Here is a 288,358-nt window from a genome sequence, read left to right on the forward strand (position 1 = left end):
TACCTTGAAGCATTTTTTTATTTCCCTTCATTTCCCACACTTATTTACTTCACCGATTACTTTTTTTTTTAAAAAGTATCATTACATTATATGATTATTTAATGTAATGAAGTCATTCATTTCAGTGTATTTTTCTGTGCAGCTGCATTTACTATATTAACTCTAAAATGACTGAATTCAAGATGCTGCTTATTGAAGCTTTTCTTCACTGAAAAAAAAAATATGAGGATCATGTAATTTAATGAGATCTTACATTATGTTTATAGATTTGTTTGAGTGAGTGTGTAAATATATGTGTGGAAAGGAATGTTGATCATGTAAAGACACTCACCTGACAAATGTACTGCATGCCCTGGAGCAGAACCCAGTAAAGGGTGCTAAACAAACAGTCCTCTTGTCTACAACTCCAGACTTCCCTGTTTAGCCTCACTGATGCATCACTGGAATGCTTGGAAATGCAGAAATAGTGACTATAGAGTAAAAATAGTCTGAGGAAATCACATAATCTGAGATCTTCTCTCTTTCTCTCTCCCCTTTTTTCTTTGTTTCCTTTATTTTTTTCTCTCTTTTCCTTTTCCTTTTTGTCTATTTCTGTCTCACATACACATATTAACTGAGAAAAACAATACAGGGCAATGTCAGCTCTGTCTCAATTTACAAACTAGATCAGACAAAGTTGAAGAACAACAGATATTTGCAAAGACAAGAATGTGGAAATTCAGGTTTAGTCCAGACAGTGGGCGAAACAGAGATCTTCATGTTAGCAACAATTAGTCCATCACCTATACATTTGCAAAGAGTACTTGGGAACTGTTTTTGAAAATATACATAGTAAAAGTAAACACTTTTACATAGTTAAAATTTCTACTGTTGTTACAATAAATAAATAATGCTATTCTTTCAAATTTGAAAAAAAAAAAAGTATCATGGTTTACACAAAAATATTAGGCTGGTTTCAACATTAATAATAATAAGAAAGCACATTAGAATGATTTTTAAAAATGGAGCTTTGCAATCACAATAATGAATTATATGTTAAAATGTATTGAAATATTAAACAGTTACTTTGAATTATATAATATTTCACAATATTGCTTTTTTTATAAATAAATGCAGCCTTATTAAGCATAAAAGACTTCAATTTTCAAATGGTAGTGTATATCTATAATATATTGTAAACATTTTGGATTATATGGATGTAATGTAACATTAAAAAGCATTAGCATTTGGCTCACTTCTTAAAATTTTCAAAATTGTAAAATGTTATATTTCTTTTCGGGTTCAAATGAAAATAATCCCAGATCTTTAATGTGGTCTCAGACTTTTGACCTCTGTTGCGTATGGATGTGTACTCTAGTCTGGATGAAAGCCTTTCAGCGTGCTGGAATGAACATGACTTTCGGATTCCAACTTATGTTTCTCTCCCCCTTTCTGTTCTTTCTTTCCCTTTGTGTCTTTGGTAGCACATTGTTCTGAATGGCAGTAGGAGTGAGCTGTGGTCTCAGGTAACTGAGTGGATGTGAAGGCCTGTGGAGTACTTCCACAGCTGCTGTATATGGAGCTATATGTTCCTCCTCTTATTCCCCTTTTTGGCTTAATGTGGTTTTGGCTGGGCTAGTTTAACACAGCCTCTGGGTATGGAGCCCCATTTCCTCTTGCTCAGTCAAATTGAAATTACACTCTTTAATGTTAAAAGGTGAGTCGGCTTTCATTCTTCAACTTTTGTGATGTAGTTATAATTGAAGGAAGTGAAGGAGGGCTATTTTAGGGGTCCGTGTGTCTCATGTTACTTTTGGAAGGGTGTTAAGTATGTCACATCTGTATTGTCAAGTTGGATGACTAAGATTCTGCAATCGAAGTATTCAAAACAGTTACACAACTCACTGTGACGCGTCATTTTTCTGGAATTAGCGTATAAATGTTCTTCATGAATCACACATAATTTCAGCATAAAATTTTGCTGCACTAAATATATCTGATGCTTTGTCGATGAGTTTTTCTTAAAAAACAGAGTTCTGCACCCTCCACCCTTCAGTCACGTACATTGTTGCCATGAGCCCCCCCCCCCAATGTCCTCTTTTTAAAAAAGCGTCTGCTTCACTTCCAGTGACACGGTTTTCAGGGGTCAGGCTGTTGTGTGTTAAATGCGTGTATAGCCGGAAGCACTCGCTCCAGACGCCTGGCTGGAAAATAGCAGGAATTGCATTCTGAAATCCCAGGAAACATCCATAATTTCTGCCCCACATTCCTTTGCAGTTGACTGAGCTCTCTCTCTCCAGGCACCCCCCATCAGGAAGTGTCTGACAATGGAAGTAGAGTGCCAGAAACAGGCAGACAGACGCAGCCAGGGGTATCTAAAGTCCATTCCCCTTGCCCTCCTACCCTAATTCAACAACCTGTTTATATAATGCTTATATAACACACAAGCAATGGGGGTTATTGACAGGCGATACCAAAAACTTTGTATTAGGATCATGTTGATAATGTTATTGGTAGTGAAAAACTCTGAACAGAATCATTTACAATAGAGGTCTTAGACTTTTGGACCCCTCTGTTAATAGAAAGATAGAATCAAAACACATATTTTGTTTAAAAATCTTTATAGATAATGAGACGTCTGTATGGATGTCTGTTTTTTTTTTTTTTTTTTTTTTTTTTTTTTACTTCAAAAAGCTACTCAAAGGCACTAAATTCTCTCACATTCTGCTTGCATGTTTGTTTTTGTACTTCGAGTTTTAAGGGATTCCTTAAACAAACAAACACATTCACTGCACTAAAAAAAGGACAAGGACACATTTAATTGATCAAAAGTGGCAGTAAAGACTCTTACATTATTACAAAAACTTTTTTTTTTTCAATTAAATGCTGTTCTTTTAAACTTCCTATTCATCAGAGAATCCTAAAAAAAAATGCATCACAGTTTTCAGAAAAATATTAAGCAGCACCACCAATTTAACATTAATAATAAGAGAAAATGTTTCTTGAGCACCAAATCAGCATATTTGAATGATTTATGATTTTTGAATGAAAATTGTATAATTTTTACTGTTTTTTTTTTTGTTTTTGTTTTTTTACTGTATTGTGATCAATAAGTGCAGACTTTGTGAACATAAGGGACTTCTTTCAAAAACATTAAAATATAGACCCAAACTTTTGAATGGTAGTGTAAATCTACTATTATTGCATGTTGCATATTATTGATATTATTGAACTGATTGATCTTAAAGCTTTTGTGTATTTGAATGTTAGGGGTGTAACGGTACACAAACATGATGGTTCGGTATGCACCTTGTTTTTTTTTTTTTTTTTTTTTTTTTTTTTTAAATGACCGATCATTTTGCTAGATAAGACCTTTATTCCTTGTCTGGTATTGTGTAGAGCCCTTTGAGGCTGCACTGAAACTAATTTTGACCTTCAACCGTTTGGTAGCCGTTCAAGTCCACCTTTCATCAATAACCTTAATTTATTTTTGACTGAAGAAAGAAAGACGTAAACATCTTGGATGATATGGGGGTGAGTGAATTATCAGTAAATTTTCATTTGAAAGTGAACTAATCCTTTAATTCAGCGTAAGCGGCACAGCAAAAATAGACTCTGCGCCATAACGATTGTGGCACTGCCATTTCTGCTCTGCTCCTGATACGCGCTGCCGCGCCGGGGTGCTGTGTAACTCCTCTAACCTGTTAACATGTAGGCTATGGCAAGCCAAAAGAGTCAGAATAGATAAATCACATTTACATACAAAACAGCATTAGCGTGTCAAATACGCCATCCTGATAGCTGATGCCGTAAAAAAAAACTTGTTGACGGTAAAACACTGTATTTAAGTGCCTGTGAACCGATAGGAAATATTTATGTACAGAGTAACATAATATTTATTATATTTTCATCTCTACTATTCTATCAGAATACCTTTTTTGAAACCTTTATTTTAAAGGGTGTTAAACCTGGTTTTGTTCATACACAAATCAGTTAATCAAAAGAGTGCTACACTCCATATTCTACCCCACTTCAATCCTTAGGACTCAAAAGGGAATTTTAAGAACAGGTTTGGCTAATATTTGCTGGTTGTTTGTCACATCTTTGACACATGTATGAGGCAGCTGCTTGGTGTATTTAAAATCAGTCACTTACTGTATTTTTGGGTTATCAAGCTCTGTTATGTTATGAAATACTTGACAGTCAGAGATATTAACCAAACACTAATAAAATAGGTGAAATTGACTGTAAAGTTTTTGGCTGCAGGGGCTGGCTGAGATAGTTTAGAATGGAAATTAGAATATAATTTAATACTCAAACACTCAATATGAAGTCTTGATATTTATTATTGGTATCTGTCAGTATGGTTACATGCATTACTGAAGGCTATGACAGTGGTCTGGTCAATTAAGATTTAACCTATTATTAACCTTCATTAATTTCATGAATACATTTGATCATCTGTCTGGTCCTGACCTTTCCAGACTCTATAGCACTATCACTAACATTGTTTGCTCCAGAAATACACATAATGATATAACAAGTGGTATCAATATGGAAAACATGCTTATAGGTTCATACAAACACTACAGATAAATTAATCATTCAGTTTCAATAAGCATTCAGTATTATTAAGGCAAAAAATTGCCTTTGAAGCCAAATTATGGGAAGAACTTCCTCAGACTCCATGTGGAGAAAAAGAAAGAAGCAGAAGGCGCCACAACAGTCATGATGCAACAATACTGTGAGATTCCAGTCAGCAGCTGGGCAGTGAGATACACAGCCCTATCCGGCCCTATCCCTTCAATCCTGCTCTTCACCACCTGGCCTCTGTGTGTGTCTCAGTATGCGTGCAAGTCTTGTCACTAGGCTTCAGGCATAAAAGCATCCATCTAATTTCAATGGTTGATGAGTCAACCCATGAATCCCTAGTCAGAACGGCCTAGAGAGATAACTTTATCTGAGCTGGTGGGGGAGGTTTCCAGACCATCTGCTCTTGTACCCATGTGTCCTGGTGTACATGTGACCCGATCCTTTTTGATCGTTATCACATATGGAAGAAAATGCTAAATGCTGTATGAAATATGGGCACTGAGTTTATAAGACTGTCATATATAAACTGATTAATTAAATATCTGAAAAAGACCTGATTGTGAACTCTGAAACTGAAGGTTTCTGTCCTCACTAGTAGGTAAACGGTAATGTAAAGCACTATTAAAAAGTTTGAGATTAGTAAGATTTTTTAAATTGCTTTTGTTAAAAAAAAAAAAAAATCTGTTCAAATATATTTTAAAATGTAATTTATTCATGCAATGGTGGATTAGCAAAGCTGGATTTTCAGCAGCTATTACGCCTCAGTGTCACACGATCCTTCAGAAATAATTATAATATGCTGATTTGCTGCTCAAGAAGCATTCTTATTATTATCAGTGTTTAAAACAGTTGTGCTGCATCACATTTTTGTGGAAAATGGCAAATTCGGTTACACTTTTCTAAGGACCAATTCTCACTATTAACTAGCTGCTTATTAGCAAGTGTATTATTATATACTGGCTGTTTATTCATACTTTTAAATCATATATAAGTCACCTTATTCTGCATGAAAATATTTTAGATCCCTTAATCCAACCTCATACCTAAACTTAACCAACTACCTTACTATTAATAAGTAGGAAATTAGGAGTTTAGGGGAAACTCTTAATTAATAGTCCTATGTGTTCCCTATTCTAAAGCATTACCGCTAATTCTTTCAGAATTCTTTGATGAATAGAAAGTCCCCCACACCCACCACCACCACACACACACCACCACCAGGTATCTCTTTTGTAACATTGTAACACACACATATATGTATGTATTATATGCTGCAGGTTCACACTGTGGAAGGCTCCTTAAAACAATTGCCCCCTATGATGGCTGAAAGACTCTCCTGATGTGAAACTGAAACGTTATCCAGCCCAGACTGTTTTACACCTGCTCTCGTCAAAATAGCCATGTGGACTTCAGAGAGAAAGTGAGAGAATACCTCTTATTCATAAAGCTGCTCTGAGGGGAGCAGGTGCTGTCAAGGGGGAAACCGTTCAGCTACATGTGGGACTGTTGGTAAACACATTAAGGTGGGGGGAGTTTGGAACAGAAGTGGCTCAGATGTTTTCTTGACTGGGCATGAACAATTCCTCGCCATTAAAAGAAATTATTGAAAAATGCTACATGTGTTTAAACTCGGTCTCTCTTTTGTTGATATTAACCTTTTATGTTTTTGCTGTGTCCCTGTGTGCAATTTTAACATGTAGAAACAAATAAGTAACATTGAATTACCGTGTTGATGTTTGGAAACATCTTCAAACATCTTCCATGAAAAATGTTGCTGTAGTACTATATGTCTGAGGTTTCAGAGACCCCATAAATTTGACTAAATATGTAAATTTCAAAGACAAACAGACTTTCTGTGTCAATTTTGGTGAAAACCAGACAAACCATCTAGGACAAGTTCGAAAAAGAGTAGATTTTTATACATAACGTCAAATATTTAAGAACAGTTTAATTGACAGCAGCAGTGATTCCTAGAGGCAAAGTTGTTCAGAATGGGGATATCTAAAATGTGATATGGATATTGTGTGTAAGTGTGAAACATCATGTAATATAAAAGGTATAAAACACGATAATGCCACTTAGTGGCTAAGTTTTGTTCCGATCGGCCTCAGTTAACCTTGTCTAATAGGTGCTCAAATTGAACGACTGATGGCGGCAATGTTTTTCAAGCTATACCAATGCCCTCATAGATATTGGTACCTTGGACAATGACATTGCATGCCAAATTTCAAGTCAATCACACCCAACATGTGCATAGTTACAGCCATTTTTCATGTTTTCTTTCCTGTTATTGCGCCACCAACTGGTCAAGCTCCCCATATTTCGTCTTTTGACCAAATATTGAGCTCATTCATGTATGTGTTCCAAGTTTGGTGAAAATAGCTAATCCCATTCAAGAGTTATAGCCATTTTAGTAAAAGTGGCCCCACCAACTTGAACGTTTTTGCATCCTGTTCCGACCATCAATGGAACATGGTTTTGATAACTTTTGCTAATAAGACTCCAGAGAACTTTTCTGCACTGGTTTGGTTCTGATTGGGTGAAAAACCTAGGACTAGTTCGCAAAAGTATTTTTTACAAATAATTCAAAATGGTGGAAAAAAATTCAAGACGGAAATGAACATAAACAGAAAAGGTAGCTGGCCACACACTGAGTCCAATGAAGATTGAAGAGGTATAGAAAAACATAATTTATTTTATTAATTGCATATTGCAAAAAAAAGAGTTAAAAAACAGATGAGCAGACGTTGGATGGAAATTAAATCAGACTCTCCTAGAAATCATCTGACTTACAGTTTGGTCTGCACCATCAGTTTTACAGCAGAATAATAATATTAATAATAATAATCCTTACCAATTACAATAGGGTTTCTGCACCTCCCACTTGAACCTCTAAAGATAATTAGGGTGCAGACTTTGTATTTTTCTTGTTTATAATTACTATTATTTTTACACATACATCATTGAGGGTGCCAAACATAAAAACATAAAGTCAGTCTCAAGGGAAGATGAAGGATCATAATGTTCTTGTGTGATGGCTTCTGTGGCCTGTTTCAATAAATGCAGTTTTTCCTGGTTTGTGCACAAATGAAGAAATGTAGAGGACTGAGTAGAGTGTTTCCCTGTATGTGTTTGTGTTTGAAAGGAAGCCGAGGGGGATTGGAGAGTGAATCTAATGCTCTCTTCTCAGACGTGCCATATGGTGTTCGTTTGACAGTTGCATCTGCTACTGAGGAGTCTGTGGCTACTGGCTACTGAGTTCCTCAGGCTTTGTTTACACAAAAACAACAGCAAAATCAACCAGAAATCTTATTTCATCAGACGTATACTGTATTTTTCTGGATTTTACAAATATAGTCATATAGTTGCACTTTTGAAATGTTTTCATGTTTAAAATGTTTATACAATAATCTGCAAGTTTACATTATTATAATAACAGCATGATTAATTCATATACTCCTTCAGTACATTGTAAAGAAAATGAAATGGCCTTTTGTTTACTAAATACTGCATGATGAGGGTAAATATTGTCAGCAATAACGGAGAGCTGGAATCTGGTGCATCCTAAAGAGATTGTGTTTATGGTATAAACAAGCGCTGTTTATCTATTGAGTGCTGCAAACAGAGGAACTGGGTCCATAGAAAATTGGAATAGTTTTCTGCAACAGTGATATCATGGAATGTCTGACCCTCTGCTAGGCACAAGGGCCAGGCTTTGACACAGCTTCTTCCAACCCAGTTTTTAGATTGTTCCACTGTAACTCTGACAGTACAATTTGTTTGTGTGTGTGTGTGTGTGTGTGTGTGTGTGTGTGTGTGTGTGTGTGTGTGTGTGTGTGTGTGTGTGTGTGTGTGTGTGTGTGTGTGTGTGTGTGTGTGTGTGTGGGTGTACTTGTGTGTGTGTGTGTGTTAAGCATGCTAGAAATTGTCAGTTTAAAGATAGTTAAAAAGAAATAGTTGAGGGCAATTGAAATGTCCTGTGGTGTAACATTTTGCTGATGATTTTATATTTATTATGGGAAACACTTTGCAATAAGGTTCTATATGTTAATATTGGTTAATGCAACAGCCAACTTGAAATAACAATAAACAATACTTCTGCAGCATTTATTAATCTTAGTTAATGTTCCCACATACATGTAATCATTTCAGTTGTATAAATGAAAATAAGCCTAATGAACTGCCCATGTTGATGAACCTAATGAACAAGATTACATTTATTAACAAAATTGACCTAGATTAATAAATGCTGTAAAGAGTTGTTAATTGTTAATTCATAATACCTATAGGTCAACCTTATTCAAAGTGTTCCCTATAAGACTGATTTTCCTTATTTTAATTTATTTCAGTCATTTAAATAAACCTGAAATAAAATATAAATATTAGATGAAAACAAACAAAAATCAGAAGTGTTGCCTTTACATTTGTCTGAAATAAAATTATTTGAAGCACTAATTAAAACTGAAATAAAAGTAAATTAATGCTAAATAAAAATATAAAAACAAACAATAAAAAACAGCAAAACACATAAAATACTAAAACTTTAAAATTATAATGAAAACTAAAAATCAAAAACTAAAAGATAGTTCAAAATATTAATAAATAACATTATATTATATAAACAATACTACAATATCATTGCACAGGCCCATTTAAAATGAATTAGGAAAAAGGTAAAAATTCGGAGGGGGGAACTTGATATAAATTTTTAAACCACGTGTGAACTGCCCTTGAATTATTGTAATCCCATTATAATGGGACACATTAAGGAATTCCTGACACCGGTGTTCACTGAAATTGAAAATGAACAGTGATTCTAGTTTGTGAGTGTTTTCAGTGTAAATGTCAGGTTTGTGTTGTAGTCCAGTGCTCTAGGCACATGAACAGCCCTTTGTTCTTTGTGTGGACTCTTGATGTGCTGGCCAATGCTTTCATTGTGTTCTGTGAAGTAGAGAAGAAAATTGCAACTTCCTTTGAAGGCCACTGTCAGTGAGACATTTAACAAAAGCTCGAACGAGGGGTCAAAGAGCCGACATCCTGGGTCTCGACCCCCACTATTATTACACTGTATGCACACCTGGACACCTAAAAAAAAAAAAAAAAGGATTCTTTTCAAATTACTAATTATGGAACATTTAGTCATCAAATATACCAAAAAGATCCATTCCCTGATTTCTACAACATCAACAATACCTCACTTTGACAGAGAGCTCTGTCACTCCAACGGACAGGGGGAAGATTTAGATGACGCCCAGAGGGCTGAGACAAGAGCCCTCAGTATGCCTGGCCTCACCTGTCATAGATGATATTGCAGTGTTCATGGACAACTACACATTTTCGACATTAATTTTAAGATGTGAGCAGCTGTCCTTTGTGTGAGGAAAGGATTTTTTTAAAAGGGGTCGATGGGTCATTAGTGGACTACTTGGCCCTCAGGCCAGGATGGATTTGGTTAGTCAAATGAAAGGCCAAAAGGGCTGGTTGAAATATGGCTAAAGTAATGAGAGAGATAGAGATCACTGCCCCAGCAGCTGCACTCTGACACCAGAAGAACCCTGATAATGTGTGTTGGGTGATAGATATAGTTAACAAAAATGTCTTTACTGCTGTTTGTTGGTATAAGCCAGAAAATCTGGTCCTTAGGGGTACTTGGATTGAAATAAGATTTTTTTAAGTCTGACACATGATGATTTGGTGCTCTCAGAGACATTTCTTTTAATCAACAATATATATATATATATATATATATATATTATATATATATATATATATATATATATATATATATTTTGCAGGATTCTTTGATGAATAGATAGTTAAAATGAGCAGCATTTTATTGATTGATTGTTTGTTTGGAGAAAGTCTTTACTGGAGGAAACGTCATGGTGAGTTTTATTCCTAGTTTATGAGTTAACATTTCAGGTTTGGTGCCAATGAAGTGTTGCTTACCAACGTGATCTCATGAGAATTTGTATGTTTTTTTACGTAAGTGGTTCTACAAAACGTACACTTACTTACGTTTGCACACACAAAAAAACATACAATACTAAAGTATTAACAAAATCTAAACCTACATACTTACATCATTCTAATACTATTCATATCTTTTCATATTTGCTATAAAATGTATTTCAGTCTATTATGTTTCATATCTTTTCATATTTGCTATAAAATGGGTAGGTTAAGGGGTCTTAAACTGTGCAGAATTTATGTTGTAGACAAGTGTGGCTGTGGTCTGTAAATGTCAATTCTTTCATTACGACGTAAATGTCTTTCTGTTATTGTCTGCAAAATGTTACTGTGCAAAAAGTTGCTGTGAATTCAGGTATATCTGTTTAATATTTTAAAACAAAAATTAATAAATAAAAGAAGAACCTAGGACAGTTATGTAATCTCTACTACTGGTTCAAAGTCTAAAACACACACACACACACACACACACACACATTTAACAGACACAGAGAGCTACCATTGTCTTGCGTACATGCAAGAGCTCATGCATGTAGACGTGTTGTTTTAAAGGGAAAAGGCTAATTAAGTAGAAAACCCCTCCTCAAACCTCTTTTCCCACCCATAAAGGCCGCCACACTGGCCCCAATGCACATGCTAATGTGTGGAATGCGGCCATTTCCTCCTCCCTCTCTAGGAAGACACAAGAGAATCAATGGCGAGACAGTCTTCCCCCCTCTCCTTAACCTTCAGTCTTGTTCTTTCTAATGAAAAATGCCTCTCTAAATATAAAACATTCCATACTTTATGGTGGAAAATGTTTAAAGCCTAATTACATAATTAGACAAGAAACTGGCAGTTCACATTAAAAGCCCACAATGGCAGCTTTTCAATGGTGATTTGTTTCTGACAAGAAATAATACTAGAACAAGTATAAAAAATAAGCAAAAAGTAGAAAAGCATTTTCATTTTATAGCTGCACCAACAGGAACTAAATAATAATAAATAATAATAATGATAATAATAGGATGTTGATATCTAAATGAAATGGGTGGAGAGGCATATGTGAAGAATAGCATAATCTGCTGTTTTTATAACTGCCATGCAAATAAACTATTTTTACCATTCTAAATAAAAAGTGTGTTTATGTATTTGCATATTGCCATAAAAAGAAACAGATCGGTGGATGTGATATGAATGGAGTCCAACTGTCTACTCAACAAGTGTAGGCTTGATTTTTACACACAGCTGCCGCTCACAAAATGCAGGGACTTTCTAACTTTCCAGTGTGTCTTCTCCAGAGACAGGTGCTGGCGTATTCAACCATATATCTCAAAAATATATTTAGGACTGGTATCGGACTGTATATATTTAGGACTGTATATTTTAATAATAACATACAATGTTCATTCGTGTTACACAGTTTAAACTTAATTTTGAAACAAAATAAATGAGCGACAATTTAAATAAATTAAACAAGTAACGAATGGGATTTAAATAGTACTAATAAACCAAATATGTTTGAAATTTGTATATTTAAGTTACCAAAAACATTTATTATATGTAAAACCTCATACATTTTGATTAACTGAATCTTGCTTGTTCCACAGGGACGTAATTAAACAACCTTTTAAACTGATTAAATGTAATTGTTTTCACAATTAAACACATTAATGCTGATTCTATGTTTGTTTTTAATCTATTTTATTATTGAAAAAATGTAGATGATAGTAAATTATTTGTTTTTATACACGAATAGCCGTACAAATAAACTATTTTGTAATAATAGAGTTAAAAACAAAATAGAAATTAAAAAAAAATCACTATGGGTTAATGTGTTCTCCTCCACTTTAATACCTATAAGCTGTATCTGTATTCAAACTGAATGTTCCCCAAATAGAATTGCAAATGCACGATAATAAACTGGCTTAGTAGTTGTTAGTATTTTGCCACTACTCGCACACAAACTTTAAAACTTTCTTTTACCAACGGATCAATTATATCTGTTTGTACACCAAAATTGGAGCTACAATTAATAAGTTGCCTGTCAATATCTGTTGTAGACCAGAAATGTGCTATGATTAATAAAATGTGTGGTTGTGTGGTGCGTGATAAAACGAGGGCTGTGCGTTGTTGTTTGAGATGGGTGTCCGGCGTGTGTGTTTGTGAATAGAGTGTTTGTGTAAAGTGTGTAAGGGGAGGTGTAGGGTATATGAGCAGATGGTAGACCTCTCCCCTGCATGTCCTGCTTCAGACAGAACAATACAATCTCTCTTTACATGGAGGCATTAGGTTAAGGGGTGGAAGAGGATGTGTCACCATGGACAGCTGGTTGGCAAGCATGCCTCAAACGCACATACACACACCTCCTCCCATCACCCCGCCACAGACCACCACTCAGCAGTTAACTGGCACGGGCCCACAGCTAAACATCAAGCGGCCCAGAGCAAACAAAAGACCTTCAGATCAGGTCTCTAATGGCTCATGGATCTATATTTCTCTTATACATTTTCGTCTGATATCGTTCTCCGCTTGTCCTCATATAATTTTTTGCACATATACTTTAGCATAACAATTCTCATAAAAAGCATAGGTGTGTCTTAGAAGAATAGTTCGCCCAAAAATGAAAAACTCACCCTCATGTTGCTCCAGACCTGTATGACTTTCTTCTTCAAAAAGAGAATCGCCTCAGTCACCATTCACTTTCTTTAAATCTTTTTCCATACATTGCAAGGGAATGTGGGTGACTGAGGTTGCAGTCTGCCTAACAACTTTTGTGTTCTGTAGAAGAAAGTCATGCTTAAATCAACATGAGGCTGAATAAATTATGAATTAATACTTCCTATATTGTTTATGCCTGATTTGAAAGTCTTTTTTTAAAGAGAACTATACATTTAAGACTTGCAAATAACTATAGAAAGTAACACATTCATAAAAGTACAAATTCTCATAATATTTTGAGTAGCCTATGTAAATCATGCATTTATAAGTAGGCCCAATGATGCGCACTGGAACTTCAAAAAGAAAGTGTAGTAAATCAAACCAACAAAGGTTTACAGATCTCTGCGACTTTTACTGCATTCCTCTCACCGTTACAAAACAAAAACGCCTTCAAGAAGCAGGACAAATGCGCACGGGGTGAGAGTGAATGCAGTTCCGCTTGTCTCCCCCTTCAGCAGCGCGCTCCGCTTGGAGGCGAGCGGTTCGCCCTGCGCTCCCCGAGAGGAGGCGGGGCGAGCGACAAGCGGAACTGCTTTTGATCCCCGAGGGACTCGCAGCCTTCACATTCCGCGCATTCCAGAGGCCGTGAACAATCGGAGCTCGGTCATTTATTAGCAGAGCCCCTCCCCTCCTGAGCTCAGTCTGCTGGAGAAGCTCTCCAGACGCGCACGCAGCTCAAACATACGCATGGAAATAAAAGCCGTACTCATCGAATTTCCTTAAGGATTATATCGTTTACCAAGATATACGAGTACAGAAAGACGTCCGTAACTTTAATTCGTTATGCGATTGTGACTTGGTGAGTTTTTAAAGCATTTTACAGTAGCTTGTTGTAAACTGCCCTTTTTTATGGCAAATTGCAAAGTTTCTGTCAGTGGACGATGCTTGTATACAATGTGTTTTAACGTTAATTTTTATAGACGTGTAAGTTAAGATTTTATGAATTTCTTTGTGGACCATATGCTGTAAATCAAAAGTTTTGACTCGTAGAACACATGAATGTAAATGTTTTTGTGAAATATATAACATCTGTGGTGCTATTCAGGTTAAACTACAATTAAAGGAGATAAACTAGTCAAGTTTTATAGTACCCCCTTGTTTATTATAATGCTCCTTTGGCATATTTAAATATATTACTACAGTTGTGATCGTAAACAAAGATGAGACACTAGATAGGAATTTGTCTTTGTAGCAGGAAAATATTTTTTCGCAATTTTGGAAAATTATTGGATCCTACCCAATTTTCGTTAACCCTTAATTCTGATCACGATTTATAAACTTAAGAGGAAACCCTGTGCATGATGGGGGTTGTAGGATGGTGCCAGTGGTATTTTGGGTAAACGTGGTGTTGCTATGGGTAAAGGCAGTCAGCCTAGAAGCATGTGGAGTGAGGCACCACTCACTGGTGTTTGCTGCTGTAGAGTTTTACAATATGCAGAATAGATGAGCAATAGCAAGGATTTGTATTTAAAATTGAATACACACACACACACACTCATTTATACATGCATACATGTTTGTTTGTTTATTTATTTATTTATTATATATTTTTTGTTTTGTTTTACATCAGGTTTGCAGTCTAGTCCAAATATCTCTCTTTACACACTATTATTGATTGCTGTCTGCACAACAAAGACTGAAATGAGAACGGCAGAGGATTCGTCAGGCACGGTGCTGCACCGACTGATTCAAGAGCAGCTCCGTTATGGGAACCCTACTGATCCTACTCTGTTGGCCATCCAGCAGCAAGCTCTGCGTGGAGGCAGCAGTGGTGGAGGCGCAGGAACCCCTCGTTCGTCCCTGGAAAGCCTAACGCAAGAGGATCACTTCTCCCCCAGTTCGACCCGGCAGGAGCCCCAGGGCCAAGAGCACCAGGTGGACTACCAGCATTCAGAGAGTCCCATCTGCCAAATGTATCAGCTCCACACAGAGGAGCTGCCTACTTATGAGGAAGCAAAGGCTCACTCCCAGTACCTGGCCTACCAGAGAAACCTGGAGACCCCTGGTGTGGATGGAGGAGCCGAGCAGGAAGAGAGAGTGTGGTACATGAAGGGGGAACATGCTCGCTCGCTTCAGCGAACACCTCATGCAGCTCTCGCTGGAGAGGAACTGTGCCCATGACAATATTCCCATGAGCTCATCGCATAGCTACCCCCAGCTTTCCAATAACCACTCTGGTCCTGTTGTGAATGAGAGGTCAATTCATGAGCAAGACCAACGCGGTCCACCCCCGGAGTACCCCTTCATGGTCAGATCCCCTGGATATATGCTTAGTCATTCACAGGAACATGGGCACTATTACAAAGAGCCTCCCCCTGCTTTCCACTCACAGCATCACCGGTACATTCAACTGGTATTTTGCTAATTTATATAACATATAGGTACATTGAGGGTGCTTTGGCATACTAATGGTTTATATTTATCTCTATCAGGTTATTTCCAACCCAGGCGCAAGTACCTTGCCATAGCGGCCTGCCCTCGTTAACCCCTGCTGGTCAGGATGTCATTGTTGGAGGATACAGCATCACGGTGAACAACTGCCAAATAGAGCAGCTCATTAAAGAGAACGAGAGACTGAGAGGAGAAGTAGAGAGCTACAGCGAGAAGGCAGCAAGACTTCAGAAGGTAAGAGAGGACTCTTTGTTCCTTCTTAGAAATCTCCCAGAACTGTTGTATTCTTGGTGATGACCCCACATTTTGCCCATGGATGCCAAAGAAGCAGCTGTGGCCTTTGATTTTTGATCTCAAAAATGACCTACAAAGGGTGTGGAAAAAAAGAAATCATTGTGTACTGGTGTCTTCTAGCCACCACATTCTAAGGAGTTTAGCCCTCTTGCTGTGTAGGAATGCATGCAAGGGAAAGGATCACAAGGATTTCTATTTAATTTGAAAAGCACTCATTCCTAGTGACTGAGTTACATTTCCCAGTAATTCAATTAGCATGTGAAACAACATTGAATTTACCAATTCCTGCAATGCCAAGCATTTTTTTTTTTGTAACGTGATAATGATAATGTTATCACTTTAAATACCAGAGTTTCATGCCAGAATAAGGGGGAGGGGGGAGTATTTTGTTTGTGCATTTGCTTTGCAAAGATTTATTGGGCCTTGCATATATCGTTCAGTCATTTCAGTTTAGATTCTACATAGTTCTTGCAATCAGAACAACTGTATTATTAAAATAATGCCGTACTAGAACAGATCATGGATCATGAAGAGATCAAGTCGCCTCCATACATAGCGATAAATTGTAAATCTGAAAACTCAAAAGTGAGGAGCCCTCCCTGGGTTGTTCTGTGGCCCTCTTTTATTAGGATTCCAATGGGATGCCAATAGGAGCAGATGCCTTCGCTCATCCCAGTGTCTGCAAATTAAGAAGGGACTTTTGCATAGCCCACAGCTGACAGACTGGGCTGTGAAGAGCAGCAACCAGACCCCACAGCTGTGGATTACCTGACTGAAATGGCCCCTTTCACTTTCACTCTTGAAACAGAATCCCACATAGCACCCAGGGCATTGCTTAAGAGAACACATTAATTTTCATATTGGTAGATTTTAAGATTAAAAATTTGAACTGTGATTTAAAGAAATCAGAGATATTTTTCTCATCTTAGTGTTCTGTAATGACAGTTTTAAACCTTTGATTCGTTCGTTTTGGAAAAATATTTTCTTTCTTGAGCCATTTTCTGCGTCACAAATGCTATGTAGGTGGATATAGTGTGAAGTACTGTTCTTGCCTCTGTAAATGGTATACCTTCAACACACACTTTTTTCTTTGTTCCCCACGTTTGCCTTTGGCATCCTGCCCTGTGGGGAGATGAATGTGCAGACACCTGGGACTCATAAGTGTTCTTTTTGGAATGTTGATTCAATTCCCAATCCCTGAAGAGCTATGTGAGGGTGATTCACTTGTGGGCAAGCACCACGAAGAGCTCAGCCAAGCACATTCCTTCCCTCTTTTCCTTTCTTTCCCCGAACTGATTTTGTCTATCTGTCATTCTTGCTCTCTGATCCTTGTCTCATTATGTTTAGGTGTAAGAAACAGAGTGTAGTTGACCCAAAAATGGAATTTATACTAACCCTAACCTAACCATTCAAAGGAACGCAAAAGGAGATACTTAGCATAACGCCCAAAACTGTACTTTTCCCTACTGTGAAAGTAAATGGGAACCAGGAACTGATGAGTTCCTATGGGTTAAAGAGTAACGGTGGATATTAAAATGTCTTTCTCCTCTCTTTCAGCTTGAACAGGAGATTCAGAGGATATCGGAGGTTTATGAGACTCTTATGAAGGGATCTGCAAAGAGAGAAGCCCTTGAGAAAACCATGAGGAACAAGCTTGAGAGTGAGATCAAGCGACTTCATGACTTCAACAGAGATCTCAGGGGTAAGATGGTTCACATAGCTGAGTAATTGTCTTAAATATGAGCTACATGTTTAGGTATGAGGCTATAAATACTAATTGTTGACTCCCACATTAGACCGCCTGGAAACAGCCAACAAACAGAGAGCAGTCATGGAAGTTGAAGACAAGAGTCGGCATGCCTTCGCTAAACTGGTTGAGCAAAGTAAAAAATTCCCCTTTGCGTCTTTATAAATTCTTTCTCCCAATGTGCGGTCAACCATACAAGCAGCCCCAGCTGTTCCCAATGAGTTGTATGTTATTGTTGTAGGCATAACTATTCATTCCTCTAACAATAATGCAACAAATTGTGCCATTAGGTTTCAGTGAATAGCTGGTTAGGTACACTCTGTATTCTTCATCTCAGATAGTTGCTTTTGGAATTTGACCACCAACCATTATTAACGCTGTAAGTAAATGAGACCTGGATTCCTGAAATATTTTTAGGTATTTTGGGAAAAATTCATCCTCCTGGAATGCTTTTCCAACTGCCCCCACCATTATTTCAGCTTCTGAGGCCCTAAGCAACCCCTTGTAATGTCCTATGCACTGGCTTTCTCCATTTTTGGGTCATATTAGTTGCTAAAGAATTTTAGAGATGTGGTAGGGTAAATTGGATTTGTTTTGCTAATCCTAATAGGGATTGTTCAGTGTTCAGCATTTGATTTAACCCTTTTGGAATGGTCTTTTTTTCTGTTCCCTAAGGATGGAAGTATGAAGTGATCCTTCATATTTGCGTAATAAAAAATTAGTTTACCCCCAAGTCCGATACAGAAGAGCTTTGTGCAAATGTTTGAATGTTTAAAATTTCCTTGTGAGCCAACACACAGTTCCACAGAAGCATATCCAAGCCAACAATTCAAACACCTCTGAAGACTTGTAACGATGTATAGGTTAACATTACACTTTATGACCTTGTGGGGGGTATTTGCTTACATGTTTACTGCCTGGCTCAGATGCATTCCAGAGATCCAGTTGGTACAAAGACGTGCCTGTGGTGCGTAAGTGGATAAGAGGAAGTCTGCATTCCATCCAAAGGCATTTGTTTTGGGTTGTATAATCAGAGTAGGAGTGAAATGGAAGACTGATTGCTGTATAAGTTGTTTTCTATCTCTCAACGCATTCAAAGTGACCCAAAATTTAGTGAACTGGACTTTAGTATATCCCTTTTCAGTGTGCCAAGTCATCTTAGAGCTTTTGAGGAATTCAGCATCCCAAATGAGAATTCATTGAATCGCTTTTGTGATCGGGGAATTCTAAAACAGTCTGCGGTGTAGGTCAAAGGTTACTCGGAAACTCGGCCACTCCCCTGCAAACCCAGACAGATATGTGTAAATCAAGCATGCCTCTTTTGTTCCAGACTCTTGTGGGAAGCTTATCCCCTGAGAATTTGTTAAAATGAGACTACAGCCCAGGAATGCTCTGGACACACCCCAGTCCTACAGCACGGTCATTCATTTTGTGGCCCTGTGTAACAACTAAGCATTATGACAGAACAGAAAGCATTGCTTGTACCCTATGTAGTAAGTTGTCGTGGTATATTGTTCTCACAATGTTTTTTCTCTCTTTCTCCCCATAGATGAAGATCACCTTCGTGAGCGGGAACTTCTGGAAAAAGAGTTTTGCAGCATCTGCGAGTCTCAGGAGAAGAATGGAAGAGGCGGCGAGAAGCGTTGGAGCAAGCGCTTATGTCCGCTCAGACACGAAATAGGCAGCTGGAAGAAGAGTTTTTCGCAGGAAAAGAGCTTATGTGGAAGAAGGTAGAGAGAATGCAGAGTGCCCTTGCACAGTTGCAGGCGGCATGTGAGAAGAGGGAGGATCTGGAGTTACGACTGCGGACCAGACTGGAGCAGGAGCTCAAGAGCCTGAGAAGACAGCAGGTAAAAAAACAGACAGCTCTTCTGTGCACCCAACTGATGAGAAAAATTAGTGTTTTGGGCTTGACAAGTAAACCTTTTCTTTTCTCTTTTAGTGGCAGTCCTCAAGCCCAGCAAACGAGTCCTGGGTCCTACTCGGACCTTAACATGTCATCTCTGCATCAGCAGCTGAGGGAGAGAGAGGAGCAGGTTCTGGCCCTGGAGGCTGACATAACCCGCTGGGAGCAAAAGTATCTTGAGGAGAGCACGATGCGTCAGTTTGCCATGGATGCCGCTGCTACTGCTGCAGCTCAGAGGTAAGTCGAAACAGAAGTGATAGAAGCCTTGCCTAAAAGGACAGGAAATGGGAATTTGACAAAGCTTGTATACTCTTTATAACTGTAATGCTCTTTTCAGGGATACAACGATCATCAACCATTCACCTCGCCATTCACCCAATAGTAGCTTCAATGAGGACCTGCTGTCCCCCAACCACAGGCATCAGGAGATGGAAAATCGGTATGTTGAAGTTGAAAGTCATTCAAATTTCGTTTTTTGTTCAATTCTATCCATGTGCTGTATCTCAAAGTAGTCTGTTTTTATCAGGATTCGGGTGCTTTATGCTCAACTTTTGGAGAAGGATGCCATTATAAAGGTCATGCAGAGCAGCGGTCACGGCAAGGCCGAGAGCAAGGCCGACCTGAGTCGCAAGGCCTACGACCTGCTCAATCTGTTCCCTCCATCAACATGGTTGCCACAGCTAGCACCACCCAAAACCAAAGGTAGGCATAGTAGCCATAGTCAGCGGTTTCCAATCCTGCCTCTGAAAAGACACCTTCCTGCAGAGTTTTAGCTCCGACATAGCTGCCTGGAAGTGGTAGTTCAATCCTGAAAAATACCTTGATTAGATGGTTCAAGTGTCTTTAATTAGGGTTGTAGCTAAAATCTGCAGGACATTGACCCTCCAGGAGCAGGACTGAACACCCCTGGTGTATGCCTGTAACATATCTGAAAAAAAAAAGACATATACTTTCAACTGGACAACTGGCAGCTCCTTTACTTAGCATCTATGTAATGTCGCCAAGAAAGAATGTGCCAACCAAGTGCGGCGACTAGCCAGCATTCCCAAAATAGTCTACATCTTGTGAAACGGAATGCATTTCTCTGTTCTCTAGAATAGATCCTCCAGAACAGTAAAGGGAGTTTACAGGATGGCAAATGTTTGTGTGGTGGTATGCCTATGTTGGAACCGGTAGTTAAACTGCTTCCTTTTCCGTCTGCCATTTTTAGGGAAGAGTCTCTCAGATGACCAGACGGCCGCCGCATCGTTGCCCCATGCTCTCACCAAAACCCAGTGTCGAGACAGCAGCACCCAGTGTGAAGAGTCCAATCCTAAAACAGAACCTGCTCCAGAACCTTCCACTTGCTCCCCCAGTTCTGGTGTGTAAACTTGTACATAAACCCATCTTCACTTGTGTCACTTACTATATTTATTTGGTATTTCTGGAGCAGTTTGATAAGTTTTGTTGATTGACATATGATGTGGCAAATCTAATATGTAGTATCAGGTGACAAAGACGATGCTTAACGGTTAGAACTTCTGTAATAGTGGTGCATACTTGCTCTTTTGAACCAGAGTGGTTAAAGAGTAACCTGAGCACCATGTCAAAGCAGCGATTGGGGAGTGAACACAAATAAAATATAGTCAGAGTTTTGTAAAACTTTCTGCATTATTTGCTCTTCAGGGCATTAGCCGACAAACTGAAGATCTTGTATTTCGTTACAGATTCCCACTCCTCTCAACACAACTCAGATCAGCAGCGCTGTTGAAAACGACATGGTGGAGATTCTCATCTGAGATGAGCAATGTTCAGCTTGATGCTGGTCTTATGCACAAAAGATTTTCTCCTTGGGGCTCCATCTGAGGACCAACCATATCAAGAGAAGCTGTGCTTGCTTTGAGAAGGAGCTCACCATTGAAGCTGGTCAGTTTTGTATCAGACAGAGAGAAGAACGGATAGTGGGAGTAACCATAAACTGATCCTCTGTGAAGGAGAGCTGAGCTCTCTTGACAGTTCCTGTACAAGTTAAATGACAGTGTTTCATCTCAGCTGGTGACTCTCAAACCTGGACTGTGAGATCTATGGTCTGAATGTGAGGTACATGGACAGTCCTCTACAGAGCTCCAAAAAGCTTCTTAAGTGCTTATATACACATTGTATATGTTGATGTTCTTTTGTATTTATGAGTATTGCTGCTGACTGTGTGACAGAATGGAGAAATAGGAAGAAATATCCCACTGTTGTGAAAACTTTTGTTTTTTGCATTTGCTTTCCTTTAAGGAACAAAACTAGTGTGCAGTGTTTTTTTTTTTTAAAACCAACTAAGTATACCAACCCATGTAAGACTATATCCCACATTCCATAGATAAATGCACAGACAAATATATCTCTAACTTTACGTGCTCCATGTATAGTAGATGTACCATCGCAACTGCTTCATTCTTAAATATCAAGAAAAAATAGTTTGGATTGTAGGAGACCAAACACAGTTTGAACCTGGAGGCCTGGGATTAGACAATTTACCCAGAATAGTTGGGTAAATACCTTCACTAGCACTCCCTTCGACTAAATTATCATTACAGTTGCCGTTTCTTACTATAACTGACTGACAGCGGGTGCTTCTGGCTCCCTGATTTAAATAGAGGAATGGGAAGCCTCTTTTAGTGACACTTAGGGCAAATGTTACCCTTAGGAGGGACGGAGCTGATATTTCAGATGCCATATTATTATTATTTTGTGCGCAGAACTGCAACCATCATGCTTACCACTCCCTTGCAGACAAGCTGGAGCTAATCTTCCCACATTCCTCCATGGCGGAATGCCCCTGCTCGGAGGAAAAAGGCTATCTGCAGTCTGACCTTTGGCCTTATTCAAAACGGCTAGCATTTAGACTACCATCCTTTTTTGGATCCATTTATTTCCATAGTGCTGCAGTAGCTGGTTCTGCTGTAAGCATGCTATGCTAGTTTGATTATGTGACTCAGTGTAGCAACTGTGACTATCCTTGATTTCGGAGACAGAGACTTTTCTGCCTGTTCTCAATCAAGACTACACTTGCGTTATGGTGGGATAATGGTATAAACACTTACCATGAAAACAAACAGTCTTATATATGTGGGTAATAAGTATCATACCATGTTAATTTAACCTTTCTCACTATCATTAAATGCTACTTTGATTTTCCTGTTGGCTCTGATACAAAGCACTTGCTGGTCAGTGCTTTGTAGTGGATTCATGCTTGTTTTGTTCATTACTTTTGACTGTTTACAGAAAGGGCTTTTTTTGAAATGAGAGAATTTAATATATTTTGTATATTTTTTACTTTTTGGTATTTAGTAATGTGAACATGCCAAAGATTTGCATTACAATTAAATTATATAATAAAAGTATGAGCATTAGCAACGTGAAATGTAGATACGCAGTTCAAACTGGTTGACCCATATTTGGATGTTGCTGTGAACTTCAAGAATGGGCAATTGTTTTGTATGTCATTAACATTTCAGTAATTTGAATAAAACTTTAATATATATCTTTACAAAGACAGTGTGTTGGCTGGTTTGTGTCTTAACTGAAAATACAGATGCTTTTAGAGGGAGGTATGAGCAGTGTGTCCTACTGAGATGTATTACATGTGCAAGTCTGTGCAAACTGCTCTTATCTGTGTCCCTTCTTTGGCATGAATGACATCTTTCTTTCAGAGCACAAGGAAGCTTTATTCACAACAGCAAAACAATTCTGCCACCTGCCTTAGTGTTGGCAAGCAGTCTTCATAAAGAGAGAGAACTCTGCTCTCAAAGCCACAAAAAGATCATTCCTCACATCATCTGTGCAAATGTTAAAATGGAAGATGTGCAAAAATTTGTAGTACAGACCAAACACACCAATAAATACTTAATTGTATTCTCAGCTTTTTGGTAAATCACTGTGCTTTTATTATGAAAGTAACCAGTACTGTTTTTGTGGCTGTGCAAATTAAGATGTTATTCTAGTGTCGAGAGGTGCATCCAGAATTTCTGAGTAGGTACTATATGTGAGGGGGAAACAAACTTCGCGACCAGCGGCCGTATTTGTCATTTTCATCAGTTCCACTCCACTACAATTGCATCAGATGTGCACTTCAGAATCTCAGTGAAAGTAGTAGGTCAACTTTTCACCTACTGTTTTGAATACTATAAATTCGGACATAGTACTCTTTTCAAATACTGTTTTTCTCCAACTATAGGCCTATAGTAGGAAAAAAAAGGCATATTCGAATGCAGGGTAGGACATTTAACTGCCTTAGGCAAATTAGAGCTAACCAGACAAGGGTCTCAACAGTTTGGAACACTTTGCAAGCCAAATTAATTCAAAGCTACATAGCTCAACATCAAGAGGAATTTGCCCCCTGGTAGCGTAAAACATGTTAAAGCATTCCATTCCAAATGGGGAAGAAGAGAGATGTCTGACACGTCAGATAAGTAGTAGAGCTGAAATGCTGTTCTTGTTTTTTTTACACCCAGAGGAGAATTCTATACAAAAACAATTCTCAGTTCAGTTATATATCTTTAAATTATCAGTTTTGATCAATTTGGTCCTGCAGAGTTTAGCCAAAACTCCAAACTTACCTGCATGTAATTTTCTAGTAATCCTGAAGACCTTGATTATCTTGTTCAGGTGTGTTTGATCAAGTTTGGAGTTAAACTCCAGGACCTCCAGAGCCAGAAATGAGAAACTCTGCAATGTTGAGATCTTATTTAAAAACTCAAGAACAAAAGGCCCACTGCTCTGCAAAGTTTTGCCCCAACACTAATCAAAGACTCCCCATCCCCCTCCCCAACCCCCAGCCAGCTCATCAATGTCTTCAAACTAACTTGAAATGTACAGGTAGGTGATTTTGATAAGGGTTTAAACTACAGTGCCAGATTTAAGTAACCCTGCTTTACGGGAGATTATTTTAGTCTTTTTAGGAACGTTTTAAGAGACAGGAGCCTCATGCAGAAGTCTCACTTTTCATATTTAATCTCATTGCTGTCTAGGAGTAACCACCAAAGTGGGTATTAAGGCACAGACCTGTATGAAAAATGTGCCTGGTAGAGTTTCACCTTTCCTCCCTGCTTTGTTACCAACATTAATCCCTTAAGAACTTTGACTTCAAAGCTCTGTTCATCAGCTGCATTGAATTGAAATTCTGAAGAATGCAGACAAATGATACATTGTATAGTAGCAGCCTTTTTGGTGTTGGTTCCAGCCTGCCATGCATTCATGTTTCAGGAAAAACTTCCTTGTAGTATTCATTATTATGATGATTCTCACACACACACCCCAAGCAACATGATTACTCTTGTGCATTAAAAGCTGTGGGACATCTGACGGTGTTAAATAAGTCCACTGAGAAGGGGACAGTGTGTGCGCTCTTCAGTGGGTTTTTGTTTTCAGGATAAATATTTTGCCTCACATGCCTCCCTTAGTAGGTGTGAGCTGGCATTCCATAAATGCTTTGCGAGATACCTGGCTGATGGGTTTACATGTGACAGATCAGTGTGACTTTTCTCAGCTGAAGGAGAACAGACGCAAAGAATGCTCTCGCTGGAATGTCTCTGTCCTCAGGGGGGCTCCAGTACACTTCAAGGTCAACCAATAGCCTGGTATGTTAGCGGTCACCTCCTTCCACTACCAGAAACATCGCTGTCCATTGCTGGGCTTATAAATAGTTTTTGATACCATTGTGCCTTTATGGAACTAAAAGCATTTCTTGTCTTACTTGAACGGGTCTTGTTTCATTTCTGGTATTCTGTCTAGGTGAGGGGGTCAGATTGGTGGACTAAGAGCTTTAACATCTGTTAGTATGCATACTAAGATCTCACGCTGTTCCATGGGGAATGTCATTCTTGGCACTCTGCTTGTTTTAGCAGGCTTCCCAGGCTCCCCAAATTTGAGTAGAACCATCAGGGACAGTCCCATTACAGAAACATCTGCAATTCGAAAATGTGAAAGCCTTGTTGAGGACATCTGCAGTTTCTTCTTTAATGCAATCCTACTGCTGTAGATGGTGTTCAGAGTTTGTCATAGCGAATTATGTGGTTCATAGCATCAGTCGATACCTAAAGTGACAGTTTGCCCAAAAAATGAAAATTGACATTTCCTTACCTTCATGTCATTCCAAAACTGTATGACTGACTTTCTTCTGTGGAACACAGAAGAGATGTCCCGATGTTTTCTTCAAAATGTATATAAGAATGAAATGCATAAAGGTTTTCTTATTACATTAAGTCTAATAAATGGTTCCCATCAATGTCTAGAATAGTTTTTCAAATGATGCCCTCACTGACTCAGCAAATGAAAAGCACATTGTTAATATTGGCCTTTACAGATGTTCCAAAGATCTTAGTAACATGTTCTTGGTCAAGGACCTTAGTAACACACACCTAGGAAAACTATTCAATAAGTCAAATGTAGTGTTTTCAATCAGTTTCCATAGAGACTCACTGAGATTCCAAAACCTCAAGGAGTGTGGATGGAATAAATTTCCCTCACCGACTCTTTCCCCTTTCCTTTCCAAAGAATGTTACAGCAGTCTATTATGTCTCTTTTACAAGGTGTAATATAAGTCTCTGGTGACCCTGGAACATGTCTGTGAAGTTTCAGCTTATAATACCCCATGATCATTTATTATGCCATGGTGGAGCAGAGTAAAAGATCTTTTTTTTTTTTTTTTTTTTTGTTGGAGCCTCTCTGATTGGTGAAACTCCTCTAAAGCATCATGGGTAATGTAGTTTTTCACAACATATTCTGCTCTTAAAGAGACTTATTTAAAAATTAGTTAAATTAATGTGAACAGACAAGTTCAACAACAGCATACAGAATCGATTATCAACCTCAGAGTTCACAGCCTGTCTGTCTTTAAAAGGTTTGTCAGTTACTGTTTAAAATCGATTTCCCTATGGAGAAAATTAATGGAGTTTTTTATTTCTGGAACCAGCTTCTGGCACTGTATAGCCTGTGCCTCGGTTTCTACAGCAAACAACAAACAAACAACATTTGTTTGTTTTTGATTAATGTCTATCATGCTCGTGAGACATTTACAGTTCTTCATCATGAGAAGTTTATTCTTTGTATGCATTTAAAAAGTAACTTCTTACACCTTTTTCTGAGAACACACACACATGAACTGCATGCGGCAAATACACAAAGTTCACATACTGTAAACAGTTCCTATGAACGTAAACAGTTACATGTGTATAAGTATGTTTACTGCAAAACAGTAGCAGTGTCCCAAATGATGCACTATACTTTATGCACTCATGTACTTATGCCCTATGTACTCAACCATGTAGTGTTTGAATTATATAAGGCTATTTTGTCATTTTGTAATTGGAGTCTGATAGCCCCTCCCCCTTCGCTACATAATTAAAGTGCATATCAAGCACATTTGTTTTTTCGGTTATTTAATTGCATTATTCGGCTAATTAAAGTGCACTTTTTTCTTTTGGAATTTTATAGTGTATAGTGCATAATTACGTGATTTGGGAAGCACCTAGTGTCTCTTAGACATAGCAAACAACACACTACTAACGCAACTCAACCAGGCTCTGCTCCCTCTTTGTGTTTTTATGGGAATACTTTGGGTAGGAATTATTTAAATTCAGGAAATTGTGATGTGTACATTCCTGGAAGAAACCTCAGGATTATAATCAAAGCATTTGAGGGCATTCAAAAACAGCATTTACTGATATACCGAATAACTCTGGAGTGTAATTTGTGTTTTGTAACTTTGCTCATCTTTTTTATGCACAAATAGCAACATTATCCACTAAAGGAAGTTAATGTAAAAATAAAAGCATATAGTTCCGCTTTAAATTAGCCTTATGATGGAAAATGCCTTCCTTTTTGCTGAATAGCTTTTGGCAACTTCTTGAAGCCCACCTGTATTGAATTACATAGTATAAATGTAGGCTACCATTTAACAAAATGTAAAATAACTTAAACTTAAATACAGCTGAACAATTGAAACCAAGAGAGTATAAAATTCATCCCTAGAAATAGACATTAGAAAAGCCAATACACAAACAAAATAGTTTGTATCTTGCTTGAAACCAATTAGTCACGTTTGACTAACCTGACAGCACAAAAGGGCTGCACAAATGGAGGGTGTGGTGTTACGGAGTCGGGTTAGTCTTTTCAGATAGATGCATCTACAGTGAGTGCTGAAGGTGGAGCAACAGGAAGTGGCAAAAGTATCATCTTCCTGTTGTAGGGATCTTAATCTGACACCCAGCTGTTTTGAGGTGTATTGTGTTTTATGCAATGTTAAGCTCATATGGCATAATCTTATGAGTCACAGTTAGGTGTTATAGGGTGAGGTAAGTTTCTGTGCAGTCAGCTGTGCTTAAAGGTCTTTATATATTAGGTGAAATTACTCATTAGTCAAATTATGAACATTTAAACCCCAAAGAATAATAATCTAAAAAAAACAATGAAATTAAAAAATACATAATGCAATATCCACAGTCAAATAAATCTCAAGTGATGTTTGTCTTTTTTCACGCACTTTCTTTTTTTCTTTTCTTTTTTTTTATCTCAAGCATGTTCTTTAATGACAGATTGATAAAGAAGAAGACACTTATAATGCATTTTTATTGTAAAAATCACTGACCTTATTTAAGCTGGAATCAAGACCAGAGGAGGCTAATTCTAATCTCTGTCACTGTGACTCTACTCTAAAGATATCCTAATTATGATCTGTTATTGTGCCTACAGTGTAGAGAACATCCAACGACGTACATCAAGAGATCCAAAGGAAGGTCAGACATGCCTGATGGATGCCAGACTGATGAAGTGTTCAAATTACCTGGCAAAAGTCTCAAAGCTTCTATGTTTCAGCATTGCAAATATGAAATAGTCATTGCAAAGCATCCATCAGCTGTATTTACGTCCATGTCTATGAGTTATGAACTGGCTGGTGAAATAGTCATCGGTTTTCAAATGTTTTCATGTTTTTCAGAAACCTCTTTGGAATTCCATGCTTTCACTGAAACATGATTATTCACAGATATGTTTTGATTTACCCAGCATGTGGTGATTTTTCAGCAGTAACATCATACCGTGTTAACCCAGATAAGGTCCTTGCACTGTTATGTAATGCATGCCGTAGACAGGAATGTTCACTATGCTGTTTCACAAGAGCTCAACCCAAGTCACACACTGACAGGTGAGGATGGATAGGGTGTCACTTATTTAGTAGCACACATGCTCTCGCCTTATGTCTGAGCATGGCATAGAGAGAAAATGTGGAGAAATGGTTGTTTCTAAATGTCCTCTCAGCTTAACATTTGGTACATACACATTAGAGGGCACATGCACATGTTGCCAGGAGTTGGACAGATATTTATGTCTTGTTGCCAGTTTGCTCCGTATGAGCCCCAACAGAAGAATCTAGAATGCTCTGGTGGTGGAAAAGTTTTTCTCAGGGCCTGTCAAATGTGAATTACTACCCACAACAATCAATTTAGGCAATGTCTGTAAGTGTAAATATCATCTTCCCCCTTTAAACTGCTGTTTGTACTTGACATTTTGGTATTCTTAATTTTGGGGTTACACTTGTGATTCTGGTGGTCAAATCTGACTGAAGACAATAAGCATAAATTCCTTTTCGGCTTTTTTAATTCACAATGGCTGATTTTTAAATTGAACCCACACATTTACACAACACTGTTTTCAACTAAAAAATGGAAACTTTTTATGAGTTTTGACCATTCATTTACATGACAATAGCGTTTTGGGGGCCTGAAACTTTTTAAAACGGGTTTCAAGGGCAAGTAAAAACATGTCATTAAAAACAAATTTAAGAAGAATGTACTGGTCTGGCATGTATAATACAGCACTTTTAGTCGTTTTCACAGATCTGTGTGAGCGGGGATCATTTTGACAGCATTGTTGTCTGTATGCAGAACTTTCTTTGCAAAAACACAAAAGAAAGTCTTTTTAATTTTTAGTATATCTTACCCTAAAAGTGGCTTAAAACCTAAAACCATGCCTTTTCAAATCATGTCCACAGTTTTGTTTTGTATTCACCTATCCAAAAACTCACCAAGTTTCATACTATTCAGATTATAAAAATAATAATAATAATAATAATAATAATAATTACTACCTGAAATGCTCAGTAAATAACTAAATTATACAAGTTCAAATACTTGGTCACACATTCTTCCAAAGAATGCTTCGCTTCTTACTGAAATAATGAGAGCAATGTGCAATCTTGATTTCTGCAGCTGCCATAGTTATCTACATCTCTGAACCAAAGAACAAAGATTGAGAGCGATGTGATATCCCTTTTCTGACACTGATTTTGAATACATTTCCAGGGTAAACAGATGAGGAAGACAGAGCTCATCAAAATATATATAGATTTTTTTTTTTTCTTGACAGGGCTTTTAAGGAGCCCTACTAAAGCTGCTTACTAAGATCAGACGTACTCTGTTTTGTCTCAGGGTTATGTATGTTTTAAACCTGTCACAAAATAAGTTATTTTACTCTTGCATAATCCCTGGGAAAGTTTGCATGGTTGCATGTGTGATGCATAACCTAACCCCTCATTACCTCTGATGATAAAGCAAATGAAGTCATGAATGTTTCAGTAGTGACACAAGAATTTTTTAACTATTTAATTGTGCAGGATCTTAGTGGAATTTTATACGCAATCAAGTATTGCGCAAAAGACAGGCATTAAGCAAGAGTATCAGCAGGAGATTAGATAATAATTCATTCATGCTTGATAACTGCCAGTAAAAATAGGGCAAAAGAAAACATCTGGCATCCATCGCCTCCATTTTCAAGTCAAGTCACCTTTATTTGTATAGCGCTTTATACAATACTGGTTGTGTCACAGCAGCTTTACAGTGTTAAACAGGAAAATAGATTGTCATTAATTCAAGAAGACAATAACAGTCATTTTTTTTCAGCTAAAGTATTTTACTTTTCATGCTATTTTGCTGCAGTTTTAATGTAAAGGTGACTTTAACTTCATGTTTATTCATGGGGGGGTCTGTACAGTACCTGCAATAGTTAGTTGTATGATAACTAAATGACAAGATACAATCTTTTTTTTTTTTATTATTATTTTTTTATATAGAATAAGAGGAGATTCCGTTGATCCAAATATAGTCCCAACACATGTCTGAGCTTTTGCAAGAAGCACCTTACTTGACTGACAAAAATAGCCTCGCTCTCATGCAGGAAAATAGTTTTGACTCATGAGAACCCAGCAGTGTTGCCAAACATCCCGGGTATCCTGTGATGTAATTCCCCATATGTGTGCTAGTAACATGAAGCTAAAGCCATGGGATTGTTATCCATGCACTGAGACTTTTCAGGTCTAAAACGGTCTGTTATACCTCCTAAACCCTGTCCTGGGAAATAGCTTATGCAGACTTTATTGCCTTTTTCTAAGGAGGATAAAATAACATAACAATGCCATGAGGCAATGCTTCAGCCCATGACAAATATATCAGCAAATTACAGCTTTAGAGGAGGCAAACAGCTTTTACTTCACTGCACAACAGAAAGTAACTGTTAAACTGTGTGTAGTGAATAGTGACTCATTCACACATTCTGATTCAAATGTTTCAAATTTGTTTTTACCTATGAATTTCCATTAGCAAAGGTAGCCTATGTGTTGTTAGCTCCCCCTCCTAGTATAATGCAATTTGTACATTGTAAGAAAATTCCACAAAAATAGGAAGAAAATGTATGGATTATATTCTGTTGTTGTGTTTTAGGCCCATAAACTTAAACAGAGCCCTCTTGATACAAACCCGATTCCAAAAAAGTTGGGACATTGTACAAATTGTGAGTAAAAAAGGAATGGAATAATTTACAAATCTCATAAACTTAGATTTTATTCACAATAGAATATAGATAACATATCAAATGTTGAGAGTGAGACATTTTGAAATGTCATACCAAATATTGGCTCATTTTGGATTTCATGAGAGCTACACATTCCAAAAAAGTTGGGACAGGTAGCAATAAGAGGCCGGAAAAGTTAAATGTACATATAAGGAACAGCTGGAAGACCAATTTGCAACTTATTATGTCAATTGGCAACATGATTGGGTATAAAAAGAGCCTCTCAAAGTGGCAGTGTCTCTCAGAAGTCAAGATGGGCAGAGGATCCCCAATTCCCCCAATGCTGCGGCGAAAAATAGTGGAGCAATATCAGAAAGGAGTTTCTCAGAGAAAAATTGCAAAGAGTTTGAAGTTATCATCATCTATATTGCATAATATCATCCAAAGATTCAGAGAATCTGGAACAATCTCTGTGCGTAAGGGTCAAGGCCCGGAAAACCATACTGGATGCCTGTGATCTTCGGGCCCTTAGACGGCACTGCATCACATACAGGAATGCTACTGTAATGGAAATCACAACATGGGCTCAGGAATACTTCCAGAAAACATTGTCGGTGAACACAATCCACCGTGCCCATTCGCTGTTGCCGGCTAAAACTCTATAGGTCAAAAAAGAAGCCAAATCTAAACATGATCCAGAAGCGCAGGCGTTTTCACTGGGCCAAGGCTCATTTAAAATGGACTGTGGCAAAGTGGAAAACTGTTCTGTGGTCAGACGAATCAAAATTTGAAGATCTTTTTGGAAAACTGGGACGCCATGTCATCCGGACTAAAGAGGACAAGGACAACCCAAGTTGTTATCATCGCTCAGTTCAGAAGCCTGCATCTCTGATGGTATGGGGTTGCATGAGTGCGTGTGGCATGGGCAGCTTACACATCTTGAAAGGCACCATCAATGCTGAAAGGTATATCCAAGTTCTAGGACAACATATGCTCCCATCCAGACGTCGTCTCTTTCAGGGAAGACCTTGCATTTTTCCAACATGACAATGCCAGACCACATACTGCATCAATTACAACATCATGGCTGCGTAGAAGTAGGATCCGGGTACTGAAATGGCCAGCCTGCAGTCCAGGTCTTTCACCCATAGAAAACACTTGGTGCATCATAAAGAGAAAGATGGGACAAAGAAGACCTAAGACAGTTGAGCAACTAGAAGCCTGTATTAGACAAGAATGGGTCAACATTCCTATTCCTAACCTTGAGCAACTTGTCTCCTCAGTCCCCAGACGTTTGCAGACTGTTATAAAAAGAAGAGGGGATGCCACACAGTGGTAAACATGGCCTTGTCCCAACTTTTTTGAGATGTGTTGATGCTATGAAATTTAAAAATCAACTAATCTTAACCCTTAAAATGATACATTTTCTCAGTTTAAACATTTGATGTCATCTATGTTGTATTCTGAATAAAATAAATTTGAAATTTGAAACTTCCACATCATTGCATTCTGTTTTTATTCACAATTTGTACAGTGTCCCAACTTTTTTGGAATCGGGTTTGTAGTTTAGACACACCATAACGCCTTTTGTTGGAATACTTGATGCCAAAATCAGACTTCATTACAAACAAAATATCTGGACGTCTTGTAAGTTGTACTGGAAAGACTCTGGCTGCAAAGAAATGCTTGGAAAAACATTGTGATATCCTTCTGAGACAACAGTGAATAATTTCAAGCAGAGCAAACAAAAGAGCAGCAGGTGGAGTGTGTGATGCTGTTTGTCAGTCTTAACAAACAGCTTTGTTGCACCTTTCTTTTCAGGAATGAAATGAATTGAGAATGACTAACGTAGTTTTATTCTGAAAATTTGTTGGAATTTTTCTGGACTGGGGCCAGACAGGAAACCTGAAGCATTTGTTTGTCTGCTCCAAATTTCCATCACGAATCAAAATGAAATATTTTTGGAACCACATTGCTGGTGTAGGCCTACCACTGACATGCAAGGTCGGGAAAAAAGAACTCCAAAACAAAATGAATTATGGAGTAATTCTAAAAAGTCTTTCAGTGAGTGTTTAGCAATTGCGAAATATATAAATATGGTATATAGATCTATGTAAAGAAACTTGATGTTTGTAGATGTTGAAAAGTGCTGAGTAATATTTAATTATTCAGTTTAGTTGTGCCATCTGGTGGACAGCATAAAATCCCTTTCCATGAAGAGTAAGAGTAAAAATATGGGCCTAAAATAGGGCCTAAATCTAGTTACTCTGCTATAAAATAGCAGTACATCTGCTATAAAAGTTATATATGCAACTTGCAATTGATTTATTTATTTTTTAAGCAAACCCTGAAATTGTATACTAGTGCATGCCGTTTAAGTTTGATGAAACTATCATTGTTGGTTAAATGAAGCCCAAGTGCCACCAACAGGCCTATTATGTGAAGTGTAAGCAGTTCAGAAACACGTTAGAGGCTAAGACTGCTACAGAGTTCCAGCATTCATTTCTCATAGGGACACATCTTCATATTTGCTGACTATGCAGTTACATTGGAGTGGAGTTTTGTATTACTCCTTCTTTTTACATGTCATTTGAGATCCTATAGTGAGCCCCATCTAACATGTACAAGAATGTGCTGTACAAGGTGACAGACACTTTTTAATTCTATTGCAAATACAGTTTAACATTATACAATAAATGTAAAACATAAAAATAAAACTTAAAAGAAAAAATAATTAAGAGTTGTTGGGACAGTTTTTGAATTCCTGCCTTGTGCAAGGTTTCTTGCCATAAATAAAAAACATCAGTCCAACATGCCTGTAATACTGTAATACTGAAGATGTTAAATACCCATTTGAGGAGGAAACAATGTTATATTATAATGAAAGGATGTGTGATGTACACTTTTCTGTAAACTGAGCCTGAAAAAAAAAAAATCTTTTTTTGGGAACATTTGGGTGATTGGGACAGCACATTTTATCATTGATTTACGGAAGTGTAAGAATATTTACTGAATTGCACAAGCTAGTTCATATTTTGATATAATTTTATATGCAATATTTCCTTTTTTGTTCATCATCATTAAGAGTCCATGTTTATTTCTCAGTTCATAAATCCATCCACAATTCACAATACAACACATGCAACTGAGGTAAAAGAAGGCTTGAAGTCCGGAAGTTATTGAAAACATTAAAAAATCAAATAGACAAGTTAAAAAAAAAAAAAAAAGTTTATCTATAATGCTTTTATTTTCAGAATGCTTCTATTTCAGAATTTTTATTTTAGCAAAATCTAGCTAGTTTGTGAATATTTTTGTGGTTGATTAGGGCTTGCATAATTAAAAAGGTTGGAAACCACTGATTTAAAGCATTCAGAGCATATAAAATGGTTCTCTATTACAAGGTGAATCATTTTCTTAATTAGCAATTTCACGGTCAACTTCCTGTTTGATGCCTGCCCCGCCAACCTATATGATGTCACACCAATGAGGGCATCCCATTTTAATTATGTGGTCTTACAGCTAGGGCTCAGCAAAAAAAAAATAAAGGTTTTATTTTCACTCAATAGGTGAGAAAATAAATTCTTTATAATTATACTGTCCCATTTGACCTTATGTCCCAATCACCCTTAATTCACCCTATATTTACATGAATAGCTATAATAGACATCTCCCAGGCAGTTATCAGAGTTTTTTTGGCATTGCTAATAGAAGTTACAATATTCATGCTACAGTGTTTGTTCTTGTCATGTTTACAGACTCTGTCTGCCATATAATAATGTGTTAGGTGTTACCATAGAAATAAAAAGATAAAAAAAAAGATACTCACACACAGCCCCCAGACTTCCTGATAGATTTTACTTCGATACTGAACAGCCTCATTCTCTTTCAGCGTTCTTAAAAGCCCAACACTACACTCATAAGTACACACATACACATTCACCTAATGTTGAATTATATATTTATTTATTTTTGTACAAATGTAATGAATTGCAGTTGCATGGTCAGTTTTTTACTGTAATTCATTTCCTGAGTGTTTGTTCAGATCACCTTGCGCTCTGCTGTCTAGGTGACAAAGGGATGTTTTAAGGTTAGATGTTTTCAGGGGAGAGGAAATATCACAGATTAAAATGATAAAATTGTTGCAATTAATTTGCTAATTATTCATTGGCAATCAGATGGCATTTGGCTTGATTTTGCTTTGGATTGGTTTTGATATTGGTAATGTGAACATATTAGTACGTTTTGAGTTTGTTTATATTTTTGATTATCAGACTGGCAGTTCACAGTGTTTTCAGAAGACCAACGGTGGGATGGTTCTCAAGGTAATGCTCATCTTCACTCTTTTACTCTGTTGTTCTCCTCTCCCTTTCTTGCTCTTTGAGCCTCATTTTGTCCTGCTCTCTCTGCAGAATGTGTCTGTCTATATCGGATGTCCTCCTGGTATCCAACTGGTGTTTGATGTCAGTACCACTCTGCAGCAGTCTGTAATGTAACTCTGAACAAAAGGATCTTCAGCTGTTTAAATTCTAACCACTTTCACTGTAAAAACTGTAAGAACCAGATTCCATTGATGATTCAATAAAAAAAATAACTTAATATGGCTCTGTACAAGACTAAACATGCAAATTTGACCTCAAAATCCACTGGTATGATGTGATGACTCCCCGTGATCAATCGTGCACATGCCGAGGAGTCACAGGGAATTAAATGAGAACCACACCTTTGGAGTTATCAAAAGACAAAAGAACTCTTAGCTTCAGTGTTTGGAAGTGTGGCACTGTGTTCATTCATGCCCAAGCAGTGCACGATGATCTGTAATTTTCTGTGTCTCAGAGCGACTCAGTGCTGTGATTGTGGTTTAAAAATGCAATGCGCACCAAGTACCAACTTCACAAATTTGTAATGAGAATTGTTGAAAAATATGTTGTTATAATATGAAAATATTTAAGGTCTTTCTGTTTGATGATGTTTATTGGTTTTGATAATATTAATGTTGTCATTGTTCTCTTTAATCAATTCATTTTCAAAATTAATTAATCAATCAATCAAATTATTTATTAAAAAAAATAAATAAATACAATTCTATGTCCTAGGCCTAGGCTATATAATAATAAACTAAAAATAACATAGTTTCAAAAGTATGGCCACACTGTGTTTTGGCACAAGTCTTGAGTGAGAAAAAAAAACAAAAAACCTTGAAATCCTGCAGTTCAGCCACCTACAAAGGTATTCCCACTCTACACAGGAGGATTTCGACAAATTTACAGAAATCAAACATATAAGGTAAAACATTTAAACTTTCTATATAATAGGCTATATAATATATTCATCAGAAATAAGAAATAAACTAAACAAATAAAGACATGACCATTCTATCACTATTTCTATTTTTCTTTAATTATTCCTTTATTTCTGTAGTTCTATCCCCCCCCCTCCCTTTGCGCAACATACAAACAGAAAGATTAAAAAAATGAAATAAAATGAATGAGAAATTAATGATTGGAGAAAGTTTGAAATAAGGAATTAAAAATCAACTTTAGAGTCTTCTCAATCAAGTCTTCTATCAGTCTAAATTTCATATTTTTGCATTTCACATTTTTGCAATTAGTTTTTTATTGATTGATTTCCTATTATTAATATACACATTTACATATAGAACATAGTAGATGTATTTATTTATTATTAAGTCTTAATCTTGATATTAAAGTCCTCAAGGCAACACGCGCACGCACGCACACACACACACACACACACACACACACACACACACACACACACACATATATATATATATATATATATATATATATATATATATATATATATATATATATATATATATATATATATATATATGATTATTTGGTTGTAAGGACAAATAATATATGCAGAGGGAAAAAAAAAATAACATGGGGGTTTTATTTTGAAATCTTTTGCGCCGGTCCGCCATTTCGTATTTTTTGGTTGATGCTGTTTTCACACTATGGTGTAGGAATAGCTTCAGAGAGAGAGACGCGGTAGTATTTATAATGTTTTTTTTTATATATTTTTTCCCTCATAGGTCCTATTTGTGTTTGTAGTACATTTCCATATTGTTGTCATGCAAGAACCCTCATACTTCCTGCTTCTAACCTGCACTTTATAGACAAATGCAGATTAGCTTTTGTCAACCAGCAATAACGCCTCTGTTTTGATCTAACGCTATTACATTTAACATTGCTCTGTTATCATGGCTTGTTTACTGTTTGTAAGATTTACTCGTGCGACCTGTTCAGTTTCATGAAGTAAACATTAAATCACCAAAAGTGACAGGTATTGCCATCAGCTAGTGCTTATCGCGCCTTAATAAGACTCTGTGAAGTATTGGTGGATATTACTTGGTAAAAGAGAGCGAATGGAGATTAATGTGTGGTCTGTGTGATGCGGCGATCGTAGTTTGTTTGTTGTTGGTTTTATTCGATAATTTGCTTGGTTTGCAAATAATTCCTGTGGTCCGTGTCTCCGTCTGAACTATCACACATGTGCCTGACTGAACTCGCGAGCTGGGGTCCCAAACCCTGCTCATGAATGGGGCCACCATTGTGCGTTTTACATCAAGCCCTAGTTATACGCTCCATACTCATGTGTTTTACATCTCTGGGGTTATTTGAAAAGTACAGATAAGTGAATAGTTAACTGTAGTGAACTCTGCAGAAAGCAGGATTTCACGCCTCTAAAGCACAGTCTGCTCTCCAGTTCTTTTTGAATTGTGATATCTGCCTTTGTACTTTAGTATAGTAAGATATTAAAACTAGAATTGGTCTTTTCTGACAGATAATAGACACACGATGAGTTCTCAGCAGTTTCCCAGGGCTGCACTGCCTCCTCCTGGAGCTGGATCTGACAGCAGTCTTCTGGGCACACAGTCAGGTAGGAGTGTGATTGCACCAGTCTAGACCATTTTGTTTCAGACGGGCTTGTCACTATCAAAATCAAAGTGCCAGTAGTTGATAACACAGCAAAATTATTTACAATTAACTAATGCTGTTGACTAAACCCACTTGTTGCATGAAATTCATAGTATCATCAGTTACCATGAAAAAAAAATTCTGGTAAAAATTGCAGTTGTGATTAATTAAAATTATTTTAGAAAATTCTGGTTTGCTGTGTTTGTTTGCAACGAGGTACAATTTGGCCGAAACTTTGATTATGTATCAATATGGCTATAAAATAAATAATAATATTAATAATGATTAAGCCCTTAAAGCTTCTCTTTTGTTGATACGTGCTTCTCATTGTATGAGTATGAGAAGATGGTTGGCGCATATTGCGTCACAATAAAGAAGAAAAGATGATTGACTTTATATAGTAACAAGAAAAAAAAATTGTTTCTCAATTGTTTTTTTTTTAGTTCAGTTGCTTTTGTCCTTTTTTTTCCTGTGATGCAATATTTTTTTTCATCCTGTCTGTTTTCACTGTTTGTGTATACAAATCATTTTTTTTTGAGCATTAAACATAATTTAAAGTTCACATGAAATCAAAATGGACCGTCTTTACTTTGTTCACACACATTACTAGTCTTGTGGTAAACAATTATTCTGGGCAAGTTAATCCACAGGAAAAAAAAATGGTTTCCTTGTTTTCTCTATTCATGATCTGAAAATGTGTGAAACAGTTTTTTTTTTTTTTTTTTTTTTGAGGCACTTTAAATTTGATGCAGTGTCACAGTGTTGTTTTTAGTGTTAAGCCTGTATTTAACTGTAATATCAACTAGGTACTGATAATACCAGTAGGTATGGGCATCACGTATTGAAGGCTGATAAATGTGGTAAATAATGTATTGCAGTGGGCAGTGAGGACAGCAGCCGTGAAGTGGATCACTCTCGGGATCCTCCACCTGGCAGTGGCAGTGCAGGTGGAATTGCATCGTTCCGTGATGATAAGCAGGAGACGGTGGTGGTCAGGCCCTACCCACAGGTCCAAGCTCTCGTCCAGCCTCCTGCTTTGCCCCAGCATGTGCCTATTCAGCCCAGCCCTCCTGTAACTGTGGCCGCGCCATCAGTACAACTACTACAGGGCCAGCAGCAGTCCAGCGTCAGCGAGGGCTCAGTGAAAGTAACTTCATTTCACTTTCTTTGCTCCTGTAAATTTATGTAATTGAAATGTATATAATTTTCAGAAATGATTTTTTTGGGGGGTGACTTTAAATGCTAGTTTAGGGTCACCTGAACTTTTAGGCTACCTTAACCCACAAATTATTATTATTTTCTTTTTTCCTAATTTCTTCATTCTCCAGGCTGCCCTGAAGTCACCTATGTCCAGTCGTCTTATAGCACCTGCTCCGGCCATGAGCCAAGGTCATATTCCTGTTCCAGCCAAAGTGTCTGGACATATCACCGTTCCCCTTGAGAGCAGCATTTCTCCAGCTTCTATACCAGTGGCAACCATCAGCGGTCAGCAGGTATTGGCACTATTAACTTTGAACTCCTCCTAGACAGGGTTCTTTAGATTGCACACAGTGTGCTTATTGCGACAAACATTTTGTGACAAATAATGTTTCTCCAGGGACAGAGTAATCTGCATCAACTAATGGCCACTAACGTGCAGATCTTCAGGGGCAGTGCATCTGCGCTACAGATCGGATCTCCTGCTCCTCCCCACACTTTCACCTCCCATCTGCCCAGAGGTCAGTGATTTCATTCAAACTAAACATTATTGCATGAAGGGATAGTTCACCCAAAATGAAAACTTCCATCATTTACTTCCCTCTCATGCTGTTCCAAACCTGTATGACTTTCTTTTTATGTAGAACACAAAGGAAGACTCTTTTAAAGCTGCATTCTGTAACTTTTTGGGTTAAAAATAAACCAAAATCAATTACTGAGCAAGTACGTAACCAATCAGTGGTCAATCTCCTTACCTTAGCCCGATTCACAACGGTAAGCTTGTAATAATTTCTAATTTGAGTGGTTCTGATCATTTTCCGAGTTTGCCGCCGTTCGATGCTGAAGGTGGAGGAACATTTGTAGCCTCTTCTTACAGCAGCTGGAATAATTACACTTATTTTAGAATTTTCTTTCTGCTTTTTTTTCGAATTGCTTTTTGAGGTTAAAAGAACAATTAGGTAGTAATTGGATAATTTTTATGGTAATAAAAATAGACCTAAGTGAACAATAGACTTTAAAATGACTAAAAATACATATATAATAGCAATGAGGCAGTAATTATTGGTTCGAATAAAATATCAAAAGCAAGTAATCATATGGTTTTATTGAAAAAAAACAGTTAAAATACATATGTAATAAAATAGTACAATTGTAACTTATGTGCATCATGTATTATAGCAAATACCTGCAGTGGGTGCCAATGGCCTGGCAATTGTTTTATACACTTTCTTGAGCAATCTATTCCATGTATAATATTGACTAAACATTTAATTCAGATGTCCACATAATCTTTAAAATTTGGCCAATTCTTTATGACAGAAATGCTACAGCCACTGTCATTTCTTGAACAAGAACATGTGGAGATCAAAACATGCAAACTTTTATTTTGAAGTCGCGATGAGCAGTTAGCATATTTAGAAAGATAATGATGTATTCTCCTGTGTTGGCATAGGTTTATAAATGATTTATCTTATAAATCTGATAAGATAGTGCACATTGTTCCCAGATGAACAAGCAACTCAGACTCACAGCATGTGCAAAGATGGAACATGAGACGGTCCCACATGTAAATGATAACTGTTTGTGTGGAGCAGCATTTACTGTGAATGGAGCCACTCTGAGATGCACATAACCTACACAAATAAAGCGCATATTAAACCTGCAGCGTATGTATTTATTTAATTGAATCACAGCCTTTGTGAATTCACAATAGCACTATGCTTTATTATGATTTTTAAATGGTTTTCATGCAGCCTTGGAAGTCTAATAATGCTTTTCATGGATTCTCGTCCGTGGATTTTGCCGGTTAATTGACACGGGCAAAATGCAGTCGAGGATTTTTTTATAATCAAATACTCAAAGCTGCCACTGTGTATGATCTCATCAAAAATAATCAAATGGCAATAATGCTGAGGAAAAAAAGTAAACTTTAACACATTTTTAATAAGTAATTGTTTTAAAAACTAAAATGACAATAAAATAAAATAAAAAATTAATATAAAAAGTACAAAAATAAAAAAAAAAAAAAAAAGTACATTTTGCACAAATTAAATCTGATATAAAATTTATATGAAAATGTAGACGTGCAGTAATATTGAAAACTGAGAATGTGACGCATCGTGATATTGAGTTAATAATATATTGATATTGATATAATCAGAATTATGTTCCTTCCTGCTGTGTTTTGTTTTTTTTTCCTGGTAGAATGACAAAACATTTTGAACTGGTTATAATATATTGTCTAACTTTTACTTGGTATTCTATTTATAGTAGGCTATTCATTTTGCCCCAATAGGTCCTGAACTGTCTATTTTCAATAAATAAACGACTGTATTGGCTGATGTTGACTTGAATTCTAATGTTAAAGTATATGACCTTTTTTCAGCTGTATTTAGCATTAGATTTGGCTGTTGGAATTAACAGATTTTTTTTTACACAGGACTAGACTAGTCGGCTACAAGATTTTTGTTTAAACATAACTAAAATTAGTCAATTTAAGCTAAATGCAAAAATAGTTCTCAGATGTCTGTAGTTTTCTGGATGTTTTGCACATTTGATTTTGCACATTTGATGCGAGGAATGACGCATGTCACCATTACACTTTTCCGGTGTGTTTGTTTGTTTGATGCAAATTTTAGCCTACTGTAATAGTAATATCTGTGCCTGTGTTTGGTGTTTCAGGCGCAGCTGCTGCAGCTGTCATGTCCAGCACTAAAGGCCCTACTGTTCTTAGACCAGCCGGTGGAGGAAATGCAGGCCCTAGCCAACCTGCAGCTGTGCAGCACATTATACATCAGCCTATTCAGGTGCAGAGGCTTCACAACTTACTGATCACATACAGCTAGACACAACAGTCTGCTCGGATCTAAACAGCACTTAATGTAAATGTCATATTTAGAGCAGTGACCTTTTTTGATCCAAGGCCCCCCATTGTCCACAGTGATATTCATAGGCCACTATGACTTTTCTAGTTGTTCATGATTTACTGGATAATGATAATTAAAATAAATAAATAAACCCTCACATAATCACTATTTCTGCCCCATAAAATATTTAAGAGCATCGTGTAACTACGAATGTAAAAAATTAGGTACATACAGTGCACAACATTACTGATTTGTTGATCATTTAATCTAACTAATAGGGCTGCACGATAAACCAAAATGGAATCAAAACGGCGATTCGACAGAAGCTGCAATTGTAATGCATATCTTTCAGCGAAGCACGGTTCTGTGATCAGGAGTAGATCTCCATCCGAAGGCCAGAGATAAACAGAAGATTGAACTGCTTTTTTTGATTTAACGTGACTAATAAACACATATATGGCTTATCTGTGTTATTTTTTTATTTCATTTTTATTAAAATAAAGTATATTTATAATGCAATACCTTTATCAGTGCTTGGAATACTATGAAATATGTTGCGTGCCTTATTCTGTGTAAGAAGCCACATCATCTCACAGAAGGATTTATTTCAAACACGCGACTGACGTTATGAAGTGAGTTTGGAGTAAAAATATGTTATTAAATGTGGTATTTTCTCATGCTTTCAGATGGAGCAGCATTTGCTACACAGATCCGTAGTTCACTGAGACACTATGCAAACAGCTTTCATAATTGCGAACAATTTCTTCGATTTGATAATCACACAATAAAATCATTTGCGATTTTGTTTTTTGGGTTTTTTTGCGCGCATAACTTGTCAGTGAACTACGGCTCTGTGTAGTAAATGCTGCTCCATCTGAAAGCATGTGATGATGATTTACTGCTGATTACAGAACCGCCTTTACTGACAAAATGTGCATTCGATTAAACGTGCAGCCCTACTAACTAATTAATTAATGACTAATTCCAAGAAAAACACCATTTAGAACCTGATCTCTGTTAGTCAGCTGGTTTTGGCACCTTCGTTACACAAGTAAATCAGAAGAATTTGCTACAACAATGTTCAGAACATTAGAGAAAACCATATGTATATATTTACAAGTCATAAAATCACATGTATAAGGAGGTCCTGTTGTGTTGTGGATACATTTTATGTTTCTTGTTGCTGCTGTTTTGCACAGTTGTGAAAAGGGTTTTCAAAAGCTGATTTGCAGTTCATAGATCTCCAACATGTTTCTTAAGTTCTTAAAAGTTCTGGATATTTATACTTGGTGTCTTTATTCACAGTCTCGACCTTTGGTGACCACCTCGACAGCTGTTCTGCCTCCCATCCCAGCTGCTAGAACCCAGTCCCCAGTCATTAACACCCCTGTCACACATGCTGCAGAGATGGTTCATGGGTAAATGATTGTATCCATGTCTTTACTATTTTAACTCATAATATCATAATATTGTTTGGTCTTATTTCAATGATCTTGAATTTGTGGTTTTAGGCGACCAGTAACCATTCACCCTCCACCAACCACCATCAACATACAGCGTCCCCCCACTCCCCGGGACACTGCCACCCGCATCACCCTCCCCTCCCACCCAGCTATTGGAACCCAGAAAGCCCAGCCGGCTCACACCGTCACACAAGTAAGTCCTACTATGAACCTATTGATCGAAAGTTATTTAAATAAAGCAGGGACCCCACAGTACACCCTAAAATATAAAGCAAGCTATACGTTGGGTCATGTATGTAGATGCGTTTGTACTGTATTAGAAAAAATATAAAGTATGAGATTGATGTTTTTATATTATTTTTTTTGTTTGAAAATTAAATAAGATCATTGAATTAAGGGTTTTATATTTTCAGTGTACTAAAGCCCAATCTAATTAAAATCTGATCTGAAAACAAATTACTTTCTATGAGTATAAGTTGATAGTGTGTCATGTTTCGACCCGCTGTTAGAGTAATGTTTGTATAAATCTTTAGAATAAAGCAGATTTGATTAAATTTCTTACTGGGGGAAAAAACTCTCAGTTTCAGTAGAAAACAAGTTATGATTAATAATTTTTTTTTATTTTTATTAATTAATAATTTTTAAGTAAGACGGAAACTGTAATAATGTAAAATTTGGTACATGTGTTAAAAATAATTACTTTAAACATTTTGAATTAATATCTTAACATGTTAACTTTGAGAGTCCTGAACAATGCATTTTGTAAAATCTTTTTTTCTCTGAAATGTTTCTCTTGTGAAACTTGGATGTCCCTGGACCCTAGTTTGAAAGTTTAAAGTATTTATAGTTTGAAATATGTATAGAATCAGTTAGTTTTGCATATCTAGTTTGTATTTTAGCAGGATATTCTATGGTTATGCATCGGAAGGTTATAGGGTGTTCTTGCTGGAACATAATGCCACAAACTTTATTTTACTCATTTATGAAATTTGATGTGTGCTTTATTATATTTTTTTCTGCAGAAGCCAATCTTCAACACTGTGACACCTGTTGCCGCTGCCACTGTAGCTCCGATCTTAGCTACCAACACTGCTACTTCAGCTACTACTACAGGTAACTTTGTCCCCCAGCATTTCATTTACAGTGACACATTTCCATGTGGTTCATAACTTCATGTTAACTCTTTGTACCCCAAAACAGGCTCTGCACCACATACCCAAATGACCAGTAGCACTATTGTCACCATGACAATGGCCTCTCACTCCTCCCATGCTACAGCTGTGACCACCTCTGCCATCCCTGTCGGTAAGCACAACCCACGTGTTTATAGTGTTCAGTATTGTTTATAAATACATAGCGAGTCAAATCAGGGAAAAGTTTGCGTTTCAGGGCTGAAAAGGAATGTCAGGTAACTCTTTAAATTAGGGAACACACATTTGCATTTAACTAAGAGCTTTCTCTTAATGAACTCCTAATTTGCTGCTTGGTAGTTGAATTGATAGTAATTGATAGTAAGGTAGTTGTTTGTAGTATTTATGTTAAAGGTATTGGGCCGGGTTAAGTGATCTAGATTATGATCATGCAGAGTAAAGCATTAATATGTCCTTTATAATGCGAATGCAATGCTATAAATAGTGATGCAACATGACAGCAGTCTCATTCGGTGTAGACAAGGTGTAATATTGTTAACGTCGTTCTGCATTACAGAAAAATGCATAATAATAAGCCTTAAAAATATAAATTAAGTACCCATGTGCACACATAACATGAACCACAGTGACACTGGCAAAAGTAATGATTGTTAATGTATGGGAAAAAATAGCAAGGAGGAATATTAGTGTGAAAAATAAACAGGCCTATGGACAAGTAGCCTCAACATTGCATGGAAACATGCATTTTTTCAGGGTTCAGAATGCAAGCGATATAAACAGCCTATAAATGAAAACAACCTTTTCTTAGAAAATATTTAGTTTCTTTCTTGAATGTTGGACACACAATCCAAATCCGATATTGTGTATATACTATTGTGTTATTGTTAAGGCCCATGAAAGGAATAAAAACATTATAAAGCACCATAATGTTTTCGTGCATTATATATTTTAAGTGTTCTGAAGCCATTCCATAGTTTAATGTGAGGTGCAGATGAAGATTTAAGTGGTTAAATTCAAGTTTGTAAACTCTTCTCTTCTGCGTCAGTCAGTAATCCTCCATTCAGCATTTGAACTGTGTGTTGCATTCGGTTACTACAGTCAGAACGAAGAAACTCTCTAGTGTATTTAGGTTACTTGTTTTTCATGAATGAATTTTACAACAATACAAAGAGCAACGTGTAACAATTTACCAGGTTTTTTATACACTTATTAACTTTTATTTGTCGCCCACTGAATAATGTTGCTTCACTAAATGTTTAGTTTAATGTTTTTATAAAATTGTTGTGAACCCATGATTTTTCTAGAATAACTTTTGCTGCTGAATTATCCACTAACATAGTTTATAATAGTATTTTTTTATTTTTTCATTTGTTATTTTTCATTAAAATTATGTTGTCTTTATTTAGTAGATTGTGTTTAACGCACAAGAGTGATGATCAGGTGAACACACAGAAGATATAGTAATTCTACATTGATTTAAAAAAAAAACAGCGTTGGTATCGGATCGGAATCGCCCGATGCTCAGAATTTTTGGGATCGAATCAGTTCTGAAAAAATGGTATTGTTGCATCCTTACTTTTTCTAGAACAAGACCGATACTTTTATTTATGTACTTGCCGATACTGAGTACCAATACCTTTATTTTCATAGCATTTGTAATTTTTAAACATATTGGTTACAGAAACCAAAAAAAAAAAAAAAGAATCATGTTAGCTGGCTTCATTTAGCAAACTGTATTGTATAAGCTTTTGTTATATTTTCACTGTTCATCATTTTATTGCTCTATGGTATTTCGCCTGTAGACTACATGCATTTCTAACGGGCTGCTAGTTTCACTTTCGCTATAAATAAAGTCAGGAATGCTTGACGTTTAAAATTAATGTTGTTTATAGTGAATGCACCTATAAATTTTGTTTGGATTTTGGTATCAGAGCATTTTAATGAGTACAAATACAGAAGTGCAGTATCGGGCCCGATATCGGTATCGGTGTTTCCTAGTTAATGGAACTGACTCCATTTTTAATTTGTTAAAATTTTTTCTGGCTTCTTCAGCTAAAGTGGTTCCTCAACCGATTGCCCACACTTCCCCACGCATCCAGCCAGAGTACCCAGGAGAAAGGACCAACCTGATTCCCATCTCGGGCCATCGCTCTTCTCCAAACCCTGTCACCATGGAGGCTCGGAGCGATAACAGGTGAAACTACTCTAAAAACTCTTCTTGTGATGATTAAGCTATGGCAGTTAATCATGAATGAAGTGAGTGGTGTCCAAACCTGCACTAGGCCGGAGAACCACTTCTCCAAGTAATCAACGTCTTCAGGAAAATTCTGCGGGACGTAAGACCTCAAGAAGCAGTATTGGACACTCCTGAATTAATCCAACTAAACCAAAGCAATCAATGAATTATCATTGAATTGAAGCTTGTGTCATGTTAACCATTTTTGTTCTTCTGCAGGCCATCAGTGCCAGTGCAGTTTCAGTACTTTCTACCCACATACCCTTCATCCCCGTATCCTCTGACCCACACCTACACCCCCATCACCAGCTCGGTCTCCAACATCCGCCCCTACCCAGGTAAACACAAGCCACCAGAACCGCTATGCTAATATTTTAATGTTTCTTAGACCTTTAACACAGACTCTGTGCTTTATTCCCTAGTAACGGCTCCAGCTCAGAGCTCCGCTCTTCCTGCCCAGGCTGGTGTTGGTGTGGCCACCACTGTGCACTTGAACCCCATGCTGATGGCAGTGGATCGCATCGGCCTGCCATCTGCCCAGATCAGCACTCAGAACATCCAGCCAGCCTCTATGACTGCTCAGGGCATTCAGCCTGCACCAATAGGAGTGCAGGGGCTGCATGCCACTGCACCAATCAGCACCCAGAGTATACAGCAGGTTCCGGTCACCACGCAACAGCCACAATCAGAAGCAAAACCACCAGGTAAGTTTAGCACCCCTTTCAAAGTTATTCAGAAATTGTAAGTGGGGGGAAAATGATATCCAAATTAAAGAATTTTTAGGTTATGTCAATATAGATGACTCGAGACCAGCTGAAGGAATTTTTACTTGCTTGCTTACTGTACCCACTAATTTTCTACTTTTTGTTTATTTTTTGCTTTTGGAAATGGAAATGTTACCAAGGTAGTGTTATGTAGCTATTTTTGTCAAAAGTGAAAAAAAAAAGACATCATAGTTTTGGAAACAACACAATTTTTCAGCAAAAGCATGTTTTCCATTTATTATTACTTTAACATTTAATATTTGTATTATTTTTAAATGGAAACCATTTAATGAATAATGTAAATATTATAATATACACTACTGTTCAAATGTTTGGGGTCAGAAAATTTTATTTGTGAAAAAAGAATAATTCTTTAATTCAGCAAGCATTAATTAATTTGATTGATTTGATCAAAAAGGACATTAAAGATAAAAAAAATAAAATAAAATGAAATCTGTTTTGTTATACAGGTGTTGTTTTGGCTGAAAGTCCTGCTTTTGTCACTAATCCAATCGGGAGCACTTTTAGTGGCACGCAGCCTGTCACTACGATGGTGCAGACACACCCCCAGGGGGCGGCTACAGGTGCACCCACACTCGTCTCCTCCCCTCGACCTAGCATCCTTCGCAAAAAACCTGTGAATGAGGGGTGAGTCAGCCTTCACTCCACAGCCTTTACTATAGTTACATAACGTATGTATTAATAGTATGTTAACTACTGAGGAGCCAAACTATCCATCATATATGAACAATTTAAGTTTCATTCATTCAGTCAGTCTCTCATTACCGATGTCCTGAGAAGTAACCCAGCCTAATGTGCTTGCATCTTTAAAAACAAATAAGATGTTGCTAAAATAGTGTAAGACCACTTTTGGGGTGTATTTCTAGGGCAGTGCGTAAAAGTCTGATCCCAGCACAGCCAAGTGAGCATAACGCTGGCCGAATGGATAGTGGGATAAGGCTCTCGGGATCCCCTCGCCCAGCGGGGTAAGCCCTGCCTGAAAATCCTTCCTTATCCTATTCAAAATAGGACAAAAGACAATGTTCCTAACATAGGGTTCCGACAGTCCTGGATAACTTGGAACTATCAGGGTTAAAGTGTGATTTCCAGGCACAAAAAAACTTTGTGTTCATGCAGAAGTCTGCAGAATCTAGTGCGAGAAATTAGAGCCTGGAAAAGTATGGAATTTTGAAATTCCTGCTGAAAAAATACAGTGTGGGAACCCTGTGTTTGCATGCATGTGATCAGATTGTCTTAAACTGGTTTTATGCATGCAGATCTGAATGTGTAATATGATTCTGCTTTTTCTGTATTCAGAGTGAAGCCCAAATCTGATTTTCATGTTGCTATGGCGTCCCCAGTCATGGCAACTGTGGAGGCTCTTCCGAGTCACGGAGGTGAGCAGCAGCCGCTGTCCACTCCTGCTCAGCATCATTCACAGGCCATTCCCACCCTTCTGGCTCCACCAGCTCCGACACCTCCCTCTCAGCCCACTGCCGTTCTTTCAGCCCTGCCGGCTGCCATGGCTGTCACTCCCCCTGTGCCTGCCTCCATGGCCAATTCAGTGGCTTCTCCCACTCAGCCAGCGGCCACCAGCACTGCTGCCCTGAGCTCCACCCTTCCAGAGGTTAAAATGAAACAGGAAACTGAGCCAATGGATACTTCACAAGCAGGTAGGTGTGCTTGTGAAAACAGGAGTCCACATATTATTATACAGTCATAACAGCTATAAAAACTTGACATTATGATACTGGTTATTTAACCATGCCCACTGCTTTTCATGGGTGGGTACACTATTTACTGTATGTCCATCAAACAAAATGACATACCGGGTGATTTTGGAATAAATTACTTCAAATGCAGTTTTACATAGTTTATCATCACGCAAAAATCAGAAAACACAAGCATTTCTATCATGTTATGTTGAAACACTAAATGTAAAGGTAGAATAGGAGAAAATAGTGAAATTATATATATTAAAAAAAAAAGAGATTCACACTGGAGTTTTTTTTTTTTTTTTTTTTTTAATAAAACCAAAAATTCCACACATAAGAGAAGTCAATGAATGCAAAAGTATTTTGGATGAAGCCCATTTGCATTTAGTAAACCGATGTTTGCTCCAGCTGTAGATAAATATTTACAGGAGAAAATGAACCTGAGAGCAACTTGCATATAAAATTCTATGTAATCACCTAAATTGGATCTTGTGTTAGTTTTAGAACAAGTCTTATCCAGTGCTTGCATTTTTTTATATCACTGGCTTATTTTGGGAAAGAAACAAATGAAAGTACAAGCAATGTAACAATGGCTGTTTTAAAATATATTTGATAAGATAATATTTTAAGGCTGGACTTTGGGTACTTCATATATTTATAAGTTCTCTCTTTTTTTTTTTTTTTTTGCAGTGCCCTTAGCTCCTTCTTCGACGGGTCCGGCTCCATCCCTCTCCTCTCAGGCCTCCACCCTGGCCATATCTTCTCAACCCGGAGACCTTCTACCCGGGGCCTCTCCAAGAAAGAAACCCCGCAAACAGCAGCATGTGATCTCCACTGAGGAGACGGAGATGGTGGAGACCAACAGCACAGATGAAGAGAGAGCTAGCAGCCGAGCTCCAGGAAACAGACCTGAAAGACACGAGTCTCCACCTAGGGAATATGTTGGTGAGATTATCCATGGATATATACCTTTTGGAAATCATAAAAAAAGAATTGATAGATGCAGTTTGACCCACGTAACAAAAGTCACAAAACTGATTGTCAGTAATGTCAGAAACATTGAAATGGCTGATTATGTAAAATTCCACTAAATGGTTAATCCTTTCTGATAAAACTTTTGATCGTTTAAAAAAACCCAAAACAAATTATTGATCACACCAATGTAAGTAATCCTGATTAATTGTACCTGACAGTAAAAGGATTTTGAAAATAACTATAAAATGTTTAATCATAATTGTATTTTCACATTGAATCTCCAAATGAATGTGAAATCAGTATAAAGACAGTATTATAAATGTTTAATTACTTTATTCAGGTACTATGAATGAATGCCATTATCACTGATACTGATGCCTCCATTAAAAGGATTATTCTTTTTTACAGAACATTAAAAACATATAGCAAATTTAAATTTAAGAGAGCGTGGAAACAGTATTCACAGAAATTCATTATAATAAATTAAAATAAATATCCATACAAGAAAAAAAGCAGCAGCCAGAGAGAAGTATAAGATACAGAAAGAAAAGTGCTGGCAGTACCTATCAGTAAGATTTCTTTGTTATTATTTAGAATCATGATTAAGACCGAAAATATTGAGGTTTTTTTTTTTCAACATGATATCTTATTTTGATCTACCTACTTTAGCATTAGAAATTACTTGTAAATATTTCACAATTTGGACTACTGTCTAAAATCATAAATAGAATCATAAATGGTTTCTTTCCAAAAGTTTACTTGCACCAAATATTATCTGTATATTGTATGTTATTTTTATGCTTTTTCAATTTCCTAATGATATTGGTTAGCAGTGTGAATTTGTAAAACCCCCCAAAATGGGTGTCCAGTTGTTCAATTGTGACATTGATTGTATTAATGTAGATGAGGACGGTGTTCGTTACGTACCAGTCCGCCCCAGACCGCCCCTCACTCTTTTGCGCCAATACCGTAACCCATGGAAGGCTGCCTATCACCACTTCCAGAGGTACAGTGACATCAGAGTCAAAGGTAAGTACTTTCTGAACATTGTCTGCTTTCTCAGTTGTTTTCTTGTTCTTTTTTAATATGATTATGGTATTGAATACAGTCATTTGAGCCAAAATCATCTCTCTACTGTCTCCTCAGAGGAGAAGAAAGGCAGCCTTCAGGACATGGCCAATCAGAGAGGAGTAGCATGTCGAGCTCAGGGCTGGAAAGTGCACCTGTGTGCCGCACAGCTGCTACAGCTGGTGGGTTCTGCAGCTGATGGTGTCATTTCCACCAGAAGTCTCTACAGTGGCTTAATTAGAGTTTCACTATGTTATATATATATATATATATATATATGATATATTATGCTAACAGGCTGTTATTGAGGTGGTTAATGCTGCATATAAGTAACATTTTAAGGAATTCCTTTCTTGTTTGATCGACAGAGTAACTTGGAGCATGACGTATACAGCCGTCTGACCACCCTGCAGGAAGGCCTCATTCCAAAGAAGAGAGCTGGAGCTGACGATGATCTGCACCGCATCAATGAGCTCATACAAGTTAGTATCTCAAGATTGCCTACCCACCATGGAAACTACAATAAACAGGCTCTGAACGAGTTGATGCCCAAAACCACCTTGAAAGAGAAACACTGAATAGATACAGCACCTATAATGTACACTTCCTCCTATATATTCATGTTTTAACCTGAAAACAAAATGCAACAGAACATAAGGGTCTCTTTAAATTAAAAATATGAAAATAAAACAAACAATGTGTTTATTTTTTTCTAATTCTGTTCAGGGATTTTTCTTTATTTTATCAAAAAAAGAAAAGGAAAAAGTCATTTACTCACCTGGTATTGTTCTAACTCTACATATACTACTTATAACCTTTGGACCACAAAGGGGAATTTTTGAAAAATGTAATGCTCTAGCTAATTTATATAATGAGAGTGAATGGTGACCAGCATCAGTCTTTTTAAGAAAAGATGCAAAAGTATCAAAGAATTGTCCAACATGTGCAACGTGTGTTACATATATTCCAATTGTTCTGGGGGTATAGATAAAGGTTGGGTGAAGAAGTAAACTGAGGCACCAATAGCGTCTCGTGAATGTAGTTGTGTTCAAGAAAGCCAACAGCCAAGGTCAGGATTTTTATTACATAATAAATAAAAAATTAGGAAATAATGTCAAAATTTTCTTCCACTTTAATAGCAATCATGAATTTGATGCAAATTAGACCTATGCATGTAACAGCTGGCCCAAAAACCATTGCACAACTTTACTGAAAATACATTCATGACCTTTTGACCTACTCTGTTCAGGGCAATATGCAGCGCTGCAAGCTTGTGATGGATCAGGTGACTGAAGCTCGTGACACCATGATGAAAGTACTGGACCATAAGGACAGAGTCCTGAAGCTGCTCAACAAGAATGGAACTCCCAAAAAGAGCTCCAAGTTAAAGCGCAAGGATCGGGCATAGATGCTACTCCAAGGTGTTTATCGTTGTCCTTCAGCAAAGTCAAACACAGGATTGCTCTTCAAAAGCTGGACCTGTCATGGTTTATCAGGTTGCTGTGTACAATCATCTACTTTCTTTTACAGTCTTGAAAAGAGAGAGAGGGACGGTTGTAAACCATCAAACTGTTTTTTTAGGAACTGCTGCTTACTGTGGACTGTCAAACCGTCCACTGGGTATGAGGCAGCCTGGTTAACAAATGGGTTTTATTTTTCCCCTAAAGAAATTCTTAAAGTATTTCATTTTAAAAGAAACATGTTGTCTTATTTTTTTGTTGTTGTTGTTGTAGAGGTGATGCTTTTGCTGTAATTGACTTTAGAGATCAGAAAGGTCATGTTTGCTACATGTAACTCCTGTATCTAGTTGGATTCACACCAAGCACACGATGCACACATGCACATGCTCGCAAGAGTGTGTTAGCTTTCCATGTTTTGGTGCCTTGCAACATGGGTGAAACTGTGGGATTTTTTTTTTTTGTTTGTTTAACTACAGAAGTTGAAGTTAATATGTCCCAGATTAGTCAGAAATTCCACTATAAAAATATGTGCTAATAGTCTAGTACTAACTAGTTATAATGCCCTCTAACCCTTCTAGTTTTTCTCATCACTGTAAACATTCAAGCGTTATAGTGAATGATGGTCGTACTAAGCAGTCAAGTGTGTTCTTGAAAGAATCAGTATAATTATGTGAATTTATATTATAAGAATGTGTGGAATGTTTTATGTTTCTTTGTAAGAAAATTGTTCTTAATGGAAGTGATGTGGTTTTCACCGAGTCTTTTTTGTGCTGTTTTACAGATATAATGTTGTTCTGGGTTTGAATAATAATTTGGCTATTTTGTAAGTTTTTTTTTTTTTTTCATTCTTAGATTATTTTTCTGTGTGTAACTAACTATTATGTGCTATTGCAGTAAAACTGGATACATTTACAAAGAATCTTGTTTAGTACGTACATTTGGTACTATACACACCTCACAAGACTTCACTAGTGAAAGAACTTACTATAGGAAAGCAGATTTTAGATTTTGAATATAGTGATTGCTGTAGTCAGCACATTGTTTACATTTGCATATGCTTTAATCCAAAATGACCTGTGTTGCTTTCAAAGTATGATTTATCAGTACTTGCTTTCCCTGAGAATCAACCCATCACCTTGGCATTGTTTATGGCCAGGCTTTGGAGCTACAGGAAGTTGTTGGGGATCTCCCTTTTCTTTTTTCTTCTTTTCTTCAACAGAACCAGTGAAAAATCAGATATGCAGCATAAAATCTGGCCTGCTTTTTCACTAGTACTCTGCAAATCCCTTTTATTATTGTTAGAACACTTTCCACATTGTTCAAAACCATGTTTCTAATATTGTGAAGATTTCAACTATTTTCATCATTCAGAAATTACTTAGTAGTCTTTATGATTTACTCAAAATCAAGCTAGAACTGGGTGTTTGCAGACAGATTTAATGTTTCAAACTAGCTTAAAAATAGCTTAGTTGTATTTGAATTTATGTTAGGTAAAGGTAGTATTTTTTAGTGTTTCTTACAATTTGTAACAAATGAATGACCTTCATGATGTGAAAAAAAATGACAGTAAGCTTTCCTGCTTTGAGTTTAGCATTGCCAAATCCAAATGTAAAAATGACAAACCAAAATATCACCACCCAGAATAACTACAACACAATTAAATATAAAACAATACTACCCACACCACCCTGCGTAACTATGACACTATGCTATTTACAACTTGATTGCCCCGTTATGATCAGAGCTCAGAGGATATGTTGTCACGCGGGTCCAAAGTTTCAGCACTTTACTGTTAAAAAGAAACTAACATTACATAAAACTGAAAATGTTCAGATAAATAACTATATATATATTTTTTTTTATCTGTCTTAATTTTGTTCTGTAGATTGCTATTTACATCACTGGTGTGTCTGTGCAGGTCCACACTGCCTTTCTGTTACAATTTTACTAGCGTTCATTGTAAAAGAAACTTTATTTTGAAGCTTCGTTTTCTTAATATTCTTTACTCTGCTTTGTGGTATTTATAATTTACTAAAAATAGCATTTTGTTCTGATTTGGAGGACAGAGCTTCCTTGTATTTATCATTATGGATGTGTTAGTCAGGGTGCAAAGTCAAAGTATCATAAACACTTGTTTCCGAGCAGTCATTTCTTTCGACTGAACACTTAACCTGAGGGGATTTGTTCTGGCTTCAATTAAGAGCAACAAAAACTACTTCTAGATCAGGAGACTTCACAGAATATCCACAGGTATGGGTAGCTCACAATGGATTTGTTATGGTTGATGTTTTAAAAAATGAATTTTCCTTGGCAATATTTGCTTATAACATTTGTCCTCTTGTTCTAATATCCAGGCTGGGGGACGGAAGGACTCAGTCATGGTGGTTTTAAGCAAGGTACATTGTTTAAAGTATTTGAAGAGATTTTCACCTTAAGGAAATTACTGGGGCATAAACATGATGCTTTGGTACTTTTTGTTCTAGATTAATTGGATGTTAATTCATAGCTAAATACAAATTAATAATTAGTTTTATTCTGTAAACGTACATGCAGCTTCCATGCTTGTATTTTAAGATCTAGAGTTCTACAAATAAGATTAGAGATGACTAGATGTGTTTTATTTGTTTTTAATGTGTAAACCTGTGTGGACTGGACCATATGGACTATAATGTCATAGGTTTATCTAATCAAGATTTGTCCTTTAGTTTACGATTATATATGGGCATATATATATATATATATATATATATATATATATATATATATATATATAAAAATATATATATATATATATATATATATATAAAATATTAAATTACATTTAAATTAAATAATATATAAAGATAGATATCAAAGTACAGGTATTTGTACTTATGCACTTATGCACTGATGGTAACAGTACCACTATTATTTGACCATATGCATGTATAAAATACAGAATAATTACTGTAATCATACCATGGTTATACTTCCAAGGATAATATGGTATTACCATGGTCCATGTCCAGAAAGTCAGCATATTATAAACATTCTGTCTTAAAGAAGATTTCAAGTAAAATATATTATCAGTCTTCTTCTAACATACACATTTATTAGTGTTAATGGTTTAATCCTATCTTGAAATATGAATTTTCCCTTTTAGGGAGACTATGTGTGGGTGGACTGCAGTGATGGGGTCCAAATCGGAGCTGAAGTCAGACTTTCAGACACGGGGCAACTTCAGCTCATCGACGATGAGGGAAAGGTAATATGCAGCCAGTCTTGGTTCATTTCTGCTCTTGGCTGTAGAAGTAGAGCTGATATCTTCTATGGCATGATTTCCAGGAGCACAAGATTAAGAAGGACAACGCTCTTAAACCCATGCATCCCACCTCAGTGAAGGGTGTGGATGATATGATACGGCTGGGTGACCTAAATGAGGCTGGACTGTTACGGAACCTTCTAGTGCGCTACAAAGAAGGAGCAATCTATGTGAGTGTATAACCGCCACCTTAGATTAATCATGTATGAATTTAAATCTATACAGAAATATATGAATTAAAATAGTGGCTTTCAAGATTTGTGAAGCTAAAAAGACCAGAATAGGGATTAAATTGTCCACTTAATTCCCCAACTTCAGTTCATTCACCAGCTGTTCTTTGCCCTTCCTGTTTAATAACAAGATTGTTTCTATAGAAACAGCCAGTTCTGAGTTTGATGAGCGCTTCATATTGTTATAAAACATTGACATGCGCATTATATAAATCCAACCTTCCAACTTGAAATCCAGCTATGTTAAAGGACAGTTCACGCACTGAACAAATAAATACTGTAGATCTCATTATAAATGTATTATTCTTCCAACTGCAACAGCTTAATAGATTTTCATCACAGGAATCTTTGTGAAAGACCTTGAAACAACTTTTTGGTTTGTTTGTTTTGACAGACATACACAGGGTCGATTCTGGTGGCGGTGAACCCTTACCAGCTGCTGCCAATCTACACTCCAGATCAGGTGGAGCAGTACACGGACCGGCGGTTGGGTGATCTCCCCCCGCACGTCTTCGCCATCGCAGACAGCTGTTTCTTCAACATGCGACGGAACCACAAAGACCAGTGCTGCATCATTAGGTCTTTCAGTCCTTCATACTTGGGTGAAACTGACATTTTGTAGTTTCATTTGAAAGCTTTTTGGTTTTGTACAAATATCATGTCATTGCATACCTATCTGACTTTCTTTATCCTTATCTTGATCTTGACATTATTTATTAATGTAAAAGTGTTTATCTGGTGAAGGATATTTCATATAGAGTACCTTAAATGATAAAAGAGCCTTATAAACTTGTCATAAAAGCTTACCATATGACTTGTGTACTATACCCTATAACCACACAATTTCTCTCTCTTGAAATTTCAACCACTTATTATTTTGCATTGTATTGCATTTTTGAACTCTCCAGTCCTCAGTTTCATTATATTGAAAATACCTTTTAAAGGCTTTGAAACTAACAGAATATTCATTATAGAGTGAATGGTTTCAGTTCATAGCAATGTTGTACTGTAAATTGCAAATTTGTGTCTGTTATAGGCAGCCATGTAAACACCCAGAACAAACATGGACTGTATTTTGGCGACTCCAACATCTGTCATACATTCTGTTAGCGTCATCTGTATGATTTGATCTGAGAGTGTCTGTATGTGTTGTGTTCGTCAGTGGGGAGTCTGGAGCAGGTAAAACAGAGAGTACCAAACTCATGCTGCAGTTTTTCGCTGCAGTGAGTAGGCAGCGCTCCTGGATTGAGCAGCAGATTCTAGAAGCCAACCCTATCTTAGAAGGTATGGTTGTTCATGAAGAAACATATAGGATGCCCCTGCATCACTCATTTTTGTAGTTCCTCAGATAAACATTTCAGTATTTACATCAAGTCTTATTTTGTAGCTTTTGGTAATGCAAAGACCATCCGCAATGACAACTCCAGCCGCTTTGGAAAATACATTGACATCCACTTTACTAAAAATGGAGCAATCGAGGGGGCCCGCATCGAACAGTACCTGCTTGAGAAATCACGTGTTTGTCGACAGGTAAACCATCCTGATATGAGATTATAATCGGACTGAAAGCTTCCAGGTCAAGATACAGCAAATTAAATGTAAAACCAAATAAATAATAGTGTATTTTTGTCACAGGCTCCACAAGAGAGAAACTACCATATATTTTACTGCATGCTCATGGGAATGGCTCCTGACCAAAAGAAGATCCTGTCTTTAGGAAATGCTGCAGAATACAACTATCTCACCATGGTATTGCTCATCATATTCTAAGTCTTTACTACTTCTCCCACTTTTCATGTGTATTTACATTTGTTACAACAAAGTCATTTTGGAATGAGAATGGACAGGTAGGATAAAGTGACTTTAATGTTATTTAAATTATCATAAGAATTTCTTCTGAGCAACAAAAAAGAACATAAAGCTCTTTTGTGTTCCTTACAAGAAAGTCATACTGTACATGTACAGATTTGGAACAACATGAGGATGACTGAATGAAACGTTTAAAAAAAATTGGGTAAACTTTCCTACTAATCATCGTTACATTAAATATAATTATGTTGTATTATAGGGTCAGTGCACTACTTGCGAAGGACGGGATGACATAAAAGAATACGCCAGCTTCCGTTCAGCAATGAAGATCCTGACATTCACAGAAAATGACACGTGGGAAATTAACAAGCTTCTGGCTGCCATCCTACACCTGGGGAATGTAGACTTTGAAGGTGAGTAGTAGTAGAGACATCAACTGGAACAAAAGGAAATGCTTATTTAAGCTTTTATTTCCATTTTTCATATTTAAGAAACCATTAAGAACAACCTTGAAGGCTGCGATATTCTCTCCTCTACGCATTTCAAAATGGCCTCACAGTTATTAGAGGTAATTAGAAAAAAACAACCCTTATGTTCAAAACCAATTTTGTCTGTCGAGCATAGATCTGATTTAATTTCATTTATTTTTAGGTGGCCCCAAATGCCCTGGATGTGAGCTTGACACAACGCTCTTTGATGACCAACAGGGAGAGTGTGTCTAAACCTCTGACCTCAGCACAAGCAGTGGATGGCAGAGACGCCTTTGTAAAGGTCGTGCACTTAAATGTAGTTTCAATCACTGTTTTATATTAGATCTAATGTACTCCAATATAGAGTTCTCATCTTCTTTCTGTGTGCAGGCCATCTATGGAAGGCTGTTTGTGTGGATTGTGGAGAAAATCAACAGTGCCGTTTACAAACCTCCTCCTGATGACCCCAAACATGTCCGACTTTCGATTGGTTTGTTGGACATTTTCGGCTTTGAAAACTTCAAAAGCAACAGGTTTGTAATATAAATATATTCATGTCGTCTTTCATGTCATTACAAAACCGTATGGCTTTCTGTCTTCTGTGGAACACAGAAATTGGATTTTTGAACAATATCTAACCTGCTCTTTTCCTTTTAATGAAAATGAATGAATAAAAAAAGTGGTTTAAAAGTCTCCTGTTGTCATATGAAAGTGATGTGAAGAAGTGGTGTTCTCTGAAAAACTTACTCCCCCTTACTTAGATCTCATGGTAAATATTACCCAATTACATGTGTCACAGGAAGTTTGAAATGTTAGTGACAGCTGGTCACAAGACACATAAGAATCAATGACGTTTGATGCTATTGATGACCAACCAATTGATTTTAGGGCTGTAAAATCAACAAATTTGAGTTTCAATGAATAAAATATATTAATGTAGCACAAGACTCCACTTTTATATTCACTTTCATCATATGGAAATGGAAACAAGGATATTCTTCGAAAGTTCACAGGGTTTGGAACTACATGATCTATCGTAATCTTGTATGTGATTCCTGTAGCTTTGAACAGCTCTGCATCAACTTTGCCAATGAGCAGCTTCAGCAGTTCTTTGTGAAGCACGTCTTCAAGCTTGAACAACAGGAATATGCCCGTGAAGACATCATCTGGAAGAGCATTGAATTTAACGACAACCAACGTACGCTTGATGTGCTGGCCATAAAGCCTCTCAACATTCTCGCTCTTATTGATGAAGAGAGTCTCTTCCCTAAGGTTATAAAATATATTTGCTTTTATTTTCAATATAGGTTTTCCTTTAATAATTGATAATCATGCAATGTGTCTGTATATCTGTAATTACAATCTAGAAGTCAAGTAGTTATCCTGTATTTCAATATTTATATACAGTTATGAACAATTGTAATTTTTTCTAGGGCACAGATGCTACCATGCTTAACAAAATGAATCAGCTTCATGGGAAGGGGGACATCTACATGCCCCCCAAAAATAATCACGACACACAGTTTGGAATCCGACATTTCGCTGGAGTTGTCTACTATGACACCAAAGGTAATACAGGCTCATCACAACGTACTTTCACATTCGTTTTAGCTAAACATCCAAAATGTTTTATGAAATTTACTGTGCATATAGGTTTCCTTGAGAAGAACAGAGATGCTCTGAGCAGTGATGTCATCCAGCTGATGCAAACATCATCCAATAAGCTACTGAAACAAATATTCCACAATGAGCTCAGCACCGCAGAGGCAAAAACTAGTTCCAACCACGCTATCTTCACACCAAAGAACTCACTGCGGGTATGTTAACACCAGCTAAAGGCGAATAGGGTACAAACATGTGTTGTACACTGGCATTAACAGCTTCCACTCTTCTGTTGATTTACCATGATAAAAATAATTTTTAATTTGCCTTACCTTTTATTTGCAACTCCTTTAGCAAACAGCAGAGTCAAAGAAGCGTGTGCCTACATTATCTGGTCAGTTTCGGCAGTCTCTGGACTCTTTAATGAAGACTCTAACTGCCTGTCAGCCTTTCTTCATTCGCTGTATTAAACCCAATGACTTCAAGAAGCCTATGGTAGGTTCAGTTCATTTTCTCCGTCCATTGCCTCACTTTTCTTTCAGTAACCCACTTTTCCATCTTTGTTTCAGCTCTTTGACAGGGAACTGTGTATCCGTCAACTTCGTTACTCTGGAATGATGGAGACTATCCGCATCAGGAAGGCCGGCTATCCCATTCGTCACACGTTTGATGAGTTTCTAGAGCGCTACCGTGTGCTGCTCAAGTCCAGTGTTTGTGACCCTAAAACTGTGAGAGATGCTTTCAGTTATGAAGATATGCAAATTCGGTGTTGTGTTGCCGTGGTTTCTGTAGTTTACATTGGAACAGGTTTTGAAGGTTCTATAAGCGATTTTAGCCGTTGTTGTGAGACAGTTAGTCATTGAATTAAACCAGCCACATCAGTGGCCACCAAAACCCATCCTCTTTGGAAACCCAGTTTCCCATCCTTTTTGACAAATCAGAGAATGCAGTTTGCCCTTCTGCCTTGTTGGCATCTGCTAACATTAGGACACAAAATACATTTCTATTAAAGAATATTAAATATATGTTCTTTAAAAATAATCTTAAATGTCTTGAAGCATTGCTTAAGTAAATCGGTCTTGTTTCACTAATTTTGGAGATGATGAGTAAAAAATAAGTTATTTTTTGCATTATTGCACCTTTAATATTAATATTAACTGTAATATTAAAGGAGAGTGCCAAGAAATGCTCCGAAAGCATCTGTGAGAACGTTCTGACTGAAGAGGACTGGAAGATCGGCAAGACTAAAGTGTTCTTGAAGGTACTGGAGTGAATTTTTCAGGTACCTTTACAGCATTTTTCAAATAGATCGGTTCAAATGTGATACTTATCTGCATCAGGATTTCCATGAAACTGTTTTGGAACTGGCACGAGACAAGGCTCTCAACAAGAAGGCACTTCTTATTCAGAAAGTCCTGAGAGGTTATAAACACAGGTAAAAGACTGAGGATAATCTCCTAAGTGTGTAGAGAAAATGTTCAAACACTGGTTTACCAGAAGCCATTTTGCTTACTTGCAGGAAAGCGTTCCTGAGAAAGAGAAGAGCAGCTGTGACCATACAGAAAACCTGGCGTGGACACAAAGTCAGAAAACTTTACAGAGTGGTAAGTTGTCCTCTTACTCCAGACTGGTCTAAAAGATGCAAGTCTTTGCTTGTACATGTGTCACTTTGTGTCTTTCTGCAGGTCCAGTTGGGTCTTTGCCCGTCTGCGAGCTCAAGTACGCTCTCGTCAGTTGGCCTGGCAGTTTAAACAGAAGCGACAAGCAACCGTTCTGCTTCAGGCTCAGACTCGTGGCTGCCTGGCAAGGAAGGAGTGGAAACGAAAGAGAGCGGCAGTGATCCTCCTGCAGGCTTACACCAGAGGAACTCTAGCCAGAAAAGCTGTCAAAAAGATGAAGAGAGATGTAGGACATTTTCTGATGGATAGAATCACCATGTTTAGATGACAGTTTGCTAAATATCCCAAGCTAGATGTCTTCTTCATCTGTTGCTGTCTCCATGGTTTGCAGGCTTTCCTCTCACTTCAGGACCGTAGAGCAGAAGAACTTGCTGCTCTAGAGAGACAAAGGAGGCTTGACGAAATTCTGCGGCAGAAAAAACAAAGAGAGGCGGCTGAACAGTTGGAATCCATCACAGACCAGGAAATGGTGGATGATATCTTTGGCTTTTTGCCTAGCATGGTTGGCGGACAGGAGGGCCAGGCACCTGTGGGCTTTGAGGTGAGACATCAAACTTCTCAAAAAAGCATAATGTTAATGTTTGGATAACAATAACAATAAAAACAACAAATTTTGTGTGTTTAGGACTTGGAGGGAAAGCGAGCAGTACTTGAAGAGGTGGATCTGGATGATGCTCCAATGATGGCGATTCCGGAGGAAGACTATGATGATTTGGATGAGTACTCATTCTCCAAGTTTGCTTCCATGTACTTCCAGGGTGCTGCCACACCCACACACATTCGCCAGAGACTACATCAGCCTCTGCTCTACCATGAGGACGAGAAAATGACGTCCAGGTAAAAGCCACCGTTGACTTTGACCTGTTTTTTGGTTTGATTTATGATGTTCTTTTCTCCACAGCACAATTTCTGTTAAGCTGCTGTGTCACATTGAGTATAAGAGCTTACTACTGCTCTTTTCTTCTTCTCCGTAGGCTTCACTAACAGTTTGGTGGATGATCTTAAGATTTATGGGGGATCTTCCTGAACCAAAGGCTCAGGGGGTCCTTAGAAGTGGACCAGACTTTGCTGAACGCTCTCTTCAGAAGGATGTGGCCTCCAGACAGGATAGACGCCTCAGCCATATGGTGGGCCTGGACCAGGTGAGGAAACTCATTTTCATTACATGTTTGCCACTGAAAAAAAACTGCGGGTCAGACTAGCTGGCAGGCCAACTAAAAACCAGCTTGGACACACTGTAAGCTAAGACCAGTAATACAGGTCATTTAGTAAGGTTATAACTTGAGAAAAAAAAAATCTCTTCTTGGAATACACTTCTGAATGTTTTGATGTCTCATTATTTTCAGAGGATGAGAAATGTTAGAAACACTCCAAACAGGAAACTCAGTTCAGTTCCAGAAGAGGCTTCCCGCAACAGAAAATCTTCAACTTTTTACAGACATCCTGGCCCGGAACAGAAGATCGGTTCAAGATGATGGTCTTTCAAGCCGCAAACTATCTGCCATACCAGAGCAGGGTCCCAGAAACAGAAAGACTTCAACTTTCACTGATATAATGTCCCGAAACAGAAGGACCTCCACTGCTCCTGAGGGGCTTCCATCAAACAGAAGAACCAGTAGGAAACCATCTGTTATAACAGAAGAGGTGAGACATACAAATGTTGCAAACTGGGCACTGATGTGACACTCTATTTATTTTCCGTTAATTTTGATTTATTTAAATGAGTAGATAGGCCAAGTAATATATATATATATATATATATATATATATATATATATATATATATATATATATATATATATGGGATATTTAAATAAATGATTAATTTAGACTTTTTCTTAAGGTCATTTAGTCTTATAAAATATCTAAAAATTTGACCTGTTTAAGACTAGATTAGTTCAGGTTGTAAAATGTCAAAAGTCAGGAATTTATATCAGTTGATAATTTTTATTTTTTTTTTATCTTGAAAATAGTCATACAAATATAAAAGTTTTAGCAAAATTATGATTAAGATACACACACGTTCACACAAAATTTTTATTTTTACTTGATTTTTAAACCACATTTTTAGAGTATTGAGAATATTGAAGCTATTCTTGAAAATGGAAGAAAGTTTTTCAGAACCATATGAAACCAACATGAATACAAAGCGTACATTTCTAAGAACCTTTCACATGTTCACTCTTATTTGTTCAAATAAAAGCAACTTTAAAACAACTATTTAAAGCTAATGCATTACTGTATTATTACAGCACACAGTCATTCTTAAATGCAACAAACAGATAAATGATTTATGATCTTTACCCATTAACTGTTCATGTAAAGGCAGAGGATGGGTCTGAAGTTTCCAAACAACCCACTGTGCAAACCATTAGTGAAGAAGATGAAATGAACACAGATGGACTCACCCTAGACCGGCCAATGACATCTCTTGAAAAGTTGCATATCATTGTTGGATATGCCATTGTCAGACGTGACCTCAGGTTGTTATTTAAAACCCATAAGTAATCTATTGCTTAGTGGTAAGACGTTTCTGCTTCTAAGTCCTTAATATCTTTTATTGTTAGGGATGAAATCTACTGCCAGATCTGTAAGCAGCTCCAGGAAAACTCAAACCGCGGTAGCTTCTTCCGTGGCTGGATCCTCCTGTCCATCTGTTTGGGGATCTTTCCTCCTACTGAGCGCTTCATCAAGGTGAATAACCGACAGTCTTCCTTATTAAACTCTTTGATGCATGATTTCACACTTTTTTTTATGGAGTAATACATTTGAAATGGTCTCAGTATTGTGTAGTCCTGAACGTGTTGTCTCATCCGTTCTCCTCCTTACAGTACCTGCAAAGTTTTCTCCGTTTTGGTCCTGTGGGATACGCGCCTTACTGCGCCGACCGACTGAGACGCACTGTTGCCAATGGAGTGCGTGGAGAGCCTCCCAGCTGGCTAGAGCTCCAGGTGAAGACAATTATGCCACATTCACAAATACAGTGTTTCTGGACTGAACAACCTGTACATATATGCAAAATGTAACAAAAGTCTACCATAGGTTTGCAACTATAATTCATGCTCTCATTGTTTAATTACAGGCCACCAAATCCAAGAAACCCATGGTCATCTCAGTGACTATGATGGATGGCAGGAATATCAGTATGCCTGTCGATTCTCCTCCACATCTAAAGAGGTCTGCCAAATGCTCTCACAGAAAGTCAAACTTCAGGACACATTTGGCTTCTCGCTTTACATAGCTTTATATGAAAAGGTATGAAACCCTCGCACTGGATGAAGAGTCCAAGTCAGATTTTCAGTATTATTACTAATTTAAGGCATGGTGTCGTGCTCCCTCTTTTTAGGTGTGGTCCCTAGGTAGTGGCCGTGAGCATGTGATGGATTCCATCTCTCAGTGCGAGCAGGAAGTGAAAAAGAAGGGGGGCAGGAGCAACATGCCCCTTGGCGTCTATATTCCGTAAAGAAATCTTTGCACCTTGGCATGACTGCAACCAGGATAACGTCAGCACAGACCTCATCTACAGACAGGTCATCAGAGGCCTGAAAACTGGGGAATACCAGTGTGAGAAGGTGCGCTTGAGACCATTTTTACAATCAGTTGTGTTTAATATCCATTATTTAGTGTCATAAATGAATATTAGAATTCTTTAAATAGCAAATTGGTGTTGCAGTGACTTATTTTTACCTGAAAGTTGACTCAAAATGGAAATTCATTTACTCCCCCTTATGTCATTCCAAAAAGGGCCTTACTTTCTTCTACGGAACACAAAAAGAAGATATTTTGAAGAATGTTAGTAACCAGACTTGGTTTCAGGCCCCATTGACTTCTATAGATTCATTGACTCAAGAGTGCATTCAGGGATTTTATGTTGTGCTGAATAAAACGGCAGTCATCATGGACTTGGACTTTCTAGAAGCGTGGATTCAGCATCAAGCAAATTCAATAGTTTCCTGTTACCAATGCCATTGTAGAATGGTTTTATTCATAATCAGCCATGATTGCTTTATCCAGTGGGCGAGAGTGTCCGATAAAATGGGTTAATGACATAAAATTAGTATTTTTTTTTGCTAATCATGTGATCTCATCCCATTACGGGACCACATCATGTCATTCATTCAATGACACATCACCTTTGTGTTTGTATCAGGAGGAAGACTATGTTGCGCTTGTAGCAAAGCACTTCTATGTGCAGTTTGGATCAGACATGAGTATGGAGAATACTAGGACTGTAATTAAGGAGTGCATTAACTCCAAACTACTGGAGGCCAAGTCAGAAGAAAAGTGGATCCAGATGGTCAACACAGCACATGCACAGGTGCAGATGTTTCTGTTATTGCTTAAGTTAAAATAAACGTAATAAAGCTGTCCACCTGGTTGAAAGCCACAACATTTTACAAGCATTTGTCTCTTTTTGTTAGGGCCCATTAATAAACTCTCGGACCAAGTCTGATAAAGTGAAAGCCGAGTTGGTTGACTATGCTCGTCAAAAGTGGTCCATGTTATTCTCCAAGTTTTTTGAAGTTGCCAAGTTATCCGGTATGCATTGTATACTAAGATACGTATTATGTTCACTACCGTTCAAAAGACTGGGGGCAGTAGTAGTTTTTAGAATACTTTTAACTATCAAAAGTGACAGAAAAGATATTTATAATGTTACAACCGTTTCCTATTTAAAATAAATGCTGTTGCTGTTGTTGTTGTTTTACTTTCTATTTATCAAAGAATCCTGAAAAAAGGCATTTTAGGCAGTGCACCTGTTTTTTCAGCATTTAATAATAATAAATGTTTCTTGAGCAGCAAATCAGCATATTAGATTTCGGAAGTATTCTGTGATGCTAAAGACTGGAGAAATATAAAGCAGATATTGTAAATTGTACTAATATTTCACACTACTTCTGTTTTTACTGTATTTTTGATCAAATATTAAATGCAGCCTTGATGAGAATAACAGACTTCTTACCAACCCCATTTTTCTTAATGGTACTGGACATTGCAAATTCTATCATTTCCACAACTTTTGCACAAGAATATGAGCATTAACGTTTGTATAATTTGAAAAATGAGATTAAATTTGTGTCATTTCAATATTCAGGTCCTCCTCTACCAAAGAGCAAGTTTATCTGTGCCATAAATTCGACAGGAATAACATTCCTAGATGAACGAGAAAAGAATCTCCTGGTGCTGTCTTACCCAGAGCTCACCGGGGTCAACACTATCAGGTGGGTGTTTGACGGCCTTGTATCATGTTGTCTTGTCATTCACAATTATAGGTTTGAATTAAATAAATATGAGTGATACCTTCCCAAAATATGTAAATTCTCTGAATTCTCCCTGCGTCGTCTCCTCCAGAGATAGGAGTGTGTGTGTTTGCTGACTCTGAAAGGAGACTTCACACTGAATGCAGTCATGGCCACTGACATCTCAGATCTGGTAGCCATGTTCCTGGCAGGCATGATACAACGTTCACAGTATGCTGTGGCCCTGCAGGAGGTTAACAGACAAGGTCAGTGGAGGAAATAAGCTGCATTTCTTTTTTTTTTTTGGTCTATGATTTGACTTGTTTTTGTCTAATGAAAAATGGTTTTGGATGTTTTTCAAGATGATCGAACATTTCTCAGCTTTAAGAAGGCAGAGCTCATCTTCCTCATTAAAGATGATGAGTTTTCTGTTGCCCGCGGCTGGTTGAAGGGTAAGAATGAACGGACAGGAGAAATCGGCGCAGTCCCTGCAGACGCTGTCTTGATTCTTCCAACTCTTTCGAAACCGACAAATGAAGTCCTGGTGAGAACTTGAATGTTTTTTTCCTGTGGAGTTTAAAAGTTCTTAAGATCTGTATGCTTGTGGAATATTTGTGTATAGTTGTGTTGTTGCTTTGAAAAAGATAATAAGCTAATGCATTCTGACTTTTGCTCTGTTTTTTTAGAGCCTGATCAGCTTGTCCCCAGATCAAAGGAAGACCATCATAGACAACACTGTAAAAGGAACCATCACTGAAAGAGTGGCTCCTTCAACTCTAAAAGATTTCTCCGCTGAATATTTCAGGTACTTGCAGCAACTGTTTGACAACATTATCATTCCTTTTATGTAAAACATGCTACATTCTGAAGTGTTTCAGTAGCAAACATGAATGACCTGTTGTTTTTGTCATCGTCACAGGCAGCCCATCAAAGATGTGAACAGACAGGTGATCTCTAAAAATGCAGCACCTGAGAGGCTGTGGGCCAACTCCAGAGAACCAATCAGACAGCCCCTGCTGAAGAGACTGGTGGGCAATCCAGATTTAAGACCACTAGCCTGCCAGGCCTTCACTGATATCCTTTACCACACACATTTAAGTCATCATTTATTGCAATCATATCTTTGACCATTGCTTATTGCCACAGTAGCAGCTGACCTCTTATATATACCCTAATGGGGAAGTCGTGGCCTAGTGGTTAGAGAGTTTGACTCCTAACCCTAAGGTTGTGGGTTCGAGTCTCGGGCCGGCAATACCACGACTTGACCAAGGCACCGAACCCCCAACTGCTCCCCGGGCGCCGCAGCATAAATGGCTGCCCACTGCTCCGGATGTGTGTTCACTGCTGTGTGTGTGCACTTTGGATGGGTTAAATGCAGAGCACGAATTCTGAGTATGGGTCACCATACTTGACTGTATGTCACGTCACTTTCACATTTTCATTAATACATATCTAAAAGTAGTGATGCATAAAGCTGTAGAACATGGCAGCTGTTGTAGTTTGATTTAGGGTTGCATAAGCAATGATCCACAAATGAGACTTACCAGCTAACCTGTTTATCCAGGTAGGATACGACCAAGAAAAGTGCTGATTCCTTGACTAAATGTTGTGCACCTATTCTGAAGTATATGGGTGACTACCCCCACACTAGACAGGTCCAGAGCCCCCTGGAACTCACAGACCAGATCTTTGGCCCACCTGCAGAAAACGAAGAGCTCAGAGATGAGATCTACTGCCAGATCATGAAACAAATGACCAGCAATAACAACCGGTAAACAGAAACTACATGCTCAGATTCAAAGCTCTTGAATGCACACTACCACAAAAGTTTGAATGTTTTTGAAAAAGTTATGCTCACCAAGATTTAAATTTATTCAATAAAAAAAATCAGTAAAAACAACAGTAATATTGTACAATATTACTATTTAAAATAATGGTTTTTCTAATTTAATAAAAATAATTAAAACAATTGAATCTATTCCTGTCTATCAGATCTATCAGAAATCTCAAGAAACATTTCTTATTTCTTCTTATTATAGACTTTTTTCAGGATTCTTTTGATGAATTGGAAGATCAAAAGAACATAATTTATTTGAAATAGTAATCTTTTATTACATTAACATTATATACTAAATAAGATGTGTTTTATAGATATTTTAATTAATATAAAAGTCTTTGCTGTCACGTTTGATCAATTTATTGCATTGTTGTTGAATAAAAGTATTAATTTAAAAAAATCTTACTGACCCCAAACTTTTGAATAGTAATGTACATGGAATCAATAAATGAAAAAAGAGGCATGTCTGTTGAAAGTCGTAATCACTTGTGAACTTGGTACAGAGATGTGGCAGAGACAGTTTCACAAGAGTTCTGTACAATTTTCCTTTTGGGATTGTAGTTGCACCAAAGTCAACTGCCCTTTATAACGGTCGGTGAGGGGAAACTATGCAACCTTTAACTTCTTTATCCATCAGCGTTCTTTTGCTTTAATTGGCTTCTTTTTTAAGCTCAATCATTTAGAGTTTAGGAATTAAATTTGAAGTATATATTAGAGTGGTGTCTGATCACCTAATATGTGTTTTACTTGTTTTGTTTTTCATACCTCAACAATCTTTCCTAGTAATGCTTTACTGTTGCCAGTATTTTCAGTTTAGATGGCTTCAGATCTAGAAGCTTTAGAACACTGATATATAGTTCCAAGAAATCTCTAAATGTTCTTTTCAATGCAGGACCAAACATTCATAATTCACATTTTCAGGTGCCAATATGTTTTATCACTTTGAAATTAAATAAGCAAAGGGCCATTTCAGAAAAAAAAAAAAAAAATATTGTAAACTTTCGTGTTAGAAACCATAATACCTTGTAAAACCTAGGAGACTGCTGACTGCGCTTGCATAGAATTAATAAGGCAAATAATTGATTCAATGCAGCATTTTCTCTGTCTGCTGTGCATGAGAATCAGCAAGCAGCAGGTTCATTGAACTGATTCATTGTTTCCCTCATTTTCCCTCTATGTTTATACATGCATTAATGTATAATAAATAAATAACTGGTAAGTTAACATTTATAAATGTTCTTTCTCAATCAGGTACAGTGTGGAACAGGGCTGGCAGCTGTTGTGGCTTTGTTGTGGTCTCTTCCCTCCTAGTAACTCTTTGGTGAAACACGCGCAGCGTTTCATTGAGACACGCAAACGAGAGCCATTGGCCACAGACTGCCTCCAGAGAATGCAAGCGGCTCGGAGGTATGGCCAGCATTTCTAGACATATGTTCAAACATTTTATTTCAACCCAAACTGTTATCATTACAAGTGAGATCACATTGCTTTATGGGTGTAAGAACAGGAGGAAATGCAATGAATGAACAGACTTTAAAGTTTAAATGAATCGATCATACATTCCTAAGCTTTCCTATCATGTGAGTTCAGTTATAGCAGCACTAAAAGCTAATGTTTAAGTCACGGTTAAACTCTGATTAGAACCTTATGAGAATAAAGCTTGTATATTTTTTTACTCTTTGAACTTTGGCAGGCTTACCTGAGAGCCATAACCTATTGGAGCTTATCTCAAACAGCATGTGTGCTACATTACTGGACTGATGTCCTGTAAAGCATGACCAGATAAACACCCTATTAGCTGATGCTAACAGTTTAGCATGTTGAAACAAAGTTTGGCTTATTTAAATGTTTTAAAACAACTTGGCATATGGTGGCCACTTGATAAAAGATGCTTTAATATTTAATATCAGTTAATCAAAAATTATTATTTAGTAATTCAGGTTTTTAAAGTTACACACTGTTGCACACTGTTAGCAACTCCTCTCCTTTTAGCACACTAAACTTTGCCAGACTGGGTCAAATGCCAGGAAAGTGTTAGCACTGAGTGATAGGATAGTACAGTATTTACAGCAGCTTCATCTGCTGTAACAACTGTTCAAAGGCTTTCACATTTTGGAAACACTTCTGTAGCCCAATAGTTGAGCTGAGTCCTCAAGCTGGGTCACAGATCATTAGAACTACATTGGTGATTTGGCGTGATAGAATAACAGCCACATGTTTACTGTGCATAATAAGATGACATTTATCATTGTTCCTATGTTAGAATGGAGCCTAGAAAGCTTCCACCTCACCAAGTAGAGGTTGATGCAATTCAGCAGAACAGCACCCAGATCTTCCACAAAATTTTCTTCCCCAATGACACTCAAGAGGTAATTCAACACAGTACATGGAGCAACATTTTTTTTCCTGCTCCCGAGTTAGTCACTATTTTTTAAAACAGAAATTTGGCCCCACCAGCAATGCATTTTTATATTATTATATTAAAAGCTCGAAATTATGACACTTTTAAAACAGTGGCATAGAATGTAAACACTACTGATTCCTTTGTAGTTTTAATCCATGCTGACTGATGTTTTCAAGACATTTTTGTAATTTCAACAAAGAACTACATATACCAGCTAGATAACATTATTTTGGTGACAGCAATGCGGAATACATCACCAAAACCCAACATTTTGGTTTGCAAGTCATACAAAGTAGATGTACACTGGGTATAGAAAAGAACCCCCCCCCCCCCCCCCCCCTTAAAATATTCACATTTTATTGCTTTGCAGCCAGACACAATTATGTTTTATCCAGCTGTATTCTCTGAATCAGAGAAACTGAGTTGGAAAAGGATCACCCCCTCCTAAAAATGATTTGTAAACTCAATCAGGTGTAGCTAATCAACTTCTTAATGAAACACAAAGCCATCTGACTTTGAACTGTGATCAGCTGTGGTCATTTTGATTAGTTTGGCATGAAAAGAGCTTTCCTGGAGCATTTCAGTCCTTGATAGTGCAACTGAAGTAAACAATCAACTACTGTATGGGTGGCAAGTCACTGTCAAAAGATCCCCCGGATAAAGTTGTGGACAGGCAGGAGATGGATACCAAAAAAAAAATAGAAGGTTTTAACATTGCCTAGAAGCACAGTGAACGCTATTATTAATAAGTGGAAAGTATTTGGTACAACACAGACCCTCCCTGGATCAGGAGGTTGCTCCAAACTGGATGAAAGCGCCAGGAGGAAACTGGTCAGAGAGGCGACCAAGAGGCCTACAGCAACTCTGAAGCAGCTGCAGGAATTTATGGCAAAGAGTGGTCTTTGTGTGCATGTGACAACAATATCACAAATTCTCCACAAATGTGGCTTGTATGGGAGGGTTGCAAGAAAAAAGCCACTCCTCAAGAAAGGCCGCATGCAGTCACAACTGAGCTTTGCCAAAACGCACCTTGATGAATCTGAAGCAGATGAGACTAAAATTGAATTATTTGGCCTCAACACCAAACGATAGGACTGGTGGAAATCCAGTACAACTCACCATCCAAATAACTCCCTTCCTACAGTAAAGCATGGAGGTGGTAAGATCCTGTTATTGGGATGTTTCTCTGCAGCAGGGACTGGAGCACTTGTCAGGATAGAAGGAAAAATTGATTGAGCAAAATACCTTCAAATTCTTGAGGAAAATCCGCCCTCTGCCAGAAAGTTGTCAATGGGAAGAAGGTTGAAAATAACCCAAAGCACACAGCAAAACAGATCACACAGTGGTTGAAGGAGAAAAAGCTGAGTGTCCTTGCATGCCCTAGTCAGAGCCCAGACTTAAACCCATTGAAAAACACTAGAGTGGGCAAATATGCAAAGTTAGTAGAGACAAACCCAACAGACTGAAGGCTGTAATTAAAGCAAAAATTGGTTCAACACAATACTGACCCAAGGGAGTGATCTTTCTTCCAACTCAGTGATTCATTTTTGTTGTTGTTTCTTGTGTTGGTGTTTTATCTTTCACATGGATGTTATAAGTTGTAAGTAAATACAGCTGGATTAAACAAAAAATCTGTCCGTCTTCATTTCAGACTACAAAGCAACAAATGTGATTATATTAAAGGGGGTGATTCTTTTCTATACCCCACTGTACAAAATTAATAAATGCAACATTTTCAGTGGTAACGCAGCACACACACCCAGAATGGCAACTAACCATTCTGTCAAATGGCCTAAGACCCCTATTTATTTACCCCGGACCAGTGGGCCATAAATTTTTTTTTTTTCTTTTTATGTATTTATTTATTGTTTTATTGTTGCTGTTGTTGTTTTTTTGGAGCAATACACTAGTGGTTTGCACATCAATAATACTTTAAATGTTCGAAATGCAGCTAAATGAACATGAAATCTACAGTCATTTTGCTGCCAATGCAAATCATGCATTTTCTCATGGAATGTCAATCCAGTGTTCTTTTTTCTCTCACACAACTGGACAGATTTTTGAGGTGACAACCAACACCAAGATAAAAGACCTGGTCCAGACCATTGCTAATAAACTCATGTTGTCCTCAGCTGACGGTTTCAGCCTCTTCGTGAAAACTCCTGATAAGGTTTGTACGCATACCATGAATACGCTACCATGGCAGTATTCAGGATCTTAAACCAATAGTTTAAGAAGTGACTATTTAAGAAATAATATATTGTTAAATATCTTTATTGCCTCCACGGTGTCTACAGTTGTTACAGCTCTGCAAATGGTCCTTTGTCATGTCCTTTCACTAATTTACAGCTGCATTTTTTACAAAGCCTTTGTCAGTATGCTAATCTAGGATTTTCTTTCTGTCAGGTTCTGAGTCTGAATGAAACTGACTACATCTTTGACAGTCTGAGACAGATTACTGACTGGTCCAGGAGAGCAAAGAGAGTGAATCAGGGTAAATCTGTTTCAATTTTGGTGAAAAATTTATTAGGTTTCACCGATTAAAGGGGTGTTTACACGACACAATTTTCAACTAAAAACTGCTTTTTGAACTTTCATTTACACAACAATGGCATTTTTGGGGCCTGAAACTTTTGTTTTTGAAAACTACACCTTTATCATCACCGCGTAAACTACCAAAATGGAAATTTGTGAAAATGGTGGCATCATGTGCATGCATATTACATGTTCAGTTTATAAGTATGTGCGAAGGTTCATATTGTTTCTTTTCTTTTACTACTGGCCTGGCATGCCTTTTCAGTCATTTTCGTGGCAAATTACATTAGTCAAATTCAAAACAACTGCTAATGCTTATACTGTTTTAAACAGCAGGCAGTCCAGTGAATGTGTCTTACACAGTTTACTTTATGAGAAAGCTATGGTTCAGCATTGTCCCTGGTAGAGATGTGGAGGCGGATCTCATCTTCCATTACCCACAGGTACTGGCAATCTGTGCCATGTTCTTAAAAATATTTGTAAAATTTTCAAAATAGCTTCCTTGTAAGCATTGAGGAACTTTATATGGTAATTTTCCATATTTCTTACACTGTCTAGGAGTTGCCCAAGTACTTAAGAGGTTATCATCGTTGTACCAAAGAAGAAATGGTGATGCTCGGCGCTCTATTATTCAGAGTGAAAGTGGACAATGATAAAAGTCAGTTTCCCATGATTCCTAGGATGCTGAAAGACCTGGTGCCTAATGACCAGCTTAAAGCCATGTCTGCTGATGAATGGAAAAAGGTCTGTTTCAGTACCCTGCAATTCTGTGCATTGTGTGCAGTGTGTACGAAATATTGTGCTTCTAAAGTGTGTCTTGTACATAACCATTTTTCAACAGCACATTTTTGCTGAGTACAACAAGCAAACAGGCACGACTGTGGAGCAGGCAATGATTGGCTTTTTAAAGATTATCTATAAATGGCCCACATTTGGCTGTGCCTTTTTTGATGTGAAAGTAAGCAATTTGAGTCTGTAGCACAATAAGAATTTTCAAACATCACTTAAAAACAGTGTATAAGATGAATCTTGATTTTACAGCAAACATCAGAGCCCAATTTCCCTGACATTGTAAGGATTGCCATCAGTAAACAGGGCATCACTATCATTCACCCCAAAACAAAGGTATCATCAATCGATAACTCTTTTTGCCTCATTTTAACTGCTTAGCATGTCATTTCCCTAAACAACATTTATATAACACCTCAGACGAGTGTAAGCTTGAATCTACTTAAAATATGAATCATGTATCATAACTCTGTCTCTACTTTTAATTTTGTTAAACTAAGTGAATTCACCTTCTGTTTAGACATTCTGGCAGTGCATCCATATAATAAGATTGCAAACTGGTGCAGTGGAAGCACATACTTCCATATGACTGTAGGAAATCTTGTCAGAGGGAACAAAATCCTGTGTGAAACTTCCCTGGTAAGTGACACAGATTTGGCTATTTAGCAGCCAATTATTATCAATGAAAAAAAAAAGAACTTTTTTTCAGTAAGGATCCATTAAATTGATGTAAAGACATTAAAGTGACAAAGTGAAAAAGACATTTATGATGTTTAAAGATTCTATTTCAACTAAATGCTGTTCTTTTGAACTTGCTTTTCATCAAAGAATCCTGAAAAAAAAAAGAAAATCACAATTTTCACAAAAATACTAAGCAGCAAAACCTTTCCAATATTGAAGCAGCCTGTTAGAACGATTTCTTTCTGAAAATTCAGTTTTGCCATCACAGGAATAAATTACATTTATATTAAAATAGAAATCCATTCTGTTAATTATAATAATATACCAGTAGTGTGTTTTTTGTGTGTGTGTGCGATTATAAATATATATAAAAATATTTTTTTTGTCATTTTAAAGGATAATTTTTTCAGATCTTAAAATAATAGAATTTTATCCTGTGTTCATAAGGGCTATAAAATGGATGACCTGCTGACTTCCTATGTCAACATGTATCTTAATGAGAAGAGAGGACAAAGACGAAATCAACACTTTGACTAATATTAACAGACGAGCAATCAGCTTACTGTTCTTTTCTTTTAAAGGCATACATTCACATATATGATAAAAACAAGCAAATGAAATGTTTTTAAAAAACATGATTTATCAAACTAAATAATTGTCTGGTTTTATTTTGTCCGTGTGATATGCTATATATTGCAAAATGTGTAATGCCAACTGTTGTGTTTATGATCACATAATATGCTGCCAGAATGTGAAGCTGTAATTTCAATTAGATTACTGGTTGACTAATATTTAATGATATAACTTAATCATTGCAGTCATTGGATCATGTTGTTATTGATGCATATTTTTTGTTATTATTATTAAATTGTCAAATAAATGACTATGAGATGTAACTCAGAGCAATTGTACATTTTGATTATTTGCCATAGAGCCAAATGTTTTCTGCATGTTTTTATAAGTCTTATTCTTATGTTGTTTTGTCATGTTTAAAAGCAAACCGTTTCAGCTCAGGAATCTGACAGAAGATGAGTTCTTCTCTGTTACACTGTGTTTTGCCCCAGGGCAACAAAGTCTCGAGGGGCAGCATATAATGAGGCTTGGAGATGTCCCAATTAAGACTTGGCACTGTATTATTTAGCCTATTCTGGTAGAATAGAGACAACTAGATAGTGGGCTCATTCAGTAAAGCAAACTATATTAGCATATCGTTGAAAACGGGCCCAGACAGAAGAAAAAGAGATGATGTGTGTCCTACACAGCTGTGATCTTCCAGAATGAAAGACAGATTATTGCTCTTGCTGTTCGCTTGGGGCTCCACATCTGTCTGAGGATCACGTGCCCTTATTTTTGCTTTGCTGCTAGAATGTATGATGCCCCAACAGTCCACAGCAGGGAGCCGAGAAACAAGGACCCCAGTCTGTTATTCTCGGTCCTACTTGCCCTTGTGATTTCAACTCAAATTTTTTCTCACTCATTCTCTGCGTTCCAAGGGGCCTCGTCTGTCTGGCTCTCCACAGTCTACAATGGATAATCTCTGGTCTTTATTCATAAACTTCCCCATTAAATGCTCAGTTCATCTTCTGTTTATTGATATGGTTGAAGGAGGGGGTTTCAGAGTGGGGGGGGGGTTGTAACCTAAAGGCATGCTAGTCCTGTTGCCATGGTACCCCACTGGCTCCAAATTGCTAGCAAGGCATGCCATTATTCTCCCCCTGTCGAAATGTGCCGCTTCTTCTGACTCGAGTAATTGTGGAGCACACAAGTGGCCCTCAGAAGAAAATAGCATTGCAAAGAAAGGCTGAGGTCAAGGGTCACATTAGAGCCTTCCCATTGCAAACCGCGTTTTTGTGATCAAATTTGTTGGTGACACAAAAATCACAAACACAACCCAACCCCAAACACAACACACCCAAAAACAGTAAACTCCAATGCCACTAAAATCCACCTCTGCTCAACAGAAGCTGCTGGTTCGCTCTCACTTTTCAGGCAGCAGAGCTCTCTCTCCTCTACTCTGCTCAAGACCGTCACTACTGCGCAGGCTGTTAAGGGATCAACACTCTGGTGAGTCTCTCATTGACTTCATTTACTCTCTCAGTGTCTGCTGTCTGGCTCAATTGAAACTTGTTTGCATATATTTTTTCAAATTAATCTTTAAACATTTTTTGTATTATTTATAAAAGAAAAAAAAAAGTGTTTCCTATGGCTGTGTTTTCCCTTGAGTTCTGGAAGCGTGTCGGTCCACGCTGAACTGCAGTTCAGCTTTGGTTAATCTGCAGTGTGCCTCATGCCTGTGATTACTTCTGCTGCTTTTGTTTGATGTGGTATTGGAGCATTAGTGTCACATTGCAACCCCAGCTTGACCCCCACTTATTTCTTCAACACAAAAGTGATTTTGTATTGTTTGTCAGCCTGTGGAGAAACCTCGTTCTTCAAGACTTTCGGGGTTTGGAATGTGTTTTCAAGACGACCACGGAACACTTGGACTGGTGCTGCTGCTGGATTATACTATTTCATTGGAAATTCTTTTCTTTTCTTTTTTTTTTTTTTGTCTGAGTAATGTGTTTTTCCATAGTGTCATGCCACACGCCAGAGAACCACCAGATGCATTAACATCTGGATTTCTCAATTGCAAATCACGCCTCTAAGCACAGTTCAGGAGAACTTGTTTTGTAGTTCTCTACTTCTGTTTATGGTACTGGAGGGTTTGGCATGTTCTGGGATTTGAGGATTTTCCTCCCCTTCATTTACAAATTCCACAGCACTTTCCAATCTTTTGGCAGGATCTTGAGAAACTCCTTTGTACACACCCACTTTGTGGTTGTCTAAAGTGTTCTGAAAATATTGATCAAGTGCTCATTATCCCGACTCCAGTGAAATGTTCTTGTGAAATGTTTTGGTAGCATATTTTAGTCATGAAGAAAGGCATCTTTCAGAGAAGTATTCCAAAGCATGTGGAAATGAAATTCAATGTTCAATTTGTTTTGCTTTCTGTGAACATTTTAAACATTTTTATAAATTCAAACACTAGGCCTCTATTAAAGGGTTAGTTCAGCCAAAAATGAAAATTATGTCATTGATGACTCACCCTCATGTCGTTCCAAACCCGTAAGACCTCCGAACGACATGAGGGTGAGTCATTAATGACATAATTTTCATTTTTGGGTGAACTAACGCTTTAACTTTAAATTCAAACCACTGATTTTGCATTTGGACAATCTGACCAATAAGAATGCCAATACTTCCTCATACTTATTCCTTGAACACGTGAGTTTATTTAAAATAATAATAATAATAATAAAATCTAAATTTATTCTTTGTTTGTTTGGTAAGAATTATTAATTTATAAATAGCTTCATGCACCACATGACATGTAAACACCTGAACTAGCCTGGGGTCCTCTCTCGCTTTTTAAATTTTTATATTGTTTATTTATCTCATGTTTCTTCATATTTCTGCATGTTAGTTGCATCTCATGAAAGTTATTTGGCAGACATGGGTGTTTGTTTGTTTGTTTGTTTTTTGTTTGTTTTTTATTATTATTTTACTAAGCATAGCAGCAGTTTTGTTGTTAATAATTTTTTTTTAGATTATGCCCAAATATTTCATATGTTCATATATTATTCATAGCTATGAATTGTGTGTCCCCCAATTAATTTTAATTATGAAATAAAAAACATGCTCTTCATAGATGTTGCTATTTATTTACATTTTAATGTATTTTTTAAAATTAATAGATCCTGACAAAACATTGTCACTGACTCTTGCAACTTGCAAGAAATCACTGAAATCATTTAGAAATGTATGGAAACGACAACCTCCTATGATGCAATATTTATAATATTATGAAAGAGAAAGATCCAAAGATCCAAACTGTCAGCTCTAGAAGTAACAGGTGAACTTTTCCCCTACTTTGAACCTTTCTTTAAAGAAAAGGTCTTCATCTCAACCCTGCAGATGCTTCATTCAGCCTGATTATTAATAGAGCAACTGTTACTGGATGGCAGGTTAGAACGAATGCCTCTTCCAAACAGAGTTTGCTCATTGAATCTGAGTCAGGCTGCCCTGTACACACACCAAAGATTTGACAAACAGAATGCCATGAGGACAACTGGCTGAGACTGTAAGCAGATAGCTGAGAGTGACTATGGTTTGGCCACAGGATGCTCCAGCACCTTCATGCAGCACAGCGTGTGTGAAATCATCTGCTCCACAGGGACATTTTCTCAGACTTGTCCCATAGCTAATTTTACACAATTCACAAATTTGTCTAAAAAAGTTTTTTATTTAATGAAAAATTAGCCTTATAAAACAAACTATTATTTTTAAGACTTTTTTTCCCCTTCTGGGTCTGAAATTAAGGAATTTGGGTCAATACTGCTAATTAAACAATACTTTGCTGAATATGTTTTTCTGCTGGCACCTTGGCTGGTTTAGGACTGTCATGGATAAATAAAGATGACAATAAAATGCCCGTAGTTGGCAGCAAATCCCTGTTTTAATAAATAATTTATTGAATCATTCAAAAGATTTGTTCAAAACGGCTGATTCAACTAGAAACGAAACAAGTGAATGGACCGTTGAATCACTGGCTCACATGATTCGTTCAAAAACAGATTCATTCAATGAATGAAACACCGCGTTGCTCTACTCTGTTGTACGAAATTATTAGCATATTTTGTCCTTTTTTTCCACCGGGGGATGGCAATTCGAGCCCTATGTTTGTGTGTGTATTTATTTTGTTTATAATTTCTACTGTCTATCAGTTTAATCCATCCTCAAGCCATCATTAATTTTTATTTCTTTAAACACACACACACACACATATATATATATATACAGTGGGTACGGAAAGTATTCAGACCCCCTTAAATTTTTCACTCTTTGGTATATTGCAGCCATTTGCTAAAATCATTCAAGTTCATTTTTTTTTTCTCATTAATGTACACACAGCACCCCATATTGACAGAAAACACAATTGTTGACATTTTTGCAGATTTATTAAAAAAGAAAAACTGAAATATCACATGGTCCTAAGTATTCAGCCCTTTGCTCAGTATTTAGTAGAAGCACCCTTTTGATCTAATACAGCCATGAGTCTTTTTGGGAAAGATGCAACAAGTTTTTCACACCTGGATTTGGGGATCCTCTGCCATTCCTCCTTGCAGATCCTCTCCAGTTCTGTCAGGTTGGATGGTAAACGTTGGTGGACAGCCATTTTCAGGTCTCTCCAGAGATGCTCAATTGGGTTTATGTCAGGGCTCTGGCTGGGCCATTCAAGAACAGTCACGGAGTTGTTGTGAAGCCGCTCCTTCGTTATTTTAGCTGTGTGCTTAGGGTCATTGTCTTGTTGGAAGGTGAACCTTCGGCCCAGTCTGAGGTCCTGAGCACTCTGGAGAAGGTTTTCGTCCAGGATATCCCTGTACTTGGCCGCATTCATCTTTCCCTCGATCGCAACCAGTCGTCCTGTCCCTGCAGCTGAAAAACACCCCCACAGCATGATGCTGCCACCACCATGCTTCACTGTTGGGACTGTATTGGACAGGTGATGAGCAGTGCCCTGGTTTTCTCCCACACATACCGCTTAGAATTAAGGCCAGAAAGTTCTATCTTGGTCTCATCAGACCAGAGAATCTTATTTCTCACCATCTTCGAGTCCTTCAGGTGTTTTTTCATGTGTCTTGCACTGAGGAGAGGCTTCCATCGGGCCACTCTGCCATAAAGCCCCGACTGGTGGAGGGCTGCAGTGATGGTTGACTTTCTACAACTTTTTACCATCTCCCAACTGCATGTCTGGAGCTCAGCCACAGTGATCTTTGGGTTCTTCTTTACCTCTCTCACCAAGGCTCTTCTCCCCCGATAGCTCAGTTTGGCCGGACGGCCAGCTCTAGGAAGGGTTCTGGTCGTGCCAAACGTCTTCCATTTAAGGATTATGGAGGCCACTGTGCTCTTAGGAACCTTAAGTGCAGCAGAAATTCTTTTGTAACCTTGGCCAGATCTGTGCCTTGCCACAATTCTGTCTCTGAGATCTTCAGGCAGTTCCTTTGACCTCATGATTCTCATTTGCTCTGACCTGCACTGTGAGCTGTAAGGTCTTATATAGACAGGTGTGTGGCTTTCCTAATCAAGGCCAATCAGTATATTCAAACACGGCTGGACTCAAATGAAGGTGTAGAACCATCTCAAGGATGATCAGAAGAAATGGACGGCACCTGAGTTAAATATATGAGTGTCACAGCAAAGGGTCTGAATAGTTAGGACCATGTGATATTTCAGTTTTTCTTTTTTAATAAATCTGCAAAAATGTCAACAATTCTGTGTTTTCTGTCAATATGGGGTGCTGCGTGTACATTGAGGAAAAAAATGAACTTAAATTATTTTAGCAAATGGCTGCAATATAACAAAGAGTGAAAAATTTAAGGGGGTCTGAATACTTTCCGTACCCACTGTATATAATTTGTTTTATTTTATAATATTTTATTATTATTTAAGAGTTCATAAATTCAAAAATAAAATTTATAGAATTGTTTTATATAAGCATTTATATTTTAATTAAAAATAATAATAATAATGTTTTTCTTTTCCTTTGTTTGCAGTTACAAAGATGGAGTCCCCCCTGACAGAACTTCCCACATTGCTGCCCAATCGATCCATGGAGAGCTGCCCACCTGTGGACAGTACAGTGGAGAACATGATCTTTGGATTCTACTACATTATAGTTTTCCTTCTGGCGCTGAACGGCAATAGCCTTGCCCTGTGGATCTTCGCCCGCCATAGAGGAAACTCTTCTCCAGCCAATGTCTTCCTGCTTCATCTTGCTGTCGCTGACCTGTTTTACATCTTCGTTTTACCCCTCAGAGCCACTTATCACTTAACTGGGGGACATTGGCCATTTGGTGAAATTCCCTGCCGTCTTGCAGGCTTCTTCTTTTATGTCAACATGTATGCCAGTTTGTACTTCCTAGCCTGTGTTGCAGGTGATAGATACCTTGCTGTTGTACATGCTGTTCGTTCCCTCAAGGTCAGGCGCCCTCTTTACGCTCACATAGCCAGTTTTGCACTATGGGCTTTGGTGATAGTGTCTATGGCGCCCCTACTGGTCACCAAGCAGACTGCAGAAGTCAACGGCTCTACCATATGCTTGCAACTGTACAGAGAAAAGGCCTCACGGCATGCCCTCGTCTCTCTGGCCGTAGCCTTCATGCCACCTTTCATTGCCACGCTTTCTTGCTACCTGATGATAGTGAACAGTCTGCGGAAAGGTTCAAGGCTGGAGCCAGCACTGAAACTCCGAGCTCTCCGCACCATTGGTCTGGTCATGCTTATCTACATAGTGTGCTTTCTGCCCTATCACTTAAGCCGTGCAACCTTCATCCTGGGTTACGGACACCCAGACTTATCCTGCCAAATCAAACGAGGACTAGCCCTGGCTAACCGGCTTACTTCCTCTCTCACCTGCCTGAATGGGGCTTTGGATCCCCTGGTCTACCTGTTTGCTGCTGAGAAGTTTAGGGAAAGCGTTCGCAGAATTTTTTGCAGAGACAAGTCAGGGGGGTCCGGCACTGCAAGCGGGGACCTGAAAGGTACACATGAGAGCTCCCTGAACGCAAAGTCTGAGTTCTGAGCGAGCGATTAAAATCTTAAAGATGGTTTGGATATTTTTCATTGGATTTAGTGATTCGGCCTACACTTACTCAGTATATGGTCAATTAAAGATCAGGAACTTTTAACAGCCTTATGTATAATAACCAAGCTTGTGATTTGGGCATGTTAAAGTAACTGTATGTAAATTTAAAGATCAGTTACAGCATCACTCTGTGATGGTACACTGACTTAAGGCAAATGGCAAATTTTTTTCCAGAAATTAAAAAGTATGTGACATTTACGCGCAATCCCGAAATGTTAACCACTGTTTCCTCATCGCTGTCATTTTTGTTACGTTAATTTTGTTATTGAGAGGAAAGCGCGCAGCACATTAAATATTCATCACAACGTCGCTCTCAGCAATGTTGGATGGCATCTGGATGTTCGCTTGCAAAGGTATTTCCAATTTTTTAGTTCTAAGGAAAGAACGAAAAAAGAATTTCGCCATGACCAGGTATGACTCACACATCCTGAAAAGTGAAGCTGCGGGCTCTTTGATCGCCCCCTGGTGGCTGGCTGCAGTACAGATCATAAACCCCGCCCTCTCCATGCAAACGAATGGGACTTGAGTCAAAATAAAAAAAATACTTTACACTTTCAATACAATTTTTTGAAAGATGGTTTGGTCATTTAAGGTACGCTGATATATGTTCAGTTGTAAATTATATTACAATTTTTGCGTTTTTTTAACTATAGGGCCACTGAATCACGTTCAATCTCTTGTATGTTACGTGTGCACTAGTGCGAGCACGAGCAAATAAGTTGTTGGCTGCAGTTCACTTAACGGCCACCAGTACTTGCTAATAATTACAAAGGTTTCCGAATTGTACATAAAGCCTTTAATTGCACAGGGCTCCAAAGTTGCAAAAATACCCAAAACTACATAGAGTTGCTTTAAAGTGAAAGACTGTAGGCTACAAGTGACTGTTAAATATCAGTCAGTTGCCAGAACACAGTGGACGAGGACTAAAAACTGCATCAAGGCTCAAGAAGGCCTAAACTGTGTATAAGACTGTGTTGCCTTTTAAAAATTAATGTTGTGTTTTTATTAGCATATTACCTGTTTGCTAATGACGTGCTTTGACTGTATATTTTGCAAGCACTTCCTTCTTCATGAAATCAGTGTAAAACTAATGATTTTCATACTTGGTGTAAAAACTGCATATATAATCATGTTTTATGGTCCCCAGGGGGATTTTCTGGTTATAGCACCATAAGCTGTGGTAAGAATGTGTGAAGGTTAACAAACCAGTGAGTCGTCGAAATGAATACTACTTTTCTTTTTTACATTCCTTGATGGCTTTTTAATAATATTTGTTATTAAGACTATTTAGATGCATGTGTACTTAACACTATATAGTCAATTAATATCATTAATTATACCTCTTATAGTTTAAGGTATACAAGTAAAGATTTTTAGTGGCATATAATACTGGTTTAGTTTTCACTTGTTGTAATGAAGTTGTATCATTATTTATATTATTTTAATTACTGTAACCAACTGGTATAAATATATTTTAAGTGTTATCATACTTATTTCATTATTTTTTTTCTGTATTTCTCAACTAAAATCCATCTATGAGTCAATTTGTAAATGCATTTAAATCAGCTGAATAAATGTTTTTAACCTCAAAGTTTCTTAATTATTTATTTTTTAATAAAGTATGTAAATGCTTAGGCATCAGATGCATTTTGGTAGTTTGCAATTGCAATATACCCCCAATTCTCACTACTACCAAAGTGACAAAGAACTTTGTCACATCTCATACAGCTTCCATTAGTATTCATAACACTTGACTTTGGAGTATCATCTTATGTGATATCTGCTAGTGACAATATGCAGAATCTTGTGAAAATCTTCAGAATGCATCACTCGCACTCTGTCCCACCACACTGTGGCCATCACCGCTGAGCTCTTACCGACAGTAGAACATAACCGCTTTCTTTATGGCTGTGTGCATGCGAGAAAGACGCAAGATGGAAACCACCAGGCTGAAGCGACTGTGGCACTATTCAGGTTCTTTTCACATCATGTGACTCAAACTGTGAGGTGTCAGCAGATTATTTTCTCTCTCTCTCTGTCTGACTCTCTCCGTCTTTGCTTCTCTTTCCTCATATTTTGTGCAAGGCTTCCTGTCCATTAACATAACAGGGCATCTTCACCGAGAGTGAGGGGGAAGGGACTGTAATGTGTGTGCATTACTTAAGAGTACTTGGCATTACAATCACAAAAGAAAACAAAACATTAACAGATGAAACACCTGATTTGAGTTTGGAATGATTACAAAACATTTCATTTGAACTTTTTTTTTTTTTTTTTCAAAACAAGTGTAGAAGTAAGTTTAATACCTAGCAGTATAATCTCAAAATGAAACAAGACCAACATTAAGCACTTCATTTCAGTATTTTCTTTCAAAACAAGCTAGTCAGAAAGTTTACACTGCTCTTTTCCATACAATGTGACAGTGGATGATAACCAGGGGTTGTCAAGCTCCAAAAATGACAAAATATACCAGAAAAGTAGGCCATATGAAAGTGGGTCTTCTGAGGCTATATGCAATAAATTTGCAAGAGCAAAAACCCAAAATTTAAGATGCTATTCACTGATAATATTTCCCCTTACGCAATTCTCAAACCTCATTCATGTTTATGTACTGTACTGTATATTCAAACATGGCACATCAACCCCAGGTTTAAGTCTACTATGAGTTGTGTGTACATCTTGCTTAACATATTTTGTATTTGACTAGATGATGATAGAATTTTCATTTCGGAGGCAAATGTTCATTTAAATATATCTAGAATTACTGTACAAGGTCAGAAAAAAATTATTGATTCTGGGGACAGCTAATGTACAAAGTATAACTTTATACCTTAACTACCCTTAAAAGGTGCAAATAAGTACCTTAGAGTAGTAATATGTACCCTAAAGGGACTACTGTTAAGGCCTGTCCACACCAGGGATGATAACTATAAAGATAATGATATAGTTCTAAAAATAATTTTTATTATTAAAGAATAGCAAAGTCCACACACACAGCTATAACACTAAAGGCACAGAGACACGATACTGTTGGAATCACTACAGACCGATTTTTTTTCCAGCTGATGAATGATAAAAACATTGACACCCAATCAGAATCAATCCTGCTATCATGACCTTGAGAATTTAAAGTGGAAGTAAAGTGTATGCTTAGAATAAACAGACAATATCATCCGCTGGTGTGGACGCTGTTATAGTTATCTTTATAGTTATCATTCTTGGTGTGAACGGGCCTTTAACCTTTCAGGGTACTGCCTAAATGACAAGCTGTTTTACCCCCTAAAGGTAAGGTTTTCTGAGAAATTATTACTGTTTTCATTGTACATCTGCAATAAAAGGGAACTTGCTCCATCACGTTATGTTTAATGAACTTTCATATTCTTGTACCATCAATGTACATCTAATATACACCCAAATGCTGACACATAACTGAAGAAGAAGTGTGCTCCACAAGTCACTTTCCTTTCAGGATCAGTGGTTTGGTCAAAAAGATAAATTCATAATCTACCTCTCAATAGAGCCTTTCACACTGTAAATGTTTATCTACATTTCTTTGCATATAGTTGACACTTGCATCCATTGTCCTCTTCATAGTTTTGGTTAGCGGGGTTAATCATTGATGTTATATGAAAGAATGCACTGAAACACTCCTACAATACCTCATACACCTTTTTCATCTCTTTTGTGGTAAAAAATAAGAGGTGTTGGAGCCGTGTGAACAAGCCTGCTGTTCGGCCTCCTCTCTTGCTCACACTCTCTGAATTTTTAATGTGCACAGAATGAGGAAGTTCACTCTTGTGCTTGTGGCAGCTTCCTTTTTGCAGCTTTCGCCCCTATAACAGGAAGAGCGAGAAACAGCGAGCCTAGAGCCAGAGAGAGCAGGAGCGGCTATCAGTTCTAACAACGCCATGAAACAAAACATAAGATTTTAAAGGTGGCCTCATGTTGATCTGCTCTTGAAAACTTGCCGGGGCCAAAATAACCTGGGTGTCTTCAGACTGAAGAAGGAAAAATTGTTTGGAAATTATGCTTTCTAACCAGCCATGGTACCATGGCAATATCACTCGTTCTACAGCAGAGGACCTCCTCTCCAAAGCAGGCAAGGATGGGAGCTTCCTCCTGCGGGACAGCGAATCCATACAGGGAGCTTATGCCCTCTGTGTTCTGTGAGTATTGTTGCTGTTCATCTCAGGTGGAGGGGCACATATACTGTCACTAATATTATAGATTAAAGATTTGGATCTTTAAATGTGTTCGAGTAGTTATGCAGTTTAAATTTGCAGTGTGTTTTGGATGATTTGCATGAGATGACAATTGAGTCAGTCATAAATGCATCGTATAAAACATGCTCGGTTTTGCAGCATTGGCCATGCAAACTTATTTGGATCAAATATATATAAAAACATCACGGCATTTGAAATCACATATTTTACAAATGGCTTCCTTATTCCTACTTTGTGTGCATATTGTCAAATTAATTACCAGGTAAAATGTACTTTCATATAAACTCTTTCCAGAAAACTGTAAACTCGCAAGCCTCGTATGTCAGGTTCGGGTTTAGCAAATGTTTCTTTAAATCATGCAGTGGAAAAAGTTTATGTTTATGTCCAATGTGATTCCTTGTATAGTGAAATATTAACAATCAGTGTTGACTAAGACTGAAGGAAGTTGGTAAGGGGTTTCCCATAATTGTTGCTTTCTGCAAAATGGCTCTTTTCAATGTTTATGTTCAATTTGTGATATGTATATGTGTGTGTATGTATGTATGTATATATACACAAATTAATGTTTTAATCTTCTCATTCTTTTGCAGGTACCAAAACTGTGTGTATACCTACAGAATATTACCAAATGAGGACAAAAAACTATCAGTCCAGGTAAGAATTTCTCCATTTTGTACCTGGTAGAAGTTACTGACCTCTGGTGTTTCATTGGTTTGAAACTTCCTGCAGTTGCTCTGCTTTCAAACTCGCACAGACAGGTGTTTTGTGTGCACTGGAGGACTATTCTGAGTTGTCCACTGAAGCACTTCTGCTTGTGACGTCAAGTATTTGAAAGTTACCAGAATGGTGTGTTTAGTTGTTTTAGTGAATATAGAGCTTTTATGGTGTGCCTTAAAAGTATTTGGAGACTTCTGGAAGCATAATACACAGTTAAAATGATGTAATTTCATTCATTAGGTACAAAATATCATATCATATAAGCATCTAGAGATTTTATCAATTCTAACTTCACTTTTAATCCACTGTTCCACTCAATTTTACAAGTAAACCACAGGTGTGATTCATAACCTCTATGTTCTTCTAAATTCTGACAACTGAAAAATGAACGAGAATGAATATTAATAAGTATATTAATTAGTAATTTGAAAACTTCTTTTGTGAAATGTTACGCTGCTTTTTGGTTTTCAAAATTGCTATTTATCGTTATTTACAATGAAATATATACTTTTTTTGACAAGTGTTCAGTATTTTTTTTTTTGGTCTCACTATTTATTATTAGTGTATTTTAATTATTTGAAGCTATCTACAACACCATTCATTTCCTGGTTGCACTAAAATAGTGTAAAAATAATACAATAAAATCTCAATGAGACAAAAAGTCAAGGCAAATATAATCAACCCTCTGCTAATTATGTGTTGTTGTCATAGTCTGCTGGTCACTTGACAAAACACTGTCCATATTTGTGACTAGCTGCATAGAACATCTGGCATCCTACAAGCCATTTACTATCTTGTGCTGGGTAATGAATGCGTGACCTTGTGACAGTTGGCTCTTCAGCTGTCGAAGACTCCCTGAGACCGTTGTGTAGGCGTCTTGTCTGTCAGGCTAGTATCTATTATGTCCAATGCATTAAAGCAAGCATTGGTGACAGTGCAGCTGCAAAACCAATTGGTGATTTTATTCGAACTGTTATACTTGTGTCAAATGAAATAATGAAAGCAAAATGGGTGACCTTTGACTATAATTTGCATTGTTCTCTCTCAGCGTTACATTTCAAAGTAACCTGCACTCAAGGGACAGGGCTAAACCAAATCTGTAGAGTTGTACAATGCCCTTCAATGTCTTTCTACCACAGTTCTTCCTCTTTCAAGCCTGCATTGCAGCAAGCCTCAGTTTTAAATTATCCATCAGCGTGGGTGTTAAGCAAGCCACAGGGTTCCTCTTGCACTCTGCCTTGAATGGAAAGTTTCAAAAAAGTTTCATATTATTGAATTAGATTTGATCAATTCAATTTTAATACACCATTTGTTCTGACCTTTAAACCAAAGTACGAGAATGTGGGAAGTTGTTATGCTAAGATTGCGCTTGTCGCCTTTTGTCAGTCGGACATCTTGTGATTGGCCGTGCTAAGATGGAAGTCGTGTTTAAATTATTTTGTGTGCAATGCTAAAAACGCTGCCATTTGTATTTGTATTTGCAGCCAAATGTATGAAGAGACTTTCATATTACAATTAGGGACTATAAGTTTTATATAATGTCAGGGGCATTTTGGTTGGTTAATGGAAGGTTGGTTATAAATTTTTATTGAAATTTATACATCATCTCAAAGCTAAATAAATAAGCTTTTCCATTGTAAGGATATGACAATATTTGGCCAAGATAAAACTATTTGAAAATCTGGAATCTGAGGGTGCAAAAAAAATCTAAATATTGAGGAAATCGCATTTAAAGTTGTCCAAATGAATTTCTTAGCAATGCATAGTACTTATACTACATTTTGATATATTTACAGTAGGAAATTTACAAAATATATTCAAGGAACATGATCTTTACTTAATATCTTAATGTTTTTTGCATAAAAGAAAAAATAGATAATTTTGACCCATACAATGTATTGTTGGATATTGCTACAAATATACAAAGACTGGTTTTGTGGTCCAGGGTCACATATATATCCTGAATTTTGATACTGTGTGATTTTCCACATCAAATACCAGTAATTAGATCACTGTTTTTGGTAGTTGTTGTTACTTCGTATTAGTTTGCATATAATTGGGTCAAAATATTTGCTGAGCATCAAGACGTACTGTAAGTCAAATCAGGTGACTAAGAGCTTACACTCCAAAGTCCTTTGAAAACAGTGGCTTATAAAACCTACTCGGCTCCAACTGAGCCCAGAGAAACCATGCAAAATGAAGAAATGCAATGTACTGCTATTTCTTTTTAACAATGGAAGAGAGGAAGAAAGTCACTGGAAGTATTACTGGGGGTGTTGTGCATGTTTAAGCAATTGAGGATTTTGTATATCATAAAAGGCCATAAATCTTGTACAGTCTTCAAAATAGCAGATCTTTCTTGTTCATCTTGTTGCAGGCATCAGAGGGTGTGCCTATTCGGTTCTTCTCTCTGCTGCCAGACCTAGTGGAGGCATATTATAAGGAGAACATGGGTCTGGTCACACACCTTCAGTATGCTGTGCAGAAAGAGGAGGAGCCTGAGGAGGAACCAGGTACGTGAATCACAATAAGCTTTCACCATAGGTTCATGTCCGTGTTTTGAATTTATTTTTTTCATTGTAAATTATTTCATTATATTTTTATTTGAAATTATTATTACAGACAATATTATTAGCATAACAATTTGAATGAAAAAATTTATTAAATAATTATTTTATTATTATTATTATTATTTATCAGAATATTTTTTATTTTAATTTTTTTGACCCCATTGTGTGTTAGTTTACTATTTCCCAGTTAATGTAAGCTTTGAATTGAAATGGTTTCACTATTTGGTCAAATGTCTATTTCCACAGAGCCATTTAGTTTGCCGCCTCAGTTGCCACCCAGGAATATCACATGTAATGAATGTAAAGACGGCCATAGTGACTCATCCAGAGGAACCGATAGGGGAACAGAGCTTTCCCGCCCCTCCATCTCAGACACCTATATCCAGCGTTTGCAGCAAATCGACATATCAAAGTACAATGAGATTTATCTTTATTCAGTACAATCCCTTGTTAAATACACTATGATTAAATGATTTTTGGCTGATTCAGACTGTCAATTTAGAGTCACTGTAGTGAGTAACATTGTTCTGGCGTGCTAATGATTTTGATGTTTGATATCCAGTTTACCTGAGGACCATCAGAAGTCCATCCAGGAATATTTCCGCTCATCTGTTTGTCTAGATGCAGAGCATGTGCAGAATGGCAACCCGACTCTTCCCCACTTGAAAAAGCTCACACAAAGTATCTGCAAAAACCTAAACAGGTACAAATAGTCTATAAAATGTACCGTGTGAATCCTGGATGCCTTCATGAGTTGTATCCAATGTGCATTTGATTGATATTCCTACTTTTCTATAGTGAAATTGCCCGCACGCTTCCGAGTCTTGAGGTACTGCAGAAAGTTTTGGATCAACCGTTGTCTCCTGGAGTGGGGAGACTAAGGAGCCAGGTGAGTAAGAATGAATCAAAACAGGAAATTTTATTCCTGATTTCAAATGTCCACCTTCCTGAGGTGGCAATATGCTTGTAAGTCTCTGTGTAAAAATATAAAGAATTTACAGGACAAAAAAAAAATGATTGGAGGTAAGAAAATAACATTTATTTGATATAAAACAAGTAGATCTGTGATTTAATGAACAACTTTGTGTGTGTGTGTGTGTGTGTGTGTGTGTGTGTGTGTGTGTGTGTGTGCAAAAGTGTGTCAAAACTCTCTTTAGTAGTGGGATAGCTTGTAAATACTATTTGTAATTGACCTTTTGGAGATTTACACAATTTAGGGTAAATAGTAGATTTCAAAATATGTTTTATTTGTAGGTGATAAATATTTGAACCCTAAAACACTGTCATTACCCCTAAATAAAATAAGTAATTGTAATACCCCCCAAAAAACTTCCTAAAATATATCTGTTGGTTTTACGTCTTTTTCAGCTTTCTGCAGATGCATCTCTGTCTGTGGCTTTCAGACTGGAACAAGTGACTAAGCTTATATATTCAATAGAAGACAAGGTGGTCGTTGTTCTTTGTTTATGGATCACAACATGACAAAATATATATAAATGAATTTCCTTTTATTGTAGACTAACACCACCTCTTATTTACAGACCAAGAATGCTGTGTTTGATTCTGTGGGATATGATGGAGGACACAGAAAGTCACTTATTCCTCCTGTGACATTCGAAGTAGGAAAGTCAATTCAACAATATATATAAAATATAAAGGATTTAATTACTTAGTAGATTAATACAAGTATATAAGTATATGCGAGTATATATATATATATATATATATATATATATATATATATATATATATATATATATATATATATATATATATATATATATATATATAGTATGTAGTTTGTAGTTTGATCACTGTTCATATTCAAAGTGAAAGTCATAATCGGTTACCTCCTTCCTGCTCCTCGTAATGATGTCATAATAACGAAAGCATGGACGTTTTCACTGCTACTGCTTTGCTCTTCAAAACCACATGCAAATTGGAAAGAGTTCAGTTTGCCTATGTACTAGATAAGCGATGACATTTGGCTTGGTTGCCTTTGCACACAGTCATCATAGAGAACCTTTGTAAAACTATTTTAGGCACAGTACAACAAAAAATGCTGCACTTCATTTTACTGATGTGTTTTTATTGTCCTTTTCTGTGCTAACAGGTAAAATGGGACTCCCTTGGTATTTCAAACAAAATGTACCTCAAAGTAGATGTGGAAGGAGGGAAGGTTTTCTTCAAGAAGTCCAAAGATGGACCTGAGGATAAATATTTTGTGCACAATAAAAGTATGCTGAACCATTTCATCACTAATATAACCACACACAAATGAAATTACTGACAGTGTTTTAATATTAATAAGTCGGCAGGCCTTTATTGAAAAATTAAGGGAAACTATGGCTTCAAGAGACATTGGTTGTCAGGCACAGTGGTCAAATATAAAGTTTAGTGATGATCGTTATACATATTATTTAAAGAGGTCGTGACGTTGCTAAAAAGAACATTATTTTGTGTATTTGGTGTAATCCAATGCGTTTATGTGGTTTAAGGTTCAAAAAACACATTATTTTCCAAGTACTGTGCATTATTGTTTCTCCTCTATGCCCCGCCTTCTGAAACGTGTCGATTTTTACAAAGCTCATCGTACTGAAAAGCGAAGTGTGCTCTGATTGGCCAGCTATCCAGTGTGTTGTGATTGGCCAAATGCCTCAAGCGTGTGATGGAAATATTACATGCCTTAAAACTGTGATGCCGTGTGTCCTGGTGCTATGAGACAAAACCAATAAAACCCATTATAAACAAGGCATTTGTTGCATACAGTGGGGGCATAATTACTGATTATAATGACTTTTATTGTCTTTTTACCCTTTGCGTTGTGTATCGCGCTGCGTAAAACTTAAAACCATGTCTGCATTAGAAACCACAAAAAATAAAAACAACTAAACACTACTCAAAACTAACCAAAAATAACATCATTAACAAACACTTTAAAATTCTTTACATATAAAAACATACTTACAGGCTGTGAGTCAGAAGCACCAGACTGTCCTTGCAAAGTTGGAACTACCCAACTTTATAGAAACAGACACCGGCATTGTAGGCTACTCTCTCAGGAAAAAGTCCTTGTCCTCCGCAAAATGCGCTGCACACATCTGTATATTTGTGTCGAACTGTTCTGGAACAGTGTTGTAAATAGAGATGTAATGATTCACTGAACTCACGATTCGATTTGATTCACAATTTTGATTTCACGATTAGATTTGATTTTAGATTTATTTATTTATTTAACAAAATTATATTTAAGACAAATTATGAATTAAATGTGTCCTTTTATAAATGCTGTGCATTTATTTTTGAAATTAGAATACAAGTAAAATAATATTCTAATATAGCACTTGCATGTTATTGCTCTTTTGTTGGTTTTGATTGCTTCTATTGTCCTTATTTGTAAGTAGCTTTGGATAAAAGTGTCTGCTAAATGACAAAATTTAAATAGAATGTAAACATAAATAACAAAACTAAATTGAAATTTTAAAGCAAGCCCCAAATCAAATAAATAACACAAAATAAATGTTTCCTTGGTTTATGCTGTAAACGAAGCAGCACTGCACTTATGAACTTTAATATGCATTATACAGAGGCAAGATGAAAAAGAAAAAAATACCATCTAAACTAACATAAATAAATCAACACACCCTCAGACATGCATTCATATAAACTTCTACAGCTCAATGAATCGTGATGTGTTTAGCATCTCAACCGATTTGAATCGTCACATATATGAATCGATTTTCAACCGGCTCACGGTTAATCGTTACATCCCTAGTTGTAAATACAACTTAACCATTGATTTCTAGTTGTGTCCTCTTTTGGAAGGCCAAACAAAGTAGCTTCGCTTTCACAACGAAACACATAGCATCTCCACAACATGGCGGCGACAACAACAATACTACAGTGAGAAAGTTACACCTTCTTTCTTTGCCTGAACATTTGGGCGGTGTTATGCAAATCTTACCACACAGTGACGTAGAGATGTGGGGGCGTGGACAAGTCTTAACTTTTATAAAGAATATCACTTTGGATTTGAGACTTTAGTCTTTGCAACTTTACAGATCTTCTTTATGCACCAAGAGCTTGTAACACTCCAAAGAGAAAGGAAAAATTTAAATCGCATCATATGACCCCTTTAAACACAGAGTTCTGTGATGGACCAATCAGTATTCCTGCGAGCTGTGTAACCAAAATGTGTGAAATCACCCATTAAGCAATAAATAATGGGAACATGCCGAATTCTTAATTTTCAGTCTTGCAGTTGGTGAAGTCACAGAAGATGCACAACAGACTAGTACTGGTGGTAGAGACAGAGAAGGAAAAAACTCAGCGCAAAGACTTTGTCTTTGATGACACAAAGGTAAAATTCCCACTGATAATATGTCTATTGTTACAGTAGGGAAGAAAAGTTTTCACGTGGAAGTTTTTTAGAGAGCCATAATATACCAGTTCCATGTTTTGCATGTGTTTTTAATTTGTCCTTGTGTGTAACTGTGTATCTCCAAATACATTTTTAGAAAAGAGAAGGCTTCTGTCAGCTTCTGCAGCAGATGAAGAACAAGCACTCAGGAAAACCTGAGCCGGATATGATCACCATCTTTGTTGGCACCTGGAACATGGGTAAGATGCGTTTAGCCTATCTTTAAATTTAGTCAGTCCAAAATGTGCATCTCACATTCTCCTGAATTCAGACTATTTTTGGAGCTGAAGCACATTTTTTTTTAATAAAAGTGCTGTTACACTTTTTTTTATCTCACTAGCCTATCCTTGTGAAAAAGAAGAACACTTCAGCATATTTTTAAAAAGAGTGCTACTGAAATAATATATTAAAATAATATATTTAAATGCAAACTAAATTTAATGTTTTTAGACACTTAACTGTATTTTATTAAAACAAAATGTATTATAGTTAAAATTTATATTAAATGCAATGAGCTTAATGCTTTTTGACCCACTTAAATAGAACTTTATATTGAATTACTTCTATTGTCTTTAAAACATAGTTTAAGTGTGCTATTGAATGTACTGAAAAGCATGTATGGTAAACTAAAATACACTTTAATTGTATTCATTTCTATGTTATGTCATGTATTTATATACGTATTTGTAATTATATAGTTGCAAGTTAGTACATTTAAAATATATGACCTATAAAGGTAATATCAAATAACACTCTACAGTTAAATTTACAATCAATGTGCTTAAGTGTGTTTGTCAACACTTCAAATAAGTCTACTTCTTTAAAGCATGACAAAAGAATATCATTATTATTATGATGATGATTGATATGACAATTAACTTACAACTTTTAATTTGACGCAATGACAAAGTAGACTTTTTAAAAATGTACATAAGTGTGTCACACAACAGTCGTGTAAGTGTACTCTCTTAAGTACACTTAGGTGGCCTTTTATTTCATTAATATCGTATTATCTGCAAATACAGTTTTATATATATATATATATATATATATATATATATATATATATATATATATATATATATACTTTTAAGATTTGAAGCTCACTACTAATAAAGTACATGCCTTGCATCTTCCCCTTATTTTCAAGTCCCGATATTTGTATGGTATAAAATATGAAGTTTACAGTAACTAGAGATGAAGTGAAATGTGAACTGAAGTGAAGTGAACTGTCCATTCAGGAAATGCGAATCCACCACCGAACATCACTTCCTGGTTCCAGTCAAAGGGTCAGGGAAAAACCCACGATGACACAGCCAGTCAAATCCCACACGATATCTATGTTATTGGGACACAGGAGGACCCACTGGGAGAGAAGGAGTGGATAGAAACAGTTAGGGGAGCCCTTAGAGATATAACCAACATTAGTTTCAAACAAGTAAGTGGCACAAAATCCCACAGGAAGGCTTCAAGTGCCTTATGTTGTTTGCATACTACTGTACTTTAGATCATTCTTTATTCTCTTGGGAGTAATGACACTTGTTATGACACTTGACAAAATGTTTGAATGTGTTGAATGACCTAGCATAAAAGCGATGTGTGGTTTTTGACAGATAGCCACTCAGACACTGTGGAGTATAAGGATTGTGGTTCTAGCCAAGCCGGAACACGAGAACCGCTTCTCTCATGTCTTCTGTGACAGTGTTAAGACTGGCATAGCTAATGCTTTGGGTTTGTTTAAAGCTTTTTTTCCATTACAAAATCATTAGCAATTGTAAAGCAAGCCGTTTACCGCTCTTCCTTGTACATAGAAAGCTGATTGTGTGTGTATGTGTGTGTTTAAAGGGAATAAAGGAGCAGTGGGGGTGTCTTTTATGTTTAATAGAACCTCCTTTGGGTTTGTCAACAGTCACCTGACCTCAGGAAGCGAAAAGAAACTGAGGTAAGCCACAACCCAAAAACTTGTTATTGTGACAAATGAGACATTGGCATATAGGCTAATACACATGAATAATAAGTAATTAAAAACGTATTATTGTGCCTTTTTTTAGACGAAACCAGAACTATGTTAGTATTCTGCGTTTTCTGAATTTGGGAGATAAGAAACTTAATCCTTTTGACATCACACATCGCTTCACACACCTCTTCTGGCTGGGGGATCTGAATTATAGGGTTGACTTACCAGCACAGGTAGGTTCAAATCAAAGTCCATCAGCATATACTCAAGAAGTTTTTTTTTTTTTTTTATAGCAATATACTAATTTTTCCAAATATATAACATTGCATGGTTTAAAAAATGTTGCATGTTTTTTCTCTTTGTATAAATCAAATAGATATCAAAAAACTTTTTTTTAACTAATTATTTAATGCCTGTCAAATACAAACACAAGACAAATAATCTGTTCATAAAAGAAACTACTTTTCTGTTTTGTATCAGATACTAAACATACGCCACTGCAGAGGTAATTTTACAACGTTTTATCACAAAAGTAATTCATGCTATAAAACAGATGGCTACATATAAAGCTGACATGTCCTGCAGTGTTTACCAGTTCTTTATAATTTTCATGTTTACTTATGTATGAATTGACAGACTATGTGGAATACTTGTACTTTTACTAATTCATTTGTCACATTGCAGGACTATTTATAATAGCAAATCATATTTTAATACAATGATTCTAAATGTTATGCATCAGTTACCCACACTGATACTTTATGGCTTAAACTGCCTTTGTGGTTTAGAAAGCATAGTTGTATTCAGAGCAGGCAGTTCCTCTATTAAGACCAGAGCTGTCATGTACAGCAGCTCCTGACGTCAACTGTGACAGGAAAAGACAGAACTTTTGCATAGCTGTTTGCTTTTTGCAGGAAGCTGAGAACATTGTAATGAAGATCAAACAGCAGCAGTATCAGGACCTCCTGGCCAGAGATCAGCTGAACATGGAGAAGGAAGAGGAGAGGGTCTTCTTAGACTACGGTGAGAGCACATGTGCATAATGGACCTGTTCATTTTCATTTCCACTGTAAATTTTGACAGATTTCAAATTCTCAGCTACAAAGTTGCCCAATGTCCATCCCTAGGTTGTCCTAGCCAAAACGTACACCTTAGTTGACTCATTATTGCTATGTCTGACCAGTCAGAAAAACAGAGCAATGTTGAAATCGCCACAGAGCCACAGTGTTTACACTTCCACCTATGAATGGCTCACTTTTAGTTTCTCTTCAAAGATGGGATAGAATAGGAGAGTATTTTAAGTATTTCAGTACGGGGAAAAAAAAATCTCAAATATCAACTTTAGGACCTTATGCTGTTAACTGGAGGTTTAATAATAACTTTGATTTTTTTGATAGTTTGTATTATCATTAACCACACTACCTAAGATCAAACTACTATATAGGTCACTATCAACCAAATTCAGAAGGAGCATAAACTAGTGTGGAGTTGGTAATTTTTTTTTTTATTTTTTTATGTTTTTGAAAGAAGTCTCTTATGCACATAAAGATTGCATTTATTTAATCAAAAATACAGTAAAACAGTAATATTGAGAGATACTATTACCATATAAAATAGAACTTTTTTCTGTTATAAAATGCAATTTACTCCTATGATCGCAAAACTGAATTTTCAGCAGCCATTGCTCCTATCTTCAGTGTCTTCAGTAAATATGGGTATATGCCACCAAGGTCACAACTGATATATACTCATTATCAGAATCATATAGTCCCCAAAACCCAAAACCAAAATCTATCACCACCTCACACAGAACACATTTGTGTTCTGTGTTCCACTGCACTGCTTTTAAATGTTTTTCTATTTATTGGTAGCACCTTCACCTCTTTAAGGATCTTTCAGCATCTTTGTTTTAATTTCTGACTTCCTCCCATTTTTCTATTTCTCATGTTTTTATACTCAAGATCACTTACCATCATATTTAATCCTTGCTTCATATGTTTTATTTTACAGAGGAGGAGGAGATAACATTTGCCCCCACTTATCGTTTCGAGAGAGACACACGGGAGAAATATGCCTACACTAAAGCCAAAGCCACAGGGGTACAGTGTGAAAGCCATAATCCATTTCAACAACCTTCCCCATGGAGCTGATATATTAAAAACATTTGTATTTGTGTTTTTCTTGTTTAATGATGAAAATTCTCTTTACATAAATATTTTATCTCACAAACAGACAAAATACAACTTGCCTTCTTGGTGTGACCGTGTGCTTCGCAAGTCCTACCCTATGGCGCATGTGGTTTGCAACTCATATGGTTAGTTCATTTAATATAAAATGCAAGTTCCAGTAAACAATCAATGCAGTTAAAACATCATTACATTTACCAACAATACTCTTTCTCATTTCAGGATGCACCAATGACATCATGACAAGTGACCATTCCCCTGTATTTGCCACATTTGACGTTGGTGTGACGTCTCAGTTTGTCTCAAAAAATGGTATGATCTTGTGAATATTTCACTATGACAGCAATCCTCCCTTTAGACATAGAACTGTTACATCCTTCCAGCTGTCTTATGCAGTTTTTGCTCTTTACAGATCTCTCAAAGGATGCACAGGGTGCTATAAAAATCATGAATTGCGTGGCTGTTCTTCTGACTAAATCAAAGACCAAGTTCTTCATTGAGTATCACTCAAGCTGCTTGGAGAGTGAGGAGCTAGCTATATTCATTATACTTTCAATTATTATATCATAAATGATCACAAATCATTTGAACCCTCCACTTTGTTCTTTGTAAGATCACATGAGCTACTTTCAAAAGAGAACAGTGAAGTTAAATACTTCCAATTCATTTTCTAGAATTTGTAAAGAGTCCTGAAGGAGAAAACCAAGAGAACACTGAGGGCTCGATAAAAGTACGATTTAGTGGACAAGTTGAGGTAAATATAAAAAAAAAAAAACCTTATACATGTAAAGCTCAGCCACCATGTTTACATTGTCTTTGTGAAATCGCTTTGCAGCTCACACCCATCATTGCAGACCCAGAATACCTCCTTGATCAGCACATTCTCATCTGCATTAAATCTACAGATTGTGATGAGTCATATGGTATGTTTACTTAAAACGTGTGAACTCACATTTAAACTGGCTTGGCAGCTCTCATTATTGCTCAGTGACCACTTTGCAAGTGCATAATTTTCTGAATATGGTTCATATTCTGCTTTAAATATTGATGGGTAGTCGAGGTTCACACAGAAATCAACCATTGTTTTTGACTGTGTCTAAAATCGCTTCCTTGTTCACTCATTCTCCAATAGTGCATGGCAATTGAGTGCGCTAGGCTGTATCACTAGGAATGAACAAAATGAAGCAAGGCATTTTACACTGACATATTACACCGGAGCTGTCACAACATCATTCTGCCATAGATTCATCCTACATTAGCTTCCTTTAGAAAAAAAAAAAAACAGAAGTCATATGTAACTTAACATTGTAATTGCACATACCTCCATGGTTTTCCATGGTTAACCTAATTTGTGTTCATAATCATTTAAACTACATATACATACATACATATATATATATATATATATATAGTATAATATATATAATATAGTATATATATATATATATATAACCAAGAATAAACACATCAGTAAGTGTACATTATTGTATGTACTTTTGTATGTTATATCTTAAACTATCCTGTCCATGCAGTTTTTTGCACCTAAAGCAAGAGAAATAATGAAATATGAATATTTTGTAACCTTTGTAAAATGATTAGATATTGGCAACAACTAAGTGGCAAAGTTGCAGGTAGGTAGCATTTAGTGTATAATAATGACTGCATTTTTGAATTATATTTCTGACTCTGTTTTGATGCAAAATAAATGGAGTTGAGGAGCCGATTGAATCAACTCCTATGATGGGAATAACGAATTGGAGTCGACTTTGAAAACCAGGAATTGAACACCCTTAGTTTAGAAAAGTATTAGGAAAACTATATTTTTATGCCCCAACTACAGGAATATTCCTTTAAACGTGTCATCATAATATTCCAAATAAACTGAATAAATGTTGAATGTTCAGTCAAGGCAAAGACTGATCGGTCACGGTGAGTATTCCGAATAATCTGTTAACTTGACTCAAAATTCTGATTAATACTACAGTTTTACGTCATTTGTCATATTCGGATATCAAGAAACCGGAATATTGACTTAATCTGGTTATAGCATGTGTGTACATGATGCTTACATAATTTGCAATAAGACAATGTTCTGATTAGTATTGGAATATTCTTATGCATGTGCACAATTACGCTGTGCTCTGCCTGTAGGTGAGGGTTGTGTGGCTCTGCGTTCTGCTGAAAGCTCTTACACTGAGTTCTGTATCAAACTCATACATCATGGTGAGCGCACAGGTCTGCTAACAGGTGGCATACAACTCCCCAAATCAGATGGAAAACAGACAGAGAAGCTGTATGGTGAGTGCACAGTTTGTTTCTGGACAGCAGGTCCAGTTCAGAATTGTGCTGTAAAGCTTTCCTCCCTGAGTGTCCAGGCTGTTTTCCTTTCTCAAAATTGTTTCTTTATTCCAGATTTCATTAAAGTTGGAGATGACCCAGGCGCTGGTAAAGGCAAATCAGGAGATAATACCAAAATGTAAAATATTTCATCTTCCCTCTTTGCTGTTTACATTTCTTCATTTATCAGATGCTTGTATCCAAAAATGTTATGTTATTTTATTACTTTTTTAAATCAGGTACAATATTTTTCTTATTTACTTTGACATTCTTTCACAAAAATTAGATTTGCTTTATGTTTGTACAAAAACTAAATAACTTTTCTGACATTCTTTGGACAGATCTTCTTCTGTCCTCGCCACATTGTGACACCTGACATTAGTAACCCCCAGTTATAGTGGTGGAGTAGGCTACAAGAGCAATAACCAGGCAGACAGGGGCCCCAGCAACATTATGTCCCCAAGAACAGGGCCATCATCTGGGCATTCATCAAAGGACATGACGCATGGCAATATGTCCCCAAAAAAGACTAGTTACGACCATGCTACATCCAGCCCAACTACAAAGACATCAAACCCTATGTAAGTATCCACATTATGTTTAATGTAAGAGCAGCTGCAGACTTTTGTCACTTGAATGTGTCTTGAGGGGCCTTTGGTGTTCTTCACTTTCAGTTTTATTTTATTTTTTTATTTTTTTGTGATACAAAACAGCTTGTTATGCTGCTTAATTTTGCAAACTAGTATTTCAGATTATATTATTTTAATGTATCATCGTAATTGTAAAACCACACTGGTTTGTAGCACCAATAGTTTTACAGTTTACTGCACTTTGTTATTCTGTTATTAACCTATAGCAGCTAATGGGTTGGAAATCTGGCATTGGAAGAAAATAGCTTAATTTACAAAAATAAGGTGGATATATAGACATATTTTTATCTCCTTTACCTCATCAATATATCCTTTGTCATCTGACAAACATTTTTTATTTAGTCAAATATAACTAAGTTTATCTGCCAATTTTAGAGAGATTTTAAAATTGATCAGTATCAGTTATGATATTGGATATTTCGTGCTCATTTCCCTTTTTTTTTTTTGCATTTAGATTATCTTTGCCATTATGTAACACTAACTTAGTCAATAATAACACTATAAAATGCAATCTTTGGCAAATCTCAAAATTAATTATTTTTCATATTGTACATTATAATGTTGTGATGCCTAAATTTGCTTGTAGCATTTAAAACAATTTTATTTTAGTTTTTTAGTGTTTAATTTTAAATTTCTTTTGTACAAAAATAGTATAGAATTTTAATATCTACCTTTGACTGGTTGTCAGCCCTTTACAAAAAAAAAAAAAAAAAAAAAATTGGTATAAGCCACAATATTAATAATGCATCCTTAATATTTTTGATACATTTAAAATGAATGTTTAAACAATTTTCTGTTTGTTGGAATTTTGCTTTGTTAAAATATTCTTTCTGATGACAAAAAAAAAAAAAAAAAAAAAAGTGTAGGCCTACAAATGACCACTGCTTTGTTATAAGAACAACTGACAGTTTGCATCTGTTAAAGTGATTCTATACTAATCTACTAAATTAAATTTTGCGTGGTTAATTTTTGGTTATTTTTGGTTTAGATCTGAGGATGGGCAGACTCCAGAGATGTTTGACAATCCACTTTATGGCTCAATGAGTGCATCACGAGGAAATAAAGACCATCTTCCTCCTCCAGATGCTCACTTCGGCTTTTCCAAAACAGACCTTGATGCTGACCGTCAGCCCCCTGTTCCGACCCCTCGCATCCGCTCTTTCACCTGTTCAGAAACCAAACCCCAGTCATCATCAGCCACAAACACCATGAGCAGTGGTCTACAATCCCTGAACATCACCAAGAAGCCAGTGGTGCCTTCTCGCTCTGAAGGGGGCACGACTGGGCTTAATAGACCTCCAGTGCCTATGAAGTCCCGCCCTGGTCAGCCACAAGAGCTTCAACCAAAGCCCAGAGACTACAGGGAGAGTTCAGAGCTCCCATCTAAGTTTCGGCTACAAACAAGACCGGGCCAACCAAAAGATGGTATGATAACTATTGTATATTCTATATAAACACTAGATTAGGGGTCTTGAAACTCATCTCTCAACTGACACAAGTTGAAAGGGCTGTGTGTAAACAGCTCTATTGGTTTTAATGGGATAGTCCCCCTCAATTATCACATTTAACTATTTTTAAAAACTATTGGTTTTTAACAATCAGTATTTGATACTACAAAGCATTTATTCATTGTTTATATAACTGTAATTTATATGATCACCCAGTGATATATTAAAAGTTGTAGTAGGCCTACAACCTACTTTAGTACGCTAACACTAACTTAACATCATGCTTTTCTGCAAAGCTGCTTTGATACAATATGAATAGCGCTATGTAAATTTTTCTTAATATTTACCATTAATTTAAATATCTTTCCCTTCTCTTTCAATTGCAATGTCTGTCCTCAGGGCATAATGAGACGTCACAAATGAAGATGGGTCGACCTTTAAAATGATTTCCTATCAGCTATCAACGTTGGTATGAGCTTCACATCTGATACTTGAGACTCTGTAGTACTAGGCATAGGAATAAGTGTATAAACAATAGCAATACAAAAGAACATGGATATTGATTTTAAATGATGAATGTTTCACAGTTTGAATGTCACTGCATATAGTCACACATAGAGCAATCATTTCTATCAACCTCTGTTTAAACATTTAATTTTGCTTGAAATATGTTATTAAAGGGGAAGGAGTGAAAAGTTGTAATCTTATAATAAAACCAAGTGTTGTTCACAGTCACTGAATTGTTTTTATTTTTTCTTCTCCCTGGAAAAATGCTTTTTTATCAGTCAGCTTGACCATTAGGCCACAAATATTCATTCTTAGAAATCCAAACAGTGTAGCACTTTCCAAAAAATACACATGCTTCCATTGTCCATGTTAGTTTTTTATTTATTTTGTATTACAGTGTATGGCATTGCAGAGCCCACACTGTAAATAGCAGTGCCGGTGGGCACTTGGATGGGGTTACTGTGTTTTTTTTTTTTTTTTCTATCACTAGCAAGCATTGTTCAATACTGAAACCACATTTTCAAAACTGTTCACACATTCAGTGATACAAAAGTCTAAATCGGACCAAACTGTGAATCATTTTTCATTGCTTTCACACAAAAATGCATTCACTGACCACATTTTCCAAAATTCATGAATGCCTTTGTCATGGATACTCCGCAACTTGCAAAACACTAAATATGTTCAGCAATTTTTTCAGTTGCTAATACACTGCTTTCAAAACTGAGCACAAAGCACATTCAAATCAGACAATGACAAACTCTGACCATTTCTGCAGGAATTATATGGAAATATAAAATCTTAGAAGATTATATCACTCACTGATTCTTGAGAAAGTGGTACAAAACAGGAAGCAAAACTGAAAAAAATAAAACCTTGTACACAGTCAAATGAAAACTACATTTATGTATACTAAACAAAATAACCAACATATCAATGCTTTGATTTAACCTCCCAATTTTTCTCTTTTTTTATATTTTTTATAAATAAAAAACCTTGGACTGTGCAGTATAATTTCAGCTTTATATTTAACAGCAATCAAGATGTTTTTAATATAAAAACACATTCTCATGTTAGCAGACAGATTACACTTTCACATGTGACCAACAATTCAACAACAAATATAAAATAATGAAATATTATTAAAATATTCAACTGACAGAGGTGACAGAACTGACGGTGGCAAAGAAAAACTGAATTGGTATTCATTTTAACTATCAAATACATTGCATCAGTCAATAACTGTATTAAAAAAACACAACAAACAGTGAGTATGTTATATTGTTTATAAAGCTTTTATTCAAAAATCATGTTTAAGTATTTTGATATATCATTGGAACACAAAATCTTATGGTGGTGACATCTGACAGTGTTGACAACTATGGCATTTCTTTCACAAAACATATGATTGATGCTAGATGCTAATGCAACCTGATTCAGGAGAATAAAATTATTTAAATATTTCAAATAATTTCCTCAGAAATTGGAAGATGGTGTTGACATATCATGGTTGTGACACAGGAAATATTAACATTAGGATTTAAAATATTCTAAAAACTATAAAAACTGACCAGAGTGTCTGACAGTGATGTACTCTGCCAGAGGGTGATTGTGGCAAGGTGGTCCTTTAGAGCGACAGCTGCCCCTGATATTCCCTGACTTTATTACATCTTAATAAATGTCTGATGGTGTGTTGACAAAAGATGGTGATACAACTTTGAAACCTTATGAACAAACACGTATGTGACACTGAAAAAAAATCTTCCTTTGATATGAGATATTTATTAAGTGTTGCTTTTGATAAAATAAGCTCTTTTTCATCATTATTAAAAAAAAAAAAAAACATATAGCATATGAATGATTGAACCCTTCTCTTTGGACACACTGTTTTAGATGTAGTGAGAAGACAATAAGTGTCAGATTTCACATAATAATGATAAATTAAATTGAAGGGGATAATTGTGTTAAATACATTCTTATTAATCCCCCATAACATTTACAATTGATAATATTTTTATTTTTAAACCAAATAGCAGTTACAATTGCTGGACATGTTTTGTCCCAAAATTACTGTACTATAAAATTTAATAATAATTACAGTATTCCATACACAACTTATTGTAATTTTAGCTGAAAGCCAACCCAGGTGTCCTATTTTTAGTCTTTTTTATTTTCGTTTATCTTTTGATAAATCAGGACAGCTTTAGAATGATTTTGTTTGGAAACATGGATCAAGGAAGACACATTGGTGGGGGAAAAAAAGAATGGCAGAGAGGGAGGACTAGAACACTCACACTACAACATTCTATTCCATAGGCTACATATTCCTAACGCTTGTCCTATGTAGGGCAGTGGTTCCCAATCACGTTCCTGGAGGCCCCCCAACACTCCATGTTTTCCATGTCTCCTCAATCAAACACACCTGATTCAGATCATCAGCTCATTAGTAGAGACTCCAAGACCTGAAATGGGTGTGTCAGACAAAGGAGAGATGCAACAAAAAGGGTCATGGGGAGGCTGGAGCCTTTCCTGGGTCATAGGCAGGAAAACCCCCTGGACAGATGGCCAGTCCATCACAGGGATGACACACACACACACATTCATATTCACACTCCTTTACAGTCTCCAGTTCACCTGTCCTGAATGTGTTTGGATTGTGGAAGAAACCCAAAGGAAACCAACGTCAACACGGAAAGGACATATAAACTTCTCACAGAAAGACCTCCTGGAGAAGCTGGGATTGCAATACTGCACATACCTCATTAAAATATATATATATGTGTGTGTGTATATGTGTGTGTGTGTGTGTGTGTGTGTGTGGTGTGTGTGTGTGTGTGTGTGTGTGTGTGTGTGTGTGTGTGTGTGTTTGAAAATTGCTTCAGGAATTTATTAATTTTAAATGTATTAATTAATTTATTAATTTGAATTTATTAATTTTTATTTTTCAACTTTTTATTTTATTTTCACAAGTAAGTTTTGTAAAGTTTTGATGGGGTTTTTGTTTTTTTTGTAATGATTGCCTCGGTAATCTCAGCTTTTTTCATTACATCATTTAGTATGTAACACAACATTCCTCATTCATCATTCATTCTTTAATACATAATAAAATCAAAACAATAAAATCCTGTAATGAAATACTTATGTGAAAAATCAATACTTATGTGAAAAATCATTCAAAGTTCATCATTTATATAATGCTCCATGTTGTTTGTGTTTTTCAAGGTCAGTGTGTTAATGAAATGTTCGTTTTCTGAATGAGAATCGTGGCCAGTGTTATGGCGAAACACGCTTATTTTGAGACATATATTAAGTGTTTTGTTGGTCTGAATGAGTTTTGTAAGTAAGATGAATTGTTTAGCTGAATTTCATGCTGGTAATGCAGACTGTATGAACAGTTTAGAAAATATGGCTTCAGTACTGAACAATGCTTGTTAGCAATTCAAAAAAAAAAATTTAAATGCAGAGCTCAAATTTCTGATTATGCGACACCATACTTGGCTACACGTCACTTTCACTTTCACATATGCGACTGGCTACTAGCCGTGCTTTTTTATTATTTGCCCCCATCTGCTGGCGAAAGAGGTGTATTACTAGAGATTCTCCTATTCAAGGAGTACGACAACGGGATGTGAGTTTGCTACCGTGTGGACACAGTGAAAATTAATTCTCTGGCATTAATTTTATTATTTTTAAATAATAACGTAAATATACCTTTTTTTTCGAGTTTTATTATGCCTTCCCCTTTTTTTTTATGAGTTCAATTAACAATCATACAAACATCACAGTAATTCAAATTACAAACATACAGGCATCACAGTTCGTAAACAAATATTACACATAAAAAACAGACTTACAGACTTAATTTTTTAATAAAAATAAATAAAAGGAATTTCAATTTTCAATTGAAAAGTTTTGAGTATATATCAATTACTGACATAGCTTTCTTATTTTTTACAAATTTAAGAGACTCAAAATATATATCAGTTTCAATTAAAAAAAAAAAACATGTAAAACATGGTCTTGATTTGGAAAATTTAGCTTTATGAATATGGAATTTATAACGTAAATAGACCATTTTTTCGAGATGCGTACAGATGACGCAAACATTCCTCCGCCAATCGGAGCGCTACGTCTTTATTCGTCTAGCCAATAGAAGCACGAAGAGAAGAACCCGGCAGCTCTTTGATGACGTGTGTGATCTGAAGCACAAAACCGCGTGAAAATGGTAAGCGTTGTTATTTAGCAATAACAAACATTGTTTTCCGTTTAAAAAAAAAAGTCAATTCTGCATAGACCAAATGAATCTGTTTGCATTCTTTACAATGTATTATTGATTACTGCTCACGACGGTTAGTGAGATATTGATAATGGCAGCATCCTGCTAACGGCTAGCCAACCTGTCCAATCTCTAACTAATTTGTATTGCAATTCTTTTAATTCAATTCCAAATAGAAACAACTCCTTTTGACACCGGATTTTTTTTATTGCTTTGGTATTTTTTATCGAATAGAGTAATTTAGAGCTAGTGTAAACTGCTTTTGGTGTATACAATTAGATGGCTTCTTTCATTGTGTATGACGTTGTAGTGTACGTCACACCTTAAATCACATTTTCATTCGTCTGATGAACTTTTGTACTTATATCAGGCCTTAACTTGAATGTAACATGCAGACATTTAATTCCTCAGCTCTTCTACTCGTTCTTCAAGTCCTTGGTCGGCAAAGATGTTGTGGTGGAGCTCAAGAATGACTTGAGGGTAAGCGCTTTGCTTTTAATATGTCATGTACTTTTAAAATAGTACTATGTGCATGGTGTGATTTATGTGGTTTCTCATTACATTTTGAATGTCAACTTTGCAGCATTTGTGGAACATTACACTCAGTTGATCAGGTATGGCTGCACATTCCGCTTTATTGAAATGTAAGCAAATATTGAGTGAATTTCGTTTCAAAATTAAACAACTTCTCCCTTCACAGTATCTGAACATCAAAATGACTGATATCAGTGTGACTGATCCAGAGAAATATCCACACATGGTGAGAACCAGTCAAGAGTGTTCCTTGTTAAAGATTAGTTAGTGTTCAGACTGTTTAAACCTTGATCACTCAGTAGATTGATAAAGAGAAGCCGTACTTAAATAGCAGTAAAGAACACTTGTTGTCTGCCTGTGAACCTAGAACCTCAGCCACTTGAGTCTGTCATGTATCAAATGTCATGAGTTTGAGCAGGTGCTCAACAGATAAACACCTTCAGGAGAACTGTGTCTTTATATGACTTTGAATTGTTTCGTTTTAGTTGTCGGTGAAAAACTGCTTTATCCGTGGATCAGTAGTGCGATACGTTCAGCTTCCTGCGGATGAGGTGGACACACAGCTACTACAGGATGCTGCACGTAAAGAAGCTATGCAACAGAAGCAATAATGTTTACATCTGAGAATAGCTTTTTGTTGGACTGTTCAGAAGCATCATCTGTGGAGCTTTGTAGATTAAATGTTTTTTTTTTTTCCCTACCTGAAGCTTTTTATGTAAAGTGTGTATTTTTTTTCTTCTTAATTTCCATTTTTACCTCGGTTGTCATGAGGCCCGTTACTGAGAGGGAATGACTTTTCAGTTAGAAGTGGTTGTGTGTTTTTAATAATGGTTGGAAGGTTCTGTATTGCATCCAGATGACTTTTTGTTTACTTAGGTTCTTCAGACCTACTAATGCAGGATTAAAGTAATTTCTTCCAGTGTCTGCTTTTTGTTATTTTAGTTCAACCACTGACAAAATTAACACGCTGGCTGTGTTCAAAATCGCATTCTGTCTGAGTGAATACATCTTTTGAATAAGTAATTATTTTATGACTTAAAAGGTATTTTTTATGTCATGGGTCTCCATCCCTGCTCCTGTGCTGCAGAGTTCGGCTTCAACCCGACTCAAACGCACCTGAACCAGCTAAGCAAGGTGTTCAGGGTTATTTGATCATTACGGACAGGTTGGTTGGAGCAGGGTTGGAAATGAAGTCTGCAGGAAGGTAGCTCTCCAGGCACAGGTTGTAGACCCTTAATATAAAACACAATCTTTCCCAACAACTCATGGGAAAAGCATATGAATGTATTCCAGACATACAATGTCTGTCGTGTTGTCATTGTCTTGTGACCAGCTAGCGTCAAGTTGGGTGTCCTGAAGTGTCATTCACCAATCAAATCCTTTCCCTTGCCCTCATGGGATAGTTAAGTGTCCATTGTATGTGCACTTCAGAATCTCACTGTAGATTACTCTTTGACTACTGCTTTATAAATATTCTGAATTTACATCTCACATACTGTTTTTCACATTCTACAGGTGCTGGTCATATAATTAGAATATCATCAAAAAATTGATTTATTTCATTCAAAAAGTGAAACTTGTATATTATATTCATTCATTACACACAGACTGATATATTTCAAATGTTTATTTCTTTTAATTTTTATGATTATAACTGACAACTAAGGAAAATCCCAAATTCAGTATCTCAGAAAATTAGAATATACTAAGTTAGACCAATTAGTTAGAAATTAGACCAATATTAAGAAATGATTTTTATAAATCTTGGCCAACTAAAAAGTATAAAAATGAAAAGTATGAGCATGTACAGCACTCAGTACTTAGTTGGGGCTCCTTTTGCCTGAATTACTGCAGCAATGCGGCATGGCATGGAGTCGATCAGTCTGTAGCACTGCTCAGGTGTTATGAGATCCCAGGTTGCTCTGATAGTGGCCTTCAGCTCTCTGCATTGTTGGGTCTGGCATATCGCATCTTCCTCTTCCCAATACCCCATAGATTTTCTGTGGGGTTAGAGGTCAGGCGAGTTTGCTGGCCAATTAAGAACAGGGATACCATGGTCCTTAAACCAGGTACTGGTAGCTTTTGGCACTGTGTGCAGGTGCCAAGTCCTGTTTGAAAATGAAATCTGCATTTCCATAAAGTTGGTCAGCAGCAGGAAGCATGAAGTGCTCTAAAACTTACTGGTATACGGCCGTGTTGACCTTGGACCTCAGAAAACACAGTGGACCAACACCAGCAGATGACATGGCACCAAAAACCATCACTGACTGTGGAAACTTTACACTGGACCTCAAGAAATGTGGATTGTGTGCCTCTCCTCTCTTCCTCCAGACTCTGGGACCCTGATATCCAAAGTAAATGCAAAATTTACTTTCATCAGAGCACATAACTTTGGACTACTCAGCAGCAGTCCAGTCCTTTTTGAAGTGAGACACTTCTGACACTGTCTGTAGTTCAAGAGTGGCTTGACACAAGGAGCTGAAACCCATGTCTTGCATATGTCTTTGTGTAGTGGTTCTTGAAGCACTGACTCCAGCTGCAGTCCACTCTTTGTGAATCTCCCCCACATTTTTGAATGGGTATTGTTTCACAATCCTCTCCAGGGTGCGGTTATCCCTATTGCTTGTAAAAAAATTTCTATCACATCTTTTCCTTCCCTTCGCCTCTCTATTAATGTATGGACACAGAGCTCTGTGAACAGCCAGCCTCTTTTGCAATGACCTTTTGCGTCTTGCCCTCCTTGTGCAAGGTGTCAATGGTCGTCTTTTGGACAAAACGCGTCACTGTCAAGTCAGCCAGTCTTCCCCATGATTGTGTAGCCTACAGAACTAGACTGAGAGACCATTTAAAGGCTTTGCAGGTGCTTTTTAGTTAATTAGCTGATTAGAGTGTGGCACCAGGTGTCTTCAATATTGAACCTTTTCACAATATTCTAATTTTCTGAGATACTGAATTTGAGATTTTCCTTAGTTGTCAGTTATAAACATCAAAATTAAAAGAAATAAACATTTGAAATATATCAGTCTGTGTGTAATGAATGAATATAATATACAAGTTTCACTTTTTGAATGGAATTAGTGAAATAAATCAACTTTTTGATGATATTCTAATTATATGACCAGCACCTGTATATAGTAGGGAACTCTGATTTCAGATGCAGCTAAAGTGTATGTTGCACAGCTTAAAATGTTTTTATACCGGTTAAGGTGTAGGAACAGTGTGTATGACTAGTTAAATATGGGTGGGACACTTAAGTGTTTATTTAATTTTTTATTTTTGTTATGTATAGTGTAGTGGAGTTAGCTATTTTAAATGGTGAGGAGCTAAGTCATGTTGCATTGTGTTTAAAAAAAAATTAAACATGATATGAGATCTTATTTTTAAATAATTTATTCATTCATCTTTATCATTGTGCACTACTTATTACGGTGTTTTAAAAAGAGTCCCTAAAAGTACTCCTGGGGGATAAGATAAAAAAAAATTCTAAAATTTGCTACTTGCTACTAAATAATTTCTAAGTAAAACTAAAGCATGTTGTACTGTATCTGACAAGCTAAAACTAATATATTACAACATTTCGCTGTAGCAGAGCATTGTTTCATTTTAAAGTTTGCTAAAATGTTTATTGTATGTAGAAATAATAATCCCTAATTTTGACAGTCTCAAATTTAGACGATTTTCGCGTGTTAATGTACAGAGTACCGAAGGATTTGCTAAGCTCACCAATTAACTTGAAATCTGTTCATTTGCTTGAACCGGATGAAACACTAAATTAAGACATTGCTATCAGCTGCTTGTTCCGTTTCCATTCGAAGTTTTACTGAAACTCTCGCCGGCTACGCTTAAATTAAACAGATACAGGGTTTAATGAGAATGGTAGGTGTTGTTTTTTTTCCCCTTATAACAGAGTTGGTTCTTTCAAAACTCGATGATAGCTCGTTTGAACCGTCATGTGGCGTTCCAAGTCATTTCGAGCTCAGAACGTGCTCACAATGTCCGCAAAAGTACATTTTGTAGTGTATGTGTGTGTGTGTGTGTGTGTGTGTGTGTGTATATATATATCTCATTACGATCAGTTTTCTCGGGTTTGTCTTCTCGTGTTTAGCACAAACGTTTTTCAATTATCCTGTGGCATCTGAAAAACACTATGGGTGACTTTACTTAAGTCATGAATTGGGGATTGATTCGTATACACTGAAACGGGGCTGTCCTTAGCTGATGTGGGGCCGGTGCCAGGTAGGGGGCAGCCCCCTCTTCCATGGGACCCCCTCAAGCACAGGCCGCACCAGTTGCACCAACTGAGGATGGCGCTGCGAGAACACCAGACAGGTTCCAGTGGTGCTAGTCTGTGTTATCAGGAGAAATGCATGAATGAGCGCTTTGACATGGAGGAGGAGGAGGGTGTTGCTCTGAGCTGCACCACAGTAAAGTAAGTTTAGAGATGGACCTTAGGAAGTCTGTCAATTTAATGATTGGAGGAATGTGAGCTTTAGGTAGCTTGTCTTGATGGCCTGTTGTCTTGTCATTTAGATGGATGATCGCATTGCTAAGGGTTTTGCTCTAAACTCCTTACTCAACGAGCTGTTAGAAGAAAAGGTAGTGTTTTCTAAATAATGGCTTTGTTACTTTTTTGTTTCTTCAGTGATCCATGTTTTTCTCTTGCTTTTAGATTTCTACTCGGAGGAAAAATCATTGGATACTTGGCCCTGAGGATCTCAATGATACTCTTGTTTGTGATTTTGAGATCGAAGAAACAGCCTGAGCTTTTGTGTTAATGCCTACAGGGTTGTGCTTTCACCTGTGAATAAACATTGCAGGTGAAATTGTGGCTTTTAAAAACTTTGTCAGCTAATAGTAACTTGTAAGTTTATATAAATAAACGGGTTTCACTTTTTCAGTAAGGATAATTTTGAATGGTGAGGACCTCACAAGTAGTCAAACTTCATACTTTTGCCTCCCTTCTGAGTGTAAAAATGTGTATAAGTTTGACTACTTGTGAGGTCCTCAACATTCAAAATTATCCTTACTGAAAAAGTGAAACCTGTTGAACACTGAGTGCGTCAGATTTTATTATTTAAAAACCCAGATTAACATAGTGAAACAATATTTTGGTGACACATTTATACCTAGATGTGACAAACTGGAAAAAAGAAGAAAAAAAAATGGGTGTGTCCTCATTTGTAAAAACAGCATAAAATTGAAACAATGTAAAGAAGGTTTCAGTTAGGATTACACTATAGCCACAGTATATATGAAAACAATAGAAGTTTATTGAATGGACCATTTATAATCGCTAAGTAAATGTGTGAATCAGGTTTTGCCTGTACTGTCAGGAGCACACTACTGTCCCCACAAAAAAAACTCACAATAAAAAAAAAAAAATTAAAATGTGGAGAGGTTTGGTTGAGCAGATAGACAATGCTGGCTCAGTATAAAACCAATAGAAGTCAATGGAAATTCCCCACCACAGTAGAAAAAAAATGTATGTCTGTTGCATTGTGAGCTATATTGTTGCATTTGTGTTATATTGGTTTTGAAGAAGGAAGCAAAAGAATCTCGGGCCTGTTCCAGAGTAACGCAACAGGATCTGATACTTTTATGGTTTGTAATACAGTTTTTCTGATTCCCCCCTAAGAATGGCTTTTATTTAGCAGGCTTGCACTATATGGCCTTGTTGAACTGATTAAAACATTTTAGATGGATGATGTCTGTATAATACTATAGAGTATGTACAGTATAGTGCTTTAATGTGCGCACCATATGTCTGAGCATTAATTGTGCAGTCAATATCATTTTGGCCAATGGTTTATAGATCAGCATGTTTAAGTGGTATAAATCTGGTTGTTGTTGTTGTTTTAGATGGTGCAGTTTGTTATCTGTTGACTGTGAATTAGTAGTACCTGTATAAAACAAAGCAAGTCTCAATGAAAACACTATAGCTGAGCAGTTCCTAACTCCTACTGTGGTTCATTCATTCTTCATGTTACTCTAATCCTGTTTAATGAATTGATACAACAAAAGTATGGCGCTTCCAGCGTTGCTTTTCACTACCCCAAGTTTGTGGTGATTGGTTCTCTGCTTTTTATCTAGACTCTTCTAACAATTCTGCTATTGTTGTAACATGCAAGCCTTCCCATAATGCTAAGCTTAATGTGTTCACCTGTGTGAACATGCGATAGTCCTGCTGCAGGGAGGCATGAGGACTGCAGATGTGGCCAGAACAATGTCCATAATGAAAGATGCCTAAGACAGTGCTGCAGGGAGACAAGAAAGGACATTCGATTGTCCTTGCAGTGCCAAACTAGGTGTGACCATGTGTCTCCCCACACACGTCCCAGAACTTGCAAGTGTGGTGTTGGTCCATGAGGATGAGATGCACTGTAGTACTGAAAGAGGCTGGTGGCCACACATGGTACTTACTGCGACCTTTGTTCAGGAATGCATTATTCCATTTCTGTTCATCAAATGCTTATGAAATATGTTCCGTTTGTGTCAGTTGTTTAAAAACATTTGCTGGAAATAAAAGCAGTTCAGTGCGAGAGGATGTTTCTTTTTTTTTTTTGTTTAGTTTAGAATAAAGAGGCTTTACACAAATGTTAGACATAGAAATCCAATACTTTTATTATACATTCATACATCTATATTTTACAGTAAGCTTAATGCATTTTTTTATTATTATTTTAAAAAAGCCCAATCCCAAAACAAGTCCTGAAGATGTATAGCTCACGCAATGAGCTGAATTTTTTTTCTTGAGGTGTGTGAAAAGCATTTATAAAGCACACATGCACACACACTCACACCGTTCTTCTGTCACAAAAACATTCTCACAAGTTTTCTCGCTCGAAAGGGAAAAAAGGACATGTCGCCCTTCAGTTGTACCTTAGTAGAGCTGGACTGAATGAAAAGAAATTCAGACACCATTGAGAAAGGCACCTTGAGTACACAGTGTATACACAGACGAAAAGAAAAGAAAAGAAAGACAATAGTATAACCTTTTTACGTAGCTTCTAGAACAATGACAAAACTGTAAACCTTCACTTGCCAAAAGAAATAAAACGTCACGTTTCTATACAAATACATCTTAAGCAAAATATCTCCTTGGTCATAACATAGCAGTACCTTTTCTTTTATTATTATTATTATCATCATTATTACTTTTGAATGCATATGTTACCATGTAATTACAGATCGGCTCTGCCAGCAGAGAGCAATCTTGATGTAAAGTAATTACACTTTGTCACAATATTTATGCAGTTGCCTACATGGTGAAAGTTTATCAGTGGCAACCCACCTCATGCATGTTTTCCATTTGAGAGAGCAGCCATTAATCTCAAAAGTACACGTCAAAAACCAAGAAAGATATTCAATGCTATAGTCACAGTTAGGAGTTCCTCTTAAATGAGGTTATTCCAACATAGTGTAGCCTGTACATTTACATATAAAAATCTATAGAGACACAATTCTTTGCTTTGCGAGAAATGTGTTTCGACTTAAAATATTGCAACCTCAATCAACATCCCCAATTCCTTCAGAAAAGTTTTTTTTTTTTTTTGTTAGAAAATACTGTATTTTCAAAAACTGGATTTAAACGTTTTACATTGCATCCTTCTTCCAACAAAATAAAGCTTTCATATATATATATATATATATATATATATATACACACATGTATATATAACTCAAAACAAAACATAACATCCTAACATTAATATATATATATATATATATATATATATATATATATATGTATGTATGTAAATATAAACAATAAAGTGACTACTAGAGACCATATTGTGGTTCTATTTTCAAATGTAGAGGAAACCCGTTTAGACTGGCATTTCTTGCCAGTTTTTAAATGTTATTTTAATTAAAAAAAATTAGTCCGAATAACACAGTGTGGCACTAAAATTTTGAATGATTGTACAAGTCAGGTTATATAATGCCATGGTCTGGTCTGCCACTAAGTGCCTGCTCAGCATGCCTTCATCAAGTCGGACGGCAGGTCTGTCGAGGACATGCGATATTGGATCTTGGTGTTGGTGATTGCGCCATGCTTCTGCCGCAGGTGTAACCGCAGCTGACTCTTGTGGCGAAAATGCAAGTTGCATTTCTCACACTGAAAAGCAAATGCAAGAACAGTGTTAAGTTAGGGTGAGAATTAACGCTTTTGCACTTTATTGATATAGTTGCTATCGCTCTATATATGCTTACATGATAGGGCTTTTCTCCCGTGTGTATTCGCAGGTGACTTTTCAGTGTCTGCAAATGGCGGAAACGAGTGCCACAGATCTCGCATGGATATGGCTTCTCTCCGGTATGAATCAGAACGTGAGCCCGAAGGTGAGCAACCTGTGCAAAGAGATCATGTTGGCCTTGCAAATATCTTTTTTTATATCTGCACAATTGACTGAAACTCAAAGCACTCACCTGCACAAATCTAGCGCCGCAGGTCTCACACTTGTATGGCTTTTCTCCTGAGTGAATTCGTGTGTGGGTTTTGAGGTTAGCTGGTCTGTTGAACTGAGCCCCGCAGATATTGCATCTATACGGTTTCTCTCCTGCAGCACAAATGAAAGGAGGTTAAGCAAAACATTGCAAGTTGCAGCCAAAATGACATTTGTAGCAGCGGCTGTTTATTTTTTACCGGTGTGAACTGTTTTGTGACTGGCAAGGTTTCCCTTGTAGCGGAATGCTGCTTGGCAACGGTCACATTTGTATGGCTTGTCGCTGTGGACCTGAAGCGTGTGGCGTTTCAAGGCTTCCTCCTCTGCAAACTTGGAGTCGCATTCATTACAAAAGTATGTTCCATTTTCTGTGAGGCAAAGGAGAAATGGTTTTAGGTTGGTTTTGGAAGACACAAACAGGTTTTTAGGAAACTATTTAGAAGTGTATCTCACCACAGCTGGAATCAGAGTACTCGGAGTGCATCTCAGACATTTCCTCGGCCAGACGTGAGGTGGACGTGTTGGGACAGACTTCAGAGTGCTGTGGAGACTGGGAGCCACAGGACGAGCATTTTAAATGGCTCATATAGAGCGAAGAGTGGCTGTCCCTGTTCCTCTGTGATCCCTCTAGAGTTCTGCTGAGGAAAACAGCACGTTTTAGGTCTGCAGAGGAATTCACTCAAATTTTTATAGGATATTGAATGAATTTCACACATTTAAATCCTCTGTGTGCTTTAAGAGGATTGGAATGGATGAAGAAAAATTCAATCTGGCTTTGTGGAGGTGGTGGGTGGAGACACAAAATGCTCACAAACCTGCATTTCTGAACTATATTGCATTGGTAAACAAGATCTTCTAATAGGTTTCTGTACACAGAGGACGACACCTTTTTGGCTGTTTAAGAGAGTCAGATTTCCTTTGGAAAAACTCACCTGTTGATGATGTTGTTGAGGCGACTGGCCTGAGGCACAGTGAAGTCCTCGCCTTGCTCGCTGATCTTTGTTGTCGCCTTCGAGTCGGGATGTTCAGAATCAACGTGGTGAAGAAAAGCAGACAAGCTCGGCCTCTGCGGGGAGTGCATTCCAGGGTCATGAGGACTGGTCTCCTCCTCCTTGGAGCTCTGATTGAGAACAATGAATTTGTATTTCTTCCAGTTACGAGCTTTAGGGTCTTGAGTACCTTGAGATGTTGGAGGTTGCGAGGCCTGCGTGAGGGCAGCGTTTTTGCTGCTGCTCGATTCCGTTGGGGAATTAGGCTGGCAGTCTGACTTGAGGGGGCTCTGAGGACTGCTCATCAAGGTTTTGCGTCCATTAGAGGATATGCCCATGGAGTAGTGTTGGTGGCTCAAATGTTCCTCTGCCAGGGAACTCTGCTCTTTCCCAGTCTCCCTCTGCTGCTCCTGGGCCACGCTGGTGAAGCTGTGCTTTCTGGAGCTCATCCCAATCGAATGGACCCCTCCCTCCAAGGTCTCCCGCTTCATTTCCTCATCTCTTCCCAGCTCTCTCGAGGAGTATGAGCTGCCATGGCAAGCGGTTGAGCTCCCGCCGGTGGCGCTGCGGGTGAAGTCGGCCAGGATGGGGATGTTGCCATCAGCCGGCGAGCAGTGTTTGTGATGTATGATGCCTCCCTTTGAGAAGTCTGAGAAAGTGTTTTTGGTGTCTGTCAGCTTGCAAAGAGGGAAGGGAAAACCTTGCATTGGAAACTGGCTGTAAAGGTACGAGCTGTTAGGAGCGTTGACCCCGTTAAACATGCAGACACCATAGGGTCTCCCATCTCTGAAAGCAGCTGACCGTCCAGGAACATTTTCCAGCACCTCATGGGGTCTGTAGCTGTGAACATCTTGAGGTAAAAGCAGGGGGCTGACAAGAAAGTCCTCCCTGGGAAGTTTTATGGAGGTGTCACTGCATGGAAATATGGAGCAAATTAAAGAACATCTGCTTTCTGTCATTCAAGTATAGCATATTTATTTCATGTTGTATAATTAAGAACTAAGGTGTCATTTATGAACAAAGGAAAAAATACCTGGACTTTATGAATCTGTGGCAGGTGTCAACAACGTGGTCCATCTGTAAATAGATGGCTGTGTTCATGATGGCCATGATGAGGCTCTCCTTCAGTGCGAGACGTGAAGTGTACATGAACTCCAGGAGGATTGCGAAACCCTCTGGGTCGACCTTCGGGTCCAGACTGATGGCGTTCAGGTTACATTTGTGTGAATCAGTAAAGATTGAGTAGAAGAGCCCACTGTGGAGAAATTATGATTTTAGTAAGCTTTTGGGGTCTCAAATGAACATATTTCCACTACAAGAAAGCATGTAACAAATCCAAATAGTCTTCAATTGCACCTGCATGCCATAAGGACCGTTTTGTGTGCTCGAAACTGTTGTCTGTTGACCAGAATCGTGACATCTGTAAGGATATCTCTGCTACGCATTCGGTTCAGGTTGAGCAGAACATCACTTGCATGACGCGTGAATTGGATGCAGCTGTCGGCTGCACAAGCCATTTTTCCGAGATCTGTTAGGAAACAAAGTGAACCATGAATTATGTAATTGGTGCTCACTAAACAATATGCGCTAAAATCAGAAAAGTTGGGTGTTATTCTTACATCACAGAAATCTTTGAAACTCATATTAGCTGTTTAAAAACTTCAGAAACAAAGGCAATGCTGTTATTCTTTGCTTTTTTTAAGGAGGCATGTCAAAACATCTATTAAGAATATAGTTTTAACCCTGTTATGCATCAAAAATTTGTCAATGTGTACCTCCTCTGCTTTTTCTTTTACAAAGGAGCACAAAAGGAGACGTTATGGAGAATGACAGCCTCAGTCGCCATTCACTTTCATTGCAACTTTTTTTTTTTGCATGCAATATAAGTGAATGGTGATTGAGGCTGTCATTCTGCCTGACATCTCCTTTTATGTTCCACTGAAGAAAGAAAATCATTAGGGTTTGGAACAACACGAGAGTGAGTAAATGATGACAGACTTATCATTTATGGGTGAACTATCCCTTTAATCTGAAAATCAATAACATGTTTAGTTCTCCGAGATGCCGCCAAATGTCCCTCTCTCTCCGGTAGGTGGCGACAAACGATGCAAATATTTAGTTAGAGAACTGACGTCCATCCACGTGTATTTCTGTCAGGTCTGAGAATCATTTTGCTTCCTACTTAAAATTATCTTTTATCTGACAGCATTATCCTTCAAGTTCACAGTTATAACGAACTTTTAGGCACTTGGCGAGGTTAGTCACAGAAAAAGGTATATTTATCTTAATATATTATGTACCAGGTTCACTGAAATGTGCATACACAGTTCTTGCCTTCTGAAGAAAATTGCTTCTTTCCCTGCGATTTTAAAGTCTTTATTTGGGGAGAATGAAATAGAATGAGTCATGGGAAAATGTCGTTAGGCTGTTTATTGCAGTACTGTGGACCGATACACTTCACTATTGAGGAATGAGTGTAATAACAGACAAAGTGGAATAGTCAACAAACACAACCCAAGAATTGTTAATACGGTAGAAGCGTTTATTTATTTATTTATAGATTCATTTTGTGAAAACACATTTTCTGCTTTCCTAAGTTCAGATAGCCTACTGAATGATTCACCTCAGACGGTTTTCCCAGTCACATCTGGCGCCCCTGACACAAATACAGTTTCACTGGACGCCTTTAAATAGTTAGGCGAACATTTCTCACATGTTGAACATTCAGTATTCGAGATTCTGTTTCCATTCGAGCCTACATAACATTAATATCCCCGACCGGGAGCTGTCATGGTGCCAAAGCAGCTTAATCAGCCCATGACTTTTGTAATGCTCTTGTGTGAGGAGGCAAACACGCAAATGACCGGGAAAGGGATCGGGGTTTTAACCACTGGACAAACAAATAAAAATCTCTCTCTCACACACACACACACACACACACACACACACATACACACAGAGAGAGAGTGAGAGAAACCACCATAACACCTAAATACCCCAGCTCTTCTTAAAATGTTTTCCACTGACCCAAAGAACTTTTGTAGCCACGTTTCATGTTCTGAACCACCAGATTTATTTCGGCTGTTCTTTAGGAAATCTGAAGTTTTGCGTCCACGAGATGTCACCCAGAGACCGTTTTGACCTTCAGTAACACTAAGCGACACCGACAACACCTGCAACTCGCATATTAAGTCATATTTGACAACTTCCCCGGCGTTTAGCATCTTAAATCACTATGACCGTAGAAACAACGTCAACTTCTCACGAACACAGAAAAGTGTCATATGGCAGAGCACACGCTCTCTCTGTTGAGCTCTTATTTTGTCTCGCATTCTTGCTCTCGGTTTCCATCTTATTAAGCGTTAAATCGTATTTAATACTTTTACCCTATGTAACTGAACGCCATTAACTGTGCTCACTCCAGGAATAGAACCCGATCCACAACACGCAAACAGCGGACGGAGATTTATGAGCTACTCGCTCACTGCCAAGCAGCGCTTTAAAGATAGTCTCTTTCTTTTCTTTTTTATGTCTGTTTAAACATACGCATATAGGCATCTTTCTAATATGACGCACTTCTGACGAGAGCATTAAAACTTATTTTAAAATGAAACGGCCAACACATTGGCGACAAATAAAACAAACAAACATACATTTAAAAGATAATGCAAGACTACAGAGAAACTTGTGCAGGTCTGCTGCGCTCGCGCCGTTACAATTGACAGCAACGATACAAACTTTTCTGTTGCATCTCTACTGCCAAACACTGGCAGATTTAGCTGAAATGCTATAAAATCTAACACTTCATGCACTGACAAAATAAATAATGACTATATCAATGATGACAAAAATGGGTTTAGGATGCGTTACAGAAAAATAAATCAATAAATAAAACAACAAATGGCAAACACACGCTCAACAACTGTACAACCAAACTAGAAACCATATCTAAGCATAGGATGTGATTTATACCTGCACATACACACTGAAAACACAATGTACACAGCTTCTGGCACAGGACAACAAAACCAAAACGTCAAGAGAAACTGCGAGGGAGAGTGCAAACACCGATTTCTGAGCGAACTCTGGGGTTTAAAACATGCACTGAAAGAAAAAGAGTGAAATCGTCAGATGCCTCGGTTAACGCTTCTGTTTTTGTATTTGAGCATACACTGCACAACCCCTAGTTTATAATCCTATTCCCCATGTGCTATTTAGTCAACTTTGAAAGCTGTCTTGTTCGTGGGGAAAAACGCGTACCGTCAATATTTTGTTATCCCTCTGCTACCTGCACATACTATTTACAACCCCATGATCCCGCAGCGAGGACTGACAGAGCAGTGTGGATCATGCAGGACGACCTAAACTCTCAAAAGTATTTTTACTAGAATAAGAAAACCAGTATTTTCACTAGACAGACCCCTTACATCAACACTCTGCTCTAAAAACTGTCCGCAATAACACCTAAAAATCAACCGAGATAAACATTTAACCATAAAAACCAATAAAACAGCCTTAATGAACGTGTGAGTAATGGCAACAGCGCGCCAGAGCAGAAGAATGTAAAAAAAATCACCTGGTAGTGCTTTCCTAGAAACTTCTTGCATCACCACTTCTAAGAACCCCAGTTCTAAGAATCAGAAGAGCTCAATTCTCGGAATTTGAGCTGGCGACCATACCATTTATAGAGGACAGGGGAGTGTGATATTTTGCCTTAACTTTGTATTTCTTCACTTATTGTCAAAATTTTAATTCCACACTATTGTATTTTAATAATTAAGTACTGTGTTTTTGAATTCGATGTTTAAGGTGTTAATTAAAGTATCAAATTAGCGTTATGATCGAGAAAAGTAGTTGCATTCAGTGTTTAATTCCTCCTTTCACATGGACGCGTCCAGCCCGAGACGGTCACGTGGCCAGAGAAAGTGGCTTACGTACGTTGTCTCTTTAGCCCAGCCTCAAAATACTCAGAACTAATTTGCTATTCCATGACATAAGCGAAATGTGTCCATTCGTTGCCTTTCCCTGTTTTAAAACCACGGCCATAACCTAGTCTATACAGAACATATCTGGAGCGCTTATTCACACGGACACAGTTTGTCTATTTATTGTTTTTGTTTTTTTTCTTTTCTTTTTTTTTCCAGTGAAATCTTTTTCCTAATGTTATCTCTTCAGTGGCTTGGACCTGCTGGCCAGTGTGCATATGGGTTTGTTTGACCGGGATTATATATACATACATATATCTATATATACACGAATATATTGTGCTTGACTACTGGCTTTATTTCACATCTGGAATGTGTTAATTTATTCGATTATTTTTACTTTGATTCTAACTGCTTTGTTGTCGTCGTGGTTTGTCTGTCACATGTGTACATAAGCCGGTAGTAGGCAACTGACGAACTGCCATTAGTAACGGTTATCTGGCAAATAACATGTCGACAAATGTATTTAGAAATCGATTTATTTGTTTGTACTTGAGAGAGGAGTATTGGTGAATATTAATTGACTTGTTAAGGCACTGTTAAAATCCACTTCGTTTCGGAATTGTGCAGTATTAATGTTTAATTGTCAGGAGGCAGCTGAGTTTGGAAGTAGAACCTAACAGCGTCGGTGCGCTTGATCTTGTTAAAGATGCAGTGACGAATAATCTCATTCTTACGCGCTTTCTGTACGTATTAACTGATGTCACGTTCTCTGCTGCTGAAGTATCCGTATCCGTTAAAGACAGCAGCACACAAAACAGCAGTTCGTACAAAACACTTGTTGTTTAGGCCCACAAATATGGTGTTATTATTGTGTTATTATTGCTTAAAGAGACGTGGTGCGTCTAATTTATTTATCATGAGTTAAACTATTATTGCGTTACGTTCTGAGCAAAGGCTGAATATATACATATTTAATAAATTGTTCTTTAAAAGTGTCGAAACTTCTATAAACTGGTCACTTGAACGTCAACTGAAATTAACCTGCAGCTCCTATTCACAGGTTAACCTCAGGCCTCCGTTTAGTAGCCTGTAGATCACACACATTAATTTATGAATTCATTTTAGTAGATATTTTATTGTCCAGACAATGCTTCAAAAAAAAAAAAAACGAAACGCAATATTTAAAAGTAACAGATTCTGCATATTCTGGCATAGTCTTCAAAGTTTCACTCGTATTAAGTTAGTTATTTTTATCGATGGCTAAAAGACATCTATTGTCGTTTATTCTAACATCTGGTAAGGCTGTGTTTTTGAGAAGCATCTGTCAGAAAGCAAAAGGAGGAGACGACATGTCTGTTCATATTCTCTTCCTCTTCCAAGCGAACATGCTTCTCACTTTTTCCCCGCATCTCTAATTTACTAAACACGTACATTCTGGTCCAAACTCACGCCAAGCGTCGTGTTTTGAATCTAACTGCAGAAAAAAACTCGCAAAAACTCGCTATAGCTTGTTTAAAAGTTTAGGACGGAGTCTGAGTTTTCACATTCAGAGACAGCAGTAGTTCCTGCGGCGTCCCCTGAGACACAATATCACCTCATTAGAATCCCTGATAAAAAAGTAAGCTAGTTAAACTGACCCATCGGATGTAATGGATAAACAGCGGTCAACATGAATTATGTAATAATTCATGTCAGTTTTTTTTTAAGTTGTGTTAACACTGTATATAGCTAGACTTATGTTTTTAAGCACACATTTTACCATTATAGCCTATATTTTAGCTGAAATATCGTCTCTGATGATTAATCACACGTTCTTGCTTTCTGGTGATTTATTTTTTTTTTTTTATGGTAAAGTGCTGAGTAATTCTGTCGAACAACATTAACTTAATGTGAATATTCCCTGGGGCAGTTAAAATCTCACATTGTTATTTCTACAGCAATTCATTCTATTAGTATGCACAGTTATACATGTAACATGGACTCTGGAATGCAAGGAACTTCTCCGCTGGGTTGTAAATTTTGGTTGGCTTGTAGTTTTGGAATTTGTTTTGCTCGGGACATTTTTCCATCTCAGGCCTGTTTGCAGCAGCACAGGGCGTAGATTTTAAGATGTTCTTTCATGCTGTTGTGTCAGCATGAGTTTACATTAGAGTCATGATGAAGATTGCTTGTAAAATTGGTACTGTGGGAAAAAAACTATTAAACCTTCATAGAAGTTGTTTTATACTATTTGAAGCTTTTTCCTGCAACACACTGATTTTGCTTTTGTACAAAAGATGTTTATAATAACAACATGGTATTGTTATTTGTTCTTTTGTATTGTTGCCTACAGCATTTTCAATTTTTTTTTTTTTTTTTTTTTTTTTTTTACTGTGCTTCATGGAGTTCCTGTAGATCCATATTGACAACAAGAATAAAATAGTTTTTACTGAATATTGATGTCAAGTCTTTGATTTGCTTACTCTGAAACTAAGCTCTTATGTGCTGTATACATACATAGGCCTACATATGGGCATCTATCTATTAAGACGTGAATACATAATCAGAAAATATCAGCTGAATATTTATAGTAGAGGGAGTAAGAACTCACTTTTTTATTTTTAAATGTGTTATAATCACTTTTACTTCTGTTCTGTAAAGCTAACTGTAACTGGACAGCTCTGACCTACATATACTACATTTTACACAACTATCACCTGTTTTAAGCTTGAGCAGTCAAGAGATAATTGGTTTCAGGATATTTGTATGTTTTTATTTATTTATTTATTTCTGCCTAATAGTAGTTTCTTTTTAGTTGTTCGAGGAAAACATTAGAGGAGGAAATCCAACAAGTAGATATTAATATTTGTGGGAAATGCAACAAGTAGCAATTTTGTAGTGCATGACAAAATAGTGTTGTGTAAAGGATGATTGGTAGTTAAAATCAAGCCACTCTGCAAAATCACTAACTGGAACTTTTTAATCTTCATGACTTTATTCACTTCAGATTTACTCAGCTGGGTTTGAAACGTCGACTGCTGAGTGATTCGCTTTCTGACTTGCTCACCTGGGTAACTTCGTTTGTGGCTCCAGCTGGGGGGAGCTGGTCCGTCCTCCCTTGAGCCGTTTATACCCTGACAAAGAACAAGCATCTGTTGGGCTGGAAAAAAAGAAGAATTTTAGTGCACATGTTTTCCATTCCTAACAGATCCAGTGCTTTTGTCTGGATTTAGTTAGTGCCTCTGTACATTTTGCAGCCTTGATATTCTGCTGATTAATTTGTCGTCATAAATGACAGATTTAGGCTTAATTATTCTGATACCATGAAGACCAAAAGACACATTATTCATCAAGTACCGGACCTTAACTTGTTATTAGTTTTACTGATACACTTTATCTGTTTATGACCTAATTTCTGTGATTGTTATTTACATCTTTTTTTATGTTATGCCCCATCCACATGTGCCATTTATCTTTAAACAAAAAAAATTACACTATACTTAAAAAATCTCATGCATCAGTGCATAAAATATAAGTATATTTAATAAAAATGTCTTAGCAGAAAAATTATATTTGACAACTCTACTTACTTAAAGGGGTTTTCTTTTTCTGCTTGTGTGAAGAGGGTTTGCTATTTTTATGAACTAATCAGTATGTAAATAACCTGAAGTGAAGAAGATAAGGTTTGTATTACCGTTTTTCCTACTGTTCGTCTCTGACTCAGTCTTTTTGGGTTTCATTAGTGTCTTGTTTTCTGCTTTGCATAGTGCTAATGCAGACATTTGATGTAATTATATGTATGGGGATTTTTTGTAAATCTGTTGGATAGCATCAGTGTCAACATTACACTGTTTGGGCACATGAAATGGTGGAACATCAAGAGGAAAAAATATAAAAAACTGCTGAACTCTTGTGACACCATAGAGTGACTCAAAAGAAAAAAATCTCACAGTAATGAGATGGAGATCAAATCAAGAAAGTGAAAAAGCGACAGAAACTGACATATAATTGGAATGATTTCTTGACCTTTTTTCTTAGCCGTCATGGTTCCAGTTGGTACACAACTGATTCTTATTTTTTTTTCTGTTATTCTTCAACTCACCTGTGTTTATTCTCATAAAAACCTCATCCTAAATGTTACACCTCAAAATAAAGTTGAAATTTGTTCACATATTTAATGTGCTTTTACTTTGCAGCATGTAAATGTTGTCTTTGATATATCCAGTGATATTTAAGGCATCTTGCAAGAATCTGTAATCTTTACTAAAAGCAAATCTTTACCTCATAATTACCCTGAAAGAAATGTGCTGTTGTTGAAGTGTATATAAAACAGGAAAACATGTTCCAAAAATAGTTTGCCTCTGTGCTACCTTGGCTAGTTGTACCCCGGATTGTGTGGGCTGATATTTTAGATCAGAGGTGGAACATACCTACAAGATGAAACGCCTCTATACTTTTTCGTGAAGATCGTGCCTAGGTAGTCATAATAGAAGCATGAAGCGACAACAAGAACATTTTTGACCTTCTCATGACAGCCCACAATGTAAAATTAAATTTTAACAAACAACCCCACATAAAATGCATTTAGTGTTGTGAAGACGTGGAAGTCATTTAATTTCCTCAGTTTAACACTGATTGACCTACTTTGTTATTTTGGCCTGAGGAGAAAATTGAATCAACGTAATGAATTGATTTTTCTGACCCACTAATATATATTTTGCCAGCTTTGATTTAAGTGTATTAGTTTAGAGAACATCTACTTGTTGTAGATGGAACAGGACAGCTTAAGGTAAACTTGTCTTGATGGATTTCTGAAGCTGTTCTCACAATGGGTCAAATTTAGCAGAGGTTAATTTTCTAATGCATTAAAAACATTTAACGCAGGGGCGGAGCTTGGGTTGGCAACCTCACTCAAAACTGTTGCTTCTTTTTTTTTTCTTTACAAGAATTGTGTTTATTTAGACGCAGAATGTCTTTACGACCACATCAAATGGGAGAGTTTCAGACACGCACTCCAACTTCACCTAAGCTCCAGGCGCTAGTCAAACGAGCGCGGAAACGGTACAAGTAACCAGGTGGTGAAGTGGGAGCTTCAGTATAGCAAAAGTTAACTGCGGTCAGATGAGATGTTGTCAGGCCATATGTCAGTAAATATGAAATTTTCCTGTCCTGTCAGCTGTTATACTGTGCTCGTAGCGTGTGCTCTTCAGTTGAACGCACAAATGGAGTTGCGCGCTGTAGCCTGGATCATTTCATTTTAAAGCGCAAAAAAAAAAAACGATGAGCATGCAATGACGTGGTTATGTCGTCAAGTTAAGTCATGAAGTTACCAAAAAGGTGATTACAGCTTTAAAACTGTTTTGCACTTATAAGGAGAGTTCTAACAGTTCGGACATTGCGTGAAGTCAGAGGTAAAACAAACAATATAAATACTGTTTAGTTTCTTGCACAGGGCGATTGTTTTGTGTCTTTACACATCAATGTATCATCGCGAGCCGCAGGGTTTAATTTGATTTGCTTTGTGTATGTTTATTTTTTTTTTTTTTTTTTTTTTTTTTGTTTTATTGTGTGTTTTAGCAGTGATTCCCATCCACTTCCATTATAAGACTGACTGCAACGTCTTTGTGTTAAAAATCTTTGTTTGTGTTCTACTGAAGAAACAAAGTCACCTACATCTTGGATGCCCTGGGGATAAGCAGATAAACATCAAATTTTGATTTTGGAGTGAACTATCCCTTTAAAGCAGCCCAAATAACCTAATAACCCAGCTGCTGTCTGTTAAACAAAAAAAAAAAAAAAAAAAAAAGAGGAAATCAATAACTTGTGCAACACTATGGATTCATATATATTTATTTTAGAATTTAGTGTTTGATAACTTTATTCAATATCTGTATATTTCCTACTTGCTGAAGGGCACAGGTAAATATAACATTTATTATAATGGGTTTATGTAAAGATTGTTTTAAGTTCACTGAAATTAGAAGTAGTTATTTTTTAAAGTCTAATAACTGTCTAATTCAGTCATAAAAAAGATGGCTTTAAACAAATGTTAAAAATATACCATCTTTGTTGTTTCTACATAAATTTGAAGATTGAATGTGAGGAGACAACATAAAAGTATATTTAAAAACTTTAGGATTACTTTGCGATTAAAAAAAAGTGTGATTAATTATTTTGAATGATTAACAGCAAATATTTAAAACATATTTAAAATCTTATATAATATACTCTGAATTGATGCTGATTTCATATAGTTTATATACCAGTTATATACGATTTTTATATATATTTTAAAGATTTAAGTTTTCATATATTAATTAGCATTGAAGCAGTTTTGTAAAAAATCTTATTTTTAAGACTTTATTTATTTTTCAATACTTTTATTTTTTATTATTATTGGCAAAACTACTCAAGTTTTTCTTTTCAAGAATTTATTTTTTTCTTCATAGTTGTAATACACTGACTTTATGCACCCCAAAAGGTACATATAAAAATGAATTTTAAAACTTAAATATTTTAATATTGTATGTATAAAATGCATTTTTAATGTATTCATGAATAAATTAACAGATAGCATAAAAACATGCCATTGGCCCCTTACTTTAATATATAGTTATGGAAAACAGATTCACCCTGAACTGAGGAAGGTGATTTGAGGTTTTCTGCAAAATTATGTTGGTAATTATTTACAGCATCACTTGGATACTTTTTCCCCCAACCTTCTCTCCCTTTTCTTAATGGAATCATACGGATATCCACCCATCTGGATCTGCTGCCCCAATAAAGACACCCCAGGTGTTTGCTAACCAACAGGGGAAATTCTCTTAAATAGTTAATGCCCTTCTTCACAACAATGTTGAGCTTCAAAACAAAGAGCAGCGTCAACTTTATTTCAATCCACTGGAGGGTTGTTTTAAGGCCCTCCGATGTGGGTTTTGCATAATACAGGCCGTAAAAGCATCCAGGAGTTAGGAGAAAAATGTGTAATTTACCATGGCCCCCTGCAGTGCCCAACCACATGTGCATGAGATAATTACTGCAAAACCTTGGCAAACTTTTAACCAACAAATTCCACACAAAAATAAACAACCCACTTAGAAAAGCAGGGTGGAGAAGGGGAGCCTTGATAAATACTCTGTTACATAAACTACTGAGCAACAGGCGTGAATGACACAATGTCACGGTAGGATGACATCACTGGGGTGTCCCTGGGCCACTTTGTGAAGGATTTCTGTTTGTGTTAGAAAGGGAAACGAGCTAATGATGACAAGAGTTTACAAATACTTATTCTTCAGTATGAGTCTGAGACTTTTAACAAGCTGCATTGGTAGTGACTGTCTGTTCTGTTTCAACTTTTACTTACAAGTGTAAAACAACTGTCTGATGATGCTGAATGAGCACAATGTGCTGGCCATTAACATTAGCCTGAGTGCCGGAAACCACCCCACATTCTTTTCTACATGAGCGGCAAATTTTTTACCCCCATCTGATAGCACTTTTTTTTTTTTTTTTGCCAGCTTCAACCTATATTGTCAGCGAAGTCTTGAGCCAACCGTGTTCATCAGAGGAATGATGCAACGAAGCTGTAACATGGTGCGGATCTGCTGTTAGCAAGTGCACTGAGGTCCTTTTAGTTCTTTAATATAAAAAGACTGCTTTTGGCTTGTGAATAAAAATTCTAAAGGAAGCCTTTTCTTTTCTAAATTTCCATAGAGAATAAAAGACGTCACATGGATAACCAGTTTTTAAGATCAGCAACTTAATTCTTAGTTTATACTTGTATCACACTTTACTTTAACTCTTTACTTTTTTGTATTTATTTTATATAAAAACGATACATCATGCATATGTGTGTGAAAAAATCTAAATATCTTCTCTGCAATACCACATCAAAATAGTTTTACTTGCATATAAAATGTGACCTCACAATGTCAGAGAGACATTTAAAGCACTGTTGCATCATATAACATTGAAAATATGAGCAAAATTGTAAATGTAGTATCGTGGCACTGATGTAAAGTGTGATTAGAATATAGTTTCTCTGTATATGAATATGCTGTTATACAAACATTGAAATCCCTCTGTGCTATGCTCAACGATGCAGGAAATTATTTAGGTATTTTTTTCACTGTTATTCAAATTATGCTACAAGTACACTAATAATCTGCCCTTATTTTAATATAGGTATTATTATAATCCTCATTGTAGGAAATTATATCATCTGTAAACTGAACTCTTAGTCGACTCTGTGTACTGAAAGAAGTCTGGCAGATTCCTGTCAGTACTGTTATCACTCACTTTTGTATCTGTTTGACTTCATGTATTGCTCACAAAGCCATGAGAATCACATTGGTCTTCATAAACTGTAAATTTGGCCTATTTACAGTTACTTGATAACATTTCTCCACATCAACACAAGCCACTAGTGCAATGCACCATTTACAAAAGTTCATAAACATCTCCTATAAACATGATTTACCCAATGTTTTAAAAATGAATACGCCATAGAATTTGTATTCTAAATATCCCAGTCTATTATTTAAGTACACTTTCAGTCTGTATTGACTCCATCTCTGTTAGCTGCCCTTGAGAATGCTGTATACCAGTTATGAAGAACCTAGCATCTTCACATGATGAATATTTGGATGTTGCAGACTGACAACACAGAGTCGTTTGCTGTTCTTTAACATTTAACAGACACAACCAGAAGAGACAAAGCCGGTATGTATTTAACGCCTACAGTGCTTCATACTCAACTCCTCAACTGTGGTGAGAAAACCAGCCTCTCTGTGGTCTGATCTGATGTTTCAACTTTCTTACATCCCACGTCAAATTTACCATTCACGTTCTCATAGTTTATGAGAAGCTGGTATAAGATTTTTGTTAAATTCAAAGACATTTATAGACATATTTAGTAGGTTAGTTTCAGGCAGCAGATGCATAATGCTGACATATATGAGGTAGATCAGATTTAGACTGAAGCGTGGGCCACGTCGTCTCAAGATTTTGCATGTGAGCTGATCAACACAGGATGTCACAGCCCAAACAGCAATGGGTGGGGTGGGGTGGGGGGATGTAGAGTGGTGGAAGTACTGCTGCTTTGCCTACCTCAGTGACATGTGTGTATGCTGTCTGTAAGCAGGGCCTAGCATAGGGGGTTGGGTGAAGGCACACAGCTGCAACATTGATGCCATAAGCATCCTCATACAACCTGCTGAAGATGCATATGTCATGCTATAAACTTTTGGGATATTGATTCGTCATTATAATGGTCCTTTATGTGACATTAGGTTTACACGGTAAAAGATGTCATTTGCAATGGTCACATATTTAATTTATTCATTTGTATTTTGGTGTAATCTATTATATTTAGGCTAAATCAATGATGTTAAAATGATTATTTTATTTGAATAAAATGCATTAATTTAGATTTTACCACATTAAGCACATTTTTGGGTTAACATTTTTTTTCAAGAAACAATTTTCGGACCCACTTACATTTAAGTGTCTTTAATAAAATGTATTAATTACTTTGAGTGTAATATGCAAAAAGTAAAAAATAAATAAGAGAGCATCAGAATAAGTGGTCTAACAATAAAGCTTTTTAATATTACACAGTGTTTTGAAAGAGTTAAATTCTTCCTGATATGTAAGAGTGTGACGGTGGGATTTGATTACTTGAACAGCACCTGCCATCTTTTTCAGCAGATCTGAAAATTGACCATTTCTGCTCTTGTAGAAATGTATCTAAAAGAGCAGCTGAAAGCAGCAGCAGTCCTCATGGAAATGAGTACAGTCACTTGAGGAAAGATCTTTAGTGACTCAGAGACAGTGGCATGAAACTGGTTGCATCACACCTTGGAGTGCTAATAGAGTTTCGAGTTTTAGTTTATGAGATAAGTCTGCCAAAAACTCGAGTGGAAATTTTTCACATTAGTTTAGAGTAGGTTTTAGCTTATGCGATCGGTCTGTGATGAATATAACCTTACAGTACAGAACGTTAGTGTGTGTTACTGCAAGAGTAAAAAAAAAAAAATTAAACACTGTTTACACATATTCTTCTTCAGGAAAAAGAGTTAAGTCACCTGCATCACCCTATATGTTGCTGTGATGCCATCAAATGATTCAGCATCTATGAATACTCTCTTGCTCGTTCACACTTTAGCACTTAATAGTTATTTTTACCTTGCCTTCACTGGCTCTATTGGTTTCTTTAGGAAAACCACATGCAAAAACAACAACAACAACAACAAAAACTCTAAATGAGGCCAGTGCACAAATAGTTTGGGCAATTAAGAGATATATGGCAGGCTAAAAGCTAGATGTGCTTAGGGAAGGAGGAGCTGCTGAGGAGCTAAAAAGAAAAAAGAAGGGGGAAAGCACAAGAATGAGAGAGAGAATTCGGTGTTTTGGAATTTTTCTGTTTTTCCCCCTTTAGTACAGATTTTTTTTTTTTTTTTTTAGTCCTGCGCCACCTGGTGGATTGCAAAAAAAAAAAAAAAAAGAGTGAAAACAGTCCTCTGACATAGTTACGCATTTGGTCTGTAGCTATTTGTACAACTACAAACATCACATATATCACGTTTAACCTTTGAAGCGTCCGTTTGAACCAATAATAATGACTCGTACTTTTCTCATTTCTTATGGTGTTTCAGAGAAAACACAGAGCGGACTGGAAGGCAGGACACCAAAATGTGAAAATATGAGTTCTTTATTTTATAATCCCAGCCCTTTAGCACCCTAAACCTATCATGAACTAGTTTTAGATACAGCACATGTTTTTGTTGTCATTGTCTTTAAGTGTCAAGGGAGCTGGTTGATCATTATTAAGCGTTCAGATCCGCAAACCATATGCAACAGACGCACGTGCTTGAAGATGCGCCTTTTGGTTTTGTTACCCTTGCCTTTGTTGCCTAAAGATATATTATGCATTTCTGAAGGCTTGCATGTTGTGTGGTATTAAGGTTATGTACTCTCACTCCTCCAGATGTAATTAGGAGTTAATCTCAGGAAGAAGATGTCTCGAAAACATTCATTTAAGCGCCTGCTATTTCCTCCTCTCCACACCTTGCCTTAAATTGTAGCGCAAGACTAATTTCTCGAACGGCCTAATCCCTTTAAGTATCGCGCTTGCGAGATCATGCTCTCTTGTGGAATCGGGATTTTGAGAAATATGTTGGACTGAATGTTCGTGCCAAAAAGAGTCTTTCTTATCATTTGGTGTAAATGGGACTGGCTACAACTGGGAATAAAAATGCTACATGAATTTTTGAGCTCATCCGGAGGAGTTATTTGAGCTCTCAATTATGCGCCATTTAGTATTAACTTTGTCTGAGATGTTTCTCCTAAAATACACAAGAGAGAGAAACAAGACATACGGCATGTGCTAATACAATTTTTATAGATAAGTCATTATGTCTTAGGAAAATCTGATAAGAAATTATTGCTTTCATTCTGAAATCTCTGACTTTAGATGAGCTTGAACTGAGATATTAAAGGGCTCATTTTCGTGATTTTTCTTTCCGAAGGTACATGATCAAAGTATTGATGATTTTTGGAGGATTGATGAAGTATTTCTAACCATTTAGATTGTCATGATACAGAGGCTACATACATAAACTGCATATAATACATATATAAAAACATGTGTTGTGTGTTGAGATACACATATAGGCAACTGTATATGTGTGTGTGTGTGTGTGTGTGTGTGTGTGTGTGTGTGTGTGTGTGTGTGTGTGTATAGATAGATAGATATATAGATAGATAGATAGATAGATAGATAGATAGATAGATAGATAGATAGATAGATAGATAATGTCTATAGATAGATAGAAGTATTTATTAACTATGTATTTTCTCAATGGAATAACATGATTATCAGATTTTGCATAGGTACCTTAATTCATTTCAGCAAAAATAATAAGTGGAAATGTACACATTTCTGAGTCCCAACAATAGGTTTAAAAATTAAGATATTGTACACAGGTCTAGAAGGAGCTTAAAATTTATTCATTGGTTTATCAATAAGAGTTTGCATTTTTCAAAGTGAGAAACATCCATCAGTATATGGTAAGACAAAGTAGGCCTAATTCTAAAGCAAGTTGGATACCTTATTAAAACTGCATGTATGAGCAAACGCAGTGCAAGAGTTTTTTTTTTTCTTTTTTTTTTTTTTTCTCAAAGCTTTTAAACATGCTTTCATCCATCATCCAGTTCAAATCTCCTGCCAGTGCATGCCAAATCTCTTTATTTTTCATCACTGTTTAAGGCAGCTTTTTTCATAGCTTACTGCTGGTTAAAGTGAAGAGTTTGGTTTGCCCAAACATTTCTTAAATCACAGAAGTCAGGATATCATGAAATCCAATCTGGACGAAATGCCTCAGTGGAATATCCATTAGAGCTGTGGAGGGGTGTGGTTCTGTGTTGCCTATTTTTGGCTCTCTCCCTCCATCCATCAGAGGGAGCAAATGGAGTGTAATCCATGATAACATGGATGCAGGGGCTTTTGGCCTGGATGAAAGCAATTCCACCCAGTCCCAGAAATCAGCTCCTCTAAAACCTGATTTTACTTGGATGGTCTCCAACTTTGACCAATTCTAAAAACCCAAGAAGTAGATAAACATGTATTTCCAGAAATTTTTAATAACGTATCAATTTACATGGGATTTTGGGAGAGGATTTTCAGCAGTATATTTTGTTGGGTGGGTTTTACAAAAAATCCCTGTGAAAATGCATATTTTTAAATGTATTCCTTAAATCTATGGTGGATCATTTTCTGTGCGTTTAAGACAGTCTGAACTGCAAAAACGATCAGTCCAATGTTGATGCAGATTATTGTTGTTATTGTATAAGGGTATCACTTTCGTAAGACACATGATCAGAGTTTAGATGTAAAACACAGGGCATGCATTCTCTGTTGCCAGGTAACTCACATATCTCTGTTGGAACAAGTTGTAATACCAGCTCTCTGGTAATACAGTACTGTAGCTTATTTAATTTCCAACCTTATGAAGAACTTTTATTAGACTTGTTGACTGAGAAGTTTCAAAGCATTTATCTTGTTTATGACCATGTTATAGAAGATCATGAAAAGTTTTGTTTTTTTCAGTTTAGTTTTCTGTAAGTGGAATAAAAATTAGTGCACTACCCTGAAATAGTGTAAACAATAGTTTAGTGTAAATAACATTATCTATAAATATGAGGCAATTTGTTAAACTTTAGTGATGCTAGTGATCTACTAAACTTTTGTGAATGGGTTAAAAAATGAATGTATTGTTCTTCCGCATAAGTGGAGCAAGTGGAGGTCCAAATGGCATCAGCATATGGATTTTGCTCTGCCAGAATTCAGATTGCATATGGAACCAGCCAGCCATCAACACTTACTTCCGCTGGATTTGACCCTGACGCCCTTAAACTGCTCTGCTAATGTTTACAGCAAACAGATCAGACAGAGTGTCACTTCTGTGAAACTGTACTCTTTTGGCATGTTTGCTGCTATGGCGAGAATCCATGATCATTATTGGGAGAGTGGTGTTGATCATCAACTATGAGGGTTATCAGTGCAAATAAGCCACAATTAGCCCAACTGAAGACTCGTTAAGTGTAACACTAATAGAGATGCCCACAGGGACCCATATATGTATTTATACAGAGTTCAGGGACTTTAGCTGCAGGTTTTACAGTTACACCACTAGAGAATCTGCGTGATTGGGAGTTTTCGCAAGTGAAGGTGCATGTCCACTGGCATGGAGTGAACTGGTCAGAGTGAGCGTTTTCAGTCCATTTCTATGGGAGTTGAGCTTCACGCTCACACGATGGATTGTGGGATTGACAGTGTGTGTCCACTGGTGTGGAGTAGAGTGAGTGTTTTCAATTCATTCCAATGTTAATTGAGCTTCATGCTTATGCAATGAATTGTGGTTTGAATTGAATATGCTCATTCTGTCATTCTGAAACAGGTTTGAATATCTTGAAAATATGATTTTTGCATGAAAAGTGTATAGCTAAAATTAAATACATGTCACTTTGGTCTCTGGCCTGCCTCTGACCTCAAAAGAGATGTGAATTGTTTATCATGCAGAAACAGAAATAATTTCATGTACATAAACCAAAGCTAAAGTGAGTCAGAAAAAGTAACCTAGTCTTTATATTACCAGCAAATAGTGGTCAAGCCAAGGAGAGACATCGAATCGTGATTATCCAAAATAGAAAACTCAAATCAATGTCAGATCTGTGCTATGTTTGATAAGCAGCTGCTTGTACATTTGTTCTGTACAGCTGATGATATGCCACCTTGTCTGCTTAAGCATTCAATTATTTTATTAGTCCCTGCTGAGAAATTTGCCTTGGCAAAACAAGGTTTCTGTTACAAAATAACTTTAAAATAAAATTAAAAAATTAAAAAATAATATTTCTTTTTTTAACAGTCAACAGTATATAAGGTAAAATAAGCCATGTGGACCTCATACACTTATTATATGCTGTTTGGAAAACAGAACTTTGACTAGTCATAAATGTAAGCATTCAGAGGGGTTATATCCACCATCTAAACTCAGCAGACCTTAATTCATCAGAGTGCACAGGGGTAGTCTTGAGCAAGAAAGGTCCTTCAGGAAGTCTTTGTGTAAGTTGTGTATGTTGGAGCAGCATTTCCGATGTGAGCACATGAGTGGAAAATGAGCTTTAACTAAGCTTGTAAACATGACCATCTCCTCCATGGCTTTTAATCAGCTTCATGACTGTCCCACTCCAGAGAGTTAGACGAGAGATCTTTGTAGCTTATGTAGTGCTCGCATACAGATGTACTGTACATCAGTAAGTGCATCGGCAGTGCTGTTTTGCATTCATATCTGTCTACAACATAAATTGTTTTACACACAACATAGAGTGAGAGCTGATTGTTTTATGGCTATTATATCATTATGTCCATTACAAATGTGTGCATAAAAAGGAAACATCCAGTGCATCGTATCCACATTGTCTTAAATTTGTGATTCAAATCATTTGCATAATAACAGATTCCCGGTGCAAATTATGCTTATGGAACACTATGGTTATGTTGTTACTGTATGTCACTGTAGTAATGCATGCACATGTCTCCTATCTCTCTGTGATTTATTTGATTAGTTCTGCTAGAACATTCAGCTTTCACATCATTTGCAAATTAACTAAGCTTGTGCATGTACAGAATATCTGTATTCAGAGCTTAAATATTTGTTTTAACAGCTAAAATAGAATATTTTTTCCCCTCCCACACTTACCTGCGACTTTCACTGTCATGTTGCTGGAACTTGAGATATTTCCACTCTTTATTCATGAGCTGTTATCATTGCACATACCAAATCATGTTGATTTCATTTCTCCAACAGTTATTCCATTATCTTTTCTCTATGTGAGTTCATGGACCCAGCTCTAATGCTTTTTGATTTGTTAATTTATCACAGTAAGCAATGTTTAGAAATTTCCCTAAGCCCACTTGTAATAAAGTATATTTGGCAGAAAAATATGAAAGGGGAGGGAGCCCCTTTTGAAAATGATGTCAAATACTTGTGAATTACATCAGAATGAATAAATAAGAGGGTCAAGCATTTTTCTCTTAAGACTGTGTGAGCGATTGCCAAGAAGAGAAAACACTCAATCTAAGATTAAGAGAGTGCAGAGTCCAAACAGCTTCAGGCACTTTCTTTCTATTCTCCGCTTCTCTCTCCTCTCTGGTGCCTACTTATTTTGCACACACATTTTACATTCATATCATATTAAAAAAATTCATTTTATCTTGAGTAATGGGGCAAGCTCTGGCTTTTTCTTATGAATTTTCCCAAGCACTCATTTCAGGTAGTTTCTCTTGAAAAGGGATAGTTCACCCAAAAATAAAAATGAAAACTCTCATGTTGTTCCAAAGCTGGGTGACTCAGTTTCTTCTGTGGAACACAAAAGATGAAGTTATGAAAAGAGACTCTTTTTTTTCCCCATACAGTGAAATTCAGTGGGGTTCACTGTTGTTTTGAACCCCATTGACTTTCAATGTATTGGCAAAACAGTTCTTCAGAATGTCATCTTTTGTGTCAGAAGTTTTTGTGTCAGATCAATATAAGTGCACTACTAATAATGTAAAAACAGTTATGAAATGACATTCTAAGACAAAAAAAAGAAGAAGAAGAAGAAGAAGAAGCAAGCTTTGACCTGTAAAAAGTTAAGATTTGGAACCCTGATCTCTCCCAGTGTTTCAGTGTTGGTTTACTGAGCGTGTTAAGGAAATTGCTCTGCTTGCATCTCTTTCGTTTTCTTCCCAATTAATGCGTTTGCTTTTTATTAATTTCCTTTGGACTATTTTACTGCAACCTCAGCAGCAGAAAAAAAGAAACACAGTGCTGCTGGGAGTGTGAGGTCACAGAGGAGAGTAAGAAAGAAGGTAGTTAAAGAGAAAATTCTCACCGTGTTTCTGCTGCATGGAATGGGGCATGCTGGGAGATGAGGGATTCTCAGTAGTTGCGAGGAACCCCCTGCTTCACCACCTCTCAAACTCTGGAGCAGGAAGTGGGACACCCCTGGACAGTCCAAAAGTTGACAAAGCGAGGCAGAAGTCTCTTTTTTTAACAGTCACAGAATGTTGGTGATGCCTTGGGGAAAGCGGAGGACATCCGGAGTTCAACGAGAAGGAAGAAAGCGGAGCAGATTGTGACAGCTCTACAGCGAAACCCAAGGATCAGTGGCAGTGGAGCTCAGAATGGCAGGAAAGCTGGCACGCAGCAGAGGGGCTCAGAGCTGAGCGTACATGTTGGCAGATGTTGAAGATGCCTGGCTGGATTGGGGAAGGCTAAGTAGGTGCTGATTCCTGCCGCCCTCTTCCTTCTTCTGTCTTACAGGCAGTTGGCGGCCCCCAGAATATCCCGGCGAGCCGGAGCTTTCCCTGGTTGGATGCGTTTGCGAGTGAGTGTGTGGAGGAGGATCGGCATAGCAGAGATCTGAAGCGAGTTGACTGAGCGTGCTCAGCGCTACAGAAGAGGTCCACAGGGCATCAGTGGCACTCTAAGCTGATAGGCCAACAGTGATCTAGCGTACATTGTTTGGTGTGCGCTTGCTTGGTACATTTTCCTTGAATGCTAAAATTAAGGGGCGTGCTTTATTTATTTTTTTAGTGTGGAGGGGGGAACCCTACAGATTAAGTTATCCTAGTAATCCCAGTCTCTCCTTTTCTTTCGCTCTCTCTCTCTCTCCGAGGTAAAGTCTGAAATCTCATTGAGTTGCATGAACGCTAGACCTTGCGATATTCCCATTAATATGGAGCAGCTCTTCTAGATCTGCTAGATTACAGTCTTTCATATACAGCTGTAACACATTGTTGTATAAACTGAGCTTTTATACAACAAACATTTCAGTGTCCTCTAGCATTAATCCACCTAAGCTCATCTCAATCCACAGAGCTGGATATTGCTCTTTATAACTCTTCTAGCAATGGAAGCTGATATTACATCACTCCAGATGTCACATTTCTTCACCCCTGCTATTCACAACAAGCATCTTGACTGCATTGGATTGAAAATGGACAATAACTGTACAACACTTTAAAAGTGGTTCACTCAAAAAAGAAATTGTGCCATCATTTTCTCACCCTCAAGCCTCAAGCAGTGTGGTTTTTCTCTCTCTTCTGTGGAACACAAAAATAGTTATTGAAAGCAAAGTTCATGCTGCTCTTTTCCATTAAATGAATGTGAGAGGTGACCAAAGCTCTTTGAATAATGACTAATATCCAATTGTATGCCTTAAGAAGATTTGGAATATAGAGAATATATGGACCATATTTATGGTACTTTTTTGGTCCTTTATGGAGCTTGACATTCACTGGTCCCAACCCATTTTCATTAATTTAATGGAAGAGAGCATCTCTAAATATCTTCTTCTGTATTCCATGAAAGAAAGAAAAAAGTAATGTGGGTTTGGAATGACATGAAGGCGAGTAAATAATGACAAGAGTTTCATTTTTAGGTGAAAAATCACTTTAGTGTCACCTTTCCAACATCTTAAAGACACTGCCTTTAAGTACTGCAAAACAAAAGGCCATTATTCTAAGCCGGGGGGTCTGTAACCTGCAGGGTTCCCTGAAGGTACGCTAGGGCAGAGGTCTATAAATAGATAAATATAAAATATTTTATGTTTACATTTATTAGTTAATTTTGCAGCTTTATGATTTATACTTGGTTAGGCATTGCATAATTTAGCAATATAAGGTTCTTAATAAAAGTTATAATTAAAAGTAAATTATACCATTTATGTATTTAGCAGATGCTTTTGTCCAACTTACTGTACATTGTATTCAAGGTATTTGTTTGATCAGTTCATACATAAGAATTGAACCCATGATCTTGGTGTTGCCAGTGCCATGCTTTACTGTTTGAGCTTCAGGAACATGTCTAAAAAGACAAAAAATATCTTCATACCACTTTCCTTTATGTGTGATTGATATTGAGATGAAAATAAATCGGATGGTGCTTGCATGTGACGTCACACATTTACACTATGAGCTTACAAAAATGCCAAGACATTGTGTCCAAACACTTTTAAAGCCTTACAGAAAGTGCTCTCATGCTTTCAGTGAGAAAGTCTGTATGACTGCGTGCTAGCAGAGACACACATACATTTAACATTTGAGGTTGAAAGTTCAGAGATGTTTCCAGAAGTGCTTAAGGTATCAAAAAACAAGGCTCGCGTCAAAATGTGTTCTGACAGCTGCCTGTATCTCTTACGCATCTGATGTTCTGGATATTATTGATGTCCTGATGTTCTACCATATTTTTGTATTTTGTATAAATGTGTGCCTTTTTTTTAATCATTTTGAGATTAATGCATTTTCTCTAGACGCCACTTTTTGGATGAATGCGTGTGTATTTATGCCTTGTGTTAATAATTCTTGAATATCTGACCCATTTCTTTAGATTTACTCTTGTGACTGAATGTTACATCAAATAATTATACATGTATAATGAACATGGTGTGTATGTGGGTGTTCTGGATTCTGTATGTTAGGCGTAAAAAATATGTCAGTCAGTGAGCCTTTGATGTTAGTATTTAAAAGACAAAATGACATGAATAGATTTTCTTTTTCTTTTTGAAGAAATTGCCACAGATACTTGCAATAGATTTTCAGAGAGTTCTAAATTCCTTTGTTGCTTTCTAGAGCGAAAAAAAAAAATCCTATTGCTTTATACCTATTGACTTTTATTGATGACATATAAACATTTCGAGACAGACCTACCATGATCTTTGAGGTTGTTAAGTGGTATTATATGCTTTTAAATGTTTTGTTTATTTGAAAAGATTTCACTGTGAAATACTACATTTTCCACAATCCTGCTGCAGCTCCACTAATCCGAAAACTTGCCGCTACAGTTGCGGCAGTTAAGCTCCAATAACCCCCATAAAATGTATTACAAATTGTTATTATTCCTACATTCTCATAGATCAGATTTTTGTATTTTGTGACACTAATACCTACTTCAGATGTGGTATTTCATAATTATAAGCAATTATTTATAGCCAATAGTTTTATATTGTATCATCATTTCTAATTAATGTAATTTGCAGTGATTCATTCAGATTTCAAGCACTTTTTATTTGCTTTGAATTGCATGTTGTAATGTTATAATTAAAATCAAGTCTTGAATGCCTTGTGGAAATGGGAAAATGAACGGGCAAAGTACTTCCAGAACAAAGGTTACTGGAAAAGTGCAGAGTCACAATTGCGCCATATTAAAAGTCATTTGGTGATTTGTGCCATGCCATCCAGTTTGCAGAAAACTATTTTCTTCAGCACAGTTGTAATGAGAGAGATGGTTGAACCTAGACAACAGCAGTCAATTTGTTCTGCTCCCGATAAAGTAGTTTGCTTTTTATCCCCTCTTTTTGTCCAGGCATAGCTGAGAGACTTTTGTGGTTCTTTCAATTCTGAGGTGTCTTATTATAAACACCATCTTTTAAATATTTTAACTCCTTATGTAGATGTTGTGTGTGCGCACTGCAAGTTTAGAGACACTAATTAGTGCTGTCATAAACACTCCCACATGCCTGGGTGTTCACTTCACATCACACAGGGCAAGTGGGTGGCGCTCCTCCCTCTGAGTCTCGGGTCTCAGACAGAAGGTTTGGCAGACTGTTACCAATGACCTTTATCAAATCATACAGTAATGAGTTTGTCAGCTTATGGTAATGGGACTTTGCTTCAGCATTGTACGTGAACTTTTTTAGTGACACCATGTAATGTATTTTATGCCTTTTACTGATCTATTTCAATTAAAGGGATCATTCACCCAAAATTGAGCTGATGGTAGGGACATCAATAAATGAAGCTCCAAACATAGGTTAGGGAGGAGCCTAATCATTCAGTCCTTCTACCTCCCTATCTCCTCCTCTATTTCTGTGAATCTCCCTCTATGTAGAACTGCAATGAACTCGGGTTTGAGCCTCCATTGAGGACAGTAAGCTAAGTTTGTTTATCATTAACTGTTAAGACTGAAGACTGAAACATTGCATAGTGCATAAAAAGATTCAAAATTTACCAAAGTTGTTACATTGTTATATTTTTTAGTAAGATTACGACTAGAAATGCTCAGAAACTTCTCAAAAACACAAATCCTGCTTGCGGAACCCCATCAATTATTTTTTGTTGTTGAGAAAATTGAATCTGACAGTGAAACAAATGACCTTATCTCATCACCAGAAGGCCATTTGCGACCCCACAGTCTCTATCCTACAAAATTTAAAGGCTTCACTTGGTTTATGCGCTGTCTTGTTTTCCTCGCAATATCCAGGACCAACTCTTCATAGATTTGTGTGGTAAAATCACTCAGGTGAGTATAATATAAATGGAGTAATGTGCTGAAAGAAGGTAAGGAGAGACAAACTGCCAGACACACTGTCTCATCAGCTCAGTGTCTCACTCTACCTGCTACATTTGCTGCCTCTTTTTACATGCAGCGAAACCACATTCAGCTTTTCATTGCAACAAGCATGTCAAATGCAGTTATTCAGGGTTTTTCCTCAGACTTTTTTTTGGCCATTTTCTCCTTCCAACTCTTTTATAGGCCACACTAACAGAGCCAAACTTACAGTTACACTAGTTTTCTAAGCAGACTTCATACATTACTTTCAATTATTTTGAGTTCTAGTACTTTTTTTTTCTTTTTATAGACACCTTATTGACTGGCGTATAGTACAGAGCCAACCCTGTGCAGCATTTCAGTATTAAAAGTTGTAGTCAGTATCTGATTTAAGTACTACAGTAAGTCTCATCCTCATGGACTGCACCAGATTAGCCAGTTCTGGGCTGTGAGACGTTACTCCACACTTCCACCAAGGCACTTACAAGTTCTTGGACACGTCTGGGGGAACACATGGTTATATGTGGTCAGCTGTTTTTCTTGTCTCACTGTAGCATGGTCTAAGGCGTCTTACATTATGGACATTGCCCTGGCCACATCTGCAGTCCTCATGCCTCCCTGCAGAAGGACTATGGTATGTTTACATAGGTGATCAGGGACCCTGGGCATCTTTCTTCTGCTGTTTTATTTAGAAAGGTCTCTTTACTGTCCTAAGTTGTAATTGTAATTGCTTAATTGCTAACATGTGTGCAATCTATGAATATATATATACATATATAAGCAAGCTATATATAATATATATAAAGTGAAATTATTTATTTTTCTTATATTATGAACTACTTTATGTTAGATGACTCATAAGTCTAATGAATTGAAAATGCAATATATTACTGAAATAGACTGGATTGTGCCTGTAGTTTAAAGTCTTGAAAGTCATATTTAGACATTTGATCTGTTTTATTGCCAGAGAACTCTATGCAGTTTATCTGTTATTCTAATTTGCCTTCTGTCAGAATGAGGCAAACAAATAAAAGCATTCTGCAACTTTCATGCCCAGAAATTGATTTGATAAAGGTCCTGACTTTGCACGGTAAATGCAACTTTCTTTGCCATGCTTGAAAAAATATAATTCTCTTAGTGTCTCCAAAGCAAACACCAGTTCTTCTGTTCTGTGCTTAGAATCAAAAGCCACGGCCGCAGGCTTGTATCTGCTTCTGCTATCCTGATGAATATTTACATGCTTAAACACTCAAATTAGAGTTCATTATCTTGTGTAATCTTGGGTTTAGATCAACAGTACATGTGCAGTTGTTTGATTAGTTGCTTGAGGATATGGGTTTTGTGCTTGGTTTGTGGGCCTTCTACCTTTTCTTACACTTGCCTTTTGATGCTAATGTCTGGCAAACGATAGGCCTGTTGTGTTCGACTTAGCATCTCTATTTGAATTGAAAGGAAGGTTGTTTTTTTTAGTTGTGTGTTCCAGCCTCTTAATCCACCTTAGCAGCAGTTTGGTGAAAATATGCACATCGTCTTGTGGTAACATGCTTTCGTACCGGACATATTATGATAAATAATTTAAGAACAACACTGGATTTAGTTGAATGAGCACCTGCACATTAACCGGTTTAGCTTCACCATAGCTGTGGGATTTTTACATTAAAATACAGAGAAAATACAGCACGGTTGCCTTTGTCATTCTTGACATTTCCTGAAACCATCTTTGCTATTTGACAGCATTAAAGATGTATGAGAGGCCTACGAATCCACTCTAAGAATTTCCTTTTTCCTCGAGGACTGAAATCTTGTGTGCGGCTTTGAGTTTGTGAGCTTTAAAAGGTAAAGTAGGTTTATTCTGTTTCTGTCACGGTCAGCCTGCTGCGAAGCAGGTCACTGTCACGCTGACATTCTAAAACATGTTCTCTCTTTCCTCCACAGCTGCTTGAGGTTTATCTCATGCAACAGAGGAAGTGGTGCGGGAAGAAGAGTGCGTCGGCCCTAACGTTTTGTGTGTACAACAGGATATCCGACGCTGGGAGCGTTAGCCTCATGTCAAGAGGTGATATAAAAGATAGATTGTCGCTTGTATTCTTAACAAGTACTGAAACTGTTTTTGTATTTGTGTTTTTTTTCTTTTGTCTTTTTGTCTTTCAGCACATCTGCTCTCTTGCTGTATCGCTGTAGTCCTCTTTTTGGAGTGCAGACGTCTCATTTCAGCTTGTTGCATGTAGTAATATGGCTCAAAAAAGCAAAACATTGCTTTTCTGGAACTCGTCCCTTCTCATACTTGTAGAAATTCTGTTTACTTAAAGTGTTGGATTTATTTATAGGCAAAAACATTAATTGCCAGTTGACTGACATCTGGAAAACACAGGGATTTCATGCTGGGGCAATGGTAATTGTTTTCAGATTTGTTTTAGAGTGTCTTTTTGATCAAATTTGTGTGAGAGCAAGTGAGAGAGAAGGAAAGAAGAAGCAGAGGGAGCCAGACACTACTCATGGGGCCCATTAGGAAATTGCCAGTAAGCAAAGTTGCAAATAAGCTGTCACACAGTACAAATGAGATTACCTTTTCAACGTGCCCTGGAACCTGCACACCGGGGGATGCAGAACCAGTCACGGCAAAACAAGGCACAATCGTCTGATTTATCTCAGCGCTTGATCTTCTGGTGGTGTTCTTTCTGCCTCTGTTTTTCATGCATGGTGTGCAAAACAGTTTACAAAGTGCTTGCAGCACAAGTTAATCAGTTGTAGACAACCTCTGAAGCGAGTCGACATAGTGTTTCAAGTCAGGGATTTCACTTATAGTCATCAGTGCTGATTTTATACGCATACAGAGAAACTTAGTTGCATATTTCTGTCTAAATTGTTTACTCCTGCTTTTCACCTTTTGATCAGCCTGTTGATGAATTGATGATTTGTTTTCATTTGTTGAAGAGATATAGACGTACTCTGCAGGTGTCTCTTGCAGTATGGGCATATTTATGTCCCAGGGTTTGATTTTTATTACATTTAATCCTTTTTTCTTTTTTTGAAAGGTCACATTAAAGTCACATTTTTACAGTGCCTTTGTCCCTCTCTCTCTCTCTCTATTTAGTTGTAAAGTGTAAAATTAAGTAATAAATAAAACAAAGATTATAGATGTTTGTTTTTCAATAAAATACTAATTCAGCCTTTCTACTTCTAAATTTCATACAATATCTATCTATCTGTCTATCTATCTATCTATCTATCTATCTATCTATCTATCTATCTATCTATCTATCTATCTAACTACCCAAGAAGGAGGGTATTGTGGTGGGGTGAAGGAGGACACGACTCAAGAAGGAGGGTAAGTTCCCCGAAGGGTGGATTTTATTAAATAGGAGGGGTGGTGATAGGCGTTGCTGTGAGGCGCTTTGGTGCTCAGTGCTCGGCATCTTGGCTGTCGGTGCGCTGGTGCAGTGTGGGGCCGTGCTCTCCCGTGGTTGGTGGGGCTGGCGGTCACACGCTGCTCTCTGTGGGCAAAGGGAAAGACAAGTTTTAGCCGAGTCTTGTGGAGACATCTCTCACCTCTGTACTGGTTTGCAGGGCTTATGAGAGCAGCGGCTGATGGGGCACAGGTGTGGCCGCTCAGCCCGTGATGAGCAGGTGCAGGTGTGCCTGCTCCGTTTCCAGGGTGACGCTGACTAGAGCTCGGGAGACGTGTCACACCCCCCCCCCCCCCCCAAGCGTCGTCCTAGTCCTCTGGAGAAGCGGGGAGATCGGGGGAGGGTGGGGAGTGGAGGCTGACAGACCTGTGAAAGCTGACCACAGGCGGGAGAGGCCGTCGGCATTGGCGTTGGCGTTGGCCGTCCCTGCTCAGTGTTGTATGGTGAAGTTGAAGTCCTGGAGCGCCAGGAACCACCGCGTCACCCTGGCGTTGGTCTCCTTAGCCCGGGCCATCCACTGCAGGGGGGCATGGTCGGTCAGGAGGGTGAAGTGGCGGCCGAGGAGGTAGTACCTGAGCTCCAGGACTGCCAACTTGACGGCCAACGCTTCCCTCTCTACCGTCGTGTACCACTGTTCTGCAGGGGTCAGCTTTCGGTTGATGAACATCACCGGGTGTTCCTCACCGTCGTGGCCCTGCGAGAGGACGGCTCCCAACCCGGTGTCTGACGCATCAGTCTGCAGCAGGAAGGGGCGGTTGAAGTCGGGGGCACGGAGGACCGGTTCCGTGGTGAGGGCCGCCTTGATCCGGTGGAATGCCGCTTCCGTCTCGGAGGTCCACGAGACCTTCTCCGGCTGCCCCTTCCTGGTCAGGTCTGTCAGGGGAGAAGCTAAGGAGGAGAAGTTAGGGATAAAGCAGCGGTAATACCCCGCCAACCCCAAAAAGGCCCGCACCTGTGTTTTGGAGGTGGGCCGTGGCGCGGAGAGGATAGCTGCCACCTTCTTCTCTTGAGGTCTGATGAGGCCGCGGCCCACCTGGTACCCCAAGTATTTGGCTTCAGCAAGGGCCAGATGACACTTCCGGGGGTTGGCGGTCAGGCCAGCCTGGCGTAGTTCCGTCAGCACCTTCCGCAGCCGCTCCAGATGGTCTTCCCAAGTCTCCGAGTGTATAATGACATCATCCAGGTAGGCAGCCGCGTAGGCCTGGTGCGGCCGGAGGAGGACGTCCATCAGCCGTTGGAAGGTGGCCGGGGCCCCGTGTAGGCCGAAGGGAAGGACCCGGTACTGCCAGTGGCCACTTGGGGTAGAAAAGGCCGTTTTCGGTTTCGCCTGATCTGTCAAGGGGACCTGCCAGTAGCCCTTTGTAAGGTCGAGAGTGGAGATGAACCGGGCCCTTCCCAATCGGTCCAGTAACTCGTCGGCATGGGGTAACAGTCGAACTCCGAGACCTCGTTCAGGCGGCGGAAGTCGTTACAGAAGCGGAGGGTGCCGTCAGGCTTCGGAACCATGACGATGGGGCTGGACCATGGGCTGCGTGATGGTTCAATTACCCCTAACCTCAGCATCTCCTGTACCTCCTCCTCGATGGCGTGTCGCCGAGCCTCCGGGACACGGTAAGGCCGCTGCCGGACGATGGTCCCCGGTGGTGTGCGGACATCGTGCTCCAAGACATGGGTCCGCCCAGGCTGGGGGGAGAACACATCCGGAAACTGACTGACCAGGTGCTGCAGCTCCGACTTCTGGGCGGCGGAGAGTTGGGGGTCCATATCGACAACCACGGGAGTCGAGCTGGTGTAGGCGGAGAGCTGGGGCCCTGTCCCGACCCAGCGCTTCAGCAGATTAATATGGTACAGTTGATCCTCCCTTCTTCTACCTGGCTGCCGTACCCGGTACGTAACGGGGCCAACCTTTTCCGTAACGGTGTAGGGACCCTGCCAGGTGGCCAAGAACTTGCAGGCGGCCGTGGGCACCAGCACCAGGATGTGGTCTCCTCGCTGGAACTCCCGTGGTTGGGCCGCCCGGTTGTAATGCCGTTGCTGCGCCTGCTGCGCCCGGACAAGGTGTTCCCGAACGATGGGCATTACTTTGTCGATCCGTTCCCTCATCTCACGCACGTGTTCGATGGTGGTCCGGTGTACCGCTGGCTGTTGTTCCCAGGCCTCTCGGGCAACGTCGAGCAGACCGCGGGGCTGTCGGCCGAAGAGCAGTTCAAACGGGGTGAAGCCCGTGGAGGCCTGAGGGATCTCGCGAATGCCGAAGAGCACGTAGGGGAGCATCTGGTCCCAGTCCCGTATTAAATCGCCCGACAATCGGCGCAGCATCTGCTTGAGGGTCTGGTTGAACCGCTCGACGAGCCCGTCGGTCTGGGGGTGGTACACCGTGGTGCGGAGTTGTTGGACCTTGAGGAGCTTGCAAACGTCAGCCATCATCCGGGACATGAAGGGGGTCCCCTGGTCTGTCAGGATCTGGGAGGGGATGCCGACCCGGCTGAATAGGGTGAATAGCTCCTGGGCTATGGCCTTCGTGGTGGCTTTACGGAGGGGGATGGCCTCAGGATACCGGGTGGCATAGTCCACAATGACGAGGATGTGTTCGTGCCCCCGGGCAGACTTCGGCAGTGGCCCCACCAAATCCATCCCGATCCGCTCGAAGGGCACCTCTATGATGGGCAGCGGTATCAGCGGGCTGGGGGGAGGGGTCCGAGGCGACGTCCATTGGCACGTTGGGCAGGCCTGGCACTCCGTCTTGCTGCGCGGGACCACCAGCAGCCAGTGGAAACCGGTCACGGAGGCGCTGGACCGTATTTTGGGCTCCCAGTGTGGCTGCCATTGGATGAGCATGGGCGATCTCGATCACCGCCTCCGTCTTGCTGCGCGGGACCACCAGCAAGGTTTTCTCCTCCCCCTGCCGCTGGGCGACGCAGTAGAGCAGGCCATTTTCCACTATAAAGTGGGGTGTTGGGTGGGGTGCCGGCTGGAGCTCCTTTCCTTCGGCCACCCTCACCTGAGCCCAGCAGTGTTTGAGGCGATCGTCCTCGTGCTGCTCCCTGGAGAAACCCCCGGCCCCGGTCACCTGCTGAAATAAGTCAAAGTAGAGGTTAGGAGGAGGACGGGGCGACTCACCACCCCTGGGGCTGTCGGAGGCCATCAGCACGGGACGTCTTCGGACTCTCCTGCTGGGCTTCTTGGTTGGGCAGTTCCCGGCTGGGCTGGCGGGCTGGGTGACGGTGGCGAATAGGCGGTCGAACCCTGGCCAGTCCCTTCCCAGTAGGACCGGTACGGGTAGGTCTCGGACGAGCCCGACGTCTATGGGCCACGCGCCGATCAGCGCCACGATGGTGACTCGCCGCGCAGGCACTTCTCTGGTGTCGCCGTGCACACAGGTTAGTATAGGTAGTATCGATGTCCTGACCAGACTGACCGCACTGCCGGAGTCCAGAAGGGCGAGGAACGGGCGGCCGTTTATTTTTACTTCCGCACGTCCACCGTTTTCGGTGTGCACGGCGCAGCCCGCCAGCCAAGGTCGTCCTAGGGAGCTGGGAGCTTCCGTGGGCATGGGCTCATCCTGTGGGCCGGGAACCGCCGGCCTGATCACCGGACGCTGGGTGCCCTCCGGCGTGCGTCGCTCCTGGACCACCCTCCGGGGAAACGGCGGCGCTCTCTCCTCTACCTCCCGGTGTTGGGTGGCCTCCGCCAGCTCTATGGCCTCGACGAGTTCATCCACATTGGCCGGGTTCCACATGCCGGCGGCCTGCCGCAACGGGCGGGGAAGAGCACGTAAGAGGCGGTCGACCACAACACGCTCCGCTACCTGGTGTACGGTGGGACCCCCGGCCAGCAACCAGTGTTGGGCCAAACGGGAGAGGCTAGCGGCTTGGACCCGGGCCGGCTGCCGAGGGTAGAAGGTCCACTCATTAAACAGCTGGGCCGCGCTGATCGGAGACAACCCCATCCGTCCTAGGATCTCCTTCCGTAAATCTTCGTAGAAGGTGCTTTGTTCCGGGGGAAGCGCGAAGTACGCTCGCTGAGCCTCTCCCGTGAGCAGCGGTGCCACGATGCGCGCCCATTCCTCCTTGGGCCACGCCTCCCGAGTGGCTACGGTCTCAAACATCTGGAGATACATCGTCACATCATCGTGGGCCGTCATCCGGGGCAGCAGCTGGGTTGCCTGGACACGGGGGTCAGGTAAGTCGCTAGTTAGCGGAGTTCGCGGGGCTGTGGCGAGGCGGAGCGCGGCCAACTCACGTTCGGTTTCCCCCTGCCGGGCGGCCATGTGCTCCACGATTTGCTGCTGGCGGATGCTCACCTCGGTGAGGCATTTCAACAGCTCTTTCATCGTTGGGGGAGGAGCGCCACCTGGGGAACCAGAGAAAATACGTGAGGTAAGGAACGTGGGGGAAAAAACAAAAAACCAATCCAAACCAGTCCAATTCGTAGCACGCGGTGCGGGGTGGGATCGTCGGTGTCCTCTTAACTGTCCTGCCCGCATTCTCCACCAGTGTGGCGGGGTGAAGGAGGACACGACTCAAGAAGGAGGGTAAGTTCCCCGAAGGGTGGATTTTATTAATAGGACGGGTGGTGATAGGCGTTGCTGTGAGGCGGTTTGGTGCTCAGTGCTCGGCGTCTTGGCTGTTGGTGCGCTGGTGCAGTGTGGGGTCGTGCTCTCCCGTGATTGGTGGGGCTGGCGGTCACACGCTGCTCTCTGCGGGCAAAGGGAAAGACAAGTTTTAGCCGAGTCTTGTGGAGACATCTCTCACCTCTGTGCTGGTTTGCAGGGCTTATGAGAGCAGCGGCTGATGGGGCACAGGTGTGGCTGCTCAGCCCATGATGAGCAGGTGCAGGTGTGCCTGCTCCGTTTCCAGGGCGACGCTGACGAGAGCTCGGGACACGTGTCACAATATATATATATATATATATATATATATATATATATATATATATATATATATATATATATATATATATATATATATATACATACATATATTAAGGTAAGATTAGATCTTAACAGAACCTTTACTTAACCATATAAATGTATTCATTTATTAGTTTAGCAGCCACTATTTATATTTAAGTGGCTTGAATGAGAATGACTGAGAATAATGAGAGTAATACAAGCAGAAGCAATTAAATGCATTTTATTGTTCTTACATTAATATGACCTTGAACTTGATCACCGCAAGTTTGCTAATGCTAGTCATAACTTTCACTTGGATGCTAGTTATGTTCACAACAAAAACTTGTCTGTCAAATACTGTGAAATAACTCCATATCATGAACTCAAGTGTGAATATTTATGAGTCACTATGATGAAGAGATAGATAAGACCCTTAAGTAACAGCGCTTCCACTAGCTAAATACAAGAAATAACAGGCCGCCAGTGTCTTTGCCTGACAATATTTCTAATCACAAGTCTCATTCCAATTATGATGATTTATGATATTCTTTTTGGTAACAATGGAATGCCAATCATTGCCAAAACAGCCAAAATAGAAACTATGTCAATTTCACTGAATTCCCTGAATTTACAGTATGAGAATTTGGGGTATATTTTGCGGCGAGACTTTACTTTTTTGACTCAGGTTTTGTAGTGTGGTAAAACACAAGTCTATTTTCATCCTACCGAAACGCCATTTCTGTAGACAAGTGGTTCTCAACCACATTCCTGGAGGACCCCCAACACTGCACATTTTGCATGTCTCCTTTGTCTGACACACCCATTTCAAGTCTGTGAGCAGGTGACATGAATCAGGTGTGTTTGGTTAAGGAGACATGCAAAATGTGCAGTGATGGGGGTCCTCCAGGAATGTGGTTGAGAACCAATGCTGTAGACAACCAAGAGACCCTCATTAAATTCCCGCCAGATGCTGTCATACCCACAAAACCCCTCTAGTTGCACTAGACCTGTTCTACAGCTTGATCTTGTTTATCTTTTGTAGGATTCAAAATGACTACATTTAAACTATTCTGGCAGACGTCTGAATGAACCATGCTATTCAGAAGACGATGAGGTTTATCTCAAACTGTTACCTTTAGAGTGTGCGGACACCACTGTCATCATCATTCAAATCTATTTTGGTACATTCCCTAGCACACAGAAATAAAAATGCAGAACCAGAGCACTGCTATGATATTTGCATTGACAGCTGAACATGCAAACTTTCAGATTTGAATGCAAACTGCAGTATGTGGTTGAGTGTTGGCGGGTGTTGAAGGGTAGGCCGCGTCTGAGAGAGTCAAGTGTCCTGTTGAGTGAAGTGTGAAAGAAGATTAGACTAAACAGATCATAGTCTTATCTGTGAGGTATATTACTGAATTACTGTTACGTACACGTCTGGATTAGTATTATTTCTAGCTGATGAGTAAACATGCTGCTCTCCCTTAGAATTGCATTGACAGTTTTGGCCCATTTGCGCACTGTTGTCACAGTGGCCATTAAACAGCCAAGTATAGGTTTTTCAGAGAAATTTAAAAAGTTGCAATAAATAAAGAGATGTTGGGGCTCTTCTTGTGTCAGACATTGATGTGGATATAATCCAAGCTTTGAAAGGTAAACTGAGAACAGTCAAAGGGCCTGTTTACACCAGAGAAAATGCATGAAGTGACCAGGTGTAAACAGGCCTAAAGAAATTCTAATGCATATCTATGCAAATTATAATACATACGATTTTCAAAAACACCACTCAAAACCACTGATTAACTATTTTTCCTTTCACAGACCCCGATGAAGCAGTTTTCAAAGACCACAGTGTCTGAATTGCGAGCCCTCAGATGCAGAAAATGCAGTCGTACTCAAAGAAAAGTGATCATTCACTTGAAGATGACGATGGTGACATTTGAAATGTTCTGTTTCTTTCTTTGGTTTAGACATTTGCAGGCTTAACTTTGTAAAAAAAAAAAAAGTAGCAATTTATTTATTTTTATTTATTTATTTATTTATTTTTGTATGTGTGTGTGTGCATAAAATTTCATTATGCATTTTTATTCAGTATAATAAAAATATAAGTGCATCTATATTAGTATAACTCATTATTATTCTATTTAAAGACTGTGTTCAGCATAAACATATCAAACCACTCCGAAAATGTCAAAATACATTTATGTAATTGGACTTGTCAATCAAAATCTTATGGTTAAATAAAGCTCTTGTTACAACTCCCCTGTGCAACAGCAGCCTCGCTTTCCATTAATACATATATATATATATATATATATATATATATATATATATATATATATATATATATATAATATATATATATATATATATATATGACTGAATGAATCAAATAAAGCATTTAATTATATTATTTGTAACAAAATGTAACATTGATGCCTTAAATTTAAAGATTGCAGCAGACACAAAGAGGACAATGTCCAGGCCTTAATAAACGGTCATCCAACATATATGATGAATAATCCCAGTTCTTACACTGTTTGCACAATAAGATAAATACAGCCGTTATGAGGAAGAGATATTGCATGAGTGCTGGCTGAGACTGCCATACATGGGCAAATTTCAGTGACTGTGTGTAAGTGTGTGTGCTGCCGGCTGGAATTTCGTCCTCTGACGTCACTGCCTGTTACTCTCCCAGATTTGGGAAAAAGAAGTTTCACTTTAAGTGGGGATTTGAAACTCTGTGATTCTTAGAAAGCAAGGTAAGAGAACTATTCACGCTTGCGAGGGGCGGCTCCACGCGCTGAAACGCCGATCGCAGGCCCAGGATAACGCAGCGGTGTTTCTGCGCTCGAGTTCTACAGCTCGAACTATATTTGACAAGTATATGTTCTTATTTGAGAGATTCGAGTTGTGCTGTTGAAATGGAGGGCGTGGGATTGCCAGAAAGGAGGGGGGCGAACTTTGTTTCGTGTATTTGCCCCGCAGCCGAAACATTGGAGCGAACATGTAGAAGGTGTCGGCGTACTTTGAACACGATTAGTAGATACTTGTTGCATATGAACTTCTGAAACTGATCGTGTTGTTATACCGACAACATTCTTGCGCTGTTGTGTTTCTTTTGAAGAATGCGGAAGTAAACAGGCTGAAGGGTCTGGAGGATCAGTGCTTAGAGACGTGGCTTCTGCTTACAAGAGCGACAGATACGAATTATTAGTGCTGGCCATGTGTTTTGTTTGCCTTGTTAAATTCAAATAGCAGTGTAATGCTGTACATCTTATACCGGAGTTCAGTAATTCACTTTGTGTAGTCGTTTACCGGTTAATACAGGGAATGCACGATTGTTACATTGACTTGTGATCTGTTACATTGAAAGGCAGATAAAAAGTTGTGGGAAGTTAATGTTTTGCATTATGCAGATGCTTTTATCTAAAGCAATTTACAGAGCATTCATTCATTCATTCTTGTAGTGTTGACAGAGCAGAGACACTTGTGTTAATGCATATTTAAAAAAAAAAACTCACCTTTGTTCAGGTCATTATATATTTTACATTATATACATATGTTTAAATCTATAATAAAATATTGAGAACCGGTGATTTTTAAAGGTAGTAAGTGATAATGCATTTTTAATAAAATAGAGAGAAAAATCAAATGAAATGCAATGGAAAAAACACATTTACACATATTTGATATGTATTTTTTTCCATGTCTCAAGAATTTTAATATGTGTTTTAGACTCATATTTGTGTTATCGAAACCATAGCATGAAAGGCTATGGTAATTTGAGTACAGGCTGAAGCAGAAATACACTTTATGGTTAAAGCATCATTCTGGATTATTGCATCTGCTTATAAAACCACAATGTGGAGGTGGTTAAGCTGTGCTCAGTATTGACAGTTTTTAGACCATCTTGTGGCTCGAAGTTGAATATGCAATTTGTTCTCAGTTCTGAGATTTATAGTTGCTTATTGAAATCATCAGACTTCAGTTAACTAACTCTACAGTGATAATATGGTTGTTGTTTTTTTCAGCATAGCTGTCATCTGTGGGTTTAATTGCTGAAATGGAATGTGTTTCTATTTACTATTGAAAGTAAATGCAGTTTTGATTTTTGTAATGATTTATCTTTTGGTAAAATATGAATCCAATGCTATAATCCAAGCATTTAGTCAAATATAGAAGACTGTTCTCTATTGTGTGTGCAGATAAAAGTAAGAACACATTTTCTTGTCAGAAACAGATAAATATCTCCATTTCAACCAAAATGTCTAGAATACAGACATTGTTCATCTTAAAAAATTGCTAGGTGTTAAAATATTTATCTGTTTCCTTACAAAGACGACATTCAGAATTCTGCTTCGATATGAATCTCTAATCAATAACATCAAGGCCTCACAGCCATCAAACTGAATATCTCTGCCATCCCCCACCCCAGCCTCCCCAAAAAGTTTTAACTACATCTCACCCAACAGCAGGAATTAAAAAAGAGGACATGTCTGACAGGATAGTGATGCTTAAAGTTAAAAGATGAATCCTGCCTTTGAGCCTAGTCTTCCATGCTCACTCTTTCGACTGTCGTTTTGCCATTAGTGCAGACTTTCTATGAATATTGACTTTGCCGTATTACTGTAGGTTACTGTTGGATCAAAAAAGTGTTGTGCCTCTTTCTGTTGCTATGGAGACTCTGTGATCAGGTGCTGTCTGGAACAAGTGTGACAACTGAAAGTTATAAATACACCAAAAACAATTGTAGTGAGCATATATGGACAACAGTTAATACATGAACAATCCGCTCCACCAGTTGAATCAAGACCACCTAGACTCCAAAGCAGTAACACTGACTGAATGCTTTTTAATGGATGTTTAATGTAATTATTTAGAATGATTTGTTTAAAGGGGCTAATATCTTTAATAGCTAATATTTATGAACAGAACCACTCTGTCTTATGATAGAAAAACAATTCTAATGTTACAAAAGATTTCTAATTAAAATACTGTTTATTTGAACTTTCTATTAATCAAAGAATCCTGAAAAAAAAAAAAATGGTTTTCACAAAAATATGTAGCCAAAAAAAAAAAAAAAAAAAAAAGGTTCTTGAACACAAAATCAGCATATTAGAATGATCTCTGAAGAATGTGGACTGTAAGCAATGGCTGCTGAAAATTCAGCTTTGCTTATGTCAAAATTCAGTTTGCTTATGTTTTTTTTTTTTATTTTTTTTTTTTTATTTTTATTTAACTGGCATCAGTCAATATTGGATATTTGATGATCATTTCGGTTTCCATTTTGACCACTTCTGCAATTTAGCATTTACTCATATTTAATATATAATAACACAATTTAATAATATTTAGCAAATTTCTAAATGATTATCCATCTGTAATACTTTAAATTATAATGTCTTTATTCCTAATTTTACCTTTAGCATTTTAAGCTATTTTGTTTTATAATTTTTTTGTTTGTAGATTTTACTTGTTGCATTGTAGCATTTATTTTATTTTACTCTTTTTTTTTTTTCTTTCACAAAATAGATATTTACAATTTGAATATCAGCCGTTTATCAGTTATTTGTCATTACTGGCTTATCGGTATCAGCCAGAATTTTAATAATGACGCATCCCTTGTTCTTTTGAAACTTTTTTTATTTGTAGAACACAAATAAATGAAATAACTAGCCATGTTTTGTCTGAAAAAACAGCTACAAAATTGTAACTATTGTACAAAAGCAATATCCCAATCCTGCATTTCAGCACTGCTGTGATTAACTACGGCCTTGTGCCTACAGCCGGATAAGATTAGATTTTGCTTAAATTAGTCTGACATTAATGCATTCCATCTGAAACTCACGTACGCTGAATTTGCTCAATGAACAAGCTTTGAACAAAGCTGTGATTTGCAATGCGTTTCAGTCCTGGATGGCAAATTCAGTAGTCTGATAAAACAGCTGCATCTCTACTCTTTTTTTTCACTGTTGCACTCCAGTTTCCAATAATTAGTGGGGACGGATCTGTGTAGTTTAAGTACACAGGGAACAGGCATGCAGGATGAGAGGTGGATGAATGAGTGTACAGTGAGTGTACATTGTCCTTTAGGATGTGGTGTGGAACAGGCTCCGGACCTCGAGACGGATGATGCAGCGGTTGCTTGTGCGGTTATGATTTACAGCAGACTTCTGCTCATTTCTCACTGCACTCATTGACACAGCAGTATAAGGAACACTGCCCAACTTAAAGTTCAGCTGCACTGTGACTTTGATCTTCCTCTGAACTCTGGATAATCAAGCTTCCTCACATCCCCTTCAAGTGCTTGCAACGAGAAAGACAGATTGCCACATTAGCATACAAGGCTAAGAAGACACCTGCAGCCGTAAAAAGGAGAGTGTTTTAGCCTGTGATAGAAAGAAGAATGAGCGAGCTGATAAAAGGAAGGACAGCTGAGACGTGTTCACACGCATTTAGAAACATGAGCGTTGTATGCTTATTACCACAGCCGGACAGGCCTTCTCGATTTATGTGGATTAAATGCCTTTCCTCTTGTCCTAGTTGGGATTGATGGTTTTCCAGAACCCTTCAACTATCCTATGGTCCACTGTCTGTTAACTACCAAATAAAAATATATTGCCTGTATCTGCCTTTTGGTAGTCTTTGCCAAATACCAGCTCCTCTTAATAAAGGCTTGCAGGTATTACCTTGACTCTAGGCAAGGGTTATGTCATTTTGGAAAAGTGTTTTCATCATAAACTTTAAGTTTTTAAGTTGTAATTTGTACTTTCTGATCGTGGAATTCATATACCTTATGACTGCAGCCATCATAAGTACTAGGGCTTCATGATATATAAAAAAAAAAAAAAAAACTGGCATCACAATATTTTTTGTTTATCTGCGATATATATGAAAATACAGGAATTTTCACAATATTGAACAGCTATATTTACAAAGAACAAATCATTCTAGATTTAGTAGGGTGATTTTAGCACCATAGAAATTTATTATTATTATTATTATTATTATTATTATTATTATTATTATTATTTATTTTATTTATTTATTATTAGTATTTTTAATTTTTCTTTACTCCACATGATTTGGAAAAAACATGAAAAATCTGGGTGTTCCTCCTTGGGTTTAGTCTTTACAAGAACCAACTCAAACCTTTTTCAGTAACCTTCGAGCTAAACAGTAAACCATTTAGCTTTTATTTTGACTGGTTGCTGGGAAATAAAAATAAGTGCTGCCGGTTTCAGAGTGAATTTTGAATTTGAATTACGTCCGAAATTGCATAATGTCCGAGTAGGTACTACATTTGGGTTTGAATTTACTTAACGACCGTTAAAAAAGTATGTATATAGTATGAATATGGGTAGCATGAATTAAATTCAGACATACTACCATACATCCGCTATGTTGTTACTGTCACATGACCTACCAGCATCAGTTGCGTCGCTACACTGCCATCCTCTCCTGTGGCCTCATCATGGGATAGTAAAGTGTCCATCGAATGTGCACTTCAGAATGAAAGCAGAAGAAGTAGGTCATCTGGGTACTTTTCGCCTACTGTTTTTCGAATACTATTACTAATACTAATTACTAATACTATCGCCTCACATTCTGTTTTTCACCTACTATATAGTAGGGAAGTATGCGATGTCAGACGCAGCATATGTGTTTATTTATACGAATTCAGCCAATGATGTCAGTGTCTCAGAATGGCTCAGATGTAGGGATGTAAATGATGCATGGCGAGCCAGTTGCAAGTATGCAATGACTCAAGTAGGTTGAGATATTAAACGAATCGTGATACAGTTGGTTTGGAGATCTCTGAGGGACTGACTGTCTTCAGAAAATTGGATGGTATTTTCTTTTCATCTTGCTTCTGTGTAATGCATAAAGTAGTGTTTCATAAGCACAGAGCTGCTTTGTTTACAGCAGTAACCAAGGAAGTATCCCTGTACATTCTTATAATGCAAACCTCCTGAGCATGTCGGGAATTTCCCCTGCATATAAAAAAGTTACGTGTCCTATACATTACCATAGATGAATATCAGATGGAAATAGGTGGACAAATCCACAACATATGCAAATGACAAAGTGTTCATGAAATCTGAATAAAGATTGATTCTTTGTAAGTATGTTAATTCGCCTTGTATGTTCATGGTTTATGTAATTATGTTGTTTTATTATTCGTACAATATGGTAACTGCAAATGTTTTTCTAACAATGATTTTGTTAACAGCATTCTTTTTAGCAGTTAATGATTTAAACGTCAGTTAAATTAATACTTAATTAAACACATTAGGCTACTCCTGCTACAATGCCACACAATTTCCGCAATCTTGAGGAGTCTGAAATAGATATTGCTCCCTCAGGACATACAAAAATACACTCATTATAATGTATTTAGAGACATAACACTGAGTGTGTATGCTAAGGACTTAAAGACATGAAGCTTTATTTCCAAGATGATGTGTGGTAAGCTCTGAATCTCAATACAATAGAGCAATATAGTAACAGTCTTGTATTGTAATATGTATTGTATATCCGAATCATTTTCAGATACAAATAACAGATATATATTAATGTTTAATATTTCCTGCATTATTACATACATAAAGAAATATATTTTGTGTTATGATCAGTCACCTGTGTCGGCAGTGCGCAGCTGACACATCCACCTAAATGATTTCAATATAGTGCATATTCTGCCCTAAAAAGACCATAAACATTGCAGATAACATCTTAAGTAAAAATAAATTTACATACACTTATATTAAAGGGTTCTATGATGCTGCTAAAAAAGAACATTATTTTGTGTATTTGGTGCAATGAAATGTGTTTGTGGTTTAAAGTTAAAAAAAAACATTATTTTCCACATACTGTACATTATTGTTTCTTCTCTATGCCCCGCCTTCTGAAACGCGTCGATTTTTACAAGACTCATCGCTCTGAAAAGCGAGGTGTGCTGTGATTGGCCAGCTATCCAGCGCGTTGTGATTGGCCGAATACCTCAAGCGTGAGATGGAAATGTTATGCCTCTTAACATATTGTGATGCCTTGTCCGGCCGGAGGGATCAGACATAAACATAAAACCCATTATAAACGTGATATAAACATGATTTCTAGTTGTGTCTTCTTTTGGATGGCAAAAACAAAGTAGTTTCGCTTTCTCAACGAAACAGCGTCACACCGTGGCCTTGAGTGAGCAGAGATTGGAGGCCTAGATTGAGCCGTGGCCGGCTTGAGTGAGAAGAGGCGGGCGGCTTGAGGTGGATTCTACGAAGGCGCGTACCTTGTGCTTGCGGCAACCACATGTGACGACCCGGGTCTGGACTCGGGGTCCATGGTGAAAGCCCATTCTGCAATCCACAGTTCAAAGTTGATGTATTTCCTCAGCGACCAGCACGGATCAGCTCCAGGCATGACGAAGCAGATATCGTACTCTTTTGGAAGGCCAAACAAAGTAGTTTCACTTTCACAGTGAAACACACATCGTCTATACGACATGGCAGCAACAAAAATACTACAACGAGAATAAAAGGTACGCCTTCTTTCTTTGCGTGAACATCTGGGCGGTGTTATGCAAATCTTCCCACATACTGACGTTGAGATGTGGGGGCGTGTTAGAACGAGCCATTTCAAGGGGGCCGTGGACGAGTCTAAACTTTGATAAAGAATATCTCTTTGGATTTGAGACTTTAGTCTTTGCAACTTTACAGATCTTCTTTATTCACCAAGAGCTTGTAACACTCCAAAGAGAAAGGAAAATTTGAAATCGCATCATATGACCCCTTTAAAAACTAATCCTGTGTGACTGATACGCTTCAAATCTGGTGATTTTAAGTCAGTGTTTTAGCTGTCAGTCAATGGTGCTCACTGGTAGGGAAAAGTAAGATGGCGGTTCAAACACTTCCGGTGTGACAGTTTAGAACGCGTTGAGCGATCCAGTCATTTATATAGATCAGTGACCAGAGGCCGTTTTTTTGAAAGGATGTCAATGGAGGAGAGGCTTCACCAGGCTGAATAAACAGCTTTTTAGAGGAAACATCGTATAATTTAATGAATCTCCAACATGTTTTACACTGAGCAATACTTTTGGATTGGACTAGTTTACACTGAAAAAAATGGCGTTTTATAAGAGAAGTCACTGACTTTTTGCGACAGGTAGGATACAGCTTACGACATTTCCCATTCATTCCTATGGTATCCGTAAATGGTGGATGTCACACAACTCTGACTGAAATTCAGTGTAGTTTTGCACATTCCTAACAACAGATAAGTGCTTTTCTACACTTGGTTGAACAAATGTGTTGAAGCTGTGCAAAAACTTTATGAACATATATATGCCAATATTACTGAAATACAGAATGCAACAATAATTCGCATCTTATTTGCAATCAGTATTTTGGTCTTGTTTTGCATTAAGAATATCTAACATCCTTAAAACAAAATAAATTTGCTTCTCAAGCATGTTTGTTTAGACAAAAATAATGATTAAGAAAAAGTCTCCTATCCTAAGCCATTGAAAAAAACAATTAAAAGCAGAGTTTGTTAGCACAATCTCAGGAGCGATGATCTTCTGGCTGTTGTGATTCATGCCATCTCTGATTTAAAAAAAAAAAAAAAAGTTATTTTTTATTTTTTTTATTTTTTTTTCATTTTTCATGTTCCTTGGAAAGGCAGTGACATTCGCAAATGATTTAGACCTTGTATTAGTCATCAAATAATATATGATTTTTACGGATAATCTAAAGGACGTGTCTCATTCTAATATGTGTGAAGAATTAATAATAAACATATGAGATTATTTGTAATTTATTACTATTTTTTTAAATATAATATTCAGTTTATTTTTACACTGGTAAAAAAGTCCATATAAAAGCTTATTTCATTCATAAAAATTGTGGAATTTTATTTATTTATTTGTTGATCTAGTTATTTTTTTTTATGTCTGTGTATTATAACATATATGTAATTTTTGTTCAGTATTGGCATGACTAATGGGAGATGCTGATCATCTCAAAATGACCATATACTCCTGAAGTATCAGCCTGTCACTATATTGTATCAGCATGGAAATCACATCACATTTAAAAAGGGATACATATATGCCAAAATAATCAAAATCCCACAGTGATGTGCTCAGTTGTGGGTTGGGCTGGCCAGCTCTCCTCTGAGGGAGTGCAGGGCCAGAGTTACATTAGGCATATTTAATCACCTGAATCACTCTCACTGACACCATTTAACCCCCTTTAACCCCCTTGTAAATGGGTTATTATTACTTCTAAAATCCCCTCTGTGATTCATAGGCAAGAAAGGGCTATTTTAGCTCGGCAGAGTGAAATCCTATCGAAATGCATAAGAAACCCCCCCCCCCCCCCCAAGTTATAAAGAAATACCAGCCTCCTCTGTTCTAAACCACCATTTGCTTTGTGTGGATTAGTAAAGACTTCTGTTTCGTATAAACAATTCTCTTGTCTGCGAAAGATTAGACATTCAGAGCTTGAATATGTTTTAATTACATTTGCTATCTTTATGATTATAATATCACAGAGCTCTGCTCCTTATGTGAGGCAATCAGTGCTGATACATGCTGTGTTTATTCGTCTGTGAATGTAGGTTTTTTTGGCTTTCAAATTAAACTCTGCACAGTGATGCTAGATGGCTGGAAACATTTGCACATGAGTGACCAGAAGACAATTATTTGTCAATTGTGACCGCTTTATAGGGTCAAATCGGGTCTTGGCTTGTTAGTTACCTTATTAGCCAAACTCTCAGCTACACCTTATCAGCAGAAGATGTAAAATAAGTCAACATTCTCAGAAAACACTCTGTTTCTTTAAACAGGATGCTATATTTTCCCCAAAACAGCTGATAATTCTAATAATCATCACACTACACGCAATACAGGTTTACTCACAGGTCTAATAATGATTCCTGTCAGAAAAGCTTTAGAAGTAGGCTTCCTAGGTGCTCTAGTTGATTGAGCGCCCACCCTGATTCCTATGTTTGGTCAGTCCCTGCAGTCTTTTCTATACATGGGAATAGCGAAGAACAACCATTCCATCCCTTTGCTCAGTGTGCAGACAAAACAAAGGAATGATTCCATACTGAACATTTCTTAAAGGGATAGTTTTACACTTACTCACCTTCATTCGACAAACAGAAATGGGGATTTTTTTTGTTGAGTCTCACAAGAAAATCTGTCATATTTTGCCCTCAACAATCAAAATATATTTTCCGATGATTATAATAAACAGGCACCAGCATTCCCACAACCCTCCACGCGGATGGACGTACAGATTAATAGATAGGTAAATAAATAAATCAATATTGTTTGATTGATATTTTTTTGTTTTGGTTTTTTTTTTTAACATTTTTAGCATTTTTCTTTTGCATTTTTTTTTTTTTTGTGCATTGGGCCAATGTCATATACAATTAAATAAAAAAGTGGATGGTAATTTAAACTGTCAAGTGCCAGAAAGCACAAAAAGCTGATAAAGGTACACTGTAAAAAAAAAAAAAAAAAAAAAAATATATATATATTGTCACGACACGCACACAGACAGGTAGATCCAAACGCATGTGTTTTATGGGGTGATCCAAATCAGAAAACTCCCAGGCAACGTTCAAAATCCAGGTAATCCGTCCAAAAACAAGAAACATCGACAACATCCGAAACAAGAACCAGGGGAACCAGTATAAAACAGGTGACATGTAACCAAGGACTTCCGTGACATGCACAGAACAACCGGGTATGTATACACCGAGAAATGACAATGCTAACGGGAATTGCTGAGTGCATGAATTATACCACGGACAGCAATGCATGAGCAGTGATGACAAGACAAACTATGGAATGCAGTTCTAGGTGGGGTGGACGATAAGAGGGAATGGACCTCTAGTGGCCACCCATGGGACACCGAACAACACCGTGACAACTACCCCCCCCTAAGGAGCACTTCCAGAATGCTCCTCAAAACAAATAACCAAAAAAACAAAAGACCAGGAGTGAGGTGGACTGGTGGAGGCGAACAGGGGAGGGATGGCCGGGCCAGGCCCGTAGGGGACTGGTACCGCAGCGATGGCTCCCCTTGGTAGCCCAGGTTGCTCGAGTCATATCAGGGGGCCATGGTGGGCCCGAAGTTACAGGGGACCCACGGGACCACAGCATTCCATGTACCACGGTGGACCAACATTGTTATTCATTGAACATTCATATATCATGTTTTATATGGATCAGTCAAAACAAACTATCAAAAAAATGTAAAGACAACATTGTTATTCATTGAACATTCATATATCATGTACGTTTACTCTACAAATAAATATTTTTTTAAAATACGATTTGGTGTGCTATGCATTGATAAAATAAGTGTATTAGAATAATACAATAGTAATACAATAGTTTCCAGTGTGTTTGTGTGGATCATTGGCATAGTGCTGTCTAATGGTCTTGTGGTTCAGTTGTGTTGTCCTCTCTGTAGGCATTCGAGAGTACTTTTAGATACTGTGGTTTGTTTGCCCCCCTCTTAAATAACTCCCAGCAGTTACCATTGTTATTCTGCAAATGGTACAAACCACAGTCTTGGCTTCTATGTGACTCTGGCCAGTGAAAAAGAGTGGCATTCCAGACCAAAAAAGCAAGCCGAATCGAATTTTGCCCCCAATCTTTCGCCTATTTTTATTTCCATATTTGGAAATGTTTACCTCCTCATGACTCCACAGTGCAGCAGGAAGAAGCACTGTGAGTCATTTTACCAGCATAAGGGCCTGGCGTTGGGTCCTCCTTACTGAGGGCTTCTCTAGTCCATAGACACATGGGATGCTGTGAGTATTCTTTTCTATTCTCTTCTATTCTATTCAGTTGTGGATGTTTTTGTCTGCAATCCTGTGGCACATCGCTCTACCCTTGTTTATAATTGCAGTTATTCTCTTCACAGCGGAAGTATAGCTTAAAACAAATAATATATAGGTATTTAAAGAGGCTGCTGTTTATGGCCTTCTTTTTTTTCGGTGCATTTGTTAGTAGGAGCCACCTGATATTTTCCTGTAGGTTTTGAATTACTTATATTTAGTCATTCATACAATTGTTTAAGGTTGTACAGCTGATGTACAATTGAACAGTTAAAATTAATTGGCTTGTACTTTGCTCAACACATGGGTCTGAGCTTTATTTAAATCTGTGAATTTAAAGAACAACCTTCAGTGGGCTTAGAAACACTTCCTCATTCTGTATACAAATAGATGTCCTTCCTATTCTGTCGGCCAAGGCTGGATTTTTATTGAAGTCTAAAATAAGATATTTTATTGTGACGTGTGCTTTTTATTTTGCTCAGAGATGGCTTTGCATGTCATAGGTCTTTTTGGATGGTTATGTGACTCTTTTCTGTGTTTAATAATATCTGATGAGAAAACATTGTTTAATGAATTAATTAATCATGTTAAGAACAACTGAGAACTACTGACAAGTATGTTGAGCTATACTGCCTTTAAAGGGAAACTTTAAAAAGCTCAAATACGTGGTTGCGGGAGAGTTTATTTGCATTAAGAAGGACTGAATTTGTTCAGGAAAGGGCAGTGTGTTTCTCTAACCATATTCTATAGGCTACTATTCTATTGAGCTCTCAAACTCAGTCTTCCTGGGGACCGATAGCCAGATGCTGTTGTCCGTGCAAGGTCCAGAAGAGCAGAACAAATACAAGTGTTTTACAATCATGAATTTGAACTAAATACAGTTATTATGCATGCACAGAGCTTTTCTGAGTTGGGCGTCTCATCTCCCTCATGCCTAGCATACTGCTCTGCCTGTTCAGTGGTGTAATGACGCATGAGATTGTAAATTCTTCCTTGAGAACTGCATTTTTCTCCTTGAACATTAAGCAGGTACCCATTACCCATTAAGAGACCAGCAAAAAATCAAAATCATAAAACAAAATTATCACAAAAAATAACACAAAATTAAAAAATATAATAATAATTCAAAATTTATTTTCATGTATGGAGCTGTACACACACACACACACACACACACACATATAAAATTAGAAAACATTATTATCACAAACAAGTATTATTATTATTGTTATAAACTTTTTTTTTAAGTATTATTTTCATTTTGCAACTTTTTTGTCTAATATGTCAAAAATCCCTAAATCAACAAGTGTAAGAATAACAATCCATTCAATTATTATAAAATCATGGACGAGAACAAAATGTGCCAAAATGTTCAGTTATCTTTGTTTGGTCATGCTATTTGTGAAAAACCAAAATGAAGCGTAGCTCACAGTCACCACATCTAGTAGGGCTGTGCAAAAAATCGAATACGATTCTCATGCGCATCTCTTTAGTAAAGACGCTCCTGTGATTAGTAGTATATCTCCAGCACAAAAATAGCGTTCAGATCAGGGTTGCCAGGTTTTTCACAACAAATCCTGCCCAGTTGCTTTCTCAAAACTAGTCCAAAACTAGCCCAATCACGCGTTTCCAGGAGGTTTCCCGATAAAAATTTGCAACCCGGGGTTAAAATATAAGTTTTTTTGTCAGGGACATGCCCTGGTAATATTCACATCTTTAGGGGCTAAATATTCACGTTATTGGTATTGGGTATACGCCTTTAAGGGAAACTTTAAAAAGCTCAAATACTGGTCAAGTTTTTTGCATTTAAACCGTCCCGCGGACATGAAAAAACAAACCCGCAGACTTGGCAACACTGGTTGACATTTTACTACACAGAGCCGATACCGGGGCGTAATCATGTCAGAAGACTCTGCCTTCTTGGTGTACACAATGTAATCCTTCCTTGCACACTTAATCATTGTACCCAACACCACAAACCATCAATTTTTAAAATCGCAGGCGATTCTTTTCATAATTTTTGTCGTCTATTTTTGAAAGTGATTTGTGTGTAGCTTGTCGGTGGACTACGGCTCTGTGTAGTGCGCTAGTAATGCCCCAAAAGCTCCACACCACATGAACCCAGTGTTGCCAAGTCTCTGCAGTTGTTTTTCATGTCCGCGACAACAAATGGTTTTTCCATGACACCATGTTCAATACCAGTAACGTGATATTTAGCCCCTAAAATGTGAATATTACCAGGGCAACCCTGCCAAAAAACGCATATTTTAACCCCGGGATGCATTTTTATCGGGGGAAACCTCCTGGAAACGCAATACCAGATTGGGATAGTTTTGGATAGTTTTGAGAAGCACATGGGCAGGATTTGTTGTGAAAACCTGGCAACCCTGATCTTAACGCACGTGCTGGAGATATACTACTAATCACAGGAGCGTCTTTACTGAAGAGATGCGCATGAAAATCGTATTCGATTTTTTGCACAGCCCTAACATCTAGAATAGCACATACAGAGTCTTACCAGTTTTAAGCCTCTGGAAGTTGGTGAAGTAAATCTACCTATATCTGTGCTCAGTTTAATAGGAATATCTTTAGTTTAAGCACACTGCATCCCACCACCTTTATTCTTGACCGCTAGTAAACCAACAGTTTAGCTGTTTACACCTTCACATTCCTCTGGTACCACCCCATAGCTGTGGCAGGGAAAGGTAGACTTTAATGGGATTTTCCATAGCCGTGAGGTGCGATATACTTGACTTTAATGATAGAGCGGTATTATAATCTCATTACTTTTCGCTCAACAGTACTGAAGGGTCTTCATATCCAGTGCTGGTTGGCTTCAGGCAAAGTTTACTGTAAACTCTTCAATGTTTGTCTTAATTCAGTTTGGAGCCAGTGCAAACAGCAGCTGGAGCACTTAGCATCAGTCAAAACATTTAACTATTCATAAATCATCGCTCTGTTTTATCTTGACTAGCAAAGTTTTTCTTAACTTTCGTTTTATTTATTCATCCCCCAAATGTGTGACGACTCATCTTGTTAGGTGATGGTGAACACTTGAATTTAGTTTTTAATTAATCAGAGGGCAGTAACAAGTGCTACCATTAAACGAGACGTTGGATTGCTAACTTTTCCTTTTAAAAAGCCTGGGGATTTGTTTTAAAAGGAGACCGGAACCTCCCTCATAATGAACTGTCTTGTTGTTTGGCTCTTTTGTTATGAGAACTGAGTAATTTTTCTTCTATGACACACTGAAATATGGTTGCACAAGCTACGCTAGCACTGCTGTGAGAATCCTCCACCTTGTCTTTAGAAACTGGATTAAGATTTTAATCTGTGTGCACTTGCTTCTCAGCGCTGGCCTTTGTTTCCTAACATATTCTTGTCTCCAGTTTGAGAAATTTCTGGTGTTTGTTTTCAGTTAAATCAAGATAGCATATGGCCTCTTGTGGTCTGTTTACTTTTACCGCATTATTTTTGATTAAACGGCATTTGCTTCATATCAAGTGAGGTGTTAACTTTTTAATATTTAATGGATGCTTTATGGGCTATGCAGAAAGCAGAAGTACGTAATCACAGATTTTGAGCTTTGAAAGACTATGATCCATTAGCACTTTTTAATCTGTCATAGAGCCCTACGGTCTTTAGGTCAGATTAAAAATGCCAATTTCTAACAGTAATGTTATCATTATATCCCCTCGCTGCAAAGGCGCAGTTTTGTGATCTGCCAAAAAAGGCATTATCCTCCACCTCTGGGGGCTCAGCCTCAGCCTCAGCCCTGTTCTTTTGGTATCAGAGGTCGCTGGCAGATTAATTTCTTCTGACGCACAGGCTGTTAATGGAGCCCGGCTCAAAAGGTTGCATGTGCCAGACTAACAGATGCCATTTCACTAGTCCTGCTATTTTGTTATGAGGTTTGTTGGCTTTAAAACAGAGCAACCCAAAAGCCTAGATCGTAACCCCAGAGGAGAAGTAGATCTTGGCCTGTTAAATGATAGCTTGCTGGGAGACGCAGCTAGAGTAGCAGTAATATTTGTTTCTGCACCAGCACTGTGCCAGCCATTCCTCTGGCTCATTGGCTTTAGGATGGATCAGCAAGTATGGGCCCATTTCTGGAAAACATTTTCAGGCTTAAATCACAAATATGGAGCTTTTTAGAGCTAAACAAAGTGGCAAATTCTCTGCTTTGGATGTAGCTGTGGAAAAAAATTTAACCAGCCACATTTAGCCTATTTGTGTGTGTGAGTGCATCCTATGGCTTTTCAAGAGCTAAAACTGATAACGGACCGAAACAAGCTTGAAAATGATATTTGTTTGAAATAGCCCACGGCAGTTAATCAATTATCCATTAATTAATTTATTAGTTTTTAAAAAGCTGTCTAAATTGATTTAAAACCATCCCATTGAGCGCATACACAGCAATTTTTTTTTAATGTTATATGTTTAACAGTCTAAAAAAAATTGAACTGGTATTTTTCATTTTTTTTATTTTGTATTTTTATTTACATCACTCTTTTATAAAAGCTTCTTTTACCATAGTGTTTTGATTTGCGTCTTCAATACATGGTTAAATCATGTCTAAACAAACTTGAAAATTATATTCAAATAAGACCTGTCAACTAATCCATTAATCAATCATTTAAAATAATATTTTTTTATTATTGTTATTATAGAAATACAATATAGACATAATAAATTATGTAATTATTAATTTTTTTAATTTGTATTTTTTTCACATCCTTAACCAATATTCAGTCATGCACATTCTGTTCTGACATAAGATATGCTCCAGTGGCCCGTTTATTTTCATCCACTCAGCTGCGGATTGGTTTCATGGTCATCAAATGTTTTTCTTTCTTTCTTTCTTTCTTTCTTTCTTTCTTTCTTTCTTTCTTTCTTTCTTTCTTTCTTTCTTTCTTTCTTTCTTTCTTTCTTTCTTTCTTTCTTTTATTTCTTTCTTTCTTTTATTTCTTTCTTTCATGTGTGTTGATTCATTTGCTTTATATATTTAGGGAAGGTATTTTCAGGTCATAAATGTCATATAGAGTAGAATGAGTCATAGATCAACTGTCTGCTGTCACCCTCCAATTGCAAAGTTAAAAGTTAACATTGTGTTCCCAAATGTCTCTAATCTTTGGATTGATTTAAAAGCCTCTTAAAGTGCAATGCTTATAGAAAGTGTTATTATTACAAAGTACAATGCAAAAAATACTGGAGCCAGAAAAAAATTAGAAAGAGCTATAATGAGATATTAAATAGAGGGGCAAAGTGTTCTAAGGGCTATAGAGAATAAAAATGACCCTTTTTAACCACCACTGCCATCATAAACAAACCCACCCTCCATCAATTACTTGCCATCCAAAAAGAAAAGGCATAACATGAAAATAATCAGCTTGTTGTATCTGCCAGGATTTTAATACTGATACTTCCCTAGTGCTAATTTCAGGTCTCTTGAATCAGTCTCTTTCCATCACACAATAAAACAAACTAATTTGGTAAGTAGCCATGTATTAAGATGAATAATGTACATTCATCTGGTCATTGTCCTAAAATAAACCCCTTTGGCATGATACGAGAAGTCCTGATCATGCTGACAGGGCTTTTTTTTTTTTTTGATAATGACCACCTGACTGTATATGAGTTCTTATATGTTTCCTTCCTGTTTTTGCTTGTTTCCCCAATCATTTAGAGATGTTGGTGGGACGTATGACTAGCATCTTATATGTATATTATATTATCAGTAATGAGTAATGTTTACAGAAAAGGTACACTACTATTCAGAAGTTTGGAGTCAGTAAGATTTATTTTTATTTTTTTAAAGAAAAGTATTTATTTATTATTATTATTATTATTATTATTAGCAAGGATGCATTCATTTAAAAAAAAGTTGCAGTAAAGACTATAAAGTAAAGATTAATGATGCTACAAATGATTTGTATTTCAAATAAATGCTGTTCTTATGAAATTTCCTGTGGATCAGTGGATGTTATTTGAGCACCACATATTATAATTTTGAAAGAATCATGTGACACTGAAAACTGATATATAAAACTTGATATTGAATATTTAACTCAGCCCTCACAGGAATAAATTATATTTTAGAATATATTAAAATAGAAAGAGTTCTTGTAAACTGTAATAAGTTTTTCACAATATTAATGTTTTTAATGTATTTTTGATTAAATAAATGCAGCGTTGATGAGCAGAAAAGACTTTTAAAAACATGGGGAAAATTTTTTTTACTGACCTCATACTTTTGAATGGTAAAATGTGTATCGTAATATAGTTAGGTCAATGACATGACCTTCATTCAATCTAAAATACATTAAACATGCTATTCTTACATGTGTTTTAAAAAATATTTTACTTTACTTATAGCAAACACTATTATTTTGTAATTGTCCCAGTAATTTTTGCTGGAAATTCAATGACTAATTGTTATTAAATAGCATGAGGCTGGTTTTTGAATTATCCAGTAAATTTGCTTTGCAAATTAAAGATACTTCATGTTATTTGATTTCCCCCCCTCCGTTAATTTGGAAGTCGATGGACACAATGTGAACATTTGTATTGTTGCATGATATTTGCCAGCCAGATGATTTATGGATATGTACACACCTGCAGTGCACTCTTACCTCAAGAGGATGCAAAAAGTATTGTAGTTTGTGTTTAGCATTGTCTCTTGAGGGGACAAGAATGCTGGCCGGAGCAGGCAGGCCCTCTTTCTGACCACAGTTGCCACTGCACCGTGAACGTGTTCCCTGCTCAAGTGGCTTACAGCCAGGATTAATTGCCACCGAGCCCTCTGTGATCCAGGAATGCAATTACCTACTGACCCAAATCATCTACTTGGCAGGAAGTCCTTATCCCTCACACCGTGCTGCCAGCACCTGCCAGTGGACACTTCTCTTTCCCGTGTCTCTTTTTATTTTTTCTCTCTCCCTCTTCCTGCATCACACAGCTGATGTCTGGCAAGGGATGCTTTTATCAAAAGCAGCTTTTATTTTCAAAGCAATTTGAGTGTTCATGGAAGATGTGAATGTTGCAGAGTCGTAAGCCAAGAGACTCCATGTGTTACAATGATGGCTCCACGACATGGCACCGGCAGCAACAGCAAGAATCAAAGTTAAACCATCTTTCTTTGCGTGAACATTTGGGCGGTGTTATGCAAATCTTTCCACACTGTGATGTAGACATGTGGGGGCATGTTAGAATGCGCCATTTTAGGGGTGTGTGGTTGACTCTTAACTTTTATAAAGAATATCTCTTTGGATTTGAGACTTTAGTCTTTGCAACTTTACAGCTCTTCTTTTTGCACCAAGAGCTTGTAACACTCCAACGAGAAAGTAAAACTTGAAATCGCATCATATGACCTCTTTAAATCTAATCAATGTATGTAGTATGTATATATATAGACAAACACACACATGCAGTTCAAAAGTTTGAGGTCGGTGAAGTCTCACCAAGGCTGCATTTATTTGATCATAAATACAGTACAAATTAAAATCTGGTGAAATATCATTATTATCATTTGACATTTAAAATAGCATATCTGAATTTTCAGCAGACTTACTCCAGTGCCACATGATTCTTCAAAAATCATTTTAATATGCTAACATTATTATTGTTGAAAACAGTTGTGCTGCTTAATATTTTTGTGGAAACTTTGATACATTTTTTCACTAGCACTTTATTTTACAGTCCTGTTCCTCATGTACATACTATGTACTTATTTTAGTAATTACAATAACTATGTAATAACTAGGTACTAACCCTGAACCTAGCCCTAAACCTAACCCTACCCCATGTAGTTACCTTGTATTACAAGAACTTTCTTAGATAAATACACTGTAAGTACACTATAAGTACATATAAGTACACGTACTGTAAAATAAAGTGTAACCATTTTTTTCTGTATTCTCTGATAAAAAGAAAGTTCTAGAGAAGCTCATTTATTTGAAATTGTAATTTTTTGTAAGAATGTAAAAGTCTTTACTGTCACTTTTGATCAAATTAATGCGTCCTTGCTGAATAAAAGTTTTTTTATTTTTATTTTTTTAAATAAAACTTTACTGACCCAAACTTTTTACTTCTATATCATTAAGTCTTATATTATTTATATTAATATTTTTCTTATATATTATATGTGTGAATATAAGTGTGTATTCGTATATGGCTTCTCCAAACCAGATTTTACCTTTCTATTATTTTTTAAGTCCAAAGAAATAGTGATACTTGAGTAAATACTGTCAGGTCATCACTCATTAGTCAGTAAACTATTGAAATTTTTGGCTGCATTGACGTAAGTAAGGATTACCATATGAATCTGGACTTCCCTGGAGTCTCACAGGAAAATGATTCAAGTGTGAGGTTTGTTCTCTGAGCTTCATAATCAAATTTGTTCGGCCTCATAGCCTCTGATCCCGAGTTACACTGATCAGAACATTTTGAAACTATCTGGCTGATTTTTCTGAATGTGCATTGGAGTCAAATGCAAGCACAGGCTTTGAGTTAGTGAGAATTGGCAGTTATCGTTATTATGTTTATCCAAAGGGGGTTTTGAATGTACATGTTATTGAAATTGTAAGTGTTTTACTTTCCTGGACCACTCTATGATTCAGTCAGTGGTCCTCATCTATAACCTTTGTAATGATTTCATATGGGAGAGTGAGAGTGGGAGTTTTCATTCAATAGATTTTCTCAAGTTGTTTCTTTTGTGCTGTTGTGAAACAGAATAGAAGAGCTTTGGCTAGAATCCTGGTTGTATCATCTGTGCTGGTAAACAACAATCCTTCAGTTCTTTTAATGTTAATGCTTGAACTAAGGCTACTGTACGTTAACACGACACCTTGTTAGTAAACAGTACCTGTAGGAAAGTTACGATTATATGATTTATATGATGCTTCTCCACTGTTGGTTGTAATATTGGTGAAGTAAATCCACACTTTGCTGAAGAAGCGTTAGCAAAGTCTTGAGCAACAACAGCAGTACCATGTACTTCGCCATTGTTGTATATGTTTGTTCGCACTTGCCTTTAAAATTGACACGTACTGCGCATGTCTACATACCTAACACGTACTATGCACGTGCATGACATCACCGTTTTCAAAGATTGGGTGTATACACGGAAATTATAATTGTGCCATTTTCACAAACTTGCACTTTGAAACGCATTTTAAAAAATATGCGTTTTCAGTCCACAAAACGCCGCTGTTGTGTAAGCGAACAGTCAAAACGCATAAAAAGTTTCCTGTATTTGGCTGAAAACATTGTCATAAAACAGCCCCTAAAGTAAGAAACGTTTACTGTATGTGCCCCACTCTCATCTTATAGAAATCAAAGACTGGGAAATTACCAATGAACAAAAGACATTCAGTCATGTTCAGTCGTTGTTGTTTTTAAAATCATTATAATGCATTAAGAGCCTGACTGTGAATTAGAACTTATTTAGTCTAATGGGCATTTATTTAGCTGAACACCGTTTTGTTTTGTTTTGTTTTGTTTTTTCGCAGCAAATTCAGGGAATCACTGTTGTGTTTAATTAATGGAAATATTCCATTGCAAATATAATTTATTTATTAATTGGAACATAAATACATTACAGTCTGATTTTAAGTAATATCACAATGTTATATTATTGTACTGCATCTTACATTTTAATTTCCTTCTGTTCACTTCCCGGCATATTTTACCCCAAAATGAACATTGTGCCATCATTTACTCAGGCTCATATCATTCCAAACACAACTGACTTTATTTCTTCCGCAAAAAGGAAGGTTTAATAGAATGTCCATGCTGCTCTTTTCAGTTAAAGTACATGGAGACTAAAGGCTAAATCACCATGAAAATGATACACTATATTTCAAGTCTTACACACCATACAATAACTTGAGTGAAATGTAAGAAATATACAGTAAATTGCCACATTTTCATGCACCATTTGAATCTGTGCAAATGTGGGGTATGCCATAGGGGAATACAAGTGTACAATTAGGTCTATTCATCGTCCAAAACTCTCAAATGACATCAGAAGATTTGGATTTTTTTTTTTTTTTTTTTTTTTACAGCCCCTGGTCACCATTTACTGTCATTGTACATGACTGTCCCTTTAATGTATTATATTGAAGTAACATTATCTGTATTCAGAAACTTCATGGATTTTTAGCTTAGTTTGCATGTTCATGTATTTTGTTTCTAATTTCTGTGCTTGGTCATACTGAGGCAGTTGAGTCAGTCATGTGGCACCCCAGAGAAGTTTCCCAGTGTAGCCCCAGTCGCCAAACATGGGCAGAAATAGAAGACTGTATTATCAGCTATATTAGGGGCCATGGCTGTTCTGTGCCATTATAAGCCTAAACCCTGACAAACAGGATTAAGCACACCAAAAATACAAATTCTCATGGATAGAGTTTTATATTTTCAAAGAACTCCTAACTGACGCATCATTGGAAAGATTGGGATGATCCGAGGTATTCCAGAGAGAGCTAAGAAGGATCATACTGAATCCAAAGAGCTCAGCAGTTAAAACCTTTTTCCTGGTGTGTTTGCCTGCTCTGTTCTAAATTTTTGGCTAGAAAGAGATGCGAGAGGATGAGATTACAGCAGTCCTGCAGCTCGGCAGGGATGTTGTTTGGGACCAGGGCTTCCTAGATCACTGCCCTTAATGCTATATATAGAAATATCCAGCCTAGGCCTCAAAACTGGTCAATTGCTCATTATGGTTTAAGTTATATCATCATCCTATTCAGGATAATGGAAAAAAGAGTGTTAGAATGAAAACAAACAATAAAAAAAGGTCAAACTAAGGGTTTAATGCATTGTCCTGCGGCATTAGTGTGCTAAGGGTTTAAAAAAAGGGCTGAAAGCACAGTGATGCCATTGAAAGGAGAGTTGTGTTGGGTGGGTCAGAGTTAGATTTATTTGTAGCATATAGCAGCTAAAAGGATAAAAGCCTGGATTGTACTGAACACGTGCATTTGGTTTCCCTGTTGGACAAACATCGATGACTCATGGTGGTGTTTTCTTTTTGGGTTAAAGCATTCGCATCTCCTATGTACTGAAACAGTGGCAACCCTCGCTCAAAATCATCTGGATATGGGACTTTTGGGACTACTGGCCAAGCTGGAATGTTAGGGTCAAACGATGTTAACATAAGCAGCTTTAAATAAAACCGTCTTTGCACTGCAACGGCAACACAGAAGCTGTTTCTAAACCAAAAGGTGCATTTATTTGGTCTGTTTAATGCTGCCCATTTTATGCAAACTGAAGAAAAACTGATGGCTATGATAGATTAGTAGTTGCATCTATGTGGTCTATGCCAGGGTTTTCCAAACGGAGGGTTGCAAACCTTTCGGGGTTTGTAAGGTGATATAAAGCTAATAATTAAATTAAATTAAATGTAAACATAAAAATTGGTAACTTTTAAAATAAATAATAATACAGACCTTAAAGAGGTCTTCTACAACCGCAATATGTGATGTTTTATATAAATTAAATCTAATATTGCTGTTAAAATCATCATATATGACAAAAATAATTACAGTACAATTTTTATAGCCAATTTGTGCCAAAAAAAAAACAAGCTAGAACTGATCAGTATTGCTTTACTAATATTCCAGATTTATACTGTTAACATATCAATTGAAAAATCTCAAAAACTACCACCCATTTTTGAGACATTTGCTTTTCTTGTATTTTGTTGAATAAGTGATTTGTATTTTTTAGCATCTTCATGTTTTTATTTTTTTATTTTGGCAAAACTTTATAGAATTTTAATAAAATAATCAGTAAACCAAACAATACCGATCAAAATTGACCAGAATTTTTATATTGCTGCATTCTTAATCAGTTTACCCCACATGTTAAATTAACAAAAATCACATGTACAAGCCTGGGGTTTCATGTTTATAATCTCTTTAATGCTCTTGCGCTGCTTTTGTGGTGCTGATGACGAACACTAGTCATCAGACTGAAGCCGTGAGGGCTGTTGTCATATTAGGTGATTTAGTTCAGCTTCATCAAGCCATTTAAATGAGTTATACTGGAACAAGTGTGTTACTGTATGCGGCTGATGATCTTTTTTTTAGGGAAGAACTGCATTTAATTAAAATAGAAATCATAAATATTTTTGCTGTCACTATTTTATTGATTTATATGCATCGTTGCTATTTTACTGAAATTTTTGAACTAATTATTAAAAAATTTTTGTTTTTTTTTTTTTTTTTTTTGTGTGTATAAAGTAACATTTAATCATGCAAATATAGACAAACGAGTTTAGTATGTGTCAGTGAATTTTTTACTGTCCTTTAGAAGTTTTCGTTATTTTTTTGTTGTTGTTGTTTTGCTTTATTATTTTTTTCAGAGTCTTATATGGCAGCTTGAGAGGGATGGTACTCTTTTGTTAAATACTTCGTTGACATAGAAGGCAGAGACACTGAAAGAGGGCTGGATTTTCAAATTCTTGTGCTGTCGGTCCAAATATGGAAGGAAAGTTTCTAGTAGCTGAAAATGAAAAGAAAAAAAAAACCTGAAAATTTAAATTCCTTGCATTATGCACATTCCTGCATGCTCTTAAACTAGGATTGGACAGGTGGGCGGGGAACATGCAAGCCAAAAAAATAACCTCAAAAATTAGAATTATGAGTTTGTCCAGCTGTTTTAGCATTTTATGAAAGTTCCTGTTGTGATCCACAATCCTGCTTACCGGAGGGCAGTCCATCATGTTAATGGCTGAGGCTGATAGGATGTTTTATTGGATGGTGTGGAGTGAATTTGCATCGTGTCAGACTGTCCTATAAGGATGACAGATGCTGATTTGATAAATTGCATTATACACACCAGTCGCTTTCTGAGATCAGTGGTGGACTACATAGAAAGTCTTGCCCCATGGTATAACACTGTACAGTTAGTCCCCAATCTCTAAAAAACACAACACACACACCCACCTACTCTGGGAATAGATCTCAGCCAAGCAATTCCTTAGGGTGTTCACATCTGTGTGGTTATTGTTAAGGCAGTGCTAAAGCAGCCTACTTTGGAGAATATAATACAAAACAAGTGTAACTCCCTGTAGGCAGTAAGCTCGTACTTCTGACAGAGAGTAAATCCGGACTGCTTGTATTGCGCTTATAATAAGCAAAGTTTTAATGATTTAGACACAGTGCATCAGTGCTAAACCAATAGTCTAAATAAAAGCATGCATCTGCTGAAGGCCTTTGACTTCAAAGGAAATATCGTTAAATGTTCGTATAAATGATTTAAGACGAGAGACCGCGGCCAAGACAAGGAATGGCACATCAATCATTCACAACTTAACATACGCCTGTCTAACTGGTTTGGCGAGTAGAATATTCCCTGGAAACAAAGAAATGTCCGGAAAGCAGAGAGAAAAGAATGGGAAGACATAGAAGAGTCACAAAAACATGTAGGCAAAATTATGGGGAATGCGACTGAGAATTACAGAGTAGGTAATGAGACAAAGAATGAGAAGGACGAAGTAATGTGAGCGCAGGAATAATTTAGGGCTCCTTAGATGAAAATGCAAAAGTCAGTATTTTGGATTGTTTCTCGCCTCACTTTATCACAAATTTGGCTGCTTGCTTGCTTTCCTCGTGCTTAGGATTCAGAATGGCCTGTTTCTCATGGTCATCGTCTTGACAGCATAAAGCCAGCATTAGATGGGTTAATGACAAATAAGAATGTCTACAATAAAGAGTGTGAAAAATGTAGAAAAAAATGAAATATTGTTGTAAAAATGTTGAATAAATGTGGGTGTGCACAATTTAATAATTAAAAAAAAAAAAAAAAAAAAAAAAAAAAAAAAATATATATAATCTATATATAGATATATATATATATATATAGCTATTATAATCTATATAATATATATATCTCTATATGAATATATAATCACAATTTAATTTTTTTTCAAAGTAAAAATTCTATTTTTTTATGAATATCAATAATTATTCATAAATTTAAAAAATTGAAAAAGTTTTTTTCAGCCTTCCTTTAACCTTTCCTTGTCATAAAAAGGTTTTATTTAGAATTATTGACTTCAACGAACAGCCCTGTTTATGATATAATGTCCTATTTAAGTTTTGTTTGCATATTTCAGCATGTTTGTGGGTCACTATGTGACTTTTTTCTGAGAAATAATAATAATAAAAGATTGTTGTACTTAAGGTTTTCTTTTCAAGAATAGTATTCTTATTTGTTCATTATGGTAACGGAATAGTTTTTTTCTGTTATAATAAAAAATAATTTTGTAAATTTACATTAATGCTTTTAATGTATTTTGGAAAAAAAATTACAGATTGGGACAAAAATGTGCATCATGTCATTGGACCCGAGATAACAGATACATACATTCCCTATATATTATATATATCTTATATATATAATATATATATATATATATCTATATAATATATATATATATAAATATATATATATAAGTGTTTTATGTTCAAATTGAAGTCAACGGTTATTTCTGTTCTCCACAACACAGAGTTAAAAGGCCAGGCAAGGTGAATTCACCTAAATGTATTTTTTATCAGGCATTGAGACACAAAAGAATAGTGGTGATGACCGATATTTGGTTTTTTGACTGCCGATGCTGCTGCCGAAATTTTAGAGAGGCAGTGTGGCCGTTTATGGTGCCGATATTATATTGTAGCCGATATATATATCCTATATTATATATATATATATATATAATATATATATATATCTATATATTATATATATATATATTACACAAAATTTTTATTTTTATTATTTTAATTAATGTTTTGAGAAGACTTGAAATAATATGAAAATGAATTATATTAAAAAATAATGTGTAAACTAAACATAACTTATACTTTAGATGACAAACTTCCTGAGTCTAATAATTCTATTAAAGTATTTTCACAAATAAAGAAATATTTATAAATATATATAAAAAAAAAGAACAGTAAACACTGTAAACCAACAGAGTACTCAGTACAACTCAGTAAAGTTGATCACGCGTCCCAGTGAAGCTGATCTCTCTCTTCCTGTCGGTATTCAATTCACACGGATCGACTGTCACGCAGAGCACACGCGATCAGGCAATACACAGATGCACACTTCACAAGATCTCACAGCTGGATTCGACTAAGTCTGCAAGATTTGTGAAATTTTCATTAGTCATTTAAAGGTTTGTTTAAATGATATGCGTATTTGCTGAATGCTGATGGCAAACAAGAAAGTATTATGTTTGCCTTTCTGTTACTAATAATATAAAAGCAATTGTTATAATACTGTTTAATACCTTTTAATTAATTTGTTCAAACAGTTCTATCTGATTAGTAGACAGACTTCTATCTGTAGTAGGCAGAACTGAATTACGACAGCAAAACAAGAGGGAAATTTGAGATGTGAGCGCTGTGTGCTCTGGAGCTGCCTTTCTCAGCACCCGTCAAACTAAAAAAAGCCCGCCTCGAACACATTGCAGCACAAAAACTTATCGGCCGATGCCGATATTGAAAAAAATGCCAAATATCAGCCGATATATCGGCCTTGGTGATATATCAGTCGACCACTACAAAAGAGGCTAACTGGAAATAATAGGAAGTTGAAGTAGGGAATGGCTCAACCATTCATTTTTATTAAACGTTTATATTAAAACCTAATAGAACGTAAAATTAAGTGGTGTAGTTGGTGTAAAGCAGAAAAAAAGTGTCATAATTTGTAAACATTAAATTACATTACAAAGAGTAGCTGGGAAACTTTGTCAACATTTTACGGCATTTATAGTGTTACAAACATGACTTATGAAACTATTGTTTAATTTTGGTTCCTCACTATTATTGAATCATTATTTTCAACGATCTAGTCACAAGTTGAGTCAGTGAGTTTGTTTTGGGATCGGTTCGGAAAAGATCTGGATGAAAAAAAAGGATTAGTCAAGCATTTTTGTGTTTTTGGCCCCTGCCAATTCCAGATCCCATTCACTTTCATTATATAGAAAAAAGAGAGTGGCCAGGATATTTTTTGAATATATTTCAAGCTTTGTTTTTCATGGAGGAAAGAAAGTCATACAGTTTTGGAACGACATGAGGGTGAATAAATAATGACAGTTTTTCCCCAATACAATAGGTCAACATATTTTTCAAAAAGAGGCTTTCATAATGTTCAAAGAAGAAGAAGAATTAATTTTTTGCCAATTACATAAGAGAGAATCCTCACACAGAGGTGAATGCAACAGATTTTTCCTCAGTTATGGATTGACTGTATGGCCATGGCCATGAAGAATTTATGAGTCTGTTTTCATTTATTGGTGTAGTCATTCCAAAGGCACAGAAACTTTGCCAGCTTTCAACTAGATTGTTTTGAGCCGTATTTCACTGCTTGTTTGCTGGAGAGTCTAAAAATCACATGATGCTTTTCTCCTGCGCTGCTTGAAAAATGGGGTTTTGAGGCAAAAGTGTCATGGGCTGATTTTGTTTTCCTTGGTTTAATTGCAAAATATGCCGTAGGAGCCAAAAAATGTTTTCTTAATGAGACAATGAAACCTTTATTCAGAATCAGGCTTGTTATCGTTAACTAAAACTAAACCATAAAAAAATATTTTCATAACTTGAAGTAAGACTTTAACTAATAATGAACAAACTTCAACAGAAATAAAATATAATTACCTTAATCTTATTTTATATTTTTTTCTTCTTGTTGCCACAGCAACATTTATTTTCTTTCAGTTTAAGTATCAAATAGTTATAAACTACAAAACTAAATCCTAATAAAAAACATATAGACAATTTAAAAAATACAAATAATAAAATATACATTCACAAACAGAAAATATACAAATACAATCTAATTCAAATACTAACAAAAACTTTATTAGGATATCAGTGATATTAACATAACACTTCAGGATACACTTATACTTTGAGGAATCACTTTAAAATATTTAGAATAATATGCTTTATTTTAAAAGACAAAGAGTATTTCACTGTTTGTAAAATAGTTTTCTCTATAGTGCATTCATTGTACTGGTAGTTCCTGGATGGCCATGAAATAGGTTTTTGTTGTAACCAGTTGGGTATAATGCATTACACAGTACACGTTACTGTAATCTAATTAACTTTTCCTGGTGGTAATGCAGTAAAGTAATGCCTTTACCTTTTAAAACGGGTCATATGATGCTGCTAAAAAGAACATTATTTTGTGTATTTGGTGTAATGCAATTTTTATGTGGTATAAGGTTTAAAAAAAAACACATTATTTTCCACAATGTACATTATTGTTGGTTTCTCCTCTGTGCCCCGCCTTCTGAAACACATCGATTTTAACAAGGCTCATCGCTCTGAAAAGCGAGGTGTGCAGTGATTAGCCAGCTATCCAGCGCTTTGTGATTGGCTGAATGCCTCAAGCGTGAGACGGAAATGTTACGCATCTTAACATATTGTGATGACTTGTCCGGCCAGAGCGACGAGACAAAAACATAAAACCCCATTATAAACGTGATATAAACATGATTTCTAGTCGTATTTTCTTTTGGAAGGCAAAAACAAAGTAGTTTCGCTTTCTCAAAGGAACAAACACACACACCGCCTCCATTAATCAGAAGACACAAGAGCCCAGAGTTGAGCTGCGGCCGGCTTGAGTGAGAAGAGGCGAGGGGCTTGAGGTGGATTCTATGAAGGAGTGTACCTTGGTCTTGCAGCAACCAACATGTGACGACCCCAGGCTGGACGCCAGCTTTGTCCACGGTGAAAGCCGATTCAGCAATCCACAGTGCAAAGTTGATGTATTTCCACAGCGACAAGCACGGATTAGCTCTCTAGGCATGACGAAGCGGATATCGTACTCTTTTGGAAGGCCGAACAAAGTAGTTTCGCTTTCACAGTGAAACACAACAGCGTCTATACGACGTGGTGGCGGCAACAACAATACTACAACGAGAATAAAAGGTACGCCTTCTTCTTTGCGTGAATATCTGGGCGGCGTTTTGCAAATCTTCCCACATACTGACGTAGAGATGTGGGGGCGTGTTAGAATGAGCCGTTTCAGGGGGGCGTGGACGAGTCTCAACTTTTATGAAGAATATCTCTTTGGATTTGACACTTTAGTCTTTGCAACTTCACAGATCTTCTTTATTCACCAAGAGCTTGTAACACTCCGAAGAGAAAGGAAAATTTGAAATCGCATCATATGACCCCTTTAAATTTATGTAATTTGATTACAGTCACTAATGCCAATAATGTCACATTACTTAAATTACAAATGCAGTGTTAAAAAATATGAAGTAAGAATCATGTTTTGCACGTCAGTATGCCATTTAATAAATCACTGGAGAATGACAGGTAAAATGCAGATGAGTCCTACAACATTTAGATGAAATGAAAGGTCGCATATTTCAAAATGTTGCACTCAACATATTTTAGCATTATAGTTTGGGAAAAGTTCAACAAGTGAATGTGTACAAGTTTATGTCACAGTAACACTAATATAAGTAAAAAAAAATTAATAAAAAATGACTTGTCAGAATGAGATCATCCACTGGATTAAGCCACGTCGGTATCACAATTAAAACTGTATTCCTCACATCGCGTCTTCCGAAAACAAAAAGTAGCCGAGATGGACTCAAATCTTTCTTTGTTTACGGAGGTGATGACATTTCGCGTGGATGATTATCTTATAGTGCGCGATGTGCGTGGGCATGATCACATTATTTTTTTTTATAGGTGAGCTCAGACGGAAAAGACTGTACTGTAGCTCGCGTTGGTTTCGTAGGTATTATTTTATCAAAGAATATTTGTTTTCGGCATGTCTTTCTTCATTTAATAATAGACACTTCTAGCTTTCTTTAGATATACTGTATTTCTCATGTCATTTTCATTCATTTTAGTGACTCGTTTCAGGAAGATATTCACGGAGACTGAGAATGCAGAAAGCACACCCTATTTGATGTCTTAATTTAAAAAAAAGTTTTGTTGATATTGGGAGTGTATACAAATAATACTTATTGTATGTAATTTTTCAGTCAATATTAAATTAATGAAAGAGCTATGAGTTTCTCTTTGTAGTGTATTTTTTTAGGTTTGATAACTTGAAAAGTAAAGTAAACTTGAAAGTAACTTGAAAGTAAAGTAATTAGTAATTTGATTACTTTTTAAATGCAGTAATCAGTAATGCAATCAAATTACAATTTTAAAGACGTAATTAGTAATTTGTAGTGGATTACTTTTATGAGTAATTTACCCAACACTGGTTGTAACCTTATATGTACAGTAAATAAGAAAAAAAATTTCTTATGGCTGATGAGCATTTAGACTGCTGGCTTATCTGGCAGGATACAACTTCTTCAATGATATGGATGGCTGACTGAACACAATGAGATTTTTTTTTTTGTCTTAGCACCCTCATAGCTTTGATAATAATGCCTGTGGAGAGACATTGCAGATAAAACATGAAGAGAGTCAGTCAGAAGTGATACCAATCACATGTAGTAGCGCTGCTCCTACTTCTTTTTCCCGGCGGTCTTCCTCATGTCTTGGCAACGTGGGGGAACTGGCAGTGTCAGTTTATCAGAGAACAAAAGAGACACTATGTGGGTAGGAGTGCATCTGTAGGCCCTTGGAGAGGAAACAGACCCCCCACCTCCTACCTGTGCATGCAAATAGGATGCTGGAGGCATCACGTTCCTCAAACAGACAAGTGGAACCTCATAATTAGCATTTTGGAACTTTTACTTTTGTTTGTTTTTCTTTCCTTTTAAGTCAAGTTTTTCTATTCACAACTATATTGTGTATATTCACTCGATATCATTCCAGAGCTCAACGACCTAGACATTTTGGAGGTCTGGGTGGTATGACAGTATTTATATTGTGGCTTTTAATAATGTTTTTTGCTAATTTTGTCTATATTGCAGTGTGTAAGTGTAGCACAGGACTGCTAAATTTTTGACATGTTGAAAATAAATATGCATAAGAAAATAAAGCCTAGAACATACTTGATGTTAAAAACTTTATTAATAGCAATAAACCATGAAAAAGTACTGTACTTAATACTCTTGCTGTCGACGATTGAAGCACACCCAGAAAGCTGCTTCTCAGAGACCAGTGGGTTACGTCTTAAGTGAACGTAAACAACTGGGAGAAAATCTAATTTGTCTCAGCATATTAGATCTGTGCATTAGATCTTAAAGTAGTATCAACCTAATATACCTGGTTCTATGCTATTAATGTTAGTCAAACAACAAAAAAAAAAAGGAACACACTTCTCTTGACTGAATAACTTTAGTAGCTTTAATAAGAGATTTATATTTAATTCATATAGTGAAGGCGGTTACAGTCCTTTTGATTATTCAGTTGCTGTATTACAGTATTTCATTTTTGTTACTGTCTTTGTCATCTTTGTGTGTGTGTCCTGTTGTTTGCATTTTTGTTTTTATTTTTTAATAAAAAAAGATCAAATGAAATAACAAAAACAACTATGTTATGATATATATTGTTACTGTGAAATACAATTAGCTTATTATTTCCATTAAATAAGCTAATAATAATAATAATCAGCCACCCTATAAGTACAATTGAGTGCTTGACAAATAATATTGTAATTATGGACATTATCGTTTTTGTATTGTTTTATAAAAACATTTCTATGAATGTATGAAGGAAAACAGTATATTGTACGTGCTGAGATGGTTTTTCACAATTTATTTTTTAAATCAACTTTTTTTTTTTACCTTCATGGTTCATTCAAAGGTCATATTGGTCTGGCAAATATATGAATTTGTTGTTAGTTAATAAATTACTTTACAATGAACTAGTAATACATGTGGTTTAAATATATGGTTTTATTTAAAATATTTTAAATGTTATTTATTTATTTGCTATAGGACGATGCTCGATTTCATTATTGTCCCTTTGTCACCGAGATGTCCTCATACATCTTCCTCCTCCTTTCTCGTTCAGGTCTGTGATCTTCTGGTAATTTGTTTCTGCTCCTGAAAAATAATCAGGTAAATATTGCATACTTCATTTTTTTGCTTTCCTATCATTCCTATTTTTTCTAATTAGTCTTACTTCATAAAATTTAACCTGTCTGCACCAGTTTATCAAATGCTGCATGAAATGTCTGAGCAACAGCCAATCAGAACATCTCTGACATTTAATAGGTTGTTGTAAGAAACAGGATTTTAGACCAATGAGATTTCCCAGTGGGCGGGGCTAACCATTCTTAAGAAGTAGAATAGTAACCAAGTGTAAGAGTAAGTCGTTTTTTAAGTGTAGTTGTCTCCAGTCCTGTGCTTTTTTTTTTCTATCTGAGGTTTAAAAGTGGAATGAACTGGGCTTATCAGGTCATTTTGCTCTTTATGTAACTTTTGGCTGCTTTACATTCTGTACACTAAAAGCTACCTCAGCGTACTCCTGACGTAAAGACAGACAGAGTGAGAGAGAGCGAGAGAGAGAGAGAGGAGGTAACTTACATAAGCTGACCTGAGTGTCAGAGAGGCCAGTGGCAGGACACAATGTCATTTCTTTGATGCATGGCCTAGTTCCCATCTCATTGCTTTTTCCTTCATGAAACAGACTCTCTTTTGCTCAATTAGCCCAATAGATCAAAAAACAGCAGAACAGATGCATTTAGTTACATAATCACATACTTGCAGATCGCCACCCAATTGCCCCTTCCACTTCACTCAAAGGAAGCAATATCCAATTGGCTGACATGAATGTTCCCAGGGCAGGCTTCATCTGACACACTGTGCAGCCTTCTTCAGATCTTGAGAAGTGGAAATGCATGAAATTTACCACACGTAAAGAGGAATGTTAAGTGGAAATGGCTTTAATGCCCATTTGACGTCAAAATTTATTTTCTTCATGAACATTTTTTTTTCTTATTGAATGATTTGTGTACATTATGCAAATATTTTGCCTGACATTATTAATCTGTCTCAGTTTTACCCCGTCCTGTCCAACCACCTACTGTAAGTAGGGTTGCATTAGCTATTCGTAAAGTCTTAAATTTGAATGTGAAGTCCACACTTGTGGCTTAGTAACTGCTAGCTAGTTTATAACTACCTCTGTATTTAAAGGATAGGTTTGCTGAATTTCAACCAGCTTTATACTCTTTTCCATGTTACCTAGATATCCGTATATTTTTGTCAGCAAAGGTTTGACAGATGATGTAAAACGCATCATTTTGGGCCATCCGTCTGGTTTTTGACAGGTTCAGGGCTTTTAAACTACAAATCAAACATTCACATTTTTATATATCTGCTAATGGACAGTCAACAGATGGGTGGTGCCAAAATCAAAAGTGCATTATGGGTGTTGCGGTTTTTGGCAAAAGGGAACTCCATAGCCCTTTTTCTCTGTTTGCTCTAGATAAGGACAGATTTTTAATCTAGGCTTTCTCTGTAGGCAGTTCACTAGGTTTTGAAGCGGAGCCTTTAAGTTAATTTTAGATTTGCATGAAGACTCATGTCTATTATGATTCTCTCATTGTAAGATAGATGTGTTTCATATGAATGTTATGATGTTATGAAACGAATGCCAGTTATTTCACAGTCACAGTGAGATCTCTGAGGGCAGGCGCCTCCATTACACTAAATGAATTTGTTTTTGCATGTACTGATAGCACTAAATGCTTCCTCATCTCTTAATTGATTTTCTCATTCATCTCCGGGGAATGTTGTTCACAGTCATGGATGCTTCTTTAAGAGCCATGTTTCAAACAGGCAGCAGTGCGGACAATCCACCCCCATCTCCACCCGAAACTAAGACGTTGCCCTTAGAACTAATAATGGGTTTTAGCGCATGCTTCTCCGGTTGATCTGCTAAAACTATAAGTGCAAGCAGAACAAATCCCTGTAATGATTGCCTCAGGAGGGGAGCTAGTGCCACGCTAAGTATGTGTGTGTGTGTGTGTGTGTGTGTGTGTGTGTGTGTGTGTGTGTGTGTGTGAGTGTGCGTTTGTCAGCTCATAGTGCCACTCGCACAAATTATCTCCCCACTGTACATCTCCTCACAAACCTCTTTTCTGATTCATTCAATCAAACTATGCTCTCCACTCCTGTGTCTTGTGTAGTTATGTTTAGGTTTCCTGAGTCCCCAGTATATAGACATGTGAAAAAGAAAGGACATCTTATAGAATTCAATGGTTTTCCAAATCAGGACAGAATAAAAATCATCTGGTCCTTGCAGGTCCTACAATTTGGAAAATAAAACCTTAGATGAACAACAACACCGTGTCATAATTTATTTCAGAAAATTAAAGCCAATATGTTAAATCCGTGGGTGACAAACTAAGGACACCCTGTGATTCTTGCTTGTAGATCCACTTTTAGCAGCAGTTACTTGAAGTAATCATTTTCTGTATGACTTCATCAGTTTCTCACATCATTCTGGAGGTATTTTGGTCCACTCTGCTTGACAACGTTGCTCCAGTTTATTGAGGTTTGTGGGCATTTGTTTATACACAGCTCTCACCACAGCATTTCAGACAGGATGAGGTCTGGACTTTGGGCTGTTGCAACACCTTGATTCTTTTCTTTTTCAGTCGTTCTGTTGTAGATTTGCTGGTGTGCTTGGGATCATTGTCCTGTCGCATTACCCAGTTGTGGCCCAGCTTTAGCTGTCGGGTGGATGGCATCACATTTGACTCTAGAATACTTTGATATACAGAGGAGTTCATGCTCGACTCGATGACTGTGAGGTGCCCAGGTCCTGTGGCTACAAAACAAGCCTAAAATCATCAGCCCTCCACCAGCATGCTAGATTTTTGGTATGAGGTGTTTGTGCTGTTATGCTCTTTTGGCTTTCATCAAACATTGCGCTGTGCATTATGGCCAGACATCTCCACTTTGGTCTCGTCTGTTCAAAGGACATTGTTCTAGAAGTCTTATAGTTTGTTCAGATGCAACTTTTTAAACCTGCACTATCCTGCCATGTTCTTTTTAGAGAGAAGAGCTTACTTTGGCAACCCTTCCAAACATGCCATACTTACCTGGTCTTTTTCTAATTATACTGTCATAAACGTTATTGTTTTACATATTAAGAGGCCTGTAGAGTCTGAGGTGTAGTTATTGGGTTGTCTGCAATTACTCAGAGTATTCTATGGTCTAACCATGGGGTGAATTTCCTGGGAAGATTGGTGTCTGTCTTGAATGTCTTCCACTTGTGAATAATCTTCCTCACTGTAGAATGATGGACTTCAGTTTGTACAAGAGTACAGAGACAGGAGAGCCGGTTCTCGATTCTTCCTGTGCTATTCACTGTAATTTAACATTCATTTTTTTTATTTTGTGAATATCACAAAGTCTAAAGGTGCATCTGAAATCAAATCACATTCTGAATAGGTACTACAGTACATACATTTAATGAGGAATACATTTTACAGTCATTAAAAAGTGTGTTCTATATAGTATGAATGTAATCCCAATGTATTTCATCCACCATGTTGGCTTTGTCATGTGATCTGTGGCACCAGTTGCATCACTTCAGGGGGAAGTTGTGGCCTAATGGTTAGAGAGTTTGACTCCTAACACTAAGGTTGTGGGTTCGAGTCTCGAGCTGCCCACTACTCCGGGTGTGTGTTCACGGTGTGTGTTTTCACTGCTGTGTGTGTGCACTATGGATGGGTTAAATGCAGAGCACGAATTCTGAGTATGGGTCACCATACTTGGCTGTATGTCTCTTCTTCTTCTTCTTCTTCTTCTTCTTCTTCTTCTTCTTCTTCTTCTTCTTCTTCTTCTTCTTCTTCTTCTTCTTCTCCTTCTTCTTGTCTTTAAGTGCGTCTCTTCCTCCTTTCCTCCTCCCTCCTCCTCCTCCTCCTCCTCCTCCTCCTCCTCCTCCTCCTCCTCCTCCTCTGCCATCCACAGCTCCTTTCCTATGGCCCTATCTCTTAGGAAGTAGTGGTTTATCAAACGCAAATCTTATTCGTCACATCAACTTTTCAGCATTGTATATATTTTCACAATATTTGTTATTGCGGGAACAGGCCTATAGACTTTAAAGAAATGTGACTGGTATCTGGTATTTTAACTTTAGGAATTAATTTGATGTTTAATAAAAAAAAATAATTAAAAGAAATCCAAAATAATAATTGACATGAGTGAACATTTACGGTTAAGTCCCCAAACAGAGCACATAATGTTTTTAATGGAGCATGTTTTAAGCGTGTTATCAAGTTGAAACTAGCTGAAGTTAGAATTTGCTTTGGTTTTTGGCCTTTTTTAACACTTTATCGATAAGGGACAGGAAATAATAGTGAGAAGAACAGGGTCAGAAATGGCACAAGGTTGTATAACGTGTCAAAATACATGTATTAACCACCAAGCCATTCTCTATTTTTGTTTTTAAAAAGACACTCCATCTTTACTCCAGTTTAGAAATTTCTAAAATATTATTTTTCACTTGAATTTACATAGACTTTCCAAAAAGACCCTATGTTAAGTGATATAGTAGTTCTTCTTCCCCAGCCTGCCTCGATACTGTCGGAAACATGTTCTTCTCAAACAGAACTGAGGCATCAGTTGTACGTGTTCATGTGTGCGTGTGTTTGAGAGCTGACACATGCCCAGTGGTGTTTGTTTTTCAGGGCATGATCTGACCGCTGCTCGGAATTCCATCTCGCTGGCCATCTGAGAGATGAGCTTCAGGGTCTTCTTAAGTAACTCAACTATACCCTGTACCAGTGCTCTGTGCTCACAGCCGGATATTTGTTTTGTTGTTGTTGTTGTTTTTGTGAGGCTGTAGGTCTCCATGTACACAACACAGTCCAAATGCTAATCATTTTTAAGTAGTTCAACTTTAGTCATGCTACTCTGTTGAGTAGCTATGCTATCAAAAACTATTTCATGTTGTATTCATTGGTAAAGCAAGTACAGTACAGCTAGTAGTAAGTGAAGACTACTTACTTACTTTTATTTAAAGGAAATTATATGTGTTAAGTATTCCCCAAGGGTCATTAATTTGTCAATTCATTCAGCAAAACTACTGGCTTTTAAAGCCATTTCTCAGGTTAAACAAACCATAGTGGATTAGGTACTCATGACACAACCCACCTGTTCCGTGAGATGTGTGCGGTCCCCAGACACCTATTCACTGAAGGAACTCTGACTTTACTTGAAAGCAGAACATTCCCATTGCTCTCTTTCCGTAGCTGTCATATATACTGTCAGAGCATGTTTGCATTAAAAAACGACAGTATTATGTTCAGATATATTCTACAGATATTTATCTTAGGTTGCTTTACAGAAGTCATAATATCCTTTTGAAAGTATGCCATTATAATGGGTTATTTTTAGCAAAGCAGTGCTGCAGGTTTGAATTGAAATTATTCTCTCAGCAGAAAGTTCAGTTTGTACATGTGCATGTTTATATATATATGTGTATATATATATATATATATATTATATATATATATATATATATATATATATATATATATATATATATATATATATATAATATTAAAAATAAGTCTTTTTTATGTTCATCAAGACTACATTTGTTTGATTAAAATATAGTGAAATAGGTAATATTGTGAAATATTATCACAATTTAAAATGACTGTTTTTTATTTTAATATATTTCAAAATATAATTTATTCCTGTGATGGCAGAGCTGATTTTTTTTTTATTCCTGTGATTGCAGAATATTACTCCAGTCTTCAGTGTCACTCGATCCTTCAGAAATAATTCTATTTTTTAACAGTGAACAGTAACAATTGGTTTTTTTCCACCGTGTGGTACGACCCTGCTCGGCTCGCGTTTCCACTGCAGTTTAGGGCCGCTTTAGAGTGGGGGGATTGTTCACATGTCTTAATTGTTGCGCCGCCTCTAACGTTTCATTCCGCGTCGCCCCATCAAGCTGGATCCGCTCCTCTGCTATCAATGAGAGGAACGTTGTACTTCCTCAACAGAAACAGCCATTTTTGGTTGTTAAAAAAGGTGTGCTCATTCAAAACAATTGCGTTCGATCCTTCGCTGGCTGTGCTGATTTAGGCCCCGTTTACACTGGTGCATTTTCGTTTTAAAACGTATAACTTTCGCTACGGTTAGGCCTATCGTTTACACTACTCCGGCGTTTTCGACCCTCGAAAATGGAGACTTTTGAAAACGCTGCAGACCCCGTTTTAGTTTGAAAACTCTGGGGTTGCGTTTCAGTGTAAATGGACCAAAACGAAGACTTTTGAAAACGATGGCGTGGCTGCCAACATTCGCTCTGCGTATCCTTGACGACGTGTAAACAATAATATCATGTGCATTGTTGTATCCATAGATGTATACATAGATTCCCCATTCGATCGCTCCAAGCACGTAGACGCATCCGCGATCTAAATAATAGGGAATCTACCTATTCATATTGATTCATATCTATGGCTGGACCTGCATGAATGGTCACGTGACATGCATTTTAGGTTGTGTAGTGTAAACGGAGATCGTTTCTGAAACGCAGCAGAAACGCCAGTGAAGATAAGGAACGTTTTTCATTTTAAAAACGCTATTTTAAAATGAAAACACACTAGTGTAAATGGGGTCTTAAATCTAGTTGTTCCGCTGTGTCTTGTGTCGCAAGTTCATGATCATCAATGATCATCAGAGTTTACACATCACGTTTTGGTAACGGTACCGTTCACTTGGTACCTCAACCAAGGTGGTACTAAAAAAAGTAACAGGTACTGAACCCAGTGGAAAACCCCCCAAAAGTGAACCGTACCGAACCATATCTGCCGCACCATGCAGTGGAAAAGCGCCAAATGAAATGTATTTAGCATCCAACCAGAAGTTAAAATAGTAATTTGTTTATAAATATATGTATATTTAAAATATTACTATCGATTTATAATAAGTGCAATGTATAGAGAAGGTTGTGTTCGAGAAAGCGGAGACCAGCCCAGTGGAAATGACAAGGCGTACAAATATAGAAGTTGTATTGTACTGAGAATGAGGTATATACTGTATGTTCAGTGACAATTGCAGCACAGAAGATATCGTAATTAGTCAGAAATCTGCAAGAAACAAGAATGAGATTGAGATATCGGAGCAAGTTACCATGGTAGTGCAAATGTCAAGTGAGCAAATTTACAGAAAACAGCTATATTATTGCACAGTGCAGGTTTTTTTTCTTACTTTCACTTTTGATCAGTTAATATATCCTTGCTGAATAAAAGTAATAAATTATTTAAAAGCGTTTACTGACTCCATACTTTTCAACAGTAGTGTTATAATTCTAAACATTTTTATATTTGTTATATTAAGACTACAATTTTATTTCAGATTGAAAATTCCAGTGTGGAAACTCAGTTCCATGTACGTTTATACCCTCCTTGGTAATTTGCAGGCAAGTAAATAAATATTTGTGAAAATCAAAAAAAAAAAAAAAAAAAATTAAAGAAAAAAAGTCTCCAACCATTCCTTGAAGCTATTTTAGATTAATGTGATGGCAGGCGAGTGAGCAGTATCAGCTGCGGAACATGGTTGTGTGTAGCGGCAGCAGGAAGAAGGGAATTATAGCAAGTGTACGCCTGGGGCCAGTGTGTCTGACAGGGCCTGTGCAGGGGGCTCAGTGCAGGGTTCCTTGTTTTGCTCTTAGACTGTTTGTTGCTTCTTTGGATTCCTGGCTCTAAGTTGTTGTTCTCAGGCCAAATTCTCATCGCGCACACAGAGCGAGTCAAAGAATGAGCACTGAGTCCTGCTGCCAGCTGACTTTGAAGAACAACCCGAGCATTCCATGGCAGCCATCGCCGTTACTGGTTCCCTGGGAGAGACGCTCTGAGGGGGAGCATTCTCCATGAAATGCTAATGTTAGATACTTCACTGAGCTGGAAATTCCCATGCCATTGGTTAATCCATCACCTCCTTTCCTATATTTTACAGAGAAGTCATTTGTCTCTTCACACTTTTTTAAAATTCTGTTTAAGCTCTTTGCCCTCATCAGTCAAGAAGAATTGTTAGTGACATTTTTTGCTTAATTGCTAGAGCAATTACAAAATAGAGTGAAAAATGTATTTTTTTTTTAAATGCTAGATATTTATTGTTTGATGATAAAATGTTTTTTTTTTTTTTTTTTTTTTTTTTACTCCAACGATTTCTGTTTAATTTGCTTAAAATTAATTTTATGATGGGATGCAGATGAATGAGAAATTACTAAATAATGTTATAATGTTAATAATTTTATATAAAATATTATTTTTAAAGTTCATTTTATGTCTGAAATACCTCTTTTGGTAATACCTTACTTTTTATAGAAGTTATTTGCTATAATTTAATTTATTATATTATTTTTCGTAAATTATAAAAAAAAAATATTTAAAATTATTATGTAATCTCCTAAATTTTAGTCTCAAAAGTTTTAAAATGAATAGTTTATTATCCTCAAAGTTGGCAAAGAAGGAAGTGTCTAAAAAAACTCTTAAAGGGATACTCCACCCTAAAATGAAAATTTTGTCATTAATCGCTCTTCTGTGTCAGTCCATGCCATAAGGATGTGCTGTTTTATTTCAAATCAAAGCTAAATACACATACAAACATGACATCCTTGTGGTGCGGATGACACAGAAGAGCATACACAACATACAGGGATATGGAGAGACACAGAGGAATTATTGAATGAGGTTATTTTTGTTTTCTTCGCTTACAAAAAGTGTTCCCGTCACTTTATATAACCCAGATTGCACATCTGATGGCAGATAGGGTATTCTGATGACGACTTTCATACCTTTTATGGACCTTGATACTGTTATTGACTTGGCAGTCTATGGGACAGTCTCAACCCTCCAGGTTTTCATCCAAAATATCTTAAAATTGTGTTCCGAAGACGAAAGGAGCTTTTACGTGTTTGGAACGACATGGGGTTAACAACCTCAACCACCTTTGAGTGGCTCTTTTCTGAGTCTCCCCAAGTCATCCCAACTTTGCACCCTGTCCCTCAGGGTTAGCCCAGACAACCCTGTGGGAGAAAACTAATTTCAGCTGCTTGTACTTGCAATCTCATTATTTCGGTCATTACCCAAAGCTCATGACCATAGGTGAGGGTTGGTACATAAAATGACTGGTAAATCGAAAGCTTCGCCTTTAGGCTTAGCTCTATCTTCGCCACGATGGCCCAATACAACTGCATTACTGCTGCCGCTGCACCGATCTGCCTGTCAATCTCATGCTCCAGCCTACCCTCACTCGTGAACAAGACCCCAAAGGTACTTGAACTCCTCTACTTGGGGAATCAACTCACTACCTGAAGTGCACCCTTTGCCCATTGATAACCATGGCCTCAGATCTGGAGGTGCTGACCCTCATTCCTGCCATTTCACACTTGGCCGCAAAACTATGGTTTGCAGTTTGCGATTTTTAAAAAAGATTTTTTTTATACAAGCTTATTTAATTTATGTAAATGTCCACTCAGTAGGACACTGTTGTTCATGATGAATCTCTAATTTGGAGACCAAGTCAATTGCTTTAAAGTCTAAGAGAAGTCTCAATTAATTTTTTAAAGACTTAATATATATATATTAATATAAGTTCTGTCATCGTTTACTCACCCTCAAGTTGTTCCAATCCTGAGTTTCTTTCTTCTGTTGAACACAAAAGAAGGTATTTTGAACAATGCTGGTAACCAGACAGTTGCTGGTCCCCACTGACTTCCATAGTATGGAAAAAAAAATAACTCTGGAAGGCAATAAGGGCCAGAAGCTTCTTGAGTCTTTTGGACACTCTCTCCAAATCCAAATACAAAACATCAGCTGAGGCCACTCTATATTTTATGATCATCTTTTATTATTTGAAACAGGTTTGTTAAAAATGTTGAGAATACATGTCAAAGATTTATTATTTGGTAAAAGTAAAACAATTAAAATTAATTAACAGAGAAAACTTTTATAGAAGAAAAAAATGTATAGAAGAAAAAAAAAACAACTAGAACAGAGGAAACAAGACAGACATAAATTCACTAAAATGCATAATAAATAAATAACTACTTAGTTTGATGTAACACAGTTCCTGTCCTGTTTTACTTGGAGAAACACAGTCTTGACAAAAGTGTGCTTCATTTGTTGTGGCATCTATTACAGTACAAAGTGGCTGCACATCATTAACTTCGAATCTGAGTTTATTGGTGGAATGAGGCCGACAGTTCATTCATTCTTTCCTTTCGTGTACTTTCCCTTTCACATCCGGCACCAGTGATGCTGATTATGACGTTTGAAAGCAAATTCATTCTTTTCTTCTTCAAACCTGCCTTTCCAGATGAAGAACTCTATTAGATGAGGGGAGATGAAACGTGGCGGTTAAGAGTCTGATGTACTCAAACGGTCCACATCCTCTCCCATTTGCTGTTTTGCATGTGATATTTATCTTGCAGATACTATTAAAAACAGATGAAGCGTTCTTTGACTGATAGACAGAGTGGCTGCGTGGCGTTAAAGCAGAGAGATGATTATCATGATCTGATATTGACACCTCATTACGTTCATACTCCTGAACAGAGGATGCAAAAAACTTTCTTTCTGTGTCAAAGAGTTAACTGTGGTGGTGTTCTGTGCTCTTAACAGTTCTGCTTGAGGCAAGGCGAGTTATCTTTCCTCTGTTTTAATAAAGTCATTCTGAAGCGACTGGCATGTCAAAGTTGGTCAAATGATTAAAAGAGTTAATGCCTCACCTCTAACTTTACCTATCCATACAAATGTGAAGCATGTGTGTGTGTGTATATATATATATATATTATATATATATATATATATATATATATATATATATATATATATATATATATATATATATATATATACATATTATACACACACAGTATATCAGATACACACCCATATGATTTTACCGGTTCTGTAGCTTGTGAATAAAAGAAAAAACATCTGTGTGGAGTTTGTATGTTCTCTCTGTTTTTTTTTTTTTTGTATTGTGAAGTGAAAGGAATGAATAGCGATTCTCTCTTTGCACGGACACAAAGACCTCTTTGCAAAGTTATTTGTATTCGAGTTCGTGATCACCAGGATCAATGGCACAGATATACTGTAATTATTATTTGAATAATCCTGGCCTTTTTTTTCTGCTCTCTTGGTCGCATAGCAGGCTCATAATTGTATGGCTGTGGTCCGTTATACATTTACAATTTCCTCAGTGTCAGAGCTGTCATTGCAATCCATTGCTTTCCTATTGTTTAAAATAACTCCATTACATCACTTCTGGTTTTGGCATTTTTCAGATGCGAAAGTAAAATTTTCACACAAAAATTACTCCAGAAGCCTCAAGTAGCATATTTATAAGCGTATTTTAAACAAAATCTAGTTCCTACAAATTTTTTCTATGCATTGGCTAGGTCTCTAACCTGCAATATCACCCAGCAGCCATTTTCACAAGTCTTGATCAGTTTTAAGTTTTTGATGTGTATCAGCTCTATGAGATTGTTAGCAAATATTATTTCAGTCCTGACATGTTCACATCTATGATATCTTGGGTTGTACCGGTGAAGATTTCAGAGGTAAATCCCTCCTCCCTGCTACTTACCACAGTTGGTAACATCCTCAGCAGTACCATGGCTCGGTCCATGGTCGATACAGGACAGATGCTGTGCTTGAGAAGTCAAATAAGGTGAGTGTCTCATCACAGTTAAATATGTAGCTGGATAAAAGGAGCACAGACATGATGTTGGACTGAATTGAACAAACAAGCTGTAAATGTCTGCGGACAGCATGAGAGATTTGGAATATTAGATTACTGACACATGCCTAAGAATGTTTATGGGATGTGAGGGAAATCAGAGTAGATTTATTGCATGGATTATACATCTACGAGTGGGTCTGAGTTTTGTTATAAGCCATCAGTTAAGCGCCGACAGCCATCGGTCAATTAAGAATTACAGGCCAGGAAAACAACCAAAGGTTTTGAACTTCCTCAATAATCCTCTTTGGCTGTGACAGGGGTCAGTGTACTGCGCAGCGAGTTATGATGGGGTGAAGGATTAATATGGTCTCTCCCGTTAAATGTGTCCACAAGTACTCGGCTTTTAACCTGACATCTCAGACGGCTGTCGCCGGGCAGGCTTTGGGCTGCTTTTATACTTATCGCCTGATTTGAAAGACAGATGTGTCACTGATGTCCAAATGTGTCCAATTTTCTGACTTACATCATCACTTGCATTCTTCTGGTAATGACGGGTGCTTTCAGGCACTTTTCACCCATTGTATAAAACTGGCTCAAGTTTTACAAATAGGGATGTGCATATACAAACAAACTTAAGAAATTTAAGGATTTAAACAGTGACGGTTTTTTTTTTTTGTGTTTGTGATTTGAACTTGTTTTGTTTATCTATACTTGAAAATGTCTTACTATTAATACGTGATGATGCACAACAACAAAGTTTCTGGGTTCATTTCTCAGGGAAACACACACACACACACACACACACACACACAAAAACACTCAAAAAAAAAAATTGTCTAGTTTTAATTAATTCTCGAAAATCTTTTTCATAATTCTAAGTAAATATTGTTCTTTTGAACTTTCTGTTCATTAAAGAATTGATTGCGTTTCTACAAAACAATTAAGCAGCACAACTGTTTTCAACTAATTTGTTTCTTGTTTTCCCACTGGTCAGCCAAACAGATTATTGGATGAGCCACACTTTGTACAGTATTTGAGATAGGAATGAAATCAAATTTGCAAAAATGTTATTGGTGTTATTGTTAATAATTCATCTATGCATATATTTTGTTATTCATTATTTTGACCTTGTAAACTTTAATCAAAATGTCATAAACAGGTTTTCTTGTGATCTGAATTTTCTTTTCTGACAAATGCAAGACCATGTTTTAGCTAGGCCAGATGCATTCAGATCTGCACTATGCAATGGCCTCTTTTCACAATCCAATCAACAACTGATGGGTAAAATCAAGCCCCACCCTACAATCACAGTGTGGAAGGTGCTGTATGTTGATTGCAGTTTCCATTTCATGGCCTGTATGCAGGAGCACAGTAAGCAATTCTTGGGCCCGGTACAAAATGGAAAGGCCGGTTTTGGGTTCCCATTGTTCCTTTTTCTTATTGGCGACTCTGTTGTATGATTTTTTGGTACAGTGCATTTTGGTACAGCCCAACCTGTGCCTAGATGTAGGGACAGTTTCTTCATTAAATATCTGAGGCCTTGTAGAATAGGCCATGAAGAAAGCAGAGGGATCGAGTGGAGCTCTTCACTCTCTCTTGGCCAGCAGTACTTACCCAAAGTGCCAGGCAAGCCAGCAAAAAACTGCCCATAAAATTTTTCTTGAATTCAGTCACTCTGTACTTTAGCAGCCTGGCTATGGGTCAGTTCTCTCTACTGCACTCAGACTGATGAAAATGAAGATGTTTCAGACATCTTCCTACTTCTAATTCCAAGTGCAGATTTTTTTTTTAAAGCTCAAATGATTCCCACATAAGCCTGGTTCTTTCAAGAATAGATTTCAACATTTCTTTAAAGTATTTCATGGTGATGTCTTCTGTATGTAAGCATGAAGGTGTCATTCAAGGTGGCCTTCAAGTTCACCTGGGCAGCACCTATTTGTTCCAGCTTGAAATCGTCTTTTGCTTTGTCATGGAACTCAGCAGATTTATCTCAGCCCTTTTTGTTGAAAAGTTTAGGCTGAATTAAATGGCTTTTGTGTACTCCTAAAGACTTTACAGAGCACTAAACAATTTTCCTAGAAGCATTCGGATGGCAGGGGTTCTCCACTTGTAAAGCTTTGAGCTTCTTAAAATATCATCAGCCCTTCTCAGTCTGGAGGGAGAGTTTTTGTTGTTGATATGGATGTTGCGGGACAACTTAAAGCAGTATACTGTATAACAGGGTGATTAAGGTAGTGTAATGAGGTTTAATTGAAATAATGAGGATGAAATAATGAGCTGTTTACCCTACAGCCCTCTGCTGTTTTTCATGAGGCAGAGGAAGAAAACTGTCATATATGAAGAGGTGCAAGGTCAGGATGTGGTACAAAAGGCCACTGAATTAGAGGAGATCTGTATGTCACATTTCAACTTGCATAATTAAATGATTAAACTGAACTGTCTCACTTATAGAAAACCACCAAAAACAAACAAACATTAAAAAAATTTAATTTCATGAATGCCAGATTTTTAACACTCTCTTTATTGAAAATATCAAAAACAAAGAACATTTATATGACATATATAGGCATGTTTTTCACATCTGATTCAGTAAACTGACTCATTCCATATGAGAGTCCTGATCTATTTGTACATGTGATGTCACCACTCGTCCAAGCTGTCCAACATTATTAATTTTATCTTATGTTAGTACTGAATGTAATTGTTGTATATGGAACCAACCGCAAGTTCTCTCACTTTCTTTCCAGTTTTCTCTTCCAATTCTCCATTGAAAGTTGAATCCAACTGTCATTAACTAACCATGTATGCAACGAGCAACCAAGATTGAGTCTTGCGGTGTGACTCCATGGCCTTTCTGCAAATATATTTCATTTGAGTTAATGAATGCAGTGTAAATGCTGTTGGTTTCCAGGTAATAAAAATAATTACCAATTACCAAACTGATTTATGGGACGACGGACTATTGATTTTCTTTTTTCTTTTTTTAATAGCGTTTTTTTTATTTATTTTTTTTAACCCGCATTGTAAATCTTGGTAGTGCTGACAACCAGTAATATATTGAATTTATTGTCACAGACTCATGACTGTTTGTGTGTTCAGGGTCACAGTGCAATTTCTCTTCATAGTATTGATGCGTGTGTGTAGTTCTGGTGAGTGTGTTTGTTTAAACTTTCTTTATTGCAAAGCTGATCCACTTTAGGAGACCCAAATTATCTTTAAAATAATTCTGGGTGGACATAAGGATCATGTCTTTTCACATGGCCCTTCATACAGATTTCTACCCACTCAGATACATACTTCCTCTTCTCACATCTCAGCATGGAGAAGGACTGATCTGAGTCATCTGAAAGCACACCAAGCCATAGCGAGAGAAGAACTCTCTTAGTATTAATAGCAGACTTCTGCTGTGAACCTGCAGTGAGAAGAAACACTCAAATGATGTTCCCGGCCTGGGCTTTAACCTTTAATGTTTTAATCATTCCAGAAATGAGTGCAGTTGATTAAAAGATGAAGGCTGGAGCTCGCGCTGTACTCCCTTTAGTCAGAACAGGTTGCTATCTAAATCATCTTTAAGATTAGCGTGTCAATCATTTAGAATGTCTAAACTAACACACTTGGGTATACATGTTACAAGAAAATATTTAATGTTTGAAAATGAAGACAGTATGACATAAATATTATTACTGTAATTTTACAGTTGTACTAGAAAAAAAAAAATCTTCATTTTCAAACATTAAACATCAAACCTATATTTTGACGGAAACCCATAGGGAGCCCTTAAAGCTTCTCATTTGTTGACAATTGTTTTTTTTCTTTTTGGTTTTGATTTTTCTTAAAGAAAAAAAGTGTGCCATGCTTCACTTTGAAACACGCAGTACATAAATTTATTTACTTAATTCACAGCCTTTGCCATGTGATGATGGCATTGAGCCATATTGCGATTTTGATTTTATTTCGATATATTGCGCAGTCCTAGTTTTTTTGTAAAAAAAAAAAAAAATATATATATATATATATATATATTTTGGACTGGAAATTTATTGGCATTCTATCTTAGAAACCTAGATATAATTGTAAATCTGTCCAAGAGGATGTTTTTGTTCTATTTATTTTTTTTCTCTCTCTCTCTCTTTTCCCTTTCATACAGGAAATAGAAAAGACAGTGTGTGTGTCTAATACTGTATGTATTGTACACCACTGACCACAATGGCAAGAACTTTCTCAGAACAAGTTCTAAACTTGATTGGCTGATTTTAGTCAATTTCCAAGAGACACAGGCCTTGATTTTTATCAGATCACTTGGAAACAAGGTTTATATTTAAATGTGTTTTTTGCAGGTTAAACTTTTGTTTTTTACCATTACTAAATAGTCAATAAATTTCTCTTTTCAAGTAATTTGCACTCTCAGTTTCTGCATAGATGTGGACTTTTAGTTCTTAACTACTTTTCATATTTACTTGGCTTGTGTTGCATGCATAAGTACAACATAAATATTTCTTTTCTATTCTGCTTTCAAGTAAAAAGCTGTTAGTTTTCATTCAGAAAGGACATCCTGCAAATTAATAAGACTCATTAAGGCTTGAAAACGTCACTTTGTCTAATGCCATTTTCTGTATAATTGTTAGAATTGTATTTTAATGCTCTCATATTGCTCAAGCAATGTCACTTATCCTCCAATGACCTATGAATGCTTGTTTATAACTTTCAAATGATTGTTCCCTCATTTGTTTTTGTGTTTGTTTATGGGTCGAAGTCAGATCACCTTGGGGTCTGTTGAGGTGAACGGCGCTGACATGTGTCAATCTTTAACAGTCACTTTAAAGGTGGTAGGCACGAATCCCTAAGATGTTCTATCACACCACTGGCTGTCTCCAAAATCAAAACCCGCTTATTATGCAAGCTGTCCAAATCCATTTGATTCCTTCCTTTGCCAATATGGAGCTGTCACTCTCTATCAAATGCTGATATTTATATTTACCATTTTACACTGTGAAACTCTGGATCCCTGTCACAGGGGAGCTGAATTGGAGAGTCCCAAAAAACCATGAATCCATAAAGGCACTTGAGAAACATTCTGACAAGCTGTGAAGACGTGAAATTTTTATGGGTTTGATAAACATGTTTTGTTATCAGGGGAATTGAATGCATATTTTTTTAAAACAGACATGGAAGAGAGCCGATACTTCAGGCCTGTTTGGAGGTCTCAACCTTTAAAAATCAACATGGGGTAGCGTATCTCTTGATGTCCTCGCACGAAATGATCAAATGCCAACATGGCTTAAAAATGCTCAGCAGGCAGTATGCTAAACATGGCGAGGGTCTGCCTTCATCTTGATTTGCCTGGCGAACGAGGCCTTTTCCATGTCTGCCGCAGATGGGAGGGGGAATTGAGATCTCCTCCATATTAGTGATGCATTGTTTTAATCCCATTTGTAATGCCTATCAAACGGCATGAGCTTTCTCAAACACTAGGCTAATTTGGAAAACAAATCAGTGGTGGGCTTGTCATTTGATTAGTGCTGGTTTTATTAGGCTTCCTTATTAACCTAATTAGCTCTTTGTAAGAATGAGATATCTGCCCAGGGGATGTGGCCAATGGAGAGACTGACCTCCAACGCGACTGACCCTGCATCAGCTAAATGAATCCTAGCAGATGTAGATGCCAACAGCCGACCCTTAATCCCCTTTCACACACTGCGAGTCCGGAAAATACACGGGTAATGTGTCCCGGCAATTGTACCCGGGTCGCTAGATTTTGTCCCTTTCACACTGCCAGTGATTTCCCCGGAATCTGTTCGTGCGTTCACAACACAACCCGTAAAGGACCCGTAATGACACGTGACATCAGGATGTGACGTGTTATGTACGAGTTGAAAACGCTAGGCATGTTAACTTTCACTTAACTGGCGAACGATCTCAGCTTCAGCGCGGATAGTGAGGAGCGAACTAATCACCTCCAAATTACACTTTGCTCATATTTTTTCGTTGCGGATGTTGATCTGCTTTCAAAACACCCGGTAAAAGAGTCGCACGATAATGTGTGTCATCACGACGACACACCCTTTACGGCATTGGTTCTGGCTTTTGTTCACACAGAGCTCGTTCCGGGACTGAACCGGGCAATGTTACTAAGTCCCCACTAAGACGTGTTTGCGTTCACACAGAAGGTGATCCAGCAGTTTTCCGGCAATTTTCTGGGACCAACGTGCAGTGTGAAAGGGGCTTTTGTGTGTGTGTGTGTGTGTGTGTGTGTGTGTGTATACAGACCCTCCCTCCCCCCTGTATCAGATAATATAAAGAGACAGTTTGAGATTGTTATCTGCAATAAACGCTGAATTGCCGGATGAGCAGATCTAATAGGCAAATGCACTGTAGGCCGAGGTTTCCAGTACATGAAAATCAGCTGGGATAACAGCGACTACAACTGATGGATAACCGTTGAGCTTCATTAATAGCAAAAGCCTGCCCAACAGGTCCAGTCTCAATGTTTTATCTTGTTCCTAAACTGTTTCCTGTCACAGTTCCATCTTTGATGTTGGAGATTAGAGGACCAGACAGCAATGCTGTTGGATATCTTATAAAGCGGGGCTTTAGATAAGGAGTAATTGAGCATAAACAAAATCTTCTATGTGTTCGGCTTTTGATAATACTGTACCTGTGGTATCAACAGTGACAAAACTATGGTGATGACAAAAACAATCCCAGTTGACTGAACTTGGTGGCTCCAATGAGAAAGTTCTTCTGTGTTATAAGTCATTTGTGTTCTCTCTCACTTTTGTCTCTGCGGGATTTACTGAAGGGATAAAGGTCGGGTAAACTTGATGAAATATTAATAACTTTCTCTGCAACCAGTGTTGGCTTCTGTCAGTGTTCGGGAAAATCACCACAACATGCTGCTGGTGAGATGCTGCAAAAAACACAATAAAAGCTGATGTTAAGGACTCTCTTCATGTTGTTCCCGGATGGATATTGTATTTAAAGGGGCGATTTTTGCAATTAAAAGTTATTTGTATAGGTGAAATATGAAATATGATTGAAACTGCAAAATGTACCCAAATGAGATTAAGACTCAAGGCAATTCATAAAAAGCTGTTTTGATCTACATGGAGTGGGTCGCCCTTTCTTAAGTGCCGCCATGTTGGAATCATATGAAAAGGAACAAATAAATAAAGAGCTTTAATGTGAAACAGCAGATATGTAATACACTTCATTCATCCAGGCCAGTAGGTGTCAGTATTAAATTCAAAACGACTGGTACTATTCGAACAGTTAAACTCGAACAAAATCTGAGTGTAGCTGTGTGTTTGTGTTTTAGTTGTTTGGTAAAATGAAAAATGGCATTTGAATATGTAAAAAAGCTCTGGCTGAGATGACTGTGGATTGAGTGAAGCTCTGTGGAAGCTGGACTTGCACTCCTGCTCTGACTGTGCAGACCGGTTTAAATTCTGCCATCCACTCTCAATATTAAACTTTCAGCACTTGGAAGTGCTCCAAAGGGGCAGTTTGCTTTTATTAATATGTCAACACATGGCAACCTAGTGGTACTCTCAAATATTTACCCCACACGCTCACAAAACATTTTCAGATCCGTAATGCCCACTTGAACTCTTAACAAGGCCATGTTTCCAAACAGAGCGGTGTAGGGATGAGGCGATCCCTCGTCTGTGTAATGTTGCATTAGCCTGCTCAACCGTTCAACCAGCTGTGGAAAGCAGAGAGAGCTGAGTGGGCTCGGCCGGGGTCCTGAGCACAGATGGGGACCTTTAAATTTTAAAGCTGTTATTCATGTTGCTGAGCTCTCTGCGTATTGTGTCACGGTGCATATAAGTGCTAATTCAGCCCTGCATCTCGGTTCTACTTTCCCCTTACCATCCCTGCTGTATTCACTCAATCCACAGAGAGAAGAAACACAAGCAGCCCTTCCCTGACCTCAGATGGCTTCTGCTGTGAGATCGTTTGTGGTTTGATATAATGAAAATCGGCCAGATTCAAACTCTTCATCCAACTCAAAGTCCATTCTGAACTTTCTCCATCTCTGTGAAGTTTTTTTTGTTTCTTTTTTCTTTTCTGTTGAAGCTTTTTTTTTTTTTCATTTGATTTGTTTTGTTACTAAAATTTGAGATGTATGCTTAAAGGAGGAAAAAATATTTAAAGATGTATTGTTAAAACAAGGCTAATTAATTTGGGCTAATAAAGAGCTTTGCTTTAAAAGTATTTTTTTTACTGGAAAAAAAACTAAAATATTGATTAACAATTTATTATTATTTATTATAAAGTGTATTTTTTGTTGTATTTATTTTTATTTTATTTTTTGCAGTACAAGTGTGTGTGTTAGAGTCCTCATTCCATCATCTGTCTTTTTGAGATACAAAAAGTGTGTGTGTGACTTTTTTCTAATGTCAGAGTGCAGTATTGGTATCTTGTTTATTCTCAAGTGTCTACGGCGTTGTTTACGTGTCACTTGAACCTTCAGATCAGGGCTGGCTCTCGGTGTCTGTTGCAACACCATGACCTGCCATGTCATTGCTTGACAACACAGCAAAGGCTGACAAATTGTCACAGGACATTAAGATGGCTTCCATGGAAATAACAGCACAGGAGATGGAGAAGAGATAAAATGAGATTTTGTGTTCTACCTGAAATGTCATCCTGTGTGCCCTCCATGTTCTGATCAGCCTTAGAAAAGCCCTTTCATATCACATTGTTTTCATATTCCTTTCACACTAATACGCTCACACACATGCTCACAGGCCTGTTGAGTATTTGTAAGTGTCACTGTGAAGTCTGGCAGTGGGAAGGTGGCAGTAACTCAAGCTCATGTCTACAAACACATGGTCTAAGCTGTTTGAGTAGTCAGCGATCGAATGCTTTGATTCTCCAGTGTCTCCCTTTGGACAGCTGACCACTTCAACAATAAATTGAACTTTTACTTAGAAAAAAGCACAGTGACAGTAATGGTATTAATAGTAATTATGTTACTAAGGTTCTAAAACATTCATATATTCACATATCGTAAAAGAAATTCTGAAGTTTGTGTGTAAGAAGTACAGAATTTAACTTTTTTTGAATTTCTGATCATTTCATTTGTAAAAAAATTAAAAATTAGGAAAAAAAAAATACACAACCTTTCAAATATTGGGATCTATATAAGTCTACATACTCAGCAATGCTGCATTTATTTGATGAAAAAATAGTGTAAAAACAGTAATATTGTGTAATGTTTATTACAGTTTTAAATAACTTTTATATTTTAACATATTTCAAAGTTTAATTTATACTTCTGCCAAAGCTGAATTCTCAGCCATTAAAAAAAAAAGCATATATTATAATCTGATACATTTTTAATTCAAGATTCTTTGATTAATAAAAAGTTTAAAAGAATAGCATTTATTTAAACCATAAAACATTTTTAAAGGATTCTTTGATGAATGATTAATATCACTTTTGTCAATTTAATGCATGCTTTCTGAATAAAAGTATAATTAACTTTAAAAAAAAAAACTTTACCTTTAAACTGTATTTTTTTAATGTTTAAAATAGAAAAAATTTCACTATTGTATAAAATTTTTGGATTCCATTGTATATCAAAAAAATAAATAAAACAATTCCATTGTTCTTTTGGTAGAAATTACACTTTGAATAAATCTCTAACAAATCAAAAAAAAAAAAAATATTTAAGGATTACAATTAGTTCTAGAAATGAATTTTATTTGGCTCCTCTTGCTTTTACAAAACAAGCTGGAAAGGAAGGTCCCTTTGTACTGACATCCTGTGTCTCCATCGGACTAAAGTCTCTTTGATCCACGCTCATCCCCCTGCTCACTGTTTTCTTTCTCACTGAAGAGGTCGGGGTTGAGGTTAAGCTGTGCTTTATTCTTTTCACACACACTCTCCAGGCATTATAATAGAGTCTGCAACAGAGGTCAGGAAATAAAACACACCTTGATCATTTGCGAAGAAACATGCTGTAGAGATTCCTGTAGCCCATAGCATCTGCTGTGAAACCATCTTTTTCCAGAAAGTTCCAGGTGTGTTAGAACCGTTACTGTGTGTCCTTGCGCTGTTCCCTTTTATGGCCTTTGATAGGTGTGTATGAGCAGAATGATGGGAAATCGAGAGCTGTGACACAGAAGGATCAATGGGGAAGCTCGGTAAAGAGGTTCTGCCGTGTGGTGCGGCTAGACGATATTAGAAACACAATTGTGCGTGGGCTATTTTGGCTAGTCTCTGGAGGGAAAAATGTAAAGCCTACATCAGTCAGATGCAGCAAAACAGCGTACACAGCTACAAAAAGCAACAATGGCACCCACAAAAAAGACCAGTGGCAGAAAAAATAAAAAGATGTGTTGTTGAAAATATTTCAAATAATGTTTCATTCGATTTCAGTACAGTTGCGATGGTGAAACAACAGCTATTAGAGAGTTCTTCCAGTGAGGCGTTCTTTCTTCTTTGTCTTTGTCTTTGTCTTTATTTCTGGGTTATCTATTTAAAACAAGTTCTATGGTTGCACCATGATTTAGTGTGCAATTGGTCATTGATGATATTGATAGATTTGTATAACAGGGTGCTTAAATAATATACCATGTTAATTTTAGTTAACATATTATTCATGTTAATATGCCATGTACTATTTTTAGTATCAATGATATACTCATTGATATATATATATATATATATATATATATATATATATTTTTTTTTTTTTTTTTTTTTTTTCATTTTAATTGTTGGTAAAGTTTAGTCATTTTGTTTTGTGTTAGTCAATTTTAGTATTATATATATATAGTGTTTTATTATTTTTTTTTTGTAATATATTTATTTTATTTCAGTTAGGGTTTATTTTACTTCAAGTAACAATTTTTTTAATGGTTTTATTTATATTTTAAGTTTTAGTGTCAGTTCGACTTTTTGAGCTTGACATATTGATGAGGGCCAGTAATGTTACAGTTTTTAAGCCATGAAGGTTATTCAGCAGTGAGTTTTGTTTTTGGATATTTTGTACTACCCTGACATTTTGGACTTTTTTGTTAATCTATTTCTTCTAAACAAATGCTTTATTTTATTTATTGCACCCTGAGGGGTTATTCGTAATGAGGATTTTGTTACGGTCCATCAGGCCAGCCAGTTGCGACTCGATATACCGTATACCATATATATCATGTTCATAAGAACACTTCAGTTAACCTCAACCCTCTAGTTATCTCATTACGCCATACTCTGCAGAGAGTTTCACATTACAGGCTAACATCAAACTTTTTTGAACTACCAGAGCTATTTTAATCCCTGCATGGCACAGGTTCAGTCATTTGCACCTCAACACCTGTATCAAATCCCACTGCATTTTCAACAAATATAGCAAATGATTTTATTTATTGGACTATTTATTATCGCCACTCACTTGCAGCTCATAACAGGCCATGTAAAACCTATTTACTCTGAAAAATTCTTTGAATCAGTCCGCTTTAGAGTAATCTCCTTCATTTGTAAGTAATAATCCAAATAATAATAATCCAAATAATCCAAGTAGGGAAGTGTTGAGTTGGTGCAATTTTTAGAGTCAAAATAGACAGCAGCAGCCCTGCAGCTAAATTCCCCAAGCAGGTAAACAACACCGGTTATGTAAATATGTCTGTCTCAGAGACAAGCTGAACATAAATAAGAGTAAATAAGTTATTTTAATAAGTTGACTAGAGCAGTGGCACAGCAGTTAGCACACACATGCTACTGAAGTTGTCAATAAATGCATTAGAAGTCATCAATATTGTCAGGGTGTTAATGTTGCTGTTACTACAGCTTTCACCATGTCAGTGAAAGTTGAACTGCTGTTATGTTCTCTGGCAGCTTTCTAGCTTCAACACAACTAGTACATCCCCGGTTCTTCATTGCTTAAAGTATTATGGTTTCATTTAAATTGATACACGGATAACAACTGGTGGTTATTTGCTTCTAATTATAGAAAGGTGAGTGGCGTATGTGAAGTAAGGGATTAAATCAAATTACAGTATCTTATTTGACACCTTGGCATGTCCCAGAGAACTCGAGGAATGATTAGCACCATATTTGGTCTTGAGACTGTATGTTTGAAAATATACTGTACACTCTTAAAATGATAGTTCACCCATATCAAGCCAAACCCATATAACGTTGTTTCTTCTAGGAAACTACTTCAAGGGATTAAATATTAGCTTTTAAACTTTTACATTTGCTTGAAGTTCAACTGTCAACTGTTAAACTGAGACTTAATAACTTTCCTTGTTGATATACTGTATGAACAAATAGTTTCTTTGAGTTGGATCATTCATAAATTGTAGCATGTAGTATGGGCCAATTGAACTTCACTTGTCATGACAAAATTTGCACTTTTATTGGATGAACTTACCATAAAATTATGCAATAATCAGATATGTTGATACTCTGAACTTGTTCTGGTTCTTTTATTCCTGGTGTTTGAAATGCACAGTTTCCTTTGCAAAGTCCCCAGCTAAGAACAAAGAGCGGGAGAAGCCACCACTGCACAGTGCTCTGGGGATGGGAATTGGGTCCCTGGTGAAAATAACCACAATAGCTAATCCACCCATATCTATGTTATGCATAAAAACAACTCAATTTTTATGGAAGGAATGTATCACTAGGATTCAGACGGCGCTACAATTCCTCACACATTGTGGGCATTCTGGGTGCTTTGGGACCTGTACATCTCAGTGCAATATAATAATGTGGTCTTGTTGTTGTTTTTTAGATTTCTTGACTCCAGAAAGATGTGGGGTGACCATAATGATGGTGACCAGCAAGGTCATGTGAGTGCACGAATGGAGACCAGCTTACCCATGGGTACCACCAGTATTTCTGTATCACAGCAACAGGCTCCTAAGAAGTTTGCTCCTGTTGTGGCTCCCAAGCCCAAGTTCAACCCCTATAAACAACCCGGAGATGCAACACATGAGGGAGCTGGTAAGACTTAAAGCCTTGGCTTTTTAATTATTAGCATTTATACAGATTTGCATATGACCGTGGTCAGAACACATGCATGGGTTTGCAAAATATGTTTTTCCACATGAGGATCAGAACTGGGAAATGATGCTCACCTTGGAGTCAAAATTCAGAGAAACGGTGAAGCAAATTGAATTGCACAGACTAAAATGTGGCTTTTACCCATAGACTGTATAAAAACATTGACGTAATGTCCGTGACGTCACCTGTAGTTTTCTGAAGAGCGTTTTTGAAGCTCAAAGTGGGCGGAGCAGGCCGTTGCCATCTTGGCAGCCCGTCACTGCATGTCACTCCTAGATAATCGAAAATAGGCGTCACTCAAGTGGCCACGCCCTTAATTATGCAGAACTTTAAGGCTTAATATAGTTTAAACGGATGAGTTATAAAAAAAAGAAATCAACCGCCTCACAGTTGTCATGAAGGGCAAAATTAGATATATAGACCAAAATCACTTTATGAATCAGGCTGTAAACATGTTTTTTTCTGCTGTAAAGTTGGGCATTTTAACATGGGGAGGTCTATGGGACTGACTCCCTTTTACAGCCAGCCTCTAGCTGCCAGTTGACGAATTACAGTTTAAGTCACTTTTGTGTTGGCTTCACGAGAGAGAGCGGGAGGTTGCCGCTTGCTTTAACCTGAAAACTCAAAGTTGCAAAACTAGCTTGAAATAGGGATTTTACTGGACCACGACTGCAGGAAACAAGGACTCTTGGTCTGCCTTGCAACATACTAAAAAGTCTCGTCTGGCTCTTTGAAGCTGTTGTCTTGCCAATGACATTTTATTTTGGAGGACAGGTGACCATCTGACCATCGCCATTTATATCCTGGGTCTATCTTAGCACTTTAAAAAAGACACCTGGAAACACACACACACACACACACACACACACACACACTTGCGCATTTAAATCATATTGTTGGCTTTGTGGTATTTCTACTTTAACTTTCAGGACAGTGTATTATCCCCCAATATAACTGACATGTGTTTGCCAGTGCTACAAAACAACAAAATATATAGACTAGTAGTCATACCTCTACTCCTAAAAGATATGAACTTAATCCAAGTTCATAAATCAAATGATCCAGATCACAAAACCGGTCCAAATATAGTGGAATATAGCGACCGTTCATTTTTAAAGAAATATAGCACAAGCTGTCAAAAGGGCATCCAATTGCGTTTTTTTCATTTGATCCACAAATGGATAAAGAAAATCATTGTTCTGCTTAATATCGTTATGGAAACCATGCTACATTTTTCTTTGATGATTAGTTCAAAAGAACAGCATTTATGTGAAATTGATTTTTTTTTGTAACATTGTAAAAGCCTTTACTGTTACTTTACAGTAATGCATATCCTTTGTATTTCAGCTTTTTTATTAATTTACAGCAAAAATAACTATTGTGAAAATTTTACTTAACATGGCAAATGTAAATATTAAAAACAAACAAACATGATTTTACAATGGAACCAAATGATGGTATGTCATGTTTGGAGGATAGGATCATATGGAAGCTGTTTTGAATATGTGAAGATGCATTAAAAAGACAATAATAGAAATTCAGCTTTATTAAAACCTAAATATAAGAGTTTTGTCAAAAACGATTTTGATGTTTTCTATCAGTAGTTTGTTATATAAGGTTTAAAAAGTTGCAGAAAGCTGGGACAAATAAACCCAACAAGCCGTGAAGCTCATATTTACAAGAATACTTGCAGAGTCGAATGAGTTATTGATTACTGATTACAGACTCATGGCCCTTGGTCATTACAGAAATATGGGTGAAACCACATAGATGCCCAAAAGTGTGATTTCTTTGCAGTGTCTACCCAGACAGGCATTATTATGCTCTCTGGACATCAACCAAGTCCTAGCTAACGGCATGGCCTTCGGCAATTTTTTTTTTTTTTTTTTTTTTTTTTTTTTATATATATAAAGAGTATTATTGGGAATTTGTTTCTGCAGTAAAAGTACTCTTTTCTTGCATTAATTGGCTGATAGTGGCTCTGTCAGATAGGGGTTTCCATGGTTACAGCGTGGGCTTTCTGGACCCTAAAAAGCTTTCTGATTAGAAATTAAAATAAAACCTAATCTCAATATTGAATATTAAATAAATTAATTCAATCTATAAATAAACATTTCACAGAAAAAAAAAAAAAGAAAGAAAGCTAGAGGTCCTTGGGGGCTTATTTTATGCTGTAACCCTGCTGATCTTTGATGGTGTGAGAGCAACAGAGACCTGCCATTGTTTCACACGTCTGTCCCAGTCAACAAGGCAGCTCTGAGCAAGAGAGAGATATCTGAGCTCATTTTATCCCATATTAGTTTTACCGTACTGGAGTGATCGAAGAGAAATGCAATCAACCAATGTGCACATTTGTGGTTTTGTGGGTTTGCTGTAAACATCAAGCCTCTTGACATTATAATGTCATAAATATAAATTTGAACACATTGTACCTGAATAAAAACCAAATGCATTTTTATTCAGATTTTATTCAGTTCTGTTCTGTATGATTTCTAAAAACTGATTTGAACCTCCGGAGCTGATTGAAACTATTTGCAGCCGCAGAGCAAGTGTCTCTCTCACACACAAAAGTCCCTAGCAGACCACCTGTTTTACAGTAAATGATGGAGAAAGACCCACATGGCACAGTTAACAAAAGTAAACTCATTTGCATTCTTTGTGGTGTCAGTTTTAAAGATTATATATGTTCACCATAAGTGCAAAAAACAGTCATTCATAGAAGTAGGAATGACTGCAGTTTAGAAGCAAAAACATTTTTACATATGTGAGAATATGTCCATATAGTGCTGGGGGAAGTTTAAATATTTAGAATTTTGCAACTTTCAGATATCATTTCATTATTTCAACCTTTTGTTTAGTAAGGAGGACCATTCACTGTGGCTTCCCTGATAGCCCACGTACATCACGGAGACCTCTGCAAGAGTGTGCTCATCTGCAATACGTCTATAGGATGTTTCTTATCAGATGTCAAATAGACATTTAGAAAATGTCTTTAAGATGTTTATGATTTAGAATGTATGGAAAACGGACATCTTTAAAATGTCTGTCAGATGTTTGTACACAGCAGATGCTTTCCAGATGAAGCGATCTTTAACAGGCATCTTGCAGAAGTACGTGTGCTATCTGGGTTTTGATGTAGTTAAAGAATTACAGAATCTGTCCTTTTACTAATAATATGAAACAATAATTAATGAGTTACATTGTAGGTAAGATTTCATTCCAGAACACCACATTTCATCCTAATTTATTTCATGACATTCTTTTAATTCTGCACTGATCTTTTCTTTCTTTCTTTTTTTTTTTTTTCTTTTTCTAAAAACTTTTATTAATCTTACAGTTGCACAGAGCTCAGAGAGCACAGAGGAAGAGTTTGTGCACACACTTGTGTCACGCTAGAAGGGCTCCCATGGGCATTGCGGTTCACACTTCTGCAAAATTTAAGGTGTCTCTGTCTAAACAAGGTGCTTGAAAAACAGTATCAGCCCCTATATTATCCAATATTTGCCACAGGAAGTGGATGCGTTGCGTAATATCTCGTTTATGCTTCTGTGTATTACCGGCATCTTGCAGCTGCTTAAGACAATGTGAAGTCGAGGCTAAGCGACATAAAAAAAAAAACAGGATGAAATATAGACATGGCTGAATAAGACTGACAGTGACAAACATGTTTGTTTGTATTCTATTTGGTAATAATTCAGGATAGGGTTTAGTTTGAACAACAGACAGCTGGAATGTTCGTTTAATGTTAGATAGCCAATACCTTTTGACACTGAGTATGTATTTACTAGATGGTTATTTTGGAGTGGCTTGTTGTATGTTACATTCTGTTCAAGGACCTGTTTCAAAGCTGATGGCATTATTTATTCAGTGGCAAATGCAGCCTTAAACCTGAATAAAACTGTTTCTTCAGACACTTTGACTGTTGCAAGTAAAAAAAAAAAAATACAGATTTATTCATTCAGTTTTGCCATTCAGTATTGACTACATGCTGTTAAAGAATGGTCAGATGGTGCACATTTTTGAAGTCTGCCTGTTATCGCTGTTCAGCGCCGTCTGTTGTATTCAGTTCATCATGACTTCATGTCTGACTAACCTCTTGACTTATTCTGAGCTTCTGTCTGGAACATTTCTAATTGAAGGTTGAAAGGCAGATACAGAACGTAAAAGCTGATTTAGGTCCTGTATCTGCCCGTGCGCTATTGTGTGAGAAAATGTGCCGGAAGATAGGGTGAGTTGAGGCCTTGAATCGAGGGCAGTTCATTAGGCCTCTATTACAGCGGATAAGCCCAATTCCTTGGCAAGCTAATTGGCTTTTTATTAATGGAGATAAGTGAACGTGTCAATTATCTGAGCAAGGGTACTTTATATTAAGTAAAGAGCATCATAGGAGATAAAACAAACAGTAATAGGGAATCATTGTAAAGGTGTCTCGTCAAAGTGAGGGTTTGTACAGGGCTAATGAGTTTTTTTAATGCTGATGTTCACATTAAACTAATCTGATGGGAAATGTGGAAAAACCTGATTGTATGCGAGTGTGTGTGTATGTGTGTGAGTGTAGAGCTAGGCAAACTCTTTGGATTTACCTGGATCTCTGTATGAATTTGTCATAAAATGTTATAAAATCTTTTAAAAAGTCACAAAAATAAACAAATAATATGCTGGTTTAATTAATAATTCATAAATTAATTAATTAATAAAACAGGCATTGTTGTTTGTATAGATTTTCATCATCACAAAATTTTATACCAATTATAAATTCCCTTTTCAAAAATCATGAAATATTACCTGTATATAAATAATAAATAGTTTGTTTCTTTGGAGTTGTGGCCTAATGGTCATTGTCCCAAACACATTAAGCTGTGGAGTTCATGTGGGAGATGCAGATTTCAAAGGTTCCAAAACAATCCTGTCTACTCTATATTTTCGCTATCAAAATGTGTAAAAAAAATAAATTAAATAAATTAAAAAAAAAAAAAAAAAAAAATTATATATATATATATATATATTATATATATATATATATATATATATATATATATATATATATATATATATATATAATATATATATATATATATTATCTTTTATGTCTCTTTAATGTCCCTATTTTTATCAGCAGGCTTCTATTAGCAAATACCATTATCTATAGCCAGTATTAAATTTGTTTTCTACATTACCAGGGCATCCTATGACATGACAATCCTCAAAATGGCCTGTTATGTATAAAGTATGAGTTTAGAGTCAGCTCAGCGCTCAACTGTTAAACACCTGCATGTCTAATTCACAGTGGATAGTCAGTAAAAACAGGAACTTGTTCACTCGGTTGTTCAAGAAAGCAAAAACCAAACGAAAGAATGAAGGGCATATAAACACCTGCTTTACATAGTTTCCAGACCGTGCTGCTTTTTAGTGAAAAAAGTTTGTGTACTGTATTTCATCTGTATTGAAATTAAAAGAACAAATGCAGTGTTACTTGACAGACAGTCTGAAAACAGTGACCCCTGCATCTTATTTACCCATTTTGGGGGGAACCATTGGTCCTCCACCAGATTGATACAGTACACACTTGCACAAGCTCACTTAACTCCAGCACACACACACATGTATCTACAGGAATTTCTGTGCAAGGAAGACCACTGCAAATAATATCTGTGCAACTCATAGAAAAGGTATATCAGCTTTCTTTTCTCAGATGCTGTTTTTAGCAATACTTAGGACCACCTGACAGGGTGAATGCCAATGACAGGGTTCAGTTTGCGTGTCCCCTTCCTACTACCACCGCTTGGGTGGTTGGACAACCATAGAAATAGCTATGAAATTAGGCATTTTTTTTGTTATAAAAGCAGAGTATTCAAATTAAAATTTTCCACATTTGTATCTCCACCAATTATGTCTGTTATTTAATTCTTTTTCCCCCATTTCTATTAGCCAGTCTACAACTTTGCCATAACCGTCACAGGTTCCTCTTGAACTCTTTGGGTCAAATCTGTTGTCGTGTAAAGTGTGGTCCAACTAAATCTGTCAAAATTTATAACATAAGACTCTTAAAGTGCTAGACATGGGTCCGTAATATAGAACTTTAGGGTTGCGGTGGGCTGCAGTCATCAGCACATGCCTCAGAGTCTGACATTTACTGTGACCCGCTGTGCCGGCTGTTTTTTACATTGCACTAAGTGGCTGCTCAAGTGTACACAGTCAGTTCTTGGTGAGGTGAACCTATTACAGATGTAGTATTTTAAAGGGAAAATTTAACCAAAAATTAAACTTTTGCCATCATTTAGTCACCCTCACGTTGTTCCAAACCTGTATGACAGTGAACGTAAATTAAGTGTTTATTTATTTATATTTTGTAATTTTTTTTAATTAGAGCTTTTGTGACCATTGGATTATATTTTTATGGACAAAACCAAACAAACAACCACAACAAATTCTCAAAATAATGTTTCTAAAAATGTTGCATTTTTGGGTGAACTATTCCTTTAAGATTTATTTATTTATTTATTTATTTTAATCTATAGAATCCATAATTTAGTTTAGAAAGCAGTACTGATTTGTGTTATCTATTGTATAAGACCCAAGCACGATAATCTGGTCTTCAAAAATTACTTTTTATTATCTGTTTTTCGGGACGTATATGTTTAATACAAATGGAAAACATTGTTTAGCAGAGAGGGTACTTGTGGATGAGTACATAAGATGATAAAGAAATTTATGTAATGCCTTCCGAGCTTGTGCAATTATTCTTATATCAGTAAAAAAAAAAAAAAAAAAAAAAAAATATATATATATATATATATATATATATATATATATATATATATATATATATATATTATATATATATATATATATGCTGTTGAAAGGTCCAGGAAAATGCTAAGTAAAATAGTAGTTTTTAATTAAATATAGATGGTTTGTGTTTGTGCCCCCCCCCACCCCCTTTTATACTAAAGCTAAAAAGGAGTTCTCCATATAGAAATCCCATGGAGCTTTAGGTTAGATTGTAGTAGGCCTGTAATCCAAAAACTCATTTTGAGAAGTGTAATCAAAAACAACATCACTGCTGTTTTATCTCTTGCAATTTAATTGTCTCTTTTGATATAAGAGGATTAAACTACCAAATATTGGGTTGGCCACTTGGAAACTTTACATACAATAACATTTGCGTGATAAACAATTTAGTATAAAAGTTGTAAAAATTAGTCAGGGTATTATCAGAGTGTTCTGAATGTGCATCTCTTTGACATGGTCCCAAATGTTTGAAACACAATTACCTGAAGAAGAAAAAACATAGAGTAAAAATCTGTTTATTTACTTGACAGCACATCACTATAACCTTATTTATTTTCATTGGTTTGGACTAAGGATGCATCAATATTAAAATATTAGTCAATATGATAAGCTGTTATGGTCGAAAACCAATAAATTGATGATATTAGAATTCTATAATTGTATTAAATTCTAGAATTATATTATTTAGTAAATTAAATTAAATGTGTAATATAAAATAATCGTTTAAAATAATAACTTAAATATACGTGAATCTGGGTGCCACTATACATACAATATTAAAAAATAGATATAAGTAGGTATGCATAAAACCACAGTGCTCCACATATTCTGTGATTATGGTTACTGACAATAAACATGATCACATTAACATACACAATTTTCTATTCGGTGACCCACAGTTAATTCAACAATTTTTGGTGTGGAATGTTTATGAGACATGATTTGTTAGTCTTAAAGAATTCAACCATTAGGCTAATAATATTTTATGATTCTTGGAGAAGGACTTGTAGCTATAATGGAATTTTACACATATAAATTAAATGTCAGTTGTACTTTTTTTAAATGCAATTATATTATAATATTAAATGGCTACTTTATATATACATGCTCTAGATTGTATTATTTTATATGGTTGAACAGTATTGGCAGAATACTGGCATCTTTGCTTGTTATCAAAGGATAATGGGAGATTATAGCTGTTTACATTAATGTTTACTTTTTATATCAAACTGTGGATCTGATATAAAATTGCGGATTAGAATAAATGCATATGAGGGACTGCACTTACTAGCAAAAACCCCCCAAGGCTCCCCAGTCACACTGGGTTGTGAGGGTCAGATTTGGGCCACCAGGAGCTTTGCATTGAAGAGTTCTTTAATTTTGTCAGTTTTTCCAAACATGATTTAATCGAAGTGCAGTGATGAAAATCAAAACATCTGAAGATGGAAACTCATGCAGATTGTAGGCATATTTTCCCCCCTCTAGACAAGAACATTCCCCTTAAAGGGATAGTTCATCTAAAAATGAAAGTTGTGTCATCATTTGCTCACCCTCATGTTATTTCAGACCTGTGTATTTTTTTATTTATTTTTTTGTCTCTCTCTGGAACATAAACACTTACAGTACAATGGAAGCCAGCGGTCACTGGTTTTCAAGATTTTTCAAAATATCTATCCCTTTAAGGGGCAATCCGTTCTGTGATAAAGGGTTTTCCTACTGCTGGAGAGATTTAATCATGAGTCATTGTCACAGAATGTGTTCTTGTGTTCAAAAACAACTAGACAGAGCACAAATGAATGAATATGTTGATTTCTGATGCCTCTTTTGGAATGTCTATTCAATAATTTACTCATTTGCCACATTGTCTTCATTTAGGGGCTTTTCTCAGCAAATATTAATATGCACATAATTTAGCCAATTAATAATTATGATTAATGGATAAATAAATGGGATTCATTTGATTTATCACAATCATGTCATTAACAACAGAACAAAACAAACAAACAAAAAAGATCCTCAGGCAAAAGAAGTAACAGAAGGTCACACTCTTCATTGTTGCTGTGACTTTCTTGGAAGGTTCAAGTAAACGCTTGGTTGATCTCTGCTGTTTCATGCAGCTGCGTTCATCAATCACTTCATGTCCATTATAGGCTACCCTTTATGCACTTCTCTCCATTGAGTGCAGAGAATTCTGGACACCACACAGGTCAAAGGTCATTCTCCTCATGCAGGCCACTGGGAGAAAGATTTACGGTTGGACTTATTATAGCTCAAACAATGCTGTGAGTTCTGTCATCACATGGCCGACTGCCATGGCTTGCACATAGCGATGACCAAATAAGCCACAATGCTTGGCTGACAGGAAAGGAAAGTGGCAGCCATACACGTCTGTCCTTTATTATCACACAAATAATCAATCAATAATGAATTATTAAGTAATTCCATGTTCGTTGGATTCCCTTACTGTGTATTTATGGCATTATGATGTGGACTGAACTCAAAGACCAATATGATCAACGATATAAAGCTAAGTATGTGAGCTATCTGCACGGCCTTTTGTCCAAGTAAGCAGCATATGCTTGTGGTTTCTACAGGAATGTTAAGATTCTCATTTGTGGGTTTCCTGTCAGGTTTCCACAGAGAGACTTATGTGGGGAGTCTGACATAACAGCCGGTAGTCGGTTAGCTGATGGCCAGCCAAATTTGCAGGGAGAGACACAGAAACAGAACAAAACCATTATGAGAAAATACAATTATAAAAATTAATCTGCAAGTTGTGTGTCAGCATCTTCGCAAAGTCGTCCTCTGGTTCTGAAGAAAAGATTCTCAGCGGCTACTCAGGGTCCTCTAGTTTTGGAGGAAAGACTTGCCAGTGTTTTCCATTCATTTCATCACTGACAGATAATCCTGCCTTATGATAATCGTTGGCTAGACAGCATAGTAGACAATATGAAAACAGCACTTTAAGCCACTTACCACCTAGAAACTGTGTAAATGTTTTTAACTGAAACATAAGTAGAATTTTGTAGGAGAATTAGATGCACATCCTCTTAGCAGTACTTAAGGGACATGTCACGAACTTTACAGATGCCTTAATACAGTAATCTCAGGGTATGACGCCAATGGGAACTGAACTCAATAATATGACATATCATTTTCAGTGACAGGCTGACGATTGCACCGGTTTTAAAGATGGAAAATGAATATATGACATGCATCTTAAAGACATGACGGTTTTTAGTCAGCTTAATTCAGACCCCTGCTTGAAGTTTCGTGTCTCACTTGAGCCACGCAAGGACATAAGAGCCAAATAAGATTGTCACAAATGAAACTGAAGCTGTTTGATTTGCCCTAATTTTTCATAAACCTCCAACTTGCATGTATTTTAAAAGCAAATACGAAATTCAGCAATGTTTTTCGAAGGCTTATCGAAGGTATTACAGGCATAAGAGAAATCCATTCTGAAAAATGAAAGCACAGATTAGCCGCAGGAAGTCAAGATGTAGGAATTTGAAAAATATGTGTCAGTTTGCATTAAACAGCAACAGAAAGAGATGTGAGTTTTAGTTAGTACAAACAAATATGAAAACGGGTATATGAAAACGCCCTTTAATAACCTGTAACTGAGCCAAATACACATCATAGTCTATAACAGTTAAAACTATTATTATTATTATTATTATTATTATGTATGAGCTAAATTATCAAAACAGCTGCACTATATACAGGTATATTAATGTATAAATACCTGTATATTATTATTATATGTGTAAAAAAAGTGTGATATTATTTTGAATTGTTTTTAAAACTTAAATCATAATTATATAACTTTACTGAAGCCAAAATAAATTAATAAAATATTATCTGATTTTTTTTTCCTAAAAACAAAATGCTTTACATATGTATATTATGCATATTACATTATTATTATTATTTTAGATAACTAAGGTAGAGATAGATAACTCGGTCCATGTCTAAGATAACTCAGAATTGCTTTGTTTTTTATTTTGCCCAGCAGATTCTATGTAGAATCATGCCCATGGTTTTGAAATCAACATCTAAAGATTTAAAACTAAGAACATGTTATTACAGTACAGTACCACTAGTGCATGTACCCTCCGTAAACTGTGATGTTTGCGCAACTGCACAAACATGCAAGGCCCAATACGAATTCCAAGCAAATCAGAGAATTTGGCACCCGTTTGGGTTGTGTGTCCTCAAATGTCCTCACATGAACCAGTAACCCCTCTTTATCTGCCATGTGACCTGCCTGACTTAAATTACGTAGTAAATTCCATCCACTTGATACAAACCCCTCATTCTCATCCAGCCTGCATTCCTCTTTTATTTTCAGCCAATGGACTGCACTGCTCTCTGCTGATCTCTTTAGCATTTTTGGACTGATGTTTCACTTTCCAAATCCCATCTTTCCACTTTCACTGAAACCTCCATTTTGTCTGTTGCACTTTGTACTGAAGCCCCATGGTTCTAGACTGGAACGCTTCCACCTACGGGTTTACAAGATCCATCCCTGCATGTGAATTAAATATAAATGGCTAAATGATTCTCATTTACAGCCCTGCTAGTTTTCATTTAAGTTCTATTTTTTTTCAGAGTGCTCTCTTTTCACTGGTAGTGGAGAAATTATTCAGCATGGTGCTTCAAGAGGTCCTTTTTACTGAAGATCACACTGCTGGGATTGTAGATTTTAGGCCACCACCTCTCTATTGTACTTGTTCCATTTTTCCTGCACAATAGTTTAATCCCCCTTTTATGTCTCTAAATTTAAAAACTCTCTTTTCCATCCCTCTCGAATTCTTGTCAGATCTCCACAAACCAGCATTGTCGGCTCCTCTATACTTCGAAAAGAACATGTCCAAAAACCTTAAACTCAGAGTGGTGTTTCCAGCCAAATGAAGCCATAAATCAGTCTGTTGTATATTATAGTTAATTAAGAGCAGGACTGAACCTCAGAGCTGCATCGGATGCTAGAGAGAATACAGATGGATAATTACAGATAAAATACTGCATTTAGGACGTCTCCCTGCCTTAGCACATTTTGAGAGCTTCTCCACAAAGATAAACCATTGGAAATGTCACTATGGTAATTATAACACTTTATTCTTCTAGGCCTGTGAGGGATTATAGATTTATGTTGCCCATTGTACTTCATTTGTATTTGAATTTCTTCATTTCTTTTATATATATAATATATATATATATATATATATATATATCTATATATATATATATTATATATATATATATATATATACATATATATATATACATATATATATATACGTGTGTGTGTATATATATATATATACTATATATATTATATATATATATAGATATATATATATATATATATATATATATATATACCACCTGTACTGTATATATGTGTATATATATATATATACACATATTATACAGTACAGGTCAAAAGTTTGAAAACATTACTATTTTTAATGTTTTTGAAAGAAGTTTCTTCTGCTCATCAAGCCTGCATATATTTGATCAAAAATACAGAAAAAAATGTCATATTGTGATATATTATTACAATTTAAATAATGGTTTTTAAAAATTTATTATACTTTAAATTATCATTTATTTCTGTGATGCAAAGCTGAATTTTTAGGATCATTATCACATGTCCTTTGGAAATCATTCTAATATGATGATTCATTATCAAAGTTGGAAACACAGTTCTGCTGCTTAATATTTTTTCAGAACATGTGATACTTTTTTAGGATACTTTGATGAATAAAAAGTAAAAAAAAAAAAAAAAAAAGAAGCTATGTTTTTAAAATATAAATATTTTGTAATAACAATATACACTACTGGTCAGTAATTTGGGGTCAGTAATTTTTTTTTTCTTTCTTTTTTTTAAATAAAATCAATACTTTTATTCAGCAAGGATGTGTTAAATTGATAAAAAAGTGATAGTAAAGAAAAGTATATTATTAGAATATATATAATTAGAATTTTTTTTTTATTTTGAATAAATACAGTTCTTTTTAACCTTTTATTCATCAAATATATTAGACAGCAGAACTGTTTCCAACACTCATAAAAATCAGAATATTAGAATGATTTGTCTAATTATCATGTGATAGACTGGATGTTACATGTGACACTGAAGGCTGGAGTAAAGATGCTGAAAATTCAGCTTTGCATCAGTCACAGGAATAAATTTATTTTTTAAAACGTATATTCAAATAGAAAACTATTATTTAAGTTGTAATAATATTTCACACATATTACTGTTTTTTTTTCTGTATTTTTGATCAAATAAATGCAGGCTTGATGAGCATAAGAGACTCTTTCAAAAACATTAAAATAGTAATGTTTCCAAACCTTTTGACCTGTACTGTGTATATATATATATATATTATATAATATATATATATATATATATATAATATATATATATATAATCTATATATATATATATATATAGATTTATAGTTATTTAGTGTTTATTAATATATTAATTAATATATTTAAATTTCAGTTAAATATATATTTATGGTATTTTTAGTTTCTTTTAAATACTATTTAATTTTGCTCTGAAGGATTATAATTAAATAAAATAAATATAGAGGTAAATATGAGTGAAAATTCAATTGTTTGTAATTTGTTGATCATCAGCAAGCACATTTTTTTGTTCATTTTGTTTGTGGTTTGATTTGTGTGTCTATTTTAGGACAGGGTAGCGATGTTAATATACTGGATGGTGTAGCTGCATGCACACTTTTTTTTACATTTCCCAGATGAGTTTCATGCCAGTTATATGACTAAACTGGAGATCCTTGCTGCCAAATGCGCCCAGCCATTCATTTTGTTTACTGCGGTGTGTTTAAATGCGGGTGCAAAGATGCTTCTGCTTGAACTTCTGCTGTAAATCAAATTCATTGGGGAATTTGGAGCGCAGACAAAAATGTAAATGCATCTAAATATGTACCAAATAAACATGCAACGTGCTGCACAGATTACAAAAGTGACATTCCACGGAAAGCTCTTCTGGTTTTATGACTGTCAGTGTGGAGATTTTCATCTCATAAACAATATGAGAATAGATGTTCTTTTGAAATGCTATCTTTGTCAGTTGATATTGTGTCAGTATCAATGCCTGATGGACAGAGGTTGCACAGAGTTCAAACAGAGATTTGTATATTGCAAAATTAATTTCCTCTTATCCACTTTCAGCCTCAAATAACTTCTGTGCATTTAATGAATACAATGAAACCTGTTGAATATACGGAATGACAGATTATAGTCATTCATTCTACTATATGGGATATAGTTATTATATTACAACATTAGTTCTAGTCTTTCCTAGTTCTTCCTTATGGCTGTCACCTTTATTTTGCTCATTGGGTGTTGTAAGGTATTTTTCTTAGTAAAACTGCTTTTTGAGCTATACTTATTCTGAAAATCAATATATCAGTGCATCTGAATTGAATTGAATATGTTTCTCTTAAGCTTTATACATCATAAAATATAAAATGTTGACTTGAAGTAAATATTTTTTCAGGTAACTTTTAAATAATTTGTTTTGGATATAGTACAATGACAGTAAAATACATATAATAAAATGTCTATATAAAATTAAAGTTAATATATTTAATATAGATATTATGTGTTTATATAGTATATGCTGTAAATATACATTTTCCTTAAATGGGTACATGGAATATTACATGAAAATGTAAAACTGCCTTTATATTTTAAGACAGGAGTCCCTCGCAAGTGGATATCATATTTGAGGATTCATGGAATTGATACATTTGAAAATTTCTACTATGATTTTCTTCAGCATTTTCAGACATAAAACAGCTAAAAACAACAAAGAAAGTAAACAACAACAACAAAAACAAAAACCATTTTAATTTGTAATGTTACAATTAAAATATTAAATACACACTGACAGTAGAAAAAGCATTGGCATATATATAAGTACATACAAGTTCACAGTGCAAATCCATTGATATCAATGGGAATAATGCTCTGTAACTATTGTGTTGCCTAGTAAAAAATTTTGTCACATGTGCAAGAATCTATTCACAATGTAAGTTGAATATGTAGATTTTTCAGCCCATTAATTTTGCATATATTCTGCAATTTGATCTTAAAACTACTCTGTCTGGAAGTGATTAGAACTGCTTGCAAGGCACACTTTAAGTTTACAGAATAATCTTTTTTTTTTTTCAGTCACCACCCTTTTCAGTGGAGAAAATAAAATTGTGGTGCAGGCAGTGTTAAGAAACAAGCATTTACTGTGTATGCAAACACATAATACATCTGCATAAGCACATGATTGGATTGGAATAAAACCCTTTTTTTATGGATCACATCTGAAATGCACACATAATCATCCCGTTACAGGAAGTGTATTTCATCTCCTCCGCTGGCGCTCCACGCTGGCTTCATCTAGAGCTTGTTTTCTTTTTCCTTTTTTTTTTTTTTTTTTTAACTCAACCCTTAACAACATTCATGTTCCTGATTACCAATTATACCTCTCATGGTCCTTTCAAATAACTTTAATTACTGATTAGAATTTGGCTCTCACAAAGCGGGTACTTGAGTGTAATTGCTCAATAAAGAGTTGAGTGGAAATGTGTGGTAATAAGTAGGTGTTCTTGCTGCTTGTCTCATTAGCGAGTAAGCACTGCCTTCGCTTCCCGGGCTGCATAAATGGAGCCTCTCTCATTCATGGCACAGGGGCCCCCTGGTCTCTCTATAGCAGAACCAGCAACCAGAGAACATGTCCCAAACTCGCTGACCTCACACCGAAGACACCTCACTGATCAAATATGTAATATCCGTACTAGTTTTACTTGTTTACTATTACCTATTTAGCATTAGCTGTGAGCGAATGAAGCCTCATAGTTGTCAGGCACAAGTTGGCCATTATGTGATGTTACATGTTCTGTTGACCTGATGGGAGGCCCTGCAAGTGTTACTGTTTGTTCTCATGTGCATTTGTGAGAGGAAAATAACAGGTTATAACTCTGCTTAACTGCCTTGCTGTGGCTGCCCATATAGACAATTACCTACTATAAAAACCATAATATTGTGAAACATTATTACAATTTAAAATAACTTTTATATTTTAATATATTTTCAAATTATAAGTGAAAATATATACAATTATATATTATATTAAATATATTCCAGTGATGGCAAAGTTGAATTTTCAGCAGAGATTTTTTCTAGGCTTCTGTGTCACACGATCCTTCAGAAATCATTCTAATGTGCTGATTTGCTCAAGTAACATTTCTATTATTAACAATGTTGAAAACAGTTGCGATGCTTAATATTTTTGTGGAAAACATTATAGTTATTTTCAGTATTCTCTTTCTCTCATCCACCTTTTTTTTCCACTGAGGATGTCGCAATGCACTGTGGGATTGACTTCTCTGTGAAAGATATTGTATTGCTGGCTTAGAAGGTGGCTAAAACAACTAATTTATTTAGCCTTTATATCAACCTTCGCATTGGGAGTGCAGCTAAGAGAGGCCACTTGTGTGGGCAGCTCACTAGTTTTCGGAACATAGCTATTATTAATATTATCAGGTCATCTCTATGGTATTTGCTTTTTGAGTGAAAATGCATTAACTGTTAAATGTTTTTCAGAGGTTATACTGCTGTCTATCTAACTAGTCATTATTTAATTAGTAAATTACAGTGAGTTTTTTTGGACCTTCGAGCTTATAATTTTCTAAAAAAAAAAAAAAAAAAAAAAATTTACTTAAATGGAAAATAGCTGTGTTTTCTCATTTGGTTGGAGATATCTGGTACTGCCTTGATGTTTTTTCTCAGCCATGCTTAGGTAAAGACTATCTTCCTCTTTCAGTTTTCTCTGTATTTCAAGGCACTGCATGAGTGGTACTGTCCCACACCTCCCTCTCTTGGTCTCTATTTGCCCTGTTCTTCCAGGCCCCCTCAATAAATCATGCTGTCTTTGAAACATTTACATCTCTCGTGTTGCCCTGAATTGAGAAATCCAAACATCATTGGATGTCGGAGAGACATAAGATATTAAGGAACTTAAGATATTAATTTTGTGTCAACTTGCAACTGACAAGTGACTTTAGGATGTAAGCCAAGGCAGAGAAAAGTAGAAATAGAGCTCATAGGAGGAGGAGAAAGGGGGGGATGTTGGACACTTTTGCTTTTTTTTTTTTTATTTTGGAATGCCTAAGATGCCATGGTCGGAGTGCTTATGAGATTTCACAGAGGTTATGAGGTTATTACATAAACTGTTCATGTAAAGTGCTCTTGTGACTTTGGGGAATGTTTGATGCCATGTTCAAAGAAATATTACACTGTACAAAAAAAATTGAGCATGTGATATTTTTCTGTCTGCATTCACATTTCATGTTTGTAGACATTTCAAGACCATGTAATTAATTTGGTCAGTAGACTCAGGGAAACAACATTTATGACATCAATTAGATCCAAAAGACAGATAAAAACTTAAAATAAGATTGGAGAAAAAAAAAGATCAAAAGTATCTTAAATGCTCATAATACAGCAGTGAATTCCCACTGCCTCCTCTAAAAGGTTGTAATTTGAAAAGCTCATGTCTGGATTGGTATTTAGACGGTCAAATGATTCAGTCCTAAATTGGACGCAGAGCGCAGCCAAATCAGAATATAATTTAGCGAGCAAATCTTGATCCTCCCTGAAACATGCAGTGGATCCCAATCCCTGGATTAGCTGTGGATTTTACAACTCAGCGATTGGCTTGCTGCCACACACTCACCACTTGGACCTGGACAAAATCCCATCTCACTTGTTTTTTGAGAGCACTCAGTACTTAGATTTTTAATCTGTACAAACACCTACTTACTACAGCTTAGACCATTTTAGTTAACCAAATGGCTGCTGTTAAATGTGTTAATCTATCAGGGACAATATGGTAAGAGTGTGTAAGGCCTCCCTCCTTTCAATTTCTACACACACTAAGATTTTAAGTAAGTACTTACACGGTATATTTGTAAGGAGACTGTATATATATATATATATATTATATATATAAGTCTATATATATATAGATATATATATATATATATATATATATATATATATATAATAATGTCTTTAATCATTGTGTTTCATCCCTGAGGAATATCCCGTAAAGCTTTCAATCTGCCATTCTTTGTGACATCCAGGTGTGTCGGATTTATGTCAGCTTGATCTATCAGATCTATCAAGTTTTCCACCCACTCTGACCTGTTGTGAATTGATTCATCCCTGAGGAAGAGGGTTTTTTTAATATTGACTCATGGGGTGTCTTGCCTTTAAATGTTTTTTTGTTGTGGTCTGATTTTATTTTTTTACAGGAGACTATCCCCTACCTCCTCCACCTGTCACTGACACCAGCAGACTCACGTCTCCATCCAGCTTCCCACCTCCCCCACCAATGGATGAGGCCTCCCTCGGCTTTCAGGTGAGATTTGTTAAAACACTCATCACAATATACTGTATGGTATTACCCTCCAGTGGGGCCCAAAAGTCCACATATTATAATATGAAAAGAGATATTAAAATAAAAAAAATTCTTAATAATAACATTTAGTATCTGATGTGTACTTAATAGTCAGCATTTAGAATGCCCCCATCCCCCCCGTTTTACTTATAGTACACCCCATATGAGCTCCCCCCGTTTTACTTACAGTACATCATGCACTCAAGCTGACATGAACTGCACAATCAAAAAAAAAAAAAACATGATATTTTACCAAACCAAATTAAATCAAAGAAAATGAACATTAGCATAAGCAAAGCATTCACATTGTGAATTGATTAGTGACCTGAAGTGCAGAATCATAGCATCATGTCTCTCTCTTTTTTTTTTTGCAATATACTAGAACTTTACAGTTTTAAGTTAGATTTCAATAAATTATTTTCAGTGTGATCTCAGATTTTTGAACCCTATTACAAATTTGAAAGTTTCATATCCCTTTTCATGTGTTACCGACAAACCGTCAAAAGGCCGGCCAGATCTGTGTCTTTTTTTTTTTTGTGGCTGTTTACCAGGCATATGTCCTAGCTCTTTATATCTCTCTTTAGTTAATTTGGCACTCGTTTAGAAATGAGTGAGGGCACAGGGAAGGCTGAACAACCTATTGGTTCACCACAGTCATTTTCCACCTAAAGGAGTCTGTCCTCCTTAAGAAACAAACAGTGATTGTCCAACCATTAAACTACAGCCTCAAAACCGTTTCTGAGTACGATATTCATTGTAATTACACATTTTAATTTCTTATTTAACACATTCAATACACACGTCCTATATTTCTATAGCCAGTGAATTCCCAGGGAATGCATGGACAGATAGATGGTACTGTGTCCAGCAGTACACAATTTATCGAAATAATGTGAATAGTTTAGATTTTACATCAGTGTCTGCTGAGGATGTGTGCGTGTATTTTGCAATTGACTGGGGTTTGCTGCAAGACAGGATCCAGTCACGTGATGAGCGATGATGAGACTGTTTTTTTTTGTGAGATACTGGTACATGTAAAGTCTTCATCAGGGGTTCACCCGTTTGTTTTGTTTTTGTTTTTTTTTTCAAATAAGGCTGCTTGTAGAAGTGAACTATATAGGCAAATGCTCTCTGACTCTATTAAAAACCCTCAACCACGGGATCTCGTTCCCACGAACGTCTGCTCTGCAAGGGAGGAAGCCTGTCCGGAGGGAAATCAGCCACGTTTGTTGATCTAGCTCTATGGAGTCAGTGGAGTCAGAACTGGTGTTACCGGCGGATAATGAGCTAGTAAGAAAAGACATCAGACTGTAGCGGCGAGATCTTGATTCCTCTGTAGAAATGAATTGGCATTTTGGAGTCAGTTTAACCGGCTTTACATCTCAGACGAGAGGAGATCAGTGACAGAAGATGGTTTGTGACATAGAAAGGATCCACAGCAAAGCACAATCCCTGAAGACATTAGCTCTTGATTCTGATAACAGTAGTGTGCGTGTTCACATGTTGTTGGTACTTTACCGAAATGATCGGCGGCATACGCTCGACCCGCAGCTTTCCCCTAATTCCAGTTTTTCTACATCTTTCATGAATGAAAAAAAGGGGATGTTTGAATTATTCTGCTCCTAAGCAGAACTAACAAGAGGGAAGAGGCCGGAGTGGCGTGGTGAACATGAATAATCAAATGATACTTGGCCTAAATTCTTTTGTTTCCCGTAACAGAACACTTAGCAACACATGCAGTCTTTATTTAACTTCATTTATCTGTCTCTGTGGTTTTTCATTAAACTCAGCACTTAAATCAGCTTCCTCTCTTCAAACGGTGCTTACCAGAATGCAAAAAGATGGCTTACATAACTGATGGAAATGCTTCATTAGATTGCTATGCCTTTTCTTTTCATCACACTATGTTCTGCTATTGAACCGACCAGTTCTTCTAATGGAATTAAGATAATTCACCTAAAATGGCTCACAAAAAAATACGGGCTAAAGGGAAAATGCTTACATACTGCTTTGTAAGTGTGCATTTTCCAAAGGCTTTATGTTTTTATTACAGTATTTTATTTCTGTAAACCTGTTGTTGATCTTTTTGTTGTGTGTGCATGACTCAAATCTTGGTTTGCTATAAGGAACATAGGCCTAAAAAATAAAAAGTCTTGAACCTTTTATAAATTGCAGCACACAGTGTAATTAATAATGAAGCAATACAGGGAATTGCACTGTGAAAATAGCCTCAGAAGTTGCTTTTGATCACATAATCATATGGAACTAACGTTGCATTTTATTTCCCTTTATTTACATAAACTTTGTTTCTAAAACACAGATCTAAATCAATTCATGAGACATTTACGCAACTTTTGCATGTAGTTTGTCAATGCAATCTTTTTTAAACAGGCTATACATGTGCTGAAATTGTACTGTGTATTTACATTAAACCCCTGCCATATTTTTTTAGGCACAAACAGGCCTTCTTTTTATGTAAACTAAGCTTATTATATCTTGTGCATCTTCAGAAACCAGCATATTTGCCTGCCACAGTTAATGTTGCGCTATTACTGTAAGTTAATTTAAGAGATGTTTATGTACATTTTCTTTCAGTCATGGCAGCAGTTATTCCTCATATTTACATTTGACAGATGCTTTTGTCCAAATTGTCATTGACTGCATTTAATCAGTTCATGCAATCCCTGGGAACTGAACCCATGACCTTCTCATCGGCAGCGCTATGTTTGGTATATGGACAGGCAATCATCTGATCAAAATGATGGAGAAGAGCATTATAACTTTGCTTGTTTCCAGACTTTGAAGACTCAATTCAGGTTCTTGTATCTGCTGTACAGTCCTAGTAAAGTATTTGAGATCGCAACCTAGAGTTAGGAACGAATCCGGAAGATCGTGAATTGAACTATGCAAATAGCATTCAGAATTGTAATCTGGTTTGTGCCCGTTACATGTTTTGCATAATTAATTTAGTGGATCTGTTGCTGAAAAACACAAACAGCAGGTGCAAATAAACCGCACAATCAGCAGGCACAATTCATTCTAAATTAATCCCCCCACTGCTTTAAGTTCAAGTTTAAGTTCACCCTAATTTAGGACCTTAGCATTAATGATGCAAACCTCTTATTGCCCTTTCCTCGATTGTTCGGGAAACTTTTCCCGTTCTGCTCCAAATAGAGGCATGTTAGGGTTGTAATAGGTTGTGACATGTAATCCAAACAGATATAATTATAACAAGAGTCAGTCACTGATCCTGGCCCATATGATCTCTCCTCTCCTCTCCTCTCCCTCCTCTCGCCTCTCTCCTCTCCTCTCCTCTCACTCTCCCTCTCCTCTCCTCTCCTCTCCTCTCCTCTCCTCATCTGAAAGACGAGGGCAGACTAAGTAACCAAAAAAATATAGAGCCAATCAGTGCAGAACAATATTATTTAGGATTTAGCTTCACAAACAACAAATTTTAGAATGCTTTCTGAAAGATCACGTGACACTGCAGACTGGAGTAATACTGCTGAAAATTCAGCTTTCTAGCAAAGGCATAAATTACAATAGAAAACTGAAAACTAATAATATTTCAAATTATTATAATTTTTACTTTTTATTTTTGGTCAAATAAATTCATCAGAGACTTCTTTCACAAACATTAAAAAAATATCTTTCCAACCCCAAATTTTGAATGGTCGTATATTATTCTATTGATTTTTCTCTTTGCTCAGCCAAAGAAGTACAGATGGTGTCCCCTTGATTACACCTATATGCACAAATTGTTATTATTATTATTTGAAAAACAAAAAAGAAAGTTCCTTACTTCAAAACCACAATTTATGTCATGACCTCACTGTTGAATACTCACAAACAAAAACTGTTCAAAAAGCTATGTCAATGGACATAAAGGACTTTTATTTATCTATTGTCATGTAAAGATGAGGGAAAAGAAAGAAGAAGCCACAGAGGACAAGAAGAAGAATATCAGTGTCCTTCAGCAGTGAGGGGAGAAGGTTGTGCCCCCTTTGATGAGAAACGAGAATGCTGTCAAATTCTGCCCCCTCACACCTTTTTTTGTTGTCACATGGCTGTCATTCCTCAAATGCCTTTGATAATTTAGTTCTTTGCTTCCTCTCCGACATAAAGGACAGGAGTTGGTGATTGCAGATCCAATACACATCCAACAAACATACACCCATCACAAACCCCCGCAAAACACGGCACAAATCATTTCATAAATACTTCAGCCTGACGCAGTTCTCATTTTCACAGTCCTGCGCCGCGTTGTTTAAAAAGCAAATGCATTTGCACCCATGGGTGTGCTGGTCTGAAAACGAGGTGTGTTCAGGAACATTGCTATTTTGAGGAACTGAAAACTAGACTGCACCCTAGACCAACTCAAACCTGGTCCAAAGTCTGGCGCAATGTTTTTTCGCTGTCATTTAAAGAGCGCAATACTATAGGCGGGTCCACAACGCGTGTACATGCTGCTTATTACACACACAGGGACGTACAGCAGCACACAAACATGCCAAATTAAAAATTAAAGGGTTACAATGTAAACTATTATTATTGTGTAGGCTACATAAATATAAAAATGCCTACATGTCATAATGGATAGTCATCGCATGTATCAGAATTAAGCTACCTATTTGTTCGCACACAAGCTGCTCCATTTCTTCTCTGGAGACGTGTTGTCTTTGCGCTTGCAAATTCCGCCGTCCTAAAGATAGGGACAACCCGTCATGGCACGAGTGCAATGGGCTCTTAAAGGGATGGGAGATGATGAAACTAGATTGGGACTTAGGATATATCTATTATGCCCAAAAAACACACCATTACTCATATGAGAGCAATAGGGACAACCCGTTTAGAATTCACATGCGCCCGGGCGCCGAACGTTACATTCCTGTTGTTAAATGAAATGTTGAAAGTCCAGTATTGCTAGACTTAGAATACTTGTGAGCTCACCACATTGCTATGCTTTTCGTAATTTAAAATCACAAAAAACACCTCATTCACAATAATAACATGCTTAACTCTAAACTTTGAAACACGTCTTTGCACGACACATGAATCAAGTGAGTCCCAATATTTAGATTAAGTGAGGTGGGATATTTATTTATGGATATGTCATGCTACCTCAGTGTAAACATCTAAAAAGGAAACCTGCAAGTGTGAATAGAACTGTGAGAGTGAAGCTGTGGTTTATTGTCAGTTTGGGAGACAGTAAAAACTTTTAAGTAGAAGTAAAAAACAGATAAAGCGGACAGTGTGAGAGGGAGAGGAGAGAGCTGAAGGGCGATTCAATTAATATGAAATGAGCTGTCTCACCAACAAAGCATTATTTGTTCTTTGTTTATTCTTTCACATCACTGAGATTTTCTCCTAAAGACGTTCTCCCAGACAATTGTGTCTTGTTGTTACAGTAATTCACTTTCAGCCAATTGTCTGAGGCCATGATTAATTTTAATGAACATGTAAAAGGCGCAAAACACAAAGACAAAAAAGATCACCAATTGGTCTAATACCCAAGGTGTTGTGTAATAGTAGCCCACAGTGGATAATGTACCATATTTGAGTGTTAAATTGCCTTCTTTGTGTATAATATTTAGTCATTTTCTTTTATTTTAGCATGCTTTGTTCAAGTGTGATTAAGTGGGTTAGCTGATGTAGAGCAACCTTCTTTCCAAAAGACCTAATTTCATTACAGGTTACTGTGTCTGTGTGTTTCAGATAAAAGGTCCTGAGAAAACTCTAGAAGAGAGACGTTCTAGTCTGGATGCTGAGATCGACTCTCTGACCAGCATCCTGGCCGACCTAGAGAACAGCTCACCATACAAACCGCGCACGCCGCAGGTACAGTCATCTCACACACACTCCCAAACCACCTCCAACCACATTACATTAAAAACATTCTGAAAGCTTCACCCATTTAGAAATGGTTGCATTTAATGTAATATAGCATTAAATGTATACAAATGCTCAGTAAACATTAAAGTAATATTGAGTAGCTTACATTTTAAAGACAATATTGCCAGTTACCATGTCTAGTTCTGCTCCCAAAAATGAATATATTTACTGAAAGAAACCAAAAAAGAATCAACTGTTGTGTGCCTCTCAGCAACACACAGTAGCAAAGATTAGTTCCTGAATGAATCAGTATTGATGTTTTATATATATATATATATATATATATATAAAATACACTATGGGAACCTGTTTTCGCAAAAAAAGAAGGAGATTAACTAATTTAGGTTGCACAACAAGACAGATGAAAAGCAAATCAAAATGTGTAAGTGTACCAGTCATTTCCTCATTTTTTGGAAAGTGTTATAGTCTAAAATTATAATGACACATATCATTAATAGATATCAAATGAAGTTAAGAGCAGACACTCAAGTTGAGCCCTAGGGCACTTTACTAAATAGTTCAACACACAATGAATGTAGGCCAGTGCATTCGGAGTCAATGCTGTCGCATTTGGAGCAACCACAAGTCCCTCCTGTTGGCAAACAGCACCACAGATAGAGCTCGCCTTATTACATGGCTAAAGCTTAATAATGGAGAGTGCTGTCTCTGAACTAGAACACCCTGCTTTTGGCAAGCGGTCTCTATTCCTCTTTTCTTCTCTGGGGTTGGTCTCTTCTATTTGCTGATCTCCAGAGTCCTCGACAGGCATTCTTTTAAAATGATTATTGAGCATAAAATCTGCACAAACACAGCTCTGCAAAAAACTCTCACAAATTGAGCTTTGTACATATTTTGCAATATGCTGATAGCTACAGTAATGTCTGATCATGTCCATCATTTGATGATATTTGCATGGAAAGAAACTAGTTATTTCTACCTATGGGTGCTGATGCTTGAAAAGAGGTTATGCATTTCTCTGACATGTTTCTTTAACGTTGCCAATCTGACACTTCCTCTGTTCCCATGACCTCATGGGATAGCAGCGATGCTGAAGGGTTATTGTTTGGACACTGTATTATAAATACTTAGCATTCGGAACCCTACTCATTTGATGTACCGCATATTACACAAGGAATAACAAAGAAGTACATGTATCAGAAAGAGAGAGAGGCTTTGAATCTGAGCCTCAGACATGTTTCCTAAGTACACATAGTCATGATGGAGCATCGCTGCAGAAATTCCTGAGGGAATCAGAGCGATGGGGGGTCAAGAGGTCACATATCAGTGTCTGAGCCAATAGCTCTGTTTTTATAAAGAGCGAAACTTGGTTTGACCTCAGTTCAGGCAAACGCAGAGGCCATTGATACAGTATGCTGAGAAAACATTAATGTTGCTCTCAGCAATGTGAGGCTGGTTTGGCAACAAGTACTGCAAACACGCACATACACACACACACACACACAATGAGAAATATGTACACTCACATTTAAAGCACACCAACAGCTACACTCACTGACAGGCACACATTTTTAAAGGTCATGCATCTGCACACTTTTGAAGTGGCAGGTAAGTTTTTCCTAAATAAAATATAGTCTAAGTGCAGATCTTGCGTAAAAGTACTTTGTGAGAGCTAGAAGTAACAGAAAGGAGTCTGAAAGCTTTTGTCAGTAGATTTGAAAAATTTATACAGGCAGAGAAAAACACTTGGTGTGTTGTTAGCAGAGAGAGAAAACAGCCTGGAGTAGTTCCTGGTAATTGGGGTTAAATCTCCGGATCAGTCTCAGTTGCTCTGATATGCCTGCTCATTTGGCCATTTATGACAGCATTTCTCCGCCAGAGCGTGGGATATGTGTAAAAGAGTTTAAGTGTGAGACAGTGCCAAAATCATCACCTAGTGGGCACCTATTATGTAAAGATTTTGGTGTGTTTCCAGTGTTCATAGACTTTTTCAATGACAAAATAAGAGATCACGAAAATTACTATGTTTTTGGCTAGAAATATTTATTTTAAATGAATATTAGAATTATATGGAACTTGAAGAGTTTCAAAATGTTTGGATTTTCCAAATTTCTATGATGAGTAATTTGTTTCTCATAGGAGATTTTTTTTGTTTTTTTTTTTTTTTTTGCATAAACCAGAAACATGTTCAAGTAAAATAATATTAATAATAAACATTCCAGGGGGCCACCAAAGATTTTTTTTTAAATGGTGTTTTCTATTTTCTATTCTATATGTATTTCTATATGTAATAACGTAACTGTTCATTATACTTTTTAATTTTTTTTCAAGAAAATGCTTGTATCTGATCAAATCAGACCATCACACACACAAACACACACACACACAGAGCGAGACCTTAATAAATATAACTTAAGAAAAAATGTACATATTAAGGAACAAATATACATAATTACTGTAAATCAATGCAAATGATTTTTGGTTAGCATTTGGCTATTGAAAATCCTGTCATTTCAATTCATATTCCAATCATACAGAGTTCTGGCATGAAACTCTAGATGCCGCAGTTCAGTAGGTCTAACTCAATATGATCTAATCACATCATTACCGCATGGCACAGCTGATTGGTTTCTTCTGTATCAGTAGCCAATGAGCTCACTGCTCAATATTCAAATACCTGGCTTTGTTTTGCTGTAGCAGTTCTGCAGCCCGCACTTCAAGAAACCCTCCACCCATCCCCAGCTCCACCTGTATAGATCTGCTACAAGGTGATTCATGTATGCTATGGGGTATTCATATGTGTTATCATGTGCAGCAGCGGTATTTCCTACAATGATCACAGACCGAATGTTGTGGATGTATTGGAAAAGTAGCAAGTTCTCAGTACTTGCTCTCGCAGCAGCAGTCGTAGGGGGCAGATCTATCCGCCAAGAGCAAATACATTAACATTGTCATGTACATTTACCATGTTAATCTCTCCAAGAGTTGTCCTGACAGAAATACATTCAAAGTGACCTGGTATGTCCAATTCTAGAATTTTGCTCGAGTAATGAGCACCAAAACACACATCACTCTTAGTGGACATTCAAGTGAAGATTGCTTCATGGTCTGATAACTTGATTTGACCTTTTTATTGAAATTCTTTAGCAGATCCGCCAGGCCTATTACTTTCGTCTTGCTTTGTTATATGAATTATTAGAGTGAGCTCTAAGGCTACTGTTTTAATGGAATGCCAGGTTTTATAGCTGAGGCACTCATGCACAGTGCTCTCTCTTGGAATACGTTCCACTTGATCCAAAACAGAGTATCCGCGTCCTCAGTTTACAGCGCTTCAACTCACAGAGACTTCTCTCAAAAATCAATAGGGAGTCCCTCTTCCCCTCATCCCTGCTTGAGCTTAGGAGGAAGGAGACTTTATACCAGCAGTTCATGGAAACCTGTGGTTTAACGGACAGTTGCTTTGGTGATCTTGATCGACTCGTGTGGAAATGGCACAGACAGAGCGCACGTGGTCTCTGCTAGCGTCTTGATAATTTGTTTTTTGCTGCTTTAGGCTTTCTTTTTTTTTTTAGAAACCTATCCAATACTAGAACCGGTCTCTTGTTTACTTAGTTGGTTGTGCTCCTGTGGGTTTCTAACCAAGACTAATGAAATGTGAAAATCATAAAGTCACTTTTGGTAAAAAACAAAACCAATGTTGTTGTTGTCTTTGGTGTTTGTCAATTCATAACAAGGACGACAGCCGTACATGTGATAATCACTGATCATTATATAAAACCATTTGCTTCCATCATTTATAGTCTCTCCGCAATACCCCGGTCCCTGCAACACAAACCAACACACCAAGTGGGATCCATCCAAGAAGGCAACTAATAATGAGATTTGAGCATATAGATTAGCATAGATGTTTCCCCCTCTACACACCCACAGAGGTTGAACTCAGAAGTCGTCTTTCTGGGAATATACTGAATTGCTCTCTAGGGAAGACATGGCATTTACAATAGCTATTTTACAGAGAGAAACCTCTACATGATTGCCCTCGTTGCACAAGATGCAGAATATTACATATTGAATGTGATATTGGAAAATCGAACTCAAAGCATGGAAAGATGGTTAAATGATCTCAGAACTAATTCAGTCAACAGCATTAAGGTGGTATATTTATATAAGAGATGATGAGAGTCGTCTATTTAGGGTTGGGAGAAAGTATATAGTTGATATAAATACAAATTAGGTCCACTCACGACATGTCGTCGAGACAATTTAGTAAATCTATCCACAATGTCGCAAGTATCACAAATGTCATAGGTAATTGCTTATTGTTTAAATTATCACAGTTTAATAATGTCCCTAATTCATATTTTTATTTATTATGGATTTTTTTTAAGTTTGTCCAGTTTAGCAATGCAAGTTTGGATCTTGAACCAAGGATATAATTAACTATCTATATACTGTATTAAAAAACCGGCAAGATGTTGATGGTATGGTTAACAAAAGTTTCCAAGGACAGTTTGATATGTACAGATTTCACAAAAATTTGGAGAATATTGAGATCTGGGATTTGACACTAACAATTAATAGCTGGGGTAAATAAAAAGGGCCACAAACCTGAAGAAACAGCTATTACCATGTTAAACTGTTGAACTGCTCAGTGGCAAAAACTCCCTTAGCGTTCATTTGAACGGTGGTAGATCCCACGGATCTATTTTTTTCTTTTTCCTCATCATGTTATGCAAACCTTACCTTCAAATATGGCCCAACACCAATCTAGGCTTAAAGCAGCAAGGCAGCAACTTTTTCCCCATTTTTAGAGATTGACCTTTTTAAGAAAGACTGAACCTTGTCAGCAGTTCACGCATGTATTCTCACTGTCAGCCAAGAAGAGGTAGGGAAATTCTCTGGTGCAATGCAAAAATCGTAAAAGCTAAAATGTGTTTTGTAAGAACGTCTAGATTTAGCTTGTTCCTGTTCAAGACGTTTTCAGGTCTGCTAGCTTCCCCCACCTCTGTTACAGCCAATGAAACAGTCCAAAACAAATGAGATCAGTTGAAGGAGAGCAGATAAGTGTCAAACAGAGTTACTACCCAAGGTGGCAAAGGGCAACGGTCAATGAACTCATTATCCAGTCAGGTGTCTGCGGATGAACTTCTGTGATCAGGAGTACAATGACAATATATCTGTACCTTTTGTGTGTGTGTGTGTGTGTGTGTGTGTGTGTGTGTGTGTGTGTGTGTGTGTGTGTGTGCGGCCCTGTACACATTTTGATTTAGTTCTTTGGCCTAATGCTTCTTTTGGTTATAGATTTTATGCATGACTGAAATTGCATAAAAATATAGGCATGTAAATCACACGCTTTTCATGTTTACTGGTTTGGGAATGACATCTTGGTGTTTTACTGCCACATTGACCTCTTTACAGTTTGCTTGTGGAGAAATGAGAAATTTCCCATCCCAAATTTGGCATTTATTGAATATGCACATGCTGGAATTCATTTAAGAATCTCTTTTTGCATGATTAGCGGTGACATAAACTGTGATTGGTTGGGGCTCATTTCAATAAACCCAAATACCATAAAGACTGCCTGGACCTCTCTCACAAGCATGAAGTTTCCTCGATGAATCATCAGTAAGGCTGAAAATGCAGTTGCAAATGTTGTCCATTTAATTAAACACCGAAGCATAGAATCACATAAATGTCCACGGATGCTAAAACTCTTATCAGAGCGTCAGCTCACAGAGCCTTGTCTTATTCATGTGACACCGTTTTGTGTTATATGAATATCCAACAGCTAGCACAGCAGATCCTGTGTACTTGTGAATCTCTCTCTTACTCTTCAAATCGCCAGGTTTACCCACCTCAAGTTAGAGCACTCTGCTAAAAGTATCTGAAGTGGAGAGTAGTCTCAGACAACAGAATCGTTATTCTCTCGTTTCTATCTCCCTATCCTGACACTTGGTTGGCTTACAAACAGTTGTCAGAGAGGGAAGACATTCGGCCTGAAGGAGCCATCATTCAAGTCATGTGAGCCCTAATACCCTCCTAGGACTTCTGCATTATTAAAGTCTCAACACAGTTTAGCACAAGTTGAATGCACATTCCTCCGCTGCTGTGTTTTTTTCTCCCCACGTATCCATCTACCGGTGTGTATTCTGGGCTCACCGCTATCTACGCACCACCTGGAGTACTGGCTCAGGGTCAAAATGAGTCCGTGTTGTTTTTTTGCACCCTACTAATTCCCATAGTGCCTGGACACGAAAACCATGTTCTTCAAAAACCTCAATCTAAAAAGATTTAACCAGTTTCGTGCGAATGACGTGAAGGGAACGGTGGATCAGAGATTTCAATTTTTGGTGTGCCGTTATCCCTTTTAAATTCAGCATCCTCTTCTCAGCTTCCTCTTAAGTGAGCGTTTTCCACCCTATTGATTGCATGAGTGTGAGGATTATAGATTGTCCTATCAGGGAGCTGGTCGTGACCGGAAGGTTGTGAGAGGTGTGCAACTGTGGTGTGGACTTGTCTCAATTCATGTAGGAAACGGTCGGCTGCTGAGTGTACAGTGGGTGGAAGGTCTGGGCAAAATTTAAACCAAACAAGAACCAATAAAGAACAAAAAACAAATAACACAGTGGTTGGGTATACCAGGCCTTTTTGCCTACCCTAGGATGAGTGTATTTGGACAGTCGATACTATTGACAATAAAAAACATGTCCTTTGGTTGACGGTAAGAAAATGTAGTTTCGAAATCAAAGATCTTTTAATGCCCTCAACAAGACTGGCACTGATTTGTTTAAATCATATAGTAAGAAGTAATTATTTTTTATGTAACCAAAGTATTTATTTATTTCACCATAGTTTAATAATTTAAATTATTCTTGAGATGTCCAAACTGGATTTTCAGCAAGCCCATTACTGTGTTTACATGATTATTCAGCAAATCATTCTAATATGGTGATCGGTGCTCATTTGAAAATATTTTTGGGCAGGATTATTATTATATTATTTTCTCACAAGAACAGAATTCATTGAAAATCTGAAAATTTCTTGTCAACATTATCCGTGTTTACAATTGCGTTATGATCAAGTAAATGCATCTTTGCTCAGCGGAATAGTGATAACTGCTTATATTTCAACATTATTTTTAACATTAACCCCAAACTTGAAAACCTCAATCTAGAGTCATTTTGTGTGTACTGCATTTCAGGTGATTTTTCAGGTACTGAAGTGGGAAAAATTTCCAACTAATTCTACCCAGGAGAAGGGAAAATTCTTGTTTGCCATTTTTGTACATGCTTGTAATAACACATTGTCGAAGTCATGAGGACAAATCCAAAGATTGGGTTGGAGCCATTAACTTATTTTACTTTGGCTTAATTAAACTGAATAACCTGATTTCGAAACTCCAAACTCCCAATTGCCCCTTAAGACTAAAAACATATCAGTCAGAGAGATGTTCCACATCGATTTGATTTGGTCTTTCTTCTCTTGTTCATAATTGTGCTTTATTTCTAAATTATAGGAATTCAGTTTACAGGCTTGTGGGCTGAATTAGGAAATCAGAAATCTAATGGGACTTTCTTTCAAGAGCGTTTTTTTTTTTTTTGCGTTGGTCACAAGCGCTTTGTGTGTGATATTAAGAGTGTACACCATGGTGCTTCACCTAGCATTGTGAATAATTACCCTCACAATCTACATTTGGACACTTCATCGAGAGTCGCTTGCATCAAGGCTGAGCGCTATTCTTTCCAGCCGCACTTTAGTGTCTCTGGTGAGAGGCCACTCTGTGTCTAGTCTCTGTTCTTATATTGTGTTTATAGATGCGAGTTACATTACTTTACTAGCACTCGTAACAAACAATTAAGTTGCTGATCACTTAGGCTCCACTCCAAGCTCTCCATTTCAGTTTAAACACTTTCCAATCATCACTGTCTCTTCCTGTCTCCGCTCATTAAACCTCTGTTCAAGGGACTCTTTCATTTTCCGGGCAGTGGGAGCTGAAAACGACTGGATCCCCCCACCCCCAGGGAATGTTAAAATCATGACTTGTCATTGTCACTGCTCTGTTCCTTACTTCTTTCCTGCCGCCTCCAATGAGAGGAGCTTCTCGGCTGACCTTCACACTGCTCATGTCTGAAGTATGGCTCACGGTTCCAAATACAGACTACTTTCATATCGGTCTCTGGTGGATGTGACCACTCTGGGTCAGGCTGAGGACATGTATCCTGCTCACGACAGCCTGTAGGGTTCTGTGTTGAGCATTGTTGTGTAAATTGATTACTAACGTTATTTATTGTAAATGTCGGTCTCAAGGCAATTTAATGTGATTGGGCCTGTTAGAGGAAGGTATCATTATGACTCGGGATACTGGTAAACTTACGACATTTTAAAATGACATGTGTGTGAATTCATGTACCATGCTATTGTGACAAAGTTTTTTTTTTTTTTTTTTTTTGTGGTTGGCATTTCAACCTTACAATTAAGTAGGTCCAAAAGCAATAAATACATCTGGAAGATCCTGTCGGTGTAGGATGACGTCATAACTATATTTTGACCTGTTTTTACAGATACAGACCTGGCGCTAAAGTCTAATGTGTACTGTATATCAGCTAGAAGTCAGACCACTTCAGCGAGTGCATTAAGACCTCACTGGTACCTTGTCACCTAAAAATCAATTTAAAAGGTATGGATGTGTTATGCATCACTTTAACCGCTGTATAAATACACACTTGTAACAGCATATTAAGGCTGTGCTCTGCAGACAGCTGCAGCGCACTCTATTCTACATGTGCCAGAAGGTCACAGAAGAAGCAACAGTTAGGTTGTCTGCCTTTCATCCTTGCGTCGCCCCACTTCCTCTTGCGTTCTTGTCAATCGACGAAAGAACGAGGTGTGCGGTTTTGGTGCTTAATCTATTGTCAGTGTAGTTTCTACTCTGCTTTTGTATAATAAGCCTCTGGTCCACGACGGTTCTAGATCCGGCCGCTGCGCACCCATGTAGCTCTATTCAGGCTCTGCTCTCGCCGGTGGTGTCCCCTCCCCACCACGTTATGTAGGGACTAGACGACGGCCACTTTATTTTGAGACTTGTGTTGACAAGGGCGACTTGCGTGTGCTTTGTGTGCGACTTGAAGACACTGTCCCATGTAGTGTATGTGGAAGGTCGCACCCTTACCGTGGTTAATCTCTAAGATCATGTACTTAATTTGTTCCCCCGACGGCCTTGAAGTGTATTTCACCGCCCAGCACGGCCCATAGCACGCTAGGCCACTAGAGGGGGCGCCGTGGCAGCACGCGTGTTTTTGTTGTGGGAATGCGCCCTGTACCACTTACAGCCCCCCCCCCTGTACAGGTGTGTCCCCCCTACGGTCCAACACTCACTTGCCATACTTAACCACCACAACCCTCATATGCAGATGTCTCCCGTGCGCCGGGACTGGCACCAGGCGGAGTTGCGCGGCCTCCGCTTACGGCCACGTGTTATGACGGTGTGCGGAACGCGTTGCGGGTGAGGTACTGTACGCATTACGCCGCACGCGCAGGGCGCTGGTTCAAGTGGAATGCAACACATCCCGTGTTCCCCGCACGTGATGAAGAGTTACGATAGCTACACGGGGACGCCGCGCTTATCGGGCGTACATCATAAAGGGAGCACGAGCGAGCCCTGCTGTACATGTAGGCAGAGGCACAGAGTGGGAGCAATGAGACATTGGCTGCCCCCCCCCCCCCCTCCTGACCACGCTCAAAGGAAACCACACTCAATATTGCCTACATTGTTAACATATTAGATTAAAAACGTGTGCATTAATTTGATGCTAACTGCCCAAACACACAAAATGGGCTTACACATATGCATTGCACTTTTGAAAGATCTTTCATATGATTTTGACAGATGTGTTACCATGAGGCAGAAAAGTCTCAGTTGCTACGATTTACTTCAACCATAAACCTGATTTAATGCTGAGCTAGTCGTAAATAGAATGCTCACAACGCGCATTAAATAACTTTAGTGAAGTACTCCAAGGGTGTTTTATCCTAAAGTCTCTACAGTCTGCCTTTGTAGCGAGGCAATGTTTGTTCTCTCCCATCATTGATTTAAACTTGAATAGTTCATCCAGAAATTACTTATCATTAATCACCACGCGTACTAACTTTCATGGTGTCATCAAACCTGACGTCATTTCCATAGGAACTTAAACAAGCTTAACAGACAATAGAATGTAAATCCAGACTGACTTTTCTTTTCCTACAAACAATGAAACTGACCCTGGGTAAGGCTACGCAGCTTGCCATATCACTGGTTGTGACCACCCATCAAGAACTGGACAAACTTAAGGTCACTCATAAACAGCACATCCGCATCAAACCTCATCCACATACTTATGCGAATGTCCTCCGAAGCTTGGATCAATATTGCTTGTGTGAAGCTTGGATTTAAACTGACGGAAAAATGTCAGTGTGTCGTTGTTAGTTCACGGCAAATATTTTATTGCCTTCTCTCTCTCTCGCTTAACATGTGCCATCATATGCACCGTTCAAGAAGTTCTCGTGTGTATATAACCCAGAAGTTTCAGTGAATAACCAATTACATTTGGCCTGCTTTCTAACTCAAAAGTCTTGGAATATAGGGCAGATGAGTAATATATACGTTTTTATGGATGCACTTTAATTGTTATGGTAAGAAAAGAAAGCCTGTTGCATTTACAAAAGAATATACACACCGTTCCAAAAAAAAGTTGGGGGGCCACTGTACAAATTGTGATTACAAACAGAATTGCAATGATGTGGAAGTTTCAAATTTCAATAGTTTTAGTCAGGATACAACATAGAGAACATATCAAATTTTTTAAACTGAAGAAAATTTGATGATTTTTAGGGGAAAAAAAAACTAAGCTGGATTTTAAATTTCATGGCATCAACACATCTCAGAAAAAAGTGCCCTGGACCAAGCGCACGTAATGTGGACATTTAACAACTGATGTGGCAGCGCTCCCGTTGTTCTTTTTTTCTTATAACAGATCCTGCAAACATGCGGGGACTGAGGAGACAAGGTGCTCTAAGGGTTTTAGACTGGAATGAGCTGTCCCCACTTATCTGCTAATACCGGCTTCTAGGTTGCTTCAAGCTGTCTTAGGTCTTCTTTTGTCGTCAGCTCCTCTTTATGATGCGCCAAGATGTTTTTTTATGGGTCTTGTGGAGCGTCAAAGGACTGGACAGCCGCTGCCCTTTCAGTACCCGAGTCCGTCTTTCTACGCAGCCATGACTGTTTGTGAATTGATGCAGTATGTGGCCTGGCCTTGTCATGGTGGAAAATGGCCATGCCTCATTCCCTGATAGAGACTGAACATTTGGATGGCATCCATATGTTGTTGTTCTAGCAACTTTGGGATATTACCTTTTTCAGCATTGATGGTGCCTTATTCCCGATGTGTCAGCCTGTCCCAATGCCACACGGGCCTCATGCAACCCCATACCTAAGATAGTTGGCAGGGCTTCTGAACTGCTACCAGACTTGGGTTGTCCTTGTCCTCCTAAATTCCTGATGACATGGACGTCCCAAGTTTTCCTCAGAAGTGAACTTCAAATTTTGATTTGTCTTATCACAGCACATTTTTCACTTTGCCACATTCCATTTTTCCAATGAAGCCTTGGCCCAGAGAACACACCTGCGCTTCTGGTCTGTTTAGATAGGGCGTCTTTTTTGACCTATAAAAGTTTTAGCCCAACGGCGAATGAGCAACGTTGGATTGTGTCACCGACAGTATTTCTGAGCCCCGTTGTGAATTTCATTACAGTGCTTCCTGTATGTGAGGCAGTGCCGTCGAAAGGCCCTGAAGATCAGGGGCAATCCGATGGTTTTCCGGCCTTGACCCTTACGCACGAGATTGTTCCAGCCTTCTCTGAGTCTTTGGATGATATTTATGCACTGTAGATGATGATAATTTCAAACTCTTGCAATTTGTCTCTGAGAACTCCTTTTCTGATATTGCTCCACTATTTTTTGATGCAGTGGACGTCTAAGAGGCCACAATGAATGATCATCATGGGCAATTGACCTAAGTATGGTCCTCCAGCTGTTCATATATGTACATTTTTTTCCGGCCTTGACTACCTGTACCCACAGGGAATGTGTTCCAGATTCAAAATCTGAATCTTTGGATGATATTATGCACTGTAGATGATATAACTCTATAAGTGAATAAAATATAAGTTTATGAGATTTGTAAATTTTTCTCCTTTTTAAGAAACTCCTTTTTTGGAATCGGGTTCTGATATTGCTCCACTATTTTTAACCGCCGCATAGTGGAAGCATTAAAGAATAGGAGGGGGCCCGTGGTGACTGCTTCTGCAGCCATTCTTAACCCTCTGGAGTCTCTGAGAAACACTGCCACAATGAAATGGCTCTAATTTTATACCCAATACATGATTGTGTTTTTGAGAAAAAAATGTATGCCAATTGACCTAACTGGAAGAATTTTTTTTTTGCAAATTGGTCACTCCAGCTGTTCCTTATATGTAAATTTTCTAACTTTTTTTTGGTAAAAAGTCATATCACGAGTAGGCTCTATTATTGCTACCTGTGAGCTGCATAATGACAGTTTTTGGGAATGTTACAAGAAAGTATGTGAGGACTCTATATAATTTTATGTTTGTAGTTTCATGAATATAAATATCCCACAACATAATTTAAATGAGCCACATATTAAGGAAAAATCAAAGCTGACTTTCAAACTGAATGACATTTCAGTCCACACAATGTCCTTTTAACTCTTATTTTTCAACATTGATATGTGTGTATTAGTATTAATGTTGAAAAGAGCTGAGAATATATTTTTTTTTAGGTATTTTAGGGGGATAAATTGAAAGAACAGCAATGATTGTTAATTTGTTATGATTATTTTGTAGTAAATTATTGAAACTTCCATTATAGTTTCCTTTTCTAACTAGTCACAATGTTTACAGTGTGAAAACCAACAAGTATTTTGGAATCGGATCTTTGAATAAGTGCTTCATTATTTTTTCTGACGGAAATCCAATCTCAATCCTCACCACATCACATCTTTTTTGGTGAATTATGTCTTATATTCCTCCCTCGCGAGACACAGTAAAATAATAAAAATGAAGAAACAGTCTCGCTGCGTTGTTCTTCTGTTTGTGTGGGCGTATTCAAAAGCCGCGCAGCTCAGTGAAACATTTGAATCTCAAAACGCGCTCGTCGCGGGGGTCGTTTGTCGCATTAGAAGATAATGAAGTGAGACGGTGAAAAACGGACATCGCGTTGTTGTCATATGGATTACTTTAGCCACAGAATTTTGTTTTCAGCAGCCTTGTTTAGTTAAAAGTAGACATTTCAGGCTTTTCTATAGATATCTCTCTCATGTTCGTGGTTCTGTTGTGAGTATTCACTGAGTTACAGTTCTTTTAATGACGCATTTGTAATCTGAAGTCAGCGCAGACAAGGCTGCGACAGCACGCCTTGTTTGTTATCTTGATTTTATAAGTGCACAACGTTTTGTTGTGTATTATGTCTGTATCCAAAAAAAAAGTAGACGACCCTTTACAGATTCGATTGATGTAGTCACTTATCTGTACGATCAAAACTGAAAGTGTAATTTAAGTTCCTTTTCGGGGTTATCAGGAGAAAATACCGCCAAAACGCGTATAGCTTTAATCGCTCCGAGAGGGTTTTAGGTCAACATGGTACAGGTTCAGAGTTTTGACATGGGCCAAGCCATACGTGGAGAGTGGAGTAATCCCACTGGCACTCCATGGAGCCCATCACTGTGGCGTTAGTCTAATAAACTGCATATGGTCGCTTGTTTGTCGTGGTTTTTTTAGACAACACTGCCGAAGCATCATTGGGACCTGCCGTTTTACATTACAGTGTTTGCCCACTGAGTATTCACTACTAAACAGCTCATCCTCAAAAGCTCTGTCACCAAACCTTAGTGAGAACTCTCCTCCTTCCTACTCCCACGTAGACACTAGCACTGATTTGACCACTTTTGAAATCTGATGACTGGGTGAGAAACATGTACTTGACCTCGTTCATTACCTCTTTGGACTGGGTATCCAAATTGTGCCTCCATATGTTCTGAGAGCCAGGGCTATAGTATTTAGAGCACACACACACACCACACGCACACACACACACACACACACCAAACACACCACACACACACACACACGACAATTTTGTGTTTGAGTAGAGGGTTTTTTATCGTGTACACACTGTATTTTTCTCTCGCCCTACAACTAACACCATCCCTACACCTAAACCTAAACCCCTTACAGAAAACGACTGACAATTTGTTGAATTCACATCAACGACCCCTTTTGTATGGTTTTAAAAGCCTTTTGGTTTACAACGACACAGGAAGTGTCCCTCATAAAACATTTGTATTGTTATAGTACCCACGTCCATTCTACCCATTTCATTTCAGTCCTCATATACCATATATACCAGTAAACACACACACACACCACAAAACAGTAACTTACTGGTATCAGTAGTTTTGTCTTTGTCTTCCAAGAAAATTTATCTAAACATCTGTAGAGCAAGATGCTTTCCCCTGGAGAAGAAAAATCATTTCTGAGAATATTTTTAGAGAAGAATAATTATCACTTTAGTTTGTCCTTGTTTGTTTTTTGTTAAACTTTAAAATTATATTTATTATCATAATTAGTATCCTTTTTTAATAAACAGAAATTATCTTTTTTCTCAGGAGAATTACAGGTATATAATGTTCAATAGTACAAGATACCTTTCCTGGAGAAGAAAATATTTTGCAGAGAATATATCTAAAATTTAAAATGAATTAAATGAATTACATGAATTCATCTCAGCCGTCAGTCATCATTCATTCATTCATTTTTGTTTTTTACCCCATTGTTGGCTATTTTTTGCAGCATTAACCTGGGTCTTGTTTTCTAGTAGAAATTATCTAACGAATCGACGGCACAAGAATTTCTTGGACAAGAAATTATTTTCAGACGAGTGTTATCTTAAATAAATATTATATTATAATATATATATATATATATTATAATTAATTTTAATAATTATATCATAGATACATATAGATATATATATTGTTTGTGTGTGTGTGTGTGTTTGTGTTTGTGTGTGTGGGTGTGTTTGTGTGTTGTGGTGGTGGTGTGTTCTGTTTTTAAACCCGTATGGCTGTTTTTTTATTCCGATATAAACCTTTTTTTCTAAACAAATAGTCCTAAAGATCCATAGGCACCAGAGACCTTTCCTGGTAAAGAAACATATTTTCTAAATATTTCTACCATTATGTGTTTTTTTTTTTTAATGTAAAATAATTGTTTTCCCCATTATTTGAAAAATACAATCAAACAGTAATATTATGAGAATACTGTTATTTGTTAGCTGTTAATATTAAAAGCTTTTTTTTTTCCTGTTTTATTTATTATTTTAAACAATATGATGGCAAAGCTGAAAATTTTTCAGCATTCCCACAGACACAACACATATATGTCTATATAGATGTTCAATTTGATTAGATTTCTATTAATAATTTTACATCGTTATAATTGCTTCCCAAATAAATTAATCATTTTTTTTTTCCTTTATTGGAAATATCATGAATTGAAACACTGTGTCATCGAACAAAAAACAATGAAACATGGGTCTGTCATAATATTTCCTGTGGCTATTGAAAACAATATGGGACTGTAAATCAATCGCTGTGTGTGGCATGTGTATTTAATGGATGAATTACTCGTGGATATACATTAAAGCACTTATAATGTGTCCTGACTGGGCTTTTTCAGAAAGGGCTACTGAAAAATGGCAGTTTTTGACTCATTATGGTGTATACTTATGGATGCACACCGGGAAAGTTTCAAAAAGAACTACTCACTGAATATTACATGTCGTCATGACATGAACTAATTGATTACTTGAATCAGAAAATCAGGCATCGCCGTTTAACCGAAAACTGATATTTTTATCAGTTTTATTAGTTGTAGGTAAGTGATTAACTAGTTTCCTGGACATCATTGTAGGAGTCGGGTCACTGCAACCTAATATTCCAAATGCAATTCGCTCTCGCCTCGTTATTGTCTTTTAACCCTTTGTACAAATCTTGGATGCTTTGTTGACAGTTTCAGTCAAATAGGTCAAGGCAAAGAGGCCACGAAAAAAAACCCTGCCTTGTGAAGAATACCTTTATTTTTTTCTGTCTTGTATTTTTCTGTGGACACCTATTTGAGATATAGTGGGTTTAACGACGAACGTGAAAGCTCATACATAATGACACAGAAAAGAAGAGATGAAAGCCCCAGCACCCATGTGGAACTGTGTTCAGAACACAACAGGAACTCTCTACTCAAAATATGTTGGTAAATGCATGGAAAACGTTTATCTGAGAAAAGTGTGTCTTTGATCGGACCGTTTTCCGGATTGATATTTGCTCGTGCCCTATTACAGCTGTCCCCTTGTTAATCTCACCTTCCCCTTTTACTAAATCCTGATTCAAAGAACTATACAATCGGTGAGAATGACGCTACACGACCAGAAGTCTGGTGCTCTGGAGATGTTTTCAAAATAACAGGACAAGAAATGCAAAAAACAGAATAATCTTCAAATAATAAATCTTCTTTAATCTAATTAAATTGCACAATTTTGTCAATAAAAATTGAATTAATTGCATATAATTGCACATCAAATTTGGTTGAGAAATTACTGACAAAAAAAAAAAATCATTATGTTGGTGTCACATAAAGAAAAGCATCAAATAGACATGAAAAAAGTAAAACCTTTAGGAAAGTTCTGTTTTTCGTACTTCGTTTCGTTCACGTTCTTTTTCTTCTTTTTTTCTCTTTCATATTTCTGTTTTCTTTTTTTTTCATTTGTAATTTAGACGGTGAGCTATCCCTTTTAAGACGTCTTTTACTTAATATGGTTATTTTTTTTTTCCGATTTTTTTTATTAATAATTTAACTCTAACATATTTTTTATCGAACTTATTAAACTAATAAGAACTAACGAAAACTGCCAGAGGTTGGGGGACGGTAAACTGTCGTAAAGTTCATTATTTATTTATTTATGCATGTTTCATCCAACGTCATAAGGAATTCATGCTACGGATGTGATCATATCCAGATGTTCAACAGTGATGGAGTGAAGTCAGGAATTAAGTTAATGGTATTCAGCTCATTCAGGGACTGCAGGTTGCAAAACTTGCGAGACTCAGTTCTTCAGAAATTTGTGTTGTTTAGCTCAGGAGATGTACAACGAAAGCAAGTGTTCAGCTGTGCCTTTAATGGTAATATTTTGCACTTATGTATCAAAAAACTGAATCACCAAACAGACAATAATTGTGTCTAAAATCACGACGTGATAATTACAAGGTTTCTGGAATTTATTAATAGGGATCATAGCAAGGTCATTGTCAAATTTTCCGCTTCTCTTCCATGACGTCGATTGTTACAAAGCTCTTGGTGCATAAATGCAGCCACTGTCAGATTTTGCAAGGTGACTAACACGTTGTTTTGTGTCCCCTCAAATCCAAGTAGAGATATTCTCTAACATAAGTGTTTGAGAATGTGCCGTGTCCATATGTATGTAAGGGGCCCCTCTAAAAAATGGCTCGGTTCTACTGTTGGGGTGGAGAGTCAACACGCCCCCACATCTCTACGATCAGTATTTGTGATAATTTGACATTAACGCAACGCACGCCCGTAGAGCGAGCTCTGACAGCAGGTTCGCTCCGCAATGGAGACGAGGCATACTTTTTTATTCTCCTTGTAGTATTGTTGTTGCCGTGGATCGTCGCGGGTGCCAGCTCGAGTCGGGCAGTGGGTGATTTGGGGTGTTTGCACAGCCTATAAGGCTCTTATAGAGCTGGTGAACTGTGTGCTTTCACGTTGAAAGCGAAGACTACTTTGTTGGTCCTTACCAATAAGAGGACGGACTATCGCCTACATCGTCATGCAATGGAGCTAATCCGTGCTGGTCGCTGAGAGAATACATAAATTTGTGCAACTTGTGAATTCCCACAATGGTCTGTCAAAATTTCACCAGTGGACCCTCACTAGGCCAGGAAGGGTTCCGATCCCATTGGTATTTTGCCGCAAGCACAAGGTCCGCGATTAAATCTCCTTCGTGTAGAGTCCACCTCTAGTCCGCTCCCGCCGCCTCTGCTCACCCTCCAATGCGGCTCCGGCCAGTGCGCAATCTCAATCGTTATGGCTAGGAAGTAACACAACGTTGGTTACCCCACGTTGTCCTTACAGAAATATCCGTCTTCTTTTTTGCTAAAGACTTCAGAAAAACAAAAGAACGACTTCGGAATCAAATTGAGGGTTAGTAAAGGAATGAAAACTAAATGAGATATATGGAGGATGGACTAATAAGTATGTAAAGTATACCGGCAGGCGCCAGGTAGACAGCGTACAGTCGAAATACTTGGGGGAGACATTGTCACCAATTATTTATCCAAGTGGAATGTCACTCACGGTGTCATCCTTCTAGTTCGCAATTGTCCTTTATACTTGTTTGAATATCCGATAAGTTGTCTTACCCGTGTCTTTTTCTGTTTTGCTGCTTATTAAGCATAAATGGATCCTTAGCATAATGTAAGCAGCGACATGCAATCCTCATATGTTGATGATGACCTGGATCCCCCCAACAGTTTTGGAAGGACATTTACGTTGACCCCTACTAGGCTGGCAGGGTTGGTTTAGAAATCTGTTTTTACCGTATTTGCATGTGACCTTAGTGCCTCTAGGTGATTATTGAACTGTTTACTAGTCCAGTGACAAACTTCTCACCTGTTCAGACTCAAAGGGACCCGATAAAACTGAGATATTACCGTCGCATAGATGGCTTTTGTTTCATGTTGTTTGCAGACGATTTGACAATTGACGTTACTAAAAGAAGTCTGCCTCTGCATGATCGATGAACTTATTCTCCAGCCAAATTTTGGGTAATTCTAACTATTCAAGATGTACAAAAGTTCAAGGTGGACACGGGGCAGGAAAAAACAGAGGGGAAGTTGAGGACTCTTTTGTACATGGGAGCACATCTTGAAATCATATTAAACATTGACTTATCTCATCCTTATTCTCATACAACGAACGTTGCCCAGGAACTGCTCTGAGTGTAGAAGAGAAAAGATGTTTTTTAAATGTATGTGTGAAGGAGGGGATACGCCTCAGCAATTACTCTACTAACGTCCCTTGCCTAACACGGAATTTTGCCTTATCATTGTGCAATCGTGCAATCATAAGCCCCTAAAAAGAAGACCGATATACTATGTCGTCTGCACTCTACTTTGCGAACGTGCAACGAAATGGTTGAAACTGACGCAAGTACGTAACAGAGTGGGGCTGGGGGGACGCAGGACCTCGTCTATCCCGATGGACTTCATTAACTACCGGCACCCCGATCCTATTTCCTGACAACCAACTATAGTCTGGAAGGCCCAAAGGGACTGGATAAGTTTTCGATCTGCCACTGCGCTTATTGTTCAAGACACCAAAGAATACGTAGAGAAGATAGAAAGGTGAGTGGAGAGAGGAGCTTCTCCTTCTAAAAATTTGTCAGCTGGGGTTTTTTCCCCTCTGTGCTGTACAATCTCATGCCCTCCACCCGCACCAAACGCCCCCCCCACCCCCAGCCAATTGCTTGCCTCCCTTCCATAGAAAGTCAGTTAGAATGCAAAAAAAGTAACCAAGATTTGACCCATAGCCCGGTCTAAAACCCAAGCACATCTTGCTCCTAATCTATTCTAGCTGTGTCAAAAAAAAGACCTTTCCTCTGAGTTGACTCAGTGGTTGCGGTGGAACAATTTCACATATGCATCTTCAGTTTGTTTGTAACAGTCACTCTGACGCCTCATGAAGTTTTTAGTGGAAAAAGGTAACTCTATTACGTAAGAAGACTGTTCCTGGGTATGTCTCCGATGATACAGTAGCGGGAATCCTGGTTTTTAGTTCACCCATTAACAGCCACCAGTTACTATCAGAGGATATTCTCTACAGATTTGCTGCGCTTTGTTCCCAATACCATCGATATACGTTTGGGTTACAGGCGTTGGGTCAGGATATGCACTCGCTCATTAAAGTTTTTACATGTACAGGCTGCAGAGTCATTGGTAATTGTTGTTACCCCTCACAACCTACGGGGTTACATGAGATCCTATGACCAAAAGTGTTCCAGAATCAGCCCTGCATCTTTGAGTTGTATTTAAACCCTATGGGTCGACTGATGCGTGATGACTGCGTTTTGTGGCATCTTCGTGACTGATAACCCCGAAAACAAAAACTTCTAGTCTAATTGTTTAATAACTTTTCCATTTTTTGGAACTCACGTACAAGATAAAGGAGCAGTACAAGGTACACTGTCAATTTCCGCAGAATACGTAAAGGGCCCTACTTTTATTTGTACCTACTCACAACACACAAAACTTGGTGTATTTCACCAAATAAAAAAAAAACAGACAGGGGTTACTGCTGTCTGATCCTTTTAAGGCCTTGGTCTTGCATGATATTCATTTGGAAACGTGTCATTAACAATGCAACTGTAACTGTAGCTAAAATACTCAACCAAAGAGACATGAGATATCTCTCTAAAGAAAGCGTGACATTGTCTACTTTTAAACTAAACAGCCAGTAGTATCAAAAAAACAAATACTGTAGTGATTAAAGTAATCCTGATGGAACACAAACGCAATAGTCCTGACTTTCACTCGTCATTCACCAGCCCCTCTCATAGATCTAATGTTACCGATGCCCCACTGCGTGTGAGCTTGTTCTATATTGAGATTACATCATAGTCCCCCTCGTTGAACCTACGCAGTGTTTGTAAACCCCCAACATGACTGTTCTCTGGTCTTCAACTTTTTCTTTTATTTTAATGTCTCCTTCGTTCGCTTCGCACTGACCAGAGACGCAAACCTTTACTGTGATAGGCTATTCCCTCTGTTCAATGATAATAGCCATTTGTGAGTACTGTCTTAACGAGGTAACATATATCATGACAAGTTGGTAATAGGGCGCTACACTACAAAGTTGCAAGTTAACTCATCTTCAAAAGATAACTTTCTATTCGAATATATTTTAACAATACATTTTATTTATTCCTGTGATCAAAAAATCTCTAAATTGTTCAGTCATAACTTAACTCCAGTCCTTACTCCAAGTGGTAACAATACACACTTATACCATTTCAAAAGCTTGGATGTCAGTTAATATAGCAATTAAAACTTTTATTTACACACACACGTTGAATAATAATATACAATAATCATGTTACAAATTATGCTGTTCTTTCATCTAAATCACAAAAAAGAAAAAAAACGGAACAAAAATCTTCTTTGCTCCTTCTCAACAGATTAATCATAATAATAGTTGTTTTGTGAGTAGCAAAATCAGAATATTAGAAGATTCTGAAGGATTGTGTGACCCTGGAGTAATGATGGGCAAAAATTCCAGCTTGGAACAGTTACAACCTTTTTGAAAAATCACCAGGTTTACTGATTTGAAAATAACTAGTGTAATACTGCACTCACAAGCGTGACTCTCAAGTTATTTAGTGGGCTATTAAAATCTATTCGAAATACACTACAAAAATACAATTATATAAATATCTTTGGGCCTCACATTCTTTCTTGGTCAGTCCCTGCCCTCTCAGTCAACGACCTGACCTGAAAGGTCTCCATTATGCAGCTCATTATGGCGGGCCCTTTGGTCTTTCTCAGGTTGTCGCAATCACAGACAATATTCACGGTAAATCACGCTAACTCGCAAAAGTGGCCCTGCGAACACAAAAAGGATCGATCTTTTGGTTTCTTTGGGAGCGAGTAAACAAGATGATTTTCACCTCATGGGGAAGACAAAAATTCTAGGCTACAAGGTCCATGTTTAACCGTCTTGGGAACAAATGTTCTGTAGTCGTTGTTTTATGACCTTATTTCAGTGACTTCAAAAGTGTAAGTTTTCACTAACCACGCATAAAACACTATGTTTTCCCGCAAAAACACAATCATGGACCTAAATGCTATTATACATATTGTTGTAGCCAGGTTGTAAAACCTGAAATATATAGGTGTTTTACCAGACTTTTAGCCATGTATCAGGGTTATAAGCAACTGAAACAAAAGCACAAAATTCTGCAAAAACTGTCCAAAACCCTACCAGGCCGCCCAAAACCAACCCTTAGACTTTCAGAGGTTTAAAGGGATAATTTAGACCCAAAAATGAAACATCATGTTTATTATTTTGCCACCCTCAAGATGCGAAGTCACAACTTAGCGCAGCTGCCAGTCTTGGCCACCCGTCTAGGGGTGAAGTCGCATTCATTTCAATAGGAATCTGACGACAATTGGAGTTTTTCCCAAGTTTTTTGATCTGCAGAGTTTCTGTAGGCTTGTGAAGTTCATCTAAACACCATAGCTTTTCCTTTGTGATATATTCACCAGAACCCATGACCCCGCGGCGCATACTACCACTCTGCCCTACATTTTGCGACTAAAATTTTTTTCTGGGTCACGAAGTGACTCACTTTAGCACATCATCAGTCCCTCCACAACATGATTTTTTGTGCCTGAATTGTAGATTATAGCTATTGACTTTTGTCGTTGGTCTCCATTATTTCCCCAGGTTTATGGTCTGCGGAAAAACCAGCTTTAAATGTGCAATACTGCAACCTACTGCATGTTAGAGATGTCAACCATCATATTACCATATGTTGTATAGCATTAACAGAAAATCATTTTTAAAACATCACAGGTATCATCAGTAACCAGTATATCTGTGCTATACCCTAGTTTATGTACTTTGACAGTTTTCATTTTCATTGTATGGCAAAAAAGTGCATATTTCCTTACATATGCTGATTTTTCTACTTTAAACACTATTTTCACATATTTATACAGCTGACAAATGTTACAATCACTTTGCAGAAATATTTAGAACTTAGAAGTTCGTGCGTTTAATATGAAATTAGGAGGTTATCTGACTCACCCAGAAGCTGTGTAGCAGATGTGGATAATTTCATGGGGGACATTCACAAAGTTTACTGCTTCTGTAAAACAGAACTTTCCCTAATTTGTTTGCACACGGAAATCTGTAATTGTGTCCATTCCACACCAAATCTTCTCTACCCATGATTTCATCACCCTCAAATAAAGAAGTGATTTCATCTCCTCTAATCTAATGGGTGTAAATTTGCCATGACAATCTAAGATATTTTTAGGGTCCTAGTTTGCAATTTCCATCACCTCTCAGCTAAGTAAATGTTAGGGTTTAAGGTCTTTATAGATAAATTAATAATATCAAGTTATTTAAAAATAGCATGAAACATTTAAATTGAGTAATTTCACTTCCTGAAGGGCACGTTAGGGTTTTTTTCACATTGCATGCAGACAGATACATCGGCCCCTATCACCGAGAAGGTGGCATTGTAGTAAGAGTGTGAAATATTCACACGTCTTTTTTTGGAGTCTGTCTGACTTTTGGTGTCTCGAAGCCTGAGGTATCAGTGTTTAAGATAAAAAGGAAGCAAACATCGCATCCATCTATCATTTTTTCCTCATTTTGATGAGTCCACGGCTCGAGCACATTAAGATGACTCAAATAACGCTTTGTCATTTCATTTACACAATCGTATCCATGATGATTTTTGTCTGATAAACAACCAAGGGAACAGAGAAATCCATAAGATTTTTTTTTTCCTGCTGGTTAACCTGTAAAAGATGGAACGTGACCAAGTGCTTGAGTTACCACTCATCTGAATTTGCTCTGCTAGGGTTAATAAACCTCAGTCATTGGTTTACTTTGATTGGTCCATCGCATGTGCTGTACACCCAAACCTCTTCCTGACTTTTTCAAGGACTCCCTGTAAAGCCTAATAACAAGGCATATTTAATGTCTTTAAAGAAGATTTTGCCTCTGCCTCAGGCATGTAGGTTCAAGTCTCCTCATCATGTTGATAGGAGACAGTAATTGATTTCTCATTCTCTGTCTGAATGCAGTAACCTAAAAATGAAAAGCAGAGAGTTAATGAACAGCTAGTTTGTAGGTCATTAGAGAATTTAACACTGGTGATCGATTTGAAACAGACTATTAGACTGCTGGATTTCGTAATATGTAATTGAAACATGCCACAGTTTACTGGGTACCTTAGATGGAGTCATTTACTTCTGCCCTCTTACTTTAGGCTATATAGTATCTGCACAGATGGTTATACAGTTATTAGTCCAGTTTTTTTTTTTTTTTTTTTTGTCTTGTTAGGCAATACATAGTCTCGCGTAGCCAGACCTTCAGACTGACGGAATCCATGGCAACCCATGAGGCCATTTCACAGACATGTCAAACAACCAATCGCAGTTCGTTTTTGTTCAGCGTCATGTTTTGGGGCGTGGGTGAAATGTCGTCCACCAATAACAGACCACAATAACAGTGTAAAACTTGCGGACGTATTTTAAAGATGTCTATGCCACGGAACTTTAAATATTTCCATACTTTGAAAATTAAGCATTTATTGATCCTGATAGTGCCCGCATCATCAAAGTTGTTATTGAATTTAATTATTATAATCAGTAATACATTATGTATGATTATTTTAACGTTTTTTTTCTACTTTTATATTTTTTGCTTTTTTATCGATAAACTGTTTTCTACTCATCCTGAAAAATGGATAACGAGTAGCATGCATATTTTCAGATTGTGTCAGAATTATATATCTAATATTAATAGTGATTAGTAAAGCCCCTGTGGATAATTAAACTAATGTTACTAACTCTTAGAGAATACAAAAACACATTTAAACTTAAAAACAAATTAATAGGAATTGCGTACATTGCCAGTTTGATTTTTTCCCTTCTGAAAAGTATATGACAGTAAACTGTCTGCCCACATTTGGGTTTAACAAGTTTGTTTTAACTAACATACTGTAGATTCGTTGGTTTAAAAATGTCTTTCTGGACCCACTTACTACTTTCAGCAAGCTAACCTTAACCGGTGAATCCCATCTAAGTGCATGATGCAAGCAGTGTCTTTCCTCGCTCAACCAAACACTTTATGTTTTGAATTCATGGAGAGATGGGCATCACCCCAAGATTAAAACATTTTTATAGGCACATTCACTTCACAGATGTGTTTAAAATGTGCAGGTTCTGGCTCGATGCCAATGAATGTGCTATCATGCAGTTAGTTTATTACTGAATGTTTCCACATGAAAATTAGGAGTCTCTTTTGGTCTTGCATGTTAGTTGGTTATTTTTATGACAGAACAGCCTTGTTATAGATGATTCAAAATCAGCCAATATTAGTTGAATGGAAGTAATCTCTTTCGTCTTTTAATGCAATCAGAAAAATAAGCACACGAACGCTCTACAGCTAGGATTTATTTTGATCTTTGATGGTTGTCACGGGGGTTTTGGTGCTTATTTGAATTTTCAATAATCTTTTTAGATCTACAGAAATCGAGCCTGTCCCTCAGGCTCTGTGGACACAGCTATTGTTGGACACTGAATAGATTTCTCTGCGTAGAGCTACAGAGCCAAAGCACCCCAGGAAAACTGAAGAAAAACAAATCTTGGTGGTCGGATTTTAGCCTCTCATCCCATGGCGGCCTGCCTAGCATCAGCACAATTGTCTTTACCCTTTATCTAGCTGCTCATCACTTCTCTCTCTCCATCAAAAACAATTTTAACCCTCCTGTTTGACCTCTGCATCTCAAAGCTTATTACCATAGTTTACGAGTGGATGCGGTCTGGACACGACTAACTGATGGTGTGTTGCGACTTGCCATTGTGGATCGATCTGCAGTAGACAGACTGCATAATTACTGTACTTGTTGCGTTGGAGATGCGGGATGATTAAATTGAGGTGTTCTGAAGGTTCTACGCCCCCTGATGTTCATTAGGAGAACACGTCTCATTGTATTATTTATGTCCAGAAGTCCCATCATTAATGAACCATTATAATGAACCAGGGTTGGCAGGCTGTGATGGATATGGGTTTAATGGTTTGGGCTGTTTGTGTAAACTTGATGTGTCAATAAGGCGAGGTTTGGCAAAATTCTCACTGGGCCGTGCCCTCACAAGAATAAAACTGAATTAGAAAGCTAAAAAATATAGAAAATTTTAAGAATTTAACTTCAAAATAAAATATAAATCGAACGAAGTAATCCTAATTATGTGTAAATTAGGTTTATTTTTCAGCTTGGTTCAATAAGCACCTATAAAACCCTTGGAACTTTAAGAAAGCACTTATTCAAATTGAGTTTTCAAAAACAGGTTGAAGTTTTCTTTCATCCAGGTGGACAAAAAAAAATTAAATTATATACTATCTAATTTAATGTTTATTCTTACAGAATTCTGTCTGCTAGCCCAGCTGGCGACAGGCTCCAACGCATCCTGTTACAGGTTATCGGCGCAAGTGGTCATATATCCACACCTCAACCCCGCTCTCAACCGCCACTAAGAAGTCCACCCCCAAAACACAGACCCCTCCAACCGTCCCTTCTCTCGGCTTCGTCATCTCCACGGCCCCAATACCACACCTGCTCCCGCAGCCTGTCCCCAGCGAATCCTACAACACCACCGCCTCTACTCCTAGCCAGCCCCCTTCACTATTTCAGGGTTCAGGGCCGCCCAGCCGTGGAGCCCCAGCAATCAGTCCGGCGTCCGCTCAGGGCCATGCCCCAGGTCGTACAGTACATGCCGGCTCAACCGCCAGAGTCCCTGATTTTGCACTACGGGCCTCCGCAGTCCAGGATTTCTGCCTGCTCCCGTCTGCTCTCCCACCGTCTGGCTACCCAGGACCAACCCTATGGTGGAGCTCGTCCTGCTTATGGAGGTCATAAAACACATGGAGAAGTTGAGCCTAGTGTCAGCCATGCTGCTCCTCCACCTTCAGCCACGGGACCAAGCCCGCTCCCCCCGAAAAAAAACCTACATCACTGTCGATCCGCCCTGAGCCAGCCTGACACCCTCGGCGGTGGGACTTCTGCTCCCCTCATAAGGGTAAGGGCCACATCTAATTATGTTTTCAAATCACAAAACAATTAACACCAAACAAAAACAGATGCAGGAACAAATCGTGTGAAAAAGCTTACTTAGAAAAGCATTTCAGGTCTATAACTCAATTCTCCCATTATATTGAATTTATGAAATTATATTCTCTGCCAATACTTTTTTAAAGCAGTGGGCAGACAACCGCAAATTGAATTCTTTTAATATGGGCATTGCAATCTTTGTGTCACCCAAATGAAAACAAATGTCCTTTAAAGGACAAAATTGTCTTACTATGGGCTGTTACCTGTTGAATTAACTCTAATACATATCATATTTGTTCTGAAGTGTAAAAAAAACACAGAGACTCATTATTCAGGCAGCAGTGGAATCTGTAGGCCACAAGGAACAAAAAACAAAGAGCATTTTAAAGATTTTAAGGGGTAAAAAAAGGTACCAAAACAATATTCAACCTTGTAAAACAGAAAAACTCTTTTAGCATACTTTTAACAAGACGTGCGTATTATGGAAAAGTATACTTTTAGAATAAATATACTTAAGTACTAACTGTTTTTCACACACTTAACTGGCATGTTAACTGAATTGAATGAAAAATTTTTTTCGTAGTTCAAGTTTATATTAAATGCAATTAGATGACCTTCACTAGGACTAAAAGTACATCTTTAAATGTTATTTCATAAATACTTATTTTTCTACTATGGTTAAACGTAATAGTATATTATGGTTAAAGTGTACTTGCAGAATGTACAATACTAAACAAACAATTTATGCTAAACTAAAATAGGGTGCTTAACCTACTACATATATATATTTGGAATATTTATGTAATTTTTTAATGTTTGAAGTTTTGGCAATTGAGTAGCGTTTAAAATATTTAACTTTTAAATGTAACATCCAATAACCCACTAATATTTAAGCTCAACGTTCAGCGATACAATAAATCCTAGGAGACTACTTTGCTTGTGCTTTTGTATTTTATTCTGTTCACAACACATTAACATAAATCTCTACTTTTTTAAAGTATGAGAGACAAAATTTATTCGAAAACAAATTTGGTTATACTTTTGAATTTTAATTCTTTTAAAATTAATTTGACACTATTTCAAAGCAAAGTGCAGTTTTTTTAAAAAAGTGTGCTTAGGTATGTTTTAAAATAACTATAGTCACGAACAGGTACGTCTTTTTAAATACAACTTAAATGGCCTTTTATTTCCATTAAACATTTATATTATCCTGCACGTAGAGTTTTTGGTATAAGTTAAGTTGAAGTAGCACTGACAACGAAGTGCACATTCAATACCATTCGCCACACTTCTTTTTTCGCAGGGGCATCCATTACATGTGGCGCATGTATTGGAGGGTAGAGTTTGCCAAAAACCGTTTAAATACGTGATTCTGTATGACTGATTGTGGGAATTGTTATGGCCAGATGAAGGACGCAAACACAGTGCATGTTTTGAAGAATGTTAATGGGGTTTTAGACCGTTGATCTGATACAAGGTTGACGCCTGAAAGCCTTGAGACTCTCTTTACATAAATTGTCACCCACATACTACTACTTGTTTTTTATTAAGTTATTCAAATAATACCAAATAAGGCTTTTAAATTAAAATCAGTGACTATTTTTCCATGGATTCTTCACATAATAATATAATAATGAAAAATTTTTCTTAATGTGAAAATAATTGGATTTTACATATTTAAATCTTTTAATATGGATTAAAACATTGAATATCTTTTTGACGACTTAAAGGTGTCGGGAAACCTACTGCACTACTATAAATTTTAATCCAAGATCAGACGATGATGGAATGGAAAGGGGTACCACCGCACAAGAACCCTGCTGTCCTTATTCTGTGCACAATGCCAAAATGTCCATTGAAAGATTACTTTTGAAATTGTTGTGGCTATGTGTGGTGGTTGTTTGTTTGGGCGTGTAATGTATTGCATATTTGACATTTGTGGTAATTATCGTTATTCTGTTGTTCGTGTCCTTTGATTGTGTGTTTAATCGTTGTACAGTGCAGCCTTTTAGTATTTTTAATTTTAGTTGTATTTTTGACCTCTGTGCCATAAGAGACAAAGATGCTTTTTGCACAGGCTGGTTACCACCACAAAAGCAGCTCCGGATGTTAAAATTAACCTTTGCAGAAATCTGTTACGACAGGATAAGAAGTAGGCCATCTCATAAATAGCTCAATGTTTAAAGAAACAAGCCTTGTGTTAACGTCCCCAGAAACATACGAAGTATAAATAAAAACATCAACTTTTTTTTTTCCTTTTACATAATGTGTGGGTGTGCGTATAGTAGGTGTGCTAAAGAGGTGGCTGATTGGAGAGTGGCTCATAAGTGTGTAGTCACTGACTTTATGTGTGTGTGATTTTATGTCGTATCAGATTGTCAATAACAACAGGTGAGTTTTCGCTTTCAGCATCCTTTCCATTTGAATTTCTCTCTGAAAAAAAAAAAAAAAAAGAAACTATTTCATTACTGACTTTATTGGAAATTTTTTAAGCCGCTTCTTCTCTGGGTAGGCTTTAGCACACTTTCGTTGTCAATATAATTTCCTGAAATACGAAACTGAATGGTTATCTTCATCTTACGTCACACATTTCGAATACATCTCTCGCTTCCTATTGCACCGGTAAAGCAAACTGCAAGTCTTATTTCTTTTCTCGCTCTCCACTTTCACTCTCTCTACTCTTATTTGTCTTCATATTTGACATCTAGTTTCTAACTTATTATTATTGTAGAGGAAAGTAAGATGCAAATATTTCTTTTAATGTATTTTTGTCAATTTAACTGAAGGCTCTTTAGTCTTAGATTCCGCATGCCTTAAAGTATAGAAATGATAAAGGGTTAGGTCATTTGATTTAGGGGTATATATTACAAATTACAAAATTTCTATAATTAAAATATGTTTATATAAAAAATTTTTTAATAAATATATATAATATATAATAATATTATATCTATATTATATATATATATATATTATATATATATCCATTAATATATATATTATCATAGTATATATATATTATTTATATGACCCTTTTGTAAATAAAAACTATCTTGACCAAAAAAAGCGATCATTATTTTTTAGCCAAACAGGGTGGTAATGTCACATGTTTTTTTGAAGTCATACTAGATTTAGAGCTTTACAGTTAGTAAAGAGATGCTGCATAAACTTCAGGTGCTAAATCTTGATTTTACTACTTGATTTTTTTTTTTTACTATACTGACATCTCTCATACAGTGTAAATGATAGCTGTCTTTTTGTTGTAGGAAGGGCGTCCCTTGCAAGGGGATCATCAAAAGTATTTAGGTATTTAACATCATATTTTTCATTGGGTAGGTCTCTGAGTTTTTTAAAATCGAGTCTCCATGCTTTAATCTTCCTGTGCATATCTTACCAGTTGTGACTTTCTGAAAATTGCAACAAGGCAAAGAAACTCCGTTCAAAACTTGAGAACAAAACAAGGTGTTGACACTGAATGCCACATGGCAGTTTTCCGTCTTATCGTCTGGTCTTCCCCCCTCGGCACAAGAGACTTCTAGTCACTACCTTTGGAGCTCCTCTTGGTCAAAAAAAGTACAAAAAAAAAAAAAAAAAAAAAAAAAAAAAAAAACAAAAAAAAAAAAAAAAGGCGCTCCACCCAAAAAAAAAAAAAAAAAAAAAAAAAAAAAAAAAAAAAAAAAAAACAAATTCACTTGAGGCGCCCGCTTAATAACTGTCTTTTTAAATTTCCCTCAAGAATATCTGGTAATGTCTTTCACAATCAGGTGTTCCCAAGGATGTAAAACTGACATCCAGTCACAATTATAGGTGATGCAATACGCTGTTTATTAATATATAAGGCAGTGATGGGATGATAGAGTGCGGGCCAGGCGTTGGGATGTGTCTTGTGCCTTGTGGGTCGTTGTAGGTCCTCCCCTGCTCCACACAGATATCTAGTGCCCCCTTTTAACCAGCAATCATTTCTGTGTCACTTGGTTTTTTAATTTATTGTGAAGCAGAAAATATGCAGTGCTTGACAAAGGAAATGCCCCACTTTTTACGCAATAACATAATGCCATTCAAAACTTCAAAAGGACAAACATATTATTATGGAGAAAGGACTCTTTTTTGGAGTTGCCTCCAGAGAAACATTAAACTGATTCATTTTCTACTGGCTGCTCCTATGGAGGATGGCTATTGCAGAAACCGTTCCAGCATAAACACACCTCTCCATAGCCACAATCTGGGGAAAAGAACACACCCTGAGCCCAGACTAATTCAAGGATTTTATGCACTAGTACAAAACAACTGCAGCCCCAGCTCTCCTCTGGAAAAGCTCAATCAAGGAGGACTGTGTTTAAAACTAAACACAAAATAAATACCACATGTGTAGGGAGATCAGCCTCATGAATTAGAGAAAAATGTCAAATTAACATTATTGGAACACACCAGTACATTATGCTGTGAGATGGCAGCTCTAGTCCCAAAAATAGGTGCATCAAAAAACAAAAAGATGTGTTTTTTACGGGTCTCTGAATTTCTCTTTGAACACAGCCTCCCTCCACCCCACCCTTCTCCATTCTATGTTACTTTTCATTCAATTTCTGTATGATCTGAACCGTAATACAGATTTGTTGTTTCACAAACAGTACGAGCACTTATTCGGGTAACCTTTTATTTTAAGGTGTCCTTGTTTACACGTTACATGAGTACTTACTGTACTATTATAATAACAATTAATTATGCATTATCTTACATGCACAAGTATGCCAAACCCAAATCACTAACTCTTAATCGTAGGGTGGAGAGTAACATGTTAATGAATATATACTCAGTACTTACATGTGTAATTACACTGTAACAAGGACACCTAAAAAACAGTGTAACCCTTAATTCATATAAGAATGCTGCTTTGAGATAAAATTGAGCATGCCTTTAAATGGTCAGCGGATCTTGTATGATGAGGGAATTGGATCCCATGGATCTCGTTAGGTATTTTCATAAAGACTACTATACTTTTCATACTCTTTGCTAGACACAAATGTAGACAAACATAAACCTACACTATAACTACCATGCAAAGGTTTGTTACAAAAATTGTCTGCACAAAATTCGGTTTTTTCAATAATTAATAATGCTGTTTCTTTCTATATCTCAAATAATCCTGGAATCGGGGAATTCTCTTTTCACTTTGATAATAAAAACTTTGATCAAAATAAAAAGACTTAAAAAGAATAGAGTAAAGTGTACCTGAACGATGTATTTTTTGCCATCACAGGAATTAAATGACATTTTATAATATATACGTCAAATAGATTTTAAATTGTAATATCTATTTCACATATATAACTGTTTTACTCTATATTTGATCAAATAAATGCAGTCTTGATAGACATAAGAGAATTTAAATGTGATTCATTCATTTCATTTTAAAACCAAAACTTTTGAATGGTAGTTTATATAGTGTAATATGTTATTGTGACTACCCCTGAACATTTTTATTTAATTGTGTTCAAGACTCTTGGGTGTGCCTACTACATTTCTAAACAAAATAATAACAAACATCTATAAACATCCCTATACTAGTAAATGTAGTGAGTAATGAACACACACACAAACACACAATGTCATGAACACCCTACCGCATCAGTGGGCACCACATTTTTTTGCTGCGGTGCCCAGGGGAGGCAGGTGGAAGAGAGTGCTGGTTTATTCAACTACCACGCTACCCTACCACATACATGGACAATCCCTGCTGGTAACCCAGCCAGAGACTCGAACCTACAGACTTTGGGTGTACACAGTCCAACTCTTCTAACCTTTCATGTCATTGTCAGAGATACATTTCCATAACACTGCCTTCACATGCACACAATGCAAAAACAAACATCGCAAACTAATCTGATGCATAGAATAATCTCAAATATCAAGTAAAATAATTAGATGGCTTAAGAAAAGTCAACAAGCAATTGCCATTTCCTGGCCACGGTTAGGCATATGAAAGCGGTCTAACGACATGCGCTTAATATATTTGCTTCCATAGTCGCTCTGAAGGGGAGATTTTTGCTTTGTGTGTCCCTTGTCGCAGCGGGGATCATATAGATGTAATTGAGAACTGTCCTGACGGAGGGTCAACTGTATCATTATCTGAATGATAAAGTTCATTATTGTATCATTTCCTTACAAGAATCCCCCGTCCAGTGGATCCTCGTTGCTATGATTGTGGCTGATTTGGCTGAAGCTCCGATCACAGAATGATCTCGTCTCTGTCGAATGCTGGGTTTTGGGGTCTTTTGATACTTAGAAGTAAGGTGTAAAAGTGAAGGCGCGTTTTTAAATCAGATACAGCTCGAAGGACACTTAATTAAGCAAATCTGCCGCGACGTTGTCTTGATCTCGTTTTTCGAATGGATGGGGGAAGTTCATTCATGGGACTGCTGGTTTCTTTTAAAGGCGATTTTCTATGGGTTTCGATTTCTTCAACTCTCTGCATCTTTTCTGATCTTCCTCTCCTCCTCTTTCTCTCCAGATGCTCACGGCGTGCAGCTCTCTTCTCTCTCATCGTCTCTGAAAGGGGAAAGGCTACGCTGGATGAGAGCTGTGTGTTATTGCTGAGGCTTGAGTGACAAATTGACAGGGGGCAGGATTATTTCAACTGCTCAAACCCCTACAGGGCGGCTAAAGCCCCCTAGAAGGTCAATGATGGTTTCAGCTGTCAAATATGCACAGTTTTTCGTAGATGTTTGACGTTGTGCTCCCCACCACCCGTCGTCTACAGATCGTTCTCGGTTCTCTGCTTTTTTGTGTGAGGTGTTATTTCTTCTCTCACTCACACTATCAAACATTTAGCAATGGGAACCTCGTCAACACTCTGCCTCAAAATAACTTATCTAGGACATCATTAATGGGCTCGCTGACCTCACAAACTCTTTATTTATGGTCATTCTCCCCTTTGGCATTATTCCTATTTTGGCTTGGCCCATTACCCAACATTCCATGCCCTTTTTGGTTTTCATACATGGAATCTAACCGTTAACATTAAACATGATTGATATTCGAAATGAATAAAAATTCAAATGAATCTTAACTGCTGAAAACTAACACTTTTATTCATCAAGGATGAATTATTAACATAAGTCAAGGTGATGCAAAAAACTTTATCTACTCATCAAAATCTGCATGGTTTGTGAAAAATATTAAGCAGCACAAACCTGCTTTTCAACACAATAACAAGACTATATATTTTATTTAGTTTTTTTGTGACAGCAAATCAAACATCGAATGATTTCTGATGGATCGTGTTACACTGAAGATAAAATCAGCTTTGCCATTACAGAAATAAATTGCATCTGAAAATATATTGAAAAACAGAAAAAAAAGTTATTTTATATTATAATAATATTTCACAATACTACTAATTGTATTTTTAACCAAATAAATGCAGCCTTGATGAGCATAAGAGACCTCTTTAAAAACATTTAAAAATACCCAAACTTTTGAACACCGTATGTAAATGCAGAATAATTGAAGGTCTATTTGGTTGTACTGGAAAAATTTTTCTTAAAATAGTTGTGCACTTTATAACTCTAGTTTTTTGGGTTAAATAAAAGGGCCCTTTGAACCGTACAGTGGCCTTTGTCTGACCTCTGTCATGTAAACTTGGATGGTGATAGCAGGGTATCTAGATGTGCATTACAGCAGTTGTACAGTAGTTGACACTTCAGTGGCTATATACAGGACATAAAATCACTCAAATACATACGTCAGGGGTGCTCCTAGAGGGCCACTGTTCTGTAAAGATTAGCTCCAACCCCAATTAAACACACCTGAACCAGCCAATAAATGTCTTACTAGGCATACTAGAAACTTCCAGGCAAGTGTGTTGAGGCAAGTTGGAGCTAAACTCTGCACCGGCCCTCCAGGACTGAGTTTGGAGACCTCTGACATACATGCACACGTACATTCCGGCAAAAGAATATCCTCTGCTTTCACTCTCCTGCAACGTGTTGAGAAAACCATTGTCATAATCACATGCAAGTGATCTCTCATACAGTTGTTACTGATGCTGAGAGATCTTTTGTGTGTTTGTTTTGTCAATCACATAATAGCGATAAAGTGAGGAACAAAGCATGCTTTGATGACAGAACACAGTAGCAGGAAGTGACCACAGAGCAGCCAGTGTTTTCAGTTTTTTTATTCACAAGTGGAGTTCCTCTGTGCCCTGTGCAACACACCACACACCACACACACACACATAGAGTTTAATCTGTTCCTGGAGAGCTAACTTCTCTTGTCAGTGTCGCCGCCAGCAAACCGAAATCAGCTCTCAGCTTCCAAATAGTGCCTGAACCTCGTAGCATTGTTGTACCTCATCGAGAATCTGGGAGATTTTGTCTGGAACAAAGAACTCTAATATAAGAACAGAGGGCAGAGTAAGGTAGCTAAAAGATAAACAGGCCCTACTGACACACAGTAATATGACGTTTGTTAAAAAAAAAAACATAATTCTAGAAAAAAAAAAACACACATAGATTCTCCTTGGACCTGACCATGCCTCAACTTTTGAAGCACTGGGCAGAAAAAACACATGGGTCTAGTTCTTTGACAATGGAAGCCAAAAAATACCAATGCCTTGTGACCTTGTTTTCTTTATTTTCGCTTAAAGTGAATTTGAAGAGGGACAAGCCATGTAAATTTGATTTTTGGGGTTTGGTTACAGGAACAGGGCAGGGTGAGTGTAGTTTCATAGGTTTTCTGTCAATGGGACACAACCTGTCCCCTCCACCTTCAAGTTCAATATCAACAGAAGAAGAAAACATTCAGGTTTACATTTACAGCAGATTCCTGGCCATTAAAAAATAGATGAGGGCTTCATAGCTGTGCAGTGTTTCTGACCCTTTAGTTTACCTCTCTTCGTGTATAGTTTTAAGGGTCCTTCCTCAAAAGAAAAAGCATTGAATGATAAAAACTTAAAAGAAGCTTCGAGTTTGCCCAGAAATACATTGTGGTTCAGCACATCCGGCATTGTTTGGGAAAAGCATGAAAATCTGTCTATTTCTTTCACAGTTTAAGAAAAAACTCAAAATGGAAACCAAACTGACACTTCAGGGAGATATTGATGACATTTAAAGTTCAAACTTTGTGTGTATAATCTGTTTTTTCCTAAAAATTATGTTTGCATTATGAGTTTAGTGTAGATGTCACACAGGGCTCATCAGTAAGGTAAGTTTTTTTTTTTTTTTTTTTTTTTTTACTTGCCCTAGCACATTTTATTGGCCTCACTATAAATGATTAATCAGTTTTTATTTTATTTTTATTAATATTTGCTAGAAATAATATTTATATTTTTTCATTAAATGTTATAATTTTTTACAGTTTTGTTCTTCACAGAAACATTTTTGATAATTTTTATTATTATAAATATTTTAAACTTTCTAGATAATAAATAATAATAATAAAATAATAAGAATTATATTTTTCTTTAAATATTGCTATTTCACATTTTTTGTTCTTAACAAAAACGTTTCAAACTTTTCTTTTTTTTTTTTTTTTTACCGGGAAGTGAACCCATGACAATTGTCGTTGTTGGGTTTCATGCTGTACATGAACAGGTATTACAATAATGACATTTATGTAACATAACCATAATCAATTTGCTGACCTGTCATTCTTCTTGGACTAGAGCATCACCACAAATGAACTGAGTGTAATTCAGGCATAGCCATGTTTTATGGTTGAATCTCACGAAGATAACACACAGCTAACAGTGTGAGTGTGGTCAGACAGTACATCCTGTTGTGTTTGTGCATCAAATCGTAAAATAATTTTTCCTTTTTTGCAGCTGCTTAAGTCAGAGGTTTTTTTTTTTTTTTTTTTTCTTATGAATGTGTACAACAGCACTTTTCCCTCCTAGAACCCTACTGTAACATCTGTGTCTGTTTCACATAATTTGCGGTGGATTTATGTAGGCCTAACTTTAATTAACTAGAGTTCAAAAGTCAGGATATTTTTGGCGACACCTCAAACTTTCTCACCTTGTCAGTGTTGATACAGAATTTTCCCATACTCCTCTCCTCATGATTAGCTGATCTCTCGGATAATGATACTCATACTCAAACCTTGTGACAGGTGATCAATTACATTTTTTTGGCACTGCATTTGTGAGATCTAAAATTGGTTGGTCATTGATGTCAGCTGTGGGCCTCCACAGTTGGTCTGTAGTTGCTAAATGTTTTGAAAGTGTAAAGGTTAAAACGACCAGTTTGGACAGGATGCTGGAAAGATGTCTCATGAATCATCTCTGGGTTTCATTTCACCCCCCAACTTTCTCCCCTCCCCTTCTCCCTAGGGACTGCGCTCTGTAGACCCCCAACTACTACATCCCACCCTATGTCCTGATCCAGTACACATTTTAAAAACTGGTAATACTAAACGTGTTCACCTTGTAAAAGTGTTGCATATCCTCATGCCCTTGTAAATCTCAAGTATCCGTTTCATTATGTAATCACCAAACACTTTGTAAAGTCAATCACAAGTGCCTGTGTGTGTGTGTGTGTGTGTGTGGGTGTTACTTTATGTATTTATTTATAGAATTTATATAATATAATAAAGTTTATACTGCCAAAGTTAATTACCGAAATAAATAAATATTATATATATATATAGATAGATATATATATTATATATATATATATATATATAAATATATATTTCAAATAAATGTTTTCTTCTTCTCAACTATATATGAAATATCTTTCTATTTTTTCAGAGAATGTATTTATTATTTTTATTTATTAATTTATTATAATCAGCATAGTAGAATGATTTCTGGTCTGGGCTGGATTAATGGCGTGCTGAAAATTCAGTAAAATCACTCAATTAATTTTTAAAAACATTAAAATGAGAACATAGTTATTTGATTTGTAATATTTCTGTTTTTACAGTATTTTCGATTAAAATTACAACATGCAGTCTTGGTGAAATTTCTTTCAAAAGTATTTAAAAAAATATACTGCCCCCATAACATTTGAACAATAATGATATTCTTCAATAATATATAATAATATTATTTAATTGTCTAATTTTGTTAATTGTGTAAATATCACAAGCATTTTTTCACATTTACATATCTAATTTTATTTTGAACTTTGAATGGTGGTGTATACTCTTTCAGTTTTCCCATCAACACTTTTATAAGCTTCATATTTAGCTGTAGGCTCACTTGTTTTTATCTTTGCTCTGTGAGAAGGAAGCTCCGCTCCAAAGGGCCCTCCCTCGGAGGGAACTTGAGGTCAGTGTCTGCACTGGCTAAGCATGGTGTTTTGTAGAGGACCCAAACTGCTGACATCAGTACTGCTGGTTTCATTTGTCAGAGTGGGCTCCCTCTGTATATCAGGCGGGCCGGCCCTGCGCTGGCTGTTAATAATAAAGCACTGACACTCTTCTGCTTCCACGGTCCTAGAGGCGAGCACTGCCAGTGCAATAGATTACAGCTCAGATCAATACTTCTCCGTCTCTTTCTGAGAGAGAGAACGTTGCTCTGCCAATCAATCTGCATCTATATTGCATGGTTTTGTTTGTCAGCAATTTCAGTATGGAACACAGTGGGACTTGTAATCAGTTACATTATTACATACCGTTTGTTGTTAGCCAAGTACGTACTCTGAGGAGCCAAGGAATTGCTATTGTTAAGTCGAGTTTAAATGAGATTGGGAGACAGCTTGCTCATTTAGTCCTGTCAGTCACACCTGGCCTGCAGTTTAAAGTGAGCTTTCACAGCATGAGGCCACACTAGAGATCTAGGATTCAAGCTTTAATTTAAAAAGGGAATTTCACATTGCTAGTATGCTAGTAATATCATTTGTTATGGAAGAATCATTCTATTAAATTATAAAAATGCAGTGTAGTAGCATTTTCACTTTGGATCTCACACTGGCTATTTACCATCCCTAATGTGATGGTGTGCTGTTATTCACCGGGATTTTCATTACTTACCTTTATAACTCTCAACATTTCTTTGGAAATGGAATCTGTTTTCCATATTCTCATGTATTGATTGATTGACTGATTTTTCAAATGCCTTTCATGTATAGATTTTATTATTTTGCCCTTGTCTAAGACCCAGACTTTCAACCTTAAAATGTGAAAATTAATCAGAAAAGGATTATCACATATTAAAATGTATGATAATTTATATAATATATATAGTATATTAATCATAATCAATATAGGCCTAATAATTTCTAAAAGTTTTATATTTATTGTTTCCAATTATTTTATATCAGTTATATGAGTTTTGCATCATTTCCATCCTATATATATATCCCACTGTATATATGTATAGTAGTATATATATACTCTGTTATATATATATATATATATATATATATATATAATAGCTATATATATATAATATATATATATATATATATATATTTGTTAACAAAATAGTGCTTATGAAAAAACTTTACACAAATAATGAAATCAGACTGTAAAAAACGAAACTGTGTTGTTGTTCATTGCGCTCCCCACCAGTGTTTAAATATATAAATGCACAAGAAGATGTGTTCAAAGACAATGTTTAGTGATTTTAGGATTTTTTGATGAATAGAACGCATTTAATAATAAACAGCATTTATTTGAAATTAAATATTTGTTACATATTTTTATATTTGTCACTTTTGATCAATTCAGTGCACCCCTGCTGTGTGACAAATATATCATATTAAACTTGCCCAATATATCATTTTGGCCTCTTGCCCGTGTCATCAGGATTATTGTGTTTGGGTGTCTGGATATACTGTATGCTACTGTACTATCCTCACTGCATAACAGCGACCCCTGCTGAGCGGCATCTCTTACAGCAGGCTGTCGCTTTCCAGCCCTCATCATGCTCTAGTTCCCCTCTGTGCTGGACCGCACTGTTTTAACCCTCAGTCTCCCGTAATATTCTGTGTGGTGTGTACAGGTGAACACACGTACACAGGAAGCATCGCGCTCCAAGCTGGGTGTTTTGTCTGTGGAGCAGATAATTTGGTGTGCTGGTGTTTGGACAGGAGATAACCTTCAGACCCTCATTCAAATCATATATCATTTGCTCAGAGTTTGTTGTCAGCTGATGGGAAGGATTGACTCTCTTCATGCGGAGCAAATGATAGGGAGTCCAAACCAGTGAATCACAAGGAGGAAGTGCAGGAGAGAGCCAGGACACAGATTTTTAGGTCCGAACCTGTGTAGTTGTTCATTACGCTCCCCGCCAGTGTTTAAATATAAATAAATGGCACCTTTACTAAAGGCAAGAACAACATAATGACCGGCAATTACAGCCGCGCCAAAAGAGCACAAGAGGATGTGTTTAAAGACAATGTTTAGTGATTGTTTCTGTGTGTGTGTGTGTGTGTAATGATAGGTAAAAAAGAACAGCTAACTGTCACTTATGCTCCCCTCTCCGTGATGAACCCTCGATAAACATCTCTTATAACCTGTACGCTACCTCTCCGTGTCTCTCCCTCTTCCTCTAGCTGGCTTTCTTCTTCTAGGGCCGCTCTTAGCACTTCAGATTTGCTCTTATCTGTTAGCATGGAGATGTGTCAGTTCTCAAAACCTGACCTACTTTTAAACACACACACGCTCACCTCCGTCATGCAGCGAGAGAAGCATCATATATTACAGGCTACATACGTCAAGGCGGAAAGTGATTTTCTGGGAGCAGAGCGTTTTCATATACTCTTTGTGTCAGTGCGGACTTCCAATAGTGGAAGTTCCTTGATCTTTCTTTTTAATTATTATCAATGCCATGTTTTCTCTGTTCATACAGCTCTCCATCATCACAGTTTCTTTCTTCAGACTTGCTTGTTGTGTTTTTCCTTCTTACTTTTTAATTAGAGCTGAAAACAGCATGACCCATTTTATTCAGAGGCAAATGTATACTTTCTGCGTGTAAGAGTGTGTGTGTTTGTATTTCTGTGTTTGCTAGCTCCTCTCTAGGTGGCCTTGAGCTTGTTTTTGCCTCTGTTGTTTTTTCTTTGCTTTCTCCCGCTCTACAGTAGCCGACTGTCCTTTGCAGATGTATTTTATTTATTTATTTTCACGCATATTCACTTAATGCCTCATACCATAGAATATGACAGATATCTGTGGTATGTTCGCACTCCACATTTTCATATACCCCCCCCCCCCACACACACACACACACCATACTAGGGTTCCAAGTATTGTAAACAAGGTCAGAATGGGAACTAAGATGCCATAATAATGGCAGCATATCTGCAAAATTCTAGCTTTAAACTTTACTGTAATGCATTAAAATCTTTAAAGACATTTTTATGCTTTGAAAAGGAGTACACTGAAAATTTTTTTGGTGTAGAAACAATTTTTACTCAGAAATTGATAGTAAATTTCAGACATAATTACAAAGTAATGGCAAGTAACATTAAATTAAACATGAAATTTGGAAGTAGATAGACTGAAATAACATTTTCTTGTAAACATACTCCAATAATCTTTGTTTTAATTACAACTTCTAATATATTACAGTGTAACCTGTTGTGGAACAGTATTACAAGTGGGTCATCGAAAAGAGTGTATACACTAAAATAAATAAATAATAATAATAATAATAATTAGTATTATTTTAAATGTAAATTGCATTTTTTTGCACGTCAAAATAAATATAGTGTAAAATATCATTAATTATTAATCATGAATATTATGAATAAATCAATAATTATTAATGAATAAATATCATGTTTTTGGGAAGTCATACCACATGTCATTTTACAAACTGAAACCTTCCCTTTAATAAAAGGTCAAATTATTTGACATTTTATAAGCTTTATTGACCTTGACACACAGTTATGAGGGTCCTGCAGGGGTCTTTTTCCTTCATTTTATTTATGTATTTATTTAGTTATTGCATGTGGTGCAAGCAGCAAGCAAAAAATAAATAAATAATAATAATCATAAAAATGTATAAATAATTTATTTTTCTTAGAAAGTGAGTTTGAAGTATTAAAGTATTGTATGTGTGAACTGCATTAGTAGCATCACATCATTGACAATATTTCATAGTTTAATTTAACCATCATTATGATTTACCATGTTAAGCCCTTACATTTGCTCTCATTGTTTGGGTAAAAAAAAGGCCCCAGGTCCCTTAAATTGTCAGAATTCTCCATTTAACGTGAAATTATATAGTTGTTGAATTTTGTGTGTTCCTACTCAAGAGTGTGTCACTTGTTCAGTCTCTCATCCACTATTTGTCTATTTGTCTCATTCAACATCCGTGATCATGTTAAACGCCAGGCATACATTTTAAGAAGAAGAAGAAGAAAGTAAATAAGTAAGCTCAAGTAAGAAGTACCTCCCCTATCGCTTTTTCTAAAGGGTGCTTGGCAACCCCAAATACTAGCTGAAGGTAGAAAGGTCCAAAAACTTTTTGTTGCATATTTTCTTTTCCTGCTTCTAAATATTCTGTCATGGAGAGCTAGGCAATGAGAGATAAGAACTGGGAAATGCAGAAACTGATGTTCAGCTGAGGGTAAAAACATTTTGGTGCAGTAGGTGGGGGCTTGGGGTTGGTGTTTAGTCCATGGCCCCACTGAGCATGCTCCCTGTGGGGGGCGGCAGGTGAACACACACCAGCAATGTGGTGTGTAATGGCCCCTGACAGAATGCCGATAACCCAGCATGAGAGTCGAGGTTTATAGCCTCTGACTGAGTCTTCTCCTCATCCACACCCCCTCCCCCACACCTGCCCCCCCCTCACACAACAAAAACACAATACACACCCCCTTCCAACTCCTCCCAAAACCAAAAACACACATTATACCATAATACCCACCAATAACACGGATTTTCCTCAGTGGAATATAGATTATTAGCTGATTACATCTTAGTAAAGCACATTTAAGGGATAGTTCACTCAAAAATTTTAATTCTGTCATTATTTGCTCACTCCAGACACATATATTTAACTAAATAAAATAACAGTTTTCTATTTTAATATTAAAATGTAATTTATTTTTGTGATGGCCAAGCTAAATTCTCAGCAGTGATTTACTCAAGTCTTCAGTGTCACATGATCCTTCAGAAATCATTATAATATGCTGATTTGGTGCTCAAGTAACATTTTTTATTATTATCAACACTGAACAGTTGTGCTGCTTGATATTTTAGTTAAGTTATTATTATAATTATTATACAGTTATTATATATATATTTTTCTTTACAAAGTTACTTGTAATAGATTTTTTAGCAACATTATAAATGCCTTTACTGTCACTTTTGATCAATGTAATGCATCTTTGCTGAATAAAAGTATTGATTTCTTTAATAAAATAATTTTTTTTTTTTAAAAATTATGATATTGTAAGTGATTATTCACTCTCTAATCAGATGGAAACATTGATCAACTCATACAGAGCCTTAATCAAATTTGCCAACACATCATTAATATCAAACCTCAATGGTTTTTGCATACTGACATCATAATTAGGTCACTTGAGAAACAAGAACCAATGAGGTTAAAAGTTATTGTCAGAGTAAATAATGACAGAATTTTCATTTTCGGCTGAACTTTTCCTTTGACATAAACTGAGGAAGGTGTGCCACGGTATTGTCAGAGTGAACAGAATGTGTTCATACTGATTAATCAACAAAAAGATTATCAGTCAGCTTTTATTAATGAGGGGATTCGAGTGTTGCCAAAGGAAACATTCATTGAGAAACTACCTGGTCTTTAGATCACAGTCAGTGTCCAATACAAACCAGAAAAATCACACCTTTCAGAGGCACATGAACATCACAATCATTTATTCCTTTTAGAAGAAGAGGAGGAAATTACTCTTTATAGTGACCTCATGCTCACAGAAATGCAAACCCTAACCATGTTCTTGAAAGACCAGCACAGTGCGCTTTGAGCTTGTGACAGATGTGCTTTTATAAGTGAGTATTTCATCTTACGGCACAGAGTGGCGGTACTGTGAGGCTTTATTCAGTAAAATTTACAGCTTTCTTGAATCTTACCGCCCTCTGTTTATCACTCTCTCTTGCACTCATGTCTTGATTTTGAATCAACTCACAATATGAAAGACTGGCCATTTTACTAAACAGTTAGGGTGAGCGTTACTGTTGTGCATGGTACTTTAGTGCAAAGACATGTCTAATACACTAACCACCTGTAATCCAGTTTCAGCAGCAGCAGTTATTGGCACCAATTACATGCAAACAATTTTCTGTTTAAGGTTCACATTCTGGTTAAGCCTTTATTCTGAAAAATGTAGCTATTGAAATATTTCTCATATTATTTATTTTGCTGCTTTTTAGTAATATTGGACGGTAATTGAATAAACTCATTCATACTCTTGCATGTCTGTAACAATTTCGCAGACATGTAATTGTAAAATCCCACACAATCCAAAACACATTTCTTCAATAGCTTGATTTTTCACAATAGTCTATAACTAATCTGTACAACCCAGGATTACATTACCATTCAAAAGTTTTTGTTGTTTTAAGAAATTAATTCATTATTACTTTAATTCAACCACAACCAAAAATAATTATAAAAATTAAAAATTAAAGAAAATACATTTCTTTACTTAAAGAAAAAATTATATATTAAATATATGCTGCTCTTTTGAACTCCTCATTATGCTTTTCACAAAAATATTAAGCAGCACAACCATTTTCAACTGTGATAATAGTACAAAATCAGCATATTAGAATGATTTTTGAAGGGTCACATGATACTGAAGTTTCTGAAAATTCACCTTTGCCATCACAGGAATAAATTACATTTTAAAATATATATTAAAACAGAAAACACTTATTTTAAAATTTTAATAATATTTCATAATATTAATGTTTTTATTGTATTTTTGATCAATACTGATAAGCATAAGAGACTTTTTTCTGAAACTTTAAAAAATCTTACCAAACTTTTGAATGGTAGTGTTTAAATATGCACAGAAATCAATAAATCTTTTAATATAATAAGTCTAACATTTTTCTTAATGTCATTATGGCAATTTATTTTAAAAATGGAGTACTTCCTTGTGCTAAGTAGGCCTGCCCACGACTAAAGATTCTTCTAGTCAACTAGTCACATGTTATATTAATATCCTTTAAAATATAGGCAGGCATATTATAGCCTATTCCGTGCTCAAGCTCGTGCATAAAGCAAGTGCCTCAAAGCACCGGCAAAGTTATTATGAATGTGTCAGGGAAAAAGAAGACATTTTAATTATTTATTAATAAACTAGTGCTTTCTGAGTCAGTGTCAGTTGCAAGTTGAAGTTGCAGAATGCCGATGCTGACTCGCCATCTCCACATGGACGTGCCTTTAATAGAAATGCACCTTTTCATGTGGACATAATATTACAAAATCGATTGGGCAAGTTTTTCTTATATTTATTTTATTAATCATATATATATAAAAAAATAACCTGTTTTGGTTATATTTACTATTAATTGCCCAGCCTCCCGTCAATGATCTAGCACCCCCTCAGCACCTGCGTTCAAAATGAGTCACACATCAACATTTAGGAATTTAGTCCAGGAAATCCATTGTGCTCTGTATTTGTGGGGTATAAGTGTATGCATATGTTTAATTCCCCCGTCCTTAATGTTGTTTTTTCTGTAATGTTAAATATAATACAAATGCTAACCTATATAAATAACAGTTTATTATACAAGTTGTACATATGGAGAGATAATTGCACACAGCACTCTTTTTAATTAGTTGTTTTTCTTGCCCATAATAATCCACTGTGCCCACTCAGTCTGTTAAATTACATGTCAAATTGTCATAAACAACATGGAGCGATTGAGAAACTAAAATGAGAAACTACACACATCATAAAGTTTCTACTTGAAAACATTGAGGGGCCCCTCATTCTGTGAAGGGAAGAAAGATACGGGTCCACCTGGATACCCAGACACAGGTTAACAAATAGATCTGCAGAAAATTTCCTGAGCACAACCTCCTTGATTGTTTGCATCCATCCACAATATTCTGTGGTCCATATACAAGTAATTAACCCCCCACCATAATAATTAGCTGTCTACAGGAAGTGGAGATATGTTGAAATGAAAAGTTTTGTGTGGGCTTTTGGCCACATGAAAGTTTTCATTAGTTTCCCTCCCACCGTCTGTGTGAAATGCTGTCACTGGCTTTGTTATTCTTACTGGACAGAACATGTCTAACAGCCTGACAGCATGCAGATTGGTGCAGGAACTTGTGACAAGAAATAGAACGCCACTCGACCGAACTTGCCATGGAGGAAACAACTGCATGAGTGAACAACTTCAGGGTTGATAAAGTTGTTGCTAAACTGAGGCAGAGCGAGTGTTTTGTGTCTGTTGGTCAGTGGGAGGAAACCAAAGGTTGTGATTTGTGTATGTAATTGGTGCTTTTATCTGAGCCCTTCTCATATTGGGATATCCTGTGTTAACATCAACACCAAAGGCATCCAGACCTCTGGCTCCGTTTTTCTTTAACCCCCGTGATTTGCAGAACTGTGTGTTTTTTGTAATTGAACAGGGTTGTTGGTGTGTTTTTTGGAGCGGCTTCCTGTTTGACCTTATTTTGCACCGGCAAATGGTCATTGTATGATCTTTAATGGTTTTGGATGCAGAACCCCTGGCATTTGGTTAGGATTCTGATTGTTTGTCAGTCTGTCTGTGAATCACCTGGCTTAGTCATTTGGATCGTTTGGTTAAACAAAACGCCAAACAGAGGCGTGATAATTTGAGTAGTACCTATTTCTGCCTAAATTATAGCTGTAATATGTCATTTCTTTACTACTAGTATATAAACTCTTAAGCCTGAGATTTCTTGACATCCTTCACAGATGAGATCTGAACATGGCAATTAAAAGTGTTTCCACTGTTGCCGTGTCTCTCAGACGTGCTCAGGCACAAACAGGAAATTGTGACTCTTAACATGTGATTTGTAAGGTAAAGTCTTATTTGACCTCAAGACTTTCACCTTTCATGCATTCAAGCCCTAAAAAATCAAAAAAATTTAAAAAAAAAAAAAAAATTTTTTTTTGTCTTCATTAATAACAAAATAAACAACCACTCATCATTTATTATAGTAAAAAAGATGATGACAATAATATTAAGTAAAAGTGAAGTGACGTGTGGCCAAGTATGGTGACCCATACTCGGAATTTGAGCTCTGCATTTAACCCATCCAACTGCACACACACAGTACACACACACACCATGAACACACACCCGGAGCAGTGGGCAACCATATTGCTGCGGCGCCCGGGGAGCAGTTGGGGGTTCGGTGCCTTGCTCAAGGTTCTCACCTCAGTCGTGGTATTGAGGGTGGAAGAGAGCGCTGGTCATTTACATGGTATTTTAGATTATACTATCACCATAAATGTAAAAAAAAAAAAAAAAAAATCGATTAAAAATCAAAAAACATTAAAAAAAGATCAAAAGTAAAAACAAAGACATTTACATTATTACAAAAGACTCAAATAAAATGCTTCAAAGAAAAAAACAAACAAACATTCTATTGAATAATAATAAATAAATAAGCAGTTACCACAAAAATATTACAACCATTTTCAACTATGATGATAAAAATTCTAATTGAGCACCAAATCAACATATTTCTGAAGGATCATGTGACACTGAAGACTGGAGTAATAGCTGCTGAAAATTCAGCTTTGCCATCACAGGAATAACAAAATTACACTTAACTTTGTTATTTTAAATTGTGTTAATATTTCACTCTATAACTATTTTACTATATTTTAATCAAATAAATGTAGAATTGGTGAGCAAAGAGACTCCTTTAAAAAATTTTTTATTTTTTTTTTATCTTACGACCCTAAACCTTTGAACAGCAGTCTAAGTGTAAATTTGACAAAATAATGATACGTTTGTTTTAATTAATTGATTAATCTATTCTAATAAAAATCCTTTCCACTGGCCCAAGTAACAATGTGACAATGTAACAATGTTACTTTTTATAATGAGTAATGAAATTTCATACCCCACTGCAAGATCTTCAAATACAAACAAACAAACAAAACATACAGTACTTTACCTCAGCTCTTTTGCATTTAAAATACGGTGTAAATTAATTTAATGAAGTTCATTACTGTATTTTGGATGTTTGAGTGTTTTGAGAAAACGCAGTTGTCAGAGCCTTCGGCCCTGTTCACATGAACGTATGTTCTATGTGGTTTGGCCATTCGTCTACACTCAAACGCAGTATCAGGTCACTGAAATTCAACCTTTTTGAAAACTCCAGCCAGGGTGACAACCGGTAATAACCTTTTTTTTTTTCAGCCTTCTGATTGGCCAACATGGCATTACGGTTAGGGTTCTATCGCCACCTGTATGCTCTTGACAGCATTTCATAGCATGTTTTTGTGTTTTGTGGACGAGATTTATTTTTAAAACTCCATTTACAAAAATACAGCATGTACATGTGGACTAGGCCTTCACTTTACCTTCTGAAACCTCAGCAACAATCTTGACGTCTTAGTTATTTGTTAGACTGATTATCTCGTCAGGCTGATGATCCTTCTAATTAAGAGATGCTTGTGCACATCCATGAAAATCCATTGCATCAACTCATCATTTAATTAGTCTGTATTACCTTGTTCTGGTAGATGACACCGTGTTTTATATAATGTTTGTGAGATTTGTGCTCCTATACATTTTGCATGCAAGGTGATTGAAAGTGTACATTTTTTATAACCACTGTGTGTATCTTTGTTGTGTTTTAGGGTCGTCCCGAGGAGGAACTGGACCGTCTGACTAAGAAGATGCTGTTCGACATGGACAACCCCCCCTCTGAGGAGTATTTTGGTATGTGACTATTGTACCTCACACAAACCTTACATTGATTTCTCTAGCAGCTAGACCTCAGAGTGATTCTCAGTTTCCTGAATTTCAAATACAGTGGTGCCAAAAAAGGATGTGGACACTTTCTGGTTGTCAAACTTGTTTACAGTTAATGTGATAGCATACAACTGTGTGGGACTCCTGTGTGAACATGAGAAGAGCTGCCTTCTTATGGTCATTAAAAATAACCATGTGCATAAAAAGTAATTATATATACTATATGTATTTGTAAGCTAGGGTGACCTTACGTATGTCCTCTTTTTCCAGATCATGTCCTGGCTGGGATTTCTAAATTAACCTAAAATATCTGGGTTTTAACTTTGTTTCCCTACTGAAATGCTCTCTACAATACTCATAAATTATATGTTCAAGTATTTTCATTGCTTTCATTGTTCTCTGTAGATCCCACCTTCACACCTGCCAATATTGGTTGACTATGTACAATGTCTGGTAAAACTTTTCAGCCGTTACCTTCAGCAAGTATGAAAAGACAATTCAGACAGATTTGGAAATCCTGGCTAGTACATGTCCAGGAACATATGGTCAACCTATGTGAGCTGTACATTTGTGTGCTTGTGTGTGTGGCATACGTAACATTTCCATCATGATTGGAATGGATGTGGCAATGATGTCATTTTGTCTGTACATTGACCTTTGTTCTGTGCTCTTTACCTGAGGACACAAGCAAACATTATTTCCTTTCTTTGTGGGAAGCAGCTGGTAGGCCATGGTTCCCTAATCCCTTTCCTGGAGAACTACCTTCCTGCAGAGTTCAGCTCCAACAAACCTGTCTGTAATTATCAAGTGCTCTTGAGGATCTTAATTAGCTGTTCAGGTGTATTTGATTAGGGTTGGAGCAGAAAGGCAGATCTCTTGGAATAGGACTGGGAACCCCAGATGTAGACTATTTGTTGTTTTGCAGAAGTGTGATTAAGCCTAAAGTATGTGTTGGAGTGTGTGAATGTTTTGCTATATTCACATTCGTTCCTCCACCCCCATCAGTATGCGCTTCCTCCTTTTTACCGTAAGTGTCAGAAGACATTCCCTGCACTTCTTACCACCAGCTTTTACTGTCAGCTTCTATTTTCACTCTTTAGTTGGGGAACAGAGCTCTCTGCTTTACACATCTACAGTACTTTTCCACTGTCTGAGACATCAAATTTACATATCTATCTATAATAGATCTATAGATACATCTATGTTTTTAAAAGAAGTCACTTCTAATTGATCTAAAGTTCCTGTGGCTCAGTGGTAGAGCATTGCGTTATCAGCACAAAAGGTTGTGGGTTCAATTCCCAGGGAACACATGTTACTGTAGGTAAAAAAGTGTTAGCCTAAATACACTGTAAGTCACTTTGGATAAAGCATCTGCTAAATGCATAAATGTAAAAATTCAGCAAAAACATTTGTGAATTACAATTAAAAATTATTCCTTTTAATTGAATGTGTGTGTGTGTGTGTGTTATATTTTTTTTTTATTTATATATTGTGTGAATTTAATTATTTAAAAAAATTCAAAAAAATAAAAAATGCTTAAGAATAAAAAAACTCTAAAAAAATTATAATAAATATAATAACAATATCTATATCTACAATATTTAGCTCACTTATAGATATATATATATATATATATATATATATATATATAGATATATATATATAAATGTTTGTACATGATTATATGATTAAAAGCTGTAAAAACATACACACACACACACTCCAAATCCAAAATCCATACCTCATCTAAAAATAAAAATTCCATTAAGCAAGAGTGTAAGGGTAAAATTTAAATAAAATAAAAGATATGTTTGAGTTTGGACTGGTGTGTCCTGCTTTCATCAGGGCATGTGTCAGCAGTGAGTGGCCCCGAGTAAACGCGTGGCATGAGTGCACACACACACACATATATGCGCAGTGTTTGCAAACTGCCTTAATGGCTAGAGGGAGGTTGAATGCAGGCTAGTGAGCCTGTAAATGGGTCTGTGTGAACCCAGGTCAGCCAGGCATACCCAGTCACTGAGAATGTCACACACAGCCACAACATCTAACCAAGAGCACAGCACTCTTGGGATTTAAGAGAGGGGATGAAATGGGAAGAAAGCCAGGGGTGTGATGAGGTTAAAGAAAGTAAGAGAGAGAGGAAGAAGCAGCATTGTATGTGACAGTCTTCTTTTTTTTTTTATATTTTTTTTTTTATTTGTATAGCACTTTTTACGATACAAATCGGTGCAAAGCAACTTTGCAGAAAATTAAGTTTGTACAATATTTAGTTGTAGCTTATCAGTGCTGACTGTCAGTTTATGTGCATATGGCAGAAATGCACGGAAAAATCAATTAAAGATGTAATCAATCAGATGATGAACACTATTAACAGCAATTATTATATGATGCACTCCAACTTATAGCAAAATTTGGTAGTTCCGTATGTTGTTTCAGGGTTAGCATCATCTGAGGTCGTCTGAGGGGTTGGCATCATCTCTTCTCAGGTGTTCTGGATCCAGACTGGAGCTTGTGTAAATCCTAGTTACCATGGGATGTAAATCCCGTTGCAAAACAGAGAAACAAATAGAGACATAATTATCGTAGCTGCTGTTCCAACCAAGTAAAATTAATTAGTTTAACCCAAGCTAAAGAATAATAATGCGCATTTGATCAGATATAACTGCAGTGCAAGATTATGAGATGCATTATTTGAATGCTTGGCCAAAGAGAAAGTGTGTCTGAACCCCGAACATTATCAGTGCATTACAATAGTCCAGTCTAGAGGTCATGAATGCATGAACTAGCTTTTCTGCATCAGAATCAGGTAACATGTTTCGTAGCTTGGCAATGTTTCTAAGATTGAAGAATGCTGTTTTTATAATATGAGAAATATGATTTTCAAAAGACAAGTTGCTGTCTAAATATAACACCCAGATTTTTGACTGTAGAGGAAAGTAACAGTACATCCGTCTAGTTGCAAATTGTAATCTACAAGATTCTGTGTACTGTTTTTTGGTCCAATAAGTAATATCTCTGTCTCATCCGAATTTATTGGGAGAAAA

The 288,358-nt window shown here is 37.1% G+C and overlaps 7 protein-coding genes, 2 long non-coding RNA genes and 1 pseudogene across 17 annotated transcripts; 9 read left to right on the forward strand and 1 right to left on the reverse strand.

The window, feature by feature from the left end:
* The first annotated feature begins 13,676 nt into the window (after positions 1–13,676).
* LOC109091791 lies at positions 13,677–21,619 on the forward strand (annotated as a pseudogene).
* A 15,690-nt stretch (positions 21,620–37,309) lies between these two features.
* sap130a (Sin3A-associated protein a) lies at positions 37,310–53,910 on the forward strand. 3 transcript variants are annotated; one of them, XM_042758247.1, is made up of 21 exons: positions 37,310–37,405; positions 38,202–38,297; positions 39,214–39,482; positions 39,664–39,828; positions 39,933–40,053; positions 42,215–42,339; positions 43,705–43,817; positions 43,911–44,055; positions 44,885–44,975; positions 45,063–45,167; positions 47,066–47,207; positions 47,469–47,587; positions 47,672–47,953; positions 48,484–48,661; positions 48,901–48,999; positions 49,331–49,686; positions 50,419–50,673; positions 51,607–51,732; positions 51,850–51,953; positions 52,140–52,253; positions 53,021–53,910. In XM_042758247.1, the coding sequence occupies exons 2-21, from the start codon at positions 38,216–38,218 to the stop codon at positions 53,177–53,179; spliced, it is 3,150 nt and encodes a 1,049-aa protein (XP_042614181.1). In that variant the 5' UTR covers positions 37,310–37,405; positions 38,202–38,215; the 3' UTR covers positions 53,180–53,910. The 3 variants fall into 3 exon arrangements, with proteins under 3 accessions (XP_042614181.1, XP_042614183.1, XP_042614182.1); XM_042758248.1 differs by lacking the exon at positions 37,310–37,405 and adding an exon at positions 37,462–37,700; XM_042758249.1 differs by lacking the exon at positions 48,901–48,999.
* Positions 53,911–55,046: 1,136 nt separating this feature from the next.
* On the forward strand, positions 55,047–76,708 carry LOC109052232 (unconventional myosin-VIIa). The gene is given in 53 exon segments (XM_042758250.1): positions 55,047–55,481; positions 55,586–55,627; positions 56,374–56,475; positions 56,556–56,702; positions 57,157–57,341; positions 57,925–58,046; positions 58,150–58,292; positions 58,398–58,511; positions 58,831–58,984; positions 59,063–59,139; positions 59,223–59,342; positions 59,432–59,574; positions 60,103–60,313; positions 60,475–60,610; positions 60,695–60,858; positions 60,998–61,138; positions 61,213–61,371; positions 61,815–61,904; positions 61,984–62,078; positions 62,163–62,247; positions 62,329–62,340; positions 62,342–62,548; positions 62,654–62,863; positions 62,948–63,153; positions 63,266–63,464; positions 63,669–63,752; positions 63,754–63,966; positions 64,648–64,805; positions 64,890–65,016; positions 65,154–65,273; positions 65,405–65,480; positions 65,483–65,577; positions 65,669–65,738; positions 65,741–65,776; positions 65,779–65,894; positions 66,473–66,640; positions 66,744–66,861; positions 67,418–67,563; positions 67,681–67,828; positions 67,925–68,106; positions 68,249–68,367; positions 68,482–68,636; positions 69,177–69,333; positions 70,651–70,806; positions 71,663–71,768; positions 73,860–73,973; positions 74,210–74,297; positions 74,672–74,781; positions 74,897–75,082; positions 75,180–75,296; positions 75,380–75,462; positions 75,646–75,766; positions 76,256–76,708. Coding segments are annotated over 52 exon segments (6,699 nt in total). The 5' UTR covers positions 55,047–55,481; positions 55,586–55,609; the 3' UTR covers positions 76,346–76,708.
* Positions 76,709–77,743: 1,035 nt separating this feature from the next.
* On the forward strand, positions 77,744–85,086 carry gpr17 (G protein-coupled receptor 17). The gene is made up of 2 exons (XM_042758251.1): positions 77,744–77,872; positions 82,405–85,086. Exon 2 carries the CDS (start codon positions 82,413–82,415, stop codon positions 83,430–83,432), a length of 1,020 nt encoding a protein of 339 aa, XP_042614185.1. The 5' UTR covers positions 77,744–77,872; positions 82,405–82,412; the 3' UTR covers positions 83,433–85,086.
* A 2,232-nt stretch (positions 85,087–87,318) lies between these two features.
* Positions 87,319–104,547, forward strand: inpp5d (inositol polyphosphate-5-phosphatase D). Its single transcript, XM_042758252.1, is given in 27 exon segments — positions 87,319–87,661; positions 88,309–88,372; positions 90,813–90,948; positions 91,252–91,417; positions 91,568–91,708; positions 91,804–91,894; positions 92,374–92,451; positions 92,547–92,624; positions 93,119–93,242; positions 95,259–95,365; positions 95,523–95,625; positions 96,667–96,863; positions 97,039–97,156; positions 97,271–97,367; positions 97,477–97,615; positions 98,297–98,405; positions 99,393–99,481; positions 99,615–99,696; positions 99,791–99,880; positions 99,981–100,091; positions 100,243–100,322; positions 100,404–100,491; positions 101,720–101,866; positions 101,981–102,044; positions 102,247–102,486; positions 103,544–103,980; positions 104,403–104,547. Coding segments are annotated over 27 exon segments (3,363 nt in total). The 5' UTR covers positions 87,319–87,521; the 3' UTR covers positions 104,450–104,547.
* A 4,101-nt stretch (positions 104,548–108,648) lies between these two features.
* smx5 lies at positions 108,649–110,242 on the forward strand. Its single transcript, XM_042758253.1, has 5 exons — positions 108,649–108,735; positions 109,198–109,265; positions 109,370–109,400; positions 109,487–109,546; positions 109,806–110,242. Exons 1-5 carry the CDS (start codon positions 108,733–108,735, stop codon positions 109,929–109,931), a joined length of 288 nt encoding a protein of 95 aa, XP_042614187.1. The 5' UTR covers positions 108,649–108,732; the 3' UTR covers positions 109,932–110,242.
* A 3,476-nt stretch (positions 110,243–113,718) lies between these two features.
* LOC122145315 lies at positions 113,719–114,159 on the forward strand. Its single transcript, XR_006160259.1, has 3 exons — positions 113,719–113,749; positions 113,851–113,916; positions 113,990–114,159. It is a non-coding gene; the product is annotated as an uncharacterized LOC122145315 (long non-coding RNA).
* Positions 114,160–115,916: 1,757 nt separating this feature from the next.
* On the reverse strand, positions 115,917–140,410 carry bcl6aa (BCL6A transcription repressor a). 4 transcript variants are annotated; one of them, XM_042758254.1, is made up of 10 exons: positions 140,095–140,410; positions 126,728–126,820; positions 120,110–120,281; positions 119,787–120,008; positions 118,697–119,665; positions 118,218–118,402; positions 117,965–118,132; positions 117,748–117,878; positions 117,532–117,669; positions 115,917–117,436 (listed from the first exon to the last, which is right to left on the reverse strand). In XM_042758254.1, the coding sequence occupies exons 1-10, from the start codon at positions 140,120–140,122 to the stop codon at positions 117,293–117,295; spliced, it is 2,250 nt and encodes a 749-aa protein (XP_042614188.1). In that variant the 5' UTR covers positions 140,123–140,410; the 3' UTR covers positions 115,917–117,292. The 4 variants fall into 4 exon arrangements, with proteins under 4 accessions (XP_042614188.1, XP_042614189.1, XP_042614191.1 ...); XM_042758255.1 differs by having other exon boundaries at positions 118,218–118,399; positions 140,095–140,409; XM_042758257.1 differs by lacking the exons at positions 126,728–126,820; positions 140,095–140,410 and adding an exon at positions 123,330–123,403 and having other exon boundaries at positions 118,218–118,399.
* LOC122145316 lies at positions 117,563–147,769 on the forward strand. Of its 2 annotated transcripts, XR_006160262.1 has the most exons (4): positions 117,563–117,660; positions 146,268–146,369; positions 146,469–146,589; positions 146,685–147,769. It is a non-coding gene; the product is annotated as an uncharacterized LOC122145316 (long non-coding RNA). The 2 variants fall into 2 exon arrangements; XR_006160261.1 differs by having other exon boundaries at positions 146,469–147,769.
* A 7,643-nt stretch (positions 147,770–155,412) lies between these two features.
* On the forward strand, positions 155,413–236,594 carry LOC122145317 (LIM domain containing preferred translocation partner in lipoma). 3 transcript variants are annotated; one of them, XM_042758259.1, is made up of 5 exons: positions 155,414–155,596; positions 187,631–187,677; positions 212,018–212,229; positions 230,439–230,545; positions 236,300–236,590. In XM_042758259.1, the coding sequence occupies exons 3-5, from the start codon at positions 212,037–212,039 to the stop codon at positions 236,483–236,485; spliced, it is 486 nt and encodes a 161-aa protein (XP_042614193.1). In that variant the 5' UTR covers positions 155,414–155,596; positions 187,631–187,677; positions 212,018–212,036; the 3' UTR covers positions 236,486–236,590. The 3 variants fall into 3 exon arrangements, with proteins under 3 accessions (XP_042614195.1, XP_042614193.1, XP_042614194.1); XM_042758260.1 differs by lacking the exon at positions 155,414–155,596 and adding an exon at positions 166,174–166,661 and having other exon boundaries at positions 236,300–236,591; XM_042758261.1 differs by lacking the exon at positions 187,631–187,677 and having other exon boundaries at positions 155,413–155,596; positions 236,300–236,594.
* Positions 236,595–288,358: the final 51,764 nt, after the last annotated feature.

This window comes from Cyprinus carpio, chromosome A6, assembly GCF_018340385.1.
Source record: "Cyprinus carpio isolate SPL01 chromosome A6, ASM1834038v1, whole genome shotgun sequence".
In the NCBI taxonomy this organism is placed as follows: domain Eukaryota; kingdom Metazoa; phylum Chordata; class Actinopteri; order Cypriniformes; family Cyprinidae; genus Cyprinus; species Cyprinus carpio.

Bases quoted from the DNA above. Each gene is read 5' to 3' on its own strand.
- bcl6aa (XM_042758254.1), bottom strand. From the start codon at position 140,122: ATGCCCCATTCCATGCAGCAGAAACACG. The intron at 120,282-126,727 runs GTGAGCAAGTCA...GTTTCCTAACAG, and splicing joins CCACAAACGAAGTTACCCAG to ATCTCGGAAAAATGGCTTGT. The intron at 118,133-118,217 runs GTGAGATACACT...TTTGCCTCACAG, and splicing joins GTACTCTGATTCCAGCTGTG to AAAATGGAACATACTTTTGT.
- smx5 (XM_042758253.1), top strand. The intron at 109,266-109,369 runs GGTAAGCGCTTT...TCAACTTTGCAG, and splicing joins GAGCTCAAGAATGACTTGAG to CATTTGTGGAACATTACACT. The intron at 109,547-109,805 runs GTGAGAACCAGT...GTTTCGTTTTAG, and splicing joins CAGAGAAATATCCACACATG to TTGTCGGTGAAAAACTGCTT.
- LOC122145317 (XM_042758261.1), top strand. From the start codon at position 212,037: ATGTGGGGTGACCATAATGATGGTGACCAGCAAGGTCATGTGAGTGCA. The intron at 212,230-230,438 runs GTAAGACTTAAA...ATTTTTTTACAG, and splicing joins TGCAACACATGAGGGAGCTG to GAGACTATCCCCTACCTCCT. The intron at 230,546-236,299 runs GTGAGATTTGTT...TGTGTGTTTCAG, and splicing joins AGGCCTCCCTCGGCTTTCAG to ATAAAAGGTCCTGAGAAAAC.
- sap130a (XM_042758247.1), top strand. From the start codon at position 38,216: ATGAGTTCTCAGCAGTTTCCCAGGGCTGCACTGCCTCCTCCTGGAGCT. The intron at 43,818-43,910 runs GTAAATGATTGT...TTGTGGTTTTAG, and splicing joins GCTGCAGAGATGGTTCATGG to GCGACCAGTAACCATTCACC. The intron at 47,588-47,671 runs GTAAACACAAGC...TTTATTCCCTAG, and splicing joins CAACATCCGCCCCTACCCAG to TAACGGCTCCAGCTCAGAGC.
- gpr17 (XM_042758251.1), top strand. From the start codon at position 82,413: ATGGAGTCCCCCCTGACAGAACTTCCCACATTGCTGCCCAATCGATCC.